The 285155-nt window shown below is 37.5% G+C and overlaps 21 protein-coding genes, 1 long non-coding RNA gene and 9 pseudogenes across 44 annotated transcripts in view; 24 read left to right on the top strand and 7 right to left on the bottom strand.

Annotated features, from left to right (window-relative positions):
* Positions 1-3443, top strand: part of LOC136279521 (uncharacterized) — a 6895-nt gene extending 3452 nt beyond the window's left edge. Inside the window, exons 2-8 of the mRNA XM_066163456.1 lie at positions 238-343; positions 925-1098; positions 1480-1535; positions 1989-2035; positions 2536-2639; positions 2864-2914; positions 3346-3443. Of these exons, the coding sequence (XP_066019553.1) occupies positions 238-343; positions 925-1098; positions 1480-1535; positions 1989-2035; positions 2536-2639; positions 2864-2914; positions 3346-3443 (636 nt within the window). The remainder of the gene's footprint in view (positions 1-237; positions 344-924; positions 1099-1479; positions 1536-1988; positions 2036-2535; positions 2640-2863; positions 2915-3345) is intronic.
* A 2611-nt stretch (positions 3444-6054) lies between these two features.
* On the top strand, positions 6055-8580 carry LOC136279520 (uncharacterized; annotated as a pseudogene).
* Positions 8581-10437: 1857 nt separating this feature from the next.
* On the top strand, positions 10438-15056 carry LOC131782869 (uncharacterized; annotated as a pseudogene).
* A 6262-nt stretch (positions 15057-21318) lies between these two features.
* Positions 21319-27383, top strand: LOC131782840 (uncharacterized). The gene is made up of 10 exons (XM_066164433.1): positions 21319-21362; positions 23209-23531; positions 23917-24022; positions 24605-24778; positions 25160-25215; positions 25668-25714; positions 26216-26319; positions 26544-26594; positions 27026-27143; positions 27278-27383. Exons 2-9 carry the CDS (start codon positions 23223-23225, stop codon positions 27121-27123), a joined length of 945 nt encoding a protein of 314 aa, XP_066020530.1. The 5' UTR covers positions 21319-21362; positions 23209-23222; the 3' UTR covers positions 27124-27143; positions 27278-27383.
* Positions 27384-33508: 6125 nt separating this feature from the next.
* On the top strand, positions 33509-35206 carry LOC136279519 (uncharacterized; annotated as a pseudogene).
* A 1120-nt stretch (positions 35207-36326) lies between these two features.
* Positions 36327-41947, top strand: LOC136279912 (uncharacterized). Its single transcript, XM_066164373.1, has 10 exons — positions 36327-36437; positions 37050-37372; positions 38681-38786; positions 39241-39414; positions 39804-39859; positions 39950-39996; positions 40500-40603; positions 41093-41146; positions 41586-41703; positions 41825-41947. The coding sequence occupies exons 2-9, from the start codon at positions 37064-37066 to the stop codon at positions 41681-41683; spliced, it is 948 nt and encodes a 315-aa protein (XP_066020470.1). The 5' UTR covers positions 36327-36437; positions 37050-37063; the 3' UTR covers positions 41684-41703; positions 41825-41947.
* A 3730-nt stretch (positions 41948-45677) lies between these two features.
* On the top strand, positions 45678-52730 carry LOC131782868 (uncharacterized). 2 transcript variants are annotated; one of them, XM_066163416.1, is made up of 10 exons: positions 45678-45771; positions 48165-48491; positions 48698-48809; positions 49416-49589; positions 49928-49983; positions 50074-50120; positions 50621-50724; positions 51212-51271; positions 51675-51786; positions 51908-52730. In XM_066163416.1, exons 2-9 carry the CDS (start codon positions 48180-48182, stop codon positions 51764-51766), a joined length of 957 nt encoding a protein of 318 aa, XP_066019513.1. In that variant the 5' UTR covers positions 45678-45771; positions 48165-48179; the 3' UTR covers positions 51767-51786; positions 51908-52730. The 2 variants fall into 2 exon arrangements, with proteins under 2 accessions (XP_066019513.1, XP_066019512.1); XM_066163415.1 differs by lacking the exon at positions 45678-45771 and adding an exon at positions 47531-47613.
* Positions 52731-66472: 13742 nt separating this feature from the next.
* LOC131782841 (uncharacterized) lies at positions 66473-69991 on the top strand (annotated as a pseudogene).
* A 2394-nt stretch (positions 69992-72385) lies between these two features.
* Positions 72386-74906, top strand: LOC131782864 (uncharacterized). The gene is made up of 2 exons (XR_009340072.2): positions 72386-72546; positions 73848-74906. It is a non-coding gene; the product is annotated as an uncharacterized lncRNA (long non-coding RNA).
* Positions 74907-76042: 1136 nt separating this feature from the next.
* Positions 76043-83238, top strand: LOC131782874 (uncharacterized). The gene is made up of 8 exons (XM_059099615.2): positions 76043-76216; positions 79177-79297; positions 79439-79606; positions 80392-80447; positions 80577-80623; positions 80832-80935; positions 81692-81757; positions 82967-83238. The coding sequence occupies exons 1-8, from the start codon at positions 76043-76045 to the stop codon at positions 83065-83067; spliced, it is 837 nt and encodes a 278-aa protein (XP_058955598.2). The 3' UTR covers positions 83068-83238.
* A 5873-nt stretch (positions 83239-89111) lies between these two features.
* LOC131782865 (uncharacterized) lies at positions 89112-118348 on the top strand. 2 transcript variants are annotated; one of them, XM_066163852.1, is made up of 10 exons: positions 89112-89198; positions 89403-89708; positions 93241-93361; positions 93932-94096; positions 94878-94939; positions 95259-95302; positions 95700-95802; positions 96364-96423; positions 96875-96973; positions 117911-118348. In XM_066163852.1, the coding sequence occupies exons 1-9, from the start codon at positions 89196-89198 to the stop codon at positions 96932-96934; spliced, it is 924 nt and encodes a 307-aa protein (XP_066019949.1). In that variant the 5' UTR covers positions 89112-89195; the 3' UTR covers positions 96935-96973; positions 117911-118348. The 2 variants fall into 2 exon arrangements, with proteins under 2 accessions (XP_066019949.1, XP_058955584.2); XM_059099601.2 differs by lacking the exon at positions 117911-118348 and having other exon boundaries at positions 96875-97434.
* Positions 106969-109465, top strand: LOC136276765 (uncharacterized; annotated as a pseudogene).
* Positions 112279-117950, top strand: LOC136279761 (uncharacterized). 2 transcript variants are annotated; one of them, XM_066163850.1, is made up of 9 exons: positions 112279-112419; positions 112624-112929; positions 114188-114308; positions 114798-114962; positions 115761-115822; positions 116144-116190; positions 116621-116724; positions 117291-117350; positions 117812-117950. In XM_066163850.1, the coding sequence occupies exons 2-9, from the start codon at positions 112633-112635 to the stop codon at positions 117898-117900; spliced, it is 945 nt and encodes a 314-aa protein (XP_066019947.1). In that variant the 5' UTR covers positions 112279-112419; positions 112624-112632; the 3' UTR covers positions 117901-117950. The 2 variants fall into 2 exon arrangements, with proteins under 2 accessions (XP_066019947.1, XP_066019948.1); XM_066163851.1 differs by having other exon boundaries at positions 112302-112419; positions 112627-112929.
* Positions 118349-128768: 10420 nt separating the features above from the next.
* On the top strand, positions 128769-134266 carry LOC131790304 (uncharacterized). The gene is made up of 4 exons (XM_066163455.1): positions 128769-128801; positions 128913-128967; positions 129251-129476; positions 133972-134266. Exons 1-4 carry the CDS (start codon positions 128769-128771, stop codon positions 134264-134266), a joined length of 609 nt encoding a protein of 202 aa, XP_066019552.1.
* Positions 132852-133992, bottom strand: LOC131793796 (uncharacterized). Its single transcript, XM_059111275.2, has one exon. The coding sequence runs from the start codon at positions 133865-133867 to the stop codon at positions 133073-133075; it is 795 nt and encodes a 264-aa protein (XP_058967258.1). The 5' UTR covers positions 133868-133992; the 3' UTR covers positions 132852-133072.
* Positions 134267-146148: 11882 nt separating the features above from the next.
* LOC131775330 (tetratricopeptide repeat protein 28-like) lies at positions 146149-165863 on the bottom strand. Of its 5 annotated transcripts, none has more exons than XM_066163836.1 (15): positions 165634-165863; positions 165259-165397; positions 164938-165031; positions 164550-164783; positions 163301-164038; positions 161874-161983; positions 156260-156328; positions 155758-155808; positions 155491-155556; positions 154490-154549; positions 152611-152772; positions 152084-152161; positions 151160-151227; positions 149997-150128; positions 146149-149455 (listed from the first exon to the last, which is right to left on the bottom strand). In XM_066163836.1, exons 8-15 carry the CDS (start codon positions 155804-155806, stop codon positions 146180-146182), a joined length of 3891 nt encoding a protein of 1296 aa, XP_066019933.1. In that variant the 5' UTR covers positions 155807-155808; positions 156260-156328; positions 161874-161983; positions 163301-164038; positions 164550-164783; positions 164938-165031; positions 165259-165397; positions 165634-165863; the 3' UTR covers positions 146149-146179. The 5 variants fall into 5 exon arrangements, with proteins under 5 accessions (XP_066019933.1, XP_066019935.1, XP_066019934.1 ...); XM_066163838.1 differs by having other exon boundaries at positions 163923-164038; XM_066163837.1 differs by lacking the exon at positions 164550-164783.
* On the top strand, positions 158285-171884 carry LOC136279518 (glucose-6-phosphate exchanger SLC37A4-like; annotated as a pseudogene).
* A 448-nt stretch (positions 171885-172332) lies between these two features.
* Positions 172333-180442, bottom strand: LOC136276937 (E3 ubiquitin-protein ligase rfwd3.L-like; annotated as a pseudogene).
* A 5529-nt stretch (positions 180443-185971) lies between these two features.
* Positions 185972-188576, top strand: LOC136279517 (uncharacterized; annotated as a pseudogene).
* Positions 188577-190989: 2413 nt separating this feature from the next.
* LOC131782859 (uncharacterized) lies at positions 190990-199031 on the top strand. 6 transcript variants are annotated; one of them, XM_059099593.2, is made up of 10 exons: positions 190999-191060; positions 192545-192579; positions 192785-193090; positions 194350-194470; positions 194979-195143; positions 195937-195998; positions 196320-196366; positions 196799-196902; positions 197469-197528; positions 197952-199031. In XM_059099593.2, exons 3-10 carry the CDS (start codon positions 192794-192796, stop codon positions 198038-198040), a joined length of 945 nt encoding a protein of 314 aa, XP_058955576.2. In that variant the 5' UTR covers positions 190999-191060; positions 192545-192579; positions 192785-192793; the 3' UTR covers positions 198041-199031. The 6 variants fall into 6 exon arrangements, with proteins under 6 accessions (XP_058955578.2, XP_058955576.2, XP_066020483.1 ...); XM_066164385.1 differs by having other exon boundaries at positions 191036-191060; positions 192456-192579; XM_059099595.2 differs by lacking the exon at positions 192545-192579 and having other exon boundaries at positions 190990-191060.
* A 2364-nt stretch (positions 199032-201395) lies between these two features.
* On the top strand, positions 201396-209710 carry LOC131782866 (uncharacterized). Of its 8 annotated transcripts, XM_059099606.2 has the most exons (5): positions 201396-201532; positions 201923-202022; positions 203298-203499; positions 204093-204677; positions 208653-209710. In XM_059099606.2, the coding sequence occupies exons 3-5, from the start codon at positions 203315-203317 to the stop codon at positions 209107-209109; spliced, it is 1227 nt and encodes a 408-aa protein (XP_058955589.2). In that variant the 5' UTR covers positions 201396-201532; positions 201923-202022; positions 203298-203314; the 3' UTR covers positions 209110-209710. The 8 variants fall into 8 exon arrangements, with proteins under 8 accessions (XP_058955589.2, XP_066020684.1, XP_066020682.1 ...); XM_066164587.1 differs by lacking the exon at positions 201923-202022 and having other exon boundaries at positions 201407-201532; XM_066164585.1 differs by lacking the exon at positions 201396-201532 and having other exon boundaries at positions 201566-202022.
* Positions 204704-205631, bottom strand: LOC136280000 (uncharacterized). Its single transcript, XM_066164589.1, has one exon. It carries the CDS (start codon positions 205629-205631, stop codon positions 204999-205001), a length of 633 nt encoding a protein of 210 aa, XP_066020686.1. The 3' UTR covers positions 204704-204998.
* A 1919-nt stretch (positions 209711-211629) lies between the features above and the next one.
* On the top strand, positions 211630-213434 carry LOC131782853 (uncharacterized). The gene is made up of 3 exons (XM_059099585.2): positions 211630-211656; positions 211838-212507; positions 212701-213434. The coding sequence occupies exons 2-3, from the start codon at positions 211858-211860 to the stop codon at positions 213140-213142; spliced, it is 1092 nt and encodes a 363-aa protein (XP_058955568.2). The 5' UTR covers positions 211630-211656; positions 211838-211857; the 3' UTR covers positions 213143-213434.
* A 40-nt stretch (positions 213435-213474) lies between these two features.
* LOC136279929 (uncharacterized) lies at positions 213475-218423 on the bottom strand. Of its 2 annotated transcripts, none has more exons than XM_066164420.1 (5): positions 218222-218423; positions 217047-217280; positions 216634-216885; positions 215580-215789; positions 213475-214877 (listed from the first exon to the last, which is right to left on the bottom strand). In XM_066164420.1, exons 1-5 carry the CDS (start codon positions 218279-218281, stop codon positions 214428-214430), a joined length of 1206 nt encoding a protein of 401 aa, XP_066020517.1. In that variant the 5' UTR covers positions 218282-218423; the 3' UTR covers positions 213475-214427. The 2 variants fall into 2 exon arrangements, with proteins under 2 accessions (XP_066020517.1, XP_066020518.1); XM_066164421.1 differs by having other exon boundaries at positions 215580-215765.
* Positions 218424-219004: 581 nt separating this feature from the next.
* Positions 219005-226182, top strand: LOC136279931 (uncharacterized). Its single transcript, XM_066164423.1, has 2 exons — positions 219005-219580; positions 223597-226182. The coding sequence occupies exons 1-2, from the start codon at positions 219009-219011 to the stop codon at positions 224051-224053; spliced, it is 1029 nt and encodes a 342-aa protein (XP_066020520.1). The 5' UTR covers positions 219005-219008; the 3' UTR covers positions 224054-226182.
* Positions 219853-220524, bottom strand: LOC131782867 (uncharacterized; annotated as a pseudogene).
* A 1836-nt stretch (positions 226183-228018) lies between the features above and the next one.
* Positions 228019-229782, top strand: LOC136279930 (uncharacterized). The gene is made up of 3 exons (XM_066164422.1): positions 228019-228070; positions 228252-228921; positions 229115-229782. Exons 2-3 carry the CDS (start codon positions 228272-228274, stop codon positions 229554-229556), a joined length of 1092 nt encoding a protein of 363 aa, XP_066020519.1. The 5' UTR covers positions 228019-228070; positions 228252-228271; the 3' UTR covers positions 229557-229782.
* Positions 229783-230159: 377 nt separating this feature from the next.
* On the bottom strand, positions 230160-238336 carry LOC131782852 (uncharacterized). Its single transcript, XM_059099582.2, has 8 exons — positions 238194-238336; positions 235769-236621; positions 235510-235684; positions 234509-234767; positions 233334-233567; positions 232921-233172; positions 232100-232285; positions 230160-231391 (listed from the first exon to the last, which is right to left on the bottom strand). The coding sequence occupies exons 2-8, from the start codon at positions 236559-236561 to the stop codon at positions 230942-230944; spliced, it is 2349 nt and encodes a 782-aa protein (XP_058955565.2). The 5' UTR covers positions 236562-236621; positions 238194-238336; the 3' UTR covers positions 230160-230941.
* A 3750-nt stretch (positions 238337-242086) lies between these two features.
* LOC136279516 (uncharacterized) lies at positions 242087-243861 on the top strand. Its single transcript, XM_066163453.1, has 3 exons — positions 242087-242378; positions 243067-243138; positions 243786-243861. Exons 1-3 carry the CDS (start codon positions 242089-242091, stop codon positions 243859-243861), a joined length of 438 nt encoding a protein of 145 aa, XP_066019550.1. The 5' UTR covers positions 242087-242088.
* A 128-nt stretch (positions 243862-243989) lies between these two features.
* Positions 243990-246965, top strand: LOC136279515 (leucine-rich repeat protein soc-2 homolog). The gene is made up of 7 exons (XM_066163452.1): positions 243990-244045; positions 244374-244445; positions 244539-244607; positions 244884-244955; positions 245351-245434; positions 246626-246697; positions 246878-246965. Exons 1-7 carry the CDS (start codon positions 243990-243992, stop codon positions 246963-246965), a joined length of 513 nt encoding a protein of 170 aa, XP_066019549.1.
* LOC131782843 (uncharacterized) lies at positions 244380-279417 on the top strand. 3 transcript variants are annotated; one of them, XM_059099574.2, is made up of 72 exons: positions 244380-244445; positions 244539-244607; positions 244884-244955; positions 245351-245434; positions 246280-246351; positions 246626-246697; positions 246878-246961; positions 247341-247418; positions 247699-247776; positions 248207-248287; positions 248382-248435; positions 248776-248847; positions 249110-249187; positions 249381-249458; positions 249545-249616; positions 249755-249820; positions 250219-250290; positions 250490-250561; positions 250927-251070; positions 251751-251822; positions 252778-252885; positions 253374-253448; positions 253967-254050; positions 254189-254260; positions 254779-254847; positions 254954-255031; positions 255791-255862; positions 256015-256083; positions 256362-256433; positions 256683-256754; positions 256943-257014; positions 257205-257270; positions 257680-257751; positions 257904-258082; positions 258810-258943; positions 259425-259677; positions 260123-260189; positions 260537-260860; positions 261322-261497; positions 261843-261940; positions 262066-262236; positions 262396-262618; positions 263109-263257; positions 264202-264374; positions 264883-265130; positions 265466-265617; positions 266026-266088; positions 266500-266596; positions 266781-266975; positions 267725-267852; positions 268090-268305; positions 268986-269135; positions 269609-269713; positions 269919-270026; positions 270318-270477; positions 270973-271106; positions 271582-271637; positions 271778-271863; positions 272273-272386; positions 272995-273170; positions 273726-273777; positions 273952-274142; positions 274693-274767; positions 275520-275617; positions 275797-275940; positions 276309-276389; positions 276488-276592; positions 276904-277001; positions 277143-277213; positions 277315-277380; positions 277934-278128; positions 278999-279417. In XM_059099574.2, exons 8-72 carry the CDS (start codon positions 247348-247350, stop codon positions 279122-279124), a joined length of 7428 nt encoding a protein of 2475 aa, XP_058955557.2. In that variant the 5' UTR covers positions 244380-244445; positions 244539-244607; positions 244884-244955; positions 245351-245434; positions 246280-246351; positions 246626-246697; positions 246878-246961; positions 247341-247347; the 3' UTR covers positions 279125-279417. The 3 variants fall into 3 exon arrangements, with proteins under 3 accessions (XP_058955557.2, XP_066020426.1, XP_066020427.1); XM_066164329.1 differs by lacking the exons at positions 244380-244445; positions 244539-244607; positions 244884-244955; ... (1 more) ...; positions 246280-246351; positions 256015-256083 and having other exon boundaries at positions 246650-246697; XM_066164330.1 differs by lacking the exons at positions 244380-244445; positions 244539-244607; positions 244884-244955; ... (4 more) ...; positions 247341-247418; positions 247699-247776 and having other exon boundaries at positions 248253-248287; positions 248811-248847.
* Positions 279418-285155: the final 5738 nt, after the last annotated feature.

Here is a 285155-nt window from a genome sequence, read left to right as displayed (position 1 = left end):
GAAATTCCATATTTGCGCACACTCACGTGTTATTCTCTAAATAGAGCACGCTAAAGACGCTGTTGTTCGCTTTGGATATAAACTTTGTTTTGATCTATAGTAATTAATGTACTTCTTTCGTGCTCTAGTCCCTTTCTGCGTGCTTCACAACAAAACAGAGCGAAAAAAATTATAGTTTTTCATACTCTATTTTTCTCTTAAATTGAGAACCCAGCAAAATTTGTTATTCGCTTCCAGTCTTGTGCAGCAATACAGCAGGTATGGCCTCAGGCGGAAAGTGGATATTATTGGATAACGATTGGGAACAGAGAAGTTCAGGTTTATTGTGATATGATGAACTATGGTAAGCCCCAAGTCAAATAATACCTTTCGGTAATGATTTTTATCTTTTTTTTAGTACAACTAACTTAAGCCTTAGAATCTATTGGAACATCAATTTTTTTTTATTCTTTGTTGCTGGGATTTCAGCTTTTGTCATCTTATTCAATCAAGTTCACCAATTCAATCCGACTTGATTAATTAAAAAACAGAATCTCCAAAAATACCCAAGAGCAGTGACTATATTTCATCGTAGAGGTTCTTGTAGCTCGAGTCTAAACTACTAAACCTGTTCTGATCTAGAATATAGGAGGTTACTGCTTAAAAAAGCTGGCAAAAATTAAATTAAGATGAAAACAAATGTTCATCTAATTAAGAGTTAGGGTTTGGAACTCCCTGACCATCCAAAATCGTTGTTGTGGACGTGGTTGTTTTTGTTGCCGATGTTATTTACTTAGTTTTTTCATATGTTTATTTATCTATTCAGAATATGTCCTCTTAATTTTTTCTTCTACACACACTTCCTGACTTTTGTAACGAGATGCTTCTATTCGCCATGCAGTTAAAATGATTGCAATACTTATTTTGTAATGTTGATATATGAAGGTGGCGGTTGGACTTTGGTAGTGACCGTTAGCTCCAAGAGTAACGATCACCTTCAAGGTGCTGAAGTACAATGCTTTAAACCCACATTGTGTGTTCCCTTTGTCGAAGTGAACAGCGACATCACGGCGCGAAAATTAGGAGACGAAGATATACACGAAATGATGCATTTTCAAGGTAAAGCTGTGTACAGGATTACAGGCCAATTATTCAATAAATAATTAACGTTTTTACTGTTCAGATCATACTGCACAAGATCATTCTCAGGTATACTAAATTGTTATCATAAAAATTAAAGAAAGTTTTAAAGTCTATCATTTATACAATTATATATTGCCCCACCTAGAGTTATGATCTCTTGGGTTTATTAAATACAATTAGCCGGGTTTTGCTTTCTACATTGTGTATTCGCTCAGCCTTCTATTTTTGTTTCTACTACAAATTTCAAGGTAGGCGATAAAATGTAAGTATGCTGATAGAGAGCTTGAAGGTATTTGGTTTACACAGATTCCATTGCATATAATTTCTCACCTCTAACCTTGACACATTTTTTTACAGGAACTTTTAGAGTTGATGTTTTAACAAAGAATGTTACTTACACCGTTTTTTACCAGGTATTGCTCATTACATGTTTGAGTTTAACTGCTGTTTCTTGTTGAGTCGCATAATTCAATAAAATCTCGCATTCTGATTGGTCAACGAAGCGATGTATTTAGCGTGGAATTGCGAGCTGAAAAGGAGGCCAAGTGATATTGTTTCGCATCTACTTAAACACAACACCTGTTGTCAAATTGTAACGAAGTTTACTACAATTTCATTTAAAAGTGTTTTCAAATCCGTTGTCACCTTTTAAAGAACCAAAAATAATCGAAAGCGTTTTTCAAGTTAGCGAGAGGGTCTTCTCTGTTTTGAAATGAACTACAAGTTCTTGAAGAGGCATAAAAAACCTCTTTCCCTCGATATCGGTTTTCGCTTGCAATTTAACGCGGAATTCACCAGTCGGGAAATGGATTTTCCTATAGCATACCATAAGTAATTACGTATATCCTCTTTGAAACTCAATTTAGATACCAAGTGGGCCAGAAAAGTTTAATTCAGCATGTGGCTATAGAACGTAAGTGCATGAAATATGGATGAATTAGAACCTGCTAATGTAGGTTACCTTTTTCTCTTGTGTTGTTCGAAATCGTGGTTGAATTCGAAGTCACAAACACCCCCTCCCGCTATCTGTAAGACAATGCAAAAACCGGTATCATTTGCTGAGTTTAGTCGGAACGAAAGGGAAAAAATTTGACTCCTCGTCATGAAGCATGGACCTGGCCGTGCTTTGTTCTTACTTCAAGGCATATCTTCCCGCCCTCCCCTCCCACTCAGTCAATAAGTCATAAAATTAATATTACCGTGGCGTCCTCAAATATAAACCATCCAGCAGCTAAAGCTTAAGGTTGAGGTGATCTCTTCATGTTCCCCATTCTACCAGGGTGACGTATGTCATTTTGCTTTCCAAAGCGAACGCAATGAGTGACTCGTGCAGATGAATAGAGTAGGTCAAAAAGGAGAGACTATTGTATTTTGTTATGCTTTGTTTTGTTACTTTTGTTTTGTCGAATACAGGTGTCCACGCATAATCATTTCTCATTCTTATCCTTATCAATGGGAGACAAGCGATTGTACAAATATTGACGTGGGCTACCGCATACACCCCGGTTGCCACAGAGGTAATAGAAACGATGATATGCGATGATGAGTTATGAACTCTCGTCCTCGTGTAATAACACGTAGAAGACCAAGAATAACCAGAGACATTCAAATAAGATAGGTTGAAGAGTAAGAATAAAGATTTCTCTTTTCGGCATAACTAAATGCGCATTTTAGATATCACCTCTTTCTTCTTTCCTTCCTTAAACCACTTACCTTGACTCTTTTTGTTTCTTGTCACTAGTCTTCGACGGATATGACGATAAGGAGTGTGGCCATTTGTGGGCTTCATCAAGTAAATGGCAATTTATATCAATCGCAAAATTAATACTTATTCATAGCTGATGAACATATGGTTATTTAACCATTTCCCTTTAACGTCAGCACACATGTTCTCCGTCTCATTCTCGATACATTTACCAAGGTCATTACAAGGATAATATGTCGCTAGTTACTCTAAGGGGTCAAAGAGTTAAGACTGTATAATCTTCTTATAGTGGGAAAAGCGATGGTCTGATAGCAAATCGCAAGTGACTATTTTGCTCTCCTTTTGGGTGAAACTTGAGAGGTTTACTTTCACAATGCCATTCTACCGCAGCTTACCTAACGATATGTAAGACCTATAATAGATTAACGTTTGGGCCGGGGGAGCACCAAACTTCGAAGGCAAAATCGTGTGTTTTAAAATAGCCTCTGACTCCCATATTTCATTCCATTCGAAAACAGACCCTGGAAGACGAGCCTTGTATGGTTATCCACAGTGCGGAGGCAAAAATAGTCACGGAATCTACCACAACAACGCAGGGATGTTGTTTGTAAAATAACCCTGCTCTAAAGAAATATGGTGAGTTCTGCCAGCATCCTCAGAATCAATCAGTAAAAACCGGAATGACCTCTGATGGTATAATCATGAAGTAGACTTTCCAATCACATCATTCCAAATTTTATCTTATTTGTTTTTATCTTTTTATCCTCAGAGCCTCAAAGACGAGTATTGTATGGATATCCATTGTGCTTCGGCAATTGCCATGGAATCTTCCTAAACAAGTGCGGGATGTTGTTTGTAAAGTAATCCTATTTGGGAGAGATTTGGTGCAATGTATTTTCTTTTGGTTTTGTTGTTTTAATTTTGCTAAAGCCTTGTGATGACGCACGGCGACGCCTAAAAACGAAAAGGAATTTATTTTCCTTTTCATCTAAATATAATGTTATTTTAAAACTTCATGAGCTTAAGCTATCTCAAATCACAATAGTTTAGCAAGAAGATAATGAGAACTTTAAGGTTATTCCTATGATATAAACCCTGCACCAAGATTTTTGCCATACATAACCAATTTCTTTTTTATCTTGTAGGTATGTAAATTATGGAAGAATATTTGGGGGTCCCCGTCCTCCTTCCGAACATTAATCCTTTTTGCACTCTGAGAAAAGGTTTTGCTCAAATCCATGAAAAAAAAAAATGATAGGTGACTGTGCTTGTTTGGGAGAAAATTGTGATTTACACTTTTAGTGCTCTATAACCTTAAGAAAAAGCCACCACTATTTTTGTGCGCGCGCTAGTTTGGTCTGAAACAGGTATGCATAGTAAGGATACGTAATGTTGTACTACTTGTGAAGGTCAACTTCATTTAACAAGGAATCCACTGAAATGAGAGCGCAAGTAAAAAACTTAAGCGCTATGACACATAAACCGTCTATAAATACAGTAAAAGTAATAATAAGACAAAATAAAATTCCCTTCCAATGTTTTTCGAAGCGTATTATCCCTGGGATATAGATCACCCACACCCTGACATAAAATCCAAACTCAAATTAAACCTTCTCTGCCGATGCCCGCATTGTACGATTCCAAGGTCTTTCTAGTGCATGAGGCTCCGGACTTCGTACAGAGGGTTTTGTTTACTGATCATTAAAACTGAGATTAAATTATTCATTGCGTGGCTTTGATAAAATAAAAAAGATAAAATAAAAACAAAAAACAGTTACAGTTTCCATATCGAGCCCAATTTTTGATAATTTGTGAGGGTAAGTTTATTTCTTTCCCCTATAAAACCAATTAATAGGCAGTATATGAGTCACATGTTTACCTCTGTAAACCGCAATATAAATAAACTGTTTGACACCTCGGGGAGGGTTTGAAAAGGTAGTAGGGAAAGGCATAGTTTGATCAGAATAATGAATCAGTAGAACCATCAATAAGATTACTTTTCATAAAGATTTCCAACTCTGCTATTTATTATGCTTAACTTTAGTAAAGACGAGCCCTAGAAATTTGTACAAAGTTTATTAACCCTTTAACTCCCAGAATTGCTTAACAAGTAGGTTCTCCCTACATTATCCATGCACTATCCAGCAAAAAGGTAATGAGAATACTCCAATTATATCAGGTAGAAGTTGTTATCTTGATATACCACCAAATTCTCGTAACTTATTTACAAGGATATTAGTAGCCGTTAGAGAGGAGAATTAACAATCAAATCTTGGGAGCCGAGTAAAGGGGTTAATCAATCACTAGTTTGCATCCTCTTCTGCCGTCTCACAATTTTTCAAATAACGGTTAACTGTATAAAATAACAAATAAAGCGAATTGAGCGGATAATGATCTCCATTTTGCTTGTTATCATATTGTGACAGCATACCACCCAGGGGTTAAAAATTTAAAACAAATACTGATGCAAGAATGGAATCTCATCCAAAATCAGCCACTGCTGAAAACAATTTACAAAACGCCTCCGATTATATCATACAAAAGAGGTAAATCGCTCAAAGACATACTCGTCAGAGCGAAGCTTTAATTAAAGGCTTTTGCGTCGCAAACGTAAAACCACACAGGGGAGTCTGTGTAGGCCTTTCTATGACCTTTTCAATCTGTGATATTTTCCAGGCACAAAAGTTGTGTACAACTTTACAATATTCCAAGTACAAAACCGCGTCATTTGCGGCACATAGCACTTTTATTACAGAACCAGAACAACAAGTTGGTTCTACATACAGTACAAAGATAGATAAAATACAAAAAAGCGACATTAAAACGCCTTTGCGGCGTATAATGCGAAAGAAAGCCACACAAAGAAACACACCTCTGAGCTTTGAAAAAGCGCGGATCGAAAATACCAACACATGATTGGTTACTCTCTTTCCAGAGAGAACCAATGAAAACGGAACACCGTTGATCCTAACCGCAGGTAAACCAAGTATAAAATGATGGTTTTCCACCCTTTTTGGCGGGATTGGAATTGAGAATTTCTCTGCCTGTCCCTGATTAACACAGCCTGATTTAACAAGGCAGCTGAAGAGATTTTTTAAGAATCGAAACCGCCGGTCCTGCTAGACGATATACTTCACTTTCAGTTTTACCTGAAAAAGATTTCAGCTTTTGAAACACCATTGCGGCCACCAAAAACGCCAGACTACCGTCCAAATCTGGACGAGGAGATGGAATTAACGTACACTGATCCGAACCTAGAATCGGACCCAGAGGATAGCCCTCCAGCATCACAACTCGAGCCAAGGCATAGAGCTGAATTAGCCAAACAACGCAGCAACGAAGGTCTACGCCTTCAAAAAGAAAGCCGTCAAAAAGAAAACCTTCCGAGGAATAGCCGATCCACGCGGCAGCCAAGGAAGAGGAAACATGAAGACACCATCAGCGCTATCCAGTTCAAGAAGCAAAAAACTGAAACCTCCATTTTAAAACTGGAGAGACACTTACAACAAAAGACTTGCCCTCAGTCGCTTCAATACAAGGCGAAGGCAAACGTCACGCCTGACGAAACCTTTCGACAGGAAATAAGCGCTATTAAAAGTCACGCCAAAGAACAATACGTTAGCGCCCTAGTGCGCTTCCATCAGCGTAGACTTGTTAGTCACAAGAACAAACTTGAAAAGGCTAATATTGCCAAGTCTCGATCACAATACAATGTAAATGCACGTGAAAGATCACGTTCGCCCTTGAGGAACACTGTAAATACTGATGTCGACAGGATAGACAAAATAGAAAATCAGCTTTCAGAGCTGAAAGATCTTATATGCACACGCTTTCAGAGTGATAATAAACATGTTGAAAAGTACAACAGTGTCATCTCTGAAAAATCAGTCGCCAAACCCACTGCAGCAAAAAGGCTATCCAAGAATAATAAACGCAAAAAGCGTAGAAAAAATACACTACACAAGCGAGTGACTACAGAAAGGGAGAAAAATGAAAAATACCTTAAAAACCTTTCAGACAATACATTAACTGATCAACAAGTCAGCGTGTTAGCAAAAGGGCTTAAATTTATTGAAACACCCGTGACAAATGAAAATAAGATCAGGCAACAATTGTTGCGTGACTTCGAACAATTCGCTAGGCGAATGAGACTTAGATATATATTCCACGGGAATGACAAGGAACCACATCCTTTCCACGTCAAATCAAACTGGATACCACCAGTACAACCTTCTATTGCCCTTGAACGCTACTTCGAAAATATCAAGTTAAGCCTTGCTGAAATAGCAATAACAAAGCCAAAACACAACCTGTCATACAACGAACACAAAGCAGTCAAAGAACTGCAAAACAATACTGCCATCAACCTTAAACGTGCTGACAAAGGCACCACAACAGTGATTCTCAACAAGAGGGACAAAATTCAAGAGGCCCAGGTTCAGCTCGACAACAGAGACCACTACCGACCTCTTGAAAACCCCATGGTCACTGACACATTAAAAAAAGTTAATGAGCTTATTGCTCAACTGCACAATGGTAAACATATAGACGATATGACAAAAAAGTGGCTTTCACAGACTCCCAATCCGCCCAGAACACCGATTTTCTACACTTTAACAAAAATCCACAAACCTTTGCCAGTGGGTAGACCGATTATATCGGGCTGCGAAGGACCAACTGAAAGGATATCATCCTTGGTGGATCATTTATTACAGCCTATTGCTCAAAAGCAAAAATCGTATCTCAAAGATACGACTGATTTCATCAACTTTATAGAGAAAACGCAGGTGTCAAATGATACTATTTTAGTATCAATGGATGTAACAACCTTGTACACAAACATCCCACAAGAAGAGGGTATCACAATAGTATGCCAAGCATACGAAAAATACCACAATAACAGCCCTCCCATTCCGTCCCACTACTTAAAACAAATTCTCGGGCTTATACTGAAAGAAAATTCGTTCCAGTTCAACGGAGTAAACTATCTCCAATGTTTTGGAACTGCCATGGGAACACGAATGGCGGTTGCTTTCGCCAATCTCTTTATGGCAGAAATTGAAACAAAACTGCTTCACCAAAGCAGTATCAAGCCGAGAGTATGGAAGCGTTACATTGACGACGTTTTCTCCCTGTGGGATGTTCGTAAACAAGACATTGATCTATTCATAGAACAAGCTAACACGTTCCATCCAACTATAAAGTTCACGGCTGAAATCTCAGAGACTGAAATCACATTCTTAGACACGGTTGTCTACAAAGGTGAAAGATTCCAAAACGAAGCTATCCTCGACGTTAAAACTCACTACAAACCGACTGAGACCTTTTAATATACACACTATTCATCTTGCCACCCGCCAGGTGTTAAGAAAGGCTTTATTAAAGGAGAAGCTATCAGACTTCTAAGAACAAACTCCTCGGAAAGAAATTTCCAGGAGGCCATGTGTAACTTCAAAACACGACTTGAAGCACGTGGTTACCCAAAAAGCCTAATTGAAAAAACGTTATCTGAGGTCTCGTTTGCCGCAAGGCAGTCGACACTTAAAAAACAAACCAAAAAAACTAAAGGCAAAATATTGCCTTTTGTGACAGCATACCACCCAGGGGTTAAAAATTTAAAACAAATACTGATGCAAGAATGGAACCTCATCCGAAATCAGCCACTGCTGAAAACAATTTACAAAACGCCTCCAATTATATCATACAAAAGAGGTAAATCGCTCAAAGACATACTCGTCAGAGCGAAGCTTTAATTAAAGGCTTTTGCGTCGCAAACGTAAAACCACACAGGGGAGTCTGTGTGGGCCTGTCTATGACCTTTTCAATCACAACTTTTCAAAGAACGGTTAATTGTATAAAATAACAAATAAAGCGAATTGGGCGGATAACGATCTCCATTTTGCTTGGCCACTTCACAAACGAACTTGGTCAACTAAAAGTTTAGTGTATTTGGTGACATATGCTCTGGTGGAACGGTCAGATCTTGAATATCTTCGTATTTCAGATCGGCCACTCCAACAACTTTTAACATTACACATGTATTTTGCCGCCGCGGCTGCCATTCCTCGAATACTTTTTTACCCCATTTGGCGTTTTATTGTGTTGCTTTCGGAGTGGCCTCCGATAGTAAGCTGGTCTCTTCTTCTTTACTCTTTGGAGAGTGAGACCGGCCAGCCATGTTTCTCCTACAAAAGCTATATGAAAACAAATTGCAATGCTAAATATTTCCAAACTCCTCTGGGACAGCTGCACGCCCCACGTAATTAACATGACAAACGCAATCTATTGTCGCAGTTTCATTTCACAAGTAAGAGAAAATAATCGCGTCCGATCTTTAGGGGCTTTAAAACGCCGGCTCGCCTTTTGAAATGCCCGTTAAGGGCTCCCGCTCATATTTTATCTATTACTTATGGTAGTACTTCTTCTTAGAACTTCTTTAAGTGAAGACTTAAATTAAAGACGAAAATTGTTTTCACGATTTGCCTGTTGGGATGAAGTAAAGTTGACATATTCCTTTGACAGAGAATGTTTGACACTTAGAGAATTAAAACAAAACAGTCATTTCACGAAAGTGAACCAAGTCATCTTACGAATAAAAAGTGGGATTTTTTAACCAATATGAAAGTGCTCTATGTTTTCGGGCAGATCACAAATCAGTTACTTCCGGTTTATCCAATTTATCTGTCTCGTCTCTCTTGAAAGGTTTAGTTTATCGGATTATTTCATCAACTTTGTTATGAGATCTCAAGCCATCTGTCGCTAAGTCGTTCAAATAAATTAAGTTTGTATCGTCGTGTGTCGAATTACAATGGTCTATTCATTTTTAATGACCAGATGCCCACGCCTTGCAACGCAAAAGATCTAAAAGAGAACTAACTTTGTCTGCAAAACACAAGTTAGATTGCTGTCGAGAGTATTTGTGTCAAAGTTTTTGTACAATAACATCGAAACAAAAACCTGACTGAACTTCCCGATTGCCAGAAGGTTTGTAATTTACAGCTAACTCGCATTAGATCCACTTAAATTCCGCCCAATTGATTTTCTTCTCGCTCTAGTTCGTGAAACTCTTTGTTATTACGCATGATACAAAATTGTGCTTAAAGCTTTCTTAGAAAACTAATCAACTTTTCCATGAGTCCTTCAAAGTACACTTTTTTCCCGGTGAATTAGGCTCTCTTTTTCTATAAGCAGAGAGTGAAAAGTTCAAAAAATGTATAAGGTGTAAATTATATTTTCTTGTCTTCGGCTTCAGGTAAAGTAATGGCTTGCACAACTCCATTTAAACAAAAAAATACTCTGGGAATGTGCTCTGGGAATCATAGTAGATTTTTATATTTACTTAAAATAAATTCGGTAAGTTGAGTTTGTTTCTTGGAAGGACGTCATTTTTGTGTGTTATTTATGCAATAGACAGCTCTCTCTTTCTCTTTTACCGGGGCTATAACCCACGCAGGATGTTTGGAGAACATAAGGAAAGTTTGGATTTACCAGTACAATAAACGAGAGGCTTTTGACTTATTAGGGCCCTCATAATTTCTCAGTTGTTCTTTAAAACTTAAAAACTCATCTCGGTTTAATGATGTGATCAATTTCCAGAAATTGATTGTGTGATGCAGCTTCGTTTCCCTATTCTGGTCACTTTATGTGCAGCAAAGATCCTCAACGTCTTCGGAAAATGTGCTCCTTCGACTCACTCAATAAGCGGCTACCACCTGTCTGGTCACGTGATGTCCACCAAGACTGTCTCCAGTTTTTCTGAGTGTGTGACCATGTGTGTAACTAAGATCCGCTGCAAAAGTTTGAACTTTTGTTTAAAAGATAAATCATGCGACTTAAATGACGCAGGAAGACATGCCCACCCAGAGAATTATGGACCAAAAGCAGGAATTATCTACATGGATGTGTCTGAATCACCCAAGGTTTGTATTTTCAATAATTATATTCCCAAGGCTGGTTCGTTCAACAATAAAGCTCAAATGTAACGCGCGCTGTCATTGGTTGAGAGAGCGTGCGTGCTCTATCAGAGCATAGAACATGGAGTCGAGCTAAAGCTGTCACGCCATCTGCCAAATTGTACTGTGTCCGACCATTTCCTAGTCTTTTTTCTAGCTCTTTTTTCGTTATTTAAAAGTGATTTTTCTGAACAAGCGAGACGGCAAATAGCGACAGAAGAACCAAACAAAGGTGTGTAAACACGCTGAGCGCCGTAATTTATGTTATCTTAACGTGAGCAGAGACGAAAATCCTCAAAGAGAAAACGAAATGGACGAGTTTTGAAGGTGCTAAAAATAAAACACAGCAAACACTCGTACAGCAAATATAGTTTCGTGTTCAAAAACAAAACAGAACAAAACATGAATGATGAAAGATATGGTCAACTGGCATAACTGTTAAAATTGACGCTAGCTCACCATGGCGATCTCCGGTGATCGTTGTGAAGAAGCCTCACAAATTACATCGGCCGCCCTTCGAGTGAACGATTAAGAGTTTGCTCTAATACTCTTTCCGATGTGTTGAGTGGAATGCCATATCTGTCACAGAAGGCGAGTTTTATGGCGCTGTCATCCCGAGCAATCTTCATGTTTCTGTGGATTCGGCTGTCGTTCGTTCATAAAACAAAAGCCTTGAACAGTTTGTTTTCTAATTGACATGTGAAAAAACGTGCGTGTTTTTACGAGATTCGATTCGGCCGGATTTCACTGAACAAGTCACTTTCAGATTCTGTGATAAAGACTTAAAGAATTCAGGTAAACTTGTTAATTTTTTAACTTTAATGATTTTTTAACTTTGATGGTTTGACATTATTGACAGCTTAAGTTTTGTACGATAAATCAGAGTATCTGAACCATTCTGACAATGATTCTGATTGGCTTATCGTAACGTGCTTTATTAGGGGATAGAGCATGCTGACAACGCTGTTGTTCGCTTTGTAAATAAAATTTGTTTTGGAAGTTGAAAATAATGCACTTCTTTCGTGCTCTAGCCGCTTCCTGTGCGTTTTACAACAAAACAGAACACAGGCCAGGCTTCTCTGTTTGTTAATTATTGCGAAAAAACCTATAGTTTCATAATCTATCTCTATTTCTCTCTTTCTGTTTGAAAATTGAACGTGTTTAGATCAATAGCAAATTCAAGTTCGACGCTCTACACCAAAAACCAACGATGTATTTTTTTCTTTTTTTTTTTTTCCAAATCGAAAACCTAGCAAAAGTTTTATTCGCTTCCAGTCTTGTGCAGCAATACAGCAAGAATGGCCTCAAGCGGAAAGTGGATATTACTGGATAACGATTGGGAGAAGAGAAGTTCAGGTTTATTGTGATATGACAAACTACGGTAAGCCCAATTCAACTTATTCATTTCAGGCACGATTTCATAGTTTTGTGAGAAATTTACTATGATTGCATTAAGCCTCATTTTCCCACTGTTAAATATCGAGGAACCGACGATGGTTTTAACATGACCTAACCTACTTAACCGGTTTTGATCTAAAATATAGGAGATGACTGGTTAAAAGAGCTGACAAAAATCCGACTTAGATGTAAACAATTGTTCATCCAATTGAGAGTTAGGATTTTAAACTCTCTGACCATGCAAAATCGTCGTGCTTGTTGTTATTTTTGTTGGCGTTTTTTGCTTACTTTTTCATATGTTTATTTTTCTCTCAGTTTATGTGTTTCTACTTTTTTCTTATGGACAGTCCTTGGCTATTTTAACGGGGTGCTTCTATTAGCCATGCAGTTAAATGATTGTAAGGTTTATTTTGTAATGTTGATATATATATATATATATATATATATATATATATATATATATATAGGTGGCGGTTGGACTTTGGTAGTGACCATTAGCTCCAATAGCAACGATCACCTTCTGAAGTACACTGTTTCCAACCGACATTGTGTGTTCCCTTTGTCGAAGAGAACAGCGACATCGCGGCGCGAAAATTAGCAGACAAAGATATACAAGAAATGATGTATTTTGAAGGTAAAGCTGTGAGCTGGATTAAAGGCGAGTCATTCAATAAATGATTAATGTTTTTACTGTTCGGATCATACTGCCCAAGAAATTCTCAGATACAATAAAATGGTATCATAGAAAAAAAAAGATTTCAACGTCTATCATTTATATATATTTATTTATATGTTGGTCCACCTGGAGTTAAGATCTCTTGGGTCCATCAAACATAATTAGCCGCGTTTTGCGTCCTACTTCGTTTATTCTCTTAGTCTTCTATTTTTGCTTCTGCTGCAAATTTCAAGAAAGGAAGTTTCATGTACGGTATGCACATAGAGAGCTTGGAGATATTTGATTTATGCAGATTCCATTGCAGATGTTTTTTCACCTCTAACCTTGACACGTATTTTATTTTCCAGGAACTTTTAGAGTTGATGTTTTGAAAAAGGATGTTACTTACGCCGTTTTTTACCAGGTATTGCTTATGACATGTTTGAGTTTAACTGCTGTTTCTTATTGAACACCACGAGTAATTACGTATATCCTCTTTGAAACTCAATTTTAGATACCAAGTGGCCCAGAAAAGTTTAACTCAACATGTGGCTATGGAACGTAAGTGCATGTAATATAGATAAATTAGAGTCTGCCAATGTAGACTGCCTTCCTTTCTCCCTTCGGTCAAAATCGTAGTTGAAGTCACAAACACCCCCTTCTATTATCCCAAAAACACTGCAAAAACCAATATTATTGGCTCAGTTTGGTCGGAATGGACGGAAAAAAATTTTACTCTCGGTCATAAAGCACTCACCTGGCTGTGCTCTATTCTTACGTATCGTCCTGCTTGGCCTTCCCACTCAGTCAATAAGTCATAGAATTAACATTAACGAGGTGACCTTAAATGTAAACCATCCAGCAGCTAAAGGTAAAGGTTGAGGTGAACTCTTCATGTTCCCCATTCCACCAGGGTGACCTATGTCAGTTTGCTTTCCTAAGCGAACACAAGAATTAACTCGTGCAGATAAATAGAGTAGGTCCAAAAAGAGAGACTATTGTATTTTGTTACGCTTCGTTTTGTTTCCTTTTTTTTATCTTTGCTTTTGTTTTTGTCGAATACAGGTGTCCACGCATAATCATTTCTTATTCTTATCCTTATCAATGGGAGACAAACAGCTGTAATAATATTGACGTGGGCTACCGCATATCCTCCGGCTGCCACAGAGGTAATAGAGATGTTGATATGTGATGATGAGTTATGAACTTCTTCGACTGCAATGACATGTAAAAGACCAAGAATAACCAGAGACATTCAAATAAGATCCACCATTTGGTGGCGGAATTAAGTAAATCAATCTCCATGCTTTTTTTTTTTTACTTTAGAAAGTATTTAATGATATAGAGTTAAAAGAACTTGTGGCTGGGGAGAAATTTCCAAGTCATATATTCAACAGTTTAATTGGAACGAGATGCGGGAGATTGCGTCAGTCACACACGCAAAGTCAGTTTCAGGGACGCTCTCAGGAACAAAAACTTGAACTTGAGCTTAATCCCTTCCTTTTCCTCCCAAACCCCCCTTACTTCAGAGTAAGAATAAAATCTCCTATTTTGGGTGTGACTATGTGCGCATTTCAATTATCACCTCTTTCTCTTTCCCTAATCCTCTTATCTTAACTGTTTTTGTTTCTGGTCGCTAGTTTTCGACGGACATGACGATGAGGAGTGTGGCCATATGTGGACTTCATCAAAATGTAGGAGTAAATGGCAATTAATTTTAATTGCAAATTTTAAATATATTTGATTTATGACTGATTTTTTAACGATTTCCTCCTAACATCAGCACGGATATTGCCCGTCTTATTCTCGATGCATTTACCAAGATGCTGGCAAGGATAATATGTCGCTAGTCACTCTAAGGGGTTAGAGAGTTAAAACTGTATAATCTTCTCGTACTGGGAGAAGCGATAGTCTGATACCAAATCGTATCTGCCTATATTGCTGTGCTTTTGGGTGAAACCTTAAATATCTACTTCACAATACCTTTCTATTTCATCTTACGTGACGAGATGTAAGACCTTCTATGATAGATTAATGCGTGAGCCGTGGAGCACCAAACTTCGATGGCAAAATCATGTGTTTTAAAATAGCCCCCGACTCCCATATCTAATTCCATTTGAAAACAGATCATATAAGACGAGCCTTGTATGGTTACCCACAGTGCCTCGGCGAAAATAATCATGGAATCTACTACAACAACGCAGGGATGTTGTTTGTAAAATAACCCTGCTTCAGAGAAATATGGTGAGTTATGTCGACATTCTAAGAATCAATTAGTAAAAAGCGGAATGAACTTTGATGGTATTACCATGAACTATACTTTCCAATCACATTATTACAAATTTTTGTATTATTTATCTAACAGCCCTTCAAAGACGAGCATTGCATGGTTATCCTCTGAGCTACAGCAATAGCCGTGGAATCTTTTTAAACAAATGCGGGATGTTGTTTGTAAAGCAGTCCTATCTAGGAGAGATTTGGTGGAATATGTTTTGTTTTGGTTTTGTTTTGTTTTGTTTTCGTGGTGATAAAGCCCTGTGATGGTACAGAGGTACGCTCAAAAAAAAAAGGAAGAGAATTTTTTCCTTTTCATCGAGATATAATGTTACTTTAAAACTTATTTAGCCTAGCTGTCTCAAGTCACAAGCTTAGCAAAGAAAATAATTAACTTTTAAAGTCACCCCTATCATTTAAAACCTGCACCACCATACTTTTGCCATACTTTATGTAATCAGTTGATTATCTTATAAGTACGTAAAAAAAGAAAGATTATTTGAGTGTCCCTGTTCCCTTAAGGGGCAGATAGATACCCATATGATTCCTATAAGATCGTGACAATTATATATTCTTGCTAAATTCGGGTTTCCGAAAATTGTTCGTTTTCTTACACTGAGAAAAGGTTTTGCTCAAACCCAAGAAAGAATAAAAAAACGACAGGTCACTGTCCTCGTTTGGGAGAAAATCATGATTTTCCATCTTAAGTTATCTACGACCATCGAGAAAACGTCCCCACTTATTGTGTGCGCGCACTAGTTTGGTTTAAAACAGTTATGCATATGAAAGATGCGTAATGTAGTACCACTTGGAAAGGTCAACTTTACTAACAAGGATTAACTGAAATGAGAGCGCAGGTAAAAAACTCGAGCGCTATGACACATAACTGTATGTAAATACAGCAAAAGTAGTACTGAGACAAAATAAATTTCCCTTCCAACCTTTTTCGAAGCGCATTATTATATTATATTATATTTTGGGATATAGGTCACCCACACCAGATACAACCCAAACCCAAATTAAACCTTCCCTGCCGACGCCTGCATTGTATGATTCCAAGGTCCTTATGGCACATGAAGCTCTGTACCTTGTACAGAGTTTTACTTTTTGACCGTTAATGCTGAGAGGGTTTCCTCTGGTGCCTTTCTGGATCAAACGATCAACTTATAAAATTGAGTCCGTGTTGCAATTGTGTTTTACATACAACTTCACATAAAGCAATGTAAGAACTTCCGCCTCTAACGAAGAACTTAAGTCCTGGGTTAAGATTCTTGGAAGAGACCAAATTTCGTTGATTTTTGTCGTCGCTGTGTGAAGCTTAAATTTTTTCATTTATTCCCTGTAAAAGTAGCTGGTCGTGATGACTCTTATACAGTTTTTCTGTTAGCGGGTAACTAAAAATCAAACCCAAAAGAAACAAAAAACCAAATGCAGAACAAGATTTCGAGACAATGTATTGTACTTAATCGGATTCTTAAGTAAAGGCAATGTGTAATTGATTAAGTTGTTAATTGCGTTGCTTGGAAAAAAACAAGACAAAAAAACAAAAACAAATAACAGTTACAGCTTCCATATCGGACCAGTTTTCGACAATTTGTGAGGGTAAGTTTATTTCTTTCCTTTAAATAATCTTTTGTGCGCTATGACACGCAACTGTCTGTAAATACAATAAAAGTAGCAATGAGACAAAATATATTTCCCTCCCAACCTTTTCCGAAGCGTATTTTTATTTCTCTCACATTTGTATACCCCTTGGGATTTAAGTCACCCACACCACATAAAATCTAAACTCAAATTAAACCTTCTCTGCCGACGCCCACATTGTACGACTCCAAGGTCCTTCTGGCGCATGAACCTCCGAACCTCTTGCAAAGGGTTTTGTTTTCTGACCATTGATGCGGACATCAAATTATTTATTGTGTGGCTTGAAAAAAAAAGATAGTAGATAGTTACAGCTTTCGTATCGGGCACAATTTTCGATAATTTGTGAGGGTAAGGTTGTTTCTTTAATTTATGATACCAATCAATAGGCAGTATTTAAGTCACATGTTTACCTCTGTAAACCCCAATATAATTTAACTGTATAAAACCACGGGGAGGGTTTGAAAAGATAGCAGGGAAAGGCAAGGGTTGATCGATTATGAACCAGTAAAATTATCAATAGAGTTAATTTTCATAAAGATATCCATCTCCCCTACTTAGTATATTTATCTTTGTTAAGGATGAACCCTGGAAATTTGTTCAAAGTTTATTAATCAATCGCTCGCTAGTTTGCATCCTTTTCTCCCGTCTCACTCAAATAACGGTTAATCGCAACAATTAACAAATAAAGCGAATTGGGAGGATAACGCTCTCCATTTTGCTTTACCACTTCACAAACGAACTTGCTCAACTAAACTTTTAACGTATTTGGCGACTTGCGCTCTAGTGGAAAGGTCAGATCTTGAATATCTTCGCATTTCAGATCGGCGACTCCAACAACTTCTAACATTGCACATGTATTTTGCCGCTGCTGCCATTTCTCAAAGACTATTTTACCCTATTTAGTGGTGTATTGTGTTGCTTTTGGAGTGGCTTCCGACAGTAGAGTAGTCTCTTCTTCTTTACTCTTTGGAGAACGAAACCGTCAGCCATGTTTCTACTACAAAAGCTGTAGTTTATGTAATGTTTAAAAAACGAGCAGGAGTGTTTTGTCGAGTTTAAAACCACGAGGCGTAGCCGAGTGGTTTTTGACCCGATAAAACACGTGCTGCGAGTTTTTTGAACGGCTTCAAAAACATTCTTGGAAAAGCGTGTGTCAAGAGAGTTCATAACAATTATGCTTTTGTGAACGTTAGAAATTAGCATACGAGAAAAACAGATTTCAGTTTCAGATGATGTATTGTCTAATATGCCTTTACAAGATTACTGTACTAATGGAATAGAGAATTTTTCCAGATGTGTATTTCACAACTGTACTATTAATTTGGTGCAAAAGTAAATTTACTGTGTGAAATTTGTTGAAAGAACATTAAATATGTTCCCACCATTTGTTGTGTCAGTTTCCGTGTTGATAATTAATTAATATTCATAAGTCACGTGCAGTGTCTTTATATCTGATAAAACACCGCACACTAACAAGGATGAGGTTTATCGATATAAAGTCACTGCACGTGATGTATTATCTACCATTTGATAGGTTAATGGGCTTATGAATTATTAATGAGTTTTTGAAGAAAATGAAATGCTAATACTGAATGTTTCCAAACTCCCATGGGACACGAATATAAGAGATCCTCGCAGCTAAGAACACTACTGAACAAGTAGTTGAAATAAGACCTGAAAAAAATTTTTTTCAGGCCCGTACGGGATTTAAACCTATGACCTCTGCGATACCGGTGCAGCGCTCTACCAACTGAGCTAAGAAGCCAGCTGGGAGGGTCCAAATAAACCATCCAAGTGATGAATAATGATTTTAGATATGTGAAATTCATATATTTGCACTGCGGTGCAAAAACGAATATAAGAGATCTTTGCAGCTAAGAACACTACTGAACTAGTAGTGAAAAGGTCTTATTTCAACTGCTAGTTCAGTAGTGTTCTTAGCTGCGGGGATCTCTTATATTCCTTCCTTCACCGCATTGCAAATATATGAATTTCATATATCTAAAATCATTATCCTATGCGACAGCTGCACGCCCAAGTGTTTAACAGGAAGAACGCAAGTAAGATAAAATGATGGCGTCCGACCTTTATGGAATTTATTACGGCTCGCCGTTTTAAATACCCAGAAAGGGCTCCAGCTCGCATTTTATCTATTACTTAAAGTAAAACTTGCTTAGGCGTAGACTTACGATTTGCCTATTCAAGTTGTTGGGATTAAGTAAAGTTGACATATCCCTTTGACAGAGAAGGTTTGACGCTTATAGAATTAAAAAGAGAAAAAAATTCATCTCACGAAAGTAGAACAAGTCATCCTAGGAAAAAAAAATGGGATTTTTCAACCAATATGAAAGTGCTCTATGTTTTCGGGCAGATTTCAAATCAGTTAGTTCCGTTTAATTCCTTTTATTTCTGTTGTCCTTCGCGAAAGTTTTAGTTTATCGCTCTATTTCATCATGTTTGTTATGAATTCTCTGGCCATCTGTCGCTAAGACAAGTCGTTCCAATAGATAAAGTGTTTATTTTCATGTGTCGGATGACAATGGTCTATTCATTTTTAATTACCCGATGCCCACGCCTTGCCTCGCAGGGGGTCCTTAACAATAATTTCTTCTTTCTGCAAAACACATATTAGACTGCTTTGAAGTCAATTTGTGTTAAAGTTTTTGTAAGATTACATCGAAACAAAAGCCTGGACGAGCTTCCCAAATACCAGAAGATTTGTAGTTTACAGCTAACCCTCTTTAGATCAACTCTTATTCCTCCCAGCTGACGATATTTTTCTCGCTCTAGTGCGTGAAACCCTTTGTTATTATGCATGATACAAAATTGTGCGTAAAGCTTTCTTAGAAACCTAATCAACTTTTACATGAGTCCTTCAGTGTACATTTTTTCTCGGTTTATAAGGCTTTCTTTTTCTATAAGCAGAGTGTTAAAAAGTTCAAAAGATGTACAGGGTTTAAATCATATTTTCAGGCGATGTAATGGCTTAGACAACCCCATTTAGACAAAAAAAATGTTCTGGCTATGCATTTTTGGGGATCATAGTAGATTTGTAAATTTGGTTAATATAAATTTGGTAGGTTGAGTTCATTTCTTGGAAGGACGTCATTTAATTTTTGTGTGGTACTGATGGAATAGACTACGCTTTTTATCGGTTTACCCAGACTATAACTGGCCCGCAAGATGTTCGGAGAACATTGAGGAAGTTTGGCTTTACCATAGGTTTTGGACTAATTAGAGCCCTCGTAATATCTCATTGTATAAATACAATGAAAAATTGTTAAATACTTGTGAAATACTTGGCTTGCATGACGCGGCGTTTCGTCCCGGCCAAGAGACTCATCGGATACCTTTCGTAAATTTATAGCGAACTCGTCGAGCATCGCGCTCAAAGTTCCGTTCGCGAAGTCAAGATGTTAGCAGTCTAGCCCTTTATCACGAAAGGATTCCCAAACGCATTGTCACAAGTTACAATGTATGCAATGAAAAGTTCTCAAATACTTGTGAAAAATTTGCAGCTGCCCGAGACTCTTTTGGTCTCCGACCTTTAAGGGGCTTTAAAACGGCTTAAAAACGGTTCGCCGTTTTAAACGCCCGTAAAGGGATCCCGCTCATATTTTATCTATAGCTCAAAGTATCACTTTTTTAATTGTAGACTTTAAAAAAATTTTTTTCACGATTTACCGATTCAAGTTCTTGGGATTGGGTAATGTTGACATATCCCTTTAACAGAGGAAGTTTGACGCTTATAGAATTAAAAAAAAGTAAAAGTAAACAAAGTCATCCTAGGAAAAAAGATGGGATTTTTCAACCAATACGAAAGTGCTCTATGTTTTAAGGCAGATATCTGATCAGTTAGTTCCGTTTTATTCCTTTTATTTGTCTTGTCCTTCGCGAAAGTTTTGGTTTATCGGTTTGTTTTATCATCTTTGTTATGAGATCTCTGGCCATCCGTCGCTGAGACAAGTCGTTCAAATAGATAAAATTTGCATTTTCATGTGTCGGATTACAATGGTCTATTCATTTTTAATTACCCGATGCCCAAACATTCATTTCACGAAGTTAAACCACGTCATCTTGGGAAAAAATGGGATTTTTCAACCAATATGAAAGTGCTCTATGTTTTCGGACAGATTTCAAATCAGTTAGTTTCGTTTCATTCCTTTTATTTGTCTTTTCTTTCGCGAAAGTTTCAGTTTATCGGTTTATTTCATCATCTTTGTTTCGAGATCTCTGGCCATCTGTCGCTAAGAGAAGTCGTTCAAATAGATGAAATTTGTATTTTCATGTGTCGGATTGCCTCGCAGGGGATCTTAACAACACCTTTCTCTTCTGCAAAACACAAATTAGTCTGCTGTGAAGTCTGTTTGTGTTAAAGTTTTTGTACGATTACATCGAAAAAAAAAAGCCTGGACGAGCTTCCCAAATACCAGAAGGTTTGTAGGTAACGGCTAACCCGCTTTACTAGTTAGATCAACTTCAATTCTTCCCAGTTGACGATATTTTTCTCTGAAACTCTTTTTTATTATGTAGGATACAAAGTTGTGCTTAAAGCTTTCTTAGGAAACCTAATCAACTTTTGCATGAGTCCTTCAAAGTACACTTTTTCCCGGTAAGTGAGGCTTTCTATTTCTATAAACAGAGTGTTAAACGTTCAAAAGATGTACAGGGTGTAAATCATGTAAGTAGTGGCTTGCACGACTCCATTTAAACAAACAAACAAAAAATCTTCGGGTTATGCGTTTTGGGGATCATAATAGATTTGTAAATTTGGTTAATATCAATTTGGTAGGTTGAGTTTATTTCTTGAAAGGAAGTCATTTTTGTGTGTTATTTATGCGATAGACGGCGCTATCTATCGGTTTACCCAAGTTATAACCCATCCAAGATGTACAAAACATAAGGCAAGTTTGGACTTATGATGGGTTTTTGACTAATTAAAGCCCTCGTAATATATCATTGTATATATACAATGAAAAATTGTCAAATACTTGTGAAAAATTTGCGGCTTGCATGACGCGGCATTTCGTCTCGGTCAAGAGACTCATCGGATACCTTTCTTAAATTTAAAACGAACTCGTTGAGCATCGCGCTCAAAGTCCCGTTCGCAAAGTCAAGATGTTAGGAGTCTAGCCCTTTATCGCAAAAGGATTCCCAACCGCCTAGTCACAAGCTAATTACAATGTATGTAATGAGAAGTTGTCAAATACTTGTGAAAAGTTCGTGGCTGGCCGAGACTCTTTTGGTGTCCGACCTTCAAGGGGCTTTAAAACGGCTTTAAAACGGTTCGCCGTTTTCAACGCCCGTTAAGGGATCCCGCTCATATTTTATCTATAACTCAAAGAAGTACTTGTTAAGTGTAGACTTTAAAATTTATTTGTCACGATTTACAAATTGAAATTCTGGGGATTGAGTAAAGCTGACATGTCCCTTTGACAGAGAACGTTTGACGCTTATAGAATCCAAAAAAGTAAAAGTAAACAAAGTCATCCTAGGAAAAAAGATGGGATCTTTCAACCAATATGAAAGTGCTCCATGTTTTCGGGCAGATCTTTAGTCAGTTAGTTAGTTTATCGGTTTATTTCATCATCTTTGTTACGAGATCTCTGGCCATCCGCCGCTAAGACAAGTCGTTCAAATAGATAAAGTTTTTATTTTCATGTGTCGGATGACAATGGTCTATTTTTGATTACCCGATGCCCACGCCTTGCCTCGCAGGGGATCTTAACAAGGCTTCCGCTTTCTGCAAAATACAAATTAGACTGCTGTGAAGTCAATTTGTGTTAAAGGTTTTGTAAGATTACATCGAAACAAAAGCCTGGATGAGCTTCCCAAATACCAGAAGGTTTGTAGTTTATAGCTAACCCGCTTTAGATTAACTTTAATTCCTCCCAGTTGACGATATTTTTCTCGCTCTAGTGCATGAAACTCTTTGGTATTATGTATGATACAAAATTGCGCTGAAAGCTTTCTTAGAAACCTCATCAACTTTTGCATGAGTCCTTCAAAGTACACTTTTTCCTGGTGAATAAGGCTTTCTTTCTCTACAAACAGTTGAAAAGTTTAAAAAATGTACAGGGTGTAAGTATCATTTTTTTGTCTTCGACTTCAGGTGAAGTAATGCCTAGCACAATTCCATTTTACCAAAAATATATTGGGGTTATGTGCTTTTGGAATCATAGCCGATTTGTATATTTAGTTAAAATCAATTCGGTAGGTTAAGTTTCTTTCTTGGAGGGATGTCATTTTTGTGCAATATTATTTATGCAATACACTGCACTCTCTTTCGGTTTACCAGTGCTATAACTCACGCAGGATGTTCGGAGAACATAAGGAAAGTTTGGATTTACAAGTGCAATAAACGATAGGCTTTAGACTAATTAGGGCCTTCGTAATATCTCAATTGTTCTTCAAAACTTCGAAACTCATCTCAGTTCAATGCTGTGATCAATTTCCAGAAATTGATTGTGTGATGCAGCTTCGTTTCCCTATTCTGGTCATTTTATGTGCAGCAAAGATCCTCAACGTCTTCGGAAAATGTGCTCCTTCGACTCACTCAATAAGCGGCTACCACCTGTCTGGTCACGTGATGTCCACCAAGATTGTCTCCAGTTTTTCTGAGTGTGTGACCATGTGTGTAACTAAGATCCGCTGCAAAAGTTTGAACTTTTGTTTAAAAGATAAATCATGCGACTTAAATGACGCAGGAAGACATGCTCACCCAGAGAATTATGGACCAAAAGCAGGAATTATCTACATGGATGTGTCTGAATCACCCAAGGTTTGTATTTTCAATAATTATATTCAGTAATCATACGAGTGATTGAAAAAACGGACTGCCTCTTCGCGGTCGTCCGATTCAGTTAATCACTCGCATGATTACGGACCGAATTGGACTCGTTCCTTTTACTATTATAAACACTCGAAGAGAAATTCCATATTTGCGCACACTCACGTGTTATTCTTTAAATAGAGCACGCTAAAGACGCTGTTGTTCGCTTTGGATATAAACTTTGTTTTGATCTATAGTAATTAATGTACTTCTTTCGTGCTCTAGCCCCTTTCTGCGTGCTTCACAAAAAAACAGAGCGAAAAAAATTATAGTTTTTCATACTCTATTTTTCTCTTAAATTGAAAACCCAGCAAAATTTGTTATTCGCTTCCAGTCTTGTGCAGCAATACAGCAGGTATGGCCTCAGGCGGAAAGTGGATATTATTGGATAACGATTGGGAACAGAGAAGTACAGGTTTATTGTGATATGATGAACTATGGTAAGCCCCAAGTCAAATAATACCTTTCGGTAACAATTTTTATCTTTTTTTTAGTACAACTAACTTAAGCCTTAGAATCTATTGGAACATCAATTTTTATTTTATTCTTTATTGCTGGGATTTCAGCTTTTGTCATCTTATTCAATCAAGTTCACTAATTCAATCCGACTTGATTAATTAAAAAACAGAATCTCCAAAAATACCCAAGAGCAGTGACTATATTTCATCGTAGAGGTTCTTGTAGCTCGAGTCTAAACTACTAAACCTGTTCTGATCTAGAATATAGGAGGTTACTGCTTAAAAAAGCTGGCAAAAATTAAATTAAGATGAAAACAAATGTTCACCTAATTAAGATTTAGGGTTTGGAACTCCCTGATCATCCAAAATCGTTGTTGTGGACGTGGTTGTTTTTGTTGCCGATGTTATTTACTTAGTTTTTTCATATGTTTATTTATCTATTCAGAATATGTCCTCTTAATTTTTTCTTTTACACACACTCCCTGACTTTTGTAACGAGATGCTTCTATTCGCCATGCAGTTAAAATGATTGCAATGCTTATTTTGTAATGTTGATATATGAAGGTGGCGGTTGGACTTTGGTAGTGACTGTTAGCTCCAAGAGTAACGATCACCTTCAAGGTGCTGAAGTACAATGCTTTAAACCCACATTGTGTGTTCCCTTTGTCGAAGAGAACAGCGACATCACGGCGCGAAAATTAGGAGACGAAGATATACACGAAATGATGCATTTTCAAGGTAAAGCTGTGTACAGGATTACAGGCCAATTATTCAATAAATAATTAACGTTTTTACTGTTCAGATCATACTGCACAAGATCATTCTCAGGTATACTAAATCGTTATCATAAAAATTAAAGAAAGTTTTAAAGTCTATCATTTATACAATTATATATTGCCCCACCTAGAGTTATGATCTCTTGGGTTCATTAAATACAATTAGCCGGGTTTTGCTTTCTACATTGTGTATTCGCTCAGCCTTCTATTTTTGTTTCTGCTACAAATTTCAAGGAAGGCGATGAAATGTGAGTATGCTGATAAGGAGCTTGAAGGTATTTGGTTTACACAGATTCCATTGCATATAATTTCTCACCTCTAACCTTGACAAATTTTTTTTCAGGAACTTTTAGAGTTGATGTTTTAACAAAGAATGTTACTTACACCGTTTTTTACCAGGTATTGCTCATTACATTTTGAGTTTAACTGCTGTTTCTTGTTGAGTCGCATAATTCAATAAAATCTCGCATTCTGATTGGTCAACGAAGCGATGTATTTAGCGTGGAATTGCGAGCTGAAAAGGAGGCCAAGTGATATTGTTTCGCATCTACTTAAACACAACACCTGTTGTCAAATTGTAACGAAGTTTACTACAATGTCATTTAAAAGTGTTTTCAAATCCGTTGTCACCTTTTAAAGAACCAAAAATAATCGAAAGCGTTTTTCAAGTTAGCGAGAGGGTCTTCTCTGTTTTGAAATGAACTACAAGTTCTTGAAGAGGCATAAAAAACCTCTTTCCCTCGATATCGGTTTTCGCTTGCAATTTAACGCGGAATTCACCAGTCGGGAAATGGATTTTCCTATAGCATACCATAAGTAATTACGTATATCCTCTTTGAAACTCAATTTAGATACCAAGTGGGCCAGAAAAGTTTAATTCAGCATGTGGCTATAGAACGTAAGTGCATGAAATATGGATGAATTAGAACCTGCTAATGTAGGTTACCTTTTTCTCTTGTGTTGTTCGAAATCGTGGTTGAATTCGAAGTCACAAACACCCCCTCCCGCTATCTGTAAGACAATGCAAAAACCGGTATCATTTGCTGAGTTTAGTCGGAACGAAAGGGAAAAAATTTGACTCCTCGTCATGAAGCATGGACCTGGCCGTGCTCTGTTCTTACGTCAAGGCATATCTTCCCGCCCTCCCCTCCCACTCAGTCAATAAGTCATAAAATTAATATTACCGTGGTGTCCTCAAATATAAACCATCCAGCAGCTAAAGCTTAAGGTTGAGGTGATCTCTTCATGTTCCCCATTCTACCAAGGTGACGTATGTCATTTTGCTTTCCAAAGCGAACGCAATGAGTGACTCGTGCAGATGAATAGAGTAGGTCAAAAAGGAGAGACTATTGTATTTTGTTATGCTTTGTTTTGTTACTTTTGTTTTTGTCGAATACAGGTGTCCACGCATAATCATTTCTCATTCTTATCCTTATCAATGGGAGACAAACGATTGTACAAATATTGACGTGGGCTACCGCATACACCCCGGTTGCCACAGAGGTAATAGAAACGATGATATGCGATGATGAGTTATGAACTCTCGTCCTCGTGTAATAACACGTAGAAGACCAAGAATAACCAGAGACATTCAAATAAGATAGGTTGAAGAGTAAGAATAAAAATTTCTCTTTTCGGCATAACTAAATGCGCATTTTAGATATCACCTCTTTCTTCTTTCCTTCCTTAAACCACTTACCTTGACTCTTTTTGTTTCTTGTCACTAGTCTTCGACGGATATGACGATAAGGAGTGTGGCCATTTGTGGGCTTCATCAAGTAAATGGCAATTTATATCAATCGCAAAATTAATACTTATTCATAGCTGATGAACATATGGTTATTTAACCATTTCCCTTTAACGTCAGCACACATGTTCTCCGTCTCATTCTCGATACATTTACCAAGGTCATTACAAGGATAATATGTCGCTAGTTACTCTAAGGGGTCAAAGAGTTAAGACTGTATAATCTTCTTACAGTGGGAAAAGCGATGCCGTGATAGCAAATCGCAAGTGCCTATTTTGCTCTCCTTTTGGGTGAAACTTGAGAGGTTTACTTTCACAATGCCATTCTACCGCAGCTTACCTACCGATATGTAAGACCTATAATAGATTAACGTTTGGGCCGGGGGAGCACCAAACTTCGAAGGCAAAATCGTGTGTTTTAAAATAGCCTCTGACTCCCATATTTCATTCCATTCGAAAACAGACCCTGGAAGACGAGCCTTGTATGGTTATCCACAGTGCGGAGGCAAAAATAGTCACGGAATCTACCACAACAACGCAGGGATGTTGTTTGTAAAATAACCCTGCTCTAAAGAAATATGGTGAGTTCTGCCAGCATCCTCAGAATCAATCAGTAAAAACCGGAATGACCTCTGATGGTATAATCATGAAGTAGACTTTCCAATCACATCATTCCAAATTTTATCTTATTTGTTTTTATCTTTTTTATCCTCAGAGCCTCAAAGACGAGCATTGTATGGATATCCATTGTGCTTCGGCAATTGCCATGGAATCTTCCTAAACAAGTGCGGGATGTTGTTTGTAAAGTAATCCTATTTGGGAGAGACTTGGTGCAATGTATTTTCTTTTGGTTTTGTTGTTTTAATTTTGCTAAAGCCTTGTGATGACGCACGGCGACGCCTGAAAACGAAAAGGAATTTATTTTCCTTTTCATCTAAATATAATGTTATTTTAAAACTTCATGAGCTTAAGCTATCTCAAATCACAATAGTTTAGCAAGAAGATAATGAGAACTTTAAGGTTATTCCTATGATATAAACCCTGCACCAAGATTTTTGCCATACATAACCAATTTCTTTTTTATCTTGTAGGTATGTAAATTATGGAAGAATATTTGGGGGTCCCCGTCCTCCTTCCGAACATTAATTCTTTTTGCACTCTGAGAAAAGGTTTTGCTCAAATCCATGAAAAAAAAAATGATAGGTGACTGTGCTTGTTTGGGAGAAAATTGTGATTTACACTTTTAGTGCTCTATAACCTTAAGAAAAAGCCACTACTATTTTTGTGCGCGCGCTAGTTTGGTCTGAAACAGGTATGCATAGTAAGGATACGTAATGTTGTACTACTTGTGAAGGTCAACTTCATTTAACAAGGAATCCACTGAAATGAGAGCGCAAGTAAAAAACTTAAGCGCTATGACACATAAACCGTCTATAAATACAGTAAAAGTAATAATAAGACAAAATAAAATTCCCTTCCAATGTTTTTCGAAGCGTATTATCCCAGGGATATAGATCACCCACACCCTGACATAAAATCCAAACTCAAATTAAACCTTCTCTGCCGATGCCCGCATTGTACGATTCCAAGGTCTTTCTAGTGCATGAGGCTCCGCACTTCGTACAGAGGGTTTTGTTTACTGATCATTAATACTGAGATTAAATTATTCATTGCGTGGCTTTGATAAAATAAAAAAGATAAAATAAAAACAACAAACAGTTACAGTTTCCATATCGAGCCCAATTTTTTATAATTTGTGAGGGTAAGTTTATTTCTTTCCCCTATAAAACCAATCAATAGGCAGTATATGAGTCACATGTTTACCTCTGTAAACTGCAATATAAATCAACTGTTTGAAACCTCGGGGAGGGTTTGAAAAGGTAGTAGGGAAAGGCATAGTTTGATCAGAATAATGAATCAGTAGAACCATCAATAAGATTACTTTTCATAAAGATTTCCAACTCTGCTATTTATTATGCTTAACTTTAGTAAAGACGAGCCCTAGAAATTTGTACAAAGTTTATTAACCCTTTAACTCCCAGAATTGCTTAACAAGTAGGTTCTCCCTACATTATCCATGCACTATCCAGCAAAAAGATAATGAGAATACTCCAATTATATCAGGTAGAAGTTGTTATCTTGATATACCACCAAATTCTCGTAACTTATTTACAAGGATATTAGTAGCCGTTAGAGAGGAGAATTAACAATCAAATCTTGGGAGCCGAGTAAAGAGGTTAATCAATCACTAGTTTGCATGCTCTTCTGCCGTCTCACAATTTTTCAAATAACGGTTAACTGTATAAAATAACAAATAAAGCGAATTGGGCGGATAGTGATCTCCATTTTGCTTGTAATCATATTGTGACAGCATACCACCCAGGGGTTAAAAATTTAAAACAAATACTGATGCAAGAATGGAATCTCATCCAAAATCAGCTACTGCTGAAAACAATTTACAAAACGCCTCCGATTATATCATACAAAAGAGGTAAATCGTTCAAAGACATACTCGTCAGAGCGAAGCTTTAATTAAAGGCTTTTGCGTCGCAAACGTAAAACCACACAGGGGAGTCTGTGTAGGCCTGTCTATGACCTTTTCAATCTGTGATATTTTCCAGGCACAAAAGTTGTGTACAACTTTACAATATTCCAAGTACAAAATCGCGTCATTTGCGGCACATAGCACTTTTATTACAGAACCAGAACAACAAGTTGGTTCTACATACAGTACAAAGATAGATAAAATACAAAAAAGCGACATTAAAACGCCTTTGCGGCGTATAATGCGAAAGAAAGCCTCACAAAGAAACACACCTCTGAGCTTTGAAAATGCGCGGATCGAAAATACCAACACATGATTGGTTACTCTCTTTCCAGAGAGAACCAATGAAAACGGAACACCGTTGATCCTAACCGCAGGTAAACCAAGTATAAAAGGATGGTTTTCCACCCTTTTTGGCGGGATTGGAATTGAGAATTTCTCTGCCTGTCCCTGATTAACACAGCCTGACTTAACAAAGCAGCTGAAGAGATTTTTTAAGAATCGAAACCGCCGGTCCTGCTAGACGATATACTTCACTTTCAGTTTTACCTGAAAAAGATGTCAGCTTTTGAAACACCACTGCGGCCACCAAAAACGCCAGACTACCGTCCAAATCTGGACGAGGAGATGGAATTAACGTACACTGATCCGAACCTAGAATCGGACCCAGAGGATAGCCCTCCAGCATCACAACTCGAGCCAAGGCATAGAGCTGAATTAGCCAAACAACGCAGCAACGAAGGTCTACGCCTTCTAAAAGAAAGCCGTCAAAAAGAAAACCTTCCGAGGAATAGCTGATCCACGCGGCAGCCAAGGAAGAGGAATCATGAAGACACCATCAGCGCTATCCAGTTCAAGAAGCAAAAAACTGAAACCTCCATTTTAAAACTGGAGAGACACTTACAACAAAAGACTTGCCCTCAGTCGCTTCAATACAAGGCGAAGGCAAACGTCACGCCTGACGAAACCTTTCGGGAGTTACTACATCACGGGCGACGAGCGGGGAAGGAAGAAATGACCGAAATACGAGTGGTCAGCGGGGAAACAAATGTAATACTTCATATAGAGACATATCAGTTGTAGTTGGAGAAAACAATAGTGATGAAAAGCCGAAATTTTAACAGTTTACTTCGCTCAATGAGATGTGAAGCAATTTTTCAAAAGTGTTGATGGCACATATATCTTTCACTGCTGTATTAAACAATGGAGGTATCGGGAAAGGCATCGGTAGCATACGGAAAAGCACTAGGAAGAATTATATTTACGTTTTGTAACTTGCCAAAAACAATCGTGTTGTAAAGCCAAAATATTACCAGGTTATACTTCGCTAATTCAAAAGTTAAGCAATTTTCCAAACTCTTTGACTGGAACAATATTTTTACTGCTATATTAACCAACGGAGGCATCGGGAAAGGCATCGCTGACACCGGGAAAGGCATCAAGAAGAATGATATTTACGATATGTAGCTTGTTATATGACGAAAAAAAGTATCTCGACTTGTTTAAGGCGTTAATCACAGTCGGCTTGCTTTTCACTTGACCTTTGCAATGTCGACTTTCGATTCCGGAAAAATGAAAAGCTAAGCAACGCTAAAAAAATTTCGTTCTAGATTTTTATATATTTAGAGTCATTATTAAGTTTGTATCCACAGCCTTTAGATAAGAAATTTTAAATTTCCATCAGCTGTAGTTCTTTTAGTGTTTATTATATATATTCGATCGCCTCATTTCACGTGAAAAAGACATGTAGGAAAACACTGAGCTTCGAGAAACAGCCAAGTTAAGGCTAATGTGTTTACCATGCTTAAATAATTATAATCAGGGCCACTCGTTTAGGAGACCTTTTTTCAGAAGATCCAGGCGTTAAAATAATTCTATTTTCCGTTCGAAGTGTTTTTTCCTATTTTATTTAACAAATGAACTCGGGATGAAAACTTAACTTGCGAAGCGAACGGCAGATGAAATGTTGTGTTGGTGTCTCTATCCCCACCACGTCTCTGCGAAAGGTATATCTAGACAACCTGCATGGAAAAACTGACCACAGCTATCGCACCAAATTTTAAAAAAAAATTTTAAAACTAAACGGGTGAGCAGCACTCTTTAACTGCCGTAGACTTCTTCGGAGAGTTTTACAATTTAACACTAAACACCTATATTTATAAGCCATAGTTAGTGGCTATACGGGAGCCAATGACCATAAAGGCTTGGCCAGACATACGAATACGAACAGGTGAAGTTGCGGAAAATTTGAAAATTCAACACTTTTGAAAAATTGCTTAACATTTTATTTAGCGAAGCATACTGTTGATAGTTCGGCTTTACAAGACTTACAACACTATTGTTTTCCGCAACTATAACTGATATGTCTCTATACGAGGTATTAAATTTGTTTCCCCGCTGACCACTCGTATTTCGGTCTTTTCTTCTTCCCCCACTCGTCGCCCGTGATGTAGTAACTCCCAAACCTTTCGACAGGAAATAAGCGCTATTAAAAGTCACGCCAAAGAACAATACGTTAGCGCCCTAGTGCGCTTCCATCAGCGTAGACTTGTTAGTCACAAGAACAAACTTGAAAAGGCTAATATTGCCAAGTCTCGATCACAATACAATGTAAATGCACGTGAAAGATCACGTTCGCCCTTGAGGAACACTGTAAATACTGATGTCGACAGGATAGACAAAATAGAAAATCAGCTTTCAGAGCTGAAAGATCTTATATGCACACGCTTTCAGAGTGATAATAAACATGTTGAAAAGTACAACAGTGTCATCTCTGAAAAATCAGTCGCCAAACCCACTGCAGCAAAAAGGCTATCCAAGAATAATAAACGCAAAAAGCGTAGAAAAAATACACTACACAAGCGAGTGACTACAGAAAGGGAGAAAAATGAAAAATACCTTAAAAACCTTTCAGACAATACATTAACTGATCACCAAGTCAGCGTGTTAGCAAAAGGGCTTAAAGGGCATGTAAACCCAAAAATACATGTTTTTCTCATACTATGTAAAAAGTGGCGTAGAGAACGAATCTGAAATTCGTTTTGTCCAATTCGACTTATTTTAGGAGAAAATCGGCATTTTCAACTGAAATTCCATTTCCGGTAAAAACAATAGCGAGAGTCGTGACGTAAGCGGTGGAACTAAAATATTGCGCAACACATATTCCCTAGTAGAACTGGTGTGGTAGCTCGTGTAAGTAGCGGTAGTTCGAAGATGTTTTTCAGAAGATAGTGACTCGAATGCCCTAAGCTTAGTATATGACGGCGATGGGGATGGTCTAGAATCTTTAGGAAAGCCTGGGCCACGTCCTTAACAATATGAGCTGCGTAGGGTTCACCGAAGCGATCCGCACGAACACAGTGTTGACAGCGATGCGACCTCCTCGGATACTCAGACTGGTATCTAATTTACTGTGTGATTTACTTGTATTTGATATGAAAATCCAATAAAGCAAGGGCACAATCTAAAAGAATGTAACAGAAATTTTTTAAACCCGCTGAACTTCCGATGGTGTTTTGTATAAAATTGTCAAAGGTGCGAGTGTGGAACTTGTCAACCAATGCCGACAACTCGTGAAAGTGTTTGTTGTACGGAAATCGGGCAATTGTGGCAAAAAGTAGAGGAGCGAGGGTCTGAAACCCAGATAAGTTGTATTACTGAGTATCCAGGTTTTTAGTCAATTTGCCTCGATTTCTGGGTGCTCGAGACGGCCTATTACACGTACAGGCAGCAGTAAGGCACAGAGAATCACACCGGGAAAGAGTAAGCTAAATGTTTTCCGTTTCATCTGTTTCGTTACATTTTGAGATCGATTTGCTTGAGTTGTTTCTGTCATTGATTTAATAATACAGTACTACAACTAGCTGTTTATAGTTCCGAATGATTTGCTTCTGGTAGGGCCTGAATTGTCGGTACAACACCAGGAAGAAAAATGACTGCTACAAACAACAGAATGTTCGAACGGCTCGACGAAATCGGCTATTTTCATTTGAACAAGTTTCACAAATTGTGGCTTCAAATTTGCGTCATTTGGAAATATTTGCGTTGTATGCTCAGTTTTGTTTGAATCAGTACAAAACTGGACGACACAACGCTTTACCATTATGAAAAAACTGAGTATATTGAAGCAAACTGTAAGTAAAAAAATCGTGACGAGACCGGCAAACAACGGCTGTGGAAAAGACTCCGTGTCTCACGCGATTATTAAACGAAACTTTGTAGGTTCCACCCGTGACGTCACAAGAAAGATGGCGCCATTCAAAATGGCGAATGTTTCGAATTTGGAAGAGCTTTTTCAAAGTGAAAATGGACTTTTGAGAAAAAACGAATGGCACCTTTGGTGTACTTGATATATTTACTAAACATCTATGTGAAAAGAAAATGAACGTTTTTTGGGTTTACATGCCCTTTAAATTTATTGAAACACCCGTGACAAATGAAAATAAGATCAGGCAACAATTGTTGCGTGACTTCGAACAATTCGCTAGGCGAATGAGACTTAGATATATATTCCACGGGAATGACAAGGAACCACATCCTTTCCACGTCAAATCAAACTGGATACCACCAGTACAACCTTCTATTGCCCTTGAACGCTACTTCGAAAATATCAAGTTAAGCCTTGCTGAAATAGCAATAACAAAGCCAAAACACAACCTGTCATACAACGAACACAAAGCAGTCAAAGAACTGCAAAACAATACTGCCATCAACCTTAAACGTGCTGACAAAGGCACCACAACAGTGATTCTCAACAAGAGGGACAAAATTCAAGAGGCCCAGGTTCAGCTCGACAACAGAGACCACTACCGACCTCTTGAAAACCCCATGGTCACTGACACATTAAAAAAGTTAATGAGCTTATTGCTCAACTGCACAATGGCAAACATATAGACGATATGACAAAAAAGTGGCTTTCACAGACTCCCAATCCGCCCAGAACACCGATTTTCTACACTTTAACAAAAATCCACAAACCTTTGCCAGTGGGTAGACCGATTATATCGGGCTGCGAAGGACCAACTGAAAGGATATCATCCTTTGTGGATCATTTATTACAGCCTATTGCTCAAAAGCAAAAATCGTATCTCAAAGATACGACTGATTTCATCAACTTTATAGAGAAAACGCAGGTGTCAAATGATACTATTTTAGTATCAATGGATGTAACAACCTTGTACACAAACATCCCACAAGAAGAGGGTATCACAATAGTATGCCAAGCATACGAAAAATACCACAATAACAGCCCTCCCATTCCGTCCCACTACTTAAAACAAATTCTCGGGCTTATACTGAAAGAAAATTCCTTCCCAGTTCAACGGAGTAAAGTATCTCCAATGTTTTGGAACTGCCATGGGAACACGAATGGCGGTTGCTTTCGCCAATCTCTTTATGGCAGAAATTGAAACAAAACTGCTTCACCAAAGCAGTATCAAGCCGAGAGTATGGAAGCGTTACATTGACGACGTTTTCTCCCTGTGGGATGTTCGTAAACAAGACATTGATCTATTCATAGAACAAGCTAACACGTTCCATCCAACTATAAAGTTCACGGCTGAAATCTCAGAGACTGAAATCACATTCTTAGACACGGTTGTCTACAAAGGTGAAAGATTCCAAAACGAAGCTATCCTCGACGTTAAAACTCACTACAAACCGACTGAGACCTTTTAATATACACACTATTCATCTTGCCACCCGCCAGGTGTTAAGAAAGGCTTTATTAAAGGAGAAGCTATCAGACTTCTAAGAACAAACTCCTCGGAAAGAAATTTCCAGGAGGCCATGTGTAACTTCAAAACACGACTTGAAGCACGTGGTTACCCAAAAAGCCTAATTGAAAAAACGTTATCTGAGGTCTCGTTTGCCGCAAGGCAGTCGACACTTAAAAAACAAACCAAAAAAACTAAAGGCAAAATATTGCCTTTTGTGACAGCATACCACCCAGGGGTTAAAAATTTAAAACAAATACTGATGCAAGAATGGAACCTCATCCGAAATCAGCCACTGCTGAAAACAATTTACAAAACGCCTCCAATTATATCATACAAAAGAGGTAAATCGCTCAAAGACATACTCGTCAGAGCGAAGCTTTAATTTAAGGCTTTTGCGTCGCAAACGTAAAACCACACAGGGGAGTCTGTGTGGACCTGTCTATGACCTTTTCAATCACAATTTTTCAAAGAACGGTTAATTGTATAAAATAACAAATAAAGCGAATTGGGCGGATAACGATCTCCATTTTGCTTGGCCACTTCACAAACGAACTTGCTCAACTAAAAGTTTAGTGTATTTGGTGACATATGCTCTGGTGGAACGGTCAGATCTTGAATATCTTCGTATTTCAGATCGGCCACTCTAACAACTTTTAACATTACACATGTATTTTGCCGCCGCGGCTTCCATTCCTCGAATACTTTTTTACCCCATTTGGCGTTTTATTGTGTTGCTTTCGGAGTGGCCTCCGATAGTAAGCTGGTCTCTTCTTCTTTACTCTTTGGAGAGCGAGACCGGCCAGCCATGTTTCTCCTACAAAAGCTATATGAAAACAAATTGCAATGCTAAATATTTCCAAACTCCTCTGGGACAGCTGCACGCCCCACGTAATTAACATGACAAACGCAATCTATTGTCGCAGTTTCATTTCACAAGTAAGAGAAAATAATCGCGTCCGATCTTTAGGGGCTTTAAAACGCCGGCTCGCCTTTTGAAATGCCCGTTAAGGGCTCCCGCTCATATTTTATCTATTACTTATGGTAGTACTTCTTCTTAGAACTTCTTTAAGTGAAGACTTAAATTAAAGACGAAAATTGTTTTCACGATTTGCCTGTTGGGATGAAGTAAAGTTGACATATTCCTTTGACAGAGAATGTTTGACACTTAGAGGATTAAAACAAAACAGTCATTTCACGAAAGTGAACCAAGTCATCTTACGAATAAAAAGTGGGATTTTTTAACCAATATGAAAGTGCTCTATGTTTTCGGGCAGATCACAAATCAGTTACTTCCGGTTTATCCAATTTATCTGTCTCGTCTCTCTTGAAAGGTTTAGTTTATCGGATTATTTCATCATCTTTGTTATGAGATCTCAAGCCATCTGTCGCTAAGTCGTTCAAATAAATTAAGTTTGTATCGTCGTGTGTCGAATTACAATGGTCTATTCATTTTTAATGACCAGATGCCCACGCCTTGCAACGCAAAAGATCTAAAAGAGAACTAACTTTGTCTGCAAAACACAAGTTAGATTGCTGTCGAGAGTATTTGTGTCAAAGTTTTTGTACAATAACATCGAAACAAAAACCTGACTGAACTTCCCGATTGCCAGAAGGTTTGTAATTTACAGCTAACTCGCATTAGATCCACTTAAATTCCGCCCAATTGATTTTCTTCTCGCTCTAGTTCGTGAAACTCTTTGTTATTACGCATGATACAAAATTGTGCTTAAAGCTTTCTTAGAAAACTAATCAACTTTTCCATGAGTCCTTCAAAGTACACTTTTTTCCCGGTGAATTAGGCTCTCTTTTTCTATAAGCAGAGAGTGAAAAGTTCAAAAAATGTATAAGGTGTAAATTATATTTTCTTGTCTTCGGCTTCAGGTAAAGTAATGGCTTGCACAACTCCATTTAAACAAAAAAATACTCTGGGAATGTGCTCTGGGAATCATAGTAGATTTTTATATTTACTTAAAATAAATTCGGTAAGTTGAGTTTGTTTCTTGGAAGGACGTCATTTTTGTGTGTTATTTATGCAATAGACAGCTCTCTCTTTCTCTTTTACCGGGGCTATAACCCACGCAGGATGTTTGGAGAACATAAGGAAAGTTTGGATTTACCAGTACAATAAACGAGAGGCTTTTGACTTATTAGGGCCCTCATAATTTCTCAGTTGTTCTTTAAAACTTAAAAACTCATCTCGGTTTAATGATGTGATCAATTTCCAGAAATTGATTGTGTGATGCAGCTTCGTTTCCCTATTCTGGTCATTTTATGTGCAGCAAAGATCCTCAACGTCTTCGGAAAATGTGCTCCTTCGACTCACTCAATAAGCGGCTACCACCTGTCTGGTCACGTGATGTCCACCAAGCCTGTCTCCAGTTTTTCTGAGTGTGTGACCATGTGTGTAACTAAGATCCGCTGCAAAAGTTTGAACTTTTGTTTAAAAGATAAATCATGCGACTTAAATGACGCAGGAAGACATGCCCACCCAGAGAATTATGGACCAAAAGCAGGAATTATCTACATGGATGTGTCTGAATCACCCAAGGTTTGTATTTTCAATAATTATATTCCCAATGCTGGTTCGTTCAACAATAAAGCTCAAATGTAACGCGCGCTGTCATTGGTTGAGAGAGCGTGCGTTTTCTATCAGAGCATAGAACATGGAGTCGAGCTAAAGCTGTCACGCCATCTGCCAAATTGTACTGTGTCCGACCATTTCCTAGTCTTTTTTCTAGCTCTTTTTTCGTTATTTAAAAGTGATTTTTCTGAACAAGCGAGACGGCAAATAGCGACAGAAGAACCAAACAAAGGTGTGTAAACACGCTGAGCGCCGTAATTTATGTTATCTTAACGTGAGCAGAGACGAAAATCCTCAAAGAGAAAACGAAATGGACGAGTTTTGAAGGTGCTAAAAATAAAACACAGCAAACACTCGTACAGCAAATATAGTTTCGTGTTCAAAAACAAAACAGAACAAAACATGAATGATGAAAGATATGGTCAACTGGCATAACTGTTAAAATTGACGCTAGCTCACCATGGCGATCTCCGGTGATCGTTGTGAAGAAGCCTCACAAATTACATCGGCCGCCCTTCGAATGAACGATTAAGAGTTTGCTCTAATACTCTTTCCGATGTGTTGAGTGGAATGCCATATCTGTCACAGAAGGCGAGTTTTATGGCGCTGTCATCCCGAGCAATCTTCATGTTTCTGTGGATTCGGCTGTCGTTCGTTCATAAAACAAAAGCCTTGAACAGTTTGTTTTCTAATTGACATGTGAAAAAACGTGCGTGTTTTTACGAGATTCGATTCGGCCGGATTTCACTGAACAAGTCACTTTCAGATTCTGTGATAAAGACTTAAAGAATTCAGGTAAACTTGTTAATTTTTTAACTTTAATGATTTTTTAACTTTGATGGTTTGACATTATTGACAACTTAAGTTTTGTACGATAAATCAGAGTATCTGAACCATTCTGACAATGATTCTGATTGGCTTATCGTAACGTGCTTTATTAGGGGACAGAGCATGCTGACAACGCTGTTGTTCGCTTTGTAAATAAAATTTGTTTTGGAAGTTGAAAATAATGCACTTCTTTCGTGCTCTAGCCGCTTCCTGTGCGTTTTACAACAAAACAGAACACAGGCCAGGCTTCTCTGTTTGTTAATTATTGCGAAAAAAACCTATAGTTTCATAATCTATCTCTATTTCTCTCTTTCTGTTTGAAAATTGAACGTGTTTAGATCAATAGCAAATTCAAGTTCGACGCTCTACACCAAAAACCAACGATGTATTTTTTTCTTTTTTTTTTTTCCAAATCGAAAACCTAGCAAAAGTTTTATTCGCTTCCAGTCTTGTGCAGCAATACAGCAAGAATGGCCTCAAGCGGAAAGTGGATATTACTGGATAACGATTGGGAGAAGAGAAGTTCAGGTTTATTGTGATATGACAAACTACGGTAAGCCCAATTCAACTTATTCATTTCAGGCACGATTTCATAGTTTTGTGAGAAATTTACTATGATTGCATTAAGCCTCATTTTCCCACTGTTAAATATCGAGGAACCGACGATGGTTTTAACATGACCTAACCTACTTAACCGGTTTTGATCTAAAATATAGGAGATGACTGGTTAAAAGAGCTGACAAAAATCCGACTTAGATGTAAACAATTGTTCATCCAATTGAGAGTTAGGATTTTAAACTCTCTGACCATGCAAAATCGTCGTGCTTGTTGTTATTTTTGTTGGCGTTTTTTGCTTACTTTTTCATATGTTTATTTTTCTCTCAGTTTATGTGTTTCTACTTTTTTCTTATGGACAGTCCTTGGCTATTTTAACGGGGTGCTTCTATTAGCCATGCAGTTAAATGATTGTAAGGTTTATTTTGTAATGTTGATATATATATATATAGGTGGCGGTTGGACTTTGGTAGTGACCATTAGCTCCAATAGCAACGATCACCTTCAAGGCACTGAAGTACACTGTTTCCAACCGACATTGTGTGTTCCCTTTGTCGAAGAGAACAGCGACATCGCGGCGCGAAAATTAGCAGACAAAGATATACAAGAAATGATGCATTTTGAAGGTAAAGCTGTGAGCTGGATTAAAGGCGAGTCATTTAATAAATGATTAATGTTTTTACTGTTCGGATCATACCGCCCAAGAAATTCTCAGATACAATAAAATGTTATCATAGAAAAAAAAAGATTTCAACGTCTATCATTTATATATATTTATTTATATGTTGGTCCACCTGGAGTTAAGATCTCTTGGGTCCATTAAACATAATTAGCCGCGTTTTGCGTTCTACTTCGTTTATTCACTTAGTGTTCTATTTTTGCTTCTGCTGCAAATTTCAAGAAAGGAAGTTTCATGTACGGTATGCACATAGAGAGCTTGGAGATATTTGATTTATGCAGATTCCATTGCAGATGTTTTTTCACCTCTAACCTTGACACGTATTTTATTTTCCAGGAACTTTTAGAGTTGATGTTTTGAAAAAGGATGTTACTTACGCCGTTTTTTACCAGGTATTGCTTATGACATGTTTGAGTTTAACTGCTGTTTCATATTGAACACCACGAGTAATTACGTATATCCTCTTTGAAACTCAATTTTAGATACCAAGTGGCCCAGAAAAGTTTAACTCAACATGTGGCTATGGAACGTAAGTGCATGTAATATAGATAAATTAGAGTCTGCCAATGTAGACTGCCTTCCTTTCTCCCTTCGGTCAAAATCGTAGTTGAAGTCACAAACACCCCCTTCTATTATCCCAAAAACACTGCAAAAACCAATATTATTGGCTCAGTTTGGTCGGAATGGACGGAAAAAATTTTACTCTCGGTCATAAAGCACTCACCTCGCTGTGCTCTATTCTTACGTATCGTCCTGCTTGGCCTTCCCACTCAGTCAATAAGTCATAGAATTAACATTAACGAGGTGACCTTAAATGTAAACCATCCAGCAGCTAAAGGTAAAGGTTAAGGTGAACTCTTCATGTTCCCCATTCCACCAGGGTGACCTATGTCAGTTTGCTTTCCTAAGCGAACACAAGAATTAACTCGTGCAGATAAATAGAGTAGGTCCAAAAAGAGAGACTATTGTATTTTGTTACGCTTCGTTTTGTTTCCTTTTTTTTATCTTTGCTTTTGTTTTTGTCGAATACAGGTGTCCACGCATAATCATTTCTTATTCTTATCCTTATCAATGGGAGACAAACAGCTGTAATAATATTGACGTGGGCTACCGCATATCCTCCGGCTGCCACAGAGGTAATAGAGATGTTGATATGTGATGATGAACTCTCTTCTTCGACTGCAATGACATGTAAAAGACCAAGAATAACCAGAGACATTCAAATAAGATCCACCATTTGGTGGCGGAATTAATTAAATCCAGAGAGACGAAATTTTGGAACTTAGCTCCATGCTTTTTTTTTTACTTTAGAAAGTATTTAATGATATAGAGTTAAAAGAACTTGTGGCTGGGGAGAAATTTCCAAGTCATATATTCAACAGTTTAATTGGAACGAGATGCGGGAGATTGCGTCAGTCACACACGCAAAGTCAGTTTCAGGGACACTCTCAGGTACAAAAACTTGAGCTTGAGCTTAATCCCTTCCTTTTCTTCCCAAACCCCCCTTACTTCAGAGTAAGAATAAAATCTCCTCTTCTGGGTGTGACCAAGAGCGCATTTCAATTATCACCTCTTTCTCTTTCCCTAATCCTCTTATTTTGACTGTTTTTGTTTCTGGTCGCTAGTTTTCGACGGACATGACGATGGGGAGTGTGGCCATTTGTGGACTTCATCAAAATGTAGGAGTAAATGGCAATTAATTTCAATTGCAAATTGATTTTAAATATATTTGATTTACGACTGATTTTTTAACGATTTCCCCCCTAACATCAGCACGGATATTGCCCGTCTTATTCTCGATGCATTTACCAAGATGCTGGCAAGGATAATATGTCGCTAGTCACTCTAAGGGGTTAGAGAGTTAAAACTGTATAATCTTCTTGTACTGGGAGAAGCGATGGTCTGATACCAAATCGTATCTGCCTGTATTGCTGTGCTTTTGGGTGAAACCTTAGAGATCTACTTCACAATACCTTTCTATTTCATCTTACGTGACGAGATGTAAGACCTTCTATGATAGATTAACGTGTGAGCCGTCAGGAGCACCAAACTTCGATGGCAAAATCATGTGTTTTAAAATAGCCCCCGACTCCCATATCTCATTCCATTTGAAAACAGATCATATAAGACGAGCCTTGTATGGTTTCCCACAGTGCCAAGGCGAAAATAATCACGGAATCTACTACAACAACGCAGGGATGTTGTTTGTAAAATAACCCTGCTTCAGAGAAATATGGTGAGTTATGTCGACATTCTAAGAATCAATTAGTAAAAAGCGGAATGAACTCTGATGGTATTACCATGAACTATACTTTCCAATCACATTATTACAAATGTTTATATTATTTATCTAACAGCCCTTCAAAGACGAGCATTGCATGGTTATCCTCTGAGCTACAGCAATAGCCGTGGAATCTTTTTAAACAAATGCGGGATGTTGTTTGTAAAGCAGTGCTATCTAGGAGAGATTTGATGGAATATGTTTTGTTTTGGTTTTGTTTTGTTTTGTTTTCGTGGTGATAAAGCCCTGTGATGGTACAGAGGTACGCTTAAAAAAAAGGAAGAGAATTTTTTCCTTTTCATCGAGATATAATGTTACTTTAAAACTTATTTAGCCTTAGCTGTCTCAAGTCACAAGCTTAGCAAAAAAAATAATTAACGTTTAAAGTCACCCCAATCATTTAAAACCTGCACCACGATTTTTGCCATACTTTATGTAATCAGTTGATTATCTTATAAGTACGTAAAAAGAGAAAGATTATTTGAGTGTCCCTGTTCCCTTAAGGGGCAGATAGATACCCATATGATTCCTATAAGATCGTGACAATTATATATTCTTGCTAAATTCAGGTTTCCGAAAATTGTTCGTTTTCTTACTCTGAGAAAAGGTTTTGCTCAAACCCAAGAAAGAATAAAAAAACGACAGGTCACTGTCCTCGTTTGGGATAAAATCATGATTTTCCATCTTAAGTGATCTACGACCATCGAGAAAACGTCCCCACTTATTGTGTGCGCGCACTAGTTTGGTTTAAAACAGTTATGCATATGAAAGATGCGTAATGTAGTACCACTTGGAAAGGTCAACTTTACTAACAAGGATTAACTGAAATGAGAGCGCAGGTAAAAAACTCGAGCGCTATGACACATAACTGTATGTAAATACAGCAAAAGTAGTACTGAGACAAAATAAATTTCCCTTCCAACCTTTTTCGAAGCGCATTATTATATTATATTATATTTTGGGATATAGGTCACCCACACCAGATACAATCCAAACCCAAATTAAACCTTCCCTGCCGACGCCTGCATTGTATGATTCCAAGGTCCTTATGGCACATGAAGCTCTGTACTTTGTACAGAGTTTTACTTTTGACCGTTAATGCTGAGAGGGTTTCCTCTGGTGCCTTTCGGGATCAAACGATCAACTTATAAGATTGAGTCCGTGTTGCAATTGTGTTTTACATACAACTTCACATAAAGCCACGTAAGAACTTCCGCCTCTAACGAAGAACTTAAGTCCTGGGTTAAGATTCTTGGAAGAGACCAAATTTCGTTGATTTTTGTCGTCGCTGTGTGAAGCTGAAACTTTTTCATTTATTCCCTGTAAAAGTAGCTGGTCGTGATGACTCTTATACAGTTTTTCTGCTAGCGGGTAACTCAAAATCAAACCCAAAAGAAACAAAAAACCGAATGCAGAACAAGATTTCGAGACAATGTATTGTACTTAATCGGATTCTTAAGTAAAGGCAATGTGTAATTGATTAAGTTGTTAATTGCGTTGCTTGGAAAAAAACAACAAAAACATATAACAGTTACAGCTTCCATATCGGACCAGTTTTCGACAATTTGTGAGAGTAAGTTTATTTCTTTCCTTTAAATAATTTTTTGTGCGCTACGACACGCAACTGTCTGTAAATACAATAAAAGTAGCAATGAGACAAAATACATTTCCCTCCCAATCTTTTCCGAAGCGTATTTTTATTTCTCTCACATTTGTATACCCCTTGGGATTTAAGTCACCCACACCACATAAAATCTAAACTTAAATTAAACCTTCTCTGCCGACGCCCACATTGTACGACTCCAAGGTCCTTCTGGCGCATGAACTTCCGAACCTCTTGCAAAGGGTTTTGTTTTCTGACCATTGATGCCGACATCAAATTATTTATTGCGTGGCTTGAAAAAAAAAGATAATAGATAGTTACAGCTTTCGTACCGGGCACAATTTTCGATAATTTGTGAAGGTAAGGTTGTTTCTTTAATTTATGATACCAATCAATAGGCAGTATTTAAGTCACATGTTTACCTCTGTAAACCCCAACATAAATTTACAGTATAAAACCACGGGGAGGGTTTGAAAAGATAGCAGGGAAAGGCAAGGGTTGATCGATTATGAATTAGTAAAATTATCAATAGAATTAATTTTCATAAAAAAGATATCCATCTCCCCTACTTAGTATGCTTATCTTTGATAAGGATGAACTCTGGAAATTTGTTCAAAGTTTATTAATCAATCGCTAGTTTGCATCCTTTTCTCCCGTCTCACTCAAATAACGGTTAATCGCAACAATTAACAAGTAAAGCGAATTGGGCGGATAACGCTCTCCATTTTGCCTTACCACTTCGCAAACGAACTTGCTCAACTAAACTTTTAGCGTATTTGGCGACTTGCGCTCTAGTGGAAAGGTCAGATCTTGAATATCTTCGCATTTCAGATCGGCCACTCCAACAACTTCTAACATTGCACATGTGTTTTGCCGTTCCTGCCATTCCTCTAAGACTATTTTACCCCATTTAGTGGTGTATTGTGTTGCTTTTGGAGTGGCTTCCGACAGTATAATAGTCCCTTCTTCTTTACTCTTTGGAGAACGAAACCGTCAGCCATGTTTCTACTACAAAAGCTGTAATTTATGAAAATGAGTCCTCGCAGCTAAGAATACTACTGAACAAGTAGTTGAAATAAGACCTGAAAAAATTTTTTTTTCATGTCCGTACGGGATTTAAACCTATGACTTCTGCGATACCGGTGCGGCGCTCTACCAACTGAGCTAAGAAGCCAACTGGGAGGGTCCAAATAAACCATCCAAGTGATGAATAATGATTTTAGATATGTGAAATTCATATATTTGCACTGCGGTGCAAAAACGAATATAAGAGATCTTTGCAGCTAAGAACACTACTGAACTAGTAGTGAAAATTTTTTCAGGTCTTATTTCAACTGCTAGTTCAGTAGTGTTCTTAGCCGCGGGGATCTCTTATATTCCTTCCTTCACCGCATTGCAAATATATGAATGTCATATATCTAAAATCATTATCCTATGCGACAGCTGCACGCCCAAGTGTTTAACAGGAAGAACGCAAGTAAGATAAAATAATGGCGTCCGACCTTTATGGAATTTATTACGGCTCGCCGTTTTAAATGCCCAGAAAGGGCTCCAGCTCACATTTTATCTATTACTTAAAGTAAAACTTGCTTAGGCGTAGACTTACGATTTGCCTATTCAAGTTGTTGGGATTAAGTAAAGTTGACATATCCCTTTGACAGAGAAGGTTTGACGCTTATAGAATTAAAAAGAGAAAAAAATTCATCTCACGAAAGTAGAACAAGTCATCCTAGGAAAAAAGATGGGATTCTTAAACCAATATGAAAGTGCTCTATGTTTTAAGGCAGATCTCTGATCAGTGAGTTCCGTTTCATTCCTTTTATTTGTCTTGTCCTTCGCGAAAGTTTTAGTTTATCGGTTTGTTTTATCATCTTTGTTTTGAGATCTCTGGCCATCCGTCGCTGAGACAAGTCGTTCAAATAGATAAAGTTTGTATTTTCATGTGTCGGATTACAATGGTCTATTCATTTTTAATTACCCGATGCCCAAACATTCATTTCACGAAATTAAACCACGTCATCTCAGGAAAAAATGGGATTTTTCAACCAATATGAAAGTATTCTATGTTTTCGGACAGATTTCAAATCAGTCAGTTCCGTTTTATTTCTTTTATTTGTCTTTTCCTTCGCGAAAGTTTTAGTTTATCGGTTTATTTCATCATCTTTGTTACGAGATCTCTGGCCATCTGTCGCTAAGAGAAGTCGTTCAAATAGATGAAATTTGTATTTTCATGTGTCGAATGACAATGGTCTATTCATTTTTAATTACCCGATGCCCACGCCTTGCCTCGCAAGGGATCTTAAAAACATCTTTCTCTTCTGCAAAACACAAATTAGTCTCCTGTGAAGTCTGTTTGTGTTAAGGTTTTTGTACGATTACATCGAGAAAAAAGCCTGGATGAGCTTCCCAAATACCAGAAGGTTTGTAATTTACAGCTAACTCGCGTTAGATCTATTTCAATTCCCCTCAGTTGATTTTCTTCTCGCTCTAGTACGTGAAACTCTTTGTTATCATGGATAATACAAAATTGCGCTTAAAGCTGTCTCAGAAACCTGATTAACTTTTGCATGAGTCCTTCAAAGTACACTTTTCCTCGGTAAATAAGGCTTTCTTTTTCTATAAGTAGAATGTGAAAAGTTTAAAAGATGTACAGGGTGTAAATTATGTTTTTTGTCTTCGACTTCAGGAGAGGTAACGGCTGGCACAACTCCATTTAAACAAACAAAAAAAATTAGGATTGTGTGCTTTAGGGATCAGAGTACATTTGTGTACTTAGTTAAAATCAATTCCGTGGGTTAATTTTATTTCTTGGAAGGAAGTCATTTCCGTGTGTTATTTATACAATAGACTGCACTTTCTTTCGGTTTACCGGGGTTATAACCCACGCATTTACCAGTGCAATAAACGATAGGTTTTTGACTGATTAGGGCCCTCGTAATATCTCAGTTGTTCTTTAAAACTTCGAAAAAGTTTGCTCAAATCCAAGAAAGAAAAATAAAAAATGATAGGTCAATGGGCTCGTTTACGAGAAAATCATTATTTACATCTTAAGTGATCTATGACCATAGAGAAAAAGTCACCACTGTTTGTGTGCGCGAGTTAATTTGGTTTGAAACAGGTATGCGTAGTAAGGATGTGTAATGTTGTACTACTAGTGAAGGTCAACTTCATTCAACAATGAATCAACTGAAATGAGAGTGCAAGTAAAAACCTTAAGCGCTATGACGCATAACTGTCTGTAAATACAGTAAAATTAGTAATGACACCAAGTGAATTTCCCTTGCTTCATGAAACTGCACATAAAGCCAAGTAAGAACCTGCGCCTCTGACGAAGCACTTAAGCACTGGGTTATGATTCTTGGAGGAAACTAAATTTCGTAATTTCGATGATGATTGTTCTCGCTGTTTGAAACAATTTTTTCATTTATTTTCGTTAAAAGTAGCTTGTTATGATGACTCTCTCACAATTTTTCTGCCAAACCCAAAACAAAGAAAATCCTAAAATAGATGAAGCTTTCCATACAATGTAATACACTTATTCAGAATCTAAAGTCAATATAATGGATAACTGATCAAACTATTGGTTGTGATGCTTGGAAAAAAAAAAAGATAAAATAAAAACAAGTAACACTTAAAGTTTTCATATCGGGCCCAATTTTCGAAAATTCGTGGGGGTAAGTTAACTTCTTTCGGTCATAATACCAATACTTGTTTAGGTGTAGACTTTTTTTAAAAAATTGTGTCCACAGTTAGCCCAATCAAGTTGGATGCGATCAAGTAAAGTTGACATATCTCTTTGAGAGAGAATGTTGTAAGCTCATAGAATTTAAACAAAACATTCATTTTAAGCAAGTAACCAAGTCATCCTGAGGAAAAGAAACTGAATTTTCAACCAATATGAAAGTGCTCTATGTTTCCGAGCAGATAACAAATCAATTACTTCCGTTCCATTTCAATTTATTTTTTTGGTCCTTCTCGAAAGTTTTAGTTCATCGGTTTATTTCATCATCTTTGTTTTGAGATCTCCGCCATCTGTCGCTAAAACAAGTCGTTTAAATAAATTAAAGTCCTATCTTCATGCGTCGAATTACAATGGTCTATTAATTTTTAATTACCCGATGCCCACGCCTTGCCTCGCTAAAGATCTGAAATATAACTTTCTCTTTCTGCAAAACACAAGTTCGAATGCTGTAAAGTCTATTTGTGTTAAAGTTTCTGTACGTCGAAACAAAAGCCTGGTTGTGCTTCGCGAATGCCAGAAGGTTTGTAATTTACAGCTAACCTGCATTAGATCATTCCCCTTCGTTGACGATATTCTTCTCGCTCTAGTACGTGAAACTTTTTGTCATTATGCATGATACAAAATTGTGCTTAAAGCTTCCATAGAAACCTGATCAACCCTTGCATGAGTCCTTCAAAGTACACTTTTTCTTGGTGAATGAGGCTTTCCTTTTCTAGCGAAGCGAAAGTAATGGTTTGTACAAACTTCATATAAAAAAAGGAAAATCTTGGAGTTATGTGGGATTATAGTAGCTGTCCATATTTAGTTGATCAATTAGTTAGATCAATTCGGTAGGTTAAGTTTATTTCTTAAAAAGAGTTCATTTTGTGTATTACTTATGCAATAGACAACACTTTCTATCGGTTTACTGAGGTTATAGCCCACGCAAGATGTTTGGGGAACTTTATAAAAGTTTGGATTTAGCAGTGCAATAAACGATAGGTTTTTGACTAATTAGGGCTTTCGTAATATCTCATTTGTTCTTTAAAACTTCGAAATTCATCTCAGTTTTATGATGTGATCAAATTCCAGGTAATTGATTGTGCGATGCAGCTTCGTTTCCCCATTCTGGTCATTCTTTTATACTCAGTAAAGATCCTCAACGTCTTTGGAAAATGTCGTCCTTCGACTTACTCAATAAGTGGCTTCCACCTATCTGGTCACGTGATGTCCACCGAGATTGTCCCCAGTCTTTCTGAGTGTTTGAACACGTGTGTAACTAAGATCCGCTGCAAAAGTTTGAACTTTTGTTCAAAAGAGAAGTCATGTATTTTAAATGACGCAAGAAGACATGCCCACCCAGAAGATTATGGAACAAAAGCAGGATGTATCTACATGGATGTGTTTGAATCACCCAAGGTTTGTCCTTTCAATATATTTCCAATGTTAAAATTTATCGTCTAATGATTTATCTCTATTTCTCTCCCTCTCTTTGGAAAAAGGAACATAGTAAGATCAGTAGTGAATTAAAAATCAGCGCTCGACACGAAAAACAAACGATAATTTTCTTTTTCATTTTTTTTTTAATTTTTTAAATCGAGAAACCAGCAAAAGCTTTTTTTCAGTTGAAGTCTTGTGCAGCGATACAGCAAGAATGGCCTCAGGCGGACAGTGGATATTATTGGATAACGATTGGGAGCAGAGAAGTTCAGATTTATTGTGATATGACGAGCTATGGTAAGCCCTAATCAAATGATTCCTTTCAGTCACGACTTTTATATTAATTTATTAGAACTAACTTAAGCCTTGGAATCTATTGAAACTTCGATGTTTTTTAATTCTTTGTTGCTGAGTAGTTTTCAGCTTTTTTTATCCTATTCAATCAAGTTCACCAATTCAATCCAACTTAATTATTTGAAAAATAGAATCTTTTCGTGCCTTAGACGCTAAGTCTCAAAATTACCCCTAGAACTTTCATTATAATCCATTGTGTTGGATGTTGTAGCTTGAATCGAACCTACAAAACCAATTTTGATCTAGAATATGAGAGATGACTGGTTAAAAAAGCTGGTAAAAATCAAACTAAGATGAAAACGAATGTTCAGCCAATTAAGAGTTAGGGAACTCCCTGACCATGAAAAATCGTTGTTGAGGGCGTGCTTCTTGTTGTTGTTGTTGTTACTGGCGTTATTTATGTACTTTTTCATGTTTATTCATCTATTCAAGTTATGTGTTATTACTCTTTTCTTTACACACAGTCCTTGACAAATTTAACTAGATGTTTCTATTAGCCATGCAGTTGAAATGATTGTAATGTTTATTTTGTTATGCTGATATTTATAGGTGGCGGTTGGACTTTGGTAGTGACCATTAGCTCCAAGAGCAACGATCACCTTCAAGGTGCTGAAGTACGCTGTTTTAAACCCACATTGTGTGTTCCCTTTGTCGAAGAGAACAGCGACATCGCGGCGCGAAAATTAGCAGACGAAGATATACACGAAATGTTGCATTTTGAAGGTAAAGCTGTGAGCTGGATTAAAGGCCAATTATTCAATAAATAATTAATGTGTTTACTGTACGGATCAGATTGCTCTAGAACATTCACAGGTACACTAAAATGCTAACCCCGGAATTTAAGAAGGTTAAATTTCTATCATTTATACTATTATATGTTGGTTTAACTGAGTTCTGCATTCAGTGTATGCGCATTGCCTTACTTCTGTTTTTTCATCTGCTGCAAATTTCAAGGAAGGCAGTTACATGTATGTATGCATATAGAGAGCTTGGAGATATTTGGTTTATACAGATTCCATTGCATATGATTTCTCATCCTAACCTTGACACTTTTTTTTCAGGGACTTTTAGAGTTGATGTTTTGGAAAAGAAAGAAACTTATGCTGTTTTTTACCAAGTATTGCTCATTACATGTTTGAGTTTAACTGCTGTTTCTTGTTGAATACTATGAGTAATTACATATATCTTCTTTGAAACTCAATTTTAGATACCAAGTGGCCCAGAAAAGTTTAATTCAACATGTGGCTATGAAACGTAAGTGTAAGATAAATGAACTAATTTCTACCAATGTAGATTACCGTTCTTTCTCACCTCGGTCGAAATCGTGATTGTAGTCACAAACACCCTCTTCCATTATCCCAAAGACAGTGCAAAAACTGATATTATTGGCTGAGTTTGGTCGAAACTAACAGGAGAAAATTTCACACTTGGTCATGAAGCATGGACCTAGCTGTGCTCTTTTCTTACGTCGTGGCTTCGAGCCAAATATCTTCCCGCCTGGCCCTCCCACTCAGTCAAAAACCCACAGAATTAACGTTTACGTGGTGTACTCAAATGTAAACCAGCCAGCAGCTAAAGCTTAGGGTTAGGGTGATCTCGTCATGCTCCCCATTCTACCAGGGTGACGATGTCATTTTGCTTTCCACAGCAAACACAATGATAAACTCGTGCAGATGAAGAGAGTAGGTCCAAAAAGAGAGACTATTGTATTTTGTTATGCTTTGTTCTGTTACTTTTGTTTTTGTCGAATACAGGTGTCCACGCATAATCATTTCTCATTCTTATCCTTACCAATGGGAGACAAACAATTGTACAAATATTGACAAGGGCTACCGCATTCACCGCGGCTGCCACAGAGGTAATAGAAATGTTGATATGCGATGATGAGTTATTAACTCTCGTCTTCGTCTGTAATAAAACACTTAGAAGACCGAGAATAACCAGAGACAGTTCAAATAAGATTCGACATCTGGTGGCGGAATTAAGCAAATATAGCGACGAAATTTTGAAACTAAGCTCCATGTTTTTTACTTTAAAAGTATTTAATAATATAGAGTTTTAAGAACTAGTGGCTGGAAAAAAAATACCCAATTCATATATCAAAGAGTTTGGTTGCAACGAGATATGAGAGATTGCGCCAATTGAAGAAACACGTGAAATCAGTTTTAGGGACGCTACCGGGAACAACTTCCTCCCTCCTCCAGCCCCCCTCACCCCCTTGCCTCAGAATAAGAATAAAAATTCCTCTTTTGGGCGTAACTATGAGTGAGCATTTGAAATATCAGCCCTTTCTTCTTCCCTTTCTTAAACCACTCACCTTGACTCTTTTTGTTTCTTGTCACAAGTCTTCGACGGACATGACGATGGGGAGTGTGGTCATAAGCATTGGTGGAAGTCATCAAAATGTAGGAGTAAATGGCAATTTATTACAGTTGCAAAATCAATTCTAATCTATAGCTGCTTAATAAATGATTTTTAAACGATTACCCTCTCACATCAGTAGCCAGCATATTTTCCATCTTATTCTCGATACATTTGGAAAGGTGCTGACAAGGATAATATGGTTATGGTTATGGTGGGAGAAGCGTTGGTCTGATGGCGAATCGCAAGTGCCTGTTTCGCCCTGCTTTTGGGTGAAACTTGAGAGGTTTACTTTAACAATGCCTTTCTACCTAATGTTACATGACGAGATGTAAGACCTTCTATAATAGATTAACGTTTGAGTCGGGGGAGCACCAAACTTCGATGGCAAAATCATGTGTTTTCAAATAGCCCCTGACTCTCATATCTCATGCCATTCGAAAACAGACCATGGAAGACGAGCCTTGTATGGTTATCCACAATGCAGAAATAATCATGGAATCTACCTCAACAACTCAGGGATGTTGTTTGTAAAATAACACTGCTTCAGTGGAATATGGTGAGTTATGTCAGCATTCTATGAATCAATCAGTAAAAAACCGGAATGAAGTCTCATGGTATAACCACGAATTATACTTTCCAATCACATTATTTCAAATTTTATCTCATTCATCCAACAGACCCTCAAAGACGAGCATTTTATGGTTATCAACTGTGTTACGGCAATAGCCATAGAATCTCCCTACACAAGTGCCGGATGTTGTTTGTAAAGTAATCCTATCTGGGAGAGATTTGGAGGAATATGTTTTGTTTTGATTTTGTTTTATCGGTACTAATGTCCTGTGATGACGCACGCCTACGCCTAAAAACGAAAGATAATTTTTTTGCTTTTTATCTAAATGTAGTATTACTTTAAAACAAAATTTTCTTAAGCTATCTCAGATCACGAGTTTAGAAAATAAAATAATTAGACTTTTACGGTCCCTGCTATCGTATAAAACCTGCACCCAGATTTTTGCCATATTTTACCTAGTCAATCGATTATCTTATAGGTATGTAAATCTTGAAGGATAATTTATGGTCCGTTTCCTCCTTAGGCGTTGCTAGATACCCATATGATTCCTATAAGATCGTGACAATTATATTTAGTATACTTGCTAGATTCGGGTTTCCGAAAATTGTTCATTTTCTTACTTTGAGGAAAGGTTTTGCTCAAATCAAAGAAAGAAAAAAAAACGATAGGTCACTGTCCTCGTTTGGGAGAAATTATGATTTAAGTCTTAAGCGATCTACGGCCCTGGAGAAAAAGTCACCTCTTATTGTGTGCGCGCGTTAGTTTGCTTTGAAACATTTATGCAGAGTAAGGATGCGTAATGCAGCATTACTTGGAAAAGTCAACTTCATTTAACAAGAAATCAACTGAAATGAGAGCGCAAATAAAAAACTTAAGCGCTACAACACATAACTGTCTGTAAATACAGCAAAAGTAGTAATGAGACAAAATAAATTTCCCTTGCAACCTTTTTCGAAGCGCATTATTATATCTCTTACATTTTTATACCTCTTGAGATATAGGTCACCCACACCACATACAATCCAAACCCAAATTAAACCTTCTCTGCCGACGCCCGCATTGTATGATTCCAAGGTCCTTCTGGCATATGAAGCTCCTCGCCTTGTGCAGAGAGTTTTGCTTTTTGACCATGAATGCTGAGAGGATTTCCTCGGGTGCCTTCGGGATCACACGGTCAGTCGACAAGATCGAGTCAGTGTTGCAACTGTTTGCTTCATGTAACTGCACATAAAGCCACGTACGAACTTACACCTGTAACAAAGAACTTGAGCCCCGGGTTATGATTCTTGGAAGAAACCAAATTTCGTTGATTATTGTTGTCGCTGTTTGAAACATAAATTTTTCATTTATTTCCTGAAAAAGCAAGTTGTTGTGATGACTCTTGTGCAGTTTTTTCTGGAGCAGGTAACTTCAAACCAAACCACAAAAAAACAAAAACCTAATATAGGTCAAGATTTCAAGACAATGTATTGTATTTATTATAATTAGAATCTAAAGTAAAGGTAATGAATAATTGATTGAATCATTGATTGCGTTTCTTGGAAGAAAAAGATAAAATAAAAACAAAAAACAGTTCCAGCTTCTATATCGGGCTCAATTTTCGACAATTTGTGAGGGTAAGTTTATTTCTTTCCTTTAAATAAATGTTTTTCTACAATTTGCCTATTCAAGATAATTGCGATTAAGTCAAGTTGACATATCCCTTTGACAGATAATTTTTGGCGCTTAGAGAATTAAAACAACGTTGACTCATTAATTTTAAGTAAGTAAACCAAGTCCCCTTGATTTACTTACTTCTCCTCCTCAACCAATATGAAAGTGCTCTATGTTTTCGGGCAGATCACAAATCAGTTACTTCCGTTTCATTCAATTTACTTGTCTTGTCCTTCGTGAAAGTTTTAGTTTATCGGTTTATTTCATCATCTACGTTATGAGATCTACCATCTGTCGCTAAAACAAGTCGTTCAAATAAATTAGGTTTGTATCGTCATGTACCGGATTACAATGGTTTATTCATTTTTAATTACCCGATGCCCAGGCCTTGCCTCGCAAAATATCTGAAAAATAACTTACTTTTTCGAAAAACAAAAGTTGGATTGCTTTCGAGTCTATTTGTCTTAAAAGTTTTTGTACGATTACATCGAAACAAAGGCCTGAATGAGCTTCCCGAATACCAGAAGGTTTGTAGTTTACAGGTAACCCGCATTAAATCAACTTCAGTTCCCTTCAGTTGACGATATTTTTCTCGCTCAAGTACGTGAAACTCTTTGCTATTATGCATGATACAAAATTGTGCTTAAAGTTTTCTTAGAAAGCTGATTAACTTTTGCATAAATCTTTAAAAGTACACTGTTTTCCCCGTGAATAAGACTTTTATTTTTCAACAAGCAGAGTGTTGAAAGTTTAAAAGATGTACAGGGTTTCAATTTTGTCGGTTTTCTTCGACTTCGGGCGAAGTAAAGGTTTGCACAACTTCATTTAGACGAAAAAAATATCGAAGTTATTTGTCCTTGGAGGGACTTCATTTTCGTGTGTTATTTATGCAGACCTTAGTTCGTCATATCACAATAAACCTGAACTTCGCTGTTCCCAATCATTATTCAATAATATCCACTTTCCACCTGAGACCATTCTTGCTGTATTCCATTCTTGCTGTATTGCTGCACAAGACTGGAAGCTAATAAAAACTTTTGCTAGGTTTTCAATTCGAAAAAAGAAAAGAAAAAAATATACCGTTTGTTTTTTGTGTCGAGCGTCAACCTTGACTTCACTATTGATCTTATCATGTTTATTATTTCCAAAGAGAGAGAGATAAATAGAGATAAATCATTACAATGCAGATTTTTTCGCAATTAAACGAAGAAACATTGGGAATGTATTAAACGGAAAAACCTTGGGTGACTCAGACACGCCCAGTAGATAAATCCTGTTTTTGGTCCATAATCCTTTGGGTGGGCATGTTTTCCTGCGTCATTCAAGTCACATGACTTATCTTTTAAACGAAAGTTCAAACTTTTGCAATGGATCTTAGTTACACTTGTTACACATTTGTTCAGCCAATAAGAACTCTCTGACCATGAAAAATCGTTCATTATGTACGTGGTTGTTGTTGTTGTTGGCGTTATTTACTTACTTTACTGATCTGTTTATTTGTCTATTCAGATTATGTGTTCTTACTTTTCTTGGTTGACTAATCTATCGAGATCTTTCTATTAGCCATGCAGTTGAAATGAGTGCACTGTTTATTCTGTAATGTCCCTGATCATGCAAAATCGTTGCTGTGGACGTGGTTGTTGTTGTTGTTGGCATTCTTTGCTTACTTTCCCATATGTTTATGTATCTATTCAATTTATGTGTTTTTACTTTTTTCTTTTACACAGTCCTTGGCTATTTTATCGAAATGCTTCTATTAGCCATGCAGTTAAAATGACTTCCCTTTGTCGAAGAGAACAGCGACATCGCGGCGCGAAAATTTGCAGACGAAGGTGAACAAGAAATGATGCATTTTGAAGGTAAAGCTGTGAGCTGGATTATAGGCGAATCATTCCATAAATAAATAATATTTTTACCTTTCGGATCAAACTGCCCAAGTACATTCTCAGGTACACTAAAATGTTATCATAGAAATTAAAGAAGGTTTTAGTGTCTATCATTTATGCAATTATACGTTGGTCCATGTCCACCTAGAGTTATGATCTCTTGGATCCATTGAATACAATAAGCGTTTTGCGTTCTTCATTTTGTAGTCGCTTAGCTTTCTATTTTTGCTTCTGCTGCAAATTTCAAGAAAGGCAGTTTCATGTATGTATGCACAGAGAGAGCTGTGGTCTAAGAAACGTCCATGGGTGGGTGCGTGTGCGTGCGTGCAAGGTTGGCGAGTGCATTTTTTTTTTTTTTTTTACAACATGATACTTACATTCACTATATTAAGATCCCTTTCACGGGACTCCCTTCGCATATTGCGTTACACTACTTACTTACAGTGCTCTTAAGATAAAATGAATATTTATGCTACTTAAATTGCTGTACTCACACTACGTACAACGTAATGATGCACACGTATTGAGAAGCACATCATTTACACACACAAAAAAGAGAAACTTGTTCACAAAAAATTAACAGTTACGAGAGACAAAAAGGTTAAATTGTGGGTGGGATAGATAAGAGTAAGGGCTTAAAAAAACCCCAGAACTACAGCGTTTAGCAAAAATTGCCTTTCAGAGGCTTAAGATCAGCATAAGGAGAGCAAGATATAACCTACGAGCAGGCTCACATTTGGAGCCCGCCCGCAAATTATATAGCAATTATAATGCATGAAGTATTTTGTTCCACTTCTGTTGAAATTTATTCCGTGAATCAGTCACGATAGATATTTGTTTTTCAATTTCTAAATTATATTTCAGCTGTTGCGCATATTCTCTGATAGATGAAGATATGTTCTTAAATTTACAGCAATAAATATAATACCTTGCGAGGAGCAATCAATGGCTTACTAAAATATCATCTTTCTCTCCTCCAAAACCTAAACATTTATAGATATCCAAAATGTATGAGGCTGGTATCAGATGAATTGAAACGAAAAAACAATGAACCCTTCCCCAAAAGTTTTGGTTACCAAGCATTGCCAGAAAAGATGGATTAATGTTTCCTTGTCTGTTTTGCACAATTAACAGAGAGCAGTCTCCAAAATTTCTTTTTTAAATAGAGAGGAATTCGTTGCTATACATATGTGGAGAAATTTGAGGTCACTCCATAAAATTCAAGGAAAGAGGCAGATAAGCAATATTTCTCTCTTAACTCTCCATAAGTTATGACCTTAAAATCATTGTTAACAAGATCTTTGATATTTTGTACACCAGCTTTTGCCCAGTGCTTATAAAAAAAGGCCTTTTAGCAATTCTGACTGATGAATTATTCCATATTATATTACTACAACAAAAGTCGTGTTCGGCGAGGAAAGAGTTTCTAAAATTAAAGTCCACCCAGATTTCGATAAGTTCTCGGAGGAAGTCCTCCATGATATCATGTTTGGTAGCGTCTTTTTTTTTCCAAGTTCCCAAGAAAAACTAATTTTCCTCCCCATTTTGAAAGAAATAAATCCCAAAAAAAATTTCCATTTGGATTTAAAATCATCAGAAATATACTTTACTATCCAAGCGATCTTTAAAGACTTTGAATGCCATGATGTCCAACATTTTTTGATCACCATCGCCATAGTCAGCAATCATTTCAGACCGTTTGATTTTGTCCCTTTTTCCATCCCAGAGAAATTTGAAAAGCAAACAATTTATTTCTTTTAACGATTTAAAACATGTACGTAATGGGGACAAAATGTAGACCTATTGGGATGCAGGCAACGTCTTTATAATTGTAATCTTTCCAGGAAGCGTTAATCTCTTGTTTTGCCAATTGTTAAGAATATCTTAAACTTTGTGAATCTTGTCTTCATAGTTCATTTTCATTTCTTCATTTTGAATCGTACAAAACCAAACACCTAAAGCCTTGACTCTACCATCTTCCCATTTTAAGTTTTTATCTGGCCACATAATTTGATTTGACCCTTTCTTTGATCCTATCCAGAGAACTTCGGTTTTTCCACAATTAACTCGCAGGCCAGACAGTTGACCGAAACTGTCTAAAAAATCAAAAGACCTCTCAAGTGACGCTTGAGAACCATCTAATATCAACTTTTAGAGTTGATGTTTTGAAAAAGGATGTTACTAATGCCGTTTTTTACCAAGTATTGCTCATTACATGTTTGAGTTTAACTGCTGTTTCTTGTTAAATACCATGAATAATCATGTGTATCCTCGTTAAAACTCAATTTTAGATACAAAGTGGCCTAGAAAACTTTGATTCAACATGTGGCTTTGGAACGTAAGTGTAATGAAGATGAATTAGAGTCTGCCAATGTAGACCAATAAGTGATTATTATACGGGAAAAATACTTTAGTTAGCTTTAAGTGTTATTGTCAGAGAAAACCGGGAAGGAGCAAAAGATCGAGGTCGACGTTTGACCTCCACCTTTAACCATGGAAAAGATTATCCACGGTGGTATTTTCAGAAGTTGGATTTTTTTTTTGTTTGAAGATAAAAGTTTTCTTGAAATCAGGGCCTTCCACGGGAATGAAATATCTTGATTTTCGGCCAACTTTTGTCGAACCTATATGAATTAGCATGAAGCGAAGAAAATAGCCCTTCTCTTTTTAGAATCTTTAGCCTATAATAAACCGATTAAAATATAATTTTCAATTTTTGTCCCAGTTCCATGTCTTTCATGTCGTACTTAATATCACCGCCAAGTCGTTAATTAACAAGACCTAGATTTCTGCCATTTTTACACTATGTTTTCTCAAAAGTGCGCGATTTATTTTTAAAGAAAGTTACTGTTCTTGACAGCCTGATTAAACCTTTACTGAAATACAGCAAACTTAAAAATGGTATTTCTCAGCAACTCGGAATTACTGACTTGGAAAGTTCCACCAAAATAACGTGAAGCAAAAAGCTTCCCGACAAATTTTCACCAACGAATTTTTTTCCATCAACTTCTATCAGCATTGAGCTCACATCCTCAGCAAGGCCTTCCAGAAGGTGATCAGGTTTAATCTCTTTCACTTGTTGTAGTGGCTATTAGATTTTCATCTTGATAATGTAGATGCGTTTAATTCCATAAAATCAGATTTCAACTGATGATATAAAATTAGTCCAACTTTCCCGCGAAATATTTTCTGTGTCACGCTACGTCGAACCTCTTTGAATTTATTCGACGTTACTTCGTCCATCTTTGCTGAACAGTGCAATTAGTAAAATTATAAGAAAAAAGATGTAGAATTGTGTTTCATTACTGATGTCTACAGAAAAAACTGTTGTTTACAGAATACCGTAATAAGATCAGTGTGTTTTCACCTGCATGTAGATTGATTTAATTTGTCACGTAAGCCTTCCGAGGTAGGAATGTCTACTTTACTGGATAATGGTCAGCTTAAATCTGTAATCATGAATTGTCCGTTTTCAACGGAAGAATCCTCGTGTTCTGAGAGTGGAGTACGATCCGCTATTTTTCCACTGTTGGCGTGCAAACGAGATATGACCTCGCACCTCGTAAGTCTTGGAATTAGTGGAAAGCGTGGTCGAGGAGAGGCAGAAGTCAGCGAATCGGAACTGATTCTAAACCGGGCGGGACGTATTGGTATATTAAGAGAGGACGATAAAGAGGCTTTAACCATTCGCCCCAAACATAGAAAACACTTAACTACCGACTGGCCTAGCCGTAAGAATTAAATTTGCTCTTACCCGGCTCATCAGGGGTTAAAAAAGCTACTTAGTCTCCCCAGGCGTGTTAATGCAAAAATACCCGCAGAAATATTTGTTGAGTTCAAGGAGATTGTTCCTATCGGGGCAGGTGAGTGAAGACTTCTCTTTATACATTTCGTTAATTCTCGCGTACTCGTTGTTTAGGTTATGGGACGTCTGATACGTGCGGTTTATTGCACGTGCCAGATGAAGTCTGCGAATTATGCCTCTTACAAAAATTGGACTGGTGAGAGTATTATCAGTTATATGTTAAACTCTTCACACAAACTTTTCAGTAAACATGCATTATGTCAATACAAAAATTAAAACTAAAAATACTGTTGGTGTAGCAAAAAGAAATTGTGATCTTCTTGAATTGTTCATTGCCACTAAAGTGTCTGGGAGGGAGGTGTACGGGTGTGGCACTTGAAAATGAGTAGGCTCCAATTCTGATTGTTTCCTGTTGTTGATTACTCTTGATAGCAATCTACACGAGTCGTAGGCTGGAACACTATAAAAAGCGCGAGAAAAGTGATTTTAATGTACATTTGGATGAAGGCATGGAACAGGTCAGCTTAATAGCATAGTATAAAGTCCAGTAAAGAACGAAAGCGAGGACTGACTTACTAATTACTGGCGTTTACTAGAAGTTTACATTATATAATTGGAACTGTCGATGAAATTAAAATTAGGAAAACAACGTGATAATTGCAATGGTAAAAACACGTGAACGAAGGGATTTGAACCCAAGAAGTCTCCGAAGCCCGGTCTGACTCCCTAAATTCTAACCCAAGGGGGATAGCCAAGTCCATGTTCGTATAACGTTTGTTTTGACGAGAAATCCCCGTCAAAAATTTGACATGAGGGGATTCAAGCTCACGATGACTCCATCAACAACAGCTGAAGCAACTGAAATATTTTCTTCTATGATGGCTGCATATTTTATGCTATTGTTTACATTATTTATTTTCTGAGGAATAATAGACCGTTTCCGAGTTCTCTAAGGCCTCTATATCAAAACGAGGTTCAGTGGTCAGCCTTCAACATGGCAATTATTTTTCATGCTCATACTCATGTAAATAACTCATTTTCACGAGAAAGGTTGTGCACTTGGCCTCATTTTGAAAGTGAGAGTTTTTAAAACTCGGAGGTAGCCTATTTAAGTGGCGTTTATGTAGTAAGGACTAGTTTGTGAAAAACATGAGTTCGTTCGCACGAATTAAGATGAGCAAAATAAATAACGTTATAGCCTGAGACTAAGCTCCACGATGGGAAAAAGGCAAAAACGTGGAGAAACAGGGCGCCACCTTTTCCCCTTCCCAGACTACCGCTAGGCTCGCTTCATTCGCCGATTTATTTTCGCCCCTACTGATCTGATATTTCGCTTTTCCCCCAGCATTAATCCACTGCCTAGTTAGATGTCATCAACTAGTTTGCTGTGATCTAAGAACTGATCAATAATGAAACTTCAGAATAGGAGAAGTGCTTTTAATGTAACTACATATAAACAAAGTATAATGAAGACGGAGATTGCCAATCCGTGTCAATGAATTCAAGTATTGGACCAGTGCTTGGCTGGTAATCGTTATTTATGGTGTGCAGTCTTCTTCAGGGCAAAGCTTTGTGACAACTCCAGGAGAAAACGAGGAGGTAGAATTAACGGCATGTGAAGCTACCATAATTGAAGATATTCAGCCACTTGACGAAGATGCAGACGAGACTCCTTTGTCGCAGGCCTCTCAAATCAGTGTTCCTGAGGAAGAAGTAAGCATTTGGTGCGACAAGAAGGAAATCCAAAATGAGAGACGACAGGCACTAAACAATGCCCGGGAAACCTGACAAGTGGACGCTTTAGTCCCATCCTTTCTACTTTAAATGCCTCATGGGACGATATTTCATCTGCCCAGCAAAAGTACTATATTCGTAAGGCCAGGGTAATTAGTCCTGGGCAAGAAAAAGACCTTTGGAAATGTATCCAAAATGATTCAGACATAATCGGGAGGGACGAGAGTAGCTCGTCCAAAAGAAAGCATTTCGACACAAACACTGGGCTCATTGATGTCTTGATCAAAACTTATGATCAAGCGGAGTCGTGGCAAACTAAACGCCAGATCCTATCTCTTTTCGCAAATGACTTTAGCCACAGAGAATTGCAAATGTTAATCCCTGGTTTAACTTAGTGGAAAATTTACCAGGCTCGTCAGCATGCCACTGAGGCAGGAAAAGGACAAGTTGTTCCCGAACAAACAATCTTCCGAAAAAGAATTGATTAGGGAAAAGTTGATCATTTCATAAGCTATATTTCACAACCACAGCTGCAACAAGATGTTGTATTTGGAACAAAAACTCTTAAGCTGTACTCTGACGAACGCATTATCATTCCGGCTGTTGTGCGGACCTTGATTTCCTCTAGAATTATCAAACAGTACACAAGTTACTGCAGAGAGCAGCAGTTTGAGCCAGCAAGCACGCGTTCTCTGTTTAGAATGCTCGACATTTGCTCAGCATCGATACAGAGGTCCCTTCATGGGCTTGATAACATCACAGCGGAAGGGACTGAAGCATTTGACAACCTGCGCGCAATCGTCGATACTTTAGTGGAAAACGGGGTAGGGGAGCATTGGGCTGAAATAATGCGACGACGCTTGAAAGAAGCAAAAAGATATTTAAAGACGGACTGTAAAACGCACGAGGGTAGAAACGAACACAACAGCGACCATTGTACCTTACATGCCTTAAGCGACCCGGACATTCACTGTGATAGATGTGACTCCCTTGATTCGAATTTCTGCGACATACTAAAGAAGATCGATGACTTAGTCATCAGTGACGAAACGAGAGCAAGAATAAACTTCGAGCATAAGGAGTGCTCTCCAGCAGTCCAAGCCTGGAAAGCACATTTACTTCGTTCTGTTAATCAGGAATAAGCAAAACAGAACGCTCTTACTCAGCTTGACGAAAAAATATGCCTGATTATCATGGACTGGGCGATGAAATATCTGCTGCAGCACCACAGGGAGCAGATGTCTGAGTTCTTTGGCAAACGGGGAAGGAGCTGGCATATTAGCGCTGTCGTAACACACTCACAAGAGGAGGGTAAATGTCAAGTTGAATGCTTTGTGCATCTCTTCCTCACTTGCGAGCAAAACAGCTTCGCAGTTATGTCAGTCATTGAGCATCTACTCAACACCATCAAGATTGAGTACCCTTCAATTAACAAAGCTTTTTTGCGGTCAGACAATGCTGGTTGTTATCATAGTGGGCCCTGATCCTCAGTCTTCCGTACATCGGGACAAGATCTGGCGTAATACCATTACGCTACGACTTTTCCGACCCCCAAGCCGGAAAAGAGATTTGCGACAGGAAAACTGCCTCCATGAAAGCTCACATCAAGAGATGGGTGAATTAGAAGCATGACGTGATAACTGCAGAAAATATGAAAGAGGCTTTAGAATCCCACGGTGGCCTCAAAGGCTGTAGAGTAACTATTGTACAGGTTGATACCACTAAGTCGGTTGGCGTGGAAAACAAAATTCCTGAAATCAGGCTTCTGAACAACTTCTTATTTGAGGAAAGGGGAGTTCGTGCTTGGAAAGCTTACAATGTTGGTCCAGGTTGTTTCATTCCGTATGACAAAGTAATTATCGAAGGGCAAGGGGACACTGGACTGAAGGTAATTCAACCTTTTGGTGCCAGAACGAAAGAAGGAGGTACTATTGCAGAAAACACTCGGCCTCTCACTGAAATTTTCCCGTGCTCGGAAACTAGATGTGTTCTCAGTTTTAAAAAACTCGAAGAGGTTCAACAACACATAGATTCAGGAAAACACGTAAGAGAGTTGGAATCGGAGTCCCTGTATGATAGCATCAGAAAAAGTGGGCCGAGAGGCTTACTCGCGTTAATGTAGCCGGCTTTCATGAAACTGGAACTTACTCCGGAGAAGAACTAGACTTTTCACATCCCTCTTCGAGCAAAAAAGATCAATAGCTAATGGGATGGGCACTCAAAACGGTAAAGAAGCCGTCGAGAATGGAGGCTCGCGTAAAGGCATATTTGGTTCAAAAGTTTGACACATGCTGTAGAACTGGGCAAAAGGCAGATCCGGTTCAGGTCGCTCGAAAAGTGAAAATCGCTAAGGACGATGCTGGCATTTGCTGTTTACCCCACAGGAATGGAGAACACATGAGCACAGCAGATGAAGAGTTTTTTCTCACGGCTTTAAGCAGTCCAGCAACAGACACAAATGGAAAAAGATACGAGTGAAATGCTACGAACCAGGAATTAACGGCGGAGGACTCGGATTTAGAAGCGCTAGAAAATGAAATTACGCTGGAGAAACTACGTATGGCAGTAAACCTTCAAGTGACTGCACCTCAGCATCCCATTGTTGTTCTAAATAGGAACTTGCGCGAAGTTTCAAAGGCGAAGAAACTCGACATACCGGTACTGAAAGTAGCTGAGCTGAGAGAAATGTGCGAAAGTCTTCGATTAGAGGTCTCTGGTTCACTAGCGAGAAAAAATCATTCATCGAACCCTTAAATTCATACGCTAAATGTTGCACCTGTTAACGCGTGCGGAAAATTAGCATTAACGCGAATGCTGTCGTTAAATCTACGAATCACTCTCTTAATTTTTTGTAATATATGCTTAAATATTACGGATTGTGGCGCAGCCTGCAATGGAGACCTATGGTGTCTTTCGAAATAGCCCTAAGCAGTAAATACTTTGTTTACAGTCAGAAGGAACATTGAGTTGTACCTTACTTACAATTTACTTTCTTATTTTTAGAGTTAAAATGTGATATCAACCAGGCAGTAGAAAACATTTTAAGTCTTGTTTTATTTAGTTTGCATGCAGTTGCATGCAGTTCTTGATGTGTCAGCTGTTATTAACAACGTCACTTTTGCTGCCAGGCTAGTCCGTAATGAAATCTATGTTACGCTTTAACAATCGACACTGACTGATTTTCTTCGAAAAAAAGAACAGAGAAACAAAATTCAACGATAGTTAATTTTAAGTGTGAAAGTTCTATGTTTGAAAGAGCTTGAAGACTTACATTTGGGCCTTACATATATTAGGAGGCAAAAGCAAGTGAAAAAAACACTAATTAAAAATAGTTCATAACAGTTGGCACCACTACAGTGTAAACAAGATGGCTAGTCTGATATATTTATATTTTTACCTTACTGAAATGACACAGTTTTTCAGATCACCCTCTTATTATTGGCTTTGAATGGTTTTACTTATCCTTGTGACGGTCGAACTCTGCGGAGAATAAATCTGCGGGGAATCACTGCAGCGTGCCACATAAATTATTTTTAGCGGGGAAAAAAAATCAGTTTTGTATAAGGGGTCTTTCATGTTTCAAGTGTTTAAACGTTTACTCATGTCGATGTTTAGAAGTAAATACTATTCCACAGGTAACGAAACCTGATTACCTTTGCTGAAAATTTTCTCGTAATTTTTCCACTTACCGTTCAGAAAAAAAGATTTTGTATATTATTTCTTCTCTCAAAATTTGGCGGGAAATTTTTTTGCTGAACGACATTTTCGACTAACTTTCGACGTCGGCCTTAGCGATTTACTCAGAGATACCAATTTTAAGTGTGCTGTATTTTAATAAAGGTTCAACACGCTATTGACACAATAATTTACTTCAAAAGTAAACCACGCACGTTTTACAAACAGCATTGCGAAAAAGGCAAAAATTTCGCTCACATTCGTTATCAATTTGGTGCTAATATTAAGTGCGACATTGAAAACAAACATAGCGTTCAGCACAAGAAAGATTATTGGACCTCAATCAGTTCATTGTGGGTTGAAGGTGTGAAAAAACCTATGGCAAGTTTTTCTCTCTTAACGTTCTTTCATATAGGTTCAACAAAAGTTGGCCGAAAATCAAGCTATTTTATGCCAGTGGAGGGCCCTGATTAAAAGAAAGATTTTATCTTGAAATAAAAAACCCACCAACTTCTGAAAATACCACCGTTGATAATCTTTTCAGGTACCTTTTCTATGGTAAAAAGGTGCAGGTCAAACGCCGACCTCGAACTTTTGCACCTACCCGGTTTTCTCTGATAATGACACTTTATAAGAATTAAGAATGAGCAGACCTGTTTATTGTGAGTCGGGAAAGAAAGCCAACTGAGTTGTAGCACAGTAAACACACGAGCAGCCCCTAAAGTCGTTTATGTTTTCTTTCCTTTGACTGCCTTCTGCTGCTTTTTGCAACTCAATCGCTGACATTGTCAAGAAAATGCGTCCGCTTCATGCAGTCTATTTTTCTTGCATGAAATCAAAGCGGGCAAAGATGGGCCCGTCCTGCTCGCTAAGGTACCCAATCAGTACTCGGGTTCCACTTTATCTTGCCCACGGGCTAGCTATTTAATAAAAAGATGTTAATACATTTGCTTGCCCCTCCAGATACAGGCTTGTCCATACACCCAAGTGGATGGATCATAACGCCTCATGGCCACTGCATTTTTATGCGAAATGTCGTTTGTGGACTTAGTACTAGTGCTGATTCACCCGAAACTTCGGAAATTGAAAATTGAAACTTCCGCGACGGCTAATTCTTTAAACTGCTAATACTATTTCAGAACTTGACGTGACTGGAGCCGGTGTTGGTTCCGAATGAGTCACTGAGTTTCAGTGCATAAGTCACTGAGATACAGTGCATTTGTAGCACGACTGGTCTGTTAAAATCTTATAACTACGTAATTGAAACCTCGTAAGGGAAATACTTTGGGCTTCCCAATGGTGAAACGTAAAGCTTCTAACTGTACTTTTTAAGGAAGGGTTCGTTCACCATTTGCTATTACTAGATCCAGGCCCCTGAGTAAGGCCTGGAGTACAACAAGCCGGCGAGAGGTCTAGAAGGAGTCTGGAATTAATAAATCAGAGCAGAGGGGCATTTCGCTGCGCATGCGCCAGTAGAATTCTGTTTGTTGAGAGCAACCACTGGCATACGCCTGCGCCGCGCGTTCGCATTTGTTTCCCGCCAGTTTTCGAATAGATGCGGTAGTAGTGGAGCACTAAATACAATGGCTCGTCTATTTGTGTTTATTGTCATTCTTGTGATTTTTTCTCAATGTTACTTGGCTGGAAGCGCGAAAAAAATCGAAAAATGGTTGCATGGTATCCGGGAGAAAGTCCCCAGCCGCGTTACTTTCAAGTGTTGTTTTAGGATGGTAGGGAGGGCGATCAATGTGGAGCCCTCCTACATCCTTCACAAATAACGTCCTGTAGAACACAGGCGAACTTGAAATTCGTTTCAGCATGTTAGTGCTGTCTCAAGTTATCATTGAACACTTGAAGTACCCACATAAGCAAAAATTAAAATTTAACCAAAGTTGTTTTTGTTCAAAAGTTTGTTCACATGAATTGCAACCAACAAGGACGAACACCCAAACACAAAAGATCAATGTTGAGTAAAGAAAAGTCAGATAGCAGTAGTACTAGAGAGATGGTAGCTGTATCCGGGGAGAGTTTATTACGGATTTTATCAGCGAGTAAGTAATCTTTTTTCAATCATTTGTCTTGGAAATTTCAGATTTGGAAGCTTATAAATTTCCTTCGGAAAAAAGGAATGCATCTTTGTGTAAGTTTATGATGTGACAAATTTCATCTAAAATTGAACACTTTATTTGGACAAAACTACCCCTGAACCAAAACATAGGAATTGCACCATCTGAGGAGGAATAGGTGCAAAGGCATCCTCAGCTTCTGAATGGAATGTCTGAAAGGATTACAATATGCATATTAAAACCAGTCAAACATTTGGGCTTCCTGTTGAAATGTAAATTACTGAATAAAGATTGCTGGCCAATTCCACCACCAACCCCCAATGAATCAATCAATTCCAAATAAAAACTTTATTGATGTGTATCAAAGACAGTTCCTTAGGTCTTCTTCCAAAATATCTCACCTTTTTCGAAACGAATAAAACCGACACGTTTTCGGTAGCCACCGAAAGCAATGCCCAAAGGAATAAACCGAGCCTTCGAGGTAAAAAATCCAGCGGTGTCACCCATTTCAGAAAGTCACATTTAATCCGCTGTGGAGTTGTAATGGATATGTAACTAGCAACTTTACTCTTCAACCTTTTTAAATAACAAGCATTCTGTTACAACCTGATGGTCTGATGAGACTCTTTTACAGGCAATAAAAACGAACTTGTACAACTGATAGTATCATTGAGAATGAAAGTCAAACTTGTTTCCATAGCTTGTATCCCCCAGGAACAAGACTGAACAAAACTAGATGACTTAATCAAATTAATGAAAAGAGTTTTGTTAACCTCGCTATGATATCATACATTGTGGCAGAAGTAGTAATGAAACTTGTTTTTGAGAACTACCATGAGGCTTTTACCTGATGAGCCCCTAATTATTATGACTTGCAACAATATGAAATTGAGATTTCACTTGAATGCAAATTTTATTTCCTACTCCATGTAGGATGTGACATGACAGAGGGAATAGCATTGGTCAAGAAAAAGATTTATCGTGACATAGTAGTTATCAAGGCAGAAACTTTGTATGATCCAGACAGTTTTAGAGAATTTTACATATCAGCAGGTGCAACAAAGTTATTCAACACTATTCTGGATTCAGTCACTGGTTCTCAGCATTCAACAGACCGCATACATCTAAACAAAAAAAAGGTCATTTCATTCATTTACAAATCACAAATGGCTAATAATGCTAATCATTGATTATTTCACAGCCATTCACACAAAAAGAAGGCCACAAGAGAAAAAATTGTCAGCGGCAAAGACAATGTGTACCATAGTTGTTAAAGCTTTCAAAGACATTCCAGCTGTACCTGTAATGCAGACCCTTTGTACACATGACCAGAATGGTATAGATATTGTATTGTGCATACAACTAATTACTGCTGCATCATCCATGCACAACATCAGTGAGAGTTATGCTTCTGTGATGCCCAACTGGCTCACAAAGGCATTTTTTAATCCTGAATTTGAGAGACATAGAATCAACATTCATCAATACTGTGACAGTGACAATGTGCAAACAATGCACAAAATAGATGATTTGCACCTATTAAATTTTGTAGAACTGTGACTAAAGTCAAAAGGGGACTTTGATACTGCATATGATGTGGCAATGCACACTGGCTTGGCTGCCTATTTAAAGAAATTTATTGTTTTTCAGCCAGGGGATTGGCCATGCCAATTTTATTGTGGACAAATCATGTACAAATCACTTAACAACTTTGTCAACTCTCATCCAGGATTTTCAGACGCTCCTCTGCAACAGGACAATATTTTCACTGATCATTCCTCATATTCTTTTCCAATGACATCTGGTACTACTGATAATCTCTTGAACAACAGCTTGCCACAAACAACATCACAGCCATCCATTCTGTCATTAGTACCAACTATTGGGCCACTTCGCATTTCCTTAAACAGCAGAGAACATGTTGTTCATTCCTATCATCCATTTTTCAAAACAGTATAAGACACAATTTACCCAAGAAGCAAATTGGCAGATAACCCCAATCAGATTAGTCTGATTCTTGAGGTTGTGTGTGGTGGTTGGACACTTGTACGCAGCACTATGATGGCAAAGTTCTCCCGGTTCAAAGATGCAGAGCATGAGACCCTATTTGCTTTACTAGACAGCTATATACCTTTGGTGTTGTCGATATACAGCATTTCTTTCAAACTTAACAATTTCTCTGAGTATTTTAGAGCATAGATCAGGATTTGAATCATGTTCACTTGCCTCCAATACCAGCACTATAACAAAGCACCACTTGTTTGGATCAACATGTGCTCTCAACGGGGAAAAACATGCTCCACAAGTGTATAATCTACTAAGGAATTACATTGCCATTTTTAATGAATATCCTGTGGAAAACACTCATAGCATACTCCATTCACAGAAAAAAAGGTTCTGATTCTGCTGATGAACTTAGTAAGAAAGCAAAGTCCATTTTCCAGTCAAAGGGTAAACAATCACACTACAGGTCATTTTTCACCACACCTAAGCAGTTTTCTTTCTCACACAACCAACTTTGGTTACTAAAAGTGAGGTGTGCTCAAGCACAATCCTCCATGTTTATAAAAATCTCTCAGAGTCCAGGACAGAGTCTATTCTCCTCAAATAACAACTGCAACTCAAGTGTTCCAACTCATGTCACACTGCCAACAATGTCCCCCGACAAAAATAAGAAGATGACTGTTTTACCTTTAAGGTATCACTGTTATATCAAGCTGGATCAAACAAAAAATGTGATTTACCTCTCTGTAACATTTACAGCCATGATGAGAATCGAACCCTCTGCATGGTTGTTTTAACCCATTCCATGATATTTGCCTCAATGGATCAACTTCATGTCCACTGTGTAAGGAGTTTCTACAAAAAAAGTAAAAGAGGCTTAACAATGCACAGGTCAAATGTTATTTCTGTGAAAATGGTACATGCACAGTCAGTGATGACATTAGTTGCTCAAATTGCCCTTGTTCATGGCACACAGCAAACCAGCATGAGAGTAATCAGAGTACTTGCAACAACCAGTCAGCTTCATTATCAACACCAGATTCTCAGACCACTCTTTGCATAAATGTCATTATTGCACAAACATCTTGACCTAACTAAGAGGCTACTGCCCTTATACATTTGCCAGTGCTCCATTGCTGGAAGACCTAGTGGTAGTAATGCCTGCACTCTAATTGCAGTACATGCTGCACTTGATTTTCAGGAAGGAACCCTTCAAATTCCCACGCAGTTACAAGACCTCAACATTACTATACCTATGTATACTAATGTCATGATAAAAGGAAATCAGTCATATGACTCTTTCAACCTGCCAGTTCAGCAACCAAATTTGGAAGTCACACAAGTCCTTTAGCATGGAAAAAATGATAAACATTTGAAAAAACTTGAAATTACTTCAGACTTGGGTTTCTTTACTGTGAGAGACCTTGAAGACCACTTCATGCAACACCATCATATGCATCCATCATTTGCAGCTGTATTGATTGTGCCACCAGACAAGTCAATGGTACTTTATTTTAATCAAACAAGTATTTGTCTTTTTTAAAGTCACACACATGGTCTCCAGGGGGGCATTATTGTGACCAGTTCCTCTGGAAATATCAGCCACTTTGTCAAATATCTAGAAAGGATGGTTATGTGAGACTGGAAGAATGGATTACTAGGTTCAAACATAGCAGTTTTAAAGCTGAAATAAATTTGGAAAAAAGGTTCAATTAGACATTAGAAACAGAACAAGCAGGATTATTATAATTGAGTACTTGGCCATTTGTTGTAACACAGCAAGTTCGATTAAGTTAGTTTGTAAGCTTCGTCTTAAACTTTGACTTAAAATTAATTTTGCAAGGCAGAAGCATTCTTCAGAAATAAGCATGACAGAATAACGCCGACGTCATTCGTATCGTAAAACACATGAACATGAAGAAAGCGTCACCTGTTTAAGCTCGTGAGGAAGAGTCCACGCATTTTTTGGGGGGTAATTGGACTAGTCTGACCGAAAGCCAAATAAATAAACAATTAACTGACAGTGGTGAGGGCTTTGGGGGCGAGTGAGATAAATAAGTTCTATCGAAGTTTTTCCTCCATTTAGCACCTGAAGCCCAAAAGGGCAATTGAAAAAATTCCCTCTAAAACTCAGGAAAAAATAAGCTTAAGCCGGAGTTGATGAAAACCAAACTATAACCGGTGCTAAGACACATGCCTACCTACCATGTTCAACAGACTTGGGGAGCAAAAGGGCCAAAGACAGTTGTGAGCCATGACTTGGAAAATCCATCTCAACCTCCCAAAAACGAATTCGCCGAAGGCTGTAGTAAGAGCAACTCAATCCTGAAGCTGGAACATTTTTTAAAGCCTTGTGTTCAGTGTGACTACAAAGAGAAAGAAAAGATGATGTTATCTGAAGTGGTTTGAAGCTTGGGGGCCACCTCGAACTTAACGCAATTTTATTTCAAAGTTGAAGTAAAATAAGATCACGTTCTAAATTAACTTCTTTAATCGGATCAAATATCTCACGAGCATCTTCACATACAAGTTTGTGATTTTTACAAATAAAACATCAACATCTTAAGACTAACCTTAAAGGTTTGCTATCTCATTTGCACATCTTGATCTTCAGTAAATCAAATCTCAAACTTCACGTTTTCTGGCTTTTCCCGTGTTTTGTTCGCACTTTGATCATTAAAATATCCTCATCAGGGGGGCCAGCAAACACCACGAGTACCCTCAGAGTTAGATATATTGGTATACTTGTCATTTTCTCTCATCCCTCTCCAAAAAGTATTATAAAAAAGTGTCGATCACCCAGTTGAAAACCCGTAGAAGCGCGCTGAAAGTCTCACAATGGCGCCGAACGCGTCGAACAAAATTTACTGGCGCATGCGCAGCAAAATACCCATCTGCTCCCCTCTGCTATAAATCAGAGCCAGACCTCTACAGACTTCTCGTCGGCTCGCTACGTCCATTCTGCCAAAGGTCTCATTCCTTCTCTTTGGTTAATAAATGTTCATGCCGTAGCGTTGATACTTAGGTTCTCCTCACAGTCTGTACTAAATTTGATAAATTGCGTCTATGTGACACAAAACCGCTCTTATGCACGTTCTTTTTCCGTTTCGTGTAATGAGCTCGAGTGTTGGTGGATAATTCTTCATCACCCGGGCAATATCCCGCCAGCCAAGGTGCGACTAGGCATAGTCTGATCGAAAAATAGAATAGAATCGATGGTAAACAAGACGAAGAGTCACGTTCGCAAATAGTGACACCATCGCTGCTGCGTTACAGAACCTGATTAATACTGCATCAATAAATTTTGACCAACGAAAAAGCTAGACGATTCAATAGCAATCAAAGAGTAAGAAATTTTAAGTTGTCTTTTTCTACCCATTCAAAACTGCACTTGATCCGGAGTCACCCGCAGCGAAGTGTAAGTTACATAATACATGTAATGTAACGCACGCGGAGGGGAGGAGGTCATCATTGTTTATTAAAGTACAAAAGAAGGTTAGGAAAAAAGAAGAAGTAAGAATAAGGTAAAAAGCCTTAACTGCATTTGTTCCAAATGATGGCGCTTTTGTAGTCTAAGGCATGCGGTGTAGCCTTTCCTTTTTATTTTCTTTATCATGCAATCTAATCAGCTGTAGCAATTTGTACCTTGTCTGACCCTGACTGGATTTACCCATCATAATGGTGACAGTTTCCACGAGCAACTGTCACTCATCCTGTTAGCAACAAAACACGTGTTGCCTTTTTCCCACTAAAACCACGAAAACGTCAGGCGCAAGATCACATCCTGCGCCGATTTGCAAGACGCCAAAACAGTCTGTCTTCGAATTTCCAAGGCTGCTTGGGAGCATTTCCTTTCGAGGATCATTTCTGAAGATTGAAGCAAAAAAGGAGTTCTGGTTATAAACAAGGTCGTGGTACAAAGGTTTGTGTTTCAGTTCTATTTTCAATTGCTTCTGTATTTTGTCTAGGAGGGTAAAATATTTGTCGGCACACGGTGTAGTAAGTCGAATTGTTGCCTAACAAACTGAGTAGCACGAGTGCCAATCTTTGGGTCGATTTTCGTTTGTTTCGAAAAACTAACACTGCTTAATGTAACTTTTCTGGTGAGTTAAACAATTTGATTCATTTGAACTTGACAGCTCTATTTTATAAAAAAATGTGGAGAATGAGCTTAGTCTGTAAATATCCGAGGGCGGGATCATTTGCTTTTTAAATCTCTTCAGTATGTTTCATAACAAAGTACACTCGTAACGCCAAGCTGCAACATCTCGTGTTTCACCGCGGGGCTTCATGAACACTCTTGATCTTTGGCCAGTGTATCCTCCTCTTTCGTTCGATGAAGAAATATTCCTGCGTCATGAACAGTTATGTAAAATTTTCGAAAATGATTACAGTAGGAACAAAAAAATATGAAATTTCCCTATCGCAATACCTTTTTCTTTATCATGATGTTCCAAAACATTTGTATCTGAAGAAGGTCAGTGAAGGTCGTTCGTTGGGGTCGCTTGATTCACGTGTACAGAGTATGCCTCTGTATTATAATGCTATGACGCAACAGAAAGATTAAAGGATTTTCGGTAATTGGAAAAAAAAAGTAGTATTTAAACACTGAAACATGACTAGGATCTAACTAACCCTCCCAAAAAAAGAAATAGCAGCTTTCACTTAAGTCTTTGGTTTCTTTGTCTCCAGTGTGGTTTCCAAGTCAAATCAAAGCAGTTAAGGCATACATGTTCAAATTAGAGCATTGATCCAGGCAGTTTTTAGTTCCTCTATTTCTTAGCGAAAAATCAGAGGAAGTAAAAATTGATGAGTCATACTAACAAGCAAAGCGAGGTCAAAGGAACAACAGCTTAAATCAAGGTAGACCAGTTTTGAATACAAAGCTGACGTTTCGAGCGTTAGTTAGCCCTTCGTCTTTCGCTCTAACGAAGGGCTAACGGACAAAACTTTAAGCTTTAATTTGAAACTCTTTACGGTGGCTAATTTTCGTTATCAACACAGTTTATAATACTAAATTTGTCGCTTTCCCACCGACCCAGCACTACAATTTCTTTAGAAACTTACCTCCTTTATCAAGTTTTAAATACGTTTGGTTACAAAAGCGCTTTTGACTGACTCATGGAAACTATAGTGAGAGTCCCCAATAGGTTTTTGTGGGGAAAACGAACTGTATCATTTTAGAAAATCATAAAACATGGTAAATTGTTTTTGATTTTGCAGAAAAAAAGCAGCAGACAAAAAAAGACAAAGTCCGCGCTAACAGACGGCGAGGAGGATAAAAGCACTTGAAATATTTAAGATCCTTTGATAGCTGCCTGACCAAGTTTGGTGCACACGTCGTTAGACACTATGGCTATCATGATGACGGATACTATGTGCTACATGGCAGACGTTGGAGCAGGTCTTGGACGCCACGTGGTAGACGTCAACGCAAACATTATGTGTACTTTGATCAGAGAAATAGCAAACATTGTGTGCACTATGGTTAAAGAGGTAGCGGTAGGAGCCATCGTGTGCACTTTGATAAAGGAAATAGGAAGTAGCACGCGCTGTTTGATGGAAAAAATTGCAGAGCTGTTTAAGAGTCGCCCTGAGGTTGTAAAAGAATGCATGAAATTGCCTATGTCACCGATGATCTATTAAGGCAAGCTTTGAAAATGCGTGGAGTTGATTTTCACACAATAATCATTGCACGCTTTTGAGAAAACAGTATCGCTTCGTATCAATCATTTATTCTCAAGCTTTCTTTTTAGTCAGATTTAGCCATACCATGACTGATAAGTAGTAGCTTGGACTTTTGCTCTGGGATTGTAATGTCTAAAAGTCACCATTTGTCTGCTGAAGACTGGGATAAATGTAATTCACTGCTTTTTCTTATCTAAGAAATGGGAATACACTTTAAAATCCAGAAATCATGCATATGACCGAAGTTAAATATGTGTCTTGTCACTAGCCTCAGCAGACTGAGTTTGCGGCGTAGGAGCATTTACAGACCAATGTATTATGACGTCTATTTGCTGATTTAAATAATTTGGGAAATACTTTTTGTGTCTCTTTAGAGGAATGTTAACTTTTATTTACGAAACTCATCACATTTTAAAGCCCCTAACTTTTTAAGACCTGAACTGATGATATTGAATTTTTCTATTAGTCTTGTTCAAGGGCTAGCCTCTTGCAAGGATGCAGACTGCCTATATCTTCGTTTTGATGTAGTTATAAAAGCCTGATAAATGGTATTAAAAATCAATCTGTAGGTGAAAATATAGACATCGTATGTTATTTATGTTTAACTTGCCGGGGTCATCAAAAATGAATATATACCAGCCCGCCCCTCCCCCTCCTAAAAAAACACAAACAAACAAACAAAAACAAAAAATTTGTATTTATCATAAAAACAAATAAACAAGCATGTCAGAAAGCAGGGGTATGTCAGCTAGAAGGCGGTAAGTCTTCTTGTGAAGGTTGTCTTCATCACATTTCTATCTTGTTCTCCAAAATTCCTTTGGCAAAACTCTGGAGATGTCATTAATCACAAACAATTGACTGATACAATTTGCGTCTCATCCATCCTGAGGTCAGACCAAAATTTTACTATACGAAATTCAATTTACCCTTAAAAAGCATCAATATAATTAAATCGCACAATCATATCACCCGGATTCACGCACTTTTTTTCGTGTTTAGACGTCTGCTATCATCTGATTATCGCGTTGCTTTGAATCACGCGGAAGCTTTTTTTTTAAAACTCTAAGGGTCACGATCATTCACACATTTACTCGTCATAGGTAACAAGTATCATTCTTTCTGGTTCTAGCCCCTAGTTCCTGAATTCCTTTAAAGTGTCTATGACACAATTTTTTTTTTGTTTTTTTTTTGGCGTAAATATTTGGCTTATCATATGTACAAACCAATTCCGATATAAGAAAGTTTTCAAAAATCTTAAAACTTTTTTATTCGGACCCTAAAGTGCCCTTTTTTTGTCTTAAAAGTGTCCCGTGGACTTGTAACGAATTAGTGGATGATGACGTAGAAAATTGTGAAAACTCTTAGTTGACACTTACAAATCTATCACATCTCTTGTAATTTTGTATCAGTCAGCGTTGAAATACTCTTGAAATGATGTCCGATAACGATGTATACCTGCTAGTAACAAGCTCCACCGAGAGTTTCGATACATCGTACTCAAGAGGTAAAGAAGAAATGGAAGTCGCGAGTACGGTTCAGCCCGACGGAACCGCGTGCATCAAACGAAGATTTCGACGAAGACTGACTAAAACGGTTTCTTGCGTCTTGTCGAAATCTATGTTAGGAATGGGTAGCTGAGGTCGTTTTTGTTGACATCACATTTTATCCCTACGCACTAAGTGCAGTGAAGGTTCCATTTAGTCTGTGCTCTAGAGTTTCGTCGCTGTAGAATGATTCCTTTAGCATGCCGTCAGCTAAATTTTGACGAAAGAATCGGCTTTATCACGAAGCACGATGATTTTGTGCCGAGCAGTCGTCTGGCAGTTTCACTACAAGTTGCTCCTTTCTCAAAGATTGCAAAGGCTGAGGAACCGTCGTCGTTGAGCCGGTCAAATGGAAAACGAGTAAGTTTATCTGATTCAAGTTAAACTCAAATAGAGATTTTAATAAGGAAAATTTCTTTAGCTTAAGTACAGCATTGTCATATGACCCATTTCGCTCAATGGCAAATAACTGACATCAGTATCATGATTGTAAATTAATATTTTGTATGCATCGACTTTCACACAGCGCTTGGATTCGCTACCATCTAATTCAATAAATTTTTTTGCTTCTTTTAATTACCTCGTTGTAGTGCTGTTATCACATTGACATTGCTATTGTTGCTACTTTTAAGTTTCTTGAGGGCAGGGGGGAATTGATGGCTCGTGGGATGTATTTTCGGAAAGTTAGGTCAGAAGAATATACGGGCCCTTCGAGCTTGTGTTTATCCCAGTATTCGCCAGAGGTTTCGCACTCACACAACAAGATTTCGGTCAGTTTAGGAAGGGCTTGAACTTTTTCACAAATTATGCATTTCTGGTAACAAAAAACGATGGAAACTACAATTAGTAGGATTATCATATGATAAGAAAAGCGCAAATGTAGTCATGTGGAAAGCCAAGGAGTATAAGTACATCCGTCAGGTGCGTGAAATAAACCTGAACAATAAGGAGCTCCGACCATTCTTCGCTCGCGACATGTCAGCCGAAAATAATGTTGAACAATCGTTTACGGTGTGGGAACAGGCTTCTTAATCAGCATTGCTTTAAGCTGAATTCTTTTGTAATCTTCCCCTAATTTGTCTAGTGGCATGTGTTTGTAACAGCCGGAACGGAGCATAAGGCCGACGATCGAAACGCGTCAATTTGGCCATACAGCTACATCCTTTCAAAGTAGTAAACAACGATGTAACATGATCGTTTTTGCCGCACGCTTAATGGGTACTCTTTTTGGCCGCCAAATCGTACTTTCAGTGCACAAAAAAAATAGTTAAGGTGGACTCGCTAGGCGCTTAATACAGTCTAAGTACAGCTATCAAACAAAAATGTAAAAGAAAAAAATTAGTGTCATAGGAACTTTAACTAATTGATTGAAAAGAAAATGACCAAATAAATGCACCTGCTGATGGTCAATGTTAAAACATGAAAATAAGAAGAGCTTGTGACAATAATAATGAGTCAAAGTGACAACGTAAATGCTCCCACGATGACTTATCGGGCGTTGAAGAATCATTTCTTACTAGAAAAATTTTTTTAATGGTTTGTAACAACTGCTACAGCCAGAATCACTAGAAAAAAAAAGATGATCACCAACTATCTTTGTTTGCACCAGAGGGGTCACGATATTGAATTATCGCTTTGGGTTCTTGCAGCACAGCAGGGAATTTTCACCTGTCAAATAAATGCTTTGTTTCTTCTCTAACCAGGTTTTTTAAGGTTATTTATGTTAATTTTTTCGTTTGTTTGTTAGAAATCTGAACTACTGGTATTATTTCTCGTGCTCTGATTATTTTCCAAAAGGAAGTTGCTTGCATTGTGTTGAGAGCTCACACCACTCTCGATTCATCATCTCCGACGTGAGTTCGTTTTTTGTGATGCTTTATCTCCTTTTTAATGCTGGATTTTAAACTGGTGATTTAAAAATATGCTTTAAGATTGGTTTTAGAAGATATTCGGAAGTATCAAATAGTACTATGTGCTGAACATACGACCTTAACCTACGAGCAGATCTTGCGTGGTCCAAATCAAAAGTATGGGGCTCCTTTCCCTTATCACAAACATTATCAACATTTGAAAGATTTTCTTCACAAAACGGTCGTGAAGTAAAAAGCGTGTTAAGAAAAGAATTACTCAAGGTTAATTCTGTTTTTAAGATAACTTATTGAGATAACTATCTACTATCTCCAATTGATCAAGTAAAGTTGAAGGTAAAGAAATTCCTTCGTTAACTTAATTCGTCTATGTCGTATCGCTAAACTCTTACCGAAAGACTCACAAGGAAAACAGTAGAACACGCGAATTATTAGATAAAGTTTGTGTATTACTTAAATTTTGGCAGTAGATTTTAAAGTTTTGAACAAAACATTTGATTTCAGAAGGTACCTGTGATGTCCAGCGAGCTGCTGCTTTATCTTGATTTGATCCTCATAATAAGTATGGCAATGTTTTGCCAAACTTTGAAGCAATGCCATCCGTCTATATACTCAGTGTACGGCCATTACCTCTCTCGTCATGAAGTATTGACAACCGTTTCTTCCAGTTTCTCCGAGTGTGTTACGATTTGCTCTATTTACATCCGCTGTAGAAGTTTGAACTTTCGCCTGGGGGACAAGTCATGTGAGTTAAATGACTCAGACCAATATACTCATCCTGAGGATTATGGACCGAGGGCAGGATCTGTGTACATGGACACTCCTAATGGACACAGAAATGTTCAAGTAGGAATTGTGACATTTTATCAAATCTGACAGGGGTCCAATTAGTATGTGGCTCGCCAGGAGTTATCAAACGGCCATAAAGAGATTAACAGAAAAAAAAACTTTTATTCTGAGTTTTTAAAGAGCGACCAGGGTGACAAGTTGCGTCAGTATAACCTTTTACGAGCTCTGCAAAATCATTTGAAACAATATTAGAGGACGGTCATATGACAGTGTATGGCAACTTGAGAAAGAAGACATAAGTAGATTCCAGTGGCTTTCAACTAAATTTTTAAACCAGTCGCGCTGAACATAACCGTAGGTTTCTCGCAGTTGGCATCATTTGAATATAAACAGTCGTAACTGGTTCTTAGAAACAACAATGTGCTTAATTATCCGTTAATTTTTTTTTCGTCAGAGAAACGAGTGCGTTTTAAAAATTGCGATGATAGCTCAGCTAGAATATTTGATTGTCTAACATTGTAATTATTTAGTGATGTGGTCATTACTTTTCGTGGAGGTAGTCATGATATCACGGCGGCCGGTGGAGCCTATAAATTAAACGTGATACAAATAGGCATATTATTATAGTTTGTTTTTCTTTTTTTAACTCTTTCCTTCCAATAGAAAATTGGCTTCAAGTCCTGCGGAGAAATACACCAGGAATGGCCTCAGGTTAACAGTGGATATTTTTGGATAAAAATCGGAGACAGAGACGCACAAGTGTATTGCGATATGGAAAATTATGGTAGGTAAAGGAAGCGTGTAATTAATATAAGAAAGTGGCTAAAAAATTCCAAGAGATTCACTTTCCGAAATAGGAGAAAATATTCGATCACAAGCAATCGAGTCGGTACATCTTTTAATGCTAAAAATGTTTGATCTTCAGGTGGAGGCTGGACCTTAGTTGTGAGTATCAGTTCTAAGAATAACGATCATCTTCAGAGAACTGCTAACAACTGTCTCAACTCCATATTGTGTGTGCCTTTTTCGGACAAGAATATCACAAGCCGGAAACTGGGCGACGAGGACTTACATAAAATGACAAATACAGAAGGTAAAGGTAGTGACTCACTTCATTCCAAAGTTTTGAAGATTCCCATGATATTAAATTTCCTTAAATGCTATTTTCCTTTAGAAATGCTAGAAGGGGATGTTAGAGAAGAAGGAAAATAATTAGACCTTATTTTTCCTTGTCGAAAACTAATGCAAAACTGTATGGAAACCAAAAAATGATATGAGTGACTATGAAGAAAAAAAATCAGACCAAAAAAATAAAGGATTAAAAACCGAAGCTTATACAAATTTACGAGCACAATTTCGTAATTTCTCTCATTTTACTGTTCTTTTAATAGTGTAAAACAGCTACAGATTGTGGTCAGCTTGTGGTTTATGTACAGAAGTATAGAGCCACACTACTGATTGTTACATGGTACATTTAACATGAAAAACACGAGAATAGAGATTCTATAAACCACACCGACAACCCACAATTCCTCTATTAGCTCTGACCACGTCTCCTTCAGAAACTCTTTACAGTGGCTAATTTGCTTTATTAACAAATTTCATAACACCAGATTATCTTGTTATACCCCCAACAGCGCAGCGCCACAAGCATTAGCCCCTACCCCTCTCAAAACAGTTACATTTCACTTTGTTACCGAGTTAGAATAAGTCTGCAAGTGGCGCCAAAGCGGGATAAGCACACCAGTTGCAATTGCACATGCAGCCCTTGTTCCATTCTTTTCAGTTCTAAAACTTTACATTTTTACATTAACGGACACGCGCAAAATGAAGTATACCTTCAATTAGGACCACATTTAATTTGAGATATTTTTCCAGGAACGTTTAGAGTGGACATATTGAGGAATAATGGAATTTTTACGACTTATTTCCAGGTACGAATATAATATGGAATGTTTTGAACACGATAAAATTGTTCTCTCTTGTCACTCTCTCGATACATATTGCTTTTTTTTTCATTCAGTCATTGTTGTAACTGTCTCTTTGTACTATTTTTGACCAAGATACCCAGTGGACCGGAAAAATTCAACTCAACCTGCAGCTGGGGAAAGTAGGTTCAAGTACTCCTTACCCTTTTTCTCCGATTTATACAATATTTAAATTTTAGTTTGTAAATAGCATAAAGTTTGATTACTTTTGTGTAGCTCGCTTGCTTTCCGCCCTCTTAGCCTCTTTGATTTTCAGTCCCTTCGTGTTTACTCTTATGACCTATGGGAATTCTAATCAACATTTAACTATTATCAATCATTCTTTTGTAGTTGTCCGCGAATTATTGTTTCTCATTCTTACCCATATACTTGGGAGACGAACCACTGCACAAGTATTGACGTGGGATATCACATTGCACACGGATGTCATAGCGGTAAGTAAAATCGCAAAGGGTAAGTTTGTTTTTGCACATGCATATGTAATAATAATCGTGATAATAACAACTAAAACAATGATAATAATAGTAATTATGGTGATGGTGATAAGCATAACTATCCCCTGATCCAAAAATAAACAAAAACAAAACAAAAAAATGTAATTGAAAAAGAATTAAACAACAACAACAAAGCCATTGCAAAAGGTGGAGAGGTGGATTCAATTCGATGGCAAGTTTGGACTCTGAGGTATTAGGAAAAGACTACTTGCTTATATGGATTATGCTGTTTACTTTCCCATATGATCGTTTCTTTTTCATTCCCTTTAACAAGAAAATCATTATTTTACACGGTGCTAAGCTTATACAACTGCTGTGTTTTTTTTTTATTTTCTTCGAATGGCACGATTATTCTGCTGTAAAAACTTTCCAAAACAAAGATGTGGGCTGTCCTCGGTCTCAGGTTGTTTAATTTTGCTGCCATTTTGCCAGTGTTTCCGTCATCCTGTGTTCCAAGCCGTCCCTGAAATAGTACTGATAGTGAGATCAAACTTGATTAGAGATGATCAAAAGAAAGGTTGAGGCTTGAAACGCCGACCCAATTTCTCTGCAAAGCGCGAGGTGACAAGAGGGTCCCCTTTACCCCTTTTCGGGAATGGTATGTTATTCAATCGCTTTTCATATGGAGAAATTTCTGGCTTGACATAGGTATTGAAAATAATGTCTTTCCTTTTTCACTTTTTTGACTTATTCTAGTGTTCGATGTACACGACGATGGGGAGTGTGGCTATCGATGGTTGTCGTCTAGACTCCAGGAATACGGTGCGTGAGTAGATAATATGATGACAAAGTGTTCGACTGAGGGGAAGAATATCTGCTCAGCTAAGGCGTGATTTTCGATTTGTAGGAGGTGTGGTAGACTTCTGGGAGTCTATGCACGGTGTTTATAAAATAATCAGACAAGCCTCCGTCATGCGTATCCGCTCCGCTCTTGCTATATTTTGAATAATGTGAAAGCACTGGAGCTTTGATATAACAAGTTAAAGTTAATCAATATCATTGACTTTACTATTCATGGTAGTCGATATATAAAGTTATATACATTGTAATCAATAATGGTAATAGGACCTAGTGAAGTCCGATTCGGTCTGTAATCATACGAGTGATTACAGACATCAAATTCCCGATTTGTTAATCACTTTGGATGAGTGGTTGTTGCTATGGTTATTTTGATCATTTCTGTGATTATTGGAGTAGCTGAGTGGACCTAGTATGATTGGCTGCTTCAACTGTTCGATTACAGCCAACTGTCCGAACACACTGTCAGATTGCAACTGTACAGAATTGTTGGTGAAAAATGAAGCAGCGAATGTATTAATAATATTTGAGGAATTTGTAATGGTTATGATTATGATGGTGGTCAGTAGCACATATATGAAATCCAACATGTCCCAAATAAAATTCATCCCAGAGCGTGCGCTGTTTTCTTGTGGAAAGTAAACCCGGAGGAAGAGAAAGCTCTAATTAAAGTTGGATTGATATATCAGTCGGTAGATCATCCTAGCCGCTGTCACATTTCCTCACATTCATACATTTAGGGTGTTAAGCAACTTAATCGAAATGGAGGCTGACTCGAAAACTTAACAGTTATTCAGCCTCCAGGCTCTTCACTAGTACTAGAGTGAGTAATTATAAACTGACATACTATGCTGAGTATTAGTACCCGGGTTCAAGCCCTCCACCCTGTTATCACTAGATTTATTCTCAGTTGTTTACCTCCTTGGCTGCGCTTTGAATATCGCTGACTGGTCTACAGCCTGCCAATTACGGTTTTTAAGCGAAATTTCTTATTTCCATTTAAAATTTTATTTCCAATTTGTTTCTATTTTAGGGTCTAGATGAAAGTTGATTAGTGTAAATTGGATTCACCCCAGTGATAGAAAGTGTAATGCTGTTATTATCATTATTATTATCATTATAACACTTGCCAATGTTTGGTGCTAATAAAGGTTTATCATTTATAACTACCAGGTTACGAGGGACGAGCTTTGTACGGTTATCATTGTCCCGGACACCCGCTGACTAGTCTCGGGATATACCGCAACCAAGAAGGAATGCTATACGTGAAGTGATCATTGAACAGTCCACGGAAGCAACTTGGAATTGTTTCACGATCTACACTAGTTCCTTTTTTTAAATCTTTTAGCTGAGGTCATTCGATGTAATCGCATATCCTTAACACACAGAATTATACAAGATGGAAGTATTACATCCTCATTTAAAAAGGACTGATTATGCAAATAGCTAAAGCCGTAAAAGAAAAAAAAACCTGGAAAAATAAATTTCATCCGTTTTATTCATTCATTGGGTCAAGAGCGGATTAAATGAGGATCAAACGAAGAGAATAAGTAACTTATTACCTCCCGAGTAACTTGAATCATTATATTTATTTCTGTCATATTTACAGTTATCAATGTATAAAAATTTATTAGAATCTCTTCATCTGGCTTTTGGATAAAAACAAGACGATTCATTTATTTCGAGCGTTGCCAGCCTGAGAATGCTTCGGAAGAATAAGAACTGACCTCATTTAAGTAATCTGTTGCATAGCTTATCACCAAATTGCAGTTATTGCGAAAACTCGCACCGGAGTCCATGGTTTCAATCAAAATATAAATGTTGCTTGAAACGTCATTTCAAAAGCATACTGTGGAGGATGGAAACTTCGAGAAATGGTCTTCAATTAGAGTGTATTTGCTCTTCTATTCGTTTTTGTTTGTTTTTCAGTGAAGCTTTTGTTTGCCTCCTTTTGAATAACTTATGGTTACTTTTTGCTTATCCGTGGGAAGTCTGTGCTACCTAGGATAGCAATGGATCTCTTTTTGTAAATTACTTTTGAAATCAAAAATAACTTCTGAACCCGCGGGAGATCACATAACTTATTAGCATAAAAATGAGGACAGCTTTTTAAAAATATTTATAGTGAGTCATGGTGGCAACGCTGATGACTCCACGAGCAACTATCGACCCGTTGATGGCAGGAAAATAACTTAATGGGAATAGTTTCCTTGTCTGGCTATCTTCGGTAAGAGAACTAGGAGGAGCATGTTATCCGGAAAATACTAGTATGTAAGTCTGGACATAATATTTTCTGTTATCTGATGATCAAAGCTCAGCAGGGAAGATATACCTCTTCGGCCCCTTTTCCTTTCTTTGTGGCAGATGGAGGGCTTTAACTGAGAAAAATTGATGTATATCGATGGTTTGTACAGAGACTGTTCTCCGAGAATTATCTGGTATTCTGATTTCTTGGAGAGAGCTTGTGAAGTGAACGCACAGCCTTCTCCGCCCACTTTTAGGGGAAAATTTGCGTGTGTTTATTATTTGTCCTAAAATCGATTTTTCTTGTTCAATATTATGAATTTGAACTGTTTATTTACGCCGCTAACGACAGCCCAAATATATATATATATATATATATATATATATTTAAAAGAAATAACCAATTGAGAAATAGAAATAACCTTAACTTTTCACAGCCCATGCGCGAGTGCACGATGTTATCTCTGTAAAACAAAAAAATAATTTAAAAAATGATAGTAGAAATATTGAACCTATTCTTCAACTGCAGCAGCTTACAGCCAAGCGATGAGAATGATAAGTTATTTTCCATCTAATCGTAATTGCGCTGTTAGCAAAGTAAATGTAAACGAGTTGATGAATTTCAGCTGGTGGTAGGAGATAGCAATTTATTATCATCAGGAAACAAAGTGTATCATGGACTAAATGGAAGTAGTTTAGAAGGACACCTGCCAAAGCTGTATACATTATCGTTTTGCAATTCCACCAAGGGAATGGTAGAATCGCGAATTTCTTCCAAACGTTGGTTGTTATGTTTGTTGAGTATTTCGTTGTTTCTTTTCGTTTTGTATGTTATTTTATCACTGTACTATTTTCATTCTATCTATTTATTAAGATTTTTTACAGGAATTCTACACAGCAACTTTAAACCACATGTAGTAAGACTTAAAACCCATACTCCAAAACTCAGTTTTCTTTTTCTTTTTCCTTTTTTTTTCTTTGTTTTGTTTTGTTTTTTTTTTTGTATACTGGTACTTTCACCTCACAATTTCGATCTTCAGCAAGGTAATCATGATGTTAACCGTGCTTCTTCCTTAATTTTCCTGTAAAGATCCTCGTCGTCATGTTGGCAGGAGGTTGCCTAGCCTTAGAGCGATCCAATTCCTTTCTATACTCAGTGTGAGGTCATTACCTCTTTGGTCATGCGATATCGATATGAACTTCTTCCAATTTTACTGAGTGTGTTACGATTTGTTCTAATGAGTTTGGCTGTATGTAATTGTTTGTTTTGGTTAATTACCGACTCAAGTTGCTTTAAGCCAGAAGCTCTACACAGCCTATCACGTTCAAGATTATAGACCAATCTCCAACTTTTCCCCAAAAGTGAAACTACAATATGATCAAAGAGTTCCTTCCTTACAAAATTAAGCGCTTGGTATTGAGATGTTGCAGATGCAAACGAGGCTCAACACTATTTAATTTTTTGTCTATTGGGAATCTAACCGGCCGTTCCGGTTTCCCGCTATCTTTGTAAATTTTGTTTGAGCGGCCTAAATGGCGATTTTGGATATCATATGATATGAAAAAACTCGCACCCAAATTTTGAAAAAATGAGGGATAGGAGTAAAGATACGCTTAAGGACTTCTTCCATGGCGGAAACGGATTAGAACACTACATGCATCAAAGTCGTATGGGCTTTTTACAGCCAACAAAAATTTACTTAAAAATGAACTTTAAAAATTAAAAAAATGAACTTAAATTAAAAAGTTTTGCCAGCCAATAAGAAAGGACAAGGTGTTGGATCGGATCATTCCCTGCTAAGTTGCAACGACGCAAAGGGATAATTGAACACGTAACCGATATTTCTTTTGCACTCTTCCCTTTTCCTTGCCGACTCTGGCCGAAGTAGAGGTTATTATGGCTATCCAATAATATCTGCTCTCTGCCTTAGGCAATTCTGCGCACGACTTGAAACCGTTTAAAAGGAAAAACTCATCAAGTTCATCTGGCTCCTGAGTTGAACTCGGTAGGTATTAAAAGCAGCCAGCTATTTCCTGTAAATGCAGAAAGGAAAAAAACACAGAAAAAGAGAAATCGATTTAATTTCCTTTTCCTGTTGTACTTTCTTTTCAAGTTGTGGTAAGGGTGTTTCCTTAAATTAAAACATTTCAGAAAAGCTTGGCCTTTTGAAGGATTTGTTGAGTGTCAATTTAAGAGTCTTATAAAGTGAGAATGTCAAAGAGTTTTCTTTTATTACCTTCCTGAACTCATTTTTAAGGGGATTTTTCAATTTTAAGGGCATCTCCAAACTTTTGGAGAAAGAATGTAGTCGAATTTATATTCTGGAGCTTTTTTTTTTTTTATAAAAGTTGCTAAAGGAAGGAGATCGGGCGTCATAAGAATGGATCTCAGAAACATCTTGGAAAAGTTCTTGAATGCTATAGCTTGCATTTTTATGTCTGATGTCAAACATCAAATTTGCTATAAGTTCATGATAGGAGAATTGTAAAGGTTACATTTCGGCATCAGTAAATAGAGGACTTGTATTCTGGTTGCGATCAAAATTAAAAAAAAAACCGGCGAGCACGTTTTTGGAGCTAAAGAAACTTGTTAAGATACGATTTACAGGCTTGGTCCCAAGCCATCAGACCATAACTTAGATATGCTGTAATAAGATAACGAAAAAAGTTTTAGAGAGCATTTCTTGGCACAAAATATCGTAAGTTAGGGGTCAGTTCAATCGTTTGACTAATTTTGATTTTACGAGGTCAATATGGTGTTTCCAAGACAGATGATTATCGACTGGAATTCCTAGATACTTCACAAACTCCTTGCAATCCAAAGCTACCCTCTTATTAGGTTCATTACAAAATATCATTATTTTGGGTTGTTAAATAAGTTTTCTTTTAGCGAGACAAAATATGACAAAACTTTTCCTCATATTTAAAGGTTAACTTATTTGCCGTCAACAAATTACACGGTTTGCAGAGTTCCTGGTTCACAATTTCCTCTAATGATTGTAGGTTTTTGTCAGCATATAAAATGTTTGTGAAAAAAATCAAGTTTGTCAGATATCATTGATACATACTAAGAACAGCAGTGAGTCAAGGACTGAGCCTTGCGGCACTCCGCAGGTGGTGTTGGTTTCTGAGGATATATGCGAATCAAATTTCAATTTCAACTTTAAAGTTTATGAAAGGTATCGCTTTTCAATTTCTCTCTTCGTATCATTGGCATGAGCAAGCAAATAGGTGCTTCCAATAAGCAAATGGCTGCTGGCACTCAATAGTTTTCATAAATATGTTTAATACGTTTAGTCAAAATGGATTGTTCATTCAGTAAAAATGATTATTTTCTCTCTTCAGTGAGCTTTTTTTTTCTGCGAATTTCGTCCCCGACATGAACAAATATGCAAACATGTTTACGTTGCTCGCATACAGAAAGATATTGCAAAATATACTGTTAGACACCTAGCCAGTAAATATTGGGTCTCTTCTCAAAAATATATTCCGATGCGGTATTAAAATAAAATGTGTAAACTACTGGTTTAAAAAAGAAAAACTTAATCGTCAAAGTGCAGTATTGTTCTACTTCCTGGATAAAACCTGCTTAAATTTTTATCGATTAATTGAACATATCGAAAACTGGACCATGAGCCTAACACACATGCAATGCACTTATCCAAGAAAAACTTCATCGTCAAAGCGCAATATTGTTCTACTTCCTTGATGAGTCCTGCTTATAATTTTTATCGATTAATTGAACATATCAACATATCGAAAACTGGACCATGAGCCTAACATACATGCAATGTACTAATCCATCATCCCACCAACTAATTATCAGCATCATCATATTGACCGTACCTTTCCGCAAATTTTAACAACGCAACTTCCTCGCTAGTTTCAATAACAAAAGCGATTCATTGTTTCGAGATAATTTTCAGCTTGCATGCAGCTGTACTTTAAGAGAATTCAAAGCACATTGGTCGAATGTGTTCATTTGAAAAAGTTTTTCAGCCTTGTTGTTTTCTGAAAATTCGCACCTGTTCCTTTAAATATGCATTGCTGCAAAACAAACATTTAAGCTGCAGTTTTTCCTTCTAGCTGAACCCATACCTACTGCTACTTTTTCTTGTATCATTAAAATTTGCTTTAAAACTATCTCGTTTCACCGTATTTGAAACCTTTGTTCACTTTCTTTGTGAACTGGTAAAGGTGTAGATATAAACTTTTCAAACGGAGAGAGTAAATTGATACAACATATTATTTTGTTTACTAAATAAATAATTAATAATGTGTGAAAAATCCGCGACGAATGCAGATTATTCATAAAAACACTCCATATTATCACACTATACGTGGTGATTCCAATAGCCAGCAATGATTTCCTTTAAAAACATTAAATAAAAGTAAAAGCAAAGAACCAAACCAACGGAGTAAGCGACACACTTCTAGAAAAATGCATCTTCACAGGAAGTAGGACATATAGCTTATTATAGGCCCACGATAATGAATCTCTGACCAAAAGCAATTCAGTCACCTGAATTGGGAACGGTTAAATACCCACTTCTTTTTCTTGGAATAAACCTTTCAAACCCTTCGTTCCTTTAATAGCTAGCCATAGCCACGGTCACGTTACGACATAAAACTCACCCTATTGGTCTTTATGATAATTCTATTCCACAAGAATTTTTAATTCTGCATAAAACGTGCCGCTATTTCGGTTTTTGCTAACATATTTATTTTAAATGTTTACAAATTGAAATATCAGTTTTAGTAAATTATTGTCTCTCTAATAGATTCCATTAGATTTTAAACGAAGCTCCTGTATCAGATTGTCCATATCTATCTTCCCTGTTTCGAATTCATTTTTGTTTTATAAATCTTTTTGGTTTTAATTTTCATGTTCACTGGCTAAGGTTGAAAATACAAAAATTCAGACTGTTAATTTTTAATGATATGTTTTGAGCGATAGGTATCATGTGTCCAATTTTTAGATGAAAAGCTTCTTTGCCTTGTTTACTTTATTGAGACGCTTGCACTTTTCCCTTGAAGCATTAATTCCCGTATATTAAAAACACTCTAGCTGGATTTCACTATCCGTTGTCAATTACTTCTCGTGATCTGTGCTCGAATCTTGCAAGCTCCTGTAGAGGACCCGAAAGGTGCCACACCTATGGTAAGTACACTATGAGGAACTATATTATTTTGAAAAGTTTCCAACGGTCATGGTCGGCTGAGTTTGGCTGCACCAGCCGGCGAAAATTCCTTAAAAATCTTCTACTTATTCAAACTCGCGTTTAGGCAATGATGAAATAGATAACAATTTATGTATTGAGTATTAAGTTTATTTCAATCAAATTTTTGTTTTTCATATTTTCAGTGGAAAGCCATGGTTCTGTGTTATTTTGGTGTGCTCATCGTCATATGGCATGCACAGCTGACCCAAGCCATTGCACAGTGCGGTCCCCCCACATATTCAGAGTATGGTCATCATCTTTCCGGTCACGTTATTACAACAAGTAAAACTTCCAGCATTACTGAGTGTGTGATGTTCTGCTTGAACGAGTCTCGCTGCAAGAGTTTGAACTTTCGTTTAAAAGATAAGTCATGTGACTTGAATGCTGCTGACAAACGTACTCACCCAAGGGATTTTGGTCCGAAGGAAGGATCAGTTTATATGAACAAGGTATGGTATTGGCGAATTCTATATAAAGAAATTAAACGAAATAATGTTTATCTGGCAGTACGCATCGAAAAATTATGCTATTTAATTCTAAATCCGTGATCCTCCCACAGTTATTCTGATTTGAGAGACGATAATGTTTTCGTACATTTGTCGTCTCACTTTTGCCACCTGTGATTGGCTCACATATAGAATCAGATCAAAGTGCTCTGTGGGTAAACTTGTGAATTGACAGATGATTTTTTGGATTATGTTTAATGCTATCTGGAGACAAACGGGAACAAGTTTTGAGTGATATAACTAGGCCAAGACTGCCACCGTCATTTTCGATCTCCGCCTGAGTAGATTTTAGTCACGTGCTAGGTACCGTATAATCAAGAACAAGATAGAATTTCATTTCAGGCCTACTTATCAATTTTGTGGTGTATAACTTTCGCATTTTAGTACGTAATATTTATTTCGAATCTTCAAATTATCTTGAAACTTAAAAGAAAATTGTTCTTTAAGAGATCACTGAAAATCGGTAGCTAAAATTGTTTGTTTAGGTGTTATTTGATTTTCGTGTTAACTTGTAATTTCGTCCGTCGCCGGCATCTTCTGTTGCTTCACACAGGAAAAACACACGATACGAAACGTAGTGATCGATTTTGTCCTCAATCTCACGCCACAACAGAAAAAACTTTTGAACATCTGTAAACTCCGAGCGGTTCGCAGTAAGTGATATTTTCAATGAATCTTCGGATTGTTTTCAAGTTCAAGGATTGTAAATTACAATTTTATGAAAAACGAAGGTTGTTCTGTTATTTCAGTGTGAATCCTTACATGCCTGCCAGTCGCTGGCGCCGCTTGTTGAAACTAAAACGAAAAAAAAAACTCTTTTAAGATTATCATTGGCTTCTTTTTCACCCCCCACTATTCTTAGCAACAAAGGTCGCCATTTCGTTTGTTTATTGCCCGCCAAGAACTATCAAATGCACTCAAAAGCCTAAAATCGAAAAAAAGTTTACAGGAATCGACCAATCGAGCGAGTGAGCGAGCGAGTGCCATTCTCCACATCATATCTAGAACTCGCTCTTGCGCATGCGCGCAATTCACGAGTTAAAAAAAATGACTTCGCAGCATCAAAATGTGTTCCTCACGTATCTTCAAAATTTCAGTTTCGATTAATAAAATCTCTATCCACGCGTATCCTTTTCGATTTAAAAAGTGAGATTTCTGCCTCTGGTTCAGCCTTTTGTCCAAACTTGAGAAAAAAATACTTTTGTATTAGGCTTCGTTGTTTCACGATTGCGATCAACTAATGAATACATCCTTTCCGAATAACCGACAACATTTCGCAATTATTATATAGAATGCATTTGTGTTATTGACCAACCGTCTTTCTTGGATGGTTGTTTGTTAAAATAGGGCGTGGTACACAGGGTTCCCAAATATTAGCAACAGAGAAATAAGTAAACAAATAAACAAATGCGTGAATAGATAAATGATTGAATAAACGAAGCCATGTAGTCAATAACATATCAAAACATAACATAACAAATTTATTTATTAAGTGTCGATGTCTTCAGCTTGGAGAGCTATTTGGGGACACTAAAAATAATAGGAAAAAAAAAATAATAAAATGAGTTTAGACACGGTATCATAAGGTAAATTCATAATTAACTGAGATCTAAAATTTATCAAAAGTTAAAATTTAAAAGTTAAAAGTTACGGAGTTGTGCCCACTAAAATATACAGAAAAATGCTAAAAATAGTTTTCAAAATTCTCAAGAACTACAAGTAAGACAGGAGCTACAATTGTCACCTACAAGATCTTCAAGGTTAAAACGCTATATGTTTTACTTAAAGGATTGTAAGGTAGATTTGCCTTGAATTTGTTGTCCAATCTATACCATATATATGGTCCAAAGTACCTTAAAGAATGTTTCCCGTAATGTTCACTATTAAATGTGGGTGAATGAAATTCCATATTCCTTAGGTGATGTTTGGATGACTGAACACTAAAAATGTCAACGACATTACTAAATACCAAGCTGCACTTAACTTAATGCATTAAGGTAGCAAGATTTTGTAAACGCCGACTTTGTAGGCTAGGTAGATGGGCACAATGAAGGAGATTGAAGTACTCCACTGAATGTGTGTTATACTTAATCTTAAGAGCCCGTTTCTGTACTCTTTCAACTTTTCTGGCGCCGGAGGCTTTACATAAGTGCCATATAAGGTGAACTCTGGCAATATTAAGGACTTATAGGGATCAGATTTCTTTTTTTTTTACACAGTTCACAAATGCGTTTGCTAAATACAAGGTGTTCTTCGATGTTAACTCCGAGAAGGCTAAAGTCCTCAGTACTTTTAATGACATGCGCATTGGATGTTAATAAAGCTTGATCTTTATCATTCTGAGAGTTGATCATCAGCAACTGGATCTCATCGGGGTTGACCATAAGACAATTATCGTTATACCAGGTCAAGGTCTATATGCTTTTAATAATAAAAGGTCCTTGATCATCATTTCAATTGTTAGGACTTCAACGTGTTTAAATGTTGGCGTTTTTACAATTTTAGAAGCTATAGTTGAAGAAATAAATGTACGCAATAAGTCCGTCACCTCCTTTCGGCTTCTCTCCTTCCTGTACATTTGATAGCCTTGTGGTCGGAACTGGTCACTTTTGTATGAAGAGTCAATCTTCATTTCAGAAGGTATTATGATTTGTGATTTTAAGCCCCTATTTAGTAATTTCAGCTCGTCGAACTTATTCTGAATGCTGTTGATGTTTAGGTGAATCATAAGTAGATCATGTTTATAAGACTTAAGTTGTTCAACAAGGTCGGATTCGTTCCAGTTCGAGTCGACAAAAAGCAGTATCAGTTCAGAAGCTTGGCCGGTACTAATCCGTGGGTTCCTTAATCAAATCATAGGGTTCGGCGTAAGATAGCACGGTAAACAAACATTTAGTGCAGTACCCTTCGTAAGTTCGACCTTTGCTGGAGCAATTTATATTCTCTAGGAGACATTTCACCACACTTCATGTGAGTTCGTAGATTACATTGCGTATACTTTAAAGTACAATGATTTCGAGCTACTGTTCGTTCGCATAGCTGGCAAGCATTTCAACTATTTTCTCAAGGATTTGATCTTGAATTCAATGCATCGACTTGTCCAGGATTTGTGCTTACATCACCGCAGGACAGGAGACGCTGTAACCTGAAGATTAAGTCAGAATTTGGGTAGCGAGTAATTCTCATGGCAAAGCAGCCTTTCGGGCGAGTAGTGCATGTCGGATAATATGTTGTCGCGAACTTTGATAGAAAAGAGCCTCCTTAGCATAGGTAACCTCCACAAAACGGTGCCCGTTGATAGAGGCCCGGGTCAGTCGTGTATTAAGAGAGTAAAAATTGCTTCAAAGTAAGAAACAGAGGCATAGCATGTTGACGATGTAGGACCAACCCATCGCTGATCCGACCGCTATGAGCACGTAACCATAATCTATGATGGTTATTCTGCCAATAACCTTCTACAATCTATAATCTACAGGATGATGAATTCAAATCTTGTTCAGAAATTCTAAAGAAATTGCCTCATGCGGAAAGCGACAACTACTGGATAACTATTGGAAATAGAGACGTACAAGTTTACTGTGATATGGAAAAACATGGTAACTACAAAATGATAAAATAAAAAGCAAAGAGTAAATTGTACTTTAAAAAAACCTTAAATTCTGCCTCTGGTAAGAGAGAAAGGTTACAAGTTCTGTTACTGTTTTTGACCAGTGGCAGTTTTGCTTTAGTTGAAATTTCGGCCAATGCACTGAGGTTGAATTGTCACTTTTGCCAGTGATAGAGCTTCTGATACCTTTTCAATCCCAAGTATCCGATATATCCCAGGCTAAAAATGTATAAGCGTTTCCTGGGAAAAGTAGGTCTGTACATTTTGTCGAAGAAACAAGCGCGGGAGTAAAAAAGGAACAAACAAAGGTATATATTGAGGTTTTAGTTGTTTCGCATTTGCACATTTAATCACTTAATCTTTTTCTTTTTCTCCCTTCTGCTACCAAGAAAATTTCTTAAGCATGAAATCGTGAAATTCCCTTTTAATGCTATCGGAAAGTTTATCACCGAGTAAGCGTCCTATCTACAGTTTTCTCAGCTCACATTTATATTTATCGAACAAAGACAATGTTTATAACCTGACATGTGGCTACATTTTGTATTATGATTTTATGCAGGCGGTGGATGGACCTTAGCCGTGAGTATCAGTTCCAAGAACAACGATCATCTTCAAAGCGATGCCAACAACTGTCTGAACTCCGTACTGTGCGTTCCTTTTATGGACAAGAACCAGGGTAGAAAATTGAGTGACAGCGATATACATGAAGTAGCAAAGGAAGAAGGTGAATATGAAAAAAAGACAAATAACAATAATGATAATAATAACAAAAATGGTAATAACAGTATGACATAAAGAGCGCCTATATTGAGGATTTGATCAATCCACATTCTGAGTCTACATAATGTGTGTTTAATAGCTCTTTTAATGTGCATTATAACATTCTTATTTATAACTCATTATAAATCATTGTCAAGACCCCTCCCTATTCAATGTTGCATTTTGCAGCTCAACGATAACGGGAATCGCCAATCATCAATTGCAGACTGTAAAGATTAGTCTTCTGCGATTCGTAAAGCGGCCGGCGCTTCGCGAAACTCATCCAAGCTAGAACTTAGTCAGTTAACAAAGTGATTGGTGAAACAGGCAGAAATAATTGGTATTTTCAACGATTGATAAATCAATTGAAAATTTTCTCTAAATGACAAAATGTCTCCTGTTTTATTTTATTTTTTTTATTTATTTATTTACTTTACTACTTAAAACAGCTAACAAGTTAACAGTGATGCATATAAAGGTTTTCTATTCCTGAAATATTGGTTTGGAATTATTATCTGAGTGGGTTTGTCAAGTGAAGATGAAGGCTGTGTATTCAGCGATGACTTTACAAAGCGTGATTAGTTATTCACTATTGTTATGGTAACAACATGCAGACATGATCGGTCTTACATCTATATATCAAAACGTTGTCTTGAAAATGTAAGGGTATACACTTAAATCACTTTATAATGGGTAACGAAACGCTTCTTTGCATTGCAGTCAAACGTATTTTTGCGTCCTTCCAGGAACTTTTAGGATCGATGTGTTACAAAGTGATGGCACTTTCTTGCATACAGTATTTTATCAGGTAAATGTCTGATACTCATTTATTTGATCATTTATTCCAAACGTTATTTTACGGAAGACGACTTCGTGAAAAATGTACCGAAGCTGGAAGGCAACGAAATTTATTCAAAACCAATACGATGAGCGAATAATTGAACACAGAATGTTTCTAAGATGAATTAAAGCTGTTACTTCAATCTCGTTCCTTTTTATGGAATCAGAGCATGTCGTTGATAGCAAGAGCATGAATTTTAAGAGGTTAGTTTAAGAAGATGAAAAAGTAAAATAAGCTCGTCACGAACATACTATGAATTAATCTCGTTTTTTTTCTTACTTTTAAGATACCCAGCAGGCAAAACAAATTCAACTCAACATGTCAGGGAAAGTAAGATAACTTTTTTTTTCCCATTACTCGTTTTTGCCCTACTTGATTGTTGCATATCAAACAGCAATACCAAAAGGCAATCTTAGAAAGCGCATGTATCACGAAAACAGTGCTATGGAATTTGGGTGTTTATTTAAACAACAAAAAATGATTCTCGTTGAAAGAATGAAGTTGACATCAATATAGCTCCATGTTCCACATGTCAAGCTATACCCATAAGCCGTCACAAAATTCTCGACACTTCCCCAATTTATTACAGTTTAAACGCATTTAAAGTTCTTTCTTAGTGTAAAACTATGAAAGACTGGCTGCCCGCTTCAATTCCCAATGCGATATAGGGCTGTTGCTTGATTACTTATTCTGAAAAAAGGAAAAAAAAACCTTTCGTTTATTTCAGTTGTCCACGTATTATCATATCCCACTCCTATCCAAATGGTTGGGAGAGTAGCAGCTGCACAGGGACTGAAAAGGGATATCTATCTTGCCGAACAACTACTGGGGTAAGTAAATATGTAAAAAGTAAATGTGTTCGTGGACATATGATAGTTTTGCGGATTGCGTATTCCCAGCGTGTGTAAAAGCCTGTTCCAAGCGTTCACTTGACAAAGCGGAGCGCGATCTTTAAACGAAACGATGATAAAGGCGGAACCAAAAACAAAGAGGCTTGAGTCGTGGCCCGCCACGGACCCGTTTCTTTTTGCTTCGCAGTTACTACTGCGCCGTTTACAATCGCGCTTTGTTTTACTTATTGAACATCTGGAACAGCTTGGCGTGTAAGTAAAACCCTCTCTTCCATTACGAAGGAAGAAACGATGACACAGACCGTTGTAGCCCTTGGGAGTAATCAAAGGAGCAAGTACTTGCAAAGACAAAGGGGATCTTCCAGGCCATTTTGGCTGACAGAAACTAAAAGCCAAGTAATTTCAATTTCTTACCAGAGCAAAGCATATAAATAACAGAAGCCATTCAGAGCAACGCAGGAAATGCAAGCGATTAAGTTTCACTTTTTAGTATTTGCACACCCTTTGACTTATTGTGCGAATTTGTTCAAAAATAACTAGTTTTTGATGGACATGATAACAGAGAGTGCGGCGGCTTGGCTTGGTCTTCGTCCCAATACGGTGAGTAATAATAATAAGATAATAGATATGACGATAGTAATTTCCACAATCATTTATTATTTATGATAATAAGCAAATATTACGGTAAAGTTTTTAAAGCTAATTTACTAGCATCTTTGACTTCTTTCTCTTGACCAAACGAAATAAAGCGTTATTCCCCAATAGTCAGATAGACCGAGTTTCTTTGGATGATCTAGGGAACAGCTCCATATGAATTTTTACAAATTATTCCTCAACCTTTTCTATGTTTTGCTCTTGCTTGTTTGTTTTTTCTTTTGTTCTTGTTTTTTTAATCTAGTTTTCCCTTACCTTTTCCTTTTTCCCAGTGGTAGTTCGAAGAGTGTAGCATACTTTCGGTGATAATGGTTTAAAATATCTGATTCAAGAGAGCCTTGATGCTTAGCATGTTACAAACATATGCCTTTTCCGTTAATAATTTCATCCCAAACAGGTGACGGAAAACGTGCCCTGTATGGTTACACAATTAAGGGCAATCGTGGAGATACCCTAACAATGCGGGGATGATGTACGTTAAATAAACATTGGACAGGTGTTGGCATAGATAAATCTGATAGGATATGTAAAGTTACCTGATTTACACAACCTTAACTCGAAAATTTATCAAGGGGAAAATTATTTCTTACATAGCGTTCAAGGGAACAAAACCCCTTTCACAAACAGTTCGCCGTACTAGAGCTATGGATTAACCGAGGAATTGTACCGATGATGATTGATAGAACGATTTATTTGTAATTCCTATACGACTTAAGAGTTGCCTTCAGATTTATTACGGATTAATCTAGGACTGATTATAGTTAGAAGTTTGTAAAACGCTCTACACTAAACGCCATAACGGAAATTTATTCCTGCCTAACAGATATCTTGAGCATGCAAACAGTAAATAACTTAATAAAAGAAAAAAATACTTAGAATAAGTATTAACTACGTAAATAAAAAACTTGGTAAATCAATACAAAAAATTTAAAATTTGAACATAAATAAAGAAATGATTGCAAATACGATTGATAGGTCTTACTTATCTTAGTAGTGATGTATACTAAAGAAAGCGAGAGAAAACCAAGATTCGGGACGGCCATTAAATCCATGAAAACCATGCATTAAATTAGCAGAGTGGAATAACTTAAAAGTGATGAATTTCACAAGCGCAACTTTTCTGAGAAGGAAACTAGAAAAAATCCAGTTTAAGTTACCGTTAAATCCGCCATCTTTCTCATCTTATGGACGAATTACAAATGCTCGAAACAAACTGCAAATCCACGGTGCTGGTTTAATTTCAGTTATTTCGCAGTGCGTTATTACATTACTAGGCCCAGATAATCAAAACGGAGGCATTCGCCAATAAATAATGCATTTTTATAATTTTAAGGCGAAGTTTTAACGTCGTTCAGATTTCATTAAAATTTCCACCAGCTCCGTTAGGAAATGATTTGATTTAACGACAGTCGTTTATAGGCTAGAACATCTATAGTCAGGCACCATGCACTTTATTTCATAGCAAACTTATTTTAAGTTAACTCCGTGTGTCGAATTTAAGTTCTCTCGTGATAGGGATTCTGCCATACAGACCGTTTCCACCCAAACGTTTATACCCCGCGTGCGCTCATTCACCTTTAACTATACAAAAGAAGGTAGGATAAATATAAGATCCCAAGATCTTATCATTAATTTCCTTCCTGTCTGCCATACAATTCTTATGATGTTAGTTCAGAGGATTTGGTATGGATCAACTAAATAATCCTCCCGATGCTATTTTCTTTATTCTCATCGCTTGTGTACTTGATATCGGAAGGATATTGTGAGGGGATTCATGAAATTCTGTCTCGGTCATTCATGGGACGTCAAAGGGTTAAGAGAAGCGAGTATGTAGGTTTTGAATACTCGAAAGTCTATCTGTTTTACCTGAGAGCTGCAAGGAGAATTTCACTGCAATGAGTGAAGTCATGGTTTATGTTAATGCACACCATTCAATTGAGCACCAAACATCAAATTTAAACATGAGATTGCATCATGCTGGGGGATAAACAACTTCAGGCTGGCGAAGGGAAAAACTTTCATAGATATAAGAGACTGAAGGTACGTAATAGCTTTCATATATATATTTTGTAGCTTTTTATCCACATGTGGTTAATCATTTAGTGGGAGCCTTTAATTATTTTTGTTTTCAGTGAGCAACACCTCTAGCGAATAACGACCCCGAGTATGTCCAAACCAAGCTTAATCTGAACCAAAAGTCATCCTGGGATATGAAATGAATCATTGAAAATGTTACTAAAAACCAGACAGAGCTGACAGGTAACATGTAATAAAGATGATTTTTGATGGTAACAGCTAAGGAACAATCCGAAAACACGCCATTACGCGTTCCACACAACCTTTGCAAGCTATTGACCAACTGATAACCTAGCGGAAACCACAATCATGTCCCGAGTGTGCGATGAAGATACAGGAGCGGGTTAATCACGATTGTTATTTCAATATAATATTTCATTGTGTTTCTCATCGAGTCAAACAGATCCCTTAAGTGCACAAAAAGTAGAAAAAACTTGTGATACCAACGGAAAAAAAGCAAACAAAGAACTCAATACCGTTGTCAACACAAAACGAATTAAATGTTAAATATCTACGTAAATGAAAACACATGAAAAATCAATAATCATTAATATACATGGGCGATTGCAGGTTGGTTCACTAATCTTTCAAGAGATTTGTAAACTCCACTTGTTTTCCTTCAAACGCAGCAAACCATAGGCAACTTTCGTTTTGTTCAGAAGTTACGACACTCTAATAAATAACCTGATACTTTCAACTTTCGCGGCAAAATGCAAAACTTGTCCTTTCATTCATAAAGTTCATAAAATATCGGTCCCTAAGTGATCCATTAACGCCATCTGATCATTTCACCATGCAATTCATGTTGCAAAGGAAATATCAATACCCCTATATTCGTTAATTTCCACTAATCATTGAAACTAATTAATTGATTAATTGATTAAACATCATTTTACCTATTTTGAGGCGATTTACCTTGGTGAAACCCAAGAAAAACCGTGGGGGTGGTCTATCTGCCGATTTTTAGGGGTAAGAGAATTTCTCACATGAAGGCAAACCCCTAAAACACTCCAAAGCCTCCTTGCAGCATCCAAATGAAAGACTGGTTCTTATACGGAGCCTTGTAATTGCCATACATGTGTGCGTACAGCATCATATCCTGTGTGGCGTCATATTTTGGCGCACACTTTCTTACCTGCTCGAGACTTCTTTTTTGCTGTGCGCGACTTTTTTGCTGGCGCGACTTTTCTTCGCTGGTGCGACTTTTTTTTTTTGTTGCGCGACTTTTTTTTTGCTGGCACGACTTTTTTCGTGCTGGCGCGACTTTTTTCTCAAGCGCTCAGTTGTTAGAACGCTGTTAGTTTTATTGTTGGCTCAAACTACGGGCACGTATAGTTGTAAGCAAGATGGCTGACTCGTCTGACTCCGATCTAGAGAAAGTAAGTAGTGTTTTTAATTTAGTTCTGAATACTGTCGTATTCGTTCACGAACGGAGAAAATGACTCGATGGAATGCAGCTAGGTTTTTAGGCTTCGCTTTTTTCCTGCGTTGACAGTGTAAGTATCCTTCGAAAACACAAAAACCAGGCTATTCTCGAAAACCAAAACAGACAGAACAAGCTTGATTCTTACTTTATTTTACGCTGACAAGAAATTCAAGTAAAACTACCTCTTAATAAATATCTAATCCTGTATTTAGGTCAAAAGTTAAGCAAAAAATTCGTTTCAACCTTTCAAGTTGTAAACGCGAAAAAGCTAAAACAGGAGGAAGATCGCTCAAGATCTTACCTAATCAGTGCAAAATCTTGTTAGTATTGTACTTCATAAGATCTCGGAAGATCTTAGTGAGATGTTCAACCTTGGGGCCAGTTGATTTCTGGTGGGCACATGAATAATGATTTTAGAAAAAACCATTATCATGAAATGCAGTCTGTTTTAAACAATACTACCCTGTCCTTTTAGTGTTTTACTCTTATGATGTTGTTAATGCATTTACAGGTTTGTAACTTTCTACTACAACTAGGGAAGTTTTGGTGAAAGTGTATGTTGAGAAATTTGAGGAAAAAAGGTTATCATTTGGTTGTTTCATATCTAGCACCCCTCCAGGCCAGGTTTTGTGGGATTTGAGGGGGCATTGAAATTAACTCCTAAGCAGATACCTGTGAGTGGTCATAGCCAGCCAAAATCACTGGCTAGTCAATTCCTTTAGCTGGTTACCTTTGTGTCATTTTACCATCAACAACAACATATTCACAGAACACATTCTTTAAACCATCACGACCCCTTACGATTTCTTATCATCCTTCTACTTCAAAGGTTGTGCACTGATCAATAATATTGATATCTCAAATCTCCCCTCCCCCCTCACATACCACACCCAGACAAGGTGGAGATTTGACTTGACATTGTCACAGTGTTAAAAACTCCACACCACTGGCATAATAAACTACTAACTTCACTTGCATGTAATACAAATTATGACTTTAGTTCACAGTACAGACAAGAGCTTAAACAGTGAAGGCAGAAGAAGAAGCACCTCCATGGTGTTGCCCTCTTTTGGTTATAAAAATACCTTTATCTGTTACAACAGTTTTTTTTTCAGTGGAGGCCTACAAAAACCTATTCATTGGGCGGGACTGTAAAAAGTTGCCGTTTAGTCAAATGCGAATGCACTCAGTGACTTTCTCCGATGACACCGTCTTGTGTTCATTTTAGTCTCATTCATATATTGGTTTGATGTTTGTTTTCAATGGCCCTTACTTCCCAGTGGCATATTTTGTAATGACTCTTTGTTACTGTTTACTGGTGTTTTTAACGTCGAATACGCCTAGGACTTTTTACAAATTTTACCCTGACAAATGTCCGACTATTTTGGCTTATTCAAGGAGACACCTCGGGTATTCATGAGTCCATTCACTGTTTATTGCGATTGTGAACGCATTCACTTACTTACACATTAACATTGATTGTTATCATAGCCAACGTTTCGTGTTCACTCAGCATTAGAATAACCTGTTTTGTTATTTGATATCTGTTAACTCAGTTGAATTGGACACTGATTTCACCAAAGAGACCTATCTTATGTTTAAATATCTTTGTTCTATATAATGAATAGTGACTGGAAAATTCTGTCCCATGTTTCCCTTATTGCGTGCGCATCCTGCTTTTGACAAAAAGACGACAACAATGAAGCGTTTGAGATATAAAAGTGCTCAAGCAACGCTCAGAATAAATGACTCTTCTTGTTTTTATCCCAACGCCAGATGAAGAGATTTCTAATAATTTTTATACATTGAATAAATTGTAAATATGATCAGAAATAAATATAATGATTCAAGTTACTCGAGAGGTCATAAGTTACTCATTCTCTTCGTTTGATCCTCATTTAATCCTCTCTTGACCCATATAGAAATAAAACGGTATGGAATTTATTTTTCCAGGTTCTTTTTTGTTTACGGGCTTTTCGCTATCAGCATACTCAGTCCTTTTAAATGAGGATGTAATGCTTGCATCTTGTATAATTCTGTGTGTTAAGGATATGCGATTATATCGAAGGACCTCATCAAAAGATTTAAAAAAAAAAACTAGTGTAGATCGTGAAACACTTCCAAGTTCAGCATTTCCGTTGACTGTTCCATAATCACCTCACGTATAGCATTTCCTTCTGAGTTGCGGTATATCCCAAGACTATCCGGCGGATGTCCGTGACAATGTATAACCGTACAAAGCTCGTCCCTCGTAACTAACTGTTAGTTTACAAATGAACTGAGAGGGGGGGGGGTAGTTACAAATGAAATATAACAAATGTATCAAATGTAGTTACAAACGGTAGTTACAAAAGATAAACTTGATTAGCAGCAAACCATTGGCAAGTGCTATAGTGATACCAATAACGATGATAATAATGGTGTTCATAACAGCATTACACTTTCTATCACTGGGGCGAATCCACTTTACAACTAATAACTTTTCATCTAAGCCCTAAAATACAAACAAATTGGAAATTAAATACGAGGTGTCGTTTAAAAACCGTAATTGGCAGGCTTCAAGACCAGTCACTCGATATACAAAGCGCAGCCAAGGAGGGGAACAACGGAGAAATACATCTAGTGATACCAGGGTGGAGGGCTGAACCTTATTACTAATACTCAGCATAGTATGTCAGTTTATTATTATTCACTCTTTAACGTTACAATTTATTAAAGGAAATAGCTCAGAAAAAGCTCAAAGAAATAGTACGTGAAGAGCCTGGAGGCTGATAACTTGTTAAATTTTCGAGTCGTCCGCCCATTTTGATCGAGTTTACATGTATCAATGTGAGGAAATATGACAGCTGGCTAGGAAGATCTACCGCCTGATATATCAATGCAACGTTAATTAGAGTTTTCTCTTGCTCCCGGGTTACTTTCCACAAGATACAGCGCACGCACGGGTATGAATTTATTGGGACCTATTGGATTTCAATAAGTGATACTGACTACCACCATCATCAGAGCCATTACAAATTCCTCAAATATTATTGATGCCTTCGCTGCTTCATTTTCACTCACTGACCATTCTGTACAATTTGCTGTAATCGGACATCTGTAATCAGACAGTTAAAGTAGCGAATCATACTAAGTCCACTCAGCTAATCCAATAATCACAGAAATGACCAAAATAGCCATAGCAACAACCACTTATCCAAGGTGATTAACGAGTCAGACAAAAAAAAAATCGGACTCCACTCGGTCCTATTACCACTATTAATTACAATGTATATGACTTTATATATCGACTGCCATGAATAGTTAAGTCAATGATATTAACTTTATCTTATTATATCAAGGCTCCAGTGCTTCCACATTATTCAAAATATAGAGAGAGCGGAGCGGAAACGCATGACGGAGGCTTGTCTGATTATTTTATAAACACCGCGCATAGATTCCTACAAGTCTACCACACCTCCTACAAATCGAAAATCACGCCTTAGCTGAGTAGATATTCTTCCCCTCAGTCGAACACTTTGTCATCTTATTATCTACTCACTCACCGTATTCCTGGAGTCTAGACGACAACCATCGATGGCCACACTCCCCATCGTCCATCGAACACTAGAATAAGTCAAAAAAATGTGAAAAAGGAAAGACATAATTTTCAACACCTATGTCAGGCCAGAAATTTCTCTAGGGGACCCTCTTGTCGCCTCGTGCTTTGCAGAGAAATTGGGTCGGCGTTTTAAGCCTCAACCTTTCTTTTGATCATCTCTAATCATGTTTGATCTCGCTATTGGTACTATTTCAGTGACGGTTTGGAACACAGGATGACGGAAACACTGGCCAAATGGCAGCAAAATTAAACAACCTGAGACCGAGGAAAGCCCACATCTTTGTTTTGGAAAATTTACAGCAGAATAATCGTGCCATTCGAAGAAAATAAAAAAAACACAGCAGTTGTATAAGCTTAGCACCGTAAAAATAATGATTTGCTTGTTGAAGGGAATGAAAAAGAAACGATCATATGGGAAAGTAAACAGCATAATCCATATAAGCAAGTAGTCTTTTCCTAATACCTCAGAGTCCAAACTTGTCATCGAATTGAATCTACCTCTCCACCTTTTGCAATGGCTTTGTTGTTGTTGTTTAATTCTTTTTCAATTACATTTTTTTTGTTTTGTTTTTGTTTATTTTTGGATTAGGGGATAATTATGCTTATCAGCATAACTATAATTATTATTATTATCATTGCTCTAATTATTATTATAATGATTATTATTATTACCATTATTATTACATATGCATGTCCAAAAACAAAATAACCCTTTGCGATTTTACTAACCACTATGACATCTGTGTGCAATGTGATATCCCACGTCAATACTTGTGCAGTGATTCGTCTCCCAAGTATATGGATAAGAATGAGAAACAATTATTCGCGGACAACTACAAAAGAATGATTGATAATAGTTATTTAAATGTTGATTAGAATTCCCATAGGTCATAAGAGTAAACACGAAGGGACTGAAAATCAAAGAGGTTAAAAGGGCGGACAGCAATCAAACACGCGAGTTACACAAAAGTAATCAAACTTTAAGCTATTTACAAACTAAAATTTAAATATTGTATGACATGGAGAAAAAGGGTATGGAGTACTTGAACCTACTTTCCCCGGCTGCAGGTTGAATTTAATTTTTCCGGTCCACTGGGTATCTTGGTCAAAACAGAACAAAAAGACAATTACAGAAATGACTGAATGAAAAAAAAAGCAATATGTATCGAGAGAGTGACAAGAGAGAACTATTTTATCGTGTTCAAAACATTCCATATAATATTCGTACTTGGAAATAAGTCGTAAGAATGCCATTATTCGTCAATATGTCCACTCTAAACGTTCCTGGAAAAATATGGATATTAGGAAGAGGTATGTATAGTTTCAATATCAAATTAAATGTGGTCCTAATTTAAGGTATACTTCATTTTGCGCGTGTCCGTTAAGGTAAAAATGTAAAGTTTTAGAACTGAAAAGAATGGAACAAGGGCTGCATGTGTAATTGCAACTGGTGTGCTTATTCCGCTTTGGCGCCACTTGCAGATTTAATCTAACTCGGCAACAAAGTGAAATGTGACTGTTTTGAGAGGGGTAGGGGCTAATAACTGTGGTGCTGCGCTGTTAGGGTATATCAACATAATCTGGTGTTATGAAATGAGTTAATAATGCAAATTGGCCACTGTAAAGAGTTTCTGAAGGAGACGTGGTCAGGCTAATAGAGGAATTGTGGGTTGTCGGTGTGGTTTATAGAATCTCTATTCTCGTGTTTTTCATGTTAAATGTACCATGTAACAATCAGTAGTGTGGCTCTATATTTCTGTACATAAACCACAAGCTGACCACAATCTGTAGCTGTTTTACACTATTAAAAGAACAGAAAAATTAGGAAAATTAAGAAAGCATGCTCGTAAATTTGTATAAGCTTCGGTTTTTAATTCTTCATTTTTTTGGTTTGATTTTTTTTCTTCATAGTCACTCATACCATTTTTTGGTTTCCATACAGTTTTGCATTAGTTTTAAACAAGAGAAAATAAGGTCTAATTATTTTTCCTTGTTCTCGAATAGTGTTTGTGTCAAAATGCTCTCTTTTGGATGAGCCACTCTCGTCCCTCTCGATAATTTATTAACAGGCTGCTTGTTGTAGACATTCCCCTACTCGTTCAACGAAAGTCTAACCTAATCCAATTACGATAAGAACTTTGCCAATTTAATTGTTTATCTTTTTATATGTTTTTACCCGTCATATCAAGTGTGCCGCATTTTTCTGTCTGGAGAAAAAAGAGAATCACAACAAAAGAACTAGGCTCACGAACGACGTGTCCGAGTCCTTTTCCATCGGCCCTTGTCAAGATATTTAATTCGTCCATTTTTTTAACAAAATGAACATCACCTCTACCAGCGGGCATATCAGTACACAGTCCCCATGAGCTGATTTACACAATTTGGTCTACCCAATCGAAAAAGCAGAACGAATTTAAACTGCTTTCGATGTGTAGAACCCATCATTCTTGTTCCATTCTGTTCCTGTACCATTTCGAGTGTTCGCCGTGGTAATACGTTTCTCTTCCTGCAAGTAGAGGTTGTTTAATTCCTAACGAAAAAATGGCTTTGGCAAAAATTACATGAAATAAAGAAACAAATGGCAACAGATAGTTTAGGTCGTACAGCCATTAGACTTTGTCTGCCAAGTTTCCCAGACACATAACAGGTAACTATTCGAACTTGTGGGTAGAGTATGTCTGTTTGGCAGGTAGTGTTTGTAAAAAAATTTTCTTGCCACCTATACTGTTTCTCATTGAAGTACTACGGAACACGGAATTTGTTTTTTACGCCGCGAGAAATGAAGAAGAGTAAAGTGGCGATTCCATGCTGCGTTATAATATTAATTTTATTACTTTGCAAGCCGTATCAGCAGCCGGAGTTACTAATTCATATACAAACTTTCTCACGATAGTTGTTCTGAAAATCCATATTTAGAATTTCATTGATGTATAAATGTAATTTCCTAACGTTTCAATTTTGTCAAAATAGTAAAAACCATGCACAAAACCATGATCGATTTGTTTTCGTTGCAAAGATTCAACAAGGGTATTAAAAATCCGTTGCAGAAACATAGCGGAAACGAAGAACAGCGGGAACGTCCGGACGTAAATATGACGGAAACATGAGTTGACATTTCCGTTCCGGAAACATGACTGAAACTTGATAGCATCGCCAAGACTTGGTATAACACGTTTCCGCAAAACGTAAGTGTGGCGGAAACATGAAGCTCTATGTTTCCGTCACATTTAAGAAATGCGGAAACGTGGGATTTCATCGAGGAAAACTGGGTTAGCTTGGCAGCGCATGCTTCGAATGAAAATGTACCGCCAGATTTAAAAAGGGGAATAAATTTGGCACATTTTGATATTTAATTTGATGGAGTTTGCGCCGATTGTGGCATAGCAAAATGACTTCGAATGTACTCTATCTTGTTCCCTGCTTTCTTTTTGCTTGCTGCGTGACGGTGTCTGCAATAGGAGACCACTTTGAAAGTGAAAATGGCGATTCAAACGTGAAGTTCAGCCGGGTTTGTCCTTCGTATATTTACGAAATCAACAAGTAAGTAAAATTATTTAAATATGTAATTATATTTTGAGGCGGTCAATCACTAGAAATTTCTGAAATTGAATAATTTTGCCTTGCTTCTTGTATTTATTCTCGCAGCTATTTAGTTCATATCATTTCAAAGGAGAAAGAAAAAGCCGGGAAATCTGTTACTGAAATTATAGAGAAAATTTTAAAGGAATCGGGCATCAAAGGAGTCGTGGTGAATAGCCGAATAATTAATGCCTTGAGGAAAAAAATTGGCTACTAAAGGGCAAATTTGATTCCATGAAAAAGAAGGGAGGTGCGAGCGTTCGTAGGCTGCTTGATCAGTGGAAATCAACAACATATGCATTCACGTTATGTGTACTATCAAGAGTTGGACAAAGCCTCTTTACTGCAAGAGAATAAGGAGGTTCGGGGGCAGAAAAGAGTCCTTGAGGAGAATGTTGTCAATGAAGTGGCAAAAAGGCTCAAAATGGAGGAAAAATTCTAGCAAGCTCTTGCCAAATCAGAAAAGTCTAGTGGTTTTTACAAGTAGAGATTTAAGGATTTGGCCAGAAAGGTTGCCAGGATGAATTAGAAAAATTTAAGAGGCCCACAAAAGAATAAGAGCTTCTGTCAGTGAATATACACAAAGGCACCAATCTAGAATTAAAACACAACTTAAAGATAGATGTTATTCAACACTCTCTTTTATGGGAGAGTATGATTTTATAGCAACCAAGGTAGAGATATTAAATGCTGAAACCCAAGAGTATGACAAACTTCATTGATGAAAATGAACTTCCATTTACTGAAAGGAACCCTAAAACACTGAACAGTGATGAAATTGATGATATTAATCTATGGATTTACATAAAGGATAAGTATAACATTTCTGACCAAGCTTGGAAAGAGTTAGCTATAAAGGCTACTGATATGCCAAATGCATACAGGATAAAAAAGAATATTACCGATTTAAATGCCAAATGGAAGTTGAAACCCACCTCAGGTGAAGCTAAAGGAGTTCAAATTTCCCTGAAGGATAGCCTGAAGGAACAAATTCAAAGGCATAAAATTAAAGGAGATCTGGGCGAACAAGAAACATTCGAAAGAGACTCAAGGCAGTGAACTTCACTCATGCCATCTTAAATGAAAAGGAAAATGCCATGAGTGAAAAGTGGAACTATGTGCTGGCAATTATCAAAACAAAAGAGACCTATGACAATCTGAAAGAAAGTCTTTCAGATATTAAAACTGAAATGGCTCAGTTAAATGAAATTGAGGTTGACAATGTTAAATACAAGATTAAGTACTTCATAGGGGGTGACTGGAAATTCTTGGCTTGCATATGTAGCTTAGGTGCTGCAAACCAAGATTATGCTTGCATTTGTAGCAAATTTCCAAGGGAAGAAAGGTATAATGTAACAAAAACCTTGTCTCTTATTGATAGGCACTATGGGACAGGGACATGTGAGAAAATTGCTAACCATTCAAGAGCAAAGAAATATAACTGTAACTCATGCCCATTCTTTGATTTTATTCCAATGGATCATGTAATCATTGACACCCTACACTTATTCCTGAGGATTTCTGACAATTTATTTGAGCTCCTCATTAGGGAACTGAAAAGGCAGGATGCTATTGATAAGGTGAAAACGTTTCCTTGTGGCTTCAACAGGGAAAAATATAAACACATGGCTGGTTATGAACATTTTCTTAGGCAGACAGGAATTTCATTTGAATGGAGAGTGGAATCAAACACAAAAAAGCTTGAAAACAGGGATCTCACCGGACCAGAAAAGTTCCATGTCATCCAAAATATTAATATTCAGGCACTCCTTCCAAATTTTGAAGATAACAAGAAATTAGAAAAACTATGAAATGATTTTATGGAAATTATTGAGGATCTGAAACTTGACTTCCCTACAGATGAGCCAATTGCATCCCTTACCACAAAAATAAAATTGTGGTTTCAACAATTCCTCTCTCTATATCAAGCAAAAGATGTGACACCCTATATGCATGCTCTCTACCATCACATTCCAGAATTTTTGAAACTGCATATCAATGTAGCACATTTCAACCAGCAAGGCATGGAAAAATATAGCAACATCCCCTCTAAAGACTACTTTAGGTCTTCAAATCACAGAGGAATTGCTGCACTAGAGCAACTGTTTTTCAAGAAACAAAGAGTTCAATTCCTGGAAGCTGCTGGTTGTGAAAGAGTCAAGAAATCAAACAAATGCTCCAACTGCCAAGATCATGGTCATACTATCAAGACATGTACAATGAAATGCAAACTTTATGATCATACTGTCTGCTTTGGACACCTTGAGAAAGTAGACAAAAAGTGGGTGCAAAAATGCACACTTTAAAGTGATTTTACATTACAGCTACCAATGCTTGTCCTTCTGGATGGTCTGATGGTTCACTTTCAGTTTCACTTTCATAGTTTTTAAATTCTTAAATATCAATCCATATCAATAACTGAGACCAGTTATAATCATGCCTTAGAAAAACAAATGTTGTTCGCAATAATCAGCACGATATTTAAATATATTATCATGATCTATTAGGTAACCTATGCAGAATTATTTTACCATGGATTACAATGTAAATATTTGCAAACTAATTTTTTTTGTTAAAAAGACAATAATGTTGTATAATAAATCAGTTAGCATATTTCCATACACTGCCTACTATTCCCATCACCTTCAACAAAAGTAAAGACAAGCATAGACGCATCCTCAACCTCGCATTTGACATACTTGCCACCAATATATTTGTATTCTTGTATATTTACAAGGGGTTTTCTTTGTTATCCAGAATCGAACAATATTTTTCTCCACGTATGCAAAATCGCAACTAGAATTCATTATTCTCTCGTCCCACTTTGAACCAAGAACACCATCTAAAAGTCAGTTGCGCTGTAAACATCTTTTCCTCGTTGTGAAGTGCTCAGAGTGACTTGAGCAAGTCCTGTGGAAAATTTCATCTGGATCGACATTCATTTCAATTCGTACCTCAGGATCATCCCTTCGACCAGACCATAGCTTTCGCTTGATAGCACGATACAACTGACCGAGAAAAATATTTTTCCTGTCTTCCATCGATCCTTCATCATTGGGCAGAAACACTTTTTCTAATCTAACAAAAGGAAAGTAATCCCTCTCGCAGTCATAGTTGCACCACTCATCAAATTCCTCGCTGAAACCCACGAAGTGAATTTTTATCTGTTTTCACTCATTATTCACGTCTACAATATTGACTTCATACAAATTTTTGTCTATCTTTCGTCGCTTTCCCACTCTACCAACATTAGCAGGGCCCATCTCATCGAAATCATCCACAAACCGTTTCGGCGCACGCGACATTCGTTTCGGCCGGTCCGTCATGTTTAGACACAACGCAAGCGCAGTGACAGTGTACTTCATGTAACGATCACCGTAAGCAAATGTCCCCTTTAGTGGGCTTTGTGTTTGTGTTTTGTCTTTTTTTCCTAACGCGTATCTTCACCACGCAGATTCGCGACTAATAGTCATTACTTTCGATTGCGTTGCCACATAATTTTCTTTTTTTAAACAACGATCATTCTTTAAATAAAAAATGAAAAGAAAAGAAAAGAAAAAGAAAATAACAACGACGGTGAGAGAAAAAGAAAGCGCATAAGCGACCAAATATAAATGTGAAATCTTTTCCTCGTATCTATTTCTTCAGTGGTAGATATTTACTATACAGACCGTTTTGACGGTCGGGCGACGTGTATATTGTGTGTTACTACCTTTTATTCCACCAGACTACGAGTAGAAAATACTAGAACAAAAAAATGCAATCATATATTAAATAAATGGCAATTATGCATAACTTAGAGACAAGTTCACAGCAAAATGCCAGTGTTTAAGCTGGCCAAGTTCACAACATAAACTTTAGAAGAGATAGCCTGTGGTTTTGAGTGATAGAAAGTGTATAAATTAGGTTTTTACAGGGTTTGAGTTGGATTAATTGTACTGATTGGGGTATACATGCTAATTCATATTATGTATGTGCAGGTCAAGCCATTGACGTTTTTCTGGCTCAGGATGACTAAATTAAGCAAATAGGTGCTTCCAATGGGCAAATGGCTGCTGGCACTCAATATTTTTCATAAATAATAGTTTAGTCAAAATGGATTTCTCATTCAGTGAAAATGGTTATTTTCTCTCTTCGGTGAGCTTTTCTTTCTACGAATTTCGACCCCGACATGAACAAATATGCAAACATGTTTACGTTGCTCGCATACAGTAAGATGTTGCGAAATAGACTGTTATTGGGTCTCTTCCTAAAAATTTATTCCGATGCGTTATTGAAATAAAAGGGGTAAACTACTGGTTTGAAAAAGAAAAACTTCATCGTAAAAGTGCAATATTGTTCTATTTCCTTGACGAAACCTGCTTGAAATTTTTATCGATTCGTTGAACATATCAAGTTATCGAAAACTGGACCATGAGCCTATCATACATGCAATGTACTGATCCATCATCCCCCCAACTGATTATCAGCATCATCATATTGACTGTAACTTTCCGAAAATTTTAACAATTTAATTTTCATGTTCACTGGCTAAGGTTGAAAATTAAAAAATTCAGAGACTCATGCAATGTCAAGTGGATAATGGCATTGTTAATTTTTAATGAAATGTTTTAAGCAATAGTTATCATACGTTCAATTTTTAGATGAAGGTTCTTTGTCTGTTTACTTTATTGAGACGTTAAGAGCAAAATTGCTGACAACCTTTGTTCACTTTCTTCGTGAACTGATGAAGGTGTAGATATAAACTTTTCAAACCAGGAGAGTAAAAAAGATATAACTTATAATTTAATTTACTAAATAAATAATTAATAATGTGTGGAAAATCTGCGACGAATGCATATTTTTCATTAAAACACTCCGTATTATCACACTATACGTGGTGATTCCAATAGCTAGCAATGATTTCCTTTAAAAAAAACATGAAATAAAAATAAAAACAAAGAACCAAAACAACAGAGTAACCGACACACTTCTAGAAAAATGCGTCTTCACAGGACGTAGGTGGATAATATGACATTGTTAATTTTTAATGATATGTTTTGAGCGATAGGTATCATGTGCCCATGAAGAGGTTCTTTGCCTTGTTTACTTTATTGAGATATTAAGAGCAAAATTGTTTGCACTTTTCCCTTGAAGCATTTATTCCCGTATATTAAAAACACTCTAACTGGATTTCACTATCCGTTGTTAATTACTTCTCGTGATCTGTGCTCGAATCTTGCAAGCTCCTGTGGAGGACCTGAAAAGTGCAACGCCTACCGTAAGTACACTATGTGGAACTATATTATTTTGAAAGGTTTCCAACGGTCATGGTACGCTGAGTTTGGCTGCACCAGCCGGCGAGAATTCCTTAAAAATCTTCTACGTATTAACACTCGCGTTTAGGCAATGATGAAATAAATCACAATTTATGTATTGAGTATTAAGTTTATTTCAATCAAATTTTTGTTTCTTATCTTTTCAGTAGAAAACCATGCATCTGTGTTATTTTGGTGTGTTCATCGTCATATGCCAAGCACAGCTTACCCAAGCCATTGCGCAGTGCGTTCGCCCCACATATTCAGAGTATGGTCATCATCTTTCCGGTCACGTTATTACAACAAGTAAAACTTTCAGCATTAACGAGTGTGTGATGTTTTGCTTGAACGAGTCTCGCTGCAAGAGTTTGAACTTTCGTTTAAAAGATAAGTCATGTGACTTGAATTCTGCAAACAAACGTACTCATCCAAGGGATTTTGGTCCGAAAGAAGGATCAGTTTATATGAACAAGGTATGGTATTGGCGAATTCTATAAAAAGAAATTAAACGAAATAATGTTTATCTGGCAGTACATATCGAAAAATTATGCTATTTATTTCTAAATCCGTGATCCTCCCACAGTTATGCTGACTTGAGAGACAATAATGTTTTCATATATTTGTCGTCTCACTTTTGCCGCCTGTGATTGGCTCACATATAGAATCAGAAAATGACCTCGCAGTATCTTAATGTGTTCCTCAAATACGATTCAAAATTTCAGGTTCGATTAATAAAATCTCTATCCACGCGTATCCTTTTCGGTTTAAAAAGTGAGATTTCTGCCTCTGGTTCAGCCTTTTGTCCAAACTTGAGAAGAAAAATACTCTTGTATTAGGCTTCGTTGTTTCACGATTGCGATCAACTAGTGAATACATCCTTTCCCGAATAACCGAAAACATTTTGCAATTATTATATGAGATGCATTTGTGTTATTGACCAACCATCTTTCTTGGATGGTTGTTTGTTAAAATAGGGCGTGGTACAAATATTAGCAACAGAGAAATAAGTAAACAAATAAACAAATGCGTGAATAAATAAATGATTGAATAAACGAAGCCATGTAGTCAATAACACATCAAAACACAACATAACAACTTTATTTATTAAGTGTCGATGTCTTCAGCTTAGAGAGAGCTATTTGGGAACACTAAAAAATAATAGGAAAAAACAATTATAAAATGAGTTTATACAGGGTATTATAAGGCAAATTCATAATTCACTAAAGATCTAAAATTTATCAAAACTTAAAATTTAAAAGTTAAAAGTTACAGAGTTGTCCCCGCTAAAATATACAGAAAAATGCTAAAAATATTTTTCAAGGATTTGATATTGAATAAAATGCACCGACCGGTCCAGGATTTGTGCTTACATCACCGCAGGACGAGAGACGCTGTAACCTGAAAGTTAAGTCAGAATTTGGGTAGCGACTAATTCTCATAGCAAAGTAGCCTTTCGGGCGAGTAGTGCATGCGACATGTCGGATATTATGTTGTCGCGAACTTTGATAGAAAAGAGCCTCCTTAGTATAGGTAACCTCCACAAAACGGTGCCCGTTGATAGAGGCCCGGGTCAGTCGCGTATTAAGAGAGTAAAATTGCTTCAAAGTAAGAAACAGAGGCATAGCATGTTGACGATGAAGGACCCATCACTAATCCGACCGCTATGAGTACGTAACCATAATCTACGATGGTTATTTCTGCCAATAACCATCTATAATCTATAATCTACAGGATGATGGATTCAAATCTTGTTCAGAAATTCTAAAGGAATTGCCTCATGCTGAAAGCGGCTACTATTGGATAACTATTGGAAATAGAGACGCACAAGTTTACTGTGATATGGAAAAACATGGTATGTACAAAAGGATAAAATAAAAAGCAAAGAGTAAATTGTACTTTAAAAAACCTTAAATCTGCCTCTGGTAAGAGAGAAAGGTTACAAGTTCTGTTACTGTTTTTGCTCAGTGGCAGTGTAGCTTTAGTTGAAATTTCGGCCAATGCACTGAGGTTGAATTGTCACTTTTGCCAGTGATAGAGCCTTTGAGTACCTTTTCAATTTAAAAAATTAACAAATAAAGGTATATATTGAGGTTTTAGTTGTTTCTCATTTACACATTTATTCATTTAATATTTTTCTTTTTCTCCCTTCTTGCTCTAAGAAACGTTACCAGCAAGGCTACCTACCATAAAATCGTGAAATTCCCTTTTAATGCTATCGGAAAGTTTATCACCGAGTAAGCGTCCTATCTACAGTTTTCTCAGCTCGCGTTTATATTTATCGAACAAAGACAACGTTTATAAACTGAAATGCGGCTACATTTTGTATTTTGATTTTATGCAGGCGGTGGATGGACCTTAGCCGTGAGTATCAGTTCCAAGAACAACGATCATCTTCAAAACGCAGCCAACAACTGTCTCAACTCCGTACTGTGCGTTCCTTTTACGCACAAGAACCAGGGTAGAAAGTTGAGTGACAGTGATATACATGAAGTAGCAAAGGAAGAAGGTGAATATGCAAAAAAAGACAAACAGCAATAATGATAATAGTAACAAACATGGTAATAACAGTATGACATAAAGAGCGCCTATATTGAGGATCCAATATTGATCAATCCACATTCTGAGTTGACATATTGTGTTTGAATAGCTCTTTTTATGTGCATTATAACATTCTTATTTATAACTCATTATAAATCATTGTCAAGACCCCTCCCTATTCAATGTTGCATTTTTGCAGCTCAACGATAACGGGAATCACCAATCATCAATTGCAGACTGTAAAGATTAGTCTTCTGCGATTCGCAAAGCGGCCGGCGCTTCGCGAAACTCATCCAAGCTAGACCTTAGTCAGTTAACAAAGTGATCAGTGAAACAAGCAGAAATAACTGGTATTTTCAACGATCTGATAAATCAATTGAAAATTTTCTCTAAATGACAAAATGTCTCCTGTTTTATTTATTTATTTTTTAATTTTTTATTTATTTATTTACTTTACTACTTAAAACAGCTAACAGGTTAACAGTAATGCATATAAAGGTTTTCTATTCCTGAAATATTGGTTTGGAATTATTATCTGAGTGGGTTTGTCAAGTGAAGGTGAAGGCTGAGTATTCAGCTATGACTTTACAAAGCGAGATTAGTTATTCACTATTGTTATGGTAACAACATTCAGACACGATCGGTCTTACATCTATATATCAAAATTTTGTCTTGAAAATGTAAGGGTATACACTTAAATCACTTTATAATGGGTAACGAAACACTTCTTTTCATTGCAGTCAAATGTATTTTTGCGTCTTTCCAGGAACTTTTAGGGTCGATGTGTTACAAAGTGATGGCACTTTCTTGCATACAGTATTTTATCGGGTAAATGTCTGATACTCATTTATTTGATCATTTATTCCATACGTTATTTTACGGAAGACGACTTCGTGAAAAATGTACCGAAGCTGGAAGGTAACGAAATTTATTCAAAACCAATACGATGAGCGAATAATTGAACACAGAATGTTTCTAAGATGAATTAAAGCTGTTACTTCAATCTCGTTTCCTTTTTTATGGAATCAGAGCATGTCGTTGATAGCAAGAGCATGAATTTTTAAGTGGTTAGTTTAAGAATATGAAAAAGTAAAATAAGCTCGTCACGAACATACTATGAATTAGTCTCGTTTTTTTCTTACTTTTAAGATACCCAGTGGGCAAAACAAATTCAACTCAACATGTCATCAGGGAAAGTAAGTTAACTATTTTTGTTTCTATTAATCGTTTTTGCCCAACTTGATTGTGGCATTTCAAACAGCAATACCAAAAGGCAATCTTAGAAAGCGCATGTATCACGAAAAGAGTGCTATGGAATTTGGGTGTTTATTTGAACAACAAAAAGTGCTTCTCGTTGAAAGAATAAAGTTGACATCAATATAGCACAGAGCCGGAACACGATTAGCGTGGCGATAAGGGAGATCGTTCCTAATGTCAAGCTATACCCATAAGCCGTCACAAATTCTCGACACTTCCCCAACTTATTATAGTTTAACGCATTTGAAGTTCTTTCTTAGTGTAAAACTATGAAAGACTGGCTGACCGCTTCAATTCCCAATGCGATATAGGGCTGTTGCTTGATTACTTATTCTGAAAAAAAAGAAAAAAACCTTTCTTTTATTTCAGTTGTCCACGTATTATCGTATCCCACTCCTATCCAAATGGTTGGGAGAGTAGCAGCTGCACAGGGATTGAAAAGGGATATCTTATCGCGCCGAACAACTACTGGGGTAAGTAAATATGTAAAAAGGTAAATGTGTTTGTGGACATGTAATAGTTTTGCGGATTGCGTATTCCCAGCGTGTGTAAAAGCCTGTTCCAAGCGTTCAATGTGACAAAGCGGAGCGCGATCTTTAAACGACACGATGATAAAGGCGGAACCAAAAACAAAGGAGGCTTGAGTCGGGGCCTGCCACGGACCCGTTTCTTTTTGCTCCGCAGTTACTATTGCGCCATTTACTTTCGCGCTTTGTTTTACTTATTGAACATCTGGAACAGCTTGGCGTTTAAGTAAAACCCTCTCTTCCACTACGAAGGAAGAAACGATGACACAGACCGTAGTAACCCTTGGGAGCATCCAAAGGAGCAAGTACTTGCAAAGACAAAGGGGATCTTCCAGGCATTTTGGCTGACAGAAACTAAAAGCCAAGTAATCTCAATTGCTTACCAGAGCAAAGCATATAAATAACAGAAGCTATTCATAGCAACGCCAGGAAATGCAAGCGATTAAGTTTCACTTTTCAGTATTTGAACACCCTTTGACTTATTGTGCGAATTTGTTTAAAAATAACTGTAGTTTTTGATGGACATGATAACGCAGAGTGCAGCGGCCCGACTTGGACATCGTCCCAATACGGTGAGTAATAATAATAAGATAATAGATATGAGATAGTAGTTTCCACAATCAGTTATTATTTATGATAATAAGCAAATATTACTGTAAATTTTTTAAAGCTAATTTACTACCATCTTTGACTTCTTTCTCTTGACCAAACGAAATAAAGCGTTATTCCCCAATAGTCAGATAGACCGAGTTTCTTTGGATGGATCTAGGGAACAGCTCCATGTGAATTTTTACAATTTATTCCTCAACCTTTTCTATGTTTTGCTTTTGCTTGTTTGTTTGTTTCTTTTTCCTTTTGTTTTTGTTTTTTTTAATCTAGTTTTCCCTTACCTTTTCCTTTTTCCCCAGTGGTAGTTCGAAGAGTGTAGCATACTTTCGTTGATAATGGTTTAAAATATCTGATTCAAGAGAGCCTTGATGCTTGGCATGTTACAAACATATCATTTTTCCGTTAATAATTTCATCCCAAACAGGTAACGGAAAACGTGCCCTGTATGGTTACACAATTGGCGGCAATCGTGGAATATACAATAACTATGCGGGGATGATGTACATTAAATAACATTGGACAGGTGTTGGCATAGATAAATCTGATGTGATATGTAAAGTTACCATGATTTACACAACCTTAAATCGAAAATTTATCAAGGGGAAAACTATTTCTTACATAGCGTTCAAGGGGACAAAACTCCTTTAACATACAGTTCGCCGTAGTAGAGCTATGGATTAACCGAGGAAATGTACCGATGATGATTGATAGAACGATTTATTTGTAATTCCTATAAGACTTAAGAGTTGACTTCAGATCTATTACTGATTAATCTATGACTGATTATAGTTAGAAGTTTGTAAAACGCTCTGCACTAAACGCCATAACGGAAATTGATTCCTGCCTAACAGATATCTTGAGCATGCAAACAGTAAATAACTCAATAAAAGAAAAAAAATGATTAGAATAAGTTATTAACTACGTAATTAGAAAACTTGGTAAATCAATACAAAAAATTTAAAATTTGAACATAAATAAAGAAATGATTGCAAATACGATTGACAGGTCTTACTTATCTTAGTAGTGATGTATACTAAAGACAGCGAGAGAAAACCAAGATTCGGGACGGCCATTAAATCCATGAAAACCATGCATTAAATTAGCAGAGTGGAATAACTTAAAAGTGATGAATTGAGCAAGCGCAACTTTTCTGAGAAGGAAACCAGAAAAAATCCAGTTTAAGTTAACGTTAAATCCGCCATCTTTCCCATCTTATTGGACGAATTACAAATTCTGGAAACAAACTGCAAATCCACGGTGCTGGTTTAATTTCTGTCATTTCGCAGTGCGTTATTACATTACTAGGCCCAGATAACCAAAGCGGAGGCATTCGCCAATAAATAATGCTATTTTTATAATTTTATGGCGAAGTTTTGACGTCGTTCAGATTTCATTAAAATTTCCACCAGCTCCATTAGGAAATGATTTGATTTAACAACAGTCGTTTATAGGCGAAAACATCTATAGTCAGGCGCCATGCACTACATTTCATAGCAAACTTATTTTAAGTAAACTCGGTGTGTAGAATTCAAGTTCTCTCGTGATAGGGATTCTGCCATACGGACCGTTTCCACCCAAACGTTTATACCCCGCGTGCGCTCATTCACCTTTAATCTACAAAAGAAGGTAGGATAAATATAAGATCCCAAGATCTTATCATTAATTATCCTTCCTGTCTGTCATACAATTCTTATGATTTTAGTTCAGAGAATTTGGTATTGGATCAACTAAATAATCCTCTCAATGCTATTTTTCTTTATTCTCATCGCTTGTGTACTTGATATCGGAAGGATATTGTGAGGGGATCAGAAATTCTGTCTCGGTCATTCATGGGAGTCAAAGGGTTAAGAGAAGCAGTATGTAGGTTTGAATACTCGAAAGTCTATCTGTTTTAACTGAGAGCTGAAGGAGAATTTCACTGCAATGAGTGAAGTATGGTTTATGTTTAATGCACCCATTCAATTGAGCATCCAACATCAAATTTAAACTGAGATTGCATCAGGCTGGGGATAAACAATTCAGGCGAAGGGAAACTTTCATTAGATAAGAGACTGAAGGTACGTAATAGCTTTCATATATATATTTTGTACTTTTTATCCACAAGTGGTTAATCATTTAGTGGGAGACTTTATTATTTTTGTTTTCGGTGAGCACCCTCTAGCGAATTATCGACCCCGATATGTCCAAACCAAGCTTAATCTGAACCAAAAGTCATCATGGGATATGAAATGAATCATTGAAAATTGTTAATAAAAACCGACGAGCTGACAGGTAAAATGTAATAAAGATGATATTTGATGGTAACAGCAAGGAAAAGCCGAAAAACTCCATTACGCGTTCCACAAACCTTTGCAAGCTATTACCAACTGATACATAGGAAACCACAATCATGTCGACTGTCGATGAAGATACAGAGCCGGGTTAATCATGATTTGTTATTCAATATATTTATTTGTTTCTCTTCAAGTCCAACAGATCCCTTAAGTGCACAAAAAGTAGAAAACTTGTGATACCAACGGAAAAAAAGCAAACAAAGAAAATCAATACCTTTGTAAACAAGCTAATTAAATGTTAAATATATACGTAAATGAACACATGAAAAATCAATAATCATTAAATACATGGACGATTGAGAGGTTGTTTCACTAATCTTTCAAGAGATTTGTAAACTCCACTTGTTTCATTCAAACGCAGCAAAAACATAGGCAACTTTCTTTTTGGTCAGAAGTTACTACAATCTAATAATCAACCTGGTACTTTCAAATTTCGCGGCAAAATGCAAAACTTGTCCTTTCATTCATAAAGTTAATAAAATATCGGTGACCTAAGTGATCCATTAACGCCACTGATCATTTCACCATGCAATTCATTTGATAGGAAATATCAATAGCCCCATAAAATTCGTTAATTGCGCCATGTTTCCAGAAAATAAGACTGGAAAATGGTTTTTCCACTTTCCACCATTAAGAAAGTCCACGCAGAAATAGAACTTGTAGCGTGACTGCGTGACCTTTCATGAGAAGTAAAAATTGTTTATATTTTCTTTACGAGAAAACACTTCTAGAAATTAAAGTTCTTGATCCTTCTGTTATTTTATTTGCCTGTGTTATGACTGCAATTCCCTCAGCGCGTTCCATCAGATTTGGAAGTAGGCTATGAAAAGTCAATGACCAGTACTAATACTTTTTTATTACTATTTGTTTCACTAATTTCCACTAATCATGAAACTAATTAATTGATTAATTGGTTAAATACCATCGCAGTGAGAGCTTCAAACATCATTTTACCTATTTTGAGGCAATTTCCTTGGTGAAAACCAAGAAAAACCGTGGGGGTGGTCTATCTGCCGATTTTAGGGGTAAGAGAATTTCTCAAATGAAGCAAACCCCTAAAACACTCGAAAGCCTCCTTGCAGACTCAAAATGAGGACTGGTTCTTATACGGAGCCTTGTAAGTGCCATACATGTGTGCGTACAGCATCATACATGTGTGCGTCATATTCTGGCGCACACTTTCTTACCTGCGGCGCGACTTCTTTTTTGCTGGCGCGACTTTTCTTTGCTGGTGTGACTTTCTTTTGCTGGCGCGACTTTTTTTCGCTGGCGCGACTTTATTTTTGCTGGCACGACTTTATTTCGCTGGCGCGACTTTTTTCTCAAGTGCTCATTTGTAGATCGCTGCTAGTTTTATGGCGGGCTCAAACTACGAGCACGTATAGTTGTAAGCAAGATGGCTGACTCGTCTGACTCCGATCTAGAGAAAGTAAGTAGTATTTAATTCAGTTCTGAATACTGTCGTATTCGTTGACGAACTGAGAAAATGAATAGATGGAAGGTAGCTAGTTTTATTGTTTCGCTTTTTTTCTGCGTTGTCAGTGTAAATAATCCGTCGAAAACACAAAACCAGGCTATGCTCGAAAACCACAACAGACAGAACAAGCTTGATTCTTACTTTATTTTACGCCGACAAGAAAATTCAGGTATAATAATACTCTTAATAAATATCTTGTCCTGTATTTAGGTCAAAAGTTAAGCAAAAAATCTTTTCAACATTTCAAGTTGTAAACGCGAAAAAAGCTAAAACAGGAGGAAGATCTCTCAAGATCTTACCTAATCAGTGCAAAATCTTGTTAGTAGTGTACGTCATAAGATCTCGGAAGATCTTAGTGAGATGTTCAACCTTGGGCCAGTTGATTTCTGGTGGGCACATGAATAATGATTGTATAAAAAATAACATTATCATGAAATGCAGTCTGTTTTAAACAATACTAACCTGTACTTTTAGTTTTTATCTTATGATGTTGTTGATGCATTTACAGGTTTGTAACTTTCTACGACAACGAGGAGTGGAGGAAAGTGTAGTTGAGAAATTTGAGGAAGAAAAGGTTAGCATTTGGTTGTTTCATACCTAGCACCCCTCCAGGCCAGGTTCTGTGGTATTTGAGAGTGCATTGAAACTAACTCCTAAGCAGATGCCTGTGAGTTGTCATAGCAAGCCAAAATCACTGGCTAGTCAATTAACTTTAGCTGGCTACCTTTGTGTCATTTTACCATCAACAACAACATATTAACAGAAAACCATTGTTTAAACCATCACGACCCCTTATTATTTCTTATCAGCCTTCTACTTCAAAGTTGTGCACTGATCAATAATATTGATATCTCAATCTCCCCTCCCCCACACATACACACACCCAGACAAGGTGGAGATTTGACTTGACATTGTCACAATTGTTAATAAACTCCCACACCACTGGGGCATAATAAACTACTAACTTCATTTGCATTTAATACATATTATGACTTTATTTTCTCAGTACAACACAAGCTAAACGGTGAAGGCAGAAGAAGAAGCACCTCCATGGTGTTGCCCCTCTTTGAGTTAATAAAAATACCTTTAGCTGTTACAACAGTTTTTTTTTTTCAGTGAAGGCCTACAAAAAACCTATCCAGTGGGCGTTATTGTAAAAAGTTGCAGTTTATGTCAAATGCGAATGCACTCAGTGACATTTCTCCTGATGATACCAAGTCTTGTGCTCATTTTAGTCTCAGTCATATATTTGTTGATGTTTGTTTAAATGGCACTTACTTCCCAGTGGCATATCTTGTAATAACTCTTTGTTACTGTTACTGTTTGTTTAAAGTCGAATACGCAATAGTGACTTTTTACAAATTTTACCCTGACAAATGTCAGACTATTTTGCTTATTCAAAGGAGACACCTCGGGTATTAATGAGTTACAGTCACTGTTTATGACGAATGTGAACGCATTCAGTGCTTACACATTAACATTGATTGTGATCATAGCCAACGTTTCGTGTTCATCAGCATAAGACAATTTTGTTATTTGATATCTGTTAACTCAGTTGAATTGGACATTGATTTCACCAAAGAGAATTATCTTATGTTAAATATTTTGTTCTATATAATGAACAGTGACTGGAAAATTCTGTCCATGTTCTCCTTATTGCGTGCGCATCCTTCTTTTGACAAAAAGACGACAACAATGACAATGACAATGAATGTTTGAGATAGAAAATTGTTCAAGCAGCGCTCGAAATAAATGAATCTTCTTGTTTTTATCCAAAAGCCAGATGAAGAGATTCTAATAAATTTTTATACATTGATAAATGTAAATATCACAGAAATAAATATAATGATTCAAGTTACTCGAGAGGAACTAAGTTACCCATTCTTTTCGTTTGATCCTCATTTAATCCTCTCTTGATCCAATGAATGAATAAAACGGATGGAATTTATTTTTCCAGGTTCTTTTTTTTTACGGCTTTCGCTATCAGCATAATCAGTCCTTTTTAAATGAAGATGTAATACTTGCATCTTGTATAATTCTGTGTGTTGAGAATATGCGATTATATCGCATGATCTCAGCCAAAAGATTAAAAAAAAAAAGGAACTAGTGTAGATCGTGAAACAATTCCAAGTTCAGCATTTCCGTTGACTGTTCAATAATCACTTCAGGTATAGCATTCCTTCTTTGGTTGCGGTATATCCCGAGACTGGCCAGCGGGTGTCCGGGACAATGATAACCCTTCAAAGCTCGTCCCTCGTAACCTGGTAGTTACAAATGATAAACCTTTATTAGCAGCAAACATTGGCAAGTGTTATAGTGATACCAATAAAGATGATAATAATGGTGATAATAACAGCATTACACTTTCTATCATTGGGGTGAATCCAATTTACACTAATAACTTTCATCTAGGCCCTAAAATACAAACAAATTGGAAATTAAAATACGAAGTGTCGTTTAAAAACCGTAATTGGCAGGCTGCAGACCAGTCAGCGATATACAAAGCGCAGCCAAGGAGGTGAATAACTGAAAATAAATCTAGTGATAACAGGGTGAGGGCTTGTCTGATTATTTTACTACCACACCTCCTACAAATCGAAAATCACGCCTTAGCTGAGCAGATATTCTTCCCCTCAGTCGAACACTTCGTCATCTTATTATCTACTCACTCACCGTATTCCTGGAGTCTAGACGACAACCATAGATAGCCACACTCCCTATCGTCGTGTCCATCCAACACTAGAATAAGTAAAAAAAATGTGAAAAAGGAAAGACATAATTTTCAACAACTATGTCAAGCCAGAAATTTCTCCATATGAAAAGAGATTGAATAACATACCCTTCCCGAAAAGGGGTATAGGGGACCCTCTTTGCAGAGAAATTGGGTCGGCGTTTTAAGCCTCAACCTTTCTTTTGATCATCTTTAATCATGTTTGATCTCGCTATTGGTACTATTTCAGTAACGGTTTGGAACACAGGATGACAGAAACACTGGCCAAATGGCAGCAAAATTAAACAACCTGAGACCGAGGACAGCCCACATCTTGGTTTTGGAAAATTTACAGCAGAATAATCGTGCCATTCGAAGAAAATAAAAAAAAAACAGCAGTTGTATAAGCTTAGCACCGTAAAAAAAATGATTTGCTTGTTGAAGGGAATGAAAAAGAAACGATCATATGGGAAAGTAAACAGCATAATCCATATAAGCAAGTAGTCTTTTCCTAATACCTCAGAGTCCAAACTTGCCATCGAATTGAATCAACCTCTCCACCTTTTGCAATGGCTTTGGTGTTGTTGTTTAATTCTTTTTCAATTACATTTTTTTTGTTTTGTTTTTGTTTATTTTTGGATTAGGGGATAATTATGCTTATCACCATAACTATAATTATTATTATTATCATTGCTTTAATTATTATTATAATGATTATTATTATTACCATTATTATTACATATGCATGTGCAAAAACAAAATAACCCTTTGCGATTTTACTAACCACTATGACATCTGTGTGCAATGTGATATCCCACGTCAATACTTGTGCAGTGATTCGTTTCCCAAGTATATGGATAAGAATGAGAAACAATAATTCGCGGAAAACTACAAAAGAATGATTGATAATAGTTATTTAAATGTTGATTAGAATTCCCATAGGTCATAAGAGTAAACACGAAGGGACTGAAAATCAAAGAGGTTAAAAGGGCGGACATCAATCAAACACGCGAGTTACACAAAAGTAATCAAACTTTAAGCTATTTACAAACTAAAATTTAAATATTGTATGAAATGGAGAAAAAGGGTATGGAGTACTTGAACCTACTTTCCCCAGCTGCAGGTTGAGTTTAATTTTTCCGGTCCACTGGGTATCTTGGTCAAAAACAGAACAAAAAGACAATTACAGCAATGACTGAATGAAAAAAAAAGCAATATGTATCGAGAGAGTGACAAGAGAGAACTATTTTATCGTGTTCAAAACATTCCATACTATATTCGTACTTGGAAATAAGTCGTAAGAATGCCATTATTCGTCAATATGTCCACTCTAAACGTTCCTGGAAAATTATGGATATTAGGAAAAGAGGTATGCATAGTTTCAATATCAAATTAAATGTGGTCCTAATTGAAGGTATACTTCATTTTGCGCGTGTCCGTTAAGGTAAAAATGTAAAGTTGAATGGAACAAGGGCTGCATGTGTAATTGCAACTGGTGTGCTTATTCCGCTTTGGCGCCACTTTCAGATTTAATCTAACTCGGCAACAAAGTGAAATGTGACTGTTTTGAGAGGGGTAGGTGCTAATAACAGTGGTGCTGCGCTGTTGGGGGTATAAGAAGATAATCTGGTGTTATGAAATTAGGTAATAATGCAAATTGGCCACTGTAAAGAGTTTCTGAAGGAGACGTGGTCAGAGCTAATAGAGGAATTGTGGGTTGTCGGTGTGGTTTATAGAATCTCTATTCTCGTGTTTTTCATGTTAAATGTACCATGTAACAATCAGTAGTGTGGCTCTATATTTCTGTACATAAACCACAAGCAGACCACAATCCGTAGCTGTTTTACACTATTAAAAGAACAGAAAAATTAGGAAAATTAAGAAAGCATGCTCGTAAATTTGTATAAGCTTCAGTTTTTAATACTTCATTTTTTTGGTTTGATTTTTTTTCTTCATAGTCACTCATACCATTTTTTGGTTTCCATACAGTTTTGCATTAGTTTTCAACAAGAGAAAATAAGGTCTAATTATTTTTCCTTGTTCTCGAGCATCCCCTTCTTGCATTTCTATAGAAAAATAGCATTTAAGGAAATTTAATGGGAATCTTCAAAACTTTGGCATGAAGTGAGTCACTACCTTTACTTTCTGCCTTTGTCATTTTATATAAGTCCTCGTCGCCCAGTTTCCGGCCGGCTTGTGATATTCTTGTCCGAAAAAGGCACACACAATATGGAGTTGAGACAGTTGTTAGCAGTTCTCTGAAGATGATCGTTATTCTTAGAACTGATACTCACAACTAAGGTCCAGCCTCCACCTGAAGATTAAACATTTTTAGCATTAACGCGAGTAAGCCTCTCGGCCCACTTTTTTCTAATGCTATCATACAGGGACTCTGATTCCAACTCTCCTACGTGTTTTCCTGAATCCATGTGTTGTTCAACCTCTTGGAGTGTTTTAAAACTGAGAACACATCCAGTTTCCGTGCACGGGAAAATTTCAGTGAGAGGCCGAGTGTTTTCTGCAATAGTACCTCGTTCTTTCGTTTTGGCACCAAAAGGTTGAATTATCTTCAGTCCAGTGTCCCCTTGCCCTCCGATGATTACTTTGTCATACGGAATGAAACAACCTGGACCAACATTGTAAGCTTTCCAAGCACGGACTCCCCTTTCCTCAAATAAGAAGTTGTTCAGAAGCCTAATTCCAGGAATTTTGTTTTCCACGCCAACCGACTTAGTGGTATCAACCTGTACAACAGCTACTCTACAGCCTTTTAGGCCACCGTGGGATTCTAAAGCCTCTTTCATATTTTCTGCAGTTATCACGTCATGTTTCTCATTCTCCCATCTCTTGATGTGAGCTTTCATCGAGGCAGTTTTCCTGTCGCAAATATCTTTTCCGGCTCGGGGGTCGGAAAAGTCGTAGCGTAATGGTATTACACCAGATCTTGTCCTGATGTACTGAAGGCTGAGGATCAAGGGCCCACTATGGTAACAACCAGCGTTGTCTGACCGCACAGAGTTTTGCTAATTGAAGGGTACTCAATCTTGATGGTGTTGAGTATATGCTCAATGACTGACATAACCGCGAAGCTGTTTTGCTTGCAAGTGTGGAAGAGATGCACAAAGCATTTAGCTTGACATTTGCCCTCCTCTTGTGAGCGTGTTATGACAACACTAATATGCCAGCTCCTACCCCGTTTGCCAAAGAACTCAGACATCTGCTCCCTGTAGTGCCACAGCAGATATTTCATCGCCCAGTCCATGATAATCAGGCATGTTTCCTCGTTAAGCTGAATATGAGCGTTCTGTTTTGCTTATTCCTGATTAACAGAACGAAGTAAATGTGCTTTCCAGGCTTGAACTGCTCGAGAGCACTCCTTATGCTCGAAGTTTATTCTTGCTCTCGTTTCGTTTCGATTATGTCTGAATCATTTTGGATACATTTCCAAATGTCTTTTTCTTGCCCAGGACCAATGACTGACAGCGTAGTTGCAAAAGCTTCCCTGGCCTTACGAATATAGTACTTTTGCTGGGTAGTCGTCCCACGAGGCATTTAAAGTAGAAAGGATGGGACTAAAGCGTCCACTTGTCAGGTTTCCTGGGGTGTTGTTTAGTGCCTGTCGTCTTTCATTTTGGATTTCCTTCCCGTCACAACAAATGCTTACTTCTTCCTCAGGAACACTGATTTGAGAGGCCTGCGACAACAGAGTCTCGTCTGCGTCTTCGTCAAGTGGCTGAACATCTTCAATCATGGTAGCTTTACTTGCCGTTAACTCTACCTCCTCGTTTTCTCCTGGAGATGTCACAAAGCTTTGCCCTGAAGAAGACTGCACACCAGCTTCCCGTAAACAACAACAACAAAATATAGATAATAAATAACGATTACCAGCCAGGCATTGGTCCAATACTTGAATTCATTGACACGGATTGGCAATCTCCGTCTTTATTATACTGTGTTTATATGTAGTTACATTAAAAGCACTTCTTCTCCTATTCTGAAGTTTCATTATTGATCAGTTCTTAGATCACAGCAAACTTAAGTAAGCAAAAAACGCCAACAACAACAACAACAAGCACGTCCACAGCAACGATTTTGCGTGATCAGGGACATTACAAAATAGACACTGCACCCATTTCAACTGCATGGCTAATAGAGAGATCTCGTTAAATTAGTCAAGCAAGAAAAGTAACAACACATAATCTGAATGGACAAATAACCATATGAGTAAAGTAAGTAAATAACTCCAACAACAACAACAACCACGTACATAACAACGATTTTTCATGGCCAGAGAGTTGTTAATTGGCTGAACAATTGTTATCTTCTCAGTTGGATTTTTACCAGCTTTTCTAATCAGTCATCTCTCATATTCTAGATCAAAACCGGTTAAGTAGGCTAGATTATACGGAGCCCTGTAAGTGTCATACATGTGTGCTTACAGCATCATACATGTGTGCGTACAGCATCATACATGTGTGCGTACAGCATCATACATGTATGCGTACAGCATCATACATGTGTGCGTACAGCATCATACATGTGTGAGTACAGCATCATACATGTGTGCGTACAGCATCATACATGTGTGCGTACATCATCATACATGTGTGCGTACAGCATCATACATGTGTGCGTACAGCATATTCTGGCGCACACTTTCTTACTTTTTTTTTCCAGCGCGACTTTTTTTGCTGGCGCGACTGTTTTTTTGCTGGCGTGACTTTTTTTTTTGCTGGCGCGACTTTTTTCTTGCCGGCGCGACTTTTTTTCTGGTGCGACTTTTTTCTTTAGCGCTCATTTGTAGACCGCTGCTAGTTTTATTTGCGGGCTCAAACTACGAGCACGTGTAGTTGTGAGCAAGATGGCTGACTCGTCTGAACCCGATTTAGAGAAGGTAAGTAGTATTTAATTTAGTTCTGAATACTGCCATATTCGTAAACGAATTGTGAAAATGATTAGAGGGAGGGTAGCTAGTTTTATTGCTTCTTTTAATCTGTGTTGACAGTGTAAATTATCCGTCGAAAAACACAAAACCAGGCTATGCTCGAAAACCACAACAGGTAGAACAAGCTTGATTCTTACTTTACTTTACACCGACAAAAAATTTCAAGTAAAGCAATACTCTTAATAAATATGTAGTTTTATATTTAGGTCAAAAATTAAGCAAAAAATCTTTTTCAAGAACCAGCCTCAACCGTGTTATCATTTATCGGCGCTACGGTCTTTCCAACCTTCTGGGAAGAGCCGCTGTCCTAAATCACTTATCATTCAAGTAAATCAACATGGCAAATAACGACCTTCGCAATCATTGAGGAATATTTCCATTTGGGCTTCAATTATAAGGAAATCATGGAACGAATAATCATCCCGGCGTTGTAGCTAGCTATTTCATTAACTGTGTACAAAATTTTGGAGGCACCGCCAGTGTAATTCGTGGAGACATGGGAACAGAAAGCGTGAGAATCACTGCTATTCAACGTTATCTACGACATGAAGGAGGAGATAGTTGGTCAGGGGAGAAAAGCTTTCTTTATGGACGATCAGTTGTTAATCAGAGAATAGAAGCATGGTTGGACAACTGCGAAGAGGAGCTTCTGATTGGTGGATTACTATTTTTTTTCAATTTTTTTCAATTTTCAATTTTATTTGTTAGCAATACAATATTATCACAGTCCTAGGTGACCCGCAATTAGCAAGCTATTCTAGGCGGGCCACCCTTCTAGAACAAGTGCTGTCTCTGCTAAGGATCACATACCGATACAATTAAACAAAGATAATCATTAATAAAAATACAATTGTTAAATAAAATAAAATAAAATTAAGTCCGTTGAATAATTAAATAATCAATTGCAAAGTTATCAAGATATATAATACAATTGAAACAAGACTTAAACGAAGAGTTACTTTATCAAGAGATATTTACAAATTTCAGAGCAGCGTATATCAACATTCATCTCCTCAATTTCCAAAAGTTTTAACAGGCGATTTTTAAGTTCACGCTTAAACGGGGTTCTGTTTTTAATACGAAGTTCTTTTGGGATGCTATTCCACAATCTTACACCTATTCTAGCAAAAGAAAATAAAAGTTGGTTAGTTCTAGACGCTTTAACGTACAGATTAGCCGTTGCTGAGAATCTTGTGAAATGGTGATGAACCTGCTCGGAGTGGATAAAGAGCATAGAAATATTAGACGGGGCACGGTGATTATCAATGTCATGCATCAAAGAGGAAACCAAATGAGAATAGAGCATAGTTATTGGTAAGATTCTGGAGTTAACAAATAGCGGGGCACTATGAGATTTGCTATCCGCAAAATACATTAGTCGTAGAGCACGTTTTTGTAAAATGAGAACCTTATTTAAATGAGTGTTAGCAGCTTGTCCCCAGGCAATAAGACCATAAGAGATATAGGGTTCAATTAAGGAGCGGTAGATGTTAAGAAGTGTGGCAAATGGGACAAGATGTCTTAACCTGGCAATTATACCAATTCCTTTACTAACTTTAGATGAGATATAATCAATATGATACTTCCAAGAGAGGTTATTATCTATCAGAATTCCTAGATATTTCACAAAAGTTTTTTGTTCTAGAGATACACTTTTTTTAAGATCGTTATTATAAATTTTCAAGTGAACTATGTAGTCCAATTTGCGTTGGTAAGGATGGAAAATAACAAAGTTAGATTTACTAGTGTTAAGAGAAAGTTTGTTTGCGTCCAACCAGTCACCCACTTTTGCGAGTTCATCATTAACAACTTTTTCAAGATCCTTAAGATCTTTGTTTGAATAAAGCAAGTTAGTATCGTCAGCAAATAGGTAAAACTCAAAAATCTGGGAGCAACGGTAAATGTCGTTAACATAAATCAAAAAGAGAAGGGGGCCAAGTACAGACCCTTGAGGGACACCACAAACTATCTCTTCTATATTCGACACGGTTGAACCAATTTGAGTCGACTGGTTCCTGTTCAACAAGTACGAAGAGAACCAGTTATTAATTATTCCTCTGACTCCATAATGATATAATTTGTGCAGTAAGATTGAGTGATCCACCGTATCAAAAGCCTTTTTTAGGTCAATAAAAATACCACAAGAGAATAACTTTGCATCAATATTAGTTTGAATTTTGCTTAAGATATCTAAAATTGCATGTTGGGTTGAACACTTGTCTCTAAATCCATATTGAGAAGTAAAAAAGATACCGTTTTTTTCGCAATGTGATTTAAGACGTTTAGCCATCAATTTCTCAAATAATCGATTGAAGACAGAAAGGAGGGAAATTGGGCGGTAATTACATGGATCAGTTTCGTCTCCCGATTTGTAGATAGGAATTACTTTGGCATGCTTCAAAAGATGGGGATAAATACCCGTTGAGATAGACTTATTCATCATGGCAGCTAAGAGTGGAGAAAGGATATGGCGCCCAGATTTTAAAAGATGAACCGGGCAAGAATATAGGCCATATACTTTATTACTGGGTATAGCCAAGATTTCCAAGTCCACCTCGGATGGAACGACGGGATCAAAAAAGAAAGACTTAAAGTGATTAGTGCCGACAAGGTAGTCCTGGAAATTTATCCTGGAAGGTGATATATTGCGTGCAAGCCGCGGTCCAATAGACGCAAAGTACTGATTAAAGATATTGGTTATTTCAGACGGATTTTGTGTTACTCCAGAGTTGTTAGAGCGTTGAAGGGCTGATACTGTTTTTCTGTTACGCTGTCTGTTCAATAGTTCATTAATCCCCTCCCACGTTTTTTTAACATTTCTTAGATTTGTAGTGAAGTAAGCTTCATAATACAATCTTTTACTGAGACGAGAAAGACTAACAATTCTATTCCTATACAGCTTATATTTTGAGATATCTCCTGAATAAAAGAGTCTATTCTTTATTTTGATAGATTTACGTAGGCCCTTAGTTATCCACGGTTTGGAAAATTGTTTAGCCTTGCGCCTAGATAAAATTTTGAGAGGAGCGTGTTTATTAATGAGCTTGTTAATTTATTGTAAAAGGAAGAAAAGCATTTGTCTACAGATCCATATGTCATTGAGTTATCCCAATCAGTATCCAAGACATCATTAATAAAGCATTCTTCAGAGAAGTTGGAATAATCGCGAATTTTATGTTTAGCAGTAAAATTTTTTGGTATAAGACTGTGGATAAAACAAAATTGGGAGTAGTGATCACTAATGTCTGACACGATATTTCCACCTGAAATTTTATGATCAAATCTATTCAGAAATATATTATCAATGAGTGTGGCAGAATTATTGTAGACTCTAGTTGGTTTATCAATTACCGGGAAGAACGAATAACATTGTAAAGATAACAAAAAATTTTGGGAGTAATCGGAAATTTCAGATTTGAGGAGATCAATATTGAAATCGCCCATAAGATAAACAACTTTATCAGAGGAGCTAAGTTTTTCTAAAGTAAAGTCAACATATTGGAGGAATTGTTCCGGATCATTATGCTGCCTATAAATCACTCCACAAACGATATTTTTACTCTTTAGGGATTCAATTTCGATCCATAAAGCCTGAAAAGCGTCTTTAGATGTTCTCTCCAGAACCTTATATTTCAAACAATTATTAATGTACATTCCAACACCTCCACATGATAGAGGTGTTGGGACATATTCAAACTGATAGTTTGGTATGCAGGCATTGAAATCTAGCCCAGATGAATTTGTAATTTTTGTTTCTGTAATACCGATTACACTGAATTGGTAGTCAAGTTCATCTAAAAGATGGACTTGAAAATTATCAATGTTTTTCCGCAAACTTCTTACGTTAGTATGAAGCATAGAGAAAGGACATTGACTATCTGATTCCAACAAAGACTCTTTAAACATAGAAAAACTATAGGGTGAGAAATATTTACATCTAATTTGTTGCATGATTAAGTTTCTGTCGGGATTTAATGTTGATTCGGTATTTAAGCGAAACAAATCTAAATCATAAATACTATGAAGTTTGTCTAAGTACTTCTTGGTCGGTAAGTCACTGTTGAGAATGTTATTAAACTGTCCATGAGCTCTAATAATTTCAACATTCGCGTATGGAAGTTCGCTTAGGGTAGATTTAATTGTACAACGAACACGTTTCTTGCTAACACTCATACTTATTATCTAAAAACAGACAAACAACTCTACATCAACATGAATACTTAGCCTTCACGTCCATTCGTTAATCGGTGCAGGTCCGTGATATCCTTAATCTTGATGGCTCGAGACGTGGTATCTTTACGAAGATAAACAAGCGATCCCTTCGACCAGCAATACTGATAGTGAAACTGCTCCTTGAACCTCTTAGCTTCAAATAAAACCTTTTGCATCCTTGGCGTTAAATGGTCAAAAATTCTAACAGCGGAAAGGGAGGCATCGTCAGGTAAACCAACAGCAGATGGGGCAACTTTACTTGCATTTCTTTTATGATTCATGACATCATCTTTTGACAATCGTCTAATAAATCGGCAAATGATTGGCCGCGGGCCGCCATTGTCATTGCTTCTCGTTGGGACTCGATGAGCTGTGTCAATGTCATGAATTGATACAGCGGATCCAATTGCCTTAAATAAACATTCACATAGCGCACTCGTAGAAGCCGAGGATTCATCTTGACTCAATTGAGGGACACCAACAATCTTAACATTATATTGATAACTGTACTCTTGAAATTCATCGATGCTCCTGGAAACTCTGTTAACTTCAACAGCAATCTCATCAAGCATGGCACCTAAGCGATCAAGTTCTTTACCAGCAGAGACCCTGAATCGCTCAAAGTCATCATATTCTTTACTCATGAATTCTAAGCTTTGCTCTACTTCGTCATTAGTCGCTGCAGGTTTTTTTGACTGCTCCAGCAGCATCACCTTCATCTTAGCAATCTCATCCGCCATGACAGACAGTTGATCTTTAAGCTTACTGTTCTCTCTCTTAAGGCTAGCAACAGACTCGGGCATTCTTGAATCTCTCAGAAAGCAAAAAAAGAAAAACGATCGTGAAAAAAGAAACGAAAAATTATCCAAAACGAAACGAAAAATTATCCAAACTTGATTAAGATTAGCGGAGCTCGTAAAGTAACGTCCGTCCTGACCAACTCACCGCTGACCATTACTCATTTTAAAGATTTGAGGGACAGGGGACTATACTGTGATGCCAGTGCTGTGCATGTAGAAAGTCTGCTATTTTGTTACAAGGCAATTATCCGTGAGGAACTCCAAAGAATGGCTCAACTGTGGAACCTGCATCAGATTCGACACTCAACAAGGAACAACAGTTCTCCCCATGGTCGATCTTGTCTCTTGTACCATCATCCTTTAATGCTGGATTATTGCGAAAACTCGCACCTGAGTCCATAGTTTCAATCAAAAGATAACTGTTGCTTGAAAAGTCATTTCAAAAGCAGACTGTGGGGGATGGACACTTCGAGAAATGATCGTCAGTTAGAGTGTATTTGCTCTTTTATTCATTTTTGTTTGTTTGTTGGTGAAGCTTTTGTTTGCATCCTTATGAATAACTTATGGTTAATTTTTGCTCATCCGTGGGAAGTCTATGCTACCTTTGATATAACCGTTAGGAACTCATCATAACAACCACCTGGAAATACTGAAAATGACTAGAACGGCAATCTTTGTTGGTCCTTGTACTTTAAAATCTGCGCCCAGTTTTAAAATCGCGAGGGAACAAACTATCCCTATGGGTGATGCACATCACTGTTGCATGAATTTATTGCTTAATTTCCTTTCACTCTAAAGGACATATTCTTTAACAAAACGTATTCGTTTTTCCATGATTCCTGCGCAACCTGTCTTGCAAACAACATGCTGCTGATGGCAATGGACCTCTTTCCGTAAATTACTGTTGAAATCAAAAATAACTACTGAACCCGCGGGAGATCACATAACTTATTAGCATAAAAATTAGGAGAGCTTTTTTAAAATATTTATTGTGAGTCATGGTGGCAACGCTGATGACTCCACGAGCAACTATCGACGCGTTGATGGCAGGAAAATCACTTAATGGGAGTAGTTTCCTTGTCTGGCTATCTTCGGTAAGAGAACTAGAGGGAGCATGTTATCCGGAAAATACTAGTATGTAAGTCTGTACTAAAGTGGACATAATATTTTCTGTTATCTGATGATCAAAGCTCAGCAGGGAAGATATACCTCTTCGGCCCCTTTTCCTTTCTTTGTGTCAGATGGAGGGCTTTAACTGAGAAAAATTGATGTATATCGATGGTTTGTACAGAGACTGTTCTCCAAGAATTATCTGGTATTCTGATTTCTTGGAGAAAGCTTGTGAAGTGAACGCACAGCCTTCTCCGCCTATTTTTAGGGGCAAATTTGCGTGTGTTTATTATGTCTCCTAAAATCGATTTTTCTTGTTCAATATTATGAATTATTATTGACGCCGCTAACAACAGCCCAAACATATATATATATATATATATATATATATATATATATATTTAAAAGAAATAACCAATTTAGAAACAGAAATAACCTTAACTTTTCACAGCCCATGTGCGAGTGCACGATCTTATCTCTGTAAAACAAAAAAAGAATTAAAAAAAAATGATAGTAGAAATATTGAACCTATTCTTCAACTGCAGCAGCTTACAACCAAGCGATGAGAATGATACGTTATTTTCCATCTAATCGTAATTGCGCTGTTAGCAAAGTAAATGTAAACGAGTTGATGAATTTCAGCTGGTGGTAGGAGATAGCAATTTATTCATCGGCAGAAATATTGGACAAGATGGCGGCCGCGCTTGCGCATTTCGTCCATAATGGCGTCCAAATAATATAAGAAACTGTAAGGAAATTTGTAGAATTTCTAAAATATAACAATCAGGAGCTTATGGTCCTGTCTGCTCTCGATCGAGACATATTCAGTACTGATTCTGCTACTCATCAAACCTCACAGGGACTCGATAAATAAAAACCACTTACTTCCCGAGCCAGTTCTTTTGTCATTGATTATTGACCTAGGTCGCCATACAGTTCTTCAAAATCCGTCGTTCTCCATCCCAAACACTCGCCTATTACAGGAAAGTGCATCAATAAAGTCAACTGCTCTCGATCGAATTGACTGCTACAGAGTTCGAAGCGTCCAAATATCCTGTAAAACTGCCATTTCCTCCCATCAAAAAAGTTCCCAACGTGCCAGAATATCCCTTATTTTCCATGTTGAGTAAGTGACGAGACGCCATGTTGAAAACTATGACTGAAATAGTTAAACACGAGCAACGCTGATCCTCGAATCGTCGGCCATATTTTTTTATGTTCTTGCAGGGAAATAAATTAGTTCTCGGTCCTTTTCGGAATAAAAATATGCCAGGCATTGAATGCAAATTCAGTAGTCTTAGCGCGAAAATTAAATTAAAGCAAATCAAAATTCTGACATCATGTCATCGCTCTGCCTCGAAAAATCCCAAAGATTTACTTGCAGGTCTTCTTTTCTTTTTCTTTTCATCAAATAGAAGATCTGCGGTGCTCAAATTGTACAAGTCATGGTACGAAACACTCTTCTTTGCAGATCGAGCCGTAATCGCCGGCATATTGACTCAATTCTAGTCTATTGTTCCGGAGTGTAATACGATATACCGCTGATGATCATCAGGAAACAAAGTGTATCATGGACTAAATGGAAGTAGTTTAGAAGGACACCTGCCAAAGCTGTATACATTATCGTTTTGCAATTCCACCAAGGGAATTTCTTGCAAACGTTGGTCGTTATGTTTGTTGAGTATTTCGTTGTTTCTTTTCGTTTTGTATCTTCTTTTTATCACTGTATTTTTTCATTCTATCTATTTATTAAGATTTTTTACAGGAATTCTACACAGCAACTTTAAACCACATACAGTAAGACTTAAAACCCACATTCCAAAACTCAGTTTCTTTTTCTTTTTGTTTTTTGTTTTTTTTGTTTTTTTGTATACTAGTACTTTCACCTCATAATTTCGATTTTCAGCGAGGTAATCATGATGTTAACCATGCTTCTTCCTTAATTTTCCTGTTTTCCAGTGAAGATCCTCGTCGTCATGTTGGCAGGAGGTTGCCTAGCCTTAGAGCGATCCAATTCCTTTCTATACTCAGTGTAAGGTCATGCGATATCGATATGAACTTCTTCCAATTTTACTGAGTGTGTTACGATTTGTTCTAATGAGTTTGGGTGTATGTAATTGTTTGTTTTGGTTAATTACCGACTCAAGCTCTTAATTTGTTGCTTTAAGCCATGAAGCTCTACACAGCCTATCACGTTCAAGATTATAAACTAATCTCCAACTTTTCCCCAAAAGTGAAACTACAATATGATCAAAGAGTTCCTTCCTTACAAATTAAGCGCTTGGCATTGAGATGTTGCAGATGCAAACGAGTCTCAACATTATTTAATTTTTTGTCTATTGGGAATCCAACCGGCCGTTTCGATTTCCGTCTATCTCTGTAAATTTTGTTTGAGCGGCCTAAATGGCGATTTTGGATATCATACAATACGAGAAAACTCGCACCCAAATTTTGAAAAAACGAGGGATAGGAGTAAAGATACGCTTAAGGGCTTCTTCCATGGCGGAAACGGATTAAAACACTAGATGCACAGGACGAAATCACATGTTTCCGTATTTCTGAAACGTGGCGGAAACATGCAACTCCATGTTTCCGTTATGTTTACGTAAAAGTGGTCCGGTTCCGTTGTATACGCAGCAACGGAAACGCGAGAAAACGTCACGAAACCGGTAACGGAAACACAGGTTATCCGTCGTGTTTCCGGAACAGTTTAATATGTTTCTGCCACGTTTCCGTTTACGGATTCTTGCAATTTCGTCCTGTGATGCATCAAAGTCGTATGGGTTTTTTACAGCCAATAAAATTTACAAAATGTACTTAAATTAAAAAGTTTTGCCAGCCAATAAGAAAGGACAAGGTGTTGGTTCGGATTATTCCCTGCTGAGTTGCAACGACGCAAAGGGATAATTGAACACGTAACCGATATTTCTTTTGCACTCTTCCCTTTTCCTTGCCGACTCTGGCCGAAGTAGAGGTTATTATGGTTATCCAATAATATCTGCTCTCTGCCTTAGGCAATTCTTGGTGTATTTCTGCGCACGACTTGAAACCGTTTAAAAGGAAAAACTCATCAAGTTCATCTGGCTCCTGAGTTGAACTCGGTAGGTATTCAAAGCAGCCAGCTATTTCCTGTAAATGCAGAAAGGAAAAAACACAGAAGAAGAGAAATCAATTTAGTTTCCTTTTTCTATTGTACTTTCTTTCCAAGTTGTGGAAAGGGTGTTTCCTGAACACAACGAAATTGAATGTTTATTATACAGCTATATGTTGGGGAGTTTATGACTAAACCTAAACCCTGCAACTGTAGAATTTTAGATTGCAGAAAATTAAACCAAAGCACATTAAAATCATACGTTTATGTTTCCCCTGGGAGAGTCCATGTACACGTATCCTGCCCTCAGTCCATAATCTTCAGGATAGCTAGGATGAGTAAACTGGTCTGGGTCATTTAACTCACATGAGTTATCCCTCAAGCGGAAATTTAAACTATTTCATAGTACACATATATATACACACCCATACATACATACATACATACATACATACATACATACATACATACATACATACATACATACATACATACATACATACATACATACATACATACATACATACATACACACATACATATATACATATATATACCTACCTATATATTTTAACTTGTATTTGTAATTTCAATGTCAAATCTATTGTAACCCAGTCCCTTATTGATTAACAGTATGTAATTCTCATTGTTGTACATTTGTAACCACATTGTAATTCAGATTAACTGCGATGATGGTGGAATTAAACTTCTTTTATTGTTATGATTTATTATTATTATTTTTCGCAGCACCTGATGTTTCCTGAACCCATAGTTATGGTAAATAAAAATTGCAACTTCATCTGTTCTTTCGAGCGAGATCCTTTTCGAATCAAGCTTATTCAGTCCACAGTCAATGATTTGAACCTGTGATATAAATTCTACCATAAAGTGTGATCGTCTCTGGGATGGTGCTCTTGAGAAAGTCTTTTCCCGCATGCATTGACTAACTTTTGAAAAACCCGTGCAAAGTCACTATGAGAGTCAGATGAAGATGATGATCGGTGCTGAGGTTTTGAAAAGATCAGCTTGTGACGCCCCGAGCTTTAAGTTCTCGAGTTTTGACGTGCAATCAAGAAATAAATAAGGATAAGGAGGAGAGGGAGGAAAGTTCCTGGTTTAACATAAATTATACGATGAATGGCACTCGGTAAAAGAAGGAAAGGGATAATTTTAAAAATAACTAAAGTAAAATCGATACATCCCGGCCAACATCCTGCTCCTCCCTCTCTGTCCCACTGTTTTTTCTTGGTGACACTACGCTCTAAGAGGATGGATATCTCAATTGCCCCCCAATTGTAACATGTACTACGTGTGCGTACGTCATAAATCCCTTGTTGTTTTTCTTGATGAATGTTATAAATAGTGGCTTTTGTTTCTTATTGACGTTTCAAGCTACTGCCACCTTCAACAGTTTTGTTCAGGTCTTAACCTACCCGGATAATTAGGTTACACTACTAACAAAAGGAAAGTGCAGAGGGAATATGCTTATCATATCCAATTTGTTGTATTATGGGGAAACAGCCTTCGCCCCCTGAAACAGAGCGGAACAGGACGAAAATATCCACACAAAAAAATGCAATGTCAGCGGTGTTGGGTCACGCGAATAACTTTCAAGCGTAAGATAATGTTTTTCAAAGGACACACAAACATTTTATGTGTTATGACGTATCATTTGATGTTTAATTATGGTCAAAGCTCTCAGAACCTCCTCAAAACCCTTTTATCGAGCGCATGCTCAAAGTCATACCCTAAAATTCGCCAGGAAGACTTGGTTTTCACCAAGTTAACCTTCCCTCGCTTTCAGGGCATATAAAGCCAAAAAACGTACATTTTCTTTTCACGTTTAGTAAATATATCAATCTTGAATGGCGCAATCTTTTCTGTGACCTCCAAAGTTTCGTTTTACACTCGCGTGAGATAGGTATAAGTCTTCTCCACAGCCGTTGTTTACCGGTCTCGTCAAGATTTTTTCACTTACAGCTTGTTTCAATATATTCGATTTTTTTCATAATTGTAAAGCGTTGTGTCGTCCAGTTTTGTACTGGTTCAAACAAAACTGGGCATACAATGCAAAGATTTCCAAACGAAGCAAATTTGAAACAACAAAGGGTTAAATTTATTCCAATGAAAGGAGCCCATTTCGTCGAGCCGTTCGAACATTTTGTTGTTTGTAGCAGTCGTTTTTCTCCCGATTGCTATGAGAAAAGCTACATGATTGAAATGGGCCTTAAAATGGAAAAAACAACTTCTTCCTAGTGCTGTACCGACGAGAGGTTAGTTAGAGGTCATCAGAGTAAGTACAAAATTGATTTACATGGAAACCTTACGAATATTAAATCACTAAAGCTTTATCGATTCTCTAAAAGCACCTTTTTTCTCATCAATTGAAAGATTGTGGGGAAGCCAGTTCGAGAGCCAGCGCTGAGCCCATAGAAGACATTGACCTGTCTGAACCTTTGCATGAATTCGAAACATACGTCAAAGAAAGAGAATTCGTTGATGTGGGCTTGTAATGTGATGAGCAAAGCAATATGAGGAAAGCAATACATAAATATCTCCTAACAAACAGGCACAACCGCTAGTGCTGTAAGACATAAATAACCATATCTGCATTAACATTGTTTCTCTCAAAAGCTAGGGGGTTGAACATCAGTGAAGGACGTTCCAAAATCCGCTGGAAAAGTGTTTCGGATTTTGTTTACCGCGCAAGATTTTTGTTGTTGTTTGTTTTTGTTATTTCCGTTTTTTTTTTGTTTTTTTTTTGGCATTTTAAAACATTACTCTGCTTATAATACACTACAAGACTCAGTTACAATGCGTCACTTACAATAATTTACTGAGAACACACTACTAACAAAGTATAGTTTACAATAAACTTGATTACAGCAGATGACTTACTCTCGATGACTTACACTACCTACACAATACTCTACATTTACATTATTTTACGACATACTACACAACTTTTAATATGTTACGGTAAATTACTTACAGCATCTTACTAATAGTGTATAGCGAAATTGTATGCTTAACAATAAAATTTGACTTCTTCTGCTACTCTGCATTGTTTGGACGACACTCATCCCACAAACCGATATGTGGCAAAAGCTTATCCCATTTCTGAAAATGGTCAGCTAATTTATTCCGCTTTGCTGCTATCTTTATTTCTACCTGGTATATCTCTCCGATCTTGGCCTTATGAACTTTTATTGTTTTTTTAGAGGGCACGGTAACGAATCCTGCAATCTAATTGGTTCTTTACCCGGTCAGTATTTTCCTATCTCTGCCCACGGGCCACGGTAACGCTTTCGCGAGTCGCCGAGTACATCCCAACTTTCGTTGTCATTTTTTCATAAATATACCTCGTTTTCCGGCTGGTATTTTTAAGCAAACACATCGGTCACTACCTCAATCCGATAAATAACTTATGAATCCTCTCTTTTCTCTCTATCAAATCGCTTTGGTTGACAGAAAAATATTGGTTTCAGAATGAATTTGAATAAACAATAGTGTCATTACGTTGGTTGACAAGCGGCCTAAAAACCGTCTGCAATTAATTTTAATCGTTCACAAAAAGTACCCAGAAAGTTGAAACGTGAAGTATTTGGTTACAGTTAAACTGAACGATGGAACTTTCATTCATTTAATATCTGAATTTTCTCGAGCAATTTGTTCGTAGTGAAAGAGCGAGCGAAGTTTTAATTTAAGTTCTACAACAAACATACGCTCCCGGTGAGTCTTTCCAATTCCGTTCAATTTAGACATTTGTACCGTAAATTGCACAACAGAAATTGAAGGAATTTTTTGAGAAAAGGCCGCATTAAATTCCCTTGTGTCTCGTTGGAGTGTGCCGTTCGAATTTAGCTTTTGTGAAGGAAAGACCAGAGTCACACACACCATTGCAGCAAACAAACGAGCAAACTCTCACAACTTCAAAGTAAAAAAATTGAATTTACTCACAATTACTTTCCTCGCCGTTTACTTAATGAACAGAGGTAAATCTTCGTACATGAATGAATGGTCGATGAGAGTGAATAATACTTTCCGTTAGATCATTGACTGATTTTGAAGAAAACATTGTCGTGACAGTCCTTGCCAAACTAGTTCTGATGTTTTTCAAATGTTCCTACGCTTTTTTTTTTCTTACGCGCTCTCTAATTGACAGGTGTCAGATTGTGACAGATACTTGTAAAAATAATGTTTCAAAGTTTGTTTGGAAGCCTTTTAAATCACCTTTATCGTTACGGAAATGAAAATGTTTCGCTGAGGCAACTCTCTTTAATTTGCATCACCTCTATTTTAACTACCATTTACTCACTCAAAAATTGTTCAGTTTATGGAAGATCTTTCCGTATTTACAGCCCTAAATCATTCGGGTTCTTTCGGAAAGAATTTCGTCAAGTTTAAAAACAATAAATATGTTATTTACCGGCTAAGGGTCGGTCCATATGGTGAAAAACTGTGACCTCGGTCTTGAAAATGCTGCCCTCGGCCTACGGCCTCGGGCAGTATTTTCAAGACCTCGGTCACAGTTTTTCACCATACGGACCTCCCAGCCGGCAAATAACATATATGTATGGAGGGATTCTTAGAATTCAATTTACCTTTATATATATAAAATTTAGCTGTCAGTATTAGATGATTTAGAATAATAAAGTCCTCTTCCGCATTGAAAACTCCCAAAAATATATCCATTATTGTAAATGTTTGAAAGTTAACTTGACATTCACCAAGCCAAGAACAGAAAGCTTCCCAGAAGGCCTTTGTAACATTGCAGTAGAAAAATATATGTTCGAAGGATTCAACCTCTTGTTTACAAAAAGAGATGAATTTGCATGTAATACCTTCACACCCTTTAAGAAGATTCCACTGTCAGAAATGAGATCACCGATCGTAACAATTCCTTTAGAGAGCAAGTGTTTTTCGAAAAGTGAGATCTTTTGGCCAGTAATATATTTATTGTTCCATATAACCTGGTGACCTAAGAAAGTATCGAAGGTTGCCTTAACATGGACCAAGCGTCCAGGGACTCCTTATAAAAGGTCGGAAGGTAGATAGGTAACTGTCTGGTATCAAAATTATACTTAAGAACAAATTCTCCCCCTACTTGAGAAAGGAAGTAATTCAATATTATTTTCCAAGAGCTGTTATTATCTTTCTTTGTAAATCTTTTTAATACCATCACCCTCTGTGCGAGGATCATCGACTGAATATCCAACATCTTAAGCCCTCCATCCTCGATATCATTGATAAGAGCGGCGCATTTAATTTTATCATTGCCTTTCCAAATAAAACGGTACATCAGACCGTTGATTTCTTTGATTAAATCATCTTTGACTGTAATCAACGACGCTTTACTGAAGACTTTAGGGATAATAAACGATTTAACAAGCTGTATCCTTCCCAGAAGCGTAGGCCCTCTCCATTTCCACATATTTATTGTATTTTTGATAGACTATAGAAAACACCTTCGGAAGCTCGGCTTAAAAAATTTCTACGCATTCCTTTAGGTTGTACCCTTGCTTTATTGGATTTTCATGCCAAATACAAATAAATAACACGGTAAATTAAATACCAGTCTGAGTTTCCGAGACGACCATCAACGCTGTCAACATGTTCCGTTCTATCTTCGTGCGGATCGTTTCGGTAAACCCTACGCGACTCATATTGTTAAGGACGTGGCCCAGACTCTCCTAAAGATTCTGGATTATCCCCATCGCTGCCATATACTAATCTTAAGGCATTCGAGTCACTCCCTTCTAAAAAAACATCGTCAGCAGAACTACTGCTATTTGCACGAGCTCCCATACCAATTGTACTGTGGAATACGCGTTGCGCAACATTTTAGTGCCACTGCTTACTTACGTCAACACTTCTCGCTACTGTTTTCACCGGAAGTGGAATTTCAGTTAAAAATGCCGATTTTTTTCCCCTGAATTAAGTCGAGTTCGACAAAACGAATTGCAAGTTCGTTTTCTATGCTACTTTTTACATTGAACGAGAAAAACATGTACTTTTGGGTTTACACGCCCTTTAACAATTCACGACATCTTCAATGACTCAAACGAGAAAAGGAGAAAATAAAAAGCTGTTCCAAAATCGCATCGAGTGTGAAGGGGAAGAGGAACTAAACAAGGGGAACTCAAATTCATTGAAAAGAATTTAGTTCCCCTCGAGAAATCGAATCTCCTTCCTTCCAATTTCGCAGAGGGTGTTATTAACAATGATCAACCTCAGAAGCATCCCACCACAAAATCACAATGCTTGAGCTTCGAATCCGTCAGTGTTCGGGGTTATCCTTATACAAGATGTTGCCGGATTGAGTTCCATCATCAGACCCGATCGTTCAAAAGTTGGATAACGCTATCCACTGGATAAATCGCTATCCACTGGATAAATCGCTATCCACTGCATAGCGCAGTACGTTTTCTGAAAAGTTATCCGCTCGATAGGGATTTATCCTTTGGACAGCGTTATCCTCTCTTTGAACAACTGGGCCCAGATCTATAACAAAGGACATTCTGTTACTGAGTTTTTATTTTCACATGAAAACAAAGCAAGTCAAAGAGATTACAATAACTTTCGAGTCAATCACTGCACCTAACTCGCTGCAAAAACTGTCCCTATAGAAAGAGCTTGGTGAAAGAAAAATCCAACTCGAGCAAATTTAAAAGACGCTAGGATCTTGACATGATATCAAAACTCTATTCTAAAAACCAAAAAGTAAAAACTATATTAAAGATAATGAATATGAAAGCAATCTTCGCAGTAATGAAGTTAATATGAAGTATATAGACAAATATAATTGTCATAGATTCACAATTATATAAACACATACGACAAACTGTAACGTTCAGTTTACATAGAAACTACCTCGATGCTGCAATTGACCAAGAACGGAAATCTCAGCTTAAAAATGAATTAAATTATACGATGCAAATGAAACATTCGTAAGATTCAAATTGAAAAACATCACCAACACGACCTACTGGCGAGATAAACTGCTTCCCAATATACAAATAAAGTACATAGTCCTTTGAAATAAGTTGTTCGTGAATAAATCTTCCAAGTTCAACTTCTCTCATTCCAGAAACAAAAGAAAAATTCGCAAAACTTTTTTAACTGAGGAAGTGCCCATTACTTCTTGAGTCTCTTAAAATACTTTAACTATTTTAATCGTGATCAGTAAAACGGGAATTAGGTTTTTAAAGTTCAATTGAAAGTAAAATCCACCATAGTTTATCGACTATTCTGCAACACACTGTTGTGTCTTTCATACTATGTATTAAGAAATTAAAATTCAGTTTTTGATACAAAGGTTTAAAACTGAGGTTTCGCCTTTAAGACCTAACTCAACGACTCGTTTTTTTTTTACTGACAGACAACGTCGCTATATGCCGAGATGACCAGGACGTTTAAAAACTGAGACATTATGCCTTTAAAACCAAGCTGTATCGCTGAAAATACTGAGGAAGTTCCTGTCGCCAGAGAAGTTGGTTTCAAATCGTTGCCAAAAACCATCAGCAAAGATCTCGTCTTTTCTACAAACAGGATAAAAGGAGTCAGAAAGGTAAATAGAAAATATTCATTTTAACATAGGTTCGAATACGTTCCTAAAGTAAGAAACCTGTTTAACACATCGATATTTGTAGACTTATCAGAAATCGAAGAAGTGATTAACTTAATAATTAACACTTACGATGCAAGTTATGTGTAGCAACAGCACGGAACGAGCGAATATTCCTTTCACTCATTTTGATATACATTGTACACAAACTGAGATTGATATCAGGTCATTATGTTTATCATTACACGTCCTTGGAAAAGGTTTGGTTTAAGTCTTCCATTAAACCAGGATATCATTTTGCTGCTCATTGCACATCATACGTTGCGATTGCATGACTAAAAGCAAATCATCTTTGAAGACATAAGAGCCGTTGCAGTTAGCCGCTCGCGAATTTGATCATTTTCAAAGCACTAAAATTTGAATGGCAGAAACTTGTACCTTGGCGTGATTGATTCTCTTCATGCAAATATGATGCGGGCTTGATTCAAAATATATCATCAATTAATATTTGCCTACCTCCATCTGACAATATCCCAAACTCCTATCTTCAATTTAATTCCAGTGTGACGTCATCCCCAATGAGTACAAAGGGTGCCCAGTACTTCACATCTCTGAACTCTTCAGACTCTTTCATGCTCTTCATAGCTTGGTTAAGAGCTTCACTTGCAAGCTTGCCAGTAACCAGTTCTTCGTAGAAATGTTTCATAAACACGAGAGTAGCCTTGTCATCAATTGCCCACAGCGACACGAGAACAGAGCGAGCGCCGGCACCTAAAAACGCTCTTGCAATTCCAACAACTCCCTCAGCCTTAATCTCTCCACGACCACTGTGACAACAACTTAACACAACCAGCCTCGCTCGCATCCGAATATCCAACACATCTTTCATTGTTAGAATAAAATCCTCCTCAACAAAGGGCCGTGATGAGCAAGTACTTCCTGGCGCTAAAGCAATTTCGCCTGTTTCCATTCGGCCATGTGCGGCAAAGTGTACCAAGGCAAAAGAGGGAAGTAGCCTCAATACTTCATCTTTTCTTGCTTCTTCACCAATAAGAGGATCAGCGCCAAGGATTCTCCCAATTATCTCAACTTCTTCTCTCGCACATGGCAGTGGATCGAGCTTCCTCCCCTCGAAAAGAACCCCCTCTAAACATGGATCACCCACGAGTAAAGCACTTTTCTTATAGTGGAAGTCGTCTGGGTAATCGTTTATCAACTTCAAAGTAGTCAGGGATGGAATCGTTCGAATTCGGAAAGAGTCACACAAATAATTTGACTCGGAATCCATCAATGCTGCAAAAGGGACTGACCACAATGAACTCTCGGGAACAAAGATAATTTCATCGCCATTGATGAGATCACCAATCGGCTGAATGATAACGTCATACAACATCCTCAAGGCAGCTTTCGGTGAGCATTCAGGAGAGAAATAAGCATAACCTGACCTTTTCTTCGCTAACTCTTCAGGGCAGGGCTCATCAAGAGAGCGATCTTCACATTCAATAACACCTCTTTTAAATGCTCTTGATGCTGTGTTCATTAAGCTTCCAATAAAGGTATTGACATCTTCGAATGAGCCATAATTACTTATCTCAGTACTTCTCAATTGAATATCTTGAAAGCTGATAATAAACCAGTAGAATATCTTGCGCGATGTAACATCTACAGCCATGAAAACTGTATTTGAAACAGCACAGCTTGCAAGGACCTCAAGATCACAACTCACTGTAGTGTGAGGCCCAGGCTGTATTCCTCCCGACCCATACCTGACACAAATCAGATCATTAAGAGCCTGCGCACGTCCTTGTTCAGCAGATAAAAGCGCATCCAAAATTTGATCTAGTTTTAAATGAAGACACCACAAACAAGTGTATGCGTTTCTTTGCATGTCGCGGTAGCTAATCTTCCAATTATCTCTGAACCGCAAATTGGCTCGGATAACGTCAAAAATTACGACGCAAGAATGATACAAGTTGACAGCTCTTTCCAGATCTCCTAACCCCCAATAAGCATGGCCGAGATTGCAGTAACTCTTTCCCTCTCCAGCCTTGTCTCCCACTTCTTTGGCAATTTTTAGATACCGTTCATGATACTGGATGGCTCTTTCGAAATCTCCTAGGCTATGATAAGCATTGCCGAGATTGCAGTAACTCTTTCCCTCTCCAGCCTTGTCTCCCACTTCTTTGGCAATTTTTAGATGACGTTCCTGATACTGGATGGCTCTTTCGAAATCTCCAAGCCTACAATAAGCATTGCCGAGATTGCAGTAACTCTTTCCCTCTCCAGCCTTGTCTCCCACTTCTTTGGCAATTTTTAGATGAAGTTCATGATACTGGATGGCTCTTTCGAAATCTCCTAGGCTAAGATAAGCATTGCCGAGATTACCGTAACTCTTTCCCTCTCCAGCCTTGTCTCCCACTTCTTTGGCAATTTTTAGATCACGTTCATGATAATGGATGGCTCTTTCGAAATCTCCTAGGCTATGATAAGCATTGCCGAGATTGCCGCAACTCTTTCCCTCTCCAGCCTTGTCTCCCACTTCTTTGGCAATTTTTAGATAACGTTCATGATACTGGATGGTTCTTTCGAAATCTCCTAGGTTACGATAAGCATTGCCGAGATTGCAGTAACTCTTTCCCTCTCCAGCCTTGTCTCCCACTTCTTTGGCAATTTTTAGATGACGTTCCTGATACTGGATGGCTCTTTCGAAATCTCCTAGGCTATAATAAGCATTGCCGAAATTGCAGTAACTCTTTCCCTCTCCAGCCTTGTCTCCCACTTCTTTGGCAATTTTTAGATGACGTTCATGATACTGGATGGCTCTTTCGAAATCTCCTAGGCTATGATAAGCATTGCCGAGATTGCCGTAACTCTTTCCCTCTCCAGCCTTGTCTCCCACTTCTTTGGCAATTTTTAGATCACGTTCATGATACTGGATGGCTCTTTCGAAATCTCCTAGGTTACGATAAGCATTGCCGAGATTGCAGTAACTCTTTCCCTCTCCAGCCTTGTCTCCCACTTCTTTGGCAATTTTTAGATAACGTTCATGATACTGGATGGCTCTTTCGAAATCTCCTAGGCTATCATAAGCATTGCCGAGATTGCAGTAACTCTTTCCCTCTCCAGCCTTGTCTCCCACTTCTTTGGCAATTTTTAGATGACGTTCATGATACTGGATGGCTCTTTCGAAATCTCCTAGCCTACGATAAGCATTGCCGAGATTGCCGTAACTCTTTCCCTCTCCAGCCTTGTCTCCCACTTCTTTGGCAATTTTTAGATTACGTTCATGATACTGGATGGCTCTTTCGAAATCTCCTAGGCTATGATAAGCATTGCCGAGATTGCCGTAACTCTTTCCCTCTCCAGCCTTGTCTCCCACTTCTTTGGCAATTTTTAGATGACGTTCATGATACTGGATGGCTCTTTCGAAATCTCCTAGGCTAAGATAAGCATTGCCGAGATTGCCGTAACTCTTTCCCTCTCCAGCCTTGTCTCCCACTTCTTTGGCAATTTTTAGATTACGTTCATGATACTGGATGGCTCTTTCGAAATCTCCTAGGCTAAGATAAGCATTGCCGAGATTGCCGTAACTCTTTCCCTCTCCAGCCTTGTCTCCCACTTCTTTGGCAATTTTTAGATGACGTTCATGATACTGGATGGCTCTTTCGAAATCTCCTAGGCTATGATAAGCATTGCCGAGATTGCAAGAACTCTTCCCTTCACCAGCTTTGTCCCCTACTTTAATAGAAAAATGTAAATTGTTCGCATAGTGGAGAATCTTTCGGACAGCCGCTTGGGGTACTTGACCGTGGATTTGTATAACCTAAGGTTTAAAGTTAGAAATGTTGAAATTGTTTGACAACCTTTTATCCCCTTGGCTTACTTATCCTTAATTACGTTTCTCGATGGCTTATTATCTGAGCCAGACTTGCTTATGTTGTTACTCAATTTATGCAACAAAGCCAGCTGGATATGGACTGAGAACATTTCTCCTTATGCCTCTTCTCTAATGAAATTAAAAGTTGTTTTGTGTCAGTGGTCGTTGTTCGCGGCTTAAAATGATAATATCTTTGAAGTTAGGCAAGAGTCAGAGTCTAAGAAAATTGACAAAATAAATTCAATACTGATAAATAGTTGATATACAATATCAGAGTGCAAAATCATTCGAACAGAGCTTAGTGAAACACAACTGCTCAACCGTCTTAAACATACTCTAGGTATCACAAACATAACAACTGCCTTCTTATATGTATATATATATATATCTACAGAAAAATTTAGCTGGTCTGTCCTCCATGGAAGCGTCCCTTTCCGCGTTACCTCTTGGCTTTCGATTAATTTTAAAGTCGTAAATGTTCTCTTACCTCGATTTTCTCTTTGGTATCGTCACGGTTAGAGTTAATTTTCTGATTAATTCTCGTTTCATCTGTGCCATCAGTTGGTTGATTATCACACTCGATCCACAAATCAAGTAACTTCTTATTGTTCTTGTTAATCTTAAAATGCTCGAGTCAAAGAATTTGCCTTCTAAAGAGTTTTAGGTCAGTTCTGTTTACACCACAATTTCAAACTCATCCCAGTTCATGCCAGCATTCAATCCGGTGTCATGAAAATTGGCCACAATAGCTGAGAGTAATAAAAATACAGCTATTACCACCTCTACTGCTTCTATTACCGGTAATGGTGAGGGTGGTAGAAGCAGAAGTAGCAGCAACCATCGTCACCACCACTTCCAGCACCACTGCCAGTGCAAGAAGCACAGCCAGCATTATCGTGAACGTCATTTGTGTTTCCACCGCCAGTGCACTGCAAGTGTGTGGAGTTAGCTAACATTGAATACATTTAAATGTATTCAATGTAAGCCCTATTAGACAAATCCTTTACCTGAATGGGTGATTTTTAAAAAAACTCTCCCTGTATATGAACGTTCCTTTATTCTACTTAGCCAATATATTAAAGCAACAAACTAGGGTTAAAACGCCGAAAATTCAGAAGCACGTGTGTAATTTTGCCCAAAGTGGAATAGGAGGTCAGACAAAAATTGTGCACTTAATTCTCATGGTCTAGATCAGTTGTGTTAACGAATATATAAGCTTACATGTAAATGTGCGCCTGACTCCGCACACTTGCGGTGACTGGAGCTGGCAATGACACTGCCAATGGCGCAAGCAGACGGTTTTAACTCCAGTGATAGGACATGAGAGGAAAGGAATTACAGAGCTTTGTTTTTAGGCATGAGGTTTGATAGGAATTTGGAGTTGTTTGGCACCTACTGAGCATTATGGTAAGAGCTGATATAGTTAAGGGCATCACTCAGGTGAACGTTTGAACCCAGTACTGTTTAAGATGATTGCTGGTGTTGTTGGCCGTCTAATATACATGACAAGTCGCCCGGTTTCTTGAATTCTTATATTTATCAGAGTCAACAAGATATGGGAACCACTTACTTTTCGCTTTTTACATGAGTAATTAAATGAAAGAAATCTCCGAAGCAGTATTGGCTTTTTCTACATTTGTCAAAGGATACTGCCAATCCTTTCTGACACCAGGTAATGGCTTCTTGATACAAGTGTTGTTGTACACATGCACTGGCCCCTTAAAGAAATTGAAAAAAATTGATATCAAGAAAGATCATTTTTCGCATTGCGGATAATGAAGGACCTCAACTTTTACTTCTATTTCAATCTTACAAATCTTAACTTTAGTGATGTCTCGCAATATACACAATCAAAGTAAATTACCAGACTCGAGACCGAGTGTGAAATGGAGACTGGTGAAGAAATTGAGAGGTATACGTAGAGGTACGCGTAGACATGGAATTTCTCTTCGAGTGGTCAACACGATAGCTTACGAGTGAGAACAGGGGAAGAGGGGGATATCGGGTTGAACACTCGAAGAGAAGTTCCATTTCTACAAGCAGCCATGTATTATTTTGTGTGTTATATAAAAATAATGCTCATTTATGTTAATAAAAGTCGGCTATATTAAGAAAGGAAAAAAAGGATCCTCGATCCTCGATCCTCGAAAAAAAAGTTGTAAAGTGCGTGGGCGATAAGGCTCATCGTAATTTTACACGTGTGCTGTTAAGACATTTCTCAGGCTTGGTAATCATTGTAAAACATCGCAGTTTAGATAATATACGTAATGATGCAGCAGCTTTTTCATTAACTATCAGAACTTACAACTTAATCCAAAACCCTATAAGAGTAGGTGGATTACTTTTCAAAATGGGAAATTTGGAATTTTCATTATGCTTTTGCAAGAAGGTCTGTCAAATGCAAAGTCGAAATTAAGACAATAAATTAGGTTGTGAAATAATTTAAGGAGATCAGACAATGCGGAACCCCAGCACGAGCTTTTTTCCTGAATGATCTACTGGTCAGATGAGTCCAACCTTTCGGTCATCCTCAGAGACATTTCCTACATGTCTCAGGAAATGTATAGAACTTACCGATTTCTATTGCTTCAATGAAATTTGGTGCCAATTGAGCAGACACTGTAGCATCATCCAAAGCTTCTTCCCAATTTCCTGACAAAATAATTTGGTGTGAGTACGGAAGGACAAATTCTCAACTTTCAGAATTGGAGTCTAGTTTAAACGTTGCAGCTACTGATGTCTTCTCAGTGCTGGGTAAGTTGCCAAATCAGCGAAAAAGTCTTGCGAGAGCATCTGAATTTCGGTCTGTCTGATTTTCATATATCTGATTGGCTAGTTTGAGGTTCACAATTTTTAGAGTCAGGTTTTATCCCATCTTTCAAATAGCCAGCGGACGAATAAAAAATCGGCCAGAACGAGTGATGTTGGTGACGGGGCCATGCATTGAGCCTGTCCCAGTCAGCGCTACCTTCCCATATTACTTTGAGGTTGCTGCAACCACGACGAAAGTTTTCCTTCACGCACACCATTCGAACTGTAGATGATTGTAATCAAACCCTATCAAAATGAATACAAAACTGGAACGATTGATTAATTCTTACCCAGAAGGAGCTGAGCCGCTGCTCTGTTGCTATAGAGTTTGGAGTTTAGTTTGACATCTTTGCAGTTCACTTGCAGTCCCTCCGAGTAAAAGTGTACTGCATTGTTGGTTTCTCCTTTGCTGTACTCGTTGTCACCTTCTTTCAAGTACACCTCCGCCATCGCTAACAGAAAAGTAGAAAACATCCATGACATAGAACATAACTCAATAGGGATGCACAAAATAATTACTGACCCTCATAAAATCCTATTGTTCTCTCTCAGCATTATATCGGCGATTTCAGCCTGAGAAAGTATTCATATTCAGTCAAGTCCAACTGTCTGAGGAAAACGGTGGCGGTCCTTTTTGGTAGCAGGGAAATTATCAGGGGTAATCCTAAACGCGCTAAAACGTTCAATATTGCAGTGGGCTGGCTGCACTACAATATTTTTAATAATGCAGCCTTCTTCCAGCAATATTTTTAATATTGCTGCATGACTGTGGTATTTACTTCGTTACTTTTCCACTCAGTAATTTTTGAAAATTCGCGAATGTCCGCGCATAATTTATGATGAAGATCTGAAGTTAAAAAGTAAATGAATACACCATGAGAAGTACCATTCCAGGAGACGTACAGACGAAAACATTTTACAGTTTATTTAGGGCACATCTGACGATGACAGTCTTTCTCACTTGTAAGAAATAACAATTTTCGTACTGTGAGTACTAATTACAACTGACTGATTATAATCTTCGCTCTGGTTTTCGTCTAAAACCTTTTCGCTTAACCCCTGTAACCCTGTTTCTTCCCTTTGTCCATCATATTTTTGCTCAACATCATTGTTAAACAGTTTTTCATTTTTTTCCTTGACGTCTATTTCTGCCCTCTTAGGAGTCGCTCCCTGCAAGATTTCACTTGCTTTCCTTTTAAGTGTTGATGAGGTACACTTATACTCCCTAACCCCATCACATGATCGGTGACCAGTGGTTTCTACAATAACTTGTTCTGGCACACCACCTTCGTACAATCGTGTGGCGCAACTTCGTCGAAGGGCAACGGCAGCGGCATTTTCCGACCTCTGGCTCTGCGTTATGAAAATGGCAGATTCGTCTTCCGAAGAATCCTCCATCAAGCTTCAAAACAGTAGCAACTCTTTGCCTTCCAACAAACAACTCAAATAACCAAGTGCATTGCGTTAATATACAATGCAAATTACGTTTGCATGAAATTCAATCACACACCTGAAAGATGTGGAAAGTTACATAATCTTTACAAGGATTTAACAATGACTAAATTCCGGGAAATGAAAAGGGTTATGTAATTTGTATAACTACTAGACAATACGTGCTAATTGCATTGTTGGAGAGAGAAAATAGTAGGAATTCATGAGAGTCAATGATTATATCATCTTTGCAAGTAGTTAACAATGGCTGAATTGGGGAATGAAAAAGGATTATGCAATTTGTATTATTACTGGACAATGCTTGCCAGTTGCATTGTTGGTGTACCAAAACATCACTATGAAGGGGCGACTGAAATCGTCGATGTAATGCAGAGAGAGAACAATAGGATTTTATGAGGGTCAATAATTATAATAGTTAATTACTTCGGTTCGCAGCATTATTGGGTATAATGCTGCGAACCGAAGTAATTATCTATTAAATAGCAGCCGGACATAAACAGATGTGTAAAATATCCAAGAGAGCAGCAGTTTGAACCAGCTGTCAAATATTAAAGTAATTCTGTGGACTTGCAAAATGTCTGCATTTTTCCTGTTACATGATCGCTGGGCGGTACAGGTCCCCCTGTGTGCCTCTCTTAAAAGGATTGCGTAACCCTTATTGATTTGATGACCATACCTTATTGAATAGGTTGAGTTTATTTTAATTGTTATTATTACCTTTTAAGGTTGCATCATCAAATTGTGATGTACCATCTGACGGTAAAACGGCCGGAACGTCTATAACGAGAGAAAAATAATCAGACAAGTATATAGGGGACAAGGATCTTTCTGATCTCTCTGTTGGCCTCCAAGCATTGTGGCGTGATAGTTTAGCCACTGAACAGTTTCAAACCTAAATTGTACCATACCAGCTTAAGTAAAGTAAAGAATCAAATACGTTGGTTTATTTAGCAAACATAGACAAACAATGATAAGTTCATTCAAAACAACGTGAATCGAAGTATTTGGAAAAATAGTCAAACTACATCTCCAGTGCTTGATATATGTTACCCATCGAAACTAAAATTAAGATGTAGAAGCGGCGAAATAAGGTTTTAAAAAAGTACGCCGTGTAAAGAAGATTCCTGCCATACATAAGATATGATACACAAGATACACGCCACGGTACCGGCATGCCTTGTGATTAAACAATTAAACACTGATTAATGAGTTTAACGGAGAGATATATGTTTATCTTATCGACAAAATCAACAAAAACGTCAGGTGCTGGACTCCATCGAGGCGGGGGTGAGAGGAAGAACGATAGAGACCTTAAGATGGACAACGGAAAAGTAGATGAAGAGGAACTGATTTACCTGGAGAGAGGTTCTGAGGACAAAGCGAAGAAAAGATCGTACTGGTGGTCCTTTTTCATAAGGTTAGATGCCCGAAGGCACGAAAAGGACAACAATTTTTCTGAGTTTTTTTGTTTTATTTTTATGTTCCTTACGAGATCACATTTAATATTCCATACAGTCTGAGAAATACGCTATCCTAAAGGTTAGGTTAGATCAAGCAGTTGATAACTTCATATTCCCATATTTTTTTCTTAGTATAAGAGTTTTGGCGTGGAGCTGAGTTTCCTTTCAATTCAAAAATTGGCATCTGAAACATTGAAATGAATCACACCATAAATTCATGTTGTGACTATGACCTGCATGTAAGACTACTTTACTCACCTGCCTGAATGTCATCAGCTAAATTCACTTTTAAGTCACCAGATCTGACTTGACGTTCCTCTGCAGCTGGAAAACACAACATCATGTTCATGGTGAAACCATTACCCATAAAAAACAAGACCTTTCACAAGTGGTTTTACTTTTCTTTTTCATCATGCTTGAGCGAAACTGTAAAATAATGTGTTTTGCTAATCACCCTGGAAATGATGATCATGCGACATTTTCCACAACAGAAAGTTAGTTGTAATTAAGCTGTTTTTTTCTTACCGTCTGTAGGTTTCCCATCATCAACGCTGACCTTACCACCTTCCGCCATCACTGCAAAAGAACCAAATACTCTAAAACTTCATGATATCAATTTTGAGATCAATCTCACCGGCTTTGGTTGTATTAAGCTGAAATCGAAAAGGAAGGGCTTTCAACATTTATACCTGCTTAGATTTGCAGAGCTTACCTCAGTCCACAACCAAGCCTTAGCCATGTATAATTCCTGACTAATTTAAGTATTAGCCCTTTTAGCCCAAAATTCAATTTAACCATTTCTTCGTTCACTCGTCATTAGTTGATTTTTCGTAATAACTTTTCTGATAATGATATAAATGGGCGAAAACAATCCAGACAGTTGAGTATTCCACAATTGTTTCTTGAAGAAAGTTCAAGGCTTTGACGGAAAATGAAATTCCCAGATAGTAGGAAATCGAGGGGTTCATTCGGAGAATTAGAGCTATTATAGCACGATTGGTAACATTGATTTTGAGCCACAACCAACCTGTGTTATTCAGAGTAAACAGAGTGACCTTGGCGCACAAGCGTTAGATAAGTCACATGACTTGTCAACCTAAAGGAAAAAACACGCTATTTCAGCACTTAACAGCAAAACCAATCAGCCACAATCAGACCAAAGGTTGACAAATATGATTGTAAGAGCACAAGATTCAATATTTTTGAGACGGCAAAACATTGTAAAGGGGTCAGCAACAGTTTAAAGAGCTGACGATATCAGTCACAGTGTTCGAAATGAGAACAGTTTGAGGAAAGTGCCTGTTTATAACCCAGGGAAGAGTTTTTACGATTCCCCTGGATAACGGCTACGCTATACGTGCGTGTGCGCCTATTGGTACCGAGAGTCTGTAAAGGTAACTTCGGTTACAGATTTAAGCTCTGAACTGGGAAAGGCAGATAACCTTTCAACCGGAAAAGGGAAAAGATCACAAGATTCGCTTTCTGACAAAGCTTTAATAGAACTTACCCCTTTATTCAAGGCTTAATGTAAGTCAACAGCCAATTCACTTAATTTGACACCATCTCCCATAGCCCGAATATAATTATAGTGCAAAAGAATATATACTGCAAAAAACAGCTGACAAAACCTTGTGCCAACTTAACACATGTTACTGTAATCACTTAAAGGTAAATGCGTAGACAGCTGTATTTTAACAACAAACACCTCTGCTACTGTCGGAGACCTTGTGTTTCGTGCGTGACACATATCAGATAATAAGTGTAAACATTATACCAAGAGAGACAATTTTTAAGTTAAAGAGACTGTCATTTGTTATCAAGAGCTAGAAGCACCGCCTTTTGTGATTTTGGCACATTGAAAGGTTTGCATAATAGACGCAACCTTGAATAACCTTTTATATCAGTACTTACCAACAACCAATCACAATGAAGAGAATGTAGTAAAGAGAGTGATTTCGTTACAAGTTATTCAGAGTAGCTCTTTACAAACCCGTTGTAACTGAGTGAATAGGAGAGTGGAATTAAACAGTTGACCTTAATCGAGTCTCTCGATTGATTCTGGTTCGTTAGGATTCTATCCCTAGTAAACGGGGCAAAGTTTACGAAACTACAACCAGATTCTCGCCTTTTATTGAACCATGTAGTGATCAAAACTGTTCCTATAACAGCCTAACAGAAGGGAATATGATTTGTTCACGATGCAACTTCCCTTAAAAAGATTCAGTTTCAATCACTACTATAGTGGGCCTCCTCAAACGCGCCAGAAGTTTTTAAAACATGTCAAACGTAACAGGGAAATTTCCCCGAAAGTGGAGAAAGGGGGTTTCCCTCCATTAGACACTGAAACCGGAACTCATGACGTCACGCATTCCTTCACCAAACTCGAAACATTCGGATCGTTTTCTAAACATAAATGTAAAATGTAAACACAGTTTTTGGTTTGATCTCACGAACGACTAGCTTGGAGTTATTTCTGCGATATTGGCAAGGAAAAATTTACAACTTGGTTTCGCTGAAAGGCAATCATCGACAGTGTGTCATTACTAGCAGTTTTCCATCAATTCTACCAAATCAAGAATCTAATAATTGTCAGTTTTGGTGAGCTGACAATTAGCATTTAGATCTGTTTATTCTTGTATTAGATCCACGGTAATCCGTGAAATATCCGCGGACAATTTATCCAACGATCTACGTAGGTGAAGGTGCAATGAACGCATGGTTTGATGTGTTAGGACTGATGACAAGAGATGTAACTGCATTTGTCATTCATCTGCAGTTTTCCTTGAGACGGCCGCGATTAACGTGACCCTGCGTAAAGCAAAATGTGTCCTGACCGTGATACAGTTATGAATGCGATCAATGTCCCCGACTCTTCACCGAATAATTGATATTCTATGTAAACGTACACTGGTAAAAAAAATTAAAGGCCGTCCCAACATTGCAAGCTGATAGAATTACACTATTTTTAGGGGTCTTCATTGAAAGAAGGGTTTTGTCAAACGAGGTAATATTAATTATAACTTGGCGGACATCTATAACTGCAACTACGTGTATGTCGCTGAGTTTTCAGGAGGGTGAGTTTAACCACATCTGCTAGTCTTACTACAGCCAAACTCTTACCTCTGAGTTTCCGAGTTTTTTTTTAGTTACTTACAAGCAGAATTCTGGAAATATCTAACGGCAACTACAGACTTGCCTAAAGGTACCTACGTTTGTGTCGCCGAGCCATATGGACGGCAAAATTACTTAATCACATGTACAACAGCCAAAATCTTACCTCCGTGTTTCCGACCTTCTTTTTTAAGTTTTCTTATCAGTCTTAACAAAGAGTCAAAGAGAAAAGCTGATATAATAAACCGACAGCAACAGTTCCGTTTGCAAGACTATGCAAATATACAACTGGAACTCACTCAGACGCACGAGAGTTTTGACCTCTCAAGTGAGGGGGTTCCCCTAGTTTTAGCGGAAATGCTTAGGTCACGTAACCTAATAATTGTTACGAAAATATTCCGCCAAATTGGATGTCCTAGTAAGTTTACTCCCATTTTGCGTCGAATGAAAACATTGTAAGAAATGTTTTAAGTTTTTCTGCATGGGTGGTTTAATTCATGTTTCGTCCACGATTAGTATTTGGCAAAGGTAGTTTCACATACAGGCACTTACAGAAAGGCGTTGGTTCATGATTGACAGTAACTGATTGATGCTGCCCCCGGGAGTTAAATTTCATCTCCCCCATTGAAAAGACTGAAAAGAGCTATTTGTAATTCCCAAACAAATGGGCAAAGTTACTCGAAGCTAAGTTGTACGATATAAAGTGGGAGACTATAACGGTTTTACAGTTTAATAAAGGAAGTTGAATGCCGGAAAGTTTTGGGTTCTCCTAATTTTCAAAATCGAGAACAGAGGTGGAATTCTCGACATGATTAATATGTCGTGTTCCTAACAAAAGATAGCCTCACTTCCAGAGACTCTTCAATAAGCTTCGTCTACTACGTTATGAATAGCGACTCATGCAAAAGATAACCATTGACAAAACTATCAGACACGGAGTGACCCTGTTTGTAGCCCAAGCCCGAAGTACAAGAACACCATTGCTTTACATAAAACAATCTTTTAAATGGAAAACGTTTACATTGACAGGGCATAATCATGTCTAGGATTTATCTCAAAGAATACCTTCCCCAGCTTCATTTTGGTCTCGTGGTGTTTTAGAGATTCATAGCGATTGAAACGAGGTCAGCCATTTTGTTTTTGTGAGATACGCCTTGGAAAGATTTTTCTAATCTTTAAAAGCAACCTTTTTACCATCGTCAAATCCTCACTCCTATGTCACCCACAAAACATGCACGAGTTACAATTAGTTTTGGGAGTCACTAAATGAAAGCAAAAGTAGAGAACAGACACAGCCGAAATCATCAGCTACGATACCATTTTCTGTCTTTTCGTGTAAAGCTCAAGCAGATCATGAGTTTATAACTTCGCCTAGAGTTAACTTCTCCAGACCGCGTGAGTTATTCCAAATATCTTCAGCTGACTGACGTTAGACACAGTAAACCGTAGAATATGGGCAAAAAAAAAAATCACACTAACCATTTATGTGAAGAAAAAATTTGGAATGAAGATGTGGTTTACAGCGTTACGACTGCTGACATGGAATGTAACTACATTTAAATAGATAAGAACTTTACTCTGTAATGTGATAATCTATCGTCTGTACGACCATGGACATATTAACTCACTTTTCTTTGCAGTAAATGCATCGACCAGATTTATGCCCGTTTAAATTCAATGTGGCATTGTGGACCTGAATAAACCTTACGAGGCCAATTTCACACCTCCGCCGTCTGCGAATTTTGACAGGCTCTTCGCTGACAAATAAGATATTCTGAGTCAGCAGCTCCAGTCTTTGTAAAATTAAAATGCTAAGAAAGTTAAAAGCCGTGCTGAAATTGTAAGCTGACAAAATTCACCTACTTTTGAGTTCATTCAAAGAAGGATTTTGCTAAACAAGAAAATTTATGTACATTAGCGGACATCTGTAATTGCACCTACGTTTGTGTCGCTGAGTTATCGGCGAAATCAAGAACTGAAAACAAAACAGTAGAGAACAGGAAGGACTACACTATTATAATGCTTCACAGTCCATTTTTGTGAGTTTTAAGTACAGGATATCTACTGACTTTGTTTGTTAGGACTGGAGTTGGTGAATGGACACAACTTTTTTTGATACAGGCAATTGGAAGAGCACAATATCATAGTGAGTTTAAACTGTTCTACATGTTTGAATTGAATCACCTATTTTTTAAATAACTCTTTAATCTCTAAGAACGACTAATTTCTACTTGCAGTATAGCCTTAAAGGTCATTAGAATAAAGGAAATGATGTCCAATTTGAGAAGCTCTTGATTGTCAACCAAATTCTCCTTGTCATTACCAGATGAAATGTAAAGAGAATTATAACAATGAGAAAAATTTGAATGTTAATGATAAGAGTTAATAACGTGGTCAAAATCATGAGAAATGTGTGAAATTTTTTATAAATAAAATAATTCATATTTATGACACTGACGTGACATTTATTTGGGTATTATTTTAAACTGAGTAAGAACTCAAAGAGATGAAAGAAAGCCCAATAAAGGGTATGCTAAACAAATCTGGAGCAGATTATTAAACAGACTGATTCAGTAATGTAATCTTTAAAAGCAAGAGAAATAGGCTACTGAGGACCAAAATATATTGCTGAAAATGGGGGGGGGGTGTTACATACTTAGAAAAGTCATTACATGCCCAAAATTTTTATTATGCCTTAAAATCTGTTAGCCTTAAAATTTGCAATGATTGTTGAAGTTATGTTTCATGTACAGCTTGTATCAATCTTGATGTGTGATTGAAGTAATTTAAGCTGTGGATAGGAAATTCAACAGCAATCTCTCTTTCCTCATCATAATTGTCATCAGCTACATTTGTTTAAATCACTTTCTTGTTTTTATATGCCAAGAAATTCCTCAGTTTATTTCAGCATTTACACTGTACATTAATTCTATCATTATTACAAGATTATATTTCTAGTATATATTGTGATATAAATTTGTATTATAATTAGTATATCATACAGTGTTCTTGCTTATTTTGACCATAATAGGTAAAATAAATTTTCAAACTGATTAAGCAAACCTTTTTTTTTTTGTTGTTGTTGTTTAATTTTATAGATTTCCAATTTCCAACTGATTCTAGCCTGTAATAAGAGGTACAACAGGCAGTGAATTTCACTGTGTATCACCTGAAAAGGAGAACACTGTCACACAACACAATCTGTTTTTACACTTTGATTTTTAATGTTTGTGTTTTCTTATCCCCAGGTAGTGTTGCTATGAGTTTTTTAGAGATAGGTGGACTCTTTGGTAGCATAACATCTGGTTATATATAATGGACAAGTTGGTGTTTATAAGGTTAGACATTAGCTCTCACTAATTCAACTTTGTCCCACAGGCTTATTGATGTACTGCAAAATGGGGATGCTGTCTTTTTCTGTTGGGCCTTGTCAAACAGTTGAATTAAATTTTGGCACAGACTGTTGGTTAATCGTTTAACTGAGGGAAAAAAACCATGTGATTTTGGTAAAAAACTTCTCAAGAACTTACCTGTAAGTCACAGTTATTCTTCTTCATTGGAGAAGTTAAATTTCATCTGTCAAAAAAATTCATGGAACCAAATTATGTCCAAGGGCTGCATGCATCAATTGGTCTTTGTCCTGAAGGTGAAAATTTGAATTAAAAAAAAGAAAACATAGAATTATCTTTTGTATTTTAACTTTCTAAGTTTAACTTTGATATAGGCCTTCTGGCAATGCATGGGAAAACTGGAATCATATGGATCTGGGGTTATGAGGTGTGTCCCAGGTGGGATCCCGCCTTTTTCAGGTGGGATCCCGGGTGGGATTATGGAACATCCCGCATGGGATCCCACCTGGGATTATGGAACATCCCGCATGGGATCCCACCTGGGATTATAGAACATCCCACATGGGATCCCACCTGGGATTATGGAACATCCTGCATGGGATCCCACATGGGATCCCGCCAATTGAAGTTGGGATCCCGCCTTAAATTCCTAATAGCATCCCACCTGGGAAAGCACATCCTGGGTGGGATTAAACCTAGAATCCCACCAATCCCTCTTGGGATCCTACCTCAAATTTCAGATAATTTCCCACCTGGGAAATCATATCCCAGGCGGGATTGCATCTGGGATCCTGCCAATCCCAGTTTAGACCCTGCATAAAATTACAGATGGCTCCCCACTTTCAGAAAAATCCTTTGAGGGATCCTGTTTATCACTGGAGACCACAGATTTATGAAATGTACCAGATAGGATATCTTAAAATTAAGAGGATAAAATTTTCTAGGTGAGCTATAGACCCCATCAATCCACTGAGGGTCCAAAACTTTCCAACTAGCTGTAGAACATACTGACACCTCCAATGGGATCCCATTGTCTTACCAAACTGTTGATCATAAATGATTCAAACAGTACATGAATACACAGACTATATGTGATAAAGATCTCATAATTTATTTGCAATGAACCAGCATGTGTTTGACTTGTTTCATTAACAAATTTCTTAAAGAATAACAGCACAACTCAGCATATTACTTTTTCTTCATCATTTAAGCAGACCATCTACAGTGTAATAAGGCTCAACGTTTAAAAAAAATGGCTGTTGTGTATCAAAGAACAAAAGAAAGACAAAACCTCAATAATTCATGTTATCAAAATTTTGACAAAGGTACTGATTGAAAGTCTGCTCTCTCTTCAGTCGAATTTTTCAAAGCAAAGCAAGGTCAGAATGTTCCCAAATGTGACTAAAGTAACCTTGAAACCTTACGCATAGATTTATTTCATTGTAAAGTGTAAGCTTAGGAAACTGCAGCATGCAAGCGACCAATTCGATTCTCAGAATTATTTGAGTTTCAGTTGCGCTGAGCGTTAGGTAAGCTTAATTCAAGCCGTTATTTCTATTCTTTGATAAGATTTTGATCACGTAACGAATATGGCAATTTGTACTCACCACAAACTTCTAAAAATCCTAGCTTTAAATGGCCACTCGATCGTTGTTTGAACCAGTCGATATGTCAACTGTTAATTGTCCCTTCTTTTAAGTTCACGGCGCCAACGACTTTCTTTTCATTTAAAACACTCAAGCTGTTCTCGTTTTCCCATTAAACCACAATAAAACCAATCTTTAGAAGTTTTATATTAAGCAAAACAGTTGGGAAAAGAAACAACTTGAAGCAAGAGCGGTTAACCGATGAAAAGTACATTCAAAGAGGAGTACCAAATGGAGTTTTCTTTGTTTCCGATCACGGGCATGATCACGTGGACTTTTAGCAAAGAGAATCCGCTGGCTTGACCCATTGCAGTCTCAAGAGAAGCGCGCAACATTATTCTGTCTCTTCTGATCGTTTCTCCTCTTTTAGATGGTGGATACCTTGGATTCATGTTTTGATGATGACATAAATAATGATGTGAATTCACTCTATGTAGAAATAATCGACAAGAATCGAACAAGAATGCACGATTTGTGGCCGAAAGTTTTCGAGGAAAGAAAGACTCGAAACCCACTTGAGTTATGTTCACGGCGAAGGTGAGAAACAACACAAGCCAATCACATTAGGAAGTATAAGAGATACCTAGATGATCCCAGTGTACCACAGGCGGCCCAAGCTCCAGCTGTGAGATGATCATCTTGCGCAATAACAGTCATGGCGGAATTATAAGAGTTTGTATGGGAATATTTACGACCGCTCTAAGGAATAAAAAAATACGTCAAATTCTCAATAAAAATACTTCACCTTACTTCCACAGTGTATCACTTGTTATCTGATCGCTTAATTTGATGAACAGAGCCCATTTAAGCGAGTTGTTCATTTCGAGGTTTTCAACGTACATAAGAATTCGCCTCCGGAAATGTTTACAAATGTGTGATTATTTTCGGAGTCAGAGGAAAACCTTGGAAGGATTTATTCCAGTATTCAATTAAGTTCTATCTGGACATACTTATTTTAATTCTGCCAACAAGACAATTGTTATTTCGTTTCGTCCGCACGAGAATGTGAGTCACAATAGAACAATTCGCTCAGCCATGTAAGTATTCACTTTATTCTTAGGTGCCGGCTACGCTAAATTTCGCACTTCGTCTTTGTGTTTCTTGCCAAGTACCCTTGTAGATACTTATTTCTTTTACTCAGGATAAAACTTAATGGAGATCAGGAGGAAATCTTGGAGTTTGCCTCCCAAGGTCACAATTTATTTATTACCGGTCAGGGCGGAGTGGGGAAAAGTGAAGTGGTCAAACGGATCGTCCAAAGTTTGAAGGCACGTGGAAAGACAGTAGGTGTCATTTGCTCGAGTGGCATTGCCTGCCAAGTTTACGATCGTGGCCTAGCCTCGACTGTTCACTCTTTTTACGGTCTATCAACGGCGGAATCCATTGTCACTGACATAAATGAATTGCAGCACTTGTGTGGCAAGTTCTGGTTCATCACCTTTACCTGGAAGGAGGTGGCATATATTTGTTTTGTTTTTAAGCAAGTCTTAGCTGTTTTACAATTTTTACAGCAGTAAGAGAGGAACAGCATATATCTGTAATTCGTTTGAACTGCTTATACTACTGTAAATTGATATATGCATTTTCATGTAAATTACCTGACAATATATTCATTAGCTCATGGCCCTTTCCCAGGTCAACAAATCCAACAAGCTTGTGCTTACCACCAACTGTTGACATCTCCAGGTTCTCCTACAATAGAGAGCATCAATTAAATTATGAACTCTAATATTAGAACACGTCTTTAGTATAATTTCAGACAAAACATAGCATCTAAGGGATGTCTCACATTGACAATGAAGTTTAGTTTTTTAATATACATTATTACAAATGAATTGAAAATGCTTTCTTTTTTTAAAAAAAATTTTCCAAGTACATCAATCGGTGATCTTTTTCTACTTTTGATGTTTTAAATTTACCTGAATCTTCATTTCATCAATAATAAAACCACCCATAAAATCTTCTTGTTTCATCCCCCTCTCTTTTGCAGCATCAAAGCACCATCTAATGACATCTCCAGACCACCCAGGTCTCTCTTTAACTTTGTTTTTGTACAGCCTGTAAATGGATCATTGAACAGTTTGGTTTCTTGTTTCAATAGCTTATCCAAATTTGCAACTGTATTATTAAAATTATTTGTCTCGACCAGGAGTGAAGGCAGACTGTGTTCCTCTGTGCAGTTAGGTATCACAGAATGTACAGAGATTTCATAAAGAAATGCTTTTTAATATTTTGCTCTATTTTAAGTAATCATTTGGTAGGGTGAAGAACCATATTTGTATAACCTTACTCACCTTATTGTTTTGTTGCTGGGAAGAGTCAAAAACTGGTGGAGTGGGTCCAACACATGGGGGTTTTTGCAGTACAGTTCAAGGCATAATCGCATGACCCTATAAACATCATAAAAAATATATTGTCTGTTTGGTACAAAGCCAATACTTAAAGATTGTAAATACATACAGACACACTAGACCAATCAAAAATGTAACTTAAATGTAATTTCATTTTTCAGAAGAAAATTTAAAGTTGAAATATTATAATTAGATTATTTCTTGGAATTTCAAGTAAGCATTTTTGCTTCCTGTCTGCAAAATTTTCTCTTGTTGTTTCCAAAGGTCAGCCATCTCCTCGGGTACATTTTTTGCATCAGCAAAAATCTTGCAAAGATCCTTATGGTCCTCTTTTTCCATTTCCACACATTGCGAGAAATACTTCTCTCTCCAGTAGCTTTCCCTCAGAGCAGTGTTTTTACGTGCCTGCACTTCTTCAGTCAACTTTTCAGTTAGCTCATCCCTAGTCATGTATCTTTTGTTGGTAAAGGGATGAACTGCATCCCTAGATAACTTCCTTTTCTTTGATTTGTCATCCATTCGTTTTATTTTTCTGCAATTGGCACAACTAATGCCATCACTGCACTGGATGATGTGACAATGCTTGGAAAATACCTTGAAGAGGACATTGTCATTCTGCCTGTATTCTCCACTAACATGGGTAGACATTGAAGCGCTGGTAGTTTCATTAATGTCCACGCCAGAACATAGTGCTGAGCTATCCACAAATTCCAAAATTTTGTGAACTCTTTCGCCTAAAGCACGTTTTTCCAAGCCGATTAGATCAATCATATTTGTTAAAGAATACTCGCATCCATGAGATGAAATGGAATATCTTAGGCCTGATGAGGATGAAATCTGTTCGATAAAGACCTCGGTAGATCCTCGCTGATTTCTGAATGACCACGATTCGAGACGAACAAAGGACAGCTTGTTGTTCCCGCAAACGGTACTCCATCCATCTTTAAATTTGAGACCGTTGACTTTTTCCATGAAGTGGCTAAACGTTTCTGGTGGCGATGCGATTATCTCTCTAATCTTGAGGTTTTGGTAGAAAGCTTTCCGCTGCGTACGTGGTCCACGCCGAACCCTTTTTACCTTTTCTCCCCAAATGTCGTTAACGATTTTTCCAAGCGTAACTGAATTAAGGTGGCACAGAAAATTTTCTTTTTCTACGCTTGCATGACTCAGGATTTCGCTGGCGTCTGCGAGGTTATCTTCTTCAAAATCGTAGTGAAACAAAACCCTAATAATGAAGAATGAAAATTTCCGTCTGTCTAGCACAGAAGCAAAGAAAAAGTAATAATTCAAAGAAAAATAATTTGTACATTTGGATTTAAATTGTCCATTTCCATGCGTGAAAATATTAAAACGGATATCCAGCAACAATACTTACCACGATTTCCATTTCAGATACGAGTTCGAATTGATTACGTCCTTGCTGCAACCGTGGAATAGACTATTTTTTACAGACGACATTTTTATCTTTTGAAATTAAAAGGAAATTATCGAGATTTACTAGATCAGCTATGCGGTTTGCAACTATGCTTGTAAATTATTTTGAATTTGTAAACATTTCCGGAGGCGAATTCGATTGGCCGATCGAAACAATAGCCTCTCGATCGATTTCTACTGAGGGGACCCGTGGTTCTAAAACAATTTATTGACGATAACTGACGGTATGGTCCCCGGAGAGGCTCAGTTTAAAAAGGAGGTAGGGTTACCAAGCTGGTTTTCAACGGTCGTGTGTCAAGGTTGATGTGGCCGCGGGCTGTTAGAAACCTCTAAACTGGAAATTTTTGAAGCAAACTGCGGCTTAGTGTCGGTTGCACGGGGACGATTGAGTTTTTAGTGAATTGAAATGAAACTACAGTGTATGTGCTTGGATTCTGCGTTGGATTTGTGGCCGCCCGGTCATTTTGAGCTTGGATTTTTCGCTTCTCGGCTCAGGCGTTCGGAAATGGAGTGTTCAGCCTTGGGCTTTTCTTATGTACGTTGAAAACCTCGAAATGAACAACTCGCTCAAATGGGCTCTTTTCATCAAAGTAAGCGATCAGATAACAAGCAATACGCTGTGGAAGTAAGGTGAGGTATTTTTTTTTGAGAATTTGACGTATTTTTTTATTCCTTAGAGCGGTCGTAAATATTCCCATACAAACTCTTATAATTCCGCCATGACTGTTATTGCGCAAGATGATCATCTCACAGCTGGAGCTTGGGCCGCCTGTGAGTGTACCAGTACCCAAATCAACAAGGCTTGACCACAACAAGCGTTCAGCAACACGTTCCAACACAGCTAGCCATCTCGATTCCTCAGTCGGTCTTTCCAGTGAACTAGCAGTGGTGCCAACAGAGTCAAGTGCGTCTCATAACGGAGAAAACATTTGCACGAGAGACAGAAGCAACTACATGCGATTAGAGAGGTGCACTGGAATTCTCGTCTGCAAATGGTTGTGCACAGTCCGAAGCGTTACCGAGCTTGGAAAGGGGTGGAGAGAACGAAGATACAAGGTTGTCATTTTATACTACAAGTAAAATTTTATACCAGACCTACAAGGTATAGAAAAATTTTGTTGATCGCTGACTCAGAGAAGAACAACAAGTAAACTTTAGAGCTGTTATTATTGAACTGTGACTTGTACTTTTCATTTGTATGTAAAGAAGGAATTGTATTTTGCACCAAAAATTTAAAGAAGTAATATTTTTTAGGAGGTCCAGTGATTGGGACATTTACGAAATGAAGTTATGAAAAGAAACTCGGTTTGTACTTCTCACTACTAACAAGTCTTGTTTTAAAAATATTTTCAGATCAGAGTTTCAAATAAAGCAAATTGAAGAAGTCATTTCAAAGGTGTATTTTCTCAAAGGGAACAGTGACCACCTCTGTCTTGTCCGCATGCCAAATATTTGTGGAGTGTGTGGATGATCCATAAGTATTGGAACTCTCACAAAAACGTTTTGTAAGAATAAAAACAGCAAAGCAATATTTTCGTAGGAGGGATAAAGAATCCCGGGTGGGATATGTAAATCCCGACCAGGATCCCAGGTAGAATGCATAAGTCCCACCTAAGATCCCAGGTGGGATGCAGGAATCCCGCATTAAATGTGGGATCCCACCACCTAAGGCGGGATCCCACCATTTCAACCTGGGATCCTGGGTGGGATTGCCGGGATCCCGCCTATATCCCGCCTGACATTTTACCTGGGGGCCACCACACTCATTAATTTAGCACAATAAGCTGAATATCTAAAACATGTTGAAATAGAGTTAAAAAAATGAGCTTTCTGTCAGAAAATGCAATCTAAAGATACTTTTGTCAATGTTTTTCCTTCTCATTCATGTCCAGGTCAATATGCTTTTCATAACAGGTTCAGAATGCAAGCCTAAATTTTTAGTGTAAGATAATTTATGTAGCTTATCAAAACTGAGAAATATTTTAATTTTTCACTAAATATTAAGTTTTTCCAATCAGTTCACCTCTTAATATGTTCTGTGTCTGTTTATAACAGTATGGAACCTCCACACTCTCCAGTCCAAGAGTTCCTGACCTATGATTGGCTTTGCATTCTTACTGTGTGTATCTCTTACACACAGCAGTGACATCATCTACTTCACTGGTATGGAGGCATATTATGATAACTGCTACAACTGCTGATGATTATATTTTACTCTTAACCCTTTCAATCCTTGGAATGACTGAGAAGTAATTTCTCCCAACAGTATTGATACAATATCAAGCAGGAAGGTTATGAGAATAAAGAAAAATAGCAACCGTGGCAATATATGTAGCAATTACAACAATATAATTTAACAATGAATTTGCCTGTAACCAATATGAGGAGAAATGCACTGAGGAGAACTACCAGCAAGATCTTTAGTAGTACACTGTGGAGTGAAAGGGTTTGAAGTAAACAGAAGTTGTTAACATTTATGGCATCCAACATTACCACAATGTACTGGCAGTTGATACAGATTATAGATGCAACCTTGATAAATTTTGCTTATAACAATACTGTTGATAAAAATACTTAGATGGGCTCCTCATGCTCTCAAAAACTCCACTCAGTTTTCATGATGTCTTTTAACTTAAACCTACTAAAGTGCCCATTTAGTAAAGTGTGTGATAGTGTTGGTACTCCTGCTATTTAAACTGCCATCCATTCAAATTTTAAATTATTTAAGAATATCACTGGGTACTTTAAACAGAAAGAGGCAACTTATCAGGTAGAAGCACCAAATTCTTGTAACTTACCATAATTTACAAGGAAATGTGTAGCATCTAAATGGAAGAATCAGGTCTTGGAAGTTTAAGGCAAAGTCATGAAGTATCAGCACTCACTTAATTTGCTCTCATTCTGTTGCAGTGGTTTATTTCAACACTGATATTTGGCATAGGCTTCTCATTATACACAGCAATAAATCTGTATGGAGTGCTGGCCATGGAGAACAGTCCACCAGGACTCAGTGGAACAGCTCATGCAATTGTTGCATAATTAGCTGCAAATGGTGAGCAATGGCATTGTTACTCCAAGTCTTGTGCATAGGCAGTTTGCAGGATTCATGTTTAAACAGTATTTTTTAACTTAATCTTTTAACCCTTTGCCCCCTAAGAGTGATTAGCATCTAACTTCTCCTTACAATATCACCCTTGCATCAAACATTAAGGTCATGAGAATAAAGGAAATGGTAACCAACTAACAAAAAAAGCTATTAGTTCCTAACCCTGTAACTCCCATGGGTGACCAAAACAGAATTTCTCCTTACAATATCAAACCAATGTCAAGCAAACAAGAGAGGAGAATAAAGATAAATATCAATTACTAGGAGATTACTCATTGATTCTGTACCAAATTCTTCACACTAACACTAAAAACATTGTATAATGAACAGTTATGAGAAATGTAGTCTTGACAGTTAAACAGTTAAATAAATTCCTTGCTAGCACCCTTGAAGAACAGTATAAAGAATATGCATACTGATGTATTAGTGAGTAAAGGGTTAATATGCAAGCTTAATAAGCAAACTCACCAACTGTTACTCATCTTCTGTGTTTCCCAAGTTTCTGGTGTGAAACATTACTGATCTTACCCATGCAAAAAAAAATTCTCATGCCTGCCTTGTGAGTCCACATTACTAGCTGAAACCAAATACCACAATCATGTTCTTCTACATGTACAGAATCAAAAGCCACTTGCCAAAATAGCAAGGAACTCTATCCCACTGTCAGCAAATAAAAAAAACCATTTTCCCCCTTTTTTTTCCCCTATTCATGAGTGGGATTACATAAAATTTCCAAAACTCAAATTCAAAGTTTGTGCTTTAAAATTCTTCTTACATTTTTCATTTTTTTAATTAGTGGGAGCAACACTGGCAGGAATTCCTCTGACGACAATCAGTAAGGTGTACGACTGGGGAGGCATCTTTGTTTGTCTTAAGCTGGCATCTTTGTTCTGTGGCTGTTTGCTGATTGGAGCACGTAATGTCAAAAGGCATATGATTGAACCTTCAAAGCTCCAATAAAAGCTTTAAGGGGCACCTCCTGGATATTGTTATCTACCTGAATAATTTCCTACTGCTGTATGGCTAATTATTTTTGTGAAACTTATCTTGTGATTAACAATTTACTGTATGGAACCTCCACACTTGCCAGTCCAAGAGTTCCTCCTATGATTGGCTTTGCATTCTTACAGTTAACCTGTGTGTATCTCTTACACACAGCAGTGACATCATCTACTTCACTGGTATGAATGCATTCCTTGGCCTGTTGCAGGCATTCTTGCAGTACACAGAGCATGATAGCCACTAAGAAGGGAAATAGCTGGAGACTCAATCAGGGCGGGGTTATGGGTGCTTAAGGTTACTTCACACCTTCATGGGTGTCCTTTGGGAAAAGATTCATAAGCATGTTAGTTTAAGATTATCATACCAAGGTGTAAATTAGCCGAGAGAATTGTTTTAATTTAACTTAACTCTTCAACTCCCAAGATCTGATTATCAATTCTCCTTTATAGCTGCAACACATTTCATAGTAAATTAGCTGAGAGAATTTGGTGCTAGATCAAGGTACATCTAAATGTATCTGATAAGTTTGATTTTTCTCATTACCTGTTTATTGAATAATGAATGGATATAATAGGGAGAAATTAGGTGTTAATCAGTTCTAAGAGTCAAAGGGTTAAGGTTACACAAGAGCTGACTGAGAAAAAAAGTAATAAAAAATAAAAACCCAATGCTCCGCAGCACATTCCTCATGTTGTTCTGGAATAGTAAGTGTGTCTCTCAATTTTTTCTCTGACAAAGGGCTGGATAGCACTTGAAACATCTTCAGAAACTCTTCATGGTGGCCAATTTACAACCTGGTATCAACAGGTACTGACAAAACTGGTGGGAAAGTGCTAGAAACTCATTATGGTGGCCAATTTACAACTTCACTTAAGCTGATAAAACCAAATTATTCTGTAATACCCCTCAGCAATGTTGTGCCACAATTTCTTTTAGAACTTCTTCCTGTCATTCATTTGTTTAAAACATGCATAATTGGCAACCTTGCAAGCCTACACTTAATATGCATCTCTCAATGGCATGTATGTTGTTGAATGGTGCAGAGATAGACAAAGCCAAAGGCATTGAATCCAAAAATTACATTCTTTAATAATGGTAACAAGATTAACATAGAATGATAAATGCAACAACTTGAACAACTTATTCACAGTTTATTATATTACAGGTTTTCATAAAATTTGGATGATCTGTTCCATCTTTATGGACCAGCACTGAGCTGTTGTTTTCTTAACACTTTGCACCATTCCAGAAGTCCTGTTCTGAACATCAATACAACAGCAGTTTGTCCCACTGACAGACTTCAATCATCTTCTCATTCCCTTAGAAATATTTGGTGGTGTGCTTGAAAGAGTACCTTCAGCTCTATAGATTAGTATTCTCCTCCCCAAAGGATACAAAAGAATTAAGCTGCAGATTCCACAGAACATGTTTGCTTTCTTCTCTTCCCATAGCCTTTAATGTACAATTGTAGACAAAGATCTTACAACACATTGGTACACAAAAAAATGGATACTTTGAGTGATTCAGAATTCATCAATAAATTTTTATACATTCATCCATTGTAAACACTTAATTTCTGCTCATCAATTGTAGCCAGATAGTCATTTCCATTGGCAACAAAGGGAAGAACATCTAAGATCTCTTTTCCTTGGTTGGGTAGTTTCTGCAGCTGGTTTCCATTGCTGCCATTCCATATCAAAGTCTAGGGAATAAAAAAACAAGTAACAAACATTTTGCACACTAAATTGGTGTTCATCCACATAACCACACAAAAGATAGACATTTTCTCAATGCTGGGTACATGTACCTGCTATAGAGAATGTCTTTCTTTTGGATAGAATGTTTAATCTTATGGCTGAGAGGTATGCTGCTGTTAAGATCATGAAATGTACATACTTCTTTTCTCTTAGCATAATGAAACAAATTCTTACATATTTTAGAACATTTTTGCATGAAGATATAGTAAATAATTTTGGTTACACATGTAGTTTTTTCAAGACTTTTCTTAGCATACATGTAGCCTTTCACTTTCAGAAGTGGCCAAAAAATACTTAAATTACCAAGACAATAAGCAGGTAATCAGAATTTAAAAAAAACTATCAAGCTTCTGATATCAAATGATAAAGACCTTCTGTTGTAAGAAGCTGTTGATACATGTGGGAAAGAGGGTAATTCTTGAGATCTTAAATGTGAAAGGGTTAAATTTATCATCACTCTTGGCTACCCCTGATGTGGTCAAGCTTCAAGTGTAACACTGCAGATATCATTTACTGCACAGGAACACAATCAAACTGCTATACACCAAAGCTTGAGGAAAACTCACCGATGAGAGGCTCTCATCCCCAGCTGCCACCATCAGAGTGTTGCAATCATCAGGACAAGTGAACCTGGATTTTCTGAGAAGCTTTTGTGTTGGGCTGCTAACACATTGATTGACAGCTTGACAGGTACAGAGGCTGGCATCTGAAAACAACATGATTGTATAATGTAAGAATGTGTAATTATTGCCAAGCCAAATACATGTACAGGATCATTCAACCTGCACTGCTGGTTAGTTGTACCAGCAAGTAGTACAAGAATACAAACAAAATTGAATGGCAGAGTATGAGAGGAACTGTGAGTAACATTCCTCTTTTCATATCTGTACTCTTTCAATCCATACCATCAACTCATCTGATTCCACACCAACAGCTGTAACACTACTTAAAACCAAACCAAGTCAATTCTTTGTTTTTATCAGACACCAGTACTAGTAAGTATTCATGTTTTCCACACAGCCACAATGTACATACCATCCTCACCGTCCTCCATATTCCCTGCTCTTTCTGCTTGAGCTCGGGCCATTGATACACCCACATCTTTACCTTGCATGTTGGGGTGGGGGTGGGGACTCACTGTGGGGGTGTGTGTATTACAAGATAATTTGGTTTTAACAACTGAGATCTTATTGTAAATTGGCCACCTAAAGAGTTTCTTGCATTTTCCTCAACAGTTTTAAGACACTTCACCAACAAAGACTCTTTTTTTATCTCACTGGCTAAACTTTTATCCAGCTCAGATTAAACATAATTACATCATAGTTTAACCTTGAGATTACGTAAAAAAATTAACATGTGGTAAACATTCATTTGAAAAATGAACTGCACAAGATAAGAAAATCCTACCAAATGTTTTGTTTAAGGGAATTTCTTGGAGGCGCAAAGAGAAAACAAACAATGACGAGTTGATGGCTCAAAGGATAAACTGGTGCAAGACCCTAAACAGTATAAGACAAAAAGGAATTTAACCCATGATAATGTATTATGATACGGGTACAAGTGTGTTATAAACTAAGTGCAAATAAGGTCTGGCTTGATGTGTTTGTTGTAAAGAGAACTCACACCATGTACATGTAAACCACCTACAGGAATTAAGGGCCAAAACCAAGCATCATTTTTAAAACAAGTTTTAACTGCCCACACATGTGACCACTGTACATAACACATATCCTTCATGAAGGTGATGGCATTTTCATCCTGGGATTGGTTTTGTTAGAATATGGTCAACTCACAAAGTGATACAGTGTAACTGTGCTGATCAATAACCCCCCCCCCCCCCCCAAGAAAATTTCAGAAATTCACATTCAACTTTTTCCCTAAGTAAAGACAATTAAGAAAATTACATGACAGTTTTTCCCTTACAGATCTGTCATTTTCTCTAATACAGTCAAGTACCTTCAGGAAGAGTTAGACAATGGGAGACAAAATCAGCTCCAGGTGTTTTTTCCCAGAAAGAAGCTCCTTCAAGTTTGCAAACAAGAATTCCTCCAGGTCTGCAAAAAAAAAAAAAAAAAAAAAAAATGGCAAAAGAGTATCCCCAAGTAAATTGGAGTGTCCATTCAACCCCTCTCTTTAAGTAATTATGCATTTCCCTTCTACATTAGTTACATGCATGGTTTTCAACTAATGCCCCAGAATTCTGTAAATTGAAAAAAAAAATCAATCATGCAAAAGTTTTGAAACAAATATGTGTATTTTGATTCTTTCTCTCCTGCATGCATACATGTGTGTTTTTTTTCTTTTCACATGGATGCAATTGCTCTGGGAATTTCTTTCATTTGGTGTTCACCTAATACAGTGTTTGACACCCATAACATTAAAACCGTGTGGAACAGCTTCAAGTTAATCACTATTAATAATAAAGGAGGTAAGTTTCTAACTAAACTGTGATGCTGCATCAGTGGGGGAGTATAACAAGATAATTTTGGTTTTACCAACTGAGATGATCATGTACACTGGCCACTGTAAAGAGTTTCAAAGCTGACATTTCTAATAGTTTTGACTTTAAAGTTAATATTTTAATGTGCAGATTGCTCTCACTTGACTTGGATAAGTAGTTGTTTGTTCATTCTACTGTACATACATGTCAAAAAAAAACCTTTGTCACAAAGTAGTCTAACATTCACCAATTATTATTATTTCTCTATCAACTGATGATACAAAAAGAAAGCTTCCAAAATGAACACAACACACATTTTTCTCTCCTACAAGTGTTCCATTGACAATACAAGCAGGTCCTCACAATACACACTTTAAGACAAGTGCTTATTCACAAACAAATAAATTTAAGGTTTTGAGCAAAACCAGTCAGCCACACCCCTGGCACACCTCTCACTATCTCTTCTCAAATCTTCCAACAGGTGGAGAAACACTTATTCTGCAGAGCCAACATTGAAGCCTGCTTGCAAACTCAACCACTTAACACTCCACTGAACAGCATTATTGAACAACTACTGTAACAATAATAAATTCTTTGTTGCCTTAAGTCAATTTGATGCAACAAAATGCAGCTCTTTCTTGACTTTCCTCTCACACTCACTCAAGAAAAGTACATGTACGTCTATCTACTTGAAAAAATTACACTGTTAGTAGTTTTTGACCCTTCACTTCAAGATCTCTTGGGCAATTCTCCTACTGTCTGTCATACAGTTCCTATGGTGTTAGCTCTAGGAATTTGGTATTGGATCAACTAATAATCCCCTAATTTACATTTGTCCTTATTCTCATTACCTGTGCACTTAATTTTGTATGGCTATTGTGCAGAGAAATTCTCTCTTCGTCATTCATGTGAGTTAAAGGGTAAAAGAGAAGCTACCAATTGTATTTTGACATTATCTCAGCCCACAGTAGATGTTATTGGTGTCATCTTCATTCCAAGCACATGACCAAGCAGGAACTGGTGTATTGTAACTACAATTCAAAACACAATAATTTGCTAATGCTTAAACCAAAGAGAACTTTGTTATACCAGTGAAATTAAACTCAATACAATGCTGGCCTCAGACCATACATGATACATGTACCTGCAGTTGATTCAAGCCTTGCCCTCATTGACTAACACACATTGCTTTGTATATGATGAGTTGAATCATGCATACATTTTATTGGTGGCTACTACTGATCTATTGGAGGACAGACACATAGATGACATCACCATTGACGACATTTTGCTTTTTATCAAATAAAACAAATAGATTCTTTATTTCCATGGGTCTTTTCAAGTCATGGATAAACAATATCCGTGACACAATCAGCTGAGCCTTGTGTGCCACTTTTTGTTTTTACCACATTTTGACATGATCTGTGATCTATTACTTGACAAACACATGGCAGCATGGAACCTACATGTACTTGTTACGTAAAAAATTACATCATGGACGGCCTTCTGGTGAATGCGCACAAACTCACAATGCTTTGAATCTAAAGAGCTCACCTAAATTTGCACAAACATATTAAAGAAAAATTTATAAAACAAGTACATAAACATGTTCTGGAAAGGTGAGACAGTGAGACCGTTGGCTATAAGTCACCTTGGATTTAATGCATAGACTTTTCATTTCAAGTCTTACAGTTTCTACTGAATGTAAAAAGATTGCATAGCATAATTAATCAACTCAAGTGAAGTTTACAAATCATAAATCCAGGAGAAAAGAACAAGATTCTAAAAATCACAGTAAAGACTAAGGAATTGAGGTTATTAAGAAAAGATATTTACTTTACCTTACCTGAGTTAACATACAAGAAGAAGATTTCAATTCAAACAAGCCTTTGAATTAGCAGGCCATACAGCAAAATATGAGATAGCATAAAACTAAATACTGTTAGTAATAATCCCAGAGTCTTTTACATACCTTTACCACACCAAATCCAGGAAAGAGCTGGTTTGGTGAAGGCTTGGACACAACTAGTACAGCATGGTGTTGATCAAAAGAAATCACTCTTACTAGAGAAATGACAAGGGCGCATTCAAACCAGTCGCTAGACACTTAAATCTCCCTAATCATTCTAAGCAGCATATGGCAGTTTGGGGCCTTTTGCTATATCTAGGCAGTTCAGAAAGCCACAAAACTCTAGAACTAAAATTTATCTTTCATATTAGCACTCTTAATCCCCATGGTATCAATGAGCACTTTTCACTTACCTAATTTATTCTTGTTTCTGTCACCATATTCCCAGCAATAAAGTAGCTCCATTTTCTGCATATAAACCTATACACAACCCACAATTCCTTCAATCTCTCTTATGAAGGGCTAACACTCAAAACGAGTCTATTACTGTATTCACATGTAGAAGTGGCACATACATGTAAGTGTAATTCAAGCTTTACCTGTGAAAAGAAGTTTGTAAAAACTTATGATTTCCTTGATAGTAACCTCTGACTAGAGGTGCTTTGCCCAAATGTTCTTACAGCTGTTGATACCCCCTGAGATTCTGAGCTGCACTGAGAGCAATTGAGCTGGACCTGAAGATTTAATAAAAGACTGTACCTTTAACCTTCAGGAGTGACTAGCACTTAATTTCTCCTTACTATATCACCCCTGAATTACACATTTGAGGTCACAAGAGTAGAGGAAATGATCAACAACTAAACACTGGTTTTCAGTTACAACAGAGTCTGAGTCGAAATCAAAGGTGCAGAGCAATATGATCAGGTGAAAACTTTGTTTTGATTCCAGTAAGTCAATTGCAAAACTGCAAATTGTAATAAAGTTCAGAACTTATGAACAAACCTTGTACCACACTAAACTAATTACCATTGTTGCCTGCGGTTTACTTTTCATTCTGAAACCTGATTGGCTCATTCAAGAAACATTTTTGTCATTTCAATTTTCTTCAGTTTACACAAACCAAATAAAAAGCAGCATCAGGAACAAAAACATGACCTGCTCTTTGGGTTCATGATTTGAAACAAAAGTACAGGACCAACATGGACATAAAAGTTAACAGACCAAGAAAGAGACCACTATTTTGCAATAAGGCTTTGAGTGTGCAATTAGAGGAAGGTGACCGTGGTTGATCTTAATGCACATGTACTCTAACAAGGTCCTAACAGCATTGCCACCATATCACTAAATCAGAATAGAGGCTCTTCTTGATACAAGGAGCACTCTTTTGAATTGGGTTGCTTATGCAATAGGGGCACTTATTTAAATAGGGGCGCTCAGGCACAAAAACAGATTTGAGGGGAGGGCATTTATTAGAGAGGGAGTATTTATTGGAACAAGGGCACTAGATCAATCCTCATCATCTATCCTAAGATTAAGGATAGGATTCACGCATTTTGCAAAAATCCGCTAACAAGCCTAAAACTTTGAGATACACAGTCATGCACTATGCATTGATGTCTCCTCCATCATTTACCTTTCCCTTTGTAAACTGACAACCAGCTGCTCTTGTCTTTTGAGTTGTTCAACAATTCTCTCACATTCAGCTTTTGCCAATTGGTATTGCAGCAATGCATGAGCCTCTCTCTTTCTGCCTTCTGTTGAGCTTCCTTCTCCTTCTCCAGATCTGCCAGTGCCCTGTCACATTCTGTTGTATTGATAGCCTTGATGGCTTTTGTGTAAAAAAAAATTATTTCTTATGTCTCTTTTTCTTGCTGGTGCACTGCACTGTGGATATTTATCATTTCCTCCCTTGGCTTTTGACCATCTTTCAATGCAGCTTTCAGAAAAAAAAGTAATAAAAAATAATATATATATACACGTATATACATAGGAGATATTTTTAGTTTATCATGAATAAATTCATTCACTTAATCATAAAAATCCTAAAACCATTCACTTGGGATCAATTGGGATCCATTTTCACCACTTTCTTAGATTTAGTCCAGATTCACAAAAGGAGGAGACTCTCAGCTAGAGCTCAATTTCTCAACAGCAGATAGTACTTAAGCCTTTCAGTTAAAAGAACTTCATGTGATCAAAACATTTACCTTCTTCCAAAGAGATGCCCACAAGTGAGAAATGATAGCCTGTGAGAACCTGAGTTTAACCATGGCGTCAAAACAAATTGGACAACTTTGGGACTAAAACACAAGAGAGAAAAATTACTATTAAATAGTGCACAAGATGTGACACACTTAAGTCAGCCATCATGTCATAAAAAGACAGACCAGCCAAGGTAAAAGCTACTGTATTTAAAAATGGTTTAAAAATAGTTTACAGCCGGATTAACCTTTTTCAGAGAGTTCAGGTAAAACCAGCTTTTTACCAAAATCTATAGCCATCAAAGATCGACAGCACAGACTAATGTCCACCCTCCTTGTCCTGAATTCAGATTTTGGAATCTATAAGTTGTGAACATGGATATAGTCAGCTAGCAACATTGATAAGAAGGGAGGGGGTCGTTTTCGCGAGATCAACACCATGCCAATGACTATCCTGTTACGCAAAATGTCTGCTACAATTTTGCTCACACTGATCAAAACTTACATCATGATCTTTTTCGGGTGATTTAACCGGTGACCTAGTATTTTTATCTTTTGCAGAAATGTTTTTAGTGGTTGTTTTCTAGAACTTCATTTGAAACTTGTCTGAGGAATTCACTGCTAACACTCCAAGAAATTGTACATTTCTGGCGACCGCCGGCATCACAATTTTAATCGACGACTGCATCTGGCGCGTTATCCTCTTGCTTGATTCCTAAACGTGTTCGTTTTTTTTTGTTCACCTTCACACCTTCAGTGTCCACTTCCGTCAATCTCTTGTTCTCGACGTTGTCATTTTTGCGATCATTTCGATCAAATGCAACAATTTCTACAACTTCAAGGTCATCAGTAGCAGGATTTGGAAGCCATTAGACCTCTGAAAACTGTGGAATACTCTTATCGTTACATAATTCCGCTCAAATGTCCCCATTCGTGATCACTGACATTCACAATACCCGCCATTTTCAACAGGACTGATCCGAGCAACTCGATCCAAGAATGTTGTTGGGTCTGGGTCCAGCAAGGCCTAGTCCCCTTCCGCGACGATGTGACTTTCTACGAAACTTTCTCAAGATGATTATAGTATAAATTAATACGTTTTGAATTTGAACCTCTATCTTTCAATTGAGAATCAAGCGATAAAATGGTGGCTTTTCCTTCTCCTCGGCTGTAGGAAATTTGGAGCACCCTTGTGAAGGTCTTCCCGCAAAATCAGTCACAGGGGCATTCTTCAAGATCTCTTTGCCTATCAGGGCGTTATCAGGACCAAATATGATGAATTCGCCACTCTTTGTTTTGTATGTAGGTCAAATTATGACTTATTTCATGTTTCCAGAATGAGACCAGATTTCTTTAAGGGAAACAAAGAACTCTCATCGACTATTTGTGTTCGTGATGTATCTACTGCCGAAAAAATTTTTACTTGTCACTCTCAACAACTTGTGAGCGATTTTAATCCCTGACTGTACCTCATCGTAAATCGTTCTACTAATTCTTCGCAAATTTTTCACGCCCAGTAGCATGGACCCCTGTAATGGCTTACTAATAATATGCTGCTTCACAAACGTCTTTTATTTTGTAGCTTCTCTCCTTCTACCCTTCAAAGTCTATCCTATACTTATTGCTCATTAGATGGGGACACCTGCATGTATTAATTTCACAATGTGATGCGCTGATTTGCGTCATGTGTTTAAATCGGAAATCTCTATTTGGGTACAGTTGACCGACCAAACCGATTACCATATCTTATGATGTGGTAATTAAATCAGTTATTTGGGTGTCGATACTATAACTTCAACCAAATGAGAATTTTGAGCAATTTTTAGAACTTCTTCAGAATCATCCGACTTTTTATGCTCCAAATAGTTGCATTGAGTACACGCCGGCTTTTTTTAAAGCCTTCTTTACTTACTGCTCCTACTTTAGCCTCCGAGCAAATGCTTTTATTATTAGCGCCGCCGGACCCGCGTTTCTCCGCCCGCGGGAAGATTTGTGACGAGCCGGGTAGAGGTTTGCCGGGTTTGCTAGAACCATACCCTTTGCAAACCTCTTGCCAGATCGGGTCGCCCAAGGCCTCATACTTTCGTGCGTGCGCAGAAAAAGTTCGTGCTAAAGAGTTATAATGACGGCCTGCACGCAGGCTACTTCTACTTAAACAACATGCGTCAATGCAGTTAACTTTCTTAAAACAAATGGTAATATTCAGTTACACGCTTTACAGGTTTCATGTTGCGGGTGTAGTAAGAAATTACATAGTGGTTTTCGTCTTTACAGTAGAGGAAGGAAAAAGCCTGAGGATATTTTGTCAGACTGAGATAACAAAATGATTGATACAGTAACCTGTTCTAGGCATTTAGTTTGGGGATCAAGGCTTTGGGCGTCACGTGACAATATGTCTCAGTAAGGCCACACGAGGCTGCTAAAACATTTGCTTGGAGAAGGACTTATAGAATGTAAAGAACTATTGAATGTCTTTTTCCACTGTGGCGACTATGTTGTAATCCTTTTACAATAACTCAGTAATGATAAAGGGTTTTTCTCGTCCTTAAATCCTTGATCTTTACACATTATATATTTTACAAATATACATACATACATACATACATACACACATACACACACATTTTATTACTTGGATATATATTTACAATTTTTCGTGCGCTCGCAGTTAGCTTGAGAGCTATTCTTGCATTTTGGTGGGTCGCATGTTGGACGTAAAAACTATTACATAAGCGTTCAAAAACTACTTATAATCAGTAATTTTGTTGAGACTGACAGAATAAATAAATTTACAATATTATCAAGGACTAACAAAGGATATAAAATGTTAGCAGGTGAAAAAAAACACTAAAATTAGTTAAAACATTTCAGAAAAGCTTGGCCTTTTGAAGGATTTGTTGAGTGTCAATTTAAGAGTCTTATAAAGTGAGAATGTCAAAGAGTTTTCTTTTATTACCTTCCTGAACTCATTTTTAAGGAGATTTTTCAATTTTAAGGGCATCTCCAAACTTTTGGAGAAAGAATGTAGTCGAATTGATATTCTGGAGCTTTTTTTTTTTTTTTATAAAAGTTGCTAAAGGAAGGAGATCGGGCGTCATAAGAATGGATCTCAGAAACATCTTGGAAAAGTTCTCGAATGCTATAGCTTGCATTTTTATGTCTGATGTCAAACATCAAATTTGCTGTAAGTTCATAATAGGAGAATTGTAAAGGTTACATTCCGGCATCAGTAAATAGAGGAATTGTATGCTGGGTGCGATCAAAAATAAAAAAACCGCTAAAGCTAAAGAAACTTGTCAGTTCAATCGTTTGACTAATTTTGATTTTACGAGGTCAATATGGTGTTTCCAAGACAGATGATTATCGATTAGAATTCCTAGATACTTCACAAACTCCTTGCAATCCAAAGCTACCCTCTTATTAGGTTCATTATAAAATATCATTATTTTGGCTTGTTAAGTAAGTTTTCTTTTAGCGAGACAAAATATGACAAAACTTTTCCTTATATTCAAAGGTTAACTTATTTGCCGTCAACAAATCACACGGCTTGCAGAGTTCCTGGTTCACAATTTCCTCTAATGATTGTAGGTTTTTGTCAGCATATAAAATGTTTGTGAAAAAAATCAAGTTTTTGGCCCGTCTTCATACCAATATGATTTCCATCTTAATGATTCTAATGTCCATACAAAGGACACACTCAAAATCCTTGGGGTGGTCCTAGATAGCAAATTAACATTTAAAGCGCACATAAAGCAACAGCTGAATAAGGGATGCGCAAAGGCTTCGGCTTTGCGGAGAATACGTAAGTTTATTTCAAAGGACGTGTTAGTTCGTTTATATAAGGCCTATGTCCTCCCTCATCTGGAGTACTGCAGTCCCCTTTTACTGGGAGTAGGTAACGCGGAGACTACAAAAATAGAGACAACTAATTACTTTATATTAAGAACTATATTAGGCTTCTCGAAGTCTGTGTCATACGACTTCCTCCTCAAGTTGGCCGACATTAAGTCTTTGGAGAATCGTAGGCAATTCCAATCGTTGGTTATGTTATATAAGTGCTTGTATGATAAGGGGGCTCCTTATATAAGTGATTTTTTTCATTTTAGAAATGTACCGTATAGTTTACGCGGGCTCAGTACAAGGCTAGATTTACCTCCTTTTAATCTTGAGTTTTTACATCGGTCTTTTTCATTTTTAGCTAGTAAACTTTGGAATGCGCTACCCCCTAGACTCAGAGAATCTCAAGATATTGCTTCATTTCAGCGTTCTCTTAAAGCCCACATGGCTTAATGGTAGTGATTGTAAATATCGTTATTGTTGTTAATATTGTTAATATTGTAACTTCTAATTGATAGCTCTTGTCCATGATTCTCGATCCTGTTTTTAGCTTTTTAATAGATTTACTTACTATTTGTATTCTTACAGAAATTATGCTTTATTTCTAATTGTACATACACGTACACGTTTTAACGAGAACTTCTGTACTCCTAGGTGTCACGTGTTTAAATAAAGGATTGATTGATCATTGATTTATACTAAGAACAGCAGTGAGTCAATGACTGAGCCTTGCAGCACTCCCCAGGTGGTGTTGGTTTCTGTGGATATATGCGAATCAAATTTCAATTTTAACTTTAAAGTTTATGAAAGGTATCGCTTTTCAACTTCTCTCTTCGTATCATTGGCATACAGAAGGAGACGAATGATTTCCCAAGTCATTTTCTGCAGCGTTCGAGGGATAACACTTTTTACCCAAGGTAATCCAGTGCAAGTCAACTAAGATTTTTTTGCTGTTGTTTAGAATGAAATTAGCTTTCTTGTGATACTGATAAAATGTATTTATGAAACGAAGTACACCATAAGCATAATGGATGTCTACATTCATTAAGGCCACATACGGAATGTTACCACAGGAAAGGTGTCACCCGCAGATGCTTTTTTTTTTAACTAGTATGGAGAGGCCCAAACCTAAGAGCACATTCCTTTTATGCCTTTTATCTTCCTTTACAACTAAGACTGCATTTATCGCAACCCCTGTATGAACAGCAACATTTATTTAAATAATTTATTAACAGGCTGCTTGTTGTAGACATTCCCCTACTCGTTCAACGAAAGTCTAACCTAATCCAATTACGATAAGAACTTTGCCAATTTAATTATTTATCTTTTTATGTTTTTACCCGTCATATCAAGTGTGCTGCATTTTTCTGTCTGGAGAAAAAAGAGAATCACAGCAAAAGAACTAGGCTCACGAACGACGTGTCCGAGTCCTTTTCCACCGGCCCTTGTCAAGATATTTAATTCGTCCATTTCTTTAACAAAATGAACATCATCTCTACCAACGGGCATATCAGTACACAGTCCCCATGAGCCGATTTACGCAATTTGGTCTACCCAATCGAAAAAGCAGAACGAATTTAAACCGCTTTCGATGTATAGAACCCATTATTCTTGCTCCATTCTGTTCCCGTACCATTTCGAGTGTTCGCCGTGGTAATACGTTTCTCTTCCTGCAAGTACAGGTTGTTTAATTCCTAACGAAAAAATGGCTTTGGCAAAAATTACATGAAATAAAGAAACAAATGGCAACAGATAGTTTAGGTCGTACAGCCATTAGACTTTGTCTGCCAAGTTTCCCAGACACATAACAGGTAACCATTTGAACTTGTGGGTAGAGTATGTTTGTTTGGCAGGTAGTGTTTGTAAAAAAATTTTCTTGCCACCTATACTGTTTCTCATTGAAGTACTACGGAACACGGAATTTGTTTTTTACGCCGCGAGAAATGAAGAAGAGTAAAGTGGCGATTTCATGCTGCGTTATAATATTAATTTTATTACTTTGCAAGCCGTATCAGCAGCCGGAGTTACTAATTCATATACAAACTTTCTCACGATAGTTGTTCTGAAAATCCATATTTAGAATTTCATTGATGTATAAATGTAATTTCCTAAAGTTTCAATGTTGTCAAAATAGTAAAAACCATGCACAAAACCATGATCGATTTGTTTTCATTGCAAAGATTCAACAAGGGTATTAAAAATCCGTTGCAGAAACATAGCGGAAACGAAGAACAGCGGGAACGTCCGGACTTAAATATGACGGAAACATGAGTTGACATTTCCGTTCCGGAAACATGACGGAAACTTGATAGAATCGCCAAGACTTGGTATAACACGTTTCCGCAAAACGTAAGTGTGGCGGAAACATGAAGCTCTATGTTTCCGTCACATTTAAGAAATGCGGAAACGTGGGATTTCATCAAGGAAAACTGGGTTAGCAGGTAATTTAGTGTTAACAACTGGGTTGAAAACGTAAATTAGCCACCGTAAAGGGTAAAAAAGCTGACGTTTCGAGCGTTAGCCCTTCGTCAGAGCGATTAGGGTGACAGCGCATGCTTCGAATGAAAATGTACCGCCAGATTTAAAAAGGGAAATAAATTTGGCACATTTTGATATTTAATTTGATGGAGTTTGCGCCGATTGTGGCATAGCAAAATGACTTCGAATGTACTCTATCTTGTTCCCTGCTTTCTTTTTGCTTGTTGCGTGACGGTGTCTGCAATAGGAGACCACTTTGAAGGTGAAAATGGCGATTCAAACTTGAAGTTTCAGCCGGGTTTGTCCTTCGTATTCGAAATCAACAAGTAAGTAAAATTATTTAAATATGTAATTATATTTTGAGGCGGTCAATCACTAGAAATTTCTGAAATTGAACAATTTTGCCTTGCTTCTTGTATTTATTCTCGCAGCTATTTAATTCATACCATTTCAAAGGAGAAAGAAAAAACCGGGAAATCTGTTACTGAAATTATAGAGAAAATTTTAAAGGAATCGGGCATCAAAGGAGTCGTGGTGAATAGCCGAATAATTAATGCCTTGAAGAAAAAAAATTGGCTGCTAAAGAGCAAATTTGATTCCATGCAAAAGAAGGGAGGTGCGAGCGTCCGTAGGCTGCTTGATCAGTGGAAATCAACAACATATGCCTTCACGGTGTACTATCAAGAGTAGGACAAAGCCTCTTTACTGCAAGAGAATAAGGAAGTTCGGGGGCAGAAAAGAGTCCTTCAGGAGAATGTTGTCAATGAAGTGGCAAAAAGGCTCAAAGTGGAGGAAAAATTCCAGCAAGCTCTTGCTAAATCAGAAAAGTCTAGTGGTTTTTACAAGTAGAGATTTAAGGGTTTGGCCAGAAAGGTTGCCAGGATGAATAAGAAAAATTTAAGAGGCCCACAAAAGAATAAGAGCTTCAGTGAATATGCACAAAGGCACCAATTTAGAATTAAAACACAACTTAAGGATAGATGTTATTCAACACTCTCTTTTATGGGAGAGTATGATTTTATAGCAACCAAGGTGGATATATTTAATGCTGAAACCCAAGAGTATGACTCACTTCATTGATGAAAATGAACTTCCATCTACTGAAAGCAACCCTAAAACACTGAACAGTAATGGAATTGATGATATTAATCTATGGATTTACATAAAGGATAAGTATAACATTTCTGAACAAGCTTGGAAAGAGTTAGTTATGAAGGCTACTGATATGCCAAATGCATACAGGATAAAAAAGAATATTACAGATTTAAATGCCAAATGGAAGTTGAAAACCACCCCAGGTGAAGCTGAAGGAGTTCAAATTTCCCTGAAGGATGGCCTGAAGGAACAAATTCAAAGGCTTAAAATTAAAGGAGATCTGGGCGAACAAGAAACAGTCAGGGTTAATATGAGTGAAGATGGCACCAACATTGGAAAGAGACTCAAGGTAGTGAACTTCACTTATACCACCTTAAATGAAAAGGAAAATGCCATGAGTGAAAAGGGGAACTATGTGCTGGCAATTATCAAAACAAAAGAGACCTATGGCAATCTGAAAGAAATTCTTTCAGATATTAAAACTGAAATGGCTCAGTTAAATGAAATTGAGGTTGACAATGTTAAGTACAAGATTGAGTACTTCATAGGTGGTGACTGGAAATTCCAGGCTTGCATTTGTAGCTTAGGTGCTGCAAAACAAGATTATGCTTGAATTTGGAGCAAAAGTCCAAGGGAAGAAAGGTATAATGTAACAAAAACCTGGTCTCTTATTGATAGGCACTATCGGGCAAGGACATGTGAGGAAATTGCTAACCATTCAAGAGCAAAGAAATACAACTGTAAATCATGCCCACTCTTTGATTTTATTCCAATGGATCATGTAATCATTGCAACCCTACACTTATTCCTGAGGATTTTTGACAATTTATTTGAGCTCCTCATTAGGGAACTGAAAAGGCAGGATGCTATCGATAAGGTGAAAACGTTTCCTTGTGGCTTCAACAGGGAAAAATATAAACACATGGCTGGTTATGAACATTTTCTTAGGCAGACAGGAGTTTCATTTGAATGGAGAGTGGAGTCAAACACAAAAAAGCTTGAATACAGGGATCTCACTGGACCAGAAAAGCTCCATGTCATCCAAAATATTAATATTCAGGCACTCCTTCCAAATTTTGAAGATCACAAGAAATTAGAAAAACCTTGGAATGATTTTATGGAAATTATTGAGGATCTGAAACTTGACTTCCCTACAGATGAGCCAATTGCATCCCTTACTGCAAAAATAAAATCATGGTTTCAACAATTCCTCTCTCTATATCAAGCAAAAGATGTGACACCCTATATGCATGCTCTCTACCATCACATTCCAGAATATTTGAAACTGTATATCAATGTAGCACATTTCAACCAGCAAGGCATGGAAAAAAATAGCAACATCCCCTCTAAAGACTACTTTAGGTCTTCAAACCACAGAGGAATTGCTGCACTAGAGCAACTGTTTATAAAGAAACAAAGAGTTCAATTCCTGGAAGCTGCTGGTTGTGAAAGAGTCAAGAAATCAAACAAATGCTCCAAATGCCAAGATCATGGTCATACTATCAAGACATGTACAATGAAATGCAAACTTTATGATTATGCTATCTGCTTTGGACACCTTGAGAAAGTAGACAGAAAGTGGGTGCAGAAATGCACACTGTCAAGTGATTTTACATTACAGCTACCAATGCTTGTCCTTCTGGATGATCTGATGGTTCACTTTCAGTTTCACTTTCATAGTTTTTAAATTCTTAAATATCAATCCATATCAGTAACTGAGACCAGTTATAATCATGCCTTAGAAAAACAAATGTTATTTGCAATAATCAGCACGATATTTAAATATATTATCATGATCTATTAGGTAACCCATACAGAATTATTTTAACATGGATTACAATGTAAATATTTGCAAACCAATTTTTTTGTCATAAAGACAATGTTGTATAATAAAACATTTAGCATCTTTCCATACACTGCCTTTATTCCCATCACCTCCAACAAAAGTAAAGACAAGCATATACGCATCCTCAACCTATCATTTGACATACTTGCCACCAATATATTTGTATTCTTGTATATTTACACGGGGTTTTCTTTGTTATCCAGAATCTAACAGTATTTTTCTCCACATATGCAAAATCGCCACTAGAATTCATAATTCTCTCGTCCCACTTTGAACCAAGAACACCATCTAAAAGTCAATTGTCAGTTGCGCTGTAAACATCTTTTCCTCGTTGTGAAGTGCTCAGAGTGACTTGAGCAAGTCCTGTGGAAAATACATCTGGATGGACATTCATTTCAATTCGTACCTCAGGGTCATCCCTTCGACCAGACCATAGCTTTCGCTTGATAGCACGATACAACTGACCGTGAAAAATATTTTTCCTGTCTTCCATCGGTCCTCCATTGGGCAGAAACATCTTTTCTAATCTAACAAAAGGAAAGTAATCCCTCTCGCAGTCATAGTTGCACCACTCATCAAATTCCTCGCTGAAACCCACGAAGTGAATTTTTATCTGTTTTCACTCATTATTCACGTCTACAATATTGACTTCATACACATTTTTGTCTCTCTTTCGTCGCTTTCCCACTCTACCAACATTAGCAGGGCCCATCTCATCTCGTTTCGTTGCACGCGACATTCGTTTCGGCCGTTCCGCCATGTTTAAACACAACGCAAGCGCAGTGACAGCGTACTTCATGTAACGATCACCGTAAGCAAATGTCCCCTTTAGTGGGCTTTGTGTTTGTGTTTTGTCTTTTTTATCTAACGCGTATCTTAACCACGCAGATTCGCGACTAATAGTCATTACTTTCGATTGCGTTGCCACATAATTTTCTTTTTTTAAATATCGATTATTCTTTAAATAAAAAATGAAAAGAAAAAAAAAAAAAAAAAGAAAATAACGACAGTGAGAGAAAAAGAAAGCGCATAAGCGACCAAATATAAATGTGAAATCTTTTCCTCGTATCTATTTCTTCAGTGGTAGATATTTACTATACAGACCGTTTTGACGGTCGGGCGACGTGTATATTGTGTGTTACTACCTTTTATTCCACCAGACTACGAGTAGAAAATACTAGAACAAAAAATTGCAATCATATATTAAATAAATGGAAATTATGCATAACTTAGAGACAAGTTCACAGCAAAATTCCAGTGTTTAAGCTGGCCAAGTTCACAACATACACTTTAGAAGAGATAGCCTGTGGTTTTGAGTAATAGAAAGTATATAAATTAGGTTTTTACAGGGCTTGAGTTGGATTAACTGTACTGATTGGAGTATACATGCAAATTCATATTATATATGTGCAGGTCAAGCCATTGACGTTGACTGGCTCAGGATGACTAAATTAAGCAAATAGGTGCTTCCAATGGGCAAATGGCTGCTGGCACTCAATAGTTTTCATAAATATGTTTAATAGTTTAGTCAAAATGGATTTCTCATTCAGTGAAAATGGTTATTTTCTCTCTTCGGTGAGCTTTTTTTTTCCGAATTTGGACCCCGACATGAACAAATATGCAAACATGTTTACGTTGCTCGCATTCAGTAAGATGTTGCGAAATAGACTGTTAGACGCCTGGCCAATAAATATTGGGTCTCTTCCCAAAAATTTATTCCGATGCGTTATTGAAAAGGAGTAAACTACTGGTTTGAAAAAGAAAAACCTCATGGTCAAAGTGCAATATTGTTCTATCTCCTTGACGAAACCTGCTTGAAATTTTTATCGATTCGTTGAACATATCAAGTTATCGAAAACTGGACCATGTGCCTATCATACATGCAATGTACTAATCCATCATCCCACCAACTGATTATCAGCATCATCATATTGACTGTAACTTTCCGCAAATTTTAACAATTTAATTTTCATGTTCACTGGCTAAGGTTGAAAATACAAAAATCCAGAGACTCATGCAATGTCAAGTGGATAATGGCATTGTTAATTTTTAATGAAATGTTTTAAGCAATACTTATCATACGTTCAATTTTTAGATGAAGGTTCTTTGTCTGTTTACTTTATTGAGACGTTAAGAGCAAAATTGCTTGCACTCTTCGAAGGAAGAATAATAACAATATTCACTATAATTAATAATTTAATATTGATAATTAACATTAACAACACAATATAACTGGATTTCACTATCCGTTGTTAATTACTTCTCGTGATCTGTGCTCGAATCTTGCAAGCTCCAGTAGAGGACCTGAGAAGTGCCTCGCCTACGGTAAGTACACTATGAGGAACTATATTATTTTGAAAAGTTTCCAACGGTCACGGTCCGCTGAATTTGGCTGCACCAGCCGGCGAATTGCTTAAAAATCTTCTACGTATTCACACTCGCGTTAAGGCAATGATGTAATAAATCACAATTTAAGCCCTGAGTATTAAGTTTATTTCAAGCCAATTTAAAATAAAAAATGAAAAAAAAAAAAGAAAAAGAAAATAACAATGACAGTGGGAGACCAAATATAAATATAAAATATTTTTCTCGTATTTATTTCTTCAGTAGTAGATATTTACTATACAGACCGTTTTGACGGTCTGTATAGTAATATTGTGTGTTACCATCTTTTATTCCACCAGACTACGAGTAGAAAATACTAGAGCAAAAAATAGCAATCATATAAATAAATGGCAATTATACATAACTTAGAAATAAGTTCACAGCAAAATTCCAGTGTTTAAGCTAGCCAAGTTCACAACATAAACTTTAGAAGAGATAGCCTGTGGTTTTGAGTAATGAAAAGTATATAAATTAGGTTTATTACAAGGTTTGAGTTGGATTAACTGTACTGATTGGAGTATGCTTTAGGTTTAATGCAAATTCATATTATTTACAGTAAATGGTTTGAACCTACACTATTTCATATTATTTATTTATGACTAGCAACTTCCTTTCTAGTTTCAGTAACAAAAGCGATTCATTGTCTCGAGATAATTTTCAGCTTGCATGCAGCCGTGCTTTGAGAGAATTCAAAGCACACTCGTCGAAAGTGTTTATTTGAAAACGTTTTTCAATCCTTTTTTTTTCTGAGAATTCGTACCTGTTTCTTTAAATATGCATTGCTGCAAAACAAACATTTGAGCTGAAGTTTTTCATTCTGGCTGAACCCATACCTAGTGCTACTTTTTCTTGTATCAGTAAAATTTGCTTTAAAACTAGTCGTTTCACCGTATCTGACAACCTTTGTTCACTTTCTTTGTGAACTGGTGAAGGTGTAGATATAAACTTTTTAAACCGGGAGAGTAAAAATGATATAACTTATAATTTAATTTACTAAATAAATAATTAATAATGTGTGGAAAATCTGCGACGAATGCAGATTTTTTCATTAAAACACTCCGTATTATCACACTATACGTGGTGATTCCAATAGCCAGCAATGATTTCCTTAAAAAAACATGAAATAAAAATAAAAACAAAGAACCAAACCAACAGAGTAACCGACACACTTCTAGAAAAATGCGTCTTCACAGGACGTAGGTGGATAATATGACATTGTTAATTTTTAATGATATGTTTTGAGCGATAGGTATCATGTGCCCATGAAGAGGTTCTTTGCCTTGTTTACTTTATTGAGACGTTAAGAGCAAAATTGTTTGCACTTTTCCCTTGAAGCATTAATTCCCATATATTAAAAACACTCAAACTGGATTTCACTATCCGTTGTCAATTACTTCTCGTGATCTGTGCTCGAATCTTGCAAGCTCCTGTGGAGGACCTCAAAGGTGCCACGCCTACGGTAAGTACACTATGAGGAACTATATTATTTTGAAAAGTTTCCAACGGTCATGGTACGCTGAGTTTGGCTGCACCAACCGGCGAGAATTCCTTAAAAATATTCTACGTATTCACACTCGCGCTTAGGCAATGATGAAATAAATCACAATTTATGTATTGAGTATTAAGTTTATTTCAATCAAATTTTTGTTTTTTTATCTTTTCAGTAGAAAACCATGCATCTGCGTTATTATGGTGTGTTCATCGTCATGTGCCATGCACAGCTAACCCAAGCCATTGCGCAGTGCGTTCGCCCCACATATTCAGAGTATGGTCATCATCTTTCCAGTCACGTTATTACAACAAGTAAAACTTTCAGCATTACCGAGTGTGTGATGTTCTGCTTGAACGAGTCTCGCTGCAAGAGTTTGAACTTTCGTTTAAAAGATAAGTCATGTGACTTGAATTCTGCAAACAAACGTACTCATCCAAGGGATTTTGGTCCGAAAGAAGGATCAGTTTATATGAACAAGGTATGGTATTGGCGAATTCTATAAAAAGAAATTAAACGAAATAATGTTTATCTGGCAGTACATATCGAAAAATTATGCTATTTATTTCTAAATCCGTGATCCTCCCACAGTTATGCTGACTTGAGAGACGATAATGTTTTCATACATTTGTCGTCTCACTTTTTCCGCCTGTGATTGGCTCACATATAGAATCAGAAAATGACCTCGCAGTATCTTAATGTGTTCCTCACGTACGATTCAAAATTTCAGGTTCGATTAATAAAATCTCTATCCTTTTCGGTTTAAAAAGTGAGATTTCTGCCTCTGGTTCGGCCTTTTGTCCAAACTTGAGAAGAAAAATACTCTTGTATTAGGCTTCGTTGTTTCACGATTGCGATCAACTAGTGAATACATCCTTTCCCGAATAACCGAAAACATTTTGCAATTATTATATAGGATGCATCTGTGTTATTGACCAACCATATTTCTTGGATGGTTGTTTGTTAAAATAGGGCGTGGTACACGGGGCTCCCAAATATTAGCAACAGGGAAATGAGTAAACAAATAAACAAATGCGTGAATAAATAAATGATTGAATAAACGAAGCCATGTAGTCAATAACATATCAAAACACAACATAACAACTTTATTTATTAAATGTCGATGTCTTCAGCTTAGAGAGAGCTATTTGGGAACACTAAAAAATAATGGGAAAAAACAATTATAAAATGAGTTTATACAGGGTATTATAAGGCAAATTCATAATTCACTAAAAATCTAAAATTTATCAAAAGTTAAAATTTAAAAGTTACAGAGTTGTCGGCTAAAATATACAGAAAAATGCTAAAAATATTTTTCAAGGATTTGATATTGAATAAAATGCACCGACCGGTCAAGGATTTGTGCTTACATCACCGCAGGACAGGAGACGCTGTGACCCGAAGGTTAAGTCAGAATTTGGGTAGCGAGTAATTCTCATGGCAAAGTAGCCTTTCGCCCGAGTCGGGCGAGTAGTACATACGACATGTCGGATATTATGTTGTCGCGAACTTTGATAGAAAAGAGCCTCCTTAGCATAGGTAACATCCACAAAACGGTGCCCGTTGATAGAGGCCCGGGTCAGTCGCGTATTAAGAGAGTAAAATTGCCTCAAAGTAAGAAACAGAGGCATAGCATGTTGACGATGAAGGACCCATCACTAATCCGACCGCTATGAGTACGTAACCATAATCTATGATGGTTATTTCTGCCAATAACCATCTGCAATCTATAATCTACAGGATGATGGATTCAAATCTTGTTCAGAAATTCTAAAGAAATTGCCTCATGCGGAAAGCGACTACTACTGGATAACTATTGGAAATAGAGACGCACAAGTTTACTGTGATATGGAAAAACATGGTATGTACAAAAGGATAAAATAAAAAGCAAAGAGTAAATTGAACTTAAAAAAAAAACCTTAAATCTGCCTCTGGTAAGAGAGAAAGGTTACAAGTTCTGTTACTGTTTTTGCTCAGTGGCAGTGTTGCCTTAGTTGAGATTTCGGCCAATGCACTGAGGTTGAATTGTCACTTTTGCCAGAGATAGAGCCTTTGAGTACCTTTTCAATTTAAAAAATGAACAAATAAAGGTATATATTGAGGTTTTAGTTGTTTCTCGTTTACACATTTATTCATTTACTGTTTTTCTTTTTTCCCCCTTCTTGCTCTGAGAAACGTTACCAGCAAGGCTACCTACATCAAATTTCTTAAGCGTAAAATCGTGAAATTCCCTTTTAATGCTATCGGAAAGTTTATCACTGAGTAAGCGTCCTATCTAAAGTTTTCTCAGCTCGCGTTTATATTTATCGAACAAAGACAACGTTTATAAACTGAAATGCGGCTACATTTTGTATTTTGATTTTATGCAGGCGGTGGATGGACCTTAGCCGTGAGTATCAGCTCCAAGAACAACGATCATCTTCAAAACGCAGCCAACAACTGTCTCAACTCCGTACTGTGCGTTCCTTTTACGCACAAGAACCAGGGTAGAAAGTTGAGTGACAGTGATATACATGAAGTAGCAAAGGAAGAAGGTGAATTTGAAAAAAAGACAAATAGCGATAATGATAATAGTAACAAACATGGTAATAACAGTATGACATAAAGAGCGCCTATATTGAGGATTTGATCAATCCACATTCTGAGTTGACATATTGTGTTTGAATAGCTCTTTTTATGTGCATTATAACATTCTTATTTGTAACTCATTATAAATCATTGTCAAGACCCCTCCCTATTCAATGTTGCATTTTTGCAGCTCAACGATAACGGGAATCACCAATCATCAATTGCAGATTGTAAAGATTAGTCTTCTACGATTCGTAAAGCGGCCGGCGCTTCGCGAAACTCATCCAAGCTAGACCTTAGTCAGTTAACAAAGTGATCAGTGAAACAAGCAGAAATAACTGGTATTTTCAACGATCTGATAAATCAATTGGAAATTTTCTCTAAATGACAAAATGTGTCCTGTTTTTATTTATTTATTTTTATAATTATTTATTTATTTATTTACTTTACTGCTTAAAACAGCTAACAGGTTAACAGTAATGAATATAAAGGTTTTCTATTCCTGAAATATTGGTTTGGAATTCTTATCTGAGTGGGTTTGTCAAGTGAAGGAGAAGGCTGTGTATTCAGCTATGACTTTACAAAGCGAGATTAGTTATTCTCTATTGTTATGGTAACAACATTCAGACACGATCGGTCTTACATCTATATATCAAAATTTTGTCGTGAAAATGTAAGGGTATACACTTAAATCACTTTATAATGGGTAACGAAACACTTCTTTGCATTGCAGTCAAATGTATTTTTGCGTCCTTCCAGGAACTTTTCGGGTCGATGTGTTACAAAGTGATGGCACTTTCTTGCATACAGTATTTTATCGGGTAAATGTCTGATACTCATTTATTTGATCATTTATTCCATACGTTATTTTACGGAAGACGACTTCATGAAAAATGTATCGAAGCTGGAAGGTAACGAAATTTATTCAAAACCAATACGATGAGCGAATAATTGAACACAGAATGTTTCTAAGATGAATTAAAGCTGTTACTTCAATCTCGTTTCCTTTTTTATGGAATCAGAGCATGTCGTTGATAGCAAGAGCATGAATTTTTAAGTGGTTAGTTTAAGAATATGAAAAAGTAAAATAAGCTCGTCACGATCATACTAAGAATTAGTCTCGTTTTTTTCTTACTTTTAAGATACCCAGTGAGCAAAACAAATTCAACTCAACATGTCATCAGGGAAAGTAAGTTAACTATTTTTTTTTCCATTACTCGTTTTTGCCTTACTTGATTGTTGCATTTCAAACAGCAATACTAAAAGGCAATCTTAGAAAGTGCATGTACCACGAAAACAGTGGTATGGAATTTGGGTGTTTATTTAAATAACAAAAAGTGCTTCTCGTTGAAAGAATGAAGTTGACATCAATATAGCACAGAGCTGGAACACCAATTAGCGTGGCAATAAGGGAAATCGTTCCACATGTCAAGCTATACCCATAAACCGTCACAAATTCTCGACACTTCCCCAATTTATTATAGTTTAACGCATTTGAAGTTCTTTCTTAGTGTAAAACTATGAAAGACTAGCTGACCGCCTCAATTCCCAATGCGATATAGGGCTGTTGCTTGATTACTTATTCTGAAAAAAAAGAAAAAAAACCTTTCGTTTATTTCAGTTGTCCACGTATTATCATATCCCACTCCTATCCAAATGGCTGGGAGAGTAGCAGCTGCACAGGGATTGAAAAGGGATATCTCATCGCACCAAGCGACTACTGGGGTAAGTAAATATGTAAAAAGGTAAATGTGTTCGTGGACATGTAATAGTTTTGCGGATTGCGTATTCCCAGCGTGTGTAATAGCCTGTTTCAAGCGTTCAATGTGACAAAGCGGAGCGCGATCTTTAAACGGCACGATGATAAAGGCGGAACCAAAAACAAAGAAGGCTTGAGTCGGGGCCTGCCACGGGCCCGTTTCTTTTTGCTCCGCAGTTACTATTGCGCCGTTTACTATCGCGCTTTGTTTTACTTATTGAACATCTGGAACGGCCTGGCGTGTAAGTAAAACCCTCTCTTCCATTACGAAGGAAGAAACGATGGCACAGACCGTAGTAACCCTTGGAAGTATCCAAAGGAGCATGTACTTGCAAAGACAAAGGGGATCTTCAAGGCATTTTGGCTGACAGAAACTAAAAGCCAAGTAATCTCAATTGCTTACCAGAGCAAAGCATATAAATAACAGAAGCCATTCCGAGCAACGCCAGGAAATGCAAGCGATTAAGTTTCACTTTTCAGTATTTGAACACCCTTTGACTTACTGAGCGAATTTGTTCAAAAATAACTGTAGTTTTTGATGGACATGATAACAGCGAGTGCGGCGGCCAGCAATGGTCTTCGTCCCAGTACGGTGAGTAATGAAATTTCCACAATCATTTATTATTTATGATAATAAGCAAATATTACTGTAAATTTTTTTAAGCTAATTTACTGGCATCTTTGACTCCTTTCTCTTGACCAAACGAAATAAAGTTTTATTCCCCAATAGTCAGATAGACCGAGTTTCTTTGGATGGATCCAGGGAACAGCTCCATATGAATTTTTACAATTTATTCCTTAACCTTTTCTATGTTTTGCTTTTGCTTGTTAGTTTGTTTGTTTTTTCTTTTGTTTTTGTTTTTTTAATCTAGTTTTCCTTTACCTTTTCCTTTTTTCTCAGTGGTAGCTCGAAGAGTGTAGCATACTTTTGTTGATAATGGTTTAAAATATCTGATTTAAGACAGCCTTGATGCTTGACATATTACTTTTCCGTTAATAATTTCATCCCAAACAGGTAACAGAAAACGTGCCCTGTATGGTTACACAATTGGCGGCAATCGTGGAATATACAATAACTATGTGGGGATGATGTACGTTAAATAAACATTGGACAGGTGTTGGCATAGATAAGTCTGATGTGATATGTAAAGTTACCATGATTTACAAAGCCTTAAATCGAAAATTTATGAAGGGGAAAATTATTTCTCACATAGCGTTAAAGGGGACAAAACTTCTTTTACAAACAGTTCGCCGCAGTCTATAATCTATGGATTAACCGAGGAAATGTACCGATGATGATTGATAGAACGATTTATTGTAATTCCTATAAGACTTAAGAGTTGACTCCAGATCTATTGCTGATTAATCTATTACTGATTATAGTTAGTTGACTATCTGAAAAGAAGTTTGTAAAACGCTCTGCACTAAACGCCATAACGGAAATTGATTCCTGCCTAACAGATATCTTGAGCATGCAAACAGTAAATAACTCAATAAAAGAAAAAAAATACTTAGAATAAGTTATTAACTACGTAAATAGATAACTTGGTAAATCAATACAAAAAATTTGAAATTTGAACATAAATAAAGAAATGATTGCAAATACGATTGATAGGTCTTACTTATCTTAGTAGTGACGTATACTAAACACAGCGAGAGAAGACCAAGATTCGGGACGGCCATTAAACCATGAAAACCATGCATTAAATTAGCAGAGTGGAATAACTTAAAAGTGATGAGTTGCGCAAGCGCAACTTTTCTGAGAAGGAAACCAGAAAAAATCCAGTTTAAGTTAATGTTAAATCCGCCATCTTTCCCATCTTGTTGGACGAATTACAAAAGCTGGAAACCAACTGCAAATCCACGGTGCTGGTTCAATTTCTGTTATTTCGCGGTGCTTGATAAATGTAGGAAATTAACCCTCGCTACTAAGAGTGTCTTGGTAAAAAATAATTAAATTATATTAACGGAAGAATCATGTTATTGTATTACTAGGCTCAGATAATCAAACCGGAGGCATTCGCCAATAATTAATGCTATTTTTATGATTTTAAGGTTAAGTATTAGCGTCGTTCAGATTTCATTAAAATTTTAATCAGCTCCATAAGGAAATGATTTGATTTAACAACATTCGTTTATAGGCGAAACAGGCGCCATGCACTACATTTCATAGCAAACTTATTTTAAGTAAACTCCGTGTGTCGAATTCAAGTTCTCTCGTGATAGGGATTCTGCCACCCAAACGTTTATACTTCGCGCGCGCTCATTCACCTTTAATCTACAAAAGAAGGTAGGATAAATATAAGATCCCAAGATCTTATCATTAATTCTCCTTCCTGTCTGCCATACAATTCTTATGATGTTAGTTCAGAGAATTTGGTATTGGATCAACTAAATAATCCTCTCAATGCTATTTTTCTTTATTCTCGTCGCTTGTGTACTTGATATCGGAAGGATATTGTGAGGGGATCAGAAATTCTGTCTCGGTCATTCATGGGAGTCAAAGGGTTAAGAGAAACAGTATGTAGGTTTGAATATTCGAAAGTCTTTCTGTTTTTAACTGAGAGCTGAAGGAGAATTTCACTGCAATGAGTGAAGTATGGTTTATGTTTAATGCACCCATTCAATTGAGCATCCAACATCAAATTTAAACTGAGATTGCATCAGGCTGGGGATAAACAATTCAGGCGAAGGGAAACTTTCATTAGATAAGAGACTGAAGGTACGTAATAGCTTTCAAATATATATTTTGTCCTTTTTTTTCCACAAGTAGTTGATCATTTAGTAGGAGGCTTTATTTTTGTTTTCAGTGAGCACCCTCTAGCGAATTATCGACCCCGATATGTCCAAACCAAACTTAATCTGAACCAAAAGTCATCAAGGGATATGAAATGAATCATTGAAACTTGTTACTAAAAACCGACGAGCTGACAGGTAAAATGTAATAAAGATGATTGTTGATGGTAACAGCAAGGAAAAGCCGAAAATTCCACAAACCTTTGCAAGCTATTACCAACTGATATATAGGAAACCACAATCATGTCGAGTGTCGATGAAGATACAGAGCCGGGTTAATCACGATTTGTTATTCAATATATTTATTTGTTTCTCTTCGAGTCCAACAGATCCTTTAAGTGCACAAAAAGTAGAAAACTTGTGATATCAACGGAAAAAAAAGCAAACAAAGAAAATCAGTGCCTTTGTAAACAAGCTAATTAAATGTTAAATATATACGTAAATGAACACATGAAAAATCAATAATCATTAAATACATGGACGGTTGAGAGGTTGTTTCACTAATCTTTCAAGAGATTTGTAAACTCCACTTGTTTCATTCAAACGCAGCAAAAACATAGACAACTTTTTGGTCAGAAGTTACTAAAATCTAATAATCAACCCGGTACTTTCAAATTTCGCGACAAAATGCAAAACTTGTCCTTTCATTCATAAAGTTAATAAAATATCGGTCCCTAAGTGATCCATTAACGCCACTGATCATTTTACCTGCATCTCCACCGATGCATGCTCAGATATCGATATTTTTTGTTTATCTCACAGACAGAAAAATTTCAAAAAATAATTCTCACGGGCGTGCACGTCGTATTCACGTCTTTATCCGCAGTTCAAATATATGACTTTCATATTATGTTTTAATGTATAATGTTTAGGAACCTTGCGATGCCCTCCTAGATTTGTTTGTGAGTCGAACTTTCTGTCACACGGAGCTAGGATGTGGCCTGTTGTAAATTAGCCAATGAAAAAGCATCTTTGTTTTTCTTTTGCATAAGAGAATTTTGTATTCAATCAGAAAATAAAGTTCATTTACACGCATGACTTCACCTGTCGGTTTTTTGAGCAATTTAAGACAAGATCGTTGACAGCGTAGCGAAATGTTTTCCTGAAACAAAATTATCAACGCGCTGAAGCGTAGCAGAGGGAATATTAACCCTTTTACAACATTTAAACCATCGGGTTGAAAATGTTATAAAACAATTGGTTCATACGTCAGCTGAGCGTTCATCGAGATATGAAGCACCTAGGAAGTTGGGAAGTTTGGAACTCTTACGCATCTTTCGTGCTCTCCAAACTTCCCGCGTGCTTCATATCTCGATGAACGCACGATGAAAAAATGATAGAGGGCCCCTTTCTCTCCACGTGTCGAGTCTGACGAAGTTAATGTCAGTGTCGCTTCCGTTTTTTTCATTAAGCATGTCATTGAAAATTTCTGGCTCGATATTGAGAACGTCAAAAACCCGCTCTGCTATTCATTGTTATGGTGCGTAACAGTTCTGAACGCACGCCACGCAGTCTTAGAAATTTAAGTCTCGTTGTAAGCACGTGGAACAGTGCCATATATGGAGCGATAAAACTCGTGCCTCATACATGCTTGTTTGGTTATGTATAGATAAACGAAATCACTTATAAATGTCAATCAAATTTAAAATAATTAACGTATCGTAAAGTTTCCAACAGATTCTAAACGGTGGTGCAAATCAAACAAGTGTCGTTTGAAAGAATGATCACGAGTTCAGTCGAAAAATAATTCCTATCTGAAATCGACAACAATAGATGACGAATTATCGGACCACGTCTCCGGTGAGGTCTTTAAGCGACCTTAGGCACAATACTGTTATTTAGACACGATAATGATGAAATGCGAAGGTCAAAGCTAAAGCTGACAAGAAGCCTCTTACATTCTATGGAAATCCTTTATAGTCTGAGCCATATAATTCGATTTTATTTTATTGCTCGATAACCAGTTCCAACTTTATAGGCAATTCACGTGATTTAAATTGGATAATCCACAACCAATTCCGATATGTAAGTACAAACCGCTCTTGCGTGGCATAATCGAAAAGGATTTAAACATCTCATAGATTCAGTGATATGGTGTCCAAAATAGTGCTAAACTCACATCTAATGCATTTGAAGCCTCATTCCGACCGTATCGAAGATATTTTGTGATGTATTGCGCAATGATTTAAGGTTATTTAGCGGACAGGAAGATGGATAAAATCATATTCCACGAAATTAGATGAATCCAGGGAATTTTTTTCCTCGTTTCTAATTACAAAGGAGGACCAAGGTAGGTCAAATGAAATGTTTTGTATAACCTAATAAGGGGTAACAGATCCGTTTTCGAGAAACGGGGAAACCCCTAAAGAACTAACTGATAGGGGAAGTCGAACACCTGCGGAAGTTCATTTGTAAATTATTTTTCAGTTAGTACTATCAGGAGTAGATTGATCTAAAAGCTGGTAAGATTCTGCGATTATCACTTTTATTTTAGCGTAGTTATTCTGCTTGCCACATATAGGTATTCATATTTGGAGTTTTGTCTCACTTGTTAGATGTGCTATCTATAAAGGGAAAGGAAACAAATATTACTTTCCTGAAAATGAGTCCACCAGTCAGGAATACAATAGAGCATACGAAGTAGGAATTGTAAGTAATTCGGCCACTGCAGTTCACTGCTTCGGAAACATAGCACGTACTTCACCTCATCAAGTAAACACAATAAGAAAAATATTAATTATTGTTTTGATCGAGGCTAATGTATTAATTTTGATTACTTGGTAGAAGTTTGCGATTTCCACGATTTTATTGGATCTATGATATGATGGCGTAGACCTACAAAAAGCTAGGAAGAAATTTATAAAATTTCGGAACCCACAAGAGATAAAAGTATTCCATAAAACATGTCTGTAAAGAGGCAACGTACTAGTACAATGCTGGCAAAAGAAATTGCAGTAGGCTGAAGAAATAGGCCTCTGCACACCATCCAGAAGAATGCTTGCATCTTTGATTGTAGTGACTCCAAAAACGTAAACATCTTTGTCAAGTTTGAAACGGGTTGTTTTGCTATTTTATTGCTGAAGTTGTCATCATTACCGCCTCACAGGTGAAACACGCTTGACTTGAGACTTACATTCGAATTACTTTTCTTCCAAATAGGTTCGTAAAGTAAAGAAGTTTTTCTCTTTAGTTAATTTCCCTACCTTATCAGCGAGAATTGATCATATCTATATTTAGGAAATTCGTTTTCAAACGTTCGATGTAAATTTTAGGTTCCATATTTTCAAACAAATTTAATGCATAAAAAAGGTAGTTTCCTATCCTATGAATTACTGGAGCCTAGGTCAACTATACACGAGTCTCTAAAACCAACAAGTCCTCAATTACCACCGGAAAAGAAACAAAAATTGCTGTCTAAGAGTTGTATCCAACCACCCATCCATCTACTAATTCATCCATCAATCTGACCACATTTTTTATTTTTATGCCTGCCTGTTTTTTTAATTTCCTTTTTTATGTTTTTTAATGTCTGGCGATATATCAAATAGGTTTTCAACTCTTCCAGCTACATCTGATGAAAACATGTCTCTTAACTTGGCTGAGGAACAAGATGAAGGACCCGCAGGCACCACGTGGAACTCGGGTATACACAAATCAATTGATGGGCTCACATCTTGTGCAACACTCCAGCAAAGATCAGGGATCGGGAAGGAAATCAATCTAATTTTCAGCAAGAGAAAGCAAGACGAAATTATTAGAACAGCAAGGTAACATTCGTACAAAAACCATCTTTCTTTCTATATATTCAGCCAAATTCACTCGCTCTTTCTTTTTATGAACAGATTATGTACTACAGAGAGTATACTCGGTATTGCATGAATGACTGGTCATCTATGTTGAGACAAATTTATACTAACTTATCTATTTATTCTTAAACTCATTTATTTATATCTCTATTAAATAGGCCGGATAACTTGGATGAGAATACTAATAAAATGGTTGAGTTTGAATTCAATATAGATAAGCATTCAAAAATCGGTGGGCAGATAGTACTATCCAGGTAAAGAGAAAAAAAAATTCAAAATCTTTTCAATAATCCATAAAAAGATGTCTGATAGATAACTTGTAACCCATCTTACTGAGAATCTCCCATGTAAAGTAATAATCAAGGATTATTGCAAAAATTGGGAACAGTCGACAGTATTTGAGGAACCGCTCGCGATCGCGAATTATTGTTTGATTAACACCCTCGGCCTGTAGCCTCGGGTGGTATTTAAGACCTTGGTCACAGTTTTTCCTGAAACGGATGTTCCGGCTGGAGATTTAACATATATGTATCTGTCTCTTTGTCTCATGCAAGATTTCTACGCAAAATGCCATTTGCGTCGCCTGAGCACGTAGACATCGGAAAGCGAGCCCAAGCCGAGAAACTAGAAGACAGGCAACTTATCCTTCCAAATGGGGTTAGAATCAAATTTGAGCACATTGTAGCCCTGGCGGGGGATTTCTATGGTATACCGAAAGCACCCATCATCGATCCATTTGACGAAGAAGACGCTGGCCGTCATAAGCGCTTCATGGCTGCCTTCAACACAATGGCGCGTGCACCTGACGATGAAGTAGAAGAGTTGCGCATGCTCATAGCTATTGCAGATAAGGACACGGAGACTAGAAAACAAGATGAGATCACAGGTGGTAAATGGATCGGTGGTGTCCCGGTGAAACCAGGGCGAATGCTTAAGTTGGCCATGAACAACCATGATCATTTTCTACCACACGCCAGAAGCGCTTATCTGACTGGTCATCAGTTGGCCTTGGGGAAAGCAAGAGAAGCGAGTCAAGCAAACACAGAAGAAGAGAAGACCAAACTTCTTCATGAAGCATATGCCTTGGAGGCGTTTGCTTGTCACTTTCTTACTGACAGCTTTGCAAGTGGACACATCAGGTATGCCAAAAATACGCGAAATAACATCAAGTAGAGCTATATTTAAAACTCCATAGAACTATAACTTTACTTATTTTTTCTTATTTTCTTCATAATCATAATCATCTTTATTGAGGAAACTTTTTCATAAAAGATATGGTTTTCAAAAAGGACCTCAAAACTAGATATATATAGTAAAAACAACAAAGCTATAAAATTGCAAAGGGATTAAAAAGATACAAAAAATGCACAAAATTTAAAAATAAGTATAAGTAAAAATTAAACGTAAGTAGCTATATTAAAAAACTTAAAAACATTACGTTTAAAACTATTTACATTCCTTTAGTCTTTGATCGTCTGACTGAGGGAGTTAAAATCGGAAACGGCATAATATTGTCTTATTTGCTTCCCCCAATTTCTTTTGACACGTGGTAATCTAAAATTGCCTTTGTTACGTGTAGTATGCCTATGAAGTACGTCTTGTCTAATCAAGTCTATATCGTGATTAATTAAGCCATTGATGCATTTGTATACGTGTACACACCTTCTTTGAAATCGCCTTTTCTCTAGAGACAGCCACTTGAGAACGGCTAATGCCTCAATGGAGGATGAGTACAATGGTTTATTTAAAATAACTTTAGCGGCCTTATTTTGCAAAACATGCAAGCTAGACATAAGGGTAATATTATGTTTATCGCCCCATACAAGATCAGCATATTCAAAAAGGGGTATAACAAGACTTTTATAGAAAAGTAGACGCGCCCTGAAAGGTAATAAATGCTTTATACGCTTGAGAAGCCCAAGCCTCTGATTGATTTTCCCAGTTAGGTGTTCAATATGATCAGTCCATCTGAAATCCGAAGATATATGTATACCGAGGTATTTAAAGCTGCGAACATTACTTATACTATGATCTAAAATTGAGACAGTCAAATCAACTTTGCTTTCTTGTTTCCTATTACTACCGATAAGCATGCATTTAGTTTTGTCCAAATTTAAAGTCAGTTTGTGATCATGAAGCCATTTCGCCACACCCAGTAAATCGTTATGTAACTAATCACTCAACTCCTTTGAGGATGTACCATTAATTAAATAACAAACAACAGAGACCCTTAAATGCTACCCTGTGGCACCCCATGCGTGACTGGAAGTTCCTCAGATAACTCATTTCCACATGAGGTGCACTGTTGTCTACCAGTTAAGTAAGAACGGAACCAATGAAGAGCTGTTTCAGAAAGGCCGATCTCGGATAGCTTGCATAACATTATTTGATGGTCTACCGTGTCAAATGCCTTGGTCAGATCGATGAACATAGCCCCGCAAAGCTTTCCTTGTTCCATGTTTAAGAGCACTTCATCAGCAAATGAGGTCAAAGCTGTTGTAGTTGAGAAACCCTTCCGGAAACCAAACTGCTTGTTGGACAATAAATTATTGGTAATCAAGTACTGATACAACTGCAAGTGTACCACTCTCTCCAAAATCTTGCTTTGTGTAGGGAGGATTGAGATGGGGCGGTAGTTGGAAGCGTTAGTCCTGTCACCTGACTTAAATATTGCCGTGATTTTCGCGCATTTCCACAATTTGGGAAATTGACTAATGCGAATTGAGAGATTCAAAAGTTTAACAACAGATGGTGCAATTGTGTGAGCTGAGATTTTAAGAAGTCTTGCGCTAATTTTTTCAAGACCAATCGCTTTGTTTGCTTTCAATGACAAAAGCTGCTCAAGCACAAAAGATTGATCCAATTCAGTCAACTCGGAAAACTGGAAAAGCGGGTGTTTTGAAATGGAGTTTAAATTCAAGACGGAAGTCTGTATTATGCTTGCTAGAATTCGGCCAATGGAAGCAAAGAAGCTATTCATTGAAGAAGCAATGGATTGGGATGTTATATGCAGAACACCATCAGAGATAATACACTGAATACTCTCTAAAGATGAGTTCCGATTGCATGCTTCGTTCACTGCTTTCCACACCTTTTCTGAGTCACCCTTGGCTTCCTCAATCATGTCACAGTAATATTTAGACTTGGCAGTTCGTACTAAGCCATTAACTTTGTTCCTAAGCTTTGCATACATTGAACAATGACGCACCGAGTTCGATTTTCGCGCCTTTCTATGCGCCCAGTCACGTTCTTTCATAGTATCACTTATTTGACTGTTCATCCATTGACACGCCTTCTTTTTACTGGTGCTTGTTGATCAGCAACCTCCGAAAACATTTTATTCCACGTAAACAAGGCATCGTCGACGTTTTCCTCGCTTTCAACAATATGCCAGGGAATATTCCTAAGATCATCATTAAATAAAGTCGGATTAAAATTCTTATAGGAGCGATACTCGAGTGTTCTCGGTTTAGTCTTTGATGTAATACCAACTTTAATTATGCAAAATACCAGAAAATGGTCGCTAAGCGGTACCGGAACAACACCAGATTTGACAATGCGGTGTTCATTATTAGCAAAAACCAAGTCCGCGAGGTGTCAGTTATGCGCGTCGGTTCTTTTATTAACTGAGTGAAGTTGTAGGCCCGCGAAAAGTTAAGAAGTTCTTGTTTATCTCTTTTGGGCAATTTAGAGCTCGCCATCATGTCTGCGTTTAAATCGCCTAGAATTACCACATCCGATTTTTCCAGATCCACAGATGACATACTCTCATGTAGCGAAGAAATAAAGGTCTGAAAGTCAGAATCCGGTGCTCTATAAGCGCAGCAAGCGAGTGTTGGCTTGCATTTGTTTCTAATCAACTCAATCCATAAACACTCCTGACCGCCAGTTTTAATATCATTCCGCAGGCGAAAAGCCAAACCCTCTCTCACATAGATAGCTACACCACCATATCCCTCTTTAATGCCAGTGCGATCCTGACGAACGCACACGAATCCAGGAAGATTAATTTCTGTGTCGCAAATATTCCCATCCAACCATGTCTCGGATAGAGTTAGAATGTCCACTGTTTTACTATCGATTCCCTCAAGGCGCAAAGAGTCGGTCTTGTGTACGAGACTTCGTATGTTTGAGTGAGCAATTTTTAGTCCACGAGTGTTCCTTATGTCGTCTAGCGTCTGGTAGCCGGGGTTAGACTCGATATCGCAGCCAGAGCAATTAAAGCTAGGGCGAAACAGGCTCGATGAAAGAGCTTACAAAGCATAACAGCTTTGAGCGAATTACTAAACTCTTTATCTCCGGACGGATTCCTCTGTTGACGTAAATTACCCGCAATTTCAGTTCTGCAGCTCACTTTTGAGACAAAATACACATCACTGTCGTTTAGAAAAGTGCTTTTCTGCAGATAAAAGGACTTGTAGTTTACAAAAGACACATAAATGCAGAGAAATATACAAATGTTCGCAGAGAGCCTGAGTTTGCATCCGGCCGCGATGCTAAAGATGAAAGAAGATCTTGTTTTTTCGAAGTTTATAATCTGTATTGATTTATATGTGGTATAAAGTTTAGTATGTTTTAGTATCCTTTGTGTGATGTGCAAGCATTTATAATTTCAGATGTATTTTTTTTGGGAGATTATCTTCTCCTGATAAATGTTTAATTTACAGACAAATCGTGCTGATTACTTTGGCAGTCTGTGAAGTAAGATAACGACGTAGGTCGGCTGTCAATTATTTATTTTAAAAGAATATATGGAGAGGGAAGTGACAAAAAAAGCAACAAGAAGGAGAAGAATTAAATAGCTCATCCGAAGTAAAGCCTTTGTCGAATGTTAATGAAATTACTGAGGCCCAATCTACCAGAAAACGCCATGTATTACCAAATGAATGTTTTGGGTTGTCGTGATTATGAGTGATCCATATAAATCTGAAACTGTTTAATACTTCCGAATGACTCATCAGGTTTGCCTAGATCATAGTTTTATGTTTTCAAGCAGGTCAGCCAGGAAAAAAAATGGCAAGGAAAGTTCCTGCAGAAAGAAGCTTTTTCTAAAAACCCGTTTTTCCATATTCCATAAGTATCATTTTCATTGAATAATATTCTTTTCATCTCAGGACACCAAGAGCAGAATTAGGAAAAGCAACCAATCTCCATGTAGATGGTCATTACCTGAGTAAGTGTATGCACGATGAAGACGGGAAGTTTGGCCTGCGAGTAACTAATATCAGAGGAGACAAGTGGATTGCTTATGGTGATGGAATGCTTCATAAAAGCGAAGACAATTTTAAACATGTTGTCGAGGCTATTCAGAAATCAGTCAACCAAGTGTATGAAGCCTACCAAGACCCTAATAAAGTTATCAACATCGCTGAGGTTACCAATATCATCCCATTTGTTGACAATGAAGAGAAAAACAACTATCCTTTGTTCCAAGTGAAGCCGGATGGAAAACTACACAGGCGGTCCAACATAAATGATCTGCAAGATGCCAATACAATCTCTAATTGGCGGGGGCTCTCGACAGTGACGAAGCTATCAGTCCAGTACAAACCAAAAAACTCAGCAATATAAACTGATGAAGACTTATTTCAGCACACTTTTCAGTGCAGAGGGCACTAAGTGCGTGTGTGTGTTTTTCCTTTTATTTCGTTTTTATTGTTTTTTTTTTCTCTTATTATCCTTAACTAGGTTAAATAAATTTTATAAAATATGTGTGAGAATAACATTGAATTCCGTTCAATTTAACCAGTAATTTTGGTAAGTGTTTTGGAGACATGTTGTTTATGATATTTATACTAAAAGTGGCTGGAGTATACCGAGGTGGAGAGTGAGCACAGGAGCTCTTTTAGCACCGTCTTCTGCCATCCGGCCTTAAAAGATGGCGAGTGTGATAATTAAACTATTCAATTTGCGTTCTTTTTAAGAATTTTGAATCTGCTTGTCTAGCTTTAAGCTGTAAACTATCAGTCGTTTAAAATCGTAACCTTTGCAGTAGAACTAAGCTCTACATTTATCCTGAGCACATATATTCTACAGTTCCAAATGTTGCGCAAGAGAAATTCATCGACTAAAAAAACATAACTATGATAATAATGGTCTTTTGCAAACCTCAGTCTTCATAGGAGCAATGTCGAAAGCAACGAGTAGGCTAATAAATGTTGAACAAATCGAACGAAGTAACTGTCTTTCTTGTTTCATTAATTCACTCGCTGCTTTAGACATTACTGATCTTAGCAATGCTCAGAGTGTTCGTCAGACACAAAACTAAAAATTTCCTGGCTCCCCGAGATAGAGGTTCGAGTTCTTTACAGCTCAGTGGTAGAGCATCACATATGCGAGGCTCAATTTTAAAAAAAATAAAATAACAAGAATAATAACTTTAGATAATTCCTCAGAAGCTCTCAAAAGCATTTCAATTAAAAGATGAGAATTCGAGCACCTCATCTTGGGAACTAATAACAAACTTCCCACATAAAGGCAGGTTATTTTAACATTAATACTCAAGTAGGTTAAGTCCACAGGAAGAAAAATTATTATCGCCATGATAGACAAAATACAAGTGAACACCGATAAAATGTTATTGCCGATTTTAGGGGTAGAGAATTTCTCAAATAAAACAAACCTAAAACGCTCTAAAATCTCCTTGCGGACTCAAAAAAAAGACTCTTTCTCAAGATTTAGTCTGATATTTCTGCACCTTGCTTTTTCTGGAGATCTATAGAGAGCCGCTTTCCTTCCACGTGTCGAGTCTGACGTAGTTTAGGTCAGCGTCACCTTCGTTTGTTTTCAGTAAGGATGTCACTGAAAATTTCCGGTTCGATATTTAAACGTCAAAAACCCGAAAAAATTTAAAATTGTATTGACTCATCAATTACAATCGGCAAAACTGTGGGTCCTAAACAGTGCTACAAATCAAACAAGTATTATTTGAAATAATGATCAAGAGTTCAGTCGAAAAATAATTCTTGTTTACATCATTTTCTGAGAAACATACGGCAATACATGTCGGATTATCGGACCATGTCTTCCGTGAGGTCTTCAAGCGACCTTTGGCGTTGCCTCCGAAAACAATACCGTTATTTTGAAACGATAATGATTAAACGTGAAGCTGAGAAGCTGAAGCTGACAAGAAGCCTTTTACATTCTATGGGAATCCCTCATAGTATAATTCTGTAGCGGCCGACACGAGCGAAAAAAAAAAACGACAATTATGAGTTTCGCTAGTGAAGACGCGAGGATGTATTGTACGGAAAAGACTTGAATCGTTTATTAGCGTAGTCGAGGTATCCAAGTACTTATCGTAAAATAACAGTCCCACTTGTAAAGGTTTGACCAAAACGAACTTTCAGATAAGGTGGGCAAAAGGCGCTTTTCGATAAACACGTCTTATCGTTAGCCCAACATGAGATAACTAACTAAAATGCGGTTCTGGGTGGAACTTAAAGATCACGTCCCTAATGGACAAACAATAACGTCGCTACTGCGGTTTAACACGAAACAAACTTATAACAAATCAATGTCCAGTAGCAAAGGCGTGGCAGCCATTACAAATTCTATTTTATTTTATCCCTCGATCACCAGTTCCAACTTAATAGACTTGGATTAATTGGATAATCCGCCACCAGTTGCGATACATAAGTACAAGTCGCTCTTGCGTGACATGATCGAAAGGGATTTAATATCGAAACATCTCACAGACTCAGTGACATGGTGTTCAAAATAGCGCATAACTCGCATATGATGCATTTGAAGCCTTATTCCGGCCGTATTGAAGAAATTTTGTCTTGTATTGCGTCTTAATTAAAGTTTATTTAGCTGAAAGGAAGACGAATGAAATCAACTTCCGCCAAATGAGAAGAGTCTGGAACATTTTTTTCCTCTTTGCATTGTATTTACAACGCTGGTCCAAGTGTAGGTCATGCACGTCAAAAGAGATGTTATTTAAAGCCTAAAAAGGGATTAACAGATCGGTTTCAGAGATACGGGGAAACCCCTAAAGAACTTACTGATACAGGAAGTCGAACACTTGCGTCTCTATAAGACTGAGATATAAATTAAAATTTAATTTGTACTTTACTTTTCAATCAGTAAAATCACGAGTAGATTCATCTAAAGCTGGTAAGATTCTACGAATATCACTTTTATTTTAGCGTCATTACTGTTCTGCTTGCCACATAGGGTATTCTTATTTTGAGTTTTGTCTCACTTGTTAAATGTGCTATCTTTAACAGTTCAAGACCTTTTAGACGTAATGGACATTTGAGTAAACATATGTCAATTCCAATCTGTTTCTCATTAGTCAGAAACGACACCGTCAACATGGAGCAGACGAAACCAATTGATGTTTATCACCATGGAAAAGACGTGGTGGATTTTGCGCCATTTGAACACAAGCACATAGGGGATAAAGTCTGCATCACATCCGAAAATATGGGCAGACTAAACAGCCTCAAGCTTCCCAATGGTTTGGTGTTATCTTTAGGGCAAATTATAGCACTAGCGGGAGATTTCTATGGTGTACCCACGCAGCCGATTATCGATCCCTCAAATCAGACTAACGATGATCGTTATAGGCGCTTTATTGACGCTTACAACTCGCTGGCACGAGAGCCAATGGAAAAGTTGCAGCCAGAGTTGAACAAACTTTTGGCTGCACTGGAGCACGAGACCCGTAACCTCAAGAGCCTCAAAGATAAATTGTGGGATAAAATCACTGGGGGTAAATGGATTTGGTTTCTGCCGGTCAAACACGGACGCATGTTGAAGTTAGCTAAAACTAATCACGACCATTTTCTTCCCTACGCCAAAGAAGCCTATCTAACGGGTCACAAGCTGGCATTGGACAAAGCTAGAGAGGCGAGTGATAAAACGAACGCTGAAGAAAAGGAGAATCTGCTACACGAAGCCTTATCACTAGATGGGTTTGCCTGCCATTTCCTGACTGACAGCTTCTCGAGTGGACACATTCGGTATAAATCACTGTTCTTATTATCATTATTGTGATCGCTATGCTGTTCTTATTGAATTTCTCGTTGTCATCTATGTATGTAATGGGTATTGTTCATGTTTTGGTTTTGTTAACAGTCTCTTCAGATTTTTGTTTGAATAAAGTACAAGAAGAAAGGAAAAGAAAGTATTGCTTAAATGAAATTCTGTTTTCAGGACACCGAGAGATGTCTTGGCAAGGGAAATTAATCCACGCAATCTTGGTCATTACTTGAGCAAGTGTATGCACGACGAAGATGGAAAAATGGGCCTCCGTGTGGCAAATAAAAGAGGAGATGGGTGGGCAGCATTCGGAGATGGACTGCTTCTCAATGAAGAAAACAAACAAAACCTAAAGTTTGTGATCGAGGCTGTTGGGAAGTCAGTTGACCAAGTGTTTGAAGCTTACAATTATCCGAGGAGAGATCTCAATACCGCTGTAGTCACCGACATCATCCCAATTCTTGACGAAGAAGATAAAAATCATGCCCCTCTGTTCCAAGTAAAGGATGGAAAAGTGTATTCGAGGTCCATACTAAGCTTCTTTAAGCAGAAGGTCGCGGCTACGAAACGAAAGGATGCGGTAACATCTCTCAAGATGCGAAGTTTAACATTATGAAGAGGAAATCAATACGGTCATTTTTAAAAAAAGGGAACTTTATGAGAAGCAATATACGGGTTTGAGTCCCCTCGGCCCTGTTTTGACTTTTTTCGCAGCGAAAGAAGTAAAATTGTGATCGATAACGGTATTTTATAAATACGAAGTAATTTCCTTTTGTGAAAAAATTTACTATTTTGCGAAGTACTTCATGACTGAGGCTAATTCACAGGGTAGCCTTCTCTTTATTACGTATTCTACAAAATTATGTAATTGTAATGATTTTTATACCTTTTCTTAATGACTTAGTTAGGCCTTGAGGATTTCAATGATTTTAGAAAATATAAAATTTTAAAAAATGTTCAGCTCAATGACTCCTGAAAAAAAAAAAACACCCAGGATAACAGCAGCAGATTGGGGCGGAAGGGCGTTGCTTAGGGATAGACCCGCGTAGTGACGAATAATTAAATGATGAAAAAATGTGGTTCCGGCCTTAATTTCGCCACTGCACAAGTAGTGTTCATTACTGCCAAGATCGCTCTCATACTTAATTCGCTTTAAGGACTGTATCTCACTGACCAATCCACCTATCATACATAATTAAACTTAAACCAACGAGATTACATCTGCTTTATAAGAGTAAAAGAAATAATAATTTTTATTCGTGACAGATCTTCTTTAGTTTAACATTCCAGAAAATATAAACGAAAATCGGGCAGAAAAATGAAGGAGGAGTGCTTAAAATTAATCATAGCGTACCAATACTGCTAAGATAGATCTTCACGTCAATTACTCCATCGTCTAGAATAACCGATGTTATGATGTACTATGTCAGTTCGTATACAAAAGCCTCGAGTATGCAAGATATAAAAAAATTAGAACTGAGCATAACGTTTGTAGATTACATTGGTTTCTCACTAAAGTCTAACATTTAAGAGTGCTGTAGTAGATTTCGGGCATTTATTCTCTATTGGCTGTATTATTGACCATTTTAAAGAACTGCATGCTACATGTAAGTAAACTTTGATCAAATTTGCCAAAAACTGTTCATCGCAACATTCTATGCAAGAAGACAACTACACTAAGGCTGAGTCTGGTAATTCAAAATGACAGTTACTATCATGTATAGTAGTTGTATGTAGTAAAGTTTAGCTATGCTAAACGTTCTAAATTACCCGTCGTCACTTGTAAAAATATTTACCCAGGCAATTCTACTCAGAGAATTACATCTATTTTGAGTGTCCTTAAGCACGTAAGAAAGCTATGGTACGCTCACATACTCTATGATGATTGATAGTGAATTTGATCAGAAATAATGACGCCCTCTTATTGGCTCGTAAAGGTCATCCCCCACATCGTCATCGACATCGGCAGCTGGGTCGTTCACTGCAGGACTTAAAATTTCATAACATCCGGAAGCATTTTCGTTCTTCACGCATTTTACATAAGTCTCGATACTTTGCTCCAAGTAACTTAATGGCGCGGAACCCTGGGATAGCAGATGGTAGTGAAAGTCACGAAGTTTGAATTTATCTCCCAACATTTCCTTCGCGTACTCTCTGAGTTTCTTGATATGCTGTTGGCCAATCATATAGGCAGTAGCCTGGCCTGGTGCGCTTTGGTAACGAGTCACCTCCCTTAAGGCCTCACCACTTTCATCCCAAGCGAAGTCTGCGAAAAAATCTAGGGCTTTTTGGCGGGAAAATCCTTGGTAGTGCAGACCCGAGTCGACAATTAACCGTAAGGCGTGCCACACCTGTAGAGGAGCAATTTAGTTGACAATACTAGAGCCAGATGTCGTCGAAAAAGTTCATTTGGGTAGTTTATTAAACCCTCGAAAGGAAACTAAGGAAAGAGTAACAGATGCTTGGGTTCTTCATCTGTGGTCATCTAAACCTGATTTCAAAACCTCTTAGTGACTGGTTGTTAAATAGGATGCCTGCACACTAGCAATTTAGAGTGATCCTTATTTTGGAAAATTATTAGTAAATAATCTCCACTTTCCCTCAACCACTCGCTCAGCCTATTTTGTTTAGAGTGCGAAAATTGTCATTAGAAATCGCAATAGCCAGCAGGGTGACGTTTAGATACTTCAATTTTTTGTAAGTTTACAAGGAAAGAGAGCAACCTCATTTTTTCTCTCCTTTGTTTCTTTGTTTCAGTCAAAGGGTTTTTCGTTTCTCGGGATTTTTAAACACACATTATACAAACAACTAGTTTTCTTCTCATTGAATTTCATATTAAATATGTTGCTTTAAAATTTCACAGACTTGGCCAAGCTAATTAAGAAGACACCAGTTTAGTTTAAAGTGCGAGGCATGGGCACCTTAGCAGAGTTGCTTTCGTCTACAGAGATTGAAAATCATTCAACCGAGGTAATTTCCCAAAAAGATTAATTTGAGTAAGAGTACGGTTGACAATTTCATGACATCTGTCTCGATCTGTTATTAATACTAACCTGCCATTTCAGCATTCCATATTTCTGCAAAGGCTCATCCTTATAGACATCGGTGTCCTCGCCAATCAATGGGTTCTCAGCGTACAGACCCCAGCCCTCGGTAAAGGCAGTGTAGTAAGTTTCTTGATCAAGCCATTTGATGACTCCTCCACAACTATCCCGAAAGTGTTCCTCTAAACCTTGCACCTGAGTAAGTGGCTCATGGCTTGTCTGTTTGATATTGTATTGATATTGTAAGGAGAAATTCTCTTTTAGTCACTGATGGGAGCTAAAGGGCTAAAAAGGGAAAATGTGTTTTCTTCCAGTGTCAAGTCCCCTCGTCTAAAATGAAGGTTTAATTTGAAATTTGAAGACTTGCTGAGGACAGATTTTCCAATGTCTTTCAGAAAATTTTCAAGGAAAATGGAAAGTCTTATCCGACAAGTTTTCCGACCAATGTCGATAACAACTCTGTCAAGCTTATATATGCAGTGAACATTATTTATTTGAAAAAAAATCACCGGTGAAAAAAAAAACCTGCGATTGCAAATACGACTAACTGGGATGTTTAAGCTATGATTTTAGCAGCAGTTTGATAATGTAGTACATACTTAGAGGGAGTAAAAAAAGCAACTGCAAGAGCAGATATCTCACTGTTCCTTTTTGATGGTTAGATGAATTCTTAGAAGAAGGTAAAATTATTCTATTTAAAAAAGCTTTAATTCTATTTTGTCCAGTGCCTTTTCATTTATGGACCACAGATGATGTCAAATAAAAGTAAACAGAAAAGATTGGCTCAGATATAACATTCTCATACGCCCCCTTCCATACATGTTATCTCTATATCTATTTTAAGTGCTTTTTGTCGTCTGTGTCGTGGTTTATGTAGTCTGTTTCATATATAAGCGTCATAGAGTTTTTGTTAGATCTTTGTTTTTGAGATCGACTCATTTTTACGCCTTGCAGTGCTAAGAGTTTATTGTTCCTGTGGGGGCGGTGCCTGAGGTGGCTACGGGCCTTAGCTTTTACTTTTTCTAACATTAATAGTAAATCGATAATCGCAACGAGTGCTAACTTGCGTGTGATGTCCAGGCCTCCCTTCGTGTGCGTTTATACTCCATTCTTCGTACCTGTTGGCAGGCTCAGATGTGAAGAAAGGTATATTGTACCGCGCGTTCTTTTTACAATCTTTACCAGCCCTATTATAATTTGCTCCTCCAGAAGGATTGAAGTCGGGAGACAGCTGTATTGGACAATTTGGCGTTGTGTGTTTTGCACCATTGAAATGAAACATATTAATCGTCTTTGGATCCAGCAGTCCCAATGCCTAATAAAAAGAAAATTCACGAATCATGAATGAGGAAATGTAAATACGCTGAGACTAACTTTTCCCTGTTAGCTTACCTCCTTACCTCCTTTGAGGGAACTTAACTAAAGACAGGTGACCGGAAAAAAAGTGAAATTTCATAGTCGAGTTTCTACACATACCATGTGGGCCTCATCAAACCAGTTTTGAAGCGCTCGCCATCTTGTGGGACAATATTTCTTCGCACCTTCGACGTTACCACACAACACATGAGCATTTTCATCAGACTCATTCTTCGGAAACTCCCCTTCTAGATAGTTCAACTCAGAAACTCTCGATTTCAGCTTCTTTCTAAACTCTTCTTTAGCTGTATCGTTATCAGTTTGTTGTGTTACCAGCCGTGCTACTTCTAGGACCTACGAGTAAATAAATGAAATAACTGTAAGTGATGATACTACGTCTCATTGTAAATACTCTAATTTGTATATTGTTCATTTTTTTTAAAAGGCTACGTCAGAAACACTCTCAAAACTTTGATTAATTCTTGCCCCCTTCAACAGTGATGCACCAGTGACACTGACTTTCCCAATCATTCTTCATCATTACATCGCATATTATCCATGTCTCCACTCCTTTTTTGTTCTCAAGCACCCTCTCCTCGATGCTGCACCCATCGTTTATATTTTACTTTTTCAAGCTTGTCACTAACATTGGTCTCATCTGATAAACGGAAAGTGAGGTATAAACAAATTCACTCTATCGTACGCAAATTTGGAAACACCGATACGTTTTGTATTTGTGTTTTCGAAAGCAAACTTACGAGCGCCCGAGATTGTCTGGCCCCTTTGTCATTTTCATTTTTTACATGTAACATAATTCCACGTACAGGGATTTTGCTGTCAAACTCGCGTTAGTTTCTTCGAACCAACACGACGGTCAAACGTGCGGTTTGCGTAAGGGAATCAATCTTGGCCGGCCACGCACCAATTTCCAAAGGAAAACATGAAAACAACAGCTGTCACAGAAAATGTTTCAAGAAAACATATGGAAATTTCACAGAAGTCTCTCAGAGGACTCTAGGGCCAAGTAGGAGCTGGTAGGAGGTTTATATTCAACTAAAATTTAACTGTGGATGATGATTTTCCAGGAAAAATTCCAGGAAAATTTCACACGTGATTACCGATGACGCTTTCGAAATCTTATTAATGTGTCAGTATCATCACCTTACGTGGGGTGATGGTGGCGAGACTTTCACAATCTGCGACGAAAATGAGAGCATTTAACACATTTGAACCAAGCAAAAAATGTTTGCAAATCATTACAATAATTTTCATAACTTTAATATTACGCTACCCACCTGAGGATAAAGTTCTTTGAACATCTTGAATCCAAGATCATTAATTTCCTTTGGGGACATGGTGTTTGTTGTAAAATATGAAACGAGTAGCTTATAAGAATCATTACCGCTGAGCCGTTCTCCTGTTGGAAGAGACCCGTTTGCTGGTCTTGACTTGTCAGCGGTATTGTTGACATACACGTAGGAGAGAGGAAGCGTGGCCAAACCGCTGGACACGTCACTGGAGACTCTTTCGCTCTTTCTTTTTATGAACAGATTATGTACTACAGAGAGTATACTCGGTATTGCATGAATGACTGGTCATCTATATTGAGACAAATTTATACTAACTTATCTATTTATTCTTAAACTCATTTATTTATATCTCTATTAAATAGGCCGGATACCTTGGATGAGAATACTAATAAAATGGTTGAGTTTGAATTCAATATAGATAAGCATTTAAAAATCGGTGGGCAGATAGTACTATCCAGGTAAAGAGAAAAAAAAAATTCAAAATCTTTTCAATAATCCATAAAAAGATGTCTGATAGATAACTTTCAACCCATCTTACTGAGAACCTCCCATGTAAAGTAATAATCAAGGATTATTGCAAAAATTGGGAACAGTCGACAGTATTTGAGGAACCGCTCGCGATCGCGAATTATTGTTTGATTAACACCCTCGGCCTGTAGCCTCGGGCGGTATTTAAGACCTTGGTCACGGTTTTTCCTGAAACGGATGTTCCGGCTGGAGATTTAACATATAGGTATCTGTCTCTTTGTCTCATGCAAGACTTCTACACAAAATGCCATTTGCGTCGCCTGAGCACGTAGACATCGGAAAGCGAGCCCAAGCCGAGAAACTAGAAGACAGGCAACTTATCCTTCCAAATGGGGTTAGAATCAAATTTGAGCACATTGTAGCCCTGGCGGGGGATTTCTATGGTATACCGAAAGCACCCATCATCGATCCATTTGACGAAGAAGACGCTGGCCGTCATAAGCGCTTCATGGCTGCCTTCAACACAATGCCGTGTGCACCTGACGATGAAGTAGAAGAGTTGCGCATGCTCATAGCTATTGCAGATATGGACACGGAGACTCGAAAACAAGATGAGATCACAGGTGGTAAATGGATCGGTGGCGTCCCGGTGAAACCAGGGCGAATGCTTAAGTTGGCCATGAACAACCATGACCATTTTCTACCACACGCCAGAAGCGCTTATCTGACTGGTCATCAGTTGGCCTTGGGGAAAGCAAGAGAAGCGAGTCAAGCAAACACAGAAGAAGAGAAGACCAAACTTCTTCATGAAGCATATGCCATGGAGGCGTTTGCTTGTCACTTTCTTACTGACAGCTTTACAAGTGGACACATCAGGTATGCCAAAAATACGCGAAATAACATCAAGTAGAGCTATATATAAAACCCCATAGAACTATAACTTTACTTATTTTTTCTTATTTTCTTCATAATCATAATCATCTTTATTGAGGAAACTTTTTCATAAAAGATATGGTTTTCAAAAAGGATCTCAAAACTAGATATATATAGTAAAAACAACAAAGCTATAAAATTGCAAAGGGATTAAAAAGATACAAAAAATGCACAAAATTTAAAAATAAGTATAAGTAAAAATTAAACGTAAGTAGCTATATTAAAAACTTAAAAACATTACGTTTAAAACTATTTACATTCCTTGAGTCTTTGATCGTCTGACTGAGGGAGTTAAAATCGGAAACGGCATGATATTGTGTTATTTGCTTCCCCCAATTTCTTTTGACACGTGGTTATCTAAAATTGCCTTTGTTACGTGTATTATGCCTATGAAGTACGTCTTGTCTAATCAAGTCTATATCGTGATTAATTAAGCCATTGATACATTTTTATACGTGTACACACCTTCTTTGAAATCGCCTTTTCAGCCACTTGAGAACGGCTAATGCCTCAATGGAGGATGAGTACAATGGTTTATTTAAAATAACTTTAGCGGCCTTATTTTGCAAAACTTGCAAGCTAGACATAAGGGTAATATTATGTTTATCGCCCCATACAAGATCAGCATATTCAAAAAGGGGCATAACAAGACTTTTATAGAAAAGTAGACGCGCCCTGAAAGGCAATAAATGCTTTATACGCTTGAGAAGCCCAAGCCTCTGATTGATTTTCCCAGTTAGGTGTTCAATATAATCAGTCCATGTGAAATCCGAAGATATATGTATACCGAGGTATTTAAAGCTGCGAACATTACTTATACTATGATCTAAAATAGAGACAGTCAAATCAACTTTGCTTTCGCGTTTCCTATTACTACCGATAAGCATGCATTTAGTTTTGTCCAAATTTAAAGTCAGTTTGTGATCTTGAAGCCATTTTGTCACACCCAGTAAATCGTTATTTAACTAATCACTCAACTCCTTTGAGGATGTACCATAGCAATAAATCACAGTGTCGTCTGCATAAAGTGACGCGTAGCAGGAGTTAAGCACATTTTGCAAGTTATTTATGTAAATTACAAACAACAGAGGCCCTAAAATGCTACCCTGTGGCACCCTATGTGTGACTGGAAGTTCCTCAGATAACTCATTTCCACATGAGGTGCACTGTTGTCTACCATTTAAGTAAGAACGGAACCAATGAAGAGCTGTTTCAGAAAGGCCGATCTCGGATAGCTTGCATAACATTATTTCATGGTCTACCGTGTCAAATGCCTTGGTTAGATCGATGAACATAGCCCTGCAAAGCTTTCCTTGTTCCATGTTTAAGAGCACTTCATCAGCAAATGAGGTCAAAGCTGTTGTAGTTGAGAAACCCTTCCGGAAACCAAACTGCTTGTTGGACAATAAATTATTGGTAATCAAGTACTGATACAACTGCAAGTGTACCGCTCTCTCCAAAATCTTGCTTAACGTAGGGAGGATTGAGATGGGGCGGTAGTTGGAAGCGTTAGTCCTGTCACCTGACTTAAATAATGCCGTGATTTTCGCGCATTTCCACAATTTGGGAAATTGACTAGTGCGAATTGAGAGATTCAAAAGTTTAACAAAAGATGGTGCAATTGTGTGAGCTGAGATTTTAAGAAGTCTTGCGCTAATTTTGTCAAGACCAAAAGCTGCTCAAGCACAAAAGATTGATCCAATTCAGTCAACTCGAACTGGAAAAGCAGGTGTTTTGAATGGAGTTTAAATTCAAGACGGAAGTCTGTATTATACTTGCTAGAATTCGGCCAATGGAAGCAAAGAAGCTATTCATTGAAGAAGCAATGGATTGGGATGTTATATGCAGAACACCATCAGAGATAATATACTGAATACTCTCTAAAGATGAGTTCCGATTGCATGCTTCGTTCACTGCTTTCCACACCTTTTCTGAGTCACCCTTGGCTTCCTCGATCATGTCACAGTAATATTTAGACTTGGCAGTTCGTACTAAGCCATTAACTTTGTTCCTAAGCTTTGCATACATTGACCAATGACGCGCCGAGTTCGATTTTCGCGCCTTTCTACGCGCCCAGTCACGTTCTTTCATAGTATCACTTATTTGACTGTTCATCCATGGAAGAGGTGTTCCCTTGACACGCCTTCTTTTTACTGGTGCGTGTTGATCAGCAACCTCCGAAAACATTTTATTCCACGTAAACAAGGCATCGTCGATGTTGTCCTGGTTTTCAACAATATGCCAGGGAATATTCCGAAGATCATCATTAAATAAAGTCGGATTAAAATTCTTATAGGAGCGATACTCGAGTATTCTCGGTTTAGTCTTTGTTGTAATACCAGCTTTAATTATGCAAAATACCAGAAAATGGTCGCTAAGCGGTACAGGAACAACACCAGATTTGACAATGCGGTGTTCATTATTAGCAAAAACCAAGTCGATCATTGTCCGCGAGGTGTCAGTTATGCGCGTCGGTTCTTTTATTAACTGAGTGAAGTTGTAGGCCCGCGAAAAGTTAAGAAGTTCTTGTTTATCTCTTTTGGGCAATTTAGAACTCGCCATCATGTCTGCGTTTAAATCGCCTAGAATTACCACATCCGATTTTTCCAGATCCACAGATGACATACTCTCATGTAGCGAAGAAATAAAGGTCTGAAAGTCAGAATCCGGTGCTCTATAAGCGCAGCAGACGAGTGTTGGCTTGCATGTGTTTCTAATCAACTCAATCCATAGACACTCCTGACCGCCAGTATTAATATCATTCCGCAGGCGAAAAGCCAAACCCTCTCTCACATAGATAGCTACACCACCATATCCCTCTTTAATGCCAGTGCGATCCTGACGAACGCACACGAATCCAGGAAGATTAATTTCTGTGTCGTAAATATTCCCATCCAACCATGTCTCGGATAGAGTTAGAATGTCCACTGTTTTACTGTCGATTCCCTCAAGGTGCAAAGAGTCGGTCTTGTGTACGAGACTTCGTATGTTTAAGTGAGCAATTTTTAGTCCACGAGTGTTCCTTATGTCGTCTAGCGTCTGGTAGCCGGGGTTAAACTCGATATTGCCAGCCAGAGCAATTAAAGCTAGGGCGAAACAGGCTCGATGAAAGAGCTTACAAAGCATAACAGCTTTGAACGAATTACTAAACTCTTTATCTCCGGACGGATTCCTCTGTTGACGTAAATTACCCGTAATTTCAGTTCTGCAGCTCACTTTTGAGACAAAATACACATCACTGTCGTTTAGAAAAGTGATCTTCTGCAGATATAAGGACTTGTAGTTTACAAAAGACACATAAATGCAGAGAAATATACAAATGTTCGCAGAGAGCCTGAGTTTGCATCCGGCCGCCATGCTAAAGATCAAAGAAGATCTTGTTTTTTCGAAGTTTATAATCTGTATTGATTTATATGTGGCATAAAGTTTAGTATGTTTTAGTATCCTTTGTGTGATGTGCAAGCATTTATAATTTCAGATGTATTTTTTTTGGGAGATTATCTTCTCCTGATAAATGTTTAATTTACAGACAAATCGTGCTGATTACTTTGGCAGTCTGTGAAGTAAGATAACGACGTAGGTCGGTTGTCAATTATTTATTTTAAAAGAATATATGGAGAGGGAAGTGACAAAAAAAGCAACAAGAAGGAGAAGAATTAAATAGCTCATCCGAAGTAAAGCCTTTGTCGAATGTTAATGAAATTACTGAGGCGCCATGTATTATCAAATGAATGTTTTGGGTTGTCGTGATTATGAGTGATCCATATAAATCTGAAACTGTTTAATACTTCCGAATGACTCATCAGGTTTGCCTAAATCATAGTTTTATGTTTTCAAGCAGGTCAGCTAGGAAAAAAAATGGCAAGGAAAGTTCCTGCAGAAAGAAGCTTTTTCTAAAAACCCGTTTTTCCATATTCCTTAAGTATCATTTTCATTAAATAATATTCTTTTCATCTCAGGACACCAAGAGCAGAATTAGGAAAAGCAACCAATCTCCATGTAGATGGTCATTACCTGAGTAAGTGTATGCACGATGAAGACGGGAAGTTTGGCCTGCGAGTAACTAATATCAGAGGAGACAAGTGGATTGCTTATGGTGATGGAATGCTTTATAAAAGCGAAGACAATTTTAAACATGTTGTCGAGGCTACTCAGAAATCAGTCGACCAAGTGTATGAAGCCTACCAAGACCCTAATAAAGTTATCGACATCGCTGAGGTTACCAATATCATCCCATTTGTTGACAATGAAGAGAAAAACAACTATCCTTTGTTCCAAGTGAAGCCGGATGGAAAACTACACAGGCGGTCCAACATAAATGATCTGCAAGATGCTAATACAATCTCCAATTGGCGGGGGCTCTCGACAGTGACGAAGCTATCAGTCCAGTACAAACCAAAAAACTCAGCAATATAAACTGATGAAGACTCATTTCAGCACACTTTTCAGTGCAGAGGGCACTAAGTGCATGTGTGTGTTTTTCCTTTTATTTCGTTTTTATTGGTTTTTTTTTTATTATTATCCTTAACTAGGTTAAATAAATTTTATAAAATATGTGTGAGAATAACATTGAATTCCGTTCAATTTAACCAGTAATTTTGGTAAGTGTTTTGGAGACATGGTGTTTATGATATTTATACTAAAAGTGGCTGGAGTATACCGAGGTGGAGAGTGAGCACAGGAGCTCTTTTAGCACCGTCTTCTGCCATTCGGCCTTAAAAGATGGCGAGTGTGATAATTAAACTATTCAATTTGCGTTCCTTTTAAGAATTTTGAATCTGCTTGTCTAGTTTTAAGCTGTAAACTATCAGTCGTTTAAAATCGTAACCTTTGCAGTAGAACTAAGCTCTACATTTATCCTGAGCACATATATTCTACAGTTCCAAATGTTGCGCAAGAGAAATTCATCGACTGATAAACATAACTATGATAATAATGGTCTTTTGCAAACCTCAGTCTTCATAGGAGCAATGTCGAAAGGAACGAGTAGGCTAATAAATGTTGACTAAATCGAACGAAGTAACTGTCTTTCTTGTTTCATTAATTCACAAGCTGCTTTAGACATTACTGATCTTAGCAATGCTCAGAGTGTTCGTCAGACACAAAACTAAAAATTTCCTGGCTCCCCGAGATAGAGGTTCGAGTTCTTTACAGCTCAGTGGTAGAGCATCACATATGCGAGGATCAATTTAAAAAAAAAATAAAATAACAAGAATAATAACTTTAGATAATTCCTCAGAAGCTCTCAAAAGCATTTCAATTAAAAGATGAGAATTCAAGCACCTCATCTTGGTAACTAATAACAAACTTCCCACATAAAGGCAGGTTATTTTAACATTAATACTCAAGTAGGTAAAGTCCACAGGAAGAAAAATTATTATCGCCATGATAGACAAAATACAAGTGAACACCGATAAAATTTTATTGCCGATTTTAGGGGTAGAGAATTTCTCAAATAAAACAAACCTAAAACGCTCTAAAATCTCCTTGCGGACTCAAAAAAAGACTCGTTCTCAAGATTTAGTCTGATATTTCTGCACCTTGCTTTTTCTGGAGACCTATAGAGAGCCGCTTTCCTTCCACGTGTCGAGTCTGACGCAGTTTAGGTCAGCGTCACCTTCGTTTGTTTTCAGTAAGGATGTCACTGAAAATTTCCGGTTCGATATTTAAACGTCAAAAAACCGAAAAAATTTTAAATTGTATTAATTCGTGATCACGTATGTTATTAACTCATCAATTACAATCGGCAAAACTGTGGGTCCTAAACAGTGCTACAAATCAAACAAGTATCATTTGAAATAATGATCAAGAGTTCAGTCGAAAAATAATACTTGTTTACATCATTTTCTGAGAAACATACGGCAATACATGTCGGATTATCGGACCATGTCTTCAGTGAGGTCTTCAAGCGACCTTTGGCGTTGCCTCCGAAAACAACACCGTTATTTTGAAACGATAATGATTAAACGTGAAGCTGAGAAGCTGAAGCTGACAAGAAGCCTTTTACACTCTATGGGAATCCCTCATAGTATAATTCTGTAGCGGCCGACACGAGCGAAGCAAATTTCAACGACAACTATGAGTTTCGCTAGTGAAGACGCGCTATGAAGCGAGGATGTATTGTACGGAAAAGACTTGAATCGTTTATTAGCGTAGTCGAGGTATCCAAGTACTTATCGTAAAATAACAGTCCCACTTGTAAAGGTTTGACCAAAACGAACTTTCAGATAAGGTGGGCAAAAGGCGCTTTTCGATAAACACGTCTTATCGTTAGCCCAACACGAGATAACTAACTAAAATGCGGTTCTGGGTGGAACTTAAAGATCACGTCCCTAATGGACAAACAATAACGTCGCTACTGCGGTTTAACACGTTTAACACGAAACAAACTTATAACAAATCAATGTCCGGTAGCAAAGGCGTGGCAGCCGTTACAAATTCTATTTTATTTTATCCCTCGATCACCAGTTCTAACTTAATAGACTATTCATGTGATTTTAATTGGACAATCCGCCACCAGTTGCGATACATAAGTACAAGCCGCTCTTGCGTGACATGATCGAAAGGGATTTAATATCGAAACATCTCACAGATTCAGTGACATGGTGTTCAAAATAGTATGGGCAAAACAGATCAAGGATAGCAGTTTTCTTACCATGGCGTCCAGGGCATACACAATATTCAACTTCTCACGTACTCCTCCAATGTTCAAAGAGCCGTTGAAGTTGGACTCTCATTGAAAAGTAAGCGTGAGTCGGAGAAAGAAAAGAGAGCTCGACAATTGACATTTAATGCACGTCATAACACTACTTAATACTATAAACATGTTCAGGCCCACCAACGCGTGCAAACTGTGGTAAACTGGGAGGCCGGAAAATCTTGGTAGAATTCAGTCTCGTTGCTATTTTAATTGACGCTTTCATGAACGACAACGAATAAGTGCAATATCAGCAGTGAAAAAAGAGGAGAAACTTACCAAATTGGCTCTGCTTTACGGCAAAGCGAAGTGAAGACTATACTACGCCATGTAATGGTTTCGTGTCAGTCTTCACATTCGATGACGTCATACCCCCAGCAGATCGCTGTTCCATTTGCGGTTTGTATTTTTGGTGGTTTCGGCGAGATGCCTTGGCGGCCGTCACCACCAAAAATACAAGAATATCGTATAGATCAGCAAATACAAAGATGGCTTAAGGATCAGCTGCAGGATAGCATAGCTAATAAAGGAATGGCATAGCCTTCACGTCACGCCACGACGATTCGCCACAACATCGAAATATTTCAAGTAATACTAAGCAATTTAATGTTCAGATAGAGCGTCTGATGTTTTGCAAAGCTATTCGACCTAACGCTACACTATTTGTGTCTACGCTGTACCATTCTACATTACGCTGAGCCATTTCACGCAACGCTACACCATTTGTGTGTACGCTGTACCATTCGACATTATGCTAAGCCTCTTCACGCAACGCTACTCTGTTTGTATGTACGCTGTACCATTCGACATTATGCTAAGCCATTTCACGCAACGCTACACTGTTTGCATGTACGCTGTATCATTCGACATTACGCTGAGCCATTTCACACAACGCTACACTGTTTTTATGTACGCTGTACCATTCGACATTACGCTGAGCCATTTCCCGCAGCGCTACACCATATGTGTGCCGCTGTACCATTCTAAATTACGCTGAGCCATTTGACGCAACGCTACACCGTTTGTGCGTACGCCGTGCTACTCGACGTTACCCTGAGCCGTTTAACTCAACGATTAATGAGTGCTAAGCTATTCGTAATTGAGCTAGTCCATTTCACAATCTTATGTTCCAACTCAACATGGGCTACTAGACCGTTTCTCATTTGGCTAAACTATTCATGTTTAGGGTGTTCTGTTTCACGAAGGAAAACTAGACTGTCTATAATTTGGCCATGCCATTCCTTTATTAGCTATGCTATCCTGCAGCTGATCCTTACACCATCTTTGTATTTGCTGATCTATTTGACATCCTTGTATTTTTGGTGGTGACGGCCGCCCAGAAAATAGCGCATAACTCACATATGATGCATTTGAAGCCTTATTCCGGCCGTATTGAAGAAATTTTGTCATGTATTGCGTCTTAATTAAAGTTTATTTAGCTGAAAGGAAGACGAATGAAATCAACTTCCGCCAAATGAGAAGAGTCTGGAACATTTTTTCCTCTTTGTATTTACAACGTTGGTCCAAGTGTAGGTCATGCACGTCAAAAGAGATGTTATTTAAAGCCTAAAAAGGGATTAACAGATCGGTTTCAGAGATACGGGGAAACCCCTAAAGAACTTACTGATACAGGAAGTCGAACACTTGCGTCTCTATAAGACTGAGATATAGATTAAAATTTAATTTGTACTTTACTTTTCAATCAGTAAAATCACGAGTAGATTCATCTAAAGCTGGTAAGATTCTACGAATATCACTTTTATTTTAGCGTCATCACTGTTCTGCTTGCCACATAGGGTATTCTTATTTTGAGTTTTGTCTCACTTGTTAAATGTGCTATCTTTAACAGTTCAAGACCTTTTAGACGTAATGGACATTTGAGTAAACATATGTCAATTCCAATCTGTTTCTCATTAGTCAGAAACGACACCGTCAACATGGAGCAGACGAAACCAATTGATGTTTATCATCATGGAAAAGACGTAGTGGATTTTGCGCCATTTGAACACAAGCACATAGGGGATAAAGTCTGCATCACATCCGAAAATATGGGCAGACTAAACAGCCTCAAGCTTCCCAATGGTTTGGTGTTATCTTTAGGGCAAATCATAGCACTAGCGGGAGATTTCTATGGTGTACCCACGCAGCCGATTATCGATCCCTCAAATCAGACTAACGATGATCGTTATAGGCGCTTTATTGACGCTTACAACTCGCTGGCACGAGAGCCAAAGGAAAAGTTGCAGCCAGAGTTGAACAAACTTTTGGCTGCACTGGAGAATGAGACCCGTAACCTCAAGAGCCTCAAAGATAAATTGTGGGATAAAATCACTGGGGGTAAATGGATTTGGTTTCTGCCGGTCAAACACGGACGCATGTTGAAGTTAGCTAAAACTAATCACGACCATTTTCTTCCCTACGCCAAAGAAGCCTATCTAACGGGTCACAAGCTGGCAATGGACAAAGCTAGAGAGGCGAGTGATAAAACGAACGCTGAAGAAAAGGAGAATCTGCTACACGAAGCCTTATCACTAGATGGGTTTGCCTGCCATTTCCTGACTGACAGCTTCTCGAGTGGACACATTCGGTATAAATCACTGTTCTTATTATCATTATTGTGATCGCTATGCTGTTCTTATTGAATTTCTCGTTGTCATCTATGTATGTAATGGGTATTGTTTATGTTTTGGTTTTGTTAACAGCCTCTTCAGATTTTTGTTTGAATAAAGTACAAGAAGAAAGGAAAAGAAAGTATTGCTTAAATGAAATTCTGTTTTCAGGACACCGAGAGATGTCTTGGCAAGGGAAATTAATCCACGCAATCTTGGTCATTACTTGAGCAAGTGTATGCACGACGAAGATGGAAAAATGGGCCTCCGTGTGGCAAATAAAAGAGGAGATGGGTGGGCAGCATTCGGAGATGGACTGCTTCTCAATGAAGAAAACAAACAAAACCTAAAGTTTGTGATCGAGGCTGTTGGGAAGTCAGTTGACCAAGTGTTTGAAGCTTACAATTATCCGAGGAGAGATCTCAATACCGCTGTAGTCACCGACATCATCCCAATTCTTGACGAAGAAGGTAAAAATCATGCCCCTCTGTTCCAAGTAAAGGATGGAAAAGTGTATTCGAGGTCCATACTAAGCTTCTTTAAGCAGAAGGTCGCGGCTACGAAACGAAAGGATGCTGTAACATCTCTCAAGATGCGAAGTTTAACATTATGAAGAGGAAATCAATACGGTCATTTTTAAAAAAAGGGAACTTCGTGAGAAGCAATATACGGGTTTGAGTCCCCTCGGCCCTGTTTTGACTTTTTTCGCAGCGAAAGAAGTAAAATTGTGATCGATAACGGTATTTTATAAATACGAAGTAATTTCCTTTTGTGAAAAAATTTACTATTTTGCAAAGTACTTCATGACTGAGGCTAATTCACAGGGTAGCCTTCTCTTTATTACGTATTCTACAAAATTATGTAATTGTAATGATTTTTATAGCTTTTCTTAATGACTTAGTTAGGCCTTGAGGATTTCAATGATTTTAGAAAATATAAAATTTTAAAAAATGTTCAGCTCAATGACTCCTGAAAAAAAAAACACCCAGGATAACAGCAGCAGATTGGGGCGGAAGGGCGTTGCTTAGGGATAGACCCGCGTAGTGACGAATAAATGATGAAAAAATGTGGTTCCGGCCTTAATTTCGCCACTGCACAAGTAGTGTTCATTACTGCCAAGATCGCTCTCATACTTAATTCGCTTTAAGGACTGTATCTCACTGACCAATCCACCTATCATACAAAATTAAACTTAAACCAACGAGATTACATCTGCTTTATAAGAGTAAAAGAAATAATAATTTTTATTCGTGACAGATCTCCTTTAGTTTAACATTCCAGAAAATACAAACGAAAAACGGGCAGAAAAATGAATGAGGAGTGCTTAAAATTAATCATAGCGTACCAATACTGCTAAGATAGATCTTCACGTCAATTACTCCATCGTCTAGAATAACCGATGTTATGGCTTCTTTATTTTGACTTTAGAGCGGATTTTTGCCGATGTAACTATTGTTCTGTCACTATGAAAAATATAATGATACAACTTTCTAGTGCACAAGCCTAGCCTAACTACCCATAATCATTCGTCTCTCTTTCAAGGTTAGGATAGTGAAACAGAACATAATGTAAAGTGCTGCTAAGAACATTACAACGTACTATGTCAGTTCGTATACAAAAGCCTCGAGTATGCAAGATATAAAAAAATTAGAACTGAGCATAACGTTTGTAGATTACATTGGTTTCTCACTAAAAAATAACATTTAAGAGTGCTGTAGTAGATTTCGGGCATTTATTCTCTATTGGCTGTATCTATGCAAGAAGACAACTACACTAAGGCTGAGTCTGGTAATTCAAAATGACAGTTACTATCATGTATAGTAGTTGTATGTAGTAAAGTTTAGCTATGCTAAACGTTCTAAATTACCCGTCGTCACTTGTAAAAATATTTACCCAGGCAATTCTACTCAGAGAATTACATCTATTTTGAGTGTCCTTAAGCACGTAAGAAAGCTATGGTACGCTCACATACTCTATGATAATTGATAGTGAATTTGATCAGAAATAATGACGCCCTCTAATTGGCTCGTAAAGGTCATCCCCCACATCGTCATCGACATCGGCAGCTGGGTCGTTCACTGCAGGATTTAAAATTTCATAACATCCGGAAGCATTTTCGTTCTTCACGCATTTTACATAAGTCTCGATACTTTGCTCCAAGTAACTTAATGGCGCGGAACCCTGGGATAGCAGATGGTAGTGAAAGTCACGAAGTTTGAATTTATCTCCCAACATTTCCTTCGCGTACTCTCTGAGTTTCTTGATATGCTGTTGGCCAATCATATAGGCAGTGGCCTGGCCTGGTGCGCTTTGGTAACGAGTCACCTCCCTTAAGGCCTCACCACTTTCATCCCAAGCGAAGTCTGCGAAAAAATCTAGGGCTTTTTGGCGGGAAAATCCTTGGTAGTGCAGACCCGAGTCGACAATTAACCGTAAGGCGCGCCACACCTGTAGAGGAGCAATTTAGTTGACAATACTAGAGTCAGATGTCGTCGAAAAAGTTCATTTGGGTAGTTTATTAAACCCTCGAAAGGAAACTAAGGAAAGAGTAACAGATGCTTGGGCTTGGGTTCTTCATCTGTGGTCATCTAAACCTGATTTCAAAACCTCTTAGTGACTGGTTGTTAAATAGGATGCCTGCACACTAGCAATTTAGAGTGATCCTTATTTTGGAAAATTATTAGTAAATAATCTCCACTTTCCCTCAACCACTCGCTCAGCCTATTTTGTTTAGAGTGCGAAAATTGTCATTAGAAATCGCAATAGCCAGCAGGGTGACGTTTAGATACTTCAATTTTTTGTAAGTTTACAAGGAAAGAGAACAACCTCATTTTTTCTCTCCTTTGTTTCTTTGTTTCAGTCAAAGGGTTTTTCGTTTCTCGAGATTTTTAAACACAGATTATACAGACAACTACTTTTCTTTTCATTGAATTTCATATTAAATATGTTGCTTTAAAATTTCACAGACTTGGCCAAGCTAATTAAGAAGACACCAGTTTAGTTTAAAGTGCGAGGCATGGGCACCTTAGCAGAGTGGCTTTCGTCTACAGAGATTGAAAATCATTCAACCGAGGTAATTTCCCAAAAAGATTAATTTGAGTAAGAGTACGGTTGACAATTTCATGACGTCTGTCTCGATCTGTTATTAATACTAACCTGCCATTTCAGCATTCCATATTTCTGCAAAGGCTCATCCTTATAGACATCGGTGTCCTCGCCAATCAATGGGTTCTCAGCGTACAGACCCCAGCCCTCAGTAAAGGCAGTGTAGTAAGTTTCTTGATCAAGCCATTTGATGACTCCTCCACAACTATCCCGAAAGTGTTCCTCTAAACCTTGCACCTGAGTAAGTGACGGAAGAAGAAATTAACCTACTGACTTTGTAACTAGGTAAATAATCTCGACCCCTATACTACATTTTCTCTTCCACGTTTCTTTGATAATTTTGGCCATTACTCCGAGGCATCTAACAGTGTACGCTTAACCCTCTAAATCCCAATTAAGATCTCATTAGTAATTCCCCTTACTATCTGCCATATAACTCTTGTGATGTTAGTTCAGAGAATTTGGTGCTAGATCAACTAATAATCCCCTAATTGATATTGTTCTTTATTCTCATGGCTTGTCTATTTGATATTGTATTGATATTGTAAGGAGAAATTCTCTTTTAGTCACTGATGGGAGCTAAAGGGCTAAAAAGGGAAAATGTGTTTTCTTCCAGTGTCAAGTCCCCTTGTCTAAAATGAAGGTTTAATTTGAAATTTTTGTCGTCTGTGTCGTGGTTTATGTAGTCTGTTTCATATATAAGCGTCATAGAGTTTTTGTTAGATCTTTGTTTTTGAGATCGACTCATTTTCACGCCTTGCAGTGCTAAGAGTTTATTGTTCCTGTGGGGGTGGTGCCTGAGGTGGCTACGGGCCTTAGCTTTTACTTTTTCTAACATTAATAGTAAATCGATAATCGCAACGAGTACTAACTTGCGTGTGATGTCCAGGCCTTCCTTCGTGTGCGTTTATACTCCATTCTTCGTACCTGTTGGCAGGCTCAGATGTGAAGAAAGGTATATTGTACCGCGCGTTCTTTTTACAATCTTTACCAGCCCTATTATAATTTGCTCCTCCAGAAGGATTGAAGTCGGGAGACAGCTGTATTGGACAATTTGGCGTTGTGTGTTTTGCACCATTGAAATGAAACATATTAATCGTCTTTGGATCCAGCAGTCCCAATGCCTAATAAAAAGAAAATTCACGAATCATGAATGAGGAAATGTAAATACGCTGAGACTAACTTTTCCCTGTTAGCTTACCTCCTTACCTCCTTTGAGGGAACTTAACTAAAGACAGGTGACCGGAAAAAAAGTGAAATTTCATAGTCGAGTTTCTACACATACCATGTGGGCCTCATCAAACCAGTTTTGAAGCGCTCGCCATCTTGTGGGACAATATTTCTTCGCACCTTCGACGTTACCACACAACACATGAGCATTTTCATCAGACTCATTCTTCGGAAACTCCCCTTCTAGATAGTTCAACTCAGAAACTCTCGATTTCAGCTTCTTTCTAAACTCTTCTTTAGCTGTATCGTTATCAGTTTGTTGTGTTACCAGCCGTGCTACTTCTAGGACCTACGAGTAAATAAATGAAATAAATGTAAGTGATGATACCACGTCTCATTGTAAATACTCTAATTTGTATATTTGTTCATTTTTTTTAAAAGGCTACGTCAGAAACACTCTCAAAATTTTGATTAATTCTTGCCCCCTTCAACAGTGATGCACCAGTGACACTGACTTTCCCAATCATTCTTCATCATTACATCGCATATTATCCATGCCTCCACTCCTTTTTTGTTCTCAAGCACCCTCTCCTCGATGCTGCACCCATCGTTTATATTTTACTTTTTCAAGCTTGTCACTAACATTGGTCTCATCTGATAAACGGAAAGTGAGGTATAAACAAATTCACTCTATCGTACGCAAATTTGGAAACACCGATACGTTTTGTATTTGTGTTTTCGAAAGCAAACTTACGAGCGCCCGAGATTGTCTGGCCCCTTTGTCATTTTCATTTTTTACACGTAACATAATTCCACGTATAGGGATTTTGCTGTCAAACTCGCGTTAGTTTCTTCGAACCAACACGACGGTCAAACGTGCGGTTTGCGTAAGGGAATCAATTTTGGCCGGCCACGCACCAATTTCAAAGGAAAACATGAAAACAACAGCTGTCACAGAAAATGTTTCAAGAAAACATATGGAAATTTCACAGAAGTCTCTCATAGGACTCTAGGGCCAAGTAGGAGCTGGTAGGAGGTTTATATTCAACTAAAATTTAACTGTGGATGATGATTTTCCAGGAAAAATTCCAGGAAAATTTCACACGTGATTACCGATGACGCTTTCGAAATCTTATTAATGTGTCAGTATCATCACCTCACGTGGGGTGATGGTGGCGAGACTTTCACAATCTGCGACGAAAAGGAGAGCATTTAACACATTTGAACCAAGCAAAAAATGTTTGCAAATCATTACAATAATTTTCATAACTTTAATATTACGCTACCCACCTGAGGATAAAGTTCTTTTAACATCTTGAATCCAAGATCATTAATTTCCTTTGGGGACATGGTGTTTGTTGTAAAATATGAAACGAGTAGCTTATAAGAATCATTACCGCTGAGCCGTTCTCCTGTTGGAAGAGACCCGTTTGCTGGTCTTGACTTGTCAGCGGTATTGTTGACATACACGTAGGAGAGAGGAAGCGTGGCCAAACCGCTGGACACGTTACTGGAGACGCAATGTTGCATATGATCTTTTCTAAGATACCTAAAACGGAGATAAAACACTGAGGTAAATAAATGAAAATAAATAGACTTTAATGGCTTTCACAATTACTGGTGGACCAAGTAGTTTACATTGTGGGCCAGGAAAGAGAGAGAAACAAATACGTCAAATGAATATAAAGTGCTTGAAAGAGCTGAGCTCAGAGCGACCAAGAACAAATCCGGTGGGTAGCAGGGTGGAGGACTTGAACCCGAGACCACCAGATTTCAAGTCCAACGACCTCACCATTTGGTCCCCCCGCCTTTTGAGGTGAGATCAGTGTTTCAAATAGTCACAACTTAGCCTCACGGATGACACAGAGTAGCTGTCCATGGAAACAGCACACAGCATGTAACCCCTTGTATATACATATTAGTTATATTTCCAGGCGATCATATCAGATATCAACACTTCAGAAATTCGATCACTTTGTCTACCTTTTGAATATTAACCACAACCATTTTTTACAGTATTCTCTGGGTGTAAAAAAGATCTTATACCAAACTGACATTTGTAAAACTCTGAAGAGGTCAGAGTTTCCATGTCATCATCCTATGTGAAAAAACAAAAAACAAACACAAACACACAAACACTCTGAGCCAGATAGAAGTTTGACCTTTCTCTCTTGCGAGATGTAGCTCATAGTTTGGAAGGAGTGGATATTGTATCATGGGATAGCTAGATAGAAAGAAAAATTCACTCGGTTAAAGACTTCTTTTATGGCCAAGCACATGAATACACTTACGTGAAGAAATCTTCAATAGGTTTACCAATGTTTTCCACGAGAGAGTCTCTAAGGGACTGGTTCACGCTCTTTCCGTTCTTCTTTTCCCACGTGCTTATTTCTTCTGAATTATTCGTGAGGACCTCAAGAAACTCATATTGCAACAGACGTTTGACAAAATCTTCTTCTAAGACACCTAGTTAACATGGGAAGAAATTTAAAATATGTAAATGGACGACCCAATAACATCAAAAGCTTGGTTAACATTAAAAATTCTTACCCTTTGCCCCTTTAATTGATATTTCTCGGAAATACGATGTTAATCCGTTGATACCAGCTTTGCATTGTTCAACTGAACGTACCATTCCGACCAAAACGCCATACTCCATGTTCTTCCTGTATTGAACAAATGTTTCTTTGATTTCTCCGAATTTTTTCAGTAAATTTTCCAAGTCTTCGGTGCTGTTTGGTTTGAAGTGATAAAGACTGTTTTTCATTTCAGATCTAGTATCACACAGGGGCTGCCAACACCACAGGTTTGGACCAAGGAGAAAATCACCCGCGTAATAATTGACATCGTACGGCGTTCCAAAAATGTGTTGCAAATAGTGCTTTACCTGAGCCAAAGCCTTCCTTTCGCGTGGTTTCAATTTATGCGATTCAAAAATTATTGCATTTATTTCATCCAAAAGGGCCAGTGCTTTATCTGTAATAATCTTGATATTTTGTGGGGACGGGTCATAAGAGCGATATTTTGCTTGTATTTCTGCTGAAGACACTTTCGGCTTTGAAGAGATTTTATTTGGATGAAGCTTGTAATAGCTGTCTTGTACTTTCTGGAGGAACTTGTCCAACCCCTTGGTGATGGCCTCCTCCGAGTAGGAACATCTCTCTGTTAAGTTAAGAGATTTTCTACCCGGTGCTGAGTTAAGAGATTTTCTATTCGATGTATTGCTAGAGCCCTCGGAGCATGATGCATCACCTTTGCTTAGGAGTACGATTCCAGCGATGAGAAAAGCAAGGCCAGTAATGGCCAGAAATCCTGCTAAAACCAATAAGTAGACAACACGCATCGTCTGGCACAGCGGAACACCTCTTAGCCAAATGATGTTGAGATACACTGAAGAAACTCACTGAGTGAAATAAAAATATACAACGTGGTAATGAAAATAATTTGTGATAATTGATGAATTGACTCTGCATGCAGGCTTCCACCCATAGACACCTTCAAAAAGTAAACCATGAAAACAAAAAAAGTTCCCTCTCGTGGTCGTCTCAGTTTGGATATTTCCCGAACGGCATGCATTAAATATATGCATCACCGGCGGGAGAAACCAGTATAAACCTAAAAGGAACATCAAATTCAAGCTTATCTACTTCTTAAGGGGTAATAATTCATTACAAGCCTAGGATTTGCATTTCATGGGTCTCGCTCGGTACATTCAAATATGTATTCAACTCTAATTATCAACTTGTTAACTCGAATCATTTCGTTTGGCTTTCCTTTTATACCAAAAACTGTGAAAAATTAACAATAATAGAGGTTTATTACAAGGAAACGATAATCATTCACGGAGATAGATTATGCAGATTTGCTTCACAGATCATTTGTAGACAATGGCCAATTTATCTAGAAGCGTCTGCATGGATAACATGTTTTACACATGAAGGACGACGCACAGCCGACCCAAAAATTGCATTTCACTATAGCACAATTTATTCTCGTCTCAAACTTTAGTTATATCACATATCTCTCGAACACCGAACGCATTTACGGTCCGCTACCTTAATAAAAATTATGCAGGGTGCTGTAAGTGACTTAGGAGGTAAACAAGTGAACAATCCAAATGGCCGATTGAAACAATAATTCAGTGAGTTTGTGGTAAGCGTTTTAAGAATTTCAAGTCGTTGATCTGTTCTACATCAAACTTCCTAGCGTCTTTCAATAGTAATCGAACTGAGTTCGAGCAACGAAACCGAAAGCTGATAACTAATTCATCAACGATTACGTGACTGTGTAAGCAAATATGAAAAATCACTGTAATTTTACATCAGTCGCAACGACATCACAGTTAAACCAGCGTTTGTTTGCAACAATTTCCATTTTGTCGAGCACTGAGTTCAATAGATTCATAAGTGCTTGGAATAGACAGTCAGTGATTTTTGCGAGAAACCATGATCGGAAAACACTACGTAAAATCTTAACTTCATTAAGTCTTTCTTCTAAGCAACCGTGATCTTTCTAAAATATCGATCCAATTCTTGTGTAATTTTTTAAGGCATGCCTCTCTTAGTATCCAATTTGTATTCTTTTCTCTGTGTGAATGTGGATAAACCTATTGGTGTTTTCTTTTGTTTAATGCGATTACCGATCATATCATTTGAAAAGGGCAAGGAATGAGAAAGCTACAATAATACTAAGGAATTCTGCACAGTTCTCTCCCATGTTAGCAACTTAAAAAGACCCTTTGTTACAAATAGAATGCAAGAATGAATTTAGTGCATTATAAACCCTTAAAGATGAATCTTTCAACAGCTTTCAGTTGGAATCCGTCGCTTATGTTTTTGCTAAGTGCCACTGTTTCACTATGTTGTCCAATATCGTTACGAATCACCATACAGAATGAAGCTGGATGATGAATCAAGCTGAGCAGAAGAGGACGCAGTCGAGACCAAAAGTTAAGCACGCTGCAGTTGAAGTTTACCTTTTCGATGAGATCTTTCGTGGACTGGAATGGCGGAGAGGACAACGAATGGCAACAGCAGTAGAGTCAATGCATCCGAGACATCGGCCAGTCGCTCAAGCAGGTGGCGCGTAGAATATTCAAGTGCTAATTTGATACGACGTAAGCAGAACAATAACTCGATTGTTTCAGTGACAACTAAAATATGTCACACCACATTGTGTTATCGTAAGACCTTTTTTGGTTTAACTCGCAATTGTTGTTTGTCGCTTCGCGTCACAAACCACCGTGCATTTGATTGAAGCTAACAAATCACGAGCAAGTCGTTTAATAGACCGTGAAAGAAGGCTCTCGAGGCAAACCTCAAAAAAAAAATTATTAATTTTACGATGAAGAAACTTTGAGTTCCCGCGGCAAGATAAATTAATCCGACTGCCTTTGAAATTGAGCACAGCATATTTAATCTGACACGACAACCGATGGGTTTATTCAGCCAACATTCATGACATTGCGTCAATACTTGCAAGCCAAGTTATGCACTGTAAGTATTTGGGTTTAGCTAGTCATATGTCATTTCGGTTACTAAACGTGACAGTTGCAAGGTGCTGAAGCTCTGTTAGTACAAATATTCTCGGCCCACAACACAGCAGGTCCTCGACTGATAGAGTATGAGTGTCAGAAAATCAAATCAGTCAGTGAAGTGCAGTAGGAAAGTCGATTCATTTAATAAGGAAGGCAGCAGTTGATGATGATGATGATGAGGATTATTATTATTATTATTATTATTATTATTATTGTTGTTGTTATTATTACTATTATTCTTATATTTTTCTTTTTTTAAACGAGCGGATCTCTTTTAATATGGGTAGATTAAGAGGAAATCAACATTAATTTCTGTTCGATAAGACGCAGTTTTACTTGGGACAGACGGCTAAGTTTTCCCCTTTTATCATCTTTGGAACCCGACACAGAAAAAATAGATCGAGGAACTGCGAAAATAATTATTGAAATGGGAAGACTGAGGAGGACTCAGCCTGCAAAAATAAATGTGAATTACCCCGATTCTCACCGGGCTGAGTTCGTCAAACAATTTTCAATTCGTTATTTCACTCACTTGAATTTACCGGGAGTTTTGGATTTTACAGGCTTATTGCTACTTTTAAAAAATAAACTTGGCATATCCTGTAAAAACATTCAATTTATTTTTCATGTGTGTCATATGCAAAACAATGAGACAAGTTTATTTTTCCAATTTTTGATTTGTATTTCACCATCGCAGTCGCGTTTGCATAAGAACATTGTGCCCTAAGGGAGGCCACTTACACTATAACAATTCTACCTTTAAAAGCGTTGGGTAAAAATATTCCAAAAAAGGTTAGGATTGAACAAAAACATTTCTCAATTAACTAATTAAATGGATATTTTGACATGAAGATTCACAGAATTTCTAGAGTCCACAAAATAAACAATGTCATTTTGGCCTTTTAAAGCCAAAGATGCACTGAAATTCATGATTTTAGTTTAACCCAGGAAAAAAAGCACTGTGATCTTACATTCCAAACATGAGAAGATTTGCATACAATGAAGGAAAGTTATCTTTGGATGGGTGTCAGTAGTTTCGAGATCAAATTTTGAAGGAAAAAATGTTTAAAGTCAGCAAATTACTTTTTTAAAGACTCACACAGTTTCTTTGTGAAGAACTGACCAAGGCTAAAGTTTAAATTTTCATTTTGCTCTTTCCTGTAATCGTTTGTTCGCTCATTCCTGTGGCTTGTTTGCCTCTATATTGCGTATCATCTACTCTCTTGGTAGGAGAGAGACGATCACGAGCCTATTTCTCGAAAAGTGGCTAAAAACAGAGCCTGATGCGAATTGAGTGAAGAAGGAGGTTTAAATCGCCCGAACGGAAATATCACCACTGAACGAGCCCACATTGTCACTTGTTCTAAAATGCATCCGTCAGTCTAACTATTCACCAGTTTGAAGCAAGCTAAGTTAAGTTTTCCTATCACTTCCATATATCATTCCATTTAGGAAACTTGTAGAGAATTACACTGTATTGTCTACCTTCGCAGTTTTCAGTTTTTTGCCGATAACATTCTGATATTTATACGTTGGATGTCAGCAACCAATTTTTGTTATAAAATTGAGTGAATTGCATTTTGTATGGTTCCATTTCAAGTTTTAGGGATTAAACCAAATTCCCCACTATGTTTATGTAATACTTTCACTTGTGATTCATAAATACAGAAGTAAGTGAGGCGGGCATGTAATTATATGGTTAGAAATCCGCAAGAGAGCAGAGGAAATTAAATTGTGCTGGAATGGTTAATATTTGACTTATTTTGTGTTGACCTAAATTTCCCAATCTGCTACCTCTGTTTACTCATGTTGACAGCTCTCCTGAGGTCAACAATAGAAACATGAAAGGTCTATTATAAGCCTACGATCCAAGAACATCTTTGGCAACCAAAAAATCTCACTATGTTTACTATATACATCAAGCTTTTCTATTTCCGTTGAAGGACATTTTTATCATTGCCACAATGCTCGGCGCTTTTACGTTCCCGTTGATTTTATTCACAGTTATCGTATTGGTTTTGAATTCAACCGAATCCATCCCGTACCACGGTTCGCAAAGATTTTTTGGTTATGATTACTGGACGCGCCGGTATCCGTCCTTGGATTACTCAGATTGGAATGGCTTCTGGAATAATCACTACAGTGGTCGGACTCAGTATAAGCGAGCTTCCTCTGAGACGGCGGTACAAGAATGCACGGGCTGTCAATGTGATGATTTCAAGCAAGAGCTTAGGTGTTTTGGTAGCCCTGGTAAATTGTAAGTACACTTTGTTGTCTATTATTCTATTGTGTTTTTAGCCATTCGGTGAGTTTATTTAATTAACCCTAACCTTTTACAGATGAAATGCTCGTGAACAGCACAGCATTTTGTAGTGAATAGCAGAAAATAGCGTCAAGATTTCTAACTTCAGTTGTTTGCCGACATACTAGGAAACTGTGGCTACACTTGTTAAATTACCAAACGTTTATTTCAGAGCCCTAAAAGCTTGGACGGCAAGAAAATTTCAGACTTGCAAATCTAATCAGTATCAATGGAAAATTATGCGTTGAAATTTTAAAGGTCATGTTTGCTGACAGTGCTCTACTTCTCTGCGAACCCGTCCGGGCCTTAGAGAAACAAAGATATGAGTTTCTGTTGTGAATAAAAATTGAACATTCGATTTTAAAAGACATTATGTAAGTTGACAGTGCTTACTTAGGTATTTGCTCAGCATGCATCGCGGATCGAGGGGAAGGAAAACCCGATAGCAGAACAGAGCAATTTAAGTCAATGTAGGAGCAACAAATTCAGTTTTTTGAGACCTCCCTCGCACCATTTTGCCTATTTCCCTCTTGCCTCTCAAACAATTGCTAGGTACCTGATTTCAAGTTTATTAATCAGTTAAGTTAATGAATTGATCTGATAAATAATGTTGAAGACAACAATTCAGACGTGCCTGACTTTATCGCGACAAAATACTGCAGTTGGAGTTCTTGGACGTATTGGTTAATTCAGCAACTTACTAGAAACTATTCTTTTCTCCATCATTTCTTTTTTTCATTAATAATGCTCTTGTGCGCTTTCAAAACACGCTGTCGGGTTAAGCAAACAGATCACTACTCTTTAACATACCCTCAGGTCTACTCATCTGCAATATTTGCGGAGTGCTTTTCGTTTGTTCAAGACATGACATTTCGATGAATTGTAAAAGAATTCCAACTTTCCCTAAAAGTCACTGACCTACGCGATTGCGGAATCTTAGACGTTGGACGAGAAAAAGCACTAGGAATGTCGCTATCAACACGGGATAATTTTCATCAAGTTGTTTTGGACACAATGTCGTGTCCTCCAACGATGAAATCGCTACATAAAATATTCATTTTATTGCCCATTTTATTTCCTAATCTTGTTGTGTCGGTGCCCACTCATGGGACACAGACATTCCTCGGTTATTCATATTGGACGCAAAGATATCCCTCGTTGGGATACCCTCCCGATTGGGAGGGACTTTGGAATAATTTTAACGATGGGAGAAAAGGGTATCAACGAGAATATTCAGAAACCAGAGGTACAGGAAAATGTCTTAATTGTCTTTGCGACGAAGTAACAGAAGAGCTTGATTGTCCGGAGTCACTGAAAAAACTGTGAGTCGACCATTCTGTCATCATCTTTTTCAAAGTTTTTTTCCTTTCCTCATTCTTATGATACAGAGTTCTGGCGCTCAGTAATCACGTATCAATGCCTTTAACGCATCCAGTTAAGGCCATGTGGCCATGAGTCTACGAAACGCACGCATTTGGTAAATTTGATTTCAAGAAGTATAGAAAAGTATTAAATGAATTAATGATTTGCAAAAATATTTATAACTGGAAGTTTACAGCATTTTACACTCGCGTTGCTATAACGTTACGATGAAATACGTTGTTTCTGCATTAAATATCGTTCCCCTACTTTTCTAGAGGTCATTCTCTACATAATATTATGATATCGCTCTGAAATCTAGGCTGAAACGTATCACATTATTAAATAACCCTGTAAGAATATCTATGAAACATTCGTTAGTCATCCAGTTAATATCAGAATGCACGTGTTCATTATTGCTCCGGCAGGAGGCTCTAAAACACGATTTCATCTAAATTTAATTTTTGACCATTACTGATAATTATAGATTAGTTTTTGCTTGGTAACTATGCGTATTTAAAGATGATCCTTCATGTTTCATTTATAGCTTTCAAATTACCTCTGGCGTGCCTTAGTGTTAATTACCATAGTAAGGCGAACGAAAATTTATAGCTTACATTAACACGTTCTTAAATTTCTGTTTCGTTACAGGACTGTATACGTACGAAACAGAGTCATAAGAGTTGTTAGGAATGGTCAGTTACCAAGGAAATTGAAGGAAATGTAAGAAGTATTTTTAGAGAGACACGAAAAAAACTTAAGTATGCGAAAGTGGCATATTAAATTTAGGAAGCACGCTCAGATGTTGGAATAAATTTCACAAAACGAATTTTCAATGATGAGGCGATGATTAAGAAGTCGTGGTTCTTACTGCGTCATTCCTTTGTTTTCTTGTAGACACTATACTTTCACATGTCTCTTACCACCCACAGTAGGAGTATAACCAGCCAACTCTCAGGGAAGCCTGACGAAATGCTGCAGAATAACCTGCAAATGTCTAGAGTTCCATCGGGGGGGAGAGACCATAATCTTAGTCGCTTTATGCCACTTCGCTTGTTTTAAGGATGGCCCTCCTTTGTTCGAATAGTCTATATGGTGCAGGTTGAATTATAGATTTTAAACGGAATATTTGGCCTTATTGCCAACCTTTTTGCCAACATATTTAATTTAACCAAAGTATAAGAACTATGATTAACAAACATTTCTGTGTTTTAAATTTCCGAGGCAATATCCTTATCATGGAAATTTTTAAAAAAATTGTCGAATCGTTTTCTCGGAAATTGTACGCAAGCTTTATATCAGACTCATTGTATCCACAGAAACATATGCCAAAATACTAAAGAGAAAATTTATCATTTCTTTTTGCGTAGCAAAATCTTTAATTCTCAGCTGAAAGACATCGAAGAAGAAGCATTTCACAACTTGACGGAACTTCAAGAATTGTAAGTGTTTGTATCCATGAAACTTAGCAAATTCATAGGAGGTAAGAGAAATTAGTAGAGTACAGACTGCGGGAAGATGAAAATGTAATTCATGTCTTTTCCATTGTATATGTATGTAACAGGAATCTGGCTATGAATAACCTCAACGATTTTCCGGACTTGTCCACCAACACAGCCTTGCGAGAGCTGTAAGTGTAACTCATTTGAAGTGTGGGGTGTTGTATTGAGGCTTGTGCCTTTCTTCAGTCATTAAATTCATATGCTTGTTTATTCCTTGGTTGTTTCGTGTAATCTAATAGAATGATTTTTCCTTTCAACTATTTCTTTACTCATTTATGTATTCATTCCTTCAGTAACCTGTTGATATGTTAGCCATTCTTAAACGTTTGTTTTTTTTGCTGATATCAATTGGATATCATGCTGAGAACGTTTTTTTGTTTTGTTTTTTTTGTTTTTTGTTTTCATTCTATTCAGAGATTCATTATTCTAATTAATTTTAAATGAATCACATTTCAGAGATTTATATCAGAACAAGATAAGGCTTTGGCGCCACAATTACACTGCTTTGCCCAAGAATTTAGAGAAGATGTAAGTTTACATAGTTTGTTGAATTTGAAAAGACATCCACTGTACTTTTTCTAATTCCATATGATTGTATTTCCTTACTTCTTCATCTTGCAGAATTCTCATTGACAACGAGTTTGACTGGATCCCTGAAAAGTGGTTTGATCTGCCAAATTTGAAATACATGTGAGAAAGTTGAGTTGTCCTCTCTGTCAGCATGGATCTCGATTCTTTATAATGTTCCTGTTGCCGTTATTGTCTTTTCATGTAGTTTAGTCCTCCTTCAGCAGGATATGGCCATTTCTGAATTTTTGTCCTCTGTTTCTGTTACTATGTAACAGAATTCCACATACTATGCTGTTAAGATATTGTTCTAGTCACTATGATTTGGAGTGTAATGATAATAGCTCGCAATTGATATGTGTTTGCTTGATTTTCTGTCCTTTCTTCTTTCTGCCTCAGAGCTCTGAGTAAGAACAAGTTAAAACGGTTTCCAGGAGCTGCTTTTATCAACTGTAGATCTTTGGAATACCTGTGAGTAAGGTTTCTAAAACACATTATTTCTATTGACTATTTTTCCACCGCTATCAAAGTACGACCTATTTACACATTTCAACATTTCTGTAGTGGCAAATTGTGTAGACGTGTAACCTATAACTTTATAGCAACAAGAAGAAAGAAAAGTCGTTTCCTACAACCGGTGACATATTTTAAGTGCGTTTGTTTGTCTCTTGGATTGTTTCTTTGCTTTCCTCGTAACAGAAGTAGTATAGGGACTTACCACCAGCTTGCATGCGCGAAAAAGTGTCAAATTTTGACCCAAATTAAGAGTCCAACAAACAAAATAAGTGAGGAGAGCAGACCATTTTCCCCTAGTTTTGTTTTCTGACTGGCAAGTTTTATGCTATTTTTATTGTTTTATCTTGAAGATCCGTTGACTACAACGAAATAACGTCAATCACATGTCCCAATCTGCAACCATTTTATGGAAATAATTCTCAGCTTCTACATTTGTAAGTAATCTACTGAAAAAATTTTTCCGCTTTATCTATCTATCCATCTATCTTTCTACCTTTCTATCTTTCGATCTTTCTATCTTTCGATCTTTCGATCTATCTATCTGTCTACCTATCTATCCATCTTTCTACCTATCTGTATTTCTATCCTTCTATCTCTCTATCTATCTATTTATCTATCCATTTATCCATCTTTCCATCTATCTATTTATCTACTTATTTATCTATCTATATATATCTATCTATCTATCTATCTGTCTATCTATCTAGCTATATTTCTACCTATCTATATATCCATCTGTTTATCTATCTATGTATGTTTCTATCCTTCTAGCTTACTATCTATCTATCTATCTTTCTATCTATTTATCTATTCATTTCTCCATCTTTCTATCATTATTTTCCTCTATCTTTCTATCAATATATCTATCTATTTTTCTATCTATCTATATTTCTATTTTTCTATCTATCTTTCTATCTATCTATTTATTTCTGTTTCCATTTATCCATCTTTCTAACTATCTTCTTCTCTATCTATCTATCTATCTTTCTATCTTTTTATCTTAGTATTTATCTATCTATCCATCTATCTTTCTATTTATTTATTTATCTATCTATATATCTCTCTATATTTCTATCTTTCCATCTTTTTATCTAACTATTTACATATCTATCTTTCTATCTATCCATTTATTCATCTTTCCATCCATTTTTTTCTCTGTCTTTCTGTCAATCTATCCATCTATCTAATTTTGCGAGTTCAGACATACATGACTAAGCGCACGCGCATTTCCTAATATATTACAGACGGAAAAGTATCAAAGGCCATTAATTTATTTCAGGAACTTGAGCAATAATGCTATAAGCAGCATAGCCCCAGAGGCTCTACAGCATCTGATTCATCTGCAAGTTCTGTAAGTAAATAGTTACCTGAGATTAGGCGGAATGAGAAAAGAAGGTTTGTGAAAAGGCTCTACAGCGTCTGATTAATCTGCAGGTACTAGGCAGAATAGGACAGGAAGGCTTGTGAAAGATACAATTAAGTTAGACCTTCTGAGATACGATAAAACGTTTTGAGTAGTTGCCGTTTGGCTCTTTTTGTATTAACCAAACTGAAACAAAAGATCGTGTATCTGATGCAAATGTTGAAAGTTACGAGTTTGATCTATTTGTTTTTTTGTCTGTCAGGGAATTACATGATAATGACTTGGAACTTATTGGTCCGAAGGTTTTCTACAATATACCAGAGCTACTGCATCTGTGAGTTCAGTTTATTCTATTGAGACTAAAACATGTGTATGTAAAGCAATAGAGCAATAAATCATAAGGAGAGATTGACTTAAAATACAACAATAAGAACACGCTTTATAGTTGCTTTGTTTTTGTTTTTTGGTTGGTCATTTTTCGAAACAGTTGATGTCTATTTTGCTTGCCTTACAGAGACCTATTGGGCAACAAGCTAGAGACCATCGCTGGACAAGGATTTAGCCCTGCGTTCCAGGATCTTCCCAAACTAAAATGCTTGTGAGTTTAACGAACCCCTATCCGTTAACACGCATGGAAAACTCGACACAGAGATAGTTGTCATCCGATTTGTAACCTGACTAGGATAGCCCTTGATAACGTTCTTAATTTGAAAACAAATTAAAAATCTTATTGAAGTGGTGGATGTAACAAGTGCCTTATTTAGTGACCCACAGCCTTTCAAATGCCAAGCCTTACGAGGTTATCAAAGTTTAAGTTTACAGCCAACAGTTTAATCATTAACGTAAAGGTGTATCTTCTTCATATTGCATTAAATGAAGATTTGATTTCATTCGACGTTGCTGTCCAAATTGTCTTAAGGCGATGGCTAATGTTGGTGAGGTTGCTTATTGTTTCTTTTCCCTTTTTTTTCTTCCAGGGTGCTAATGGGACAGGATCCCAAAACACGTCACGTGATGTTTAACTCATTTGTCAATCTACCTGCTTTGGAAGACTTGTAAGTATATCTTGCATCTTTACAAATATTAAGTTGATAATTCTCGAAATATTCTGTGTTCTGAAACCTGGAAAGCGACGATATACCGTTTAATTTTCCTTTCGTTCACATTCATTTTTTTTTTGCTCTTTTGTTTCTTTACCTTTAATCGTGTTTTATTGTTGCCCTTTTTTGTTTGCTGAGGACGCCACTAAACGAAACAAAAACTGAAAAACAGGAAACCAAAGTCTTAAGCCAGTGTTGTAAAAAAGGTGAATAAAATGTTTATTTTTTCTCGTAGATGGCTGAACAACAACGGATTTCGAACATTTCCACATCCATCACTATCCTACGAGTTAAGACCTGCTTTAAAGTTTCTGTAAGTGTTCACGTTGTCATTAAAAAACATTTTGAAGGAGTCTGTTGAGAAAAATGATCAATAAATTGTTACCGGACCGATGGCGTAAAAAGTACCGCGTTTTGATTCCTTGGAGCTGGGCTTAAGACAAACTTTGTTATATTTTATAAAGGTGGCACGTTTCTAAGGAAACTGTGTTTCTACATATGCAAGGCGGTATAGCAAGATAATTTGGTTTTATCAACTGAGTTGATAATGTAAATTGGCCACCCAAGGAGTTTCTATAGCTGATGTTTCTTTTGCAGTGGCCAATTTACGTTATCAGCTCAGTTGATAAAACCAAATTAGTTTGTTATATTTCGTTGCACATTTTAATTGGCGAAAGGCCTTTTTCCAGAGCCTGTCAGTTCTGTAGCTCGACTAGGTTTCACCTAACTAACCATATTCTTAGGCATATGGAAAACAACGAAATCGAGGCGCTACCAAGTTACGATAAAGACGACTTCCCGCCTGACTTGGAAAATCTACATGCGTAAGTAGTATATCATAACCTCTTTTAAAATGTAACTTTTTGAGCTTTAGACTCGACACTTGCTCTATCAGTGATGTTTTCAATTGCTTTCTAGTGTTCTCAAAGCGAAACACAAACCATTCGAGAACACACCGAACTTGGAAAAACTGTAAGTATGCTTCTTTGAGACTTGCGCACCTTCGTGTGTAGATTTCAGCGAAAAAAACTGCCCGGACGTATCGATGTCGAGTGGTTATTTGGCATTCATTAATCTAAGGGAATCCTGGCGAATGCAACGGAAGTAAACACACGATGAACAAGCCTCAGTTCAAAATTTGCTGTATCGATTTAACAAGTTACTGGTATTAAAAACCAATAAACAAACAACTAAGGAAATAGCGATGTCTGCATCTTTTTCACTTTAATTGTTGTCTTCGTTGTTGTCGTTGAGCTGCGATTTTTTCGTTATGTTTAAATTGTTTAGACGCTGAAATAACTGCCTCTTCCAGGTTTCTTCATTCAAATCGCATTCTTCGCATTGCAGAAGATGACTTGTGGATGTTAAGCAAACTGAATGAACTGTGAGTTAATGATGTGAGATAAAGTTCAAACTAGTACAAATCCGCCAAATAATATTTTCCGAATATTTTCAGTGTTGACGTGATGGGACGTACCCATTAGGATCTTCCAGTAACTTCAATCTTATCATTCTTTGCATATGTAGTGCGAATTCTGGTTCATCGATGAAATTTTGAAACAATGATGATTATGAGTATGTTAATTAGATTTTGATTTACTCTATTTCCTTTATCTAATTACCAATTTTTTTCAATTTTTATTTAGTTTCTTGAGCGCTAATAAACTGGTGAATTCGATTGTACATCCGAATGCTTTTAGGAATCTCACAAGATTAACAGTTTTGTAAGTGATTTGTGACTTTAATCAAATAACTCTGTAAAAAGTAGTAAGAACATTTAGAAAAAAAATTGCAGGAGAATATCAGGCTAAATTTTAAGTATTTAGTGTGAAACTGATACGAAACTCACCCTTCATTCCTTCCATATTTGAGTTTGCTGTACAAAACCTCATGTCATATGCATTTCTCCCTTTTTAGGCATCTTGATTGGAACAAGTTTCATTATGTTCCTTTTGCAATTCAAGGGAAAAGCCGACTTCCATCGATTGATAGCTTGTAAGTTTACAAAATAACGTTTATCACGCGAAATTTTGCCGCATATCATATTATTAACGAAGGGGATATATCCTTCTTTTCATCAGAGATTTAAGGGGAAACAGCTTCACATACATTCTGAAGGGGACGTTTTCCGAGCTGGACACCATCAGATACCTGTAAGTATAGAGAGTTTATTTTTTCTTAGGAAGTGTGTTGTCCGTTTGCCTGGGAACTGAATTCTACGATTTTGATTTATTCCCTTAACTTACCGCTTAAGCCTTACAGTTAAACTTCATTAATTTTTCCATCGACAGGCAAATGCAATACAACAAAATCGTCACCATAGAAAATGGTGCCTTCAATGGGAATATCAAGCAGATGTAAGTGTCTTCTATTACTCTTTTTTATGAAGGTGAAGTTAGAGAGACCTAAAGGATATAAGTGATGAGGCAAAGCTGCTAGGTGATGAATAAACAGTGGAGAACAATCGTAAAACTCGTCGTCCATGTTTCCATCCAGTAACAGGGAGGCTTTGACTGGAAACGTTTTTGGGAGCCACAGATCAGTATTTCCACGCTGTATTGTCCATAAGTGGTATGGACAAAATTTTGCACCATTCAAGGTTGATATTACGCATTGACATGTCCCAAAACTAAGAAGATTAGATCATGAACCAGATATTAATTAAATTGTAGATGTAGGACTATATGATGGTATTCTTATCCCATGCATTTAATAACTAGTGTTTCTTTACGTGTTTGAATTGCTTCCATTTTAGACATATGGAGGGAAATCGCTTTAACTTTAAACATGAGAATCAGTTCACAAACCTGACCAAACTGACTCAGTTGTAAGTGTCATGTAATCTTAGTACAAAAAATATTTAACTAAATCAAAACAAAGCTTGACTGCTTAGAAATACAAGACATAAGGACGATAAAAGTTTTAAGATGTGCTAAGGTAGATTTAGTATATTTAGAATAATTGAACCGTGAATCAATACATTCCTAACGTTTTTTCCAACATATAATTATTATTTTTTGTTCCAGGGGGTTGAGGAAGAATCAAATCAATGCTATCCCAGACACAGCCTTTCATGGACTTACGAGTTTAACTTGGCTGTAAGTATAACAAGTTACTTTAAACATGCGACTGTAAGTTCACCACTCCTGAACTTGACCCTATGACCCTTGACCCTTCTTTATTTTTGTTGTCTTTTTTTTTTGTGCGCGTTGTATAATTTGTGTTATTTGGTGTTTTATCTTTTACCTTGTTGGTTTACAACATCGCATGGGCGATTGCATTAAAAGAATGTCGAATCACATAAGGTATAATACACCTAACAGAAGGGCACTCTATCGCAATTTGGGAATTGGTTCTTACAGTAATCGAAATATTCCGTCTGTTTGCACAAAGTGCCACGTAGCGATGTTTCGACATAAGATGGTTTACAAAGCGTACTTGTTCAATGCATTTCTCTTTTCAGTGACCTTGGTGAAAACCAAATCGGGCGTATCCTGAAGATTTCCTTCCGGGACCTTGTCAATGTAGCCACTTTGGATTTGGATCAAAACGAAATAGCACTCATTGAAGACGGAACTTTTGCAGGAGTAAAAGGGTTCAGTCGCCTGTAGGTGGATTGCCCAGAGCAATATAATTGTGTGTCGTAAAAAAATCGGAATGTATTGCCTTTGCTTCACCACGCTCTGTGACTGGTTCACAAAGTTCGCGCCAGTCTCTCAACCAATCAAATGCAAAATTGAAACTAATTGAGGTTTAGTCTCGCAGGCAGTTGGTTGGTTTCTAGATCGAGCTCCTATTGGCTCCTAATTACATAATCATTTCTTTTGATTGGTCTTATTTGTTATCTCTAAATATCATTCAACTGAGAAATAATCGATTTTTAAGGCAGACAAAAACTAGAGATATGTGAGAATAAACCAAAAAGGTAATAATGATGGTTAAGGATGGCGGGGATTAGGATAGATATCGGTTTATAGAATTGAAAAACATCTCTCAGTCTTCACCTAAGTGCATTACATTTTACTGCTCATCGTATCGACCCACCTTGAAATAGGCAGTATGTGGCTCGATGTTTACATGAATGTTTTTCTTTCACTGGTCGTGCCTTAATCAACTGCAGAGGGGCTAATGCTCGAAACCTCAATTTTTTAAGCGCTTTACAGAGGCCTACTTACATCATCAAATCAATTGATAAAATCTTCGTAAAGGGAAGCTACTGTCAAACTTAGCAAAACCGAAAAAAATATGAGGACAGGTGACTGGAACATCACTCTCCTTCTTTCACAGAAAACTCCAAGATAACCAGCTCACTTCTCTGCCAAATGGTGGCGACTTTCATAACAAACAGATGAATAACATGTAAGTAACATTATTTTTTCGCTCATTAACAAAATGCTCTACGCATATCTTGTGATCACGTCCTTGCTGATCAAATGATACCAGTTCGACGTTTTCTTCTTCAGTAAATAGATTCTTCACACACTTTTACACTTTTATTTTTTATTTCTCACATATTAAAAGATAGCAAGATAGATAGCAAATGCTAATCGAGGCGGGTCAAATTTTTTTTTATTATTTTTAACTGACTAAATTTAATAACACTGGAAATAAAACGGAAATGAAGAAATATAACATAAAAGGACAAAAAGATACACAAAAAAAGGAAAATGGCAGATATTCATTGTAAAGGAGGAAAAGTCCTAGCGTTTCTAAGTGTACGAAAATTATTGTAGAACTGGTTCGATTTGATTTAATTTTGCTGTGTTTGACTTTTAGCATTATCTCATCAGGTTCCATATAAGAATCTTTAGTTTCTAGAATATTGAGAAGAGCTCTTTTTGTTTCTTTTTTTGAAGGATTTCTTTGCCAAATTTTTGTATTCATTAGGCATCTGATTCCAGACTTTGACACCAACACGTGAAAAGGCTTTTTTTTTGTATTTTAAGCCTAGAGTACTTAACGCTAAAGAGTTGTGACGTTGATGAGCGAGTATTATATGTATGGATGTTTGAAGTTCTCGTAAAAAGTTTCGTGATGTTAGAAGGTGCACTATTGTTATGAACATCGAGCATTAATTTACATACAGCTTCATTATATAAAAAGGTAATAGGAAGAATTTTCGCATTTACAAATAAGGGGATTGCATGTTCTTTTCTATCAACAAAGTAGATTAGACGTAATACTCGCTTTTGGAGCACAAAAATTCTAAAATGGTTAATAAGTGAATGTTACGATTTAAATATGCTCGTTCTTCAATGGGCAAGACTGAGAGTGTATTCGTGTGTATTTCATCCTAATTGTTCAATTTCTTCAGAAACTTCTCAAAGAATAGAATAACATCGATCGCAAACGGAACCTTTGTAAACATCAGATGCATCAGCGGTGGCTGCGGTAATAGCAGAAGCAGTAGTGGGACCATATGGTAAGTGATAGAGATAGTTGACTCAATAACGTAGATAAAGCCAAGACATGTTACGTTTCTGCAACTCATCCAAGCCAATTTCTCCAAACTACTTTGCAATTGTATTCTAACTCGCCCGGCCTTTTTCTTATTTTTTCTGAGATTCATTTTCTCATTAAGTAATATGTTCATAAATCATTTTTTCTTGGAAAAATCGGTGGTCTCATAAAAGAAAAGTACGTGATAGGAAAAATGGACGCATACCTCTGGATTGATCATGCAACTTACTAACTGTAACAACTGAATGCATGTGCTAGTCATTAATGAGACACACAATATGCTAGCTGGATTTTCCATTTCTACCTATCTGCACAGCCACGTTATGATCCGTTTTCCGTTCAATAGAGCCGCAAATAACAAAAATGTAACAACTCAAAACAAAAACCAAGAAATGAACTTTTAAAAGTTTGGTATTCTAACTAAAATTGTGAAACTTACCAATCCCTTAGGAAATTCCGAGAAAACGAAATAGTGTCAATTGACAGCGGTGCATTTCAATCATTTGCTGGTAGTGCTTGTACTCTGTAAGTATAGAAGTACTTTGATATTATGCTAAGTCGACCCAGTATTTCTAGGGCTCAAGCTCATTACATGTACCAGGCTTAATAAATGTCATTGTGCCATCATTATACGACGCTATCCATTGAACTATCTACCGACTCAATCCTCAGCCAGATCGCTCGGGGTTTCTTGCTTTTTCTTCCCTTAGAATAAATAGCTCAGTTATTTCAAGGCGACAGGCAACTGCCTTTAGTCTTTGCTATTCAGTTGCAATTTGAAATACTAGGATTAAAACAATCATTCGACACAGTCGACACGGTGGTAAAATCTATGGAAATTTCTCATAATCTAAAGGTCAATCCAGCATCCCCAGCCAATCTCATGACCTCTCCTTATACTCTTCGTTTTCCCAAGAATAATGGAAACTGACTAACCTATAGGCTTATTTAACGCAGCCAGAGCGAAAGGTTACAGCGTTTTAGAATGGCCTTTATTCTCGCCACCATTGGTTTCTCATTTTATCTTTTCCTTCCTCGCATAGAGAATTTGGAGGGGCAAGCAAGAAATACAATTTGCTGAAAAGTGTCGATTCTGGAGCGTTTTATAATGTGCAGGCATGCTATATGTAAGTATTGCAAAAAGATTCTCATTTCTCGCTATTTTGTTGCCTTTTCTGTTTGATGATTGGTTTATTGCAGATATTAGACTTTTTATTTCACACAATTTTTGTTTAAGTCTTTTCTCTCTTTTTTTCCTTTCTTAGAGACCTTAGCAACTTAGAGTTGAAAAAGATTGCTTCTGAATCTTTCAGGGATGTTCGTGTTAGCTTTGATTTGTATGTATCATTAATTGAAACCTAAATGAACGAAATAGACTTCCTTTCATTTGTCAGTAGTGTCAATGGCCAATGATTTGCAAAAGAATCATTGATATTCTGGCAAGGTTGACTGATTTATAAACAATAGTTTCCATTTGGCGCTATATTTGACTGATTATGAAGTCCAATTATTCCCGAGTTAAGACGAAGAGACAATAACTATTAGACAACACTCGCAGCTTTTCCTAACCATTTAGATTAAATAGCGAGATCAGTGGTAGAGTCTTCTGAACATTAGTGCCTGGGTGGTAGAATACGATGATTGCATTAAAACACCAAGTCACGATCCTTGACTAACGAGAACACGAGCATCTCCATAATGACTCGAATATGCCAGTTATGATTAAATTTCGAGACGTAAATATATTTAAATCTAATCCTTCCCTGAAAAAAAAGATAGGACGGCTCATTTAATATGAAATATCGACACAAGCTACTGTCGCTAAGGTATTTACTAATCCTTTTTACCTCCATAGAGAAATGAATGACAACGAGATACGAACTGTTGAAGAAAACGCCTTTCTAAGATTTAACGTCAGACACTTGTAAGAATCATATTGTGGATCAACTGTGTAGCAAAATTAACTAATTTATTCAGCAACTGTAATTTTTGCTTACAATGAACTTGGTATATGTTTTTCTTTACGATAGGATGCTTCAAAACAATGCTATCCAAGCAATCACAGAGAAGATGTTTGGAGACAGTGGTTCCACAATAAGAGCAATACTGTAAGGTCCATCACGGCAGGTGTAGCAAGGTTCATTGGTAGAATCACCCTGACCAAAATTCGCATAAATAAGTTTCTCTCAAAAGGACTCCCCTTTTTTGCGAAATTTCTGCCCTTAAATAGCGGTAAATGGAGAATCTCTGAAATCTAAATGACGTGCTTGGCATAATTTATGTTTGCATAAACGATCATCAAAGCTGTCAATGGCAAAGTCAAATTCTTTTCAGGCTTACAATAAATAAATAAATGGTTTTAAGGGAGTTCTACTAATAAAACTGTTACACAATTCTTCGATATGGCGCGTCTATCCTAATTACACCTCTTAAAGACTCAAGTTTCGACGGTAGAAAGCTAAGCCTTGTATGTTAAAAAGGCCCTATATTCCACTAAGTTAAATCTCTCCGGAACAAGTTTTCGCTCTGAACGTGCTGTCTGGTGATGATAATAAGTTATATAATAAGCTCAGTTATGCACGCATTCTGATTGGTTTTCACTTATGATCTTTTGGAGGACAGACGTATAGATGACGTCATCATTAAAACTTTTTTTCCGTATATTTTAAATTCTTTATTATATAAAACAAATAGATTCCAAGTTGCCGTGCGTCTCTTCAGTGATAGATTACAGATGATGCACGGCAACTTGGAATCTATTTGTTAAATATACTGGACTAGGACACCTGAGAATGCAGGGACACATGCACCCCAAATATTGTTCTTTGCCACTCAGAAGCTCAAGTAACGCTTCGGTTTGTTCTTAGGGATCTCTCTCACAACGAAATCCAAACCCTTCACGAGGATTCACTTAAAGGAGTCAAAGTCAATGGGCAAATGTAAGTGTTCGAGGAAGCCACCCACATTTACTGTTTGCCATAAACTACTTCTATATGTACATACATGTTTCTTTTAACTTAACCAAATAGGATCCGATTCAAACCTCGAACAATGCGTGGATCCTTTTCATCTATTTTGCTTGTTCTTACAGACGGCTCAGAAACAACAAGTTAGTTATGTTTCCAGCAAAGGCTTTGGAGAAACAAGACCCAAGGGTCCTGTGAGTTCGCCCTTTTAAAACCTAATATGATAACTTGTTTGAAAGAAAATGCATTACCTTTGACATCTCTGGAAGAAACTCTGTTCGAATCTGAAAACTTGAAAATTTCGAGGTAGTCGCACAACTTAGTTTGCTGTTTCAGATATTGTATCCCTCTTTCATTTTCACATTTACTGTCATCATTTAGCTCTATCCGTCCATCCATTCTTCTTTCGATTATGTTGTGAACAATAAAATGTTAATTTATTTATTTGTTCCTATGATTCAATCATTCTCAGAGAACTGCGCCATAACCAGATTCCATCCATTCCTGTTGGTTGGTTAGATCCATTTCAAAACCTCCGACATTTGTAAGCATTTAATTCAGTTTGACTTCCCGTTGTGACGACTAATTACTGTTCAAATCAAAGATGGCATGCACTAATTGATTTTCTCTTCTTTATTTGGGTCCATTGCTGTTTAGTTTTTAGTTTTTTTGTCCGAAACCATTTAAGTGGCAAGAACAATGATGAAGTTAAATATCATTACCGTAGTTAAGTCATCTGGTGAAATCATGCGAGCAAAACGTGAGGTAAATTCTTTGTTTGTTGTTTTTTTAGGTTTCTACCGGACAACAATATTGCTTCCGTGGAGGCTAACGTCTTTAGCAAGCTAAAGAACCTCGAGATATTGTAAGTATTTGTCATCTGCAGTTGTCGATGCTTTGGGGAGTCGCCTAAGCCTAACTAGAGCTATCGTATTACAGCTCCATGCCAAAACGCGTGGAGTGGTTTCATTGAAAAAGAGGAAGGTAATTCAGTGAAGAAATATCATAGAGGCATCCAATGGCTGACCTCACGTAATTGTTTTATCATTTAAGAGAACTTCAAGACAATAAAATTAGCGTGATTGAACCAGGAGCATTCAATGGCCTCGACAGTGTGAAAAGATTGTAAGTAATAACATAGCCGCATAAGTGTTACTGTACTGAGTATTACTTTATACGTGTGTCTTGTTCTCACTACCTAGCATTTAATTATCACTACCTGAGCTGGATTAGCCGTAAGTTTTATTTTCCTCATGTTCGTTCATTACGTACAAACATCGTCTACCTCTTACGATGACAATTTTCGTCTTCGCAGGTACTTATATGACAACCAGATTGAATTTTTACCTACATTCCCTGCGATGAAGCTTCTTGATGATTTGTAAGTTATTCTGTATAGATAGCATAAATACCAGAAACGATAATAATAAAAGTGACAAAAAAATAACAGACTGAGCTACACAGCCTAGTCCACGCCCGCAGCTTCCGCTTAGGATGATTCCCCTGACCTTTGCGATACCGGTGCAGAGCTCTACCAACTGAGCTTACAAGCCAACTGGGAGCTGGTCATATTTTGGTTCATAAGAAACCCATCTAGTGATCAATAAATGACGACTAAAACTGTGAAACCATGTGTGTGAACTGCGGATTAATAAATGAGAGGTCATAGGTTCAACTCTGAAAGTAGCCTTCATTACCACAAAGATCACTCTCATTTTAAAGAGCCTTTTGTCACTTATAACGTAAGCTTTGGCTACTGACTATTTATTGCGTATTTCAATTTCCCGCAGATCTCTAAAAAATAATCTTATAGAGAACATCGGGCAGGACTGCTTCTCTAAACTTCCCAATTTACAAACACTGTAAGTAGCAACACGGCTGAAAATGTTGAAGTTACTGTCATGAGTAATGTTACCCTGTGCCCCTCTGTTAGTGGACCAAGGATATCATTTTTCAAATTATTAATCAATACTTTTTACTAATATCGAACGATAATTTATTGATTTCATTTCAGTAATCTTGCAACGAACCCGTTGGCTTGTGACTGTAATGTTTATAACTCTCTTACTCCGGTTATAAACACTCTCACTTCTACAAAAGCTGCTCTCTGCCGATCACCTTCTCAAGTAGCAGGAGCCAAATTCTACCCGAAGGGATCATATGAGAGCTTTTATCGCCAGCGATTTCTCTGCAGTAAGATATCTAAATCATAAAGTCCTTGCTAGCAATTTTTGGGGAATAGAGCGAGAGATCGTTCGCGGAAATGTTTTTTTCTTCTTCTTTGTAAGCATAGAAATGCCTGGTAAGCAATGTAATAGTTATTTTCAAAACTTAAGTGAGAAAGACTCGATGAAATGAACTTCCTTAGTTTTCCGTGGAATATCAAAAAATTTTTCTCTTCGATCATCGGCCCTTGCATAATAGACTATGGCCGATAACGGGCAAACCGAATAGGTTATATTTCACCTCATGTGATTTCATATTACATTTCGCTTTGTCCAATGAACGATAAATATGTTGGCAAAGTTCTGAATCCTTGAGGATCAAGACAGAATTTACCCACCTAGCAAGACGCCATAACCTAGGGGTTGAACTCCAGATTGAAAGGTCTTTAATTGAGCCCTAGCCAAAATTGTTTGAGGTGCTCACAGAACGATATTTCACTCTCGCTATAGATCCCTCCACCTGCGATTAAGGAATTGGTACCAACGAACTGTCAGCACAAACTGTTGAACGCCTTCTAGTGGGAGGATATACAATGGAGAAGTTTCTAATTCATGAGAGTGACATTACTCGCAGTCACGTAGTGCAATGGAAATCGGCTTCAATTTTGTTCGAGACTTATCGACATAGTATCTTATTTGCCCCTGTTCATCGGAGTTCTGTATTTGATTAGTTTCCTCACCGTTTTATCTTATAGATCCCGTTAACGTATCAGCATCAGCCCCTGGTGATTATCAATTGAACGTCACGTGGGACAGGCCGCATGAACTTCACTCGTTTATCAACTTTACAAAGAACACCACAACACTGAGCACGTGGGATGCTGTCAAGGTGATATCATTAATTATAACATATTTCCACTCCTCCATGCGCCTGATATATTTTTTAACCTTTTCTTGATACCCTAAGAGTTTCAAATTTCATGCACTTTTTCTCTTTAAGTAATTGCTATACTTAGTTGGGTTATTTTTGTTAGCGACAAATTAAAGTATTATTTAGAAACCTCTGTTGTATTTTTTTGTATAGACACTAACAATAATCGTGGATTAGTAAAGTGCTTTCAATCCAGACTAGGAATGGATATTTTTGTCCTGGTGTAACAAAATTCAGTGTTGAATTAAAAGTACGAACATCGCATGCCAGCTTGGCTCACAATTCTGATTTGTAGTAACTCGTTGCTTTCAATCAAATGGTTGCGACTTATCTGCCTTATCTTCACATGGCATCCGGACCATCCGTTTATTTTTCTAGCATCGAACTTTATTAACTTGTGAGAGAGTCCTAATTTAATAGTTGTGTTTGGTCGTTTTAGATTCAAAGTGTGAAGTATTCGGTCACTTGTTTAAGTGACGATGCTCCGACTTTGACGGGCACTTCGACGAAAAAGTTTCTCCTGTTTACTCAAGCCGACGGCGTACGAGCTGGGACCGATTACACCTGTCATGTGACTATGACTGTATCTGCTCACAATGGCACTTATTTAGGAGGGGGTCCCTTGGGAGCCTTGTGGACCAGGACGACACCAAAAAGCGAAAAAGTCTCGATAACAACCGTAGAGGGCAAAGGTGGGCTAGTTAGTGACGTTTGGCATACTGGTTTTGTAGCACCTGTACTTCAAGGTTACATTTTCATAACTTAACTTTTAAATGGCTAGGGAACAGATTTAAACAGACTAAGACAAAATATAAAGATTCAGGTAAAGTGTCTTTAAGCAAATCAAAAACCAAACCATGGCTCAATTAAAATTGTAATTTGCCAATACATGAACTGAAGAACTTCATGAAAACTACTCAACTGGAGATTACCCTATGCATATCTTGATCATGATAATATCTTTGGTTTACCCATCTTCCACCGATGGTGATGAATTAAAAGTAACTTTAAAGATGCTGACCAGTATTAACCTCTTCCTTGTACCTTCGACCATGTTCAACACTAATCAATTATGAGAAGATTAACCAACGGCCCGCCACAAGTTTTTCAGGCTTCGTTTCATCTCTACACTTGCAGCTCCGGTGACCAACACGACGGCCAACAAGACTAATTACCTCTTAGATGTTACATTCTATGACTTCAGGTAATGAATAAATCAACATTGTACTTTGGAAATTGGTCTAAGGTTAGCGTATTTGAACCTAGCTTAAATAGAGGGCTCGATTATTAAAAGGGCCCTTTACTTTCTACTCCTCGATGATGAAATTTTGATATATTATGTCTCCCAAACAGAAGTGATATTTTCCCTTACTTTATTAGCGAATAATTTTTTTAGTAAGTCCTTAGTTCAGTTACAAACCTCGCTTGATTCTTTTTATTTAATGTTACCTCATTGCTTTCATTCAGCTATGATATTTTATGTAATTGAGTAACAAAATTAATTCACTGAAATATGCATACACATTTGGAATTTTGTATCTTGTATAACAGAGCTGCTGATGGTGATTTCGTTGGGATCCTTGATAATTACCGTGAGATTTACAACAATCCAAGATATATTGCGAGCCCATATGGCAGCTGGTTAGCCATATCTTTTGATCCAACCAGAGACAGTTTCTCAGACTGGTTTAGATCCGAGTCATTAAGAAACCGACATTACGAGGGAAACTTGGAATTGAAAAAACAGTGGGAGACAGACTCAAATGGCAACTCAGTGTTTAGGTATTTCAACGACAAGTTCTTCCCAGTCGATGGCCGCGGATGGGGTGCTGAAGGTCAGCGGGACTGCCACACCAATGCTCTCAGGAACTATGGGTAGGTGGCGTATTGATGCGTAGTGTCGCCAAATATTTTATCGAGTAGTTCTAAAATTGGCTGAGCCCGCGTGTTTTCAATCACAAGTGTGTTGATTGTTTATTTACATCAGCTATAATATATTTATTCACCATTTTCATTTTGGTATGCAGTCACCTCTCTACCAGGAAGACTCGCCTTCAATATGTAATCGATCTCGCAACCAAGGCACCTTGGTTCGCCACCAAGTAATAAAAGGTTGTTCAACTTACCCGGGTATTTCCTTTGTAAGTCGAGTTAGACTGGCTTGAGTTGACGTGTCATTTTAGAATACTGAACTGATTCCACCCGGGACACTCGCAGTCAAAACTATAATCCAAAGAAATAACAACGACTTGACCTCTGTCGTGTCAGTTCTTTTTTTAGAGAAATAAGTACACTTTACTACTTTTTTAGAACAAAACACTTGACATTTCTCCTAGATTCACAGCTGCGATTCGTTCAACCTTTAACTTCACGGGTCAAGAAAATATGGCTTTTGCTGGTGGTGAAGAGTTGTGGGTTTTCATTCATGGTTATCTGGCATTACAAGTTTTCCACAATCCTCTTAACGGGACAATTCCGTGCGCGACAATCTATCTATCCCCCGCTAAGGAAGGTATATAGAATGCATTAGATCTTTTAACAAATACGTTGACGTCGAAAGGTCATAGGTCAGATCCTACATTTCTCAACTATTGAGGTTATACTTGTGCTTTTATCGCTCATATTGCTTTAAACAGTTTTTCATTTTATATTATCGATATTACATTTGCTGACCTGAAACTAACCATAGCTACTCTAAGGTGGGTCAATATTTAGGATTAAAACAACTTACGTACTATCTTTCTCCTCTAAAGCTCTTCTCTAGTTTTTCAATTCAGAGCGTTTCATTCGCATACTTCGTTAGAACATGCTACACCTTTATCCTAACTTCAATCAAAGCTGTCATTTTGTCTTAAAGGGAAAAGCGAGGTTGTTCGAAAACACGGAGTCATCGTCGGTGACAAGTGTCAAGAGTCAGGATATCTCACACCACAAGCTTTAAATATGACATTAAGAGTAAGTTAGCAGGAACAATCAGCGCGCTTGTCATTTTTATTATACACAATAAAACGATGGACAGCATGTAATATCTTCAATTTAACTTCACTCCCGTGACGTTGTGTTTTTTTCCGCCATTTTAGGTAGGTGAGCCTTACCGTCTGGAAGTGTTCGTGGCTGAACGATTCAAATGTGACTCCGATCTCTTTTTTCAAACCAGCGGAGTTCAGTTCATTCGACGATGGGATATGACTCTTCCTGTTGGTTACATGTCTGATATCAGTGAGAATCTGCATGTTGGTGGTTTGGTTCAGGTATTGTATTGTTACATTCACCCATTTACCAACATAAGAGTAGAATTTGCACTCCATATGATCGATTTGAACCATAGGTAAATAAATCCTGTTTAGAATTTTCTTGTTTGCGAGAGGTTAAGAACTTGAAACAGTGCCATATCTTTTTTCTACACACAGGAGTTTCAAGTGTCCGATGCCTTTTCTGCTGGACCGTACAAGGTGGAAATTATGTCCGGAAATGAGCAACGCAGATTTGACGTCAAAGAAGGAACGTTCATCCCACCGTCCACTCCAACTATAGCAGAACCTCCTTCGTTTGTATTAGACAATGAGACAATCTACTTATGTCCAAATGCAACTGCAAATGTCACTGTTCGACCCATCACCAGGGCTCCTCCAGGTTTGTATTGACTAGAAGTAGAACAATTCTACGACGGTCAACTTGGTGAGAGAGAGAATTTGCCACGTAAAGAGATGGCCGTCATGGAGAAGTAGTCGTGCGATGTGGCATCTGCTCTTTTGGGCGGTCCAAGCGACAAATTTATCTCGTACAAAATGCCTTTTGTAGAATAAAAACGCACACAATCCAAATGATCGTTAGTATTGCAAAATTTTACTTTATTTTCGGTAGGGGTTGTGTTCTTGAACGAGCTTGTACACTGAAGCCATTAGGCGTTCACTAGGATAGTTAAAACAGGCCATATTTTTTAGATGTGACCGTTAATGTAGTTTCAACTGTACCTTAATTCAGGTTGCAACTAAATCAGGTCTATCTCTTTTCTTAAGTTGACGTTTTATCAAATTCTAGAGGCAAAATGAACACGTAGGGTGTGGTTTCACATAGGCCTCTTACCACTACTTATGAGTTTTGATATTTGTGTTCATCGTAGGAATCGAGACTTTTACTGTAAACAGTTCGACTGCTCAGTTGATTCTTAACTCCCCATTGGACTACGAGCATACAACAAGTTACTTATTGACCTTGAGAATCACAGATACGGGAAAGTTAGAAGAACCCTCTGGAAATATCACGATCAGGGTAAATAGGAAATTTTTAGACTTTTGTAATATTACTTTCGAACTGGAAACGAAGTAATTTCATTATTCAACAATTATTCAACGATCGCGTTGAGATTATTGTTTAATAATCCCCTGGACTTTCGTACCGTATTTACTGAGGCTGAAGCAAATAATTATTTTACTTTGATTGCCTAAATGCTTTCGAATTATTTTCTAAATTCTGTAAAAAAAAAGAAATAATTGCGCATATTTTGTTACAATTCTGTTGATAACTCGTATTAAGATAAGCAAGCAATTTTAACATATTTATTTAATTCAGTCTGAAAATGCTTCACATCTTTCCTTTGAAAAGTGTTCAGCCAACTCGCTAATATCTTTTGAGCTTTTGCAATTGAATTGAATTTTCTCATATTACGTTTATCACTTACTTGGAAACATTGAAAGGACGTGTAGCAGCCACTTTGAAATTTAGTACTCCTTCTGCTATAATCACCTCGCGCGAGGTGAATATAATGAGATATGGCCGATCAAAGTGCTTGCATCTCTATGATCACCTAAGCAATTATACTAAACGTATTTAAATAAAGAAGCTGTATGCATGCGGAAAATAATTTAAGTAAGATACTGTTTTACATGGCTGCACAGATAACTCATGGCGAACATTGGAGCAAAGAGAAGCAAAGAGGTAAAAAAAGGTGTTAAGAGAGAAATCCAGTGTAGAGAAGGGTGATTTTCGTCTTGTCAAGAAAAGACAAAAATATTTTGAGTAACCACGTGGAATCGTACCTCAGATAACTGAATTCCGCACTGCGATCCTCCGCCACAGGGCCACAGAGACTCTGCTGTGAGTTAGGCTATGTTTTGGCTCATGTGTCACACGCGTTCTGCTAGGATAAGCAATTTTGAGAACTTCGTGTACGAAAATAAAGTAAGAAAAGGAGTACATGTGCTTTTCCTCTTTAGGTTTTCGTTTTGGACTACAACGATCACTGCCCGGTATTGCCAAATGTCAATTACGACCTTAAACCTATCCCTCCTCTTCAAAGGGCAGCATTCTTTGTTGCCATGGCACAAGATGGAGACAGTGGAACCAACGGACAGATTACGTACAAGAGAAGTCATATCCTGGAAGCAATGTAAGTGAGGAAATCATTTTAAACTGAACGGCATTAAGTTTTTCGCTCCATGGTTATTCTACGAGTCAACAATTGCGAGATACAAATGGCTGGAAAGGTGTCTTATTTCAAGGTCAAATATCGAGAAACAATTTAAAATAAAAGGAGTGTTCAGGTCAAATGTCTTCCATCGGCTAGAAAAGAATAGAAGCCCAGAGCTTAAGCCTTTTGACAAATTAGGTGGTTAGCATTGTGTCCCGATTCGATCTTCTGACGCCCTGAAAATTGATGAATACGACTAAAAGCTCAAATATCTTAACTTGTGAAACAGGATTCTACATTCCTACCACCCCTTCCATGCTTGACATACAAATAATTTAGTCAAACGAAATTGTTAACTTATCTTCGTAAGAGGGTAAGGCAGGAAAAATGCACTGATAGCAGCCTTTTGCATCATTCTTGACTATGTATCATCAACGGCTTATTGATATTATTTTGATTTACTGTTCGTTTTTTTTATTTCACAAAGACCTCGAGTTGAGGCCACGCGGTTTGCAATCAAGAATGGCTCGGCATATATTTGGAGTAACAAAACTATCGAGTGGACCTACAAATATTTCATATTTGCTGTGGACGGAGGAACTCCAAAACGAGGAGACAGAATACCGCTGACCATAACATTCAATGCTACGTGCCAAGAAACTGGCGGGATTTTTGTTAATGCAACGAGTGGCCAAGTATTCTTCAGGGCGCCGGGAATGACGGGATCAGAGTATCGTGAGTTACAATATCATAACAGCATTTTCGACTGTAATTTGGAAACTTGCTCTACGACGCCACCCTCTAAACTAAGGGCTTTTTAGTGGCCTTTAGTGTTCAACCCGGTTGAAGTCCGCTACGCATGTCCAGTCTGATTTTTCGTAGACACCTTGTGATTCTTTTCTTTTTTCCTGATCGGCTGTTTGCTATGATTATCATAGATTGTGTCTCAAGATCTCAAGCATTCTGAATGACCTCTCTTTTCCGTCAAATTAGTTAAATCGTTCTTATGTTTACATTTAACGCAGTCATTGTTGCTTTTTGTTAAAAATCTCGCCCTTTTCTCTTTTCAGCAAGAAATTCAACCACGAAACCGAAGTGCCGACGCTGTAGAACTGGGTACTACTGTGTTGGTGATGGAACCGAGGAAAAGTGTGGAGTAAAGTCGCCGACGGAATTTTCGTTTGGAGGAGCAACAAATTGTAGTTCATGTTGGGAAGGCTGGGTAAGAATGAAATCACAACTTTTATGCTTGTAATAGTCGATAAAAGATCGAGCAGGAAAATAAATCACGTCTTATCATTAAATAACAACCTTCAATGCAACCTTTCGATATCTTGAGTTGTACACAGAGAGAGACAAAATCGCCCTAAGTGTGAGAGAAACCTGAAAACACGAGTCTGCTACTCTAGTTTCAACTGAAAATTTAGCTACCGATGGATACAAGATAATTTCACTCCACCACAAAAGAAAACAAGGGTATGGAGAAATGAGATTAACCCAGTGAAATGTGAGGTTGGAAGATTTAAGCAAAGCTTCTTAGTATTAACAGGCCGCCAAGGTGATCAATCTTCTCGGATACATACGTTTGTCATTTCTGAAGTGCTCATTCTTTATAATCTATTTTTTCCAGTTATGCCACAACGGTAGTGCGTTACCCTGCCCACCAAACACTTATGTCAAATGCAACGAAACGGTAAGTCTAGCACACTGCATCAAGTGATATCAGAGCAAGTGGTCACCTTCCTTAACGAGAGGGGTATTGCGTGCGTCCCCTTATCCTTTAAAATAGTGTAAGACAGTGCTAACCTGATCTACACAAATTTATGCGGTGACAAGCTGCTCAGGATGGTTGTAAATAAACATAATGTACAATGTTCGAGTTAGAAATTCCTACACTTTCTTGAAAAATGTTGCAAGGTGCCAAACGTTTCCAACAATAATATTTTTCCAAATAGCTAGACGAAGAAATCATCCTAAGATTGAAGGCTTTGTTCGTACGCTGGCTCAGGTATAGGTTATATCGAAAATGTCCGTAGTATAACTCAGTGGTTGAGGATAATCGGGAAAGTTCATCGAAAATATCATGCTATCTCTCCAATTTTAGTCGTGTCCAGAAAAGTGCTACCCCTGTGAGCCTGGCACAGTTTGTAAAGCAGGAAGACAGTACGAGTGTCGACCCGGGACATACAGTGATGGAACTGGTGGGCTTAGTGATTCCGGTGTAAATCACATACTGCTGAAACGCAAGAAAATTGCAATTCATTTGATATTTGGAAATTTGATTTTGTTGGTGTCGTTGTTGCTGTTATTGATGTCTGAGTGTGAAGTTTTTCTCTTTCTTTCGCCTTTTTTTAATCAGAGGATGTAACTTTCTTCATTTGTCAGGATTTCCTTGTAAGCTATGCCCTCCAGGAAGCTACAACAACAAAACGCGGGCAGAAACTTGTTACTGCTGCCCTCCTGGCTACAGCAGCACTTACATGAAGACATCCTGTCGAGCGTGCCCTGCTAATGAATACGCTGATCAGGGAAACTTTCCAAATTGCACACTATGCAGGTCCTGCTTCACAAAAGATTCGTGTAAGTTGAACAGAGTGTTACCGTGATCTTTTTTAATAACTAACTTTTATTGTTCTACTTTAAAGAAGAGTATCGATCGGTTCCTTGTGTGTGACTGAGATTTGACGGCCTACATACCTGGTTGGAGCTGTTTCCAAACGCAAATCTCCTTTTTGTTTTTTTCTGTTATGTTTTATTTTCAGGTTGCGGTGTTTTTTTCTTTTTTTTTTTCAGTAGTTCGTGTAGCTAAGCAATGCATTATAAAGGGTGGAGAGGCTAAAGAGACCTCATTTAAATCATATTGCTGTGTGGTTTTAAACTGTCCTCCACGCACCTAAATCTTGTTGAATGACGAAAAACTCAAGTCATTTAAGCTCAGGGCACATCATGTGCGATCTCAAAAAGTGGATGTAACGTTTCGTAGCAGTTGCTTGAAATTGGCTCGGCTCTCTTTTTATCATTATTAAAGGATACGAATTCAAGGTCTTTACGAGCAGCTAGTATTTATATTATTTTTCAATAACAGTTCCTGTGGTGTTGATTGCAAATAGGCGCCGAACTTAGTGTTGATTATGTATTGTTAACTTGCGAAGAATCTATTGTGGTCATCTTTCACTAGGTAATGTCATGCAGTCTAGACATACTTAGTTGTCCATGTTTTTAGGTTAGGTCAAGTTAAGTAAGTAGTTAATAAGTAAGTAGTCGTGCATCTAGCGATTAAAGCTTTTCCACGTTCTTTTAAAACGTTGTTCTTTGCTTAAACACAACAGGTCCATGTTTGGGAGACCCTTGCTACCCGTCAGTAGACTGTCACAACGTTGGAAATGGGTCATTCATCTGCGAATCATGCCCAGATGGGTTTGAAGGAGACGGAGAGACGTGCACTGATATCAACGAGGTAAGTCGGCAACACTGGACTAATGCTGGCAGGTTGATTAATATGAGAACGTGAAGCTATCTCCCACTTATACACCATTTGAGATCTATCCGGTCACGTACATTAACGCACTGCCCGGCTATCTGGGTACATCAAATTGTTAAATGATATCCCTACCAAAAATTCTGCGTATTCTTCACAAATTAAACTTAATATGAATACCCCCCAGAAATTAGAATACATATCTGCTTTGTTTAGTGTGTCCTGGCAAACCCATGTTACAAGCCTAATGAGTGTGTGAACCTTTCTCCGGGGTACCGCTGCGGAGGATGTCCAAACGGTTACCGCGGCAATGCTCCATCAGGAGTGGGCCTTGAGCACGCGCAGAAGTACAAGCAGAAGTGTGAAGAAATCGACGAGTGTAGCGAAGGAATTGACACATGTGATCCGAATTCAAACTGTATTAACACATTGGTAGGTGTGAAATGAATGGTAAGGATTAGCTTTTTATGAAAAATTGCGGCCTTTTTCTTTCGATGAGTTGGCTTCTCACGAGCGGTTCTTCCCATCCCTCCTTCTATATAACATTTCCTTAGATATGTTAACCATGCATTCCATCACTGTATACGGTAAATATGCAAAAGTTGTGTTACGCACACTCAAGAACTGAATAACATTAGGATTGACATTGGGTTCAGAACTTTTTTAAGGAACTCATCGTTTTTCATCGTGGTGAGGAGAAAATATGAATGGCTAAAAGAAAAACGATATTCAACACTATTAACCTATTACTCCCTAACATCAGTATGCATATTCTCCATACTACTCTCTAGACATTTCCTAGGGTTCTGACAAGGAGAATTTGTTCAGCAATCAAGAGCTTCTTTAGTTGGTGATCATCTCCTTTATTCTCATGGCCTTAATGTTTGACTTAGGGGTGATGTTGTAAGGAGAAATTAGATGTTAGTCACTCTTAGGGGTTAAAGGGTTAAGCTTTTCTAAGGGAAACACCTTTCGCCGAAGAAAAGATGAGTATCGTGCTCGTTAGAAATATAAGAATCCTCTGTGGTACACGAAGGACCAGTTGTCAACAGATTTGAACCCACACAATTAAAATTGCAACATGAAAAAAAATGTTTGAATGACTTTCTCAGGGTAGTTTCAAATGCAGCCCGTGTAAACCAGGATTCATTGGGGATGGTTATCTTGGCTGTTATCCCGGTGACCTGTGCACCAGCTCGCAACATACCTGTCAAGCGAATGCACAGTGTACATCGACTGGAGCAGGAAGATACAAGTGTACGGTATGAAAATTGCAGATATAAAGTTGTTGGATTAAGGCCAAATTACGCTCAGTGAAGAGCGTGGAGGTACCGAAACTTTACTGATAAAAAAATGAAACTGTTTTAAGAAATAAGTGATCAGATTTTTCAGTTGCCTCTCTCTGCATCTTCATTTTTATTTAAAAAACGATGATTTATCAAATTACAACGCTAAACTGGCCAATTAATTTTAAAGACTACCATCCGAAACACAAAACCACCTTAAACTCTAATGGGGGCTTCAAAATATGCCGATGAACTTGATAGGAGTTGTAACGAAATTGAAAAATGTTAAAGAATAATATTAACATATAAAATTAACATAAGATGTATAATCTTTGAGGCAGCTATTAGAGGAAGAATTTGTTAAAGCCAGAAATGCAGTGAGATTGATAAGAGTTATGGTTTTTCAAATGTTCAGTTGAGGTTACAATCTTTGCTTCATTTTCACGCAGTGTAAAGGAGGTTTCGCAGGTGATGGAGAAGAGTGTGAGGTCGATCCCGATTTGGATGACATTCCTGTCAAAGGATTGAGTTGTACCTTACCTAACTGCAGAAAGGTTTGTTTTTGACTTTATTTGTTTGAAATGCTGACAGCGCTATTTTAAGGTTTTCTGTTAACCCGGTGCCGATCCCATCCTTCAAAACCAGTCTCGATCCTTTGAAAGGCATTCTTCCGTCTTACGTGAATATTTTACTTTTTCCATCGTCTAACCGGATGATCCCTTTTTTCATTGGATCAGTTATTTGATATCTACCTTGCAGGATAATTGTCCAAGTGTACCGAATACGGGCCAAGAAGACAATGATGGTGACACGGACGGTGATGCTTGTGATGAAGACGACGATAACGATTTGGTTCCTGATAATAAGGTTACAAATGTTACACTGAATCAATTTTAATCTTTTTTACTTAACCTCAATACCAGATGCTTTCGACATTGCCTTTCCTAGCATTATGTCGGAAGCTTGCCACACGTGAGTGGCCTTTTCAATTTCCGTGCCAAGTGATAAGTTCTCGTCAGTTCCGATAACGAAAAACCTGATCGTAAAATCGGAGGGTCTGAGTATCCAGAAATCCGAATGTTTCGTTGACTTTTGTCTACTTATAGCAAATTTCAACATTTTTCTTTGTTGAACCATCTTTTTTTTCTTCCATCATAGGATAACTGTGTTTTTGTGGATAATCTTGACCAAATAGACACTGATAAGGATGGCGTGGGGGACAAATGTGATAACTGTGTGGCTGTTCATAACCCAGACCAGACAGACACTGACGGGGATGGTGATGGAGACGCGTGTGATGATGATCAAGATGGAGATGGTAAATATCAACAGGACCGTTTACTATGATAGCAAAGTAAGAACTTGATGAAATTGAAAAAGCTCTATCAAGAGCCGATCGCTAGCACTCTACTGGTAATAAGGGGAAATGCCCGAATGTTCGATTATCATAACTTTTTACTTTTTCTTTTTGACAAAGAATGGCTCACATGGCAGTTAACTCTTAGCTACGGCCTTGAAGTAGGACTATCGCTTCACAAAAATTATCATAGGGTGTTCAAGTTCGTCGTTTGCAATCTCTCTACCATGTATCTTTGAAGTTCTTCTTTTTCTCTGTTTATCTTATTTCTTGGTTAATTATTTTCTTAATTTATTTTTCCTTTCCTACTCAGAACTGGAACTTGAGCTCTTGAACTTAAGAGATATCAATTTTATAAGCTCTCAAAAACTATATCTACATGTTGTGTATTGGCTCCGAGGTTAGTGGTTCTAAAAGAAATAATGGCGTATTCTTATCTATATCCCACGAAACCAGGAAAATTGAATCCGAACGACACGTGCCCCAGGTTAAACGCTATTGGCGACCATGTTGATGATGATGGGGACGGTGTGGGTAACCTGTGTGACAACTGCCCAAAAAACTACAACGCTTTGCAGAATGGAAAGCAGGTATGCCCAGAAAGACCTTTTGCAGGACACTCAGGTCCTAGACTATTGAAATCGATTCATTTTTGAATGGGATCATGATCAGTATGCCCAGTCTTTCACGTTTTGCGTAAGTCTCCACTGAACGATAGCTAAGCGGACTTTCTGGGTTAAACTTGTTCTGAATTACTTAATCGCTGATATTTACATCTACATTATCAAGCCAGCAGAACTCTTTTATTTTAACAGTATTCAACCTATAGAGACGAATAAACAATGCAATTCGTCTCATTTGCATGCCACAGTAATACAAGCTGGGTTTGAAGCTCAACTCTTCCCTTAATAAGAACCGAAATATTACGTTGAATTCTCTGTTTCTTGTGTAATTTCTTGGTCATACCTACATTTTATGTTGTCAATGTTTTCTCCGGTCTTTTTCTCTCTATATATTTTGTAGTCTCAAGGTATAACTATACTTGTGCTTGATTTCATCTCTTAGCCGGACAGTAACGAGAACGGGTACGGAGATGTCTGCGATGGACCTGGAAAAGACAAGTAAGAGACTAAAGAAAGACAAAATAATAATGATAAACGATACATGCCCGATAAACCTCCACCGGATATCTAGTGGTGGAGTTGAAGCACAGAAACTATTAAGTGCGACACGCTTCTTACATATAAGGGTTTTTTTTCAGGGATGGCGATGGAGTTCTTGACGAGTTTGACAACTGCCCTGATTTACCAAATGGCGAACAAGGAGATGCTGAGGATGACAAGATAGGTGAGAACACACAATATGTTTGAAGAGTTCAATATTCTTAAGGCAAAGCGAGGAGCTAAGAAATTATTAGAAAGTGTACAATGCTGCTGAGATCGTGATCTTCTAAAAATTGTCCTAAAAAATGAGATGCTTGTTCGGAATAAATGACTCGCGTGTGTCTGAATTTCTAATTCTAAAAGAACTAATGTAGCTCATTGTTATGAAATGTAAAGAAAAAAAGACTAGCCCGTTTTCATCGTCGGGTTAGAATAACCATGCATGAGTTCTTTTAGATTTCAAATGGTGCTCATAATTCCTCCGTTCTAATAAAAAAGGATTTGTTTTGTTTTCCGCAGTCCCGGAAAATAGAATTGACTTGAGCGCATATTCGTTTGTGATTGATTTTATGTGAAACTGATATTTTTGCAAGGTGACGCATGTGATGACGACCAGGATAATGATGGCATACCTAACATACGGGATAACTGTCCCATGATCAGTAATCCTAACCAAGAACATCACAAGCTATCTTATGATGACAAAGGTAAGGAACAAAAAGTAGCAATAGTCGCTGTGCAAGGGAAGCAAGATGTCGTGAAATATCGTGCGACATGATATTTAGAGAAAACACAAGTTTTTATTAGTTTTAAAAATCCGGTAGAGGTTGATGCTAATACTAGTTTTTTTATGAAATTTTTGGATTGACATTGATCCAGAGAAGAAACAATGAAACGATCGCATAGTTGTCTATTTCTTTCGTTTTAGGACTGATATATATTTACATAAAAAGCTGAATCCTATATGCATTTTGAACGGCTTTTTATTATGATCTATCGGAGATCTAAACTCGTAGATGACGTCATGAAAACACTTTGCTCTTTTATCACATTAAAAAGATAAATTCCATATTGCCGTGCATCTGTACGGTATTAGATCACAGAAGACGATAAAATGTGGCAAGAACATATTAATTTATTGACTGTGCCTCGTGTGCCTATTTTTGCTCTTACCTCTTCACATTTTGACGTCATCTGTGAACCTATTTGTTAAATATACTGTGACCCCTATGTGACTGGACCAATTTATCAAGGAGCTAAATTATACACTTAAAAGTCACAGTGAATTCCTCCACATATGCCATTTTATTTTCAGCTCTTCCTGTGGGCGACGCATGCGTTGAAGATTATGACGGCGATGGTGTCCCGGATGTCGATGACACGTGTCCTCATGCAAAACATATCAGCAAGACAAGCTTCCTCGATCACTTCACAGTGGATTTGTACCCAGGACACAGTGACCCGGTTCCCGAGTGGAGGGTGGCAAAAATGGTAAAGAAAAAGGGAGACTTATGAAAGGTCTTGGACGTGAGGTTTTCCCTTTCTTTTCCTCTTCCCTCTTAGAGACTTCCTTATATTAAAGGAAATCACAAAATGATACGAATAATGATAACGCAAAAAGGCAATCAAATAATGATAAACATCAAAGGAAAATGGATGGCCAAGAAAGATTCTAAATTTAAAAAAAAACTTGAAATAAGGAACTACAAAAGAAGGAAAATTTGTCATTATTATTATCACTATTATCACGATTACAACTATTGGTATTATTATCATTGTCACCATTTTTGGATAAATGGTCCCCAATTAACGATATTTGAGAGAAAGAAAACATGAGATATTCATAAAATCATTTTGTTCCCCTCTTTTTTCTCCTCAGAGATTTATGATTAGTTAGGCGATGCACAGTATTCTGCCGGACTGATGTTGCAGTACAACTTAGAGTTGGATGATCTGAGAAATGCAGAAGATGTAATTTGGGGCTGTTTTATGTAAGAACAATGCTTGGAAGCATCATTAATATCAGATTTTATCCTTAACTTCCAGGGAGTCGATGTTGAACACCTGACCAACTCAAATCATCCAGGAATGCTAATATGTAAGTTCCTTATCTTTCATATCTCTTTTGTACATGGTTTTCTTGCTTGTTTGTTTCTTTGTTCGGTTTTTTTTAGGCTTATAATGTGTAAAGTTTTTGGAAGTACAATTTTAGCTTAAGATTACGTTTTCATAATCGAAATTCTTTTCTAACTTTATCGCTGGAATAACTCAGGTTCTACACGTTACGGACCCGTTGATTACAGTGGAACAATCTATGTCAAGGATCGTGAGGGTTCTGACTATTTGGGTGTGGTTTTTGGCTATCAGTCGAATCGAAAGTTCTATGTGGTTATGTGGAGAAGGGAAAACATTAATTTTGGCCAAGCTGATATCAACGCTGGTATAAAGGGACTGCAGCTGAAGGTAGGAAGTTATATCTTAGATATAAAAATAGTGCAAACTAATACCATGACACAACGTAAGACCATTCCTTCATTCAATACAAATATAAAGAAGGAAAAACTAGCCGTTGGATATTGCTGTTACTGGGTTCTGACTGATATCCAGGCAGATAAACATTACCAGGGACTGCAATTGTAGCAGTAAACAAAGACATTTTCCTTGAAATTTGATGCAGATTTTTGAAGTGTTTTAATTAAAAAAGAAAAAGGGAAAAGGACAATTCCACTCGCATTTGGTGGATATGGGTAGCTAGTGATAATTTTCTACCATCTCAAATTCAAAGCAAGCTCGTTGGATAATTGTTAAATGCAAGATAGAAAAATCGGAAGGTCAGGGATTCGAATCCTTTCGGGGACTCGTATTCCTTCTTAGTCTTACGCACTCGACATAATGCTTAGAATATTTCTGTGATTGCTCTGTACCTCACTACAGTTATTGTTTTTATGGATACGGTGGAACTGTGAAGTTATTAGATCTGACTTGATTTACAAGTCGTCTCTTACACAAATAGCTTGTAGACTCGAACACTGGACCAGGCCCAGACTTGGCAAAAGCGTTATGGTACTCAGGCGATACTTTAAATCAGGTAATTGTATTTTTTTTCTTATTCATGGTAGTATAGCGCCAGAACCTCCATAGGACGCGAGATAAAAAACACATCAAGTGAAGAGAATTTTTTCCTCACGTGCTCATTCTGCCCCGCCATCAACTATTCTCCGTCCTTTCGTAAGCATAATGTCCCGAGGTTCACCAGTCAATATTCGACCGCTGACTTTTATGCCACCGCGATATTTCTTTGCGTAGAAGGAGAAAAAGCGCGCACGCTGAATGGCGCTCCAACTAGAACTTGAAATAAAATCCTTTCCAGAGTGCAGTTGTTCGTAATGTCAAAGTGTTCAACTGCACAGTTTTGGCAGTTAAATGATCCTGTAAGTACTTCAAACTCCACAGGGACTCCACACATAGCTCACTAAATCTAGGGGGCTACTTAATAAAAGATTTAGGCGAAAAAGTTCGCTCGTACGACTCTCGTGGCGTCCCTTGCATCTTAGAGAAGCTCTTGTGTTTACCAAAACACCTCTGTTGCATTTCAAAAGCGCAGTAACGATCCTCTAGGCGTATCAAACTCCAATGAGGAAAGACAGCTTCACTGCATTTGATCAAGCCCGTAAACACACTGCAAACCAAGGCCAAACATCATGCGCTCTGCTGCTGACCTTTTTATACCTTGCGCACGCACAATAAACAGTAGAGGGCGATTTGCAATTGGAAGAAGAGAAACCCTTCCCATTTCAGTACTCTGGCTCTCCAATGGAATTGCACCTTTTTTTTTTTCAGGTAACTCTGTTATGGGACGATCCACTTATGAAAGGATGGCAGCATCAGACTCCATATGGCTTCCTCGTAACTCACAGACCATCCATTGGTCTGATAAGGTACATGTGGATACTTTCTGCATGGCTTCTGAAAAACAGCAATACATATAAAAAGCCAGGCATATCACTTCAGCATAAAAAAGCCATGAATTTTGAAAATATTTTGTTGCAATTTGGGATAAGTAATTCAAGTCTTCAGAGTCATCAGAGTCATAACCATTGTTAACCCCTCTCTTCAGAGTTCAGATAAAACAAGGAGACAAGATTTTAACTGATTCTGGAAATATCTATAACACAGTCCTGACCGGTGGGAGACTGGGCATGTTTGTCTTTGGTCAACATGACGTCATCTGGTCCAGACTTGAAGCTCGTTGTTCAGACAGGTAAAATGACGTGACAGGTTGAATAACATGATTGGTGTATGCGTTGATATGCTCAGATTACCATCTTATGCTTGCTCTACTCAGGAGGGTTTTCTTTGTTCAAAGTACTGTCAACCTGTGTCTTTCATATCTGTATAAGAATGAGCACTGTCTAAAGCGTTACTGCCTATGTATATTTTTTCTTTATTTCTTTACGTAACTTGCATGTTTTCCTTCAATTGCAAATGGGCCACAAATGAATCTACACTGAGTGCCTACGCGCCTTAACTCAGTTTCCCCTAGATTCCCGATCCTTTCGTCATTTTTTTCTCATGGATGTCGCATTTGTATAATTTCGTCAGAACTTAACCATTCTTTATTTGTTGCAGAATAAACCAAGCCTTGATGTTTGACGGTGTTGACGATCACGTGACTCTACCATCCATTCATACTTTAGGTTTAACAGATAGGTATTTATTTCAAGTATAAACATTTTTCAGCCACTGTTTTGCACTATTTTTTAATACTATAAACTTAGGATACCAAAAGTAGTCCTATTCCTTTTCAGCTTCACGATCAGTGTGTGGGTAAACATGGCAGCGGACTACCCCATGACTGTCATGCCTATCGTTTGCAGTGATGAAGGAATGCTTTGCTTATACCTTAGAAACAGGTTAAGATTGAAATGAAAGATCTCGTTAATTATTTATTTATCCAGTTATCTAGTCAGAAATCCTCGATACATGGCCAAGTGGATTATTTCAAAATACACTCTTGGCCAGAGGAAATGATTTTTTGTCATTGATCCGGAAATGAACTTTCCTGTCTTTGACATGTTTGTTCGTTTAAAAACATCAAGAAATCGCAAGATTCCCAATCTTGAAAGTCAGAGTAAGGCATCGTAAATACCTAATGCGTCACCTATCCCTGATGTCTGTTATCATTGTAGACTTTGATTCTTTTTTGTTTGCATTGTTTTTTAAGACACATTCATGGAAACTTAGGAAAATCTACCGTGGAAGGAAGTGAAGTTATAGAACCAGAGGAATGGCATCATCTTGTGTTTCGATTTGATGCGCAACGTATGTTTGATTCGTTTGTCGGTTTTTTCTTTCTCTCTTTTTGGGTAGCCAGGTTCTCTCTCAGTACTTTTAAGTAAAATCACGTCGTACATGAAAAGCGCACGCGCTAAAACACATACACATTACTTTATCTTGTTCCAGGACACGAGATTGAAGTATTTGTAAATGGATCATCGGTTGGTAAAAAGACTGATACTACTCCGCACAGCTGGGTGAGAGATAAAATAACTCATTTTATTCGGAGTTTCTGTCATTTTACAATACAAGAACCTTTCACTAAACTGTGTTCTGTTTTTTTGGGGTTTTTTTCTAGTCTCCCAATATTAAGCTTTCTATTGGACGCGATCAGAAACACTTCTTAAATGGAACAATTGACGATGTAAGTAATAATTAAGAATTGGTTCGTATGTCAGCGTGCGTTCATCGTGTTATGAAGCATGCGGGAGGCATAGAGAGCCCAAAAGATGCGAAGCAAACAAACCCGATGTGAGAATATCTTTTCGCTGAAACGCCATAATCGTGATCAGTTTTCCATCGCAATGCTCAAAGCCATAACGAAAAAAGGATAAAAATAAAAATGAATTAGTGTATGATCAAATTTCCGTTCATTTCTTTCTGACAGACGTATCCATGACAAAAGTGTCGCGAATTGAAGTATTCATTGCTGCAAAGATCACTCATATCCAGTGTCTCGAATGTAGTTTTGTGGCTGTGATTAAAAGATTTAGTTTAAAAATTAGCTTAACTGGAACATCCTTCCCAAATTCTTTTATTGGAAGGCTTTACTTCTGAGGATCTAGTAGATCTCTCTCGTCAAGACACTTTAGGAGGATTGCAATGTGTGAGGTGATTTAAGAATGTAGCATTTTTACCCTTTAAGCTCTCTTTGTTCACTATATAATACCCGCACATTGATTTGGATGTATTCTCAGTTGACCCTGTGGGGAGTACGAGTCCCTGATGATGAGATCATAGAGTACATGAAGCTTGCGGGATTGACTTGGCCTATTCACAAGGGACTGGTACGGGCCCACTTCAATATGGAGGATATTTCCGGTTCGATTATCTTAGATCAGGGAGGCAATGGTTTCCATGGTAACCTTGTTGGGAAGCCCTTGTTTGTTCCGGTTAGTTAATAATGGCTATCGATGTTACTAGATTTCTCGATCTTTGTATCACATCTGGAATTATTCCAATAAGTTTCGGTCCATCGTTATTATGTGCAAATTGTGGGTACTCTCTACTAGCTCTCCGTCAAGATTCTGTGTCCGAACAAAGTCCATCAGGCAGAATATGGACGACATAATTAAATTTGAAAACGATCTTGTTCAAAATTAGAGAAGTTGGGCTCGAACTGGCTAACCGTTCTTCGCAAAACTCGCTTTTCTGAGTTTAAGAAGGACAAAATTCAACTTCCACGCACGGACTTTAAAAGAAAAATGATGTACCTTCAATTTGCACTGATAATGAGGGAGATTTAAGAAGCAGAAGGGTTATCCTTTTGCACTTGAGATTGCACAAGGAGAAATTGCGTAAAAACTCGTCCAATAAAAATCAACCAGTGAATGCTTCGCCGCCAATATTACAGATCTACATTTTTTCGCTACTGCAAGAAAATGTCTCAAGAACTGTATGCATTCTGCCACATGCAAATTCTCTTTGATGCTGTACTAACGTTGGCAGTTTCCTACCGAAACTATATTGGTTACTTAACAGAAAACAAAACTGATAGATAACTTTAGTTTTCAAGAAAAAAAAAAGCTTTTTGTTTCTTTCAGCAACATAACCAGCTGTTTAAAGATAAAAATTCGATTTAAAAAATTCACAGGGAGTGAAAAATATTATGCAATTCAGTGCAGAATATTTTTTTCGATGTCTTGATGGATGTTTAAGTCTACCTGTTTGAATTTTCATTGTTAACCTGTTTCTCAGTTATTGGCCGTTTGAATGCCTTTTTGTTTGTATGATCGTTTCTTTATTTTTTCGTTTTATTACAGAGCACCGTGGATAAAAATCGATTTGTGATCTCCTTTCCAAACAATCGACGAAGAAGAACATTAGGAGTCCATTCATCGCTACTTGGGCGAGGAGACACTCGGAACTTTGATTTTTTTTCGTGTTAACTAAGGGCGACTTCTTGATATGCAGACCCAACCAACAGAAGTAATTTAAGGGCCCATTCATGTGCTGACGATAATTTATTCAAGAGAAACAACAATGCTAAGAATGTCTCGGTGAATTAATGAAAAACAGACCCTCATTGAGCATGACAAAAAATGTGAAACTTTCACCAGAGTGTTGTTTTAATATCTTTTGAGACTTTATTTTATCTTGCCTGTTTACTTTTTAAAATTGGCACGTCTGAGTCTGTGTAAATCGAGTTAGACATGGGAGGGAGGGGGTACTTTGGAGGTCACAAGAGAAGACGTAAGCTTTTCTAAAGTTTATATGATATCCGAGGGTGCGTTCAATACTCAAAAAGCATGATATAATGTCTTTGAAATAAACCAGCATCGACTTGGTTCTGGAAACGTTGGTTTTATTTCTAAACTGAAGAAACAACCTTTTAGTGATGCACAGTGGAGAAAAGAAAAAAGAGCTATGGATGGAGTAATTGAAGACCTCAACAAAACATTGCTCCAGTTTGAGCGAAAAGCCGTTACATTAAGTTAAAAAAACCCACAAATTTTGCCCAAATGTGCATGGCTACTGAGGGTCACAGGACCATCACGGATTACTTCATCGTGAATAGAGAAAGAAGTATGGACTTGACGAGAGGGAAGGTTACTAGTAATAACAGTCAGTTTTCACCAGGGAGACCATCTTCATTACTGTCATTATACCAGTTTTACTGGTAGGAGAATGTACTCGAGGGGATTCACAATGAGACCTTAAAATAATCTACAAAGCACTATTGTAAGACTTTGCCAACTATTTCGGCCAATAACTCGCCTCAATTTTCTTTAAGGGATTCCCAGGATTTTAAACCGCCCACAATTATTACAAGAGCAATTGGACTTGGATGAGAGCGGGTATCACTGGTGCAAGATTTTTTTCATTGCAGTTTTACAGGGGATATCCTAAAATGGATTCCAGCAGAAAAGCCTACCGGCTGTAGTTACCAATAAATGGGACAATGAACTGGAATTGTGGTTAAATGTGCAAGAGTGCAACATCGTTCACTGGAGATTAAATCTATTTTAACCTCTAGGTACTTTTTTGTGAAACGCATTTAAAAATTAATTGCAGACGGTTTTTTAGGCCGTCTTGTCAACCAACGTGATGGACCACTATGGCTATACAAATTCATTTCTAAAACCAATATTTTTCTGTCAACCAAACGTGATGTTGATAGAGAGAAGGAAAAGAGAGGATTCATAAGTTGTGTATCGGTTTGAGGGTATGTGATCCGACGTGTTTGCTTAAAAAATACTACCCCAGCCCGGGACAAACGAGATATATTTTAGTTGAAAAACTGGCAAACGGCAATTTGCGGATGTACTCGGCGATTCACGAAAGCGTTACCGTGGGCACGTGGGACCAGAGCTAGGAAAAATACTGACCGGGTTAAAGAACCAATCAGATTGCAGGATTCGTTACCGTGCCCTCTTAAAAAAAAATAAATAAGATAAATAATGATTATCTAGTGAAGATCTAAATTTCCTTCGTTCAATTTCAATGTTTTTAATCCCAATTTCAATTTCAAAGAAATTATATTGTAACTACATACAAGAAGTCAGAATGTGTTCCGAGAACTTTGTCTGGTTCCAATAATTCACTTGATGCGAACAAACGAGGGGGTCAGTAGACCGCTTTGAAACGTTCAGCTTTAAATTCTTTACTGTGGCCTCCTCTACATTATCAAAATCAGTTGATAGTAAATTACATGTCAGTAAACAGTCGTTGACTGGTTTATGCCGTATCCAGTTGGAACGAACTGACAAGGATGCGCTTGACTGGTTGGGAAAGATTGACGGTTTAAGCGTTTTCAGGTGCTGTTCCTGGACAACTCTATTGTTTTTGCCGCACGCCACCAGTATGCTTTCATTTTCCTTCTGAAGTTTTGGCTAAATAGAGCATATACGAATGGGTTGTTGACAGCAGTATGGAACAAACCATGACGTTAGAAATGCCGATTTCGACGACACTGGGCTTGTAGTTTGCATAGAGGGAAACATGGTGTCAGGCACCTGGTTTGCCACTCCAAACAGATTGCGAGAAGGTACACTGTAGGATAAAGACCATCAAATGTGAACAGCCTTCCTGGCCTTCACCTGCGAGCTAAGATTTGTAAGAATGAAAAAACCTAACATGTAATGCTCAAGGAGGAGTTATACTCAGTTCATACCAAAGTTTTTAAAACGTTTTAGAGCCTGTGACATGAAGATAGGGGACCCAGGGTAGGTGAGGGTAATCCGCCAAGTCGTAGTCGAGAAATAACATGCGTTTGAAACCAATCCTTCAAACCCGTGATTTGGGGTTAGATCTGGTAGCGCCGCTTACGAATTAGAAAACATGAAACACGGACTTCGGACTTGGCGGGTTACCCCACATTGAGACGTTTACATGGGAAAACATGCAGGCCACAGAGTATAGCCAACCTGGCAGACCGGACAAACAGATTTATGGGCCACGTACATGGCGGTGGTGGAGGTAACCAGTCTAGCTGAGGGAAAAACGGCCCTGGCCATATAAGCCTCTTAGCCGTAGAAGTTGTTGTAAACTAGCATATACAAAGTTGTCGACTTCGGGTTAAGGTAAAGGAAGTTATTGACAACCAAAACCCAAACGAACGTCGAAACGTTGTCAACCATTTTCCACGAACAGCGTTGACAAGTTTCTAGCAAATGTTTGGTTATTGCAATGACGTTGTAGTTGAGCTTCCGCTATCGAACCTTCTTCCGAAATCTCCCCCTCTGAGGAGGTCCTCAATGGGGTTGAACCGTTTAGCGCGTGAAAATGGTCCAAAAAATTTAGGCCCTTAGGCGGGGTAAAAAAATTGAGAAATATAAAACGTAGTCCGGTGATAAAGTGAACTGCATAAAGCTTTACAAGGGAATTTTGGTACTATGAACTGAGTTGCTAACGTAAATTGGCCACCGTAAAGGGTTTTAAAGCCGAAGTTTCGAAGCGTTAGCCCTTCATCAAAGCGAATCAAGGACTCGTTCATTCGCTCTAAAGAAGGGCTTACGCTTCGAAACGTCAGCTTTAAAATTCTTTACGGTGGCCCATTTAAGTTAGAAACTCAGTTCATAATACCAAATGACCTTTCATACTCTCCAACTACGCAAGAGTTACTACTAGTTTCTTTAAAGCTTATCTGCTTGTAAAATGTTTTCCTTTCTACGATGTGTCATTTGCATATTTTACGGTTAAACCGTAACCGATGGAGATGGACCAAACTCTAACCGTCGGTAGTTAAAAGCCATCACCCATATGTTATATATAAGACATTCTGACGATACTCACAACTTCTGGCTCCTGATTCCACTTGTCGGACACCAGCAGATTTGAACCATAAGGTGTGCACGACTCTAAAGTACAAAACAAAACATCCCAAACAAGGAGCCAAAGACGACGGAGATTGGAGTAAACCCCAAACGCTTTAACCATCCACTCCTCGGGCCATATACCCGCGCAAAAAAGTTGTTTATGAGTTTGTGATCATGATTAACGAGGATATAAAAACAAGCCGAAGACTCCAAGAGCCAGCTATATTTTTCTGGAAAGCAAGAAAATGAAACAAACACGTTAAACCCATTAAACCTGTAAAGAGTAACTAACAGTTTAAAGTTTCTCTGTAAACAATATCATTAAAGGTTTCAAATAAAAAAGGAAATAAAAATCAACCAATTATATGGTTGGATTTCACCAATAACCGTATCCAAAAAAAAAAAAAATGCTCGAAACAGGAGTGGTTCATAACAGCTTTTACAATTCCATATTCCGTCAGTTTTATCCATATTAGGGCAATGGAAAGCGCCAAAATTCGCTGACGGTAATATACTGTGGAGCACAGGACAAAAATACGGACCAGAAAAACGATTGCCGCATTTTGTAATTCCTTTGGCGTTGTTAAGAAGGTGATTTCTGTGAGAAAAAAAACTTCGGAGGCCGACAGAAACTTTTTGGTCATCCATGAACACTTAGATGGGTTGGTTTTGCCAGTTGGATCACTCCTTCTTCCACGTAAGCCTCCGGGGGACGGTTACGATGCTCAGAAAGCTAGTACGAAGTTTCGAAAAAGTACTTAACCAAAAAAAGACCAGAAAATAAATAGTAGTGAAATAATAAATCTCGTTATTCGATGGTCTAACATCAAAGACAAGCGGACATTTTGTGTCGTTGACTGTAAATATATGAAAATCAGCGAACTTCACTCACTCGCGTGAACTGCGGATAAAAGAAACGCAATATCTCAGCAATCTTCCCTTTGATGAAAACTACTTTAGCAGTACAGGCTTGAATTTTTTTAATGCCTTACTTTCAACCACTGCTTAAGTAGACTAACACGAAGATCGCTTCCATTTTCATTTTGCCCATTGTTAGGATTTTTTCGAGCATCCAAGGGGATCCGGAAAAAAATGTTACGTAACTGGCAAAATATCAGTCAAAAGGGAATTACGAATAGGTGCTTTCCATTTGGATTAGAAAACCTTAATACAAACTTTACGAACTGATTGAACATTGACATTTATTTCCAGTGGGTAGACAACTGAGTAAGACCTTTCGATGGACGATTGCCAACAGAGTACAAATGGCAGCTATGCTGCTACCCAAGCGAAAAGACCCATTGCCTTAACATCACGCATAAAATCACCGCTAAGCTGTTGGGGGACTTAAATTGAATATGAAAATGTACAGGGGTTATGATGAGGGGCGCGTACAAGCGTCAGCCATTGCGAGGTGAGAATCAGATAGTTGATCGGAGTCCTGTGTTTAAAAATACACCCGATTATCAAGAAAATATATGTAGAGCGTTGTGGCCACAAAGGCACAAATAAGGGCTTCCAAACAAGAGTTAAATGAAACACACAAACAAACAGTCTCCCGCTCGCTTCCCGCTTCGATCTACCTCAAACGTCCCCGGCCGGGATTCGACTTGTCCTTAATGCGATACCGCTGGCGTTGTATCCTATATGTCTGAAAAAATGGACCGTTTCCGTCGATGTATAAGAGTTTGTCATCGATCGATTAATTCACTTATATTCTTGTAAAAAACGAAGAAAACAATTTTCACTTAGTGTATCATCGCAATGTCTTGTACTTAATTTTCCAGATAAATGAACAAAAACATCCTGGAATCGCCACATGCTTTAACTTTGAATTACACCCTCAAATAACTCGAAACCTCGGATTACTTTGGGAAGCCCAAAAACGCGAAGGGAATAAAGTTTTGTAATGAGATGATTTCCTTGCAAGCCTATATAAATACCTCATGTCTCGCAGTTTTCGAATTATCGCCCAAACCAGTGAATTTCCGGTGATATTTACAACGACAAGTGTGAAGAGAACCAACGTGATGACAACAGAAGCTGACATGACAGTGCTGTTTTCAAAAGCTAAATGATAATTAGGAAAAATAAAATGAGAATGGATTATCCATCAAGCAGTACTAATATATGCTTAATGCTCTGTTGTATGGCATGACCTTGTAGTACACACATTTCATTAGTTATAGTCAACGAGTTCGTGTAAAGTACCATGTATTTTACCACTCTTATGAGTCTTATGGGTGCTTTTTCCCTGTAACACGCAGTGTGCGTGTCAGTGACGCGCAGTTGGCGGGTTGCGTACGTGCAGCGGTGCTGTAGTTTACTGACCTTGGAAGATGAGGAATTTGTTGTCAGAACGCTTACCGAAACTATTATAAAAATGGCAAACAAAAATGGACAACAACGTTCTTAATTTTTTTGACTGCGCTAAACCAAAACATGAACCAAAGCACGTTACGAGGAAGTTTTAGACAAGACATAATGGGGAATCATCGCGATAGTTTGAGCTATCTTATCTCCTGAAAATGAAACTTCGCGCTGTTGCACTTTGATATTTTTTTTTTTTTTTTTTTTTTTTTTTTTTTTTTTTTTTTTTTTTTTTTTGTGGGTCGTGAAGTATGTGTTCTAAAAAAAACACGTTCATTCGCAAAAAAGAACT

Source organism: Pocillopora verrucosa, chromosome 3 (assembly GCF_036669915.1).
Source record: "Pocillopora verrucosa isolate sample1 chromosome 3, ASM3666991v2, whole genome shotgun sequence".
Lineage (NCBI taxonomy): Eukaryota > Metazoa > Cnidaria > Anthozoa > Scleractinia > Pocilloporidae > Pocillopora > Pocillopora verrucosa.
This window is presented reverse-complemented; position numbering and strand designations above follow the sequence as displayed.

Bases quoted from the DNA above. Each gene is read 5' to 3' on its own strand.
- LOC131775330 (XM_066163836.1), bottom strand. From the start codon at position 155,806: ATGGCGGAAGGTGGTAAGGTCAGCGTTGATGATGGGAAACCTACAGAC. The intron at 155,557-155,757 runs GTAAGAAAAAAA...TGTGTTTTCCAG, and splicing joins TGATGGGAAACCTACAGACG to CTGCAGAGGAACGTCAAGTC. The intron at 152,773-154,489 runs GTAATAATAACA...CTTTTCTGTTAG, and splicing joins TGATGATGCAACCTTAAAAG to CGATGGCGGAGGTGTACTTG.
- LOC131782840 (XM_066164433.1), top strand. From the start codon at position 23,223: ATGCAGCTTCGTTTCCCTATTCTGGTCATTTTATGTGCAGCAAAGATC. The intron at 23,532-23,916 runs GTTTGTATTTTC...ATTCGCTTCCAG, and splicing joins ATGTGTCTGAATCACCCAAG to TCTTGTGCAGCAATACAGCA. The intron at 24,779-25,159 runs GTAAAGCTGTGT...ATTTTTTTTCAG, and splicing joins CGAAATGATGCATTTTCAAG to GAACTTTTAGAGTTGATGTT.
- LOC131782853 (XM_059099585.2), top strand. From the start codon at position 211,858: ATGGAGCAGACGAAACCAATTGATGTTTATCACCATGGAAAAGACGTG. The intron at 212,508-212,700 runs GTATAAATCACT...TTCTGTTTTCAG, and splicing joins TTCTCGAGTGGACACATTCG to GACACCGAGAGATGTCTTGG.
- LOC131782866 (XM_059099606.2), top strand. From the start codon at position 203,315: ATGTCTCTTAACTTGGCTGAGGAACAAGATGAAGGACCCGCAGGCACC. The intron at 203,500-204,092 runs GTAACATTCGTA...GTCTCATGCAAG, and splicing joins GAAATTATTAGAACAGCAAG to ATTTCTACGCAAAATGCCAT. The intron at 204,678-208,652 runs GTATGCCAAAAA...TTTTCATCTCAG, and splicing joins TTTGCAAGTGGACACATCAG to GACACCAAGAGCAGAATTAG.
- LOC131782852 (XM_059099582.2), bottom strand. From the start codon at position 236,561: ATGCGTGTTGTCTACTTATTGGTTTTAGCAGGATTTCTGGCCATTACT. The intron at 235,685-235,768 runs GTAAGAATTTTT...CATGTTAACTAG, and splicing joins ATCAATTAAAGGGGCAAAGG to GTGTCTTAGAAGAAGATTTT. The intron at 231,392-232,099 runs GTTAGTATTAAT...GCTCCTCTACAG, and splicing joins ATGGAATGCTGAAATGGCAG to GTGTGGCGCGCCTTACGGTT.
- LOC131793796 (XM_059111275.2), bottom strand. From the start codon at position 133,867: ATGCCCGAGTCTGTTGCTAGCCTTAAGAGAGAGAACAGTAAGCTTAAA.
- LOC136279929 (XM_066164420.1), bottom strand. From the start codon at position 218,281: ATGTCCCCAAAGGAAATTAATGATCTTGGATTCAAGATGTTCAAAGAA. The intron at 215,790-216,633 runs GTTAGCACTCGT...AATATCAAACAG, and splicing joins GGCCTGGACATCACACGCAA to ACAAGCCATGAGCCACTTAC. The intron at 214,878-215,579 runs GTTAGTATTAAT...GCTCCTCTACAG, and splicing joins ATGGAATGCTGAAATGGCAG to GTGTGGCACGCCTTACGGTT.
- LOC131782859 (XM_059099595.2), top strand. From the start codon at position 192,794: ATGCATCTGCGTTATTATGGTGTGTTCATCGTCATGTGCCATGCACAG. The intron at 194,471-194,978 runs GTATGTACAAAA...GATTTTATGCAG, and splicing joins CTGTGATATGGAAAAACATG to GCGGTGGATGGACCTTAGCC. The intron at 196,903-197,468 runs GTAAGTAAATAT...AAATAACTGTAG, and splicing joins CGCACCAAGCGACTACTGGG to TTTTTGATGGACATGATAAC.
- LOC136279931 (XM_066164423.1), top strand. From the start codon at position 219,009: ATGCCATTTGCGTCGCCTGAGCACGTAGACATCGGAAAGCGAGCCCAA. The intron at 219,581-223,596 runs GTATGCCAAAAA...TTTTCATCTCAG, and splicing joins TTTACAAGTGGACACATCAG to GACACCAAGAGCAGAATTAG.
- LOC136279515 (XM_066163452.1), top strand. From the start codon at position 243,990: ATGAATAACCTCAACGATTTTCCGGACTTGTCCACCAACACAGCCTTG. The intron at 244,046-244,373 runs GTAAGTGTAACT...ATCACATTTCAG, and splicing joins AACACAGCCTTGCGAGAGCT to AGATTTATATCAGAACAAGA. The intron at 246,698-246,877 runs GTGAGTTCAGTT...CTTGCCTTACAG, and splicing joins ATACCAGAGCTACTGCATCT to AGACCTATTGGGCAACAAGC.
- LOC136279761 (XM_066163850.1), top strand. From the start codon at position 112,633: ATGCATCTGTGTTATTTTGGTGTGTTCATCGTCATATGCCAAGCACAG. The intron at 112,930-114,187 runs GTATGGTATTGG...TATAATCTACAG, and splicing joins GATCAGTTTATATGAACAAG to GATGATGGATTCAAATCTTG. The intron at 114,963-115,760 runs GTGAATATGCAA...GCGTCTTTCCAG, and splicing joins TGAAGTAGCAAAGGAAGAAG to GAACTTTTAGGGTCGATGTG.
- LOC136279930 (XM_066164422.1), top strand. From the start codon at position 228,272: ATGGAGCAGACGAAACCAATTGATGTTTATCATCATGGAAAAGACGTA. The intron at 228,922-229,114 runs GTATAAATCACT...TTCTGTTTTCAG, and splicing joins TTCTCGAGTGGACACATTCG to GACACCGAGAGATGTCTTGG.
- LOC131782865 (XM_066163852.1), top strand. The intron at 93,362-93,931 runs GTAACTACAAAA...GATTTTATGCAG, and splicing joins CTGTGATATGGAAAAACATG to GCGGTGGATGGACCTTAGCC. The intron at 94,940-95,258 runs GTAAATGTCTGA...CTTACTTTTAAG, and splicing joins TGCATACAGTATTTTATCAG to ATACCCAGCAGGCAAAACAA.
- LOC136279516 (XM_066163453.1), top strand. From the start codon at position 242,089: ATGAAATCGCTACATAAAATATTCATTTTATTGCCCATTTTATTTCCT. The intron at 242,379-243,066 runs GTGAGTCGACCA...GTTTCGTTACAG, and splicing joins CCGGAGTCACTGAAAAAACT to GACTGTATACGTACGAAACA. The intron at 243,139-243,785 runs GTAAGAAGTATT...CTTTTTGCGTAG, and splicing joins CCAAGGAAATTGAAGGAAAT to CAAAATCTTTAATTCTCAGC.
- LOC131782843 (XM_059099574.2), top strand. From the start codon at position 247,348: ATGGGACAGGATCCCAAAACACGTCACGTGATGTTTAACTCATTTGTC. The intron at 262,619-263,108 runs GTTTGTATTGAC...TGTTCATCGTAG, and splicing joins CATCACCAGGGCTCCTCCAG to GAATCGAGACTTTTACTGTA. The intron at 263,258-264,201 runs GTAAATAGGAAA...TTTCCTCTTTAG, and splicing joins CTGGAAATATCACGATCAGG to GTTTTCGTTTTGGACTACAA.
- LOC131790304 (XM_066163455.1), top strand. From the start codon at position 128,769: ATGGCTGACTCGTCTGAACCCGATTTAGAGAAG. The intron at 128,802-128,912 runs GTAAGTAGTATT...CTGTGTTGACAG, and splicing joins CTGAACCCGATTTAGAGAAG to TGTAAATTATCCGTCGAAAA. The intron at 128,968-129,250 runs GTAGAACAAGCT...TTCAATTATAAG, and splicing joins ATGCTCGAAAACCACAACAG to GAAATCATGGAACGAATAAT.
- LOC131782868 (XM_066163416.1), top strand. From the start codon at position 48,180: ATGCAGCTTCGTTTCCCCATTCTGGTCATTCTTTTATACTCAGTAAAG. The intron at 48,810-49,415 runs GTAAGCCCTAAT...TGATATTTATAG, and splicing joins TTGTGATATGACGAGCTATG to GTGGCGGTTGGACTTTGGTA. The intron at 50,725-51,211 runs GTAATAGAAATG...TCTTGTCACAAG, and splicing joins TCACCGCGGCTGCCACAGAG to TCTTCGACGGACATGACGAT.
- LOC136279912 (XM_066164373.1), top strand. From the start codon at position 37,064: ATGCAGCTTCGTTTCCCTATTCTGGTCATTTTATGTGCAGCAAAGATC. The intron at 39,415-39,803 runs GTAAAGCTGTGA...TTTATTTTCCAG, and splicing joins AGAAATGATGCATTTTGAAG to GAACTTTTAGAGTTGATGTT. The intron at 40,604-41,092 runs GTAATAGAGATG...TCTGGTCGCTAG, and splicing joins ATCCTCCGGCTGCCACAGAG to TTTTCGACGGACATGACGAT.
- LOC136280000 (XM_066164589.1), bottom strand. From the start codon at position 205,631: ATGCTTATCGGTAGTAATAGGAAACAAGAAAGCAAAGTTGATTTGACT.
- LOC131782874 (XM_059099615.2), top strand. From the start codon at position 76,043: ATGATTCCTTTAGCATGCCGTCAGCTAAATTTTGACGAAAGAATCGGC. The intron at 79,298-79,438 runs GTAGGTAAAGGA...TTTGATCTTCAG, and splicing joins TTGCGATATGGAAAATTATG to GTGGAGGCTGGACCTTAGTT. The intron at 80,448-80,576 runs GTACGAATATAA...TTTTTGACCAAG, and splicing joins TTTTTACGACTTATTTCCAG to ATACCCAGTGGACCGGAAAA.